Source organism: Colossoma macropomum, unplaced genomic scaffold (genome assembly GCF_904425465.1).
Source record: "Colossoma macropomum unplaced genomic scaffold, Colossoma_macropomum, whole genome shotgun sequence".
Lineage (NCBI taxonomy): Eukaryota > Metazoa > Chordata > Actinopteri > Characiformes > Serrasalmidae > Colossoma > Colossoma macropomum.
This window is the reverse complement of record NW_023494803.1, coordinates 22,409,497-22,663,569: the sequence shown is the minus strand read 5'-3', so window position 1 is coordinate 22,663,569 and position 254,073 is coordinate 22,409,497. Positions and strand designations below refer to the sequence as shown.

The 254,073-nt window shown below is 38.9% G+C and overlaps 9 protein-coding genes across 24 annotated transcripts; 7 read left to right on the top strand and 2 right to left on the bottom strand.

Moving 5' to 3' along the window:
- The first annotated feature begins 4,515 nt into the window (after window positions 1–4,515).
- dtnbb (dystrobrevin, beta b) lies at window positions 4,516–45,661 on the top strand. The gene is made up of 18 exons (XM_036592562.1): window positions 4,516–4,582; window positions 4,872–4,952; window positions 5,142–5,355; window positions 6,503–6,588; window positions 7,230–7,384; window positions 7,479–7,584; window positions 10,609–10,775; window positions 11,572–11,696; window positions 27,210–27,284; window positions 37,545–37,638; window positions 37,972–38,057; window positions 38,360–38,473; window positions 39,703–39,799; window positions 40,064–40,081; window positions 43,408–43,567; window positions 43,729–43,818; window positions 44,199–44,252; window positions 44,744–45,661. The coding sequence occupies exons 1-18, from the start codon at window positions 4,516–4,518 to the stop codon at window positions 44,791–44,793; spliced, it is 1,839 nt and encodes a 612-aa protein (XP_036448455.1). The 3' UTR covers window positions 44,794–45,661.
- Window positions 45,662–52,780: 7,119 nt separating this feature from the next.
- dnmt3ab (DNA (cytosine-5-)-methyltransferase 3 alpha b) lies at window positions 52,781–109,644 on the top strand. Of its 8 annotated transcripts, none has more exons than XM_036592610.1 (23): window positions 52,781–52,912; window positions 54,335–54,496; window positions 58,537–58,644; window positions 70,669–71,026; window positions 80,064–80,110; window positions 80,666–80,812; window positions 89,502–89,843; window positions 92,353–92,511; window positions 92,642–92,749; window positions 93,263–93,419; window positions 93,830–93,979; window positions 94,187–94,231; window positions 95,371–95,450; window positions 95,790–95,902; window positions 98,433–98,616; window positions 99,305–99,389; window positions 99,862–100,007; window positions 101,921–102,002; window positions 102,294–102,442; window positions 103,313–103,398; window positions 103,579–103,648; window positions 103,764–103,882; window positions 106,442–109,644. In XM_036592610.1, the coding sequence occupies exons 2-23, from the start codon at window positions 54,419–54,421 to the stop codon at window positions 106,581–106,583; spliced, it is 2,955 nt and encodes a 984-aa protein (XP_036448503.1). In that variant the 5' UTR covers window positions 52,781–52,912; window positions 54,335–54,418; the 3' UTR covers window positions 106,584–109,644. The 8 variants fall into 8 exon arrangements, with proteins under 8 accessions (XP_036448503.1, XP_036448502.1, XP_036448504.1 ...); XM_036592609.1 differs by having other exon boundaries at window positions 101,921–102,011; XM_036592611.1 differs by lacking the exon at window positions 58,537–58,644 and having other exon boundaries at window positions 101,921–102,011.
- A 755-nt stretch (window positions 109,645–110,399) lies between these two features.
- dpysl5a (dihydropyrimidinase like 5a) lies at window positions 110,400–131,711 on the top strand. Its single transcript, XM_036593638.1, has 13 exons — window positions 110,400–111,143; window positions 113,010–113,278; window positions 116,171–116,329; window positions 118,037–118,216; window positions 119,977–120,045; window positions 120,208–120,252; window positions 122,547–122,622; window positions 123,017–123,173; window positions 123,274–123,415; window positions 125,116–125,258; window positions 125,439–125,646; window positions 127,887–128,055; window positions 129,713–131,711. The coding sequence occupies exons 2-13, from the start codon at window positions 113,018–113,020 to the stop codon at window positions 129,796–129,798; spliced, it is 1,695 nt and encodes a 564-aa protein (XP_036449531.1). The 5' UTR covers window positions 110,400–111,143; window positions 113,010–113,017; the 3' UTR covers window positions 129,799–131,711.
- Window positions 131,712–132,365: 654 nt separating this feature from the next.
- Window positions 132,366–139,958, top strand: mapre3a (microtubule-associated protein, RP/EB family, member 3a). Of its 3 annotated transcripts, none has more exons than XR_005008556.1 (7): window positions 132,366–132,503; window positions 134,134–134,257; window positions 134,510–134,655; window positions 135,128–135,323; window positions 136,249–136,395; window positions 136,671–136,823; window positions 138,494–139,958. XR_005008556.1 is itself a non-coding variant. In XM_036593614.1 (7 exons), exons 2-7 carry the CDS (start codon window positions 134,137–134,139, stop codon window positions 138,560–138,562), a joined length of 780 nt encoding a protein of 259 aa, XP_036449507.1. In that variant the 5' UTR covers window positions 132,366–132,503; window positions 134,134–134,136; the 3' UTR covers window positions 138,563–139,958. The 3 variants fall into 3 exon arrangements, 2 of the variants coding, with proteins under 2 accessions (XP_036449507.1, XP_036449506.1); XM_036593614.1 differs by having other exon boundaries at window positions 135,128–135,284; window positions 136,249–136,382; XM_036593613.1 differs by having other exon boundaries at window positions 136,249–136,382.
- A 1,045-nt stretch (window positions 139,959–141,003) lies between these two features.
- On the top strand, window positions 141,004–146,159 carry LOC118823579 (sentrin-specific protease 6-like). The gene is made up of 11 exons (XM_036593276.1): window positions 141,004–141,088; window positions 141,667–141,826; window positions 141,910–141,974; window positions 142,377–142,480; window positions 142,626–142,790; window positions 143,493–143,526; window positions 143,805–143,957; window positions 145,054–145,238; window positions 145,371–145,427; window positions 145,649–145,746; window positions 145,824–146,159. Exons 2-11 carry the CDS (start codon window positions 141,687–141,689, stop codon window positions 145,942–145,944), a joined length of 1,122 nt encoding a protein of 373 aa, XP_036449169.1. The 5' UTR covers window positions 141,004–141,088; window positions 141,667–141,686; the 3' UTR covers window positions 145,945–146,159.
- A 2,675-nt stretch (window positions 146,160–148,834) lies between these two features.
- On the top strand, window positions 148,835–151,245 carry senp6b (SUMO specific peptidase 6b). The gene is made up of 6 exons (XM_036593277.1): window positions 148,835–149,170; window positions 150,135–150,193; window positions 150,284–150,330; window positions 150,472–150,540; window positions 150,644–150,794; window positions 150,991–151,245. Exons 1-6 carry the CDS (start codon window positions 149,047–149,049, stop codon window positions 151,132–151,134), a joined length of 594 nt encoding a protein of 197 aa, XP_036449170.1. The 5' UTR covers window positions 148,835–149,046; the 3' UTR covers window positions 151,135–151,245.
- A 760-nt stretch (window positions 151,246–152,005) lies between these two features.
- Window positions 152,006–208,958, top strand: myo6b (myosin VIb). 7 transcript variants are annotated; one of them, XM_036593269.1, is made up of 35 exons: window positions 152,006–152,335; window positions 152,905–153,027; window positions 158,739–158,880; window positions 160,616–160,685; window positions 160,802–160,875; window positions 162,697–162,826; window positions 162,951–163,056; window positions 163,314–163,369; window positions 163,468–163,565; window positions 164,193–164,357; window positions 165,172–165,252; window positions 166,843–166,851; window positions 168,151–168,331; window positions 170,423–170,567; window positions 176,331–176,488; window positions 176,895–176,986; window positions 177,181–177,253; window positions 179,640–179,767; window positions 181,190–181,285; window positions 183,937–184,107; window positions 185,906–185,944; window positions 186,285–186,378; window positions 187,054–187,184; window positions 187,272–187,349; window positions 187,566–187,695; window positions 187,929–188,019; window positions 189,395–189,545; window positions 191,907–192,115; window positions 192,708–192,786; window positions 197,712–197,872; window positions 199,439–199,474; window positions 201,824–201,927; window positions 202,267–202,398; window positions 204,391–204,609; window positions 207,474–208,958. In XM_036593269.1, the coding sequence occupies exons 3-35, from the start codon at window positions 158,764–158,766 to the stop codon at window positions 207,671–207,673; spliced, it is 3,804 nt and encodes a 1,267-aa protein (XP_036449162.1). In that variant the 5' UTR covers window positions 152,006–152,335; window positions 152,905–153,027; window positions 158,739–158,763; the 3' UTR covers window positions 207,674–208,958. The 7 variants fall into 7 exon arrangements, 6 of the variants coding, with proteins under 6 accessions (XP_036449162.1, XP_036449166.1, XP_036449167.1 ...); XM_036593273.1 differs by lacking the exon at window positions 166,843–166,851; XM_036593274.1 differs by lacking the exon at window positions 199,439–199,474 and having other exon boundaries at window positions 207,474–207,673.
- Window positions 208,959–209,578: 620 nt separating this feature from the next.
- Window positions 209,579–231,961, bottom strand: impg1b (interphotoreceptor matrix proteoglycan 1b). Its single transcript, XM_036592623.1, has 18 exons — window positions 231,882–231,961; window positions 228,300–228,521; window positions 227,507–227,673; window positions 227,389–227,417; window positions 226,596–226,627; window positions 226,462–226,505; window positions 226,225–226,371; window positions 225,545–225,603; window positions 224,963–225,147; window positions 224,572–224,877; window positions 222,565–223,367; window positions 221,965–222,054; window positions 216,349–216,568; window positions 215,667–215,877; window positions 215,302–215,487; window positions 214,962–215,145; window positions 213,736–213,819; window positions 209,579–209,665 (listed from the first exon to the last, which is right to left on the bottom strand). The coding sequence occupies exons 1-18, from the start codon at window positions 231,946–231,948 to the stop codon at window positions 209,579–209,581; spliced, it is 3,123 nt and encodes a 1,040-aa protein (XP_036448516.1). The 5' UTR covers window positions 231,949–231,961.
- A 17,722-nt stretch (window positions 231,962–249,683) lies between these two features.
- On the bottom strand, window positions 249,684–251,429 carry htr1b (5-hydroxytryptamine (serotonin) receptor 1B). The gene has a single exon (XM_036593392.1). The coding sequence runs from the start codon at window positions 251,061–251,063 to the stop codon at window positions 249,939–249,941; it is 1,125 nt and encodes a 374-aa protein (XP_036449285.1). The 5' UTR covers window positions 251,064–251,429; the 3' UTR covers window positions 249,684–249,938.
- Between the last annotated feature and the right edge of the window lie 2,644 nt (window positions 251,430–254,073).

Sequence of the window (254,073 nt, the reverse complement as noted above, 5' to 3'; positions counted from 1 at the left end):
ATGAAATGGTTCACTGTGGAGCAACTTACAAAATCAGATGTCATCCAGTTGACATCTGGTTCCTATCACCATCACTGTGAACAACTCTGATGCAGTACGTTTCTCTAGAACAAAACACTACACATCAAACCACTCTGGGTGAGTTTGTTTTTGTCTTAATTATTGATTTATGCAGAAATCAATGATGAAAAATCAGAGCAATTTCCCTTTAAGGCACCACTGTTCAGCTAAAGCTTTTTGGCTCTTGCTGTTTGTTCACAAACCCCAGGAAAGAATAAATGTTGTGATACATCGTGTACCATGAAAATTTCAAGTATCATGATGTTCTATCTTTGCTCACACTTAACCCCTCAACATTCCAGGCTTATTACATACTAAGGCTTATTATTTAGCAACTACAGGGACTTCATTGCAAACTAACTGAGCTATTTGTAGGTTATAGAAGTGTGTAATAAAACTAGGCTTGGTAAGGGGTTAAAGAGGAATTTCACCAATTTTTCAAAAATTCTAGGTAATTCAGTTGTTGAAATATAAACAGTCATTCAGAGTGGATTGATCTCAAGTGGTTCATTGTAGAGAAACTTACAAACTCTGATTTCTTTACAGTGGTGGTGATAGGAACCAGGGGTCGTGATGTCTACAACAGACTATAGCCGTTTTATTTACTGTCCAAAACCACCAATGAACCAACATGCACCTTATGAGTTTTTATATGTAATGTTAATGGCAAATAGTCATAAACCTGACTAGAAGTTTTCTTTGTGGACTATTTTGTCTTACATCGCCCTGCATGTACCTGCCATTAATGGATTAAAATAAAAGGATTAAAATCATTTTTAAAACAAAACTATCCTAAAACAATGTTTCAGACAATAGGCAGCATATTGATAACCACTACATGTAATAACTTTCTGTGAGGGAGCTTTTGTATAGGCATTAAAATCTTCAGACATCTGGTTCCTATCACCACCCACTACGAAGTGTTCTGACCTCATTTTTCTCCAGGACGGCACATTTCACAACAAACCACTCTGGATGACTCTGTTTACATTTTAACCATTCAATTATATTGACTTTTTGAAAGATTGGTGGAGTTCCCCTTTAATGATTATTTCACATCATAGGAGTAGAATTATGTGCGGAGCCCTTTAAAAGGTGCCATAAATTGGGCTTATTAATATTACTATCTAAAATATATCTTGCTTATATTTAACGCAATATTAGTATCTTATTAAAAAAAAAAACAAAGCATCGTTAGCTTTCATGTGGCCGTGGCTGTGCATGCGCGCGCCTGCCGGTGTTCTCTGCTGTCCTCTGCTGTTCACTGAGGCTCACAGGAGCGCTGCACTTGCTCAGTGGGCGACTTCTGGCTACTGCGGTTCCTAAGACAGAATCAAACGGAACGGTAACCACGAAAGGAACGCGGTAATGGAGGAGGGCAAGGCCGTCGAAATGCTGCCGAAACGGCGGAGGATTATCGACCAGCATTAAACAAACAAACAAACACACAAACAAAAAGACAGAAGAGGCGGAGAGGAGGTTGTGACATGCCAGGAGTATTTCCTTCTCCAGGACCCAGGAGCATTTATCCCTCTCATCATCAGCCGCTGATGATGGCAGCGCAGCCTGCGTGATTTCCTGCTGGTAAGACCGTTTGACCGTTTGACTATGTTTATTTTTACGCTGACTCGTAACGACGGGCCAGAAAACAAGCGGCTGTTCTGAGGAGCTCGGATCCACATTACGGGAACATTCGCTTATGTACGCGCGCATCTTTCATCGCTGCTGTGTGTTTTGAGTCGATGTGGGGGGTGGGGGGTTAATGTGCATCATGGCCGCAAATGACGTATACGCTCGGTCGGTTTCTGCGGTGGCTCGTGCGGGGATGCGTTATTTGCGGGGCATGTGGAGGGTCCTGTCCGCTGCTGTTCGACGCTAGTGCTGCTGCTGTTACGGAGCGGAGAGGTGCGGCTCTCTCTCTCTCCCTCTCTCTCTCTCTCTCACGAATCTCCCCGTTCCACCTTAAATGGTGCAGCAGTTACATTCACACATCCAGAGGCGCCAGATTGTAACTGCTGCACCATTTAAGGTGGAACGGGGAGATTCGAACAAGAAGCTGGCGAATAGGAAGCCGACTTCAGCCTCGTCTCTCTCTCCAGGCCTGCTGACCGCAGGCAGCCCTGCGCTGCCTTCAGCTCCGGGAAAAAATAAAAGCAGATTAGCGCTCGGCGCTCAGGGCGCAGGGAGTGATTAGGGGCTCCAGCAGCGGTCATGGTGTAATGATCTCGGGTTGTGATTCACGCTCAGCCGAAGATCAGCGTATGACATAATGCTGGGAGACAGTTTTCCATTCGCTGGGAAGAGGAGAGTGGAGTGGCTCTGCGCGCTCACGACCACAGCCGTAGTAAAACGCACTGAACAGAGGCGAGCTAATGAGGATTCTAGCCAAGACACTAACAGTGTAATAATAACAGCAGTGATGGTGATATCAACACTGTAGACGAGGCAGATAATCATAATGTTGCAGATGTTATTATTATAATTATCAATAATCAATAATATTTAAAGGGAATTCCACTGGTGTTTCAAATTTTCTGCATAATTAAATGGAGATGTAAATAAGCTCATTCAGAGTGGTTTGATGTAAAATTCCCCATTCTGGAGAAACATAGGCAAGTCAGAATTGCTCACAGTGGTGGCTGCAGGAACTGGACGTCTGCCTCTGCAAGCTGCCTCACAGAAGGTTATTACACAAAATGGTTTTTAATATGCTGCCTGATGTCCAAGACATTGTTTTACGACAAGTTGAAGACTTGCTTTTGGCCTAAAATGTGTGTGTTTTAAGTCCATTCATGGTGCAGTAGTATGTACAGCAAGTTTTAAGGCAAAAAATCTTATTTTTTTCAGGTTTATCACTTCTTTACCACTATCAACATTACATATCAAAACTCAGAAGACACATATAGGTTTACTGGTGGTCTTGGATAGGAAATTAACTGGCTATATATGCATTTGAGACACTGCTGCCCCTGGTTCCTCTTGCCACCACTATGAAATCTGAGTCAGTAAGTTTCTCTACAGTGAACCATTTCATGTCGCACTGCCATCTAAATTATTAAATCATGCAGAAATTTTGAAAATTTGGTGGAATTCCCCTTAAACAACAACAATAATAATAATAATAATAATAATAATCATAATAGTAACAGTGTAATAACAATGTCATTATTACTAAAAAAAAACCAAAAAGCAGGAAGGCTTTGAGAAAGCCGTTTCTGATGCCTGTCAATGACTCCTGGCTTTTCCCACTCACTGAAGGTCTACAGTGTGCTTCCTGCCTATCATCATAAAGAGCCCTTTTAGCAGCCTTTGTATCATTAGCCCACAGGATGCTGCTTTTGCACAAACTAATGGCAGATGGAATCATCATTTACACACTCGATGAGAACCCGAGTGCTCTTTTGTTGTGACCAGAAAATCAGCAAAGCTGACCTTAATGAAGGCCTTGCTACCGCTGCATTACTAATAAGAGGCAGACATGCATGCTTTTCTTCTACCTTTCTGGGTCTAATTTTTTTTTCCTTTCGCAGGAACGTCCCAATTTTGCTTCCCTTTAGCTGAGAACCAGCCCAACTGACAGGTGAGTATTTTTTATTTAAATCATCCTTTTGAACTGAAGACAAAGTGCCAAAAGTTTGCTTAAGGCCTCATATGCTGGATGAAGCTTTTTACTAACGCATGCAGGTAGAATACAGCAGTAGTGTTATGTGCATCTCACTAAACAGGTTGTGCCTTTACATTAAGAGAGCAGTCATTTTTTTTACTGTGTTATGGGTTTTTATGGAACTTGCTGTGTACATCCTTTGTTGTATACTGTTCTTCCTTCACAGAAACATAAGTTTGATAATTATCAGAAAGTAGTGCAGTACATTTGTACTCCACTGTCACTGTTCTCTTAATGAGGATTTACTCGGAAAGTGTGCTATTTAACCTCCTTCAACATGCTAACAACTACTGTGCCATTAAATAGTATATTATGTATTATATCTATTGTGCCCTGAGGCAGGCTTACTGCAAAGATCACTCAGTGCTCAGTTGATGGAGGATCTTTTTTACACAGCTCTGAAACTCTGAAATAGATGTGTCTGAAATAGATTCCAGAGAATTTAAGGAATGTAAACTTGATGGGTCCAGATGAAAAAATATATATTTAGGCTAGCATGTAGGCTAGAGTACTGTGGCTCATTTTTGTCTGTGGTCTGTAATTATGCTGTTTTTTATTTTACATTTAGACACTAGTTTTTATCTTTCCAGTGTTTTACTTATATTTCTGTGTAAATCACTTTGTTGTTTAGTTATTTCATAACTAAAATGAAAAGTGCTATATGAATAAATGTATTATTATTATTATTATTATTAATAACAATAATAATAATAATAATAATAATAATAATGGTAACCTTCGTGTGCACTGATGATGCGGTAGTGAACATTTGTGTTTTTGTGCTGTTCAGAATGATTGAGGAGGGCAGCAAGAGCAGCAAGGCCACAGTGGAGAAGAGGCAGCTCTTTATGGAGATGAGTGAGTTAACACACTGTACAGCGCTTTGTTTGCACATGACCACACGCACAGTGAGGCTGAAGCTAGGCTAGCTCCTCTTCACCTTACTGCCACAGCCCAAATGACATCATAAATCTCCTTAAATGTCCTTTAGGCAAAAAAGAGGAATATACTGACCAAGTGCCAAGAGTGGGACTACCGTTATTAAATGGCTGAAATGCCAATTGAAATGTTTGATTTTGAAGTGGTGTATGTTTATTTGGAACCACCTACATGAATAACTGCTAAATAATGCATTAATGATCACCAGGAGCACAAAACTTTGATGTAATCCGGCTGTCAACGTATAGGACGGCGTGCAAGCTACGATTTGTTCAGAAAAGATGCAATCGTAAGTCATACCTCTATACACTCTTTCCTTTTTGTTCCTCTCAAGATTTTGCCTGTGTGAGTTTTATAAATGACCCTAAGTTTAATTACCTTAAATTTAGTTTAAAATGTGATACAGACTAAAATGTGAGATCTTTACTCTTACCTCTGAACACTCTCTCCACTCTGTCTCCGTCCTTCCCTCTCTCAGTTCACCTGGTGGACGTGTGGAACATGATTGAGGCGTTCCGTGACAACGGGCTCAGTACGCTGGACCACAATGCTGAGATCAACGTGTCACGACTTGAGACCATCCTCTCCTCCATCTTCTACCAGCTGAACAAGCGCCTGCCCACCACTCACCAGATTAACGTGGAGCAGTCTATTGGCCTGCTGCTCAACTTTATGGTGGCCACCTATGACAGGTGAGAAGTGGCTCTTTAAAAATGCTGGGACATCAATTGCTATCCATTAAAACAGACACTGCAGATTATTATTATTATTATTATTATTATTACTACTACTACTAATAATAATAATAATACATTTTATTTATATAGCACCTTTCCAAAGCTCAAGGATACTTCATAGAGGTCAAGAACAGGAAAAAATGAAGCCAGTAATGAAACACAAGAATATCACAAGGGAAACAAAACAAGGGGGATAACAGAAGACAAAGCTAAACACAAAAGATTTTAATTATGTCTTATTCTTATAATTAGTTATCCTCAAATGTGTCATTCTATAGTAAATCTAAGGAAATGTCTTGTGAGTAAATTTTACATGAATGAAGGTTTCACAATACGTGCAGAACAATCTGTAACAATTTCTCAGAGCTGCTGTGATAAGTATAATATCATGAACAAGCCTATAATACAAATAAAAGGAATGAGAAGAAAAGAAAGAAGACGAAGAATGTAATATATTACTAGTACTTTCCTTAGCCTTTCATAAATCTTTATAATTCAGTGTATAGCTGTTGGCCCATGCCCTGTCTAAGTCAGAGGTGCTGGAGGGTCCTAAAGGACTGGTGCCCAGCACAGTTTATGTACATGTTCCTGCTCAAAACACACCTACTAATCCTGGTAATTAACTGAATATTCACCTCATTCATTAATTAACAGGATTAGTAAATGTATTACAGCAAGAAAGTCACAGAAGTGTTGGATTGCGGCCCTTCAGTGCTACGGTTGTGCCCTCTAATCTAAATACTAAGGATACTTGTTTAAAGGAGCAGTTTGACTATTGTAGAATCTTTGGAGGCACTTCTTTTACACTAATCAGTATTCAGTGCAGCTCTCTCAGACTGCACTCACACTGTCTCCACTTCAGGCAGTCTATTATTCTACTAACACTGGAGAACGTGCCAAATCAGCTTGCCTATTTTCACACCTTTCACAAAGTCTGTGGATCGATCTTACAGAAGCAGATCAAGCCTAGTTCTAGACTAGATTACTTTGTTAACTGAGATTCTCCACTCACGGTGATTCAAGACTAGGCTTAAGTGACCCCAAATGTAACAAGCTCCATGACGACTGTCAGTAGTCTCTAATGCATGTGTTTGTGTTGCAGTGAGGGTCATGGGAAACTCACAGTTTTTTCTGTGAAGTCAATGCTGGCGACCATGTGTGGTGGGAAGATAGTTGACAAATTACGATGTAAGTAATGTGTTTTTATATGTACATCAATGTTTATGTGTTTTAACCTGGACAGGCCATTTTACACCTTCAAGCAGATGCTACTTTTAGCACCACTTTCTGCTTTATGGCAGTAGTATGTATTTACCTGCCCTTCAGCATATGTAATAAATTTTCATTTTTCAAAGTAACATCATTTAAAATTCATTATGGAACTGGAACTGTTCAATACAAGTGTATGAAATCCATCATTTGGGATTCTCTGTGGGATGTAAAGCCTGTAAGTGGCACTTTGCTGCCCTCTTGTGTTTTTTCAAGAATCTAACCATTCTTAGCAAGGCAAAATATTACACTCCACCTAATTGAATTACATACCCTACCCAAAACCAAAAAGTAAGCGCAATAAAATTATTTTTCTGAACAAACAAACAAAAAAATACATAAAAGAAAAAAGAAACATTATTTTATTTTTCATTTATACATGTCTCAGCATTGCATTTACAGTGGCGCCTCGTGTAGTTACATAAATTGAACACATGACGGTGCTGTTTCACATTAATGCTGTCAACCCACGTTTGCTAAATTCCCCGAATCTAAACGTTACATGAGTGTTTTGTATGAGTTTGCACATTCTTTCACGTATAGTTCTCCCCTCCTCTCAGACATTTTCTCTCAGATATCGGACTCCAGTGGGACGATGGTGTTCGCTAAGTTTGACCAGTTTCTGAGGGAGGTGCTGAAGCTCCCCACGGCTGTGTTTGAGGGCCCTTCGTTCGGCTACACGGAGCACTCAGTGAGGACGTGTTTCCCTCAGCAGGTGAGTGTACGTTCCATGCATAACAAGTTGGCTTATAGTCAGCAGTTCAGCCCACTTCATTTTGGCTGAGCGTCTCTTACCTGTCCTTTGCCAGAAGAAGATATTGCTGAACACCTTCCTGGATGTGATGATGGCAGACCCACCCCCACAGTGCCTCGTTTGGCTACCTCTCATGCACCGACTGGCCAACGTAGAGAACGGTACGTGCTGAGAGCACCGCACCACGCCGGTCTGTTTACCAACCGCCTGCTGCTTCTGAACATACGGCCCAGCATAGAGAGGTTCTTACCGAGGTCTTAAACCTGCCGAAAACGCGCAAAAATGTTGGTGTTGTGAGTTTATGGCATCTAGCGGTGTCAGGGATAAGCCCATGACTCTCAGCCAAATTCCGTGACAAACTGTGCGATGTCCTGTAACTTCAGCTTAGAGCTGGGCGATGTGGCAAAATGTAATATTGTGATACTTCAGGTTGTTTTTACGGTACACGATGTGTTAGTATATTTATTTTTTCAGACATCTGATAATTTAGAACAGACAAAGTAGGGGAGAGAGGGGCACAACCTACCCCTTTTTGTAAAATAATTTAAAAAGTATTTCAGTTGAAATAATCAGATTTTTATACAAGCAACACATAACATCTCTGCAACAAACCAACACTCGAACTTTATTTCTAACACCTACCGTTCATGTAGAATTCCACTGAAAATGACAGGAAGTTACCCCATGGGTGGGTTAATTGTAGCAGACAGAGGGTTAGTTTAACACTGATGAATTACTTCACACAAAGTTAATTCAGTATATTTCAATGTTGTGAGGAACAAATATATTTTACAACCATGTTGCATTATATATTCTAAATCTATGAGACAGACAGGCAGGTCAATTAATAGATACACACACAAGAAATTATATATGAAAACTGACATGAGACTGTGTGTCAATCAACCTCAAATTTATTTTTGCATTCCAGTGCAAGACAGCAAATAAAAAACATCACACATCAGTAAAACATTGAACATTGTTTCTGAATAGCTACAGCTTTACCAACTCTTAATAGCAGTTTCATTAATTTACTTATTTAAAACCAAAATACTAATATCTGAAAGATACTAATACAATAGAAGAAAATCCCTGTTTTCAGATGTTTTCTCACTTTCATTTTAAAATCTGTGTAAACATATGGAATAAAAAACAAAATTTACTTTATTTGTCTTTGTTTACTAAACATAGATTAGATGTAACACCATATAACAACTAACCCCGCAGTACGGAGGCTGTACTTAAGCCTCGCTAGCACTTGCTGTGAGCTTCAATGTTTCTGATTACGTCATAGGCTTCAAAACATTGCTACGTTGTAGGCAACAAGATGGTGATAAAAGTAATATAAGGTTGGATTTTGTGAATTATACAGGCAGCTTAGTACCCAAAAAATTACTTACATGCCCTGAAAACACGCTTTTTCACAGATCTCCTTAAAACACTGATGGACCTTTTAGAATTTTCCTAGTAGATTGTGGCTAGGAAATGTGGTAATGTGGCTAGAAGCACATGCTGCTTGACCTTGTATAACAACATAAAAAACAACATAAATTGTGCCCTGTGTTAGGTTGTTCCCTGTGCTCCCCTAGTGCCACATTTTAAAAATGCTATCAAAATCTGTGAACCCAGTTGTGTTCAACATTTCAGTGTGTTTAGAAAATTGAGACATAGTGTGATGTAATTTATCATGATAATGGTAAATATTGACTTATTGCCCAGCTCTGCTTCAGCTTCCAGGAAGTGGGGGTGCTGATTTCAGGATTGTTTAACTGCAACTGTTACAAAATAGTAAGAAAAAAATCTGAACTTTTACTTAATTTGAACATAGTAATGATCTATATGTGCTCGTTTTAGAGTGGAGTATTTCTGTGTTTTCATCATATGTGTGCAGAACCTACAGCAGCCATGCTAATGGCGTATTTTCATCAAAGCAAGCTGAATCGCTTCCCTCGGCAACTGTTGGCAACTTTGACATCACTAAAATACAGGTTGTGTTTGGAACCTGCTTGGAAAGTGTGTGCAGACCTGTAGGCCAAGGTGGTGACCAAAAGCAGTCTAGTATATATATTCTTTTTAACTGAAAAACGCAATTATGCCCCGTTTGTTTATCAACCGTTGTATTCATTATATCCATTATATTCAACATTTTGGCCTAATCTGTAGCCCATGGCCTCAGTAAATATATCGACAGAAATGACTAGCATGTAGATCTGCATGATTATGAGATCTGACCAAACCAGAGAAATCATGGAGAGGAAGTTTCATTCAGCTCCGTCCAAAACAGCATACCACCATTAAGCTTTTCCAGAACAGTGCATGGCAATAGCGATGGGTGATACCATCGATTTTCCTTTCAATCTGATACTGGGTTTTCATATTCAGACTGATACAGAGTTTTCATATAATGAAAACCGATTCTTTCAAAAGGGGAATGCTTTGTGATTTCTACAGTGAAAACCAGTAAATGGAAATTAAAATGGTGTTTGGAAGCCTTTCCATTAGCCACATAAACTGTCTGTTGAGGGAAATAACTCCAAGTGATCTGCCTTTACAGAGCATTCTCTGTGTCTTTTTAAAAATAATATAAACTAACATAACCTAAGAATACAGGGATTTTTGTTCGGGGTTCACTGCACTGCACTGCACTAAATCCATTTAAACAAGACCAATTATGCTGTCTTTGTAACGAAACATGCGTTTGGTCAATGCTGATGAAATCCTCAATAAAGAGAGAAGTAAATATATTCAGAAAAGTATATTGTGATGTGCAATGTGATTTATTATCATGATAAACAATAATAAACAATAAATGCACAAATGATATTTCGTAATACTACAGTGTTACCATCACAAAATATAAAATGACAGTTTGTAATTTTTGTCACCTGATTCCTATTTTTAACAAAAATATATAATTTATATGAATCACTCTTCCAGACCAGTGGGGGCTACTTGCCTTATATGGTTTTCTGAGCATCGGTTTTGCAAATCTCACGAGGTGACATAAAAGTAATCTGAATCTGATTGGCTCCTTCCTAGCTGGTTCATCAGATTGTACTCCATTGTTATGATTGCAGTGTTCGCATCATGTGGGTCGCTTTTCACATCAGCACAAAAAACACTCCAGGCGAAAGGGCTACGTGTGAACACAACCTAATGAAATGTCTCTCTACACTTTGCTCCAGTCTTCCATCCGGTGGAGTGCTCGTACTGCCGGAGTGAGAGCATGATGGGTTTTCGCTACCGGTGCCAGCAGTGCCACGGCTACCAGCTTTGCCAGAATTGCTTCTGGCGTGGCCATGCCAGCGGTCCCCATAGCAACCAGCATCAGATGAAGGAGCACTCCTCATGGGTACAGAGCACACACACATGCATACCTAGAGAAGGTCCCACTTCAACGTGCCATTAATGAGACGAACTGTAGAGAATGTATTTTATTGGCTCCTGCTGTGGCCCATTTGCCTGCCTGGCACAGAGTAGTAATTGAGCTCCAGAGTTGCACTTCTCTGCAGAATGTCATTCTCCTCTGATGCGGGATTTCATGGGGTTTTTACGTTGCTCGGCAAGTGGGTTATATTGATTACATTTTCAAATCTCCCCCATTGGCCCCAAGCTCAGTCGCTGTGCTGGAAATTGAAGCCCAGGAAAGAATTTGCAGCACTTCCTAAATCCAATTCTGAGAGATTTTCTCTCTCTCTTTATCTCTCTCACTCTCTCTCTCTCTCTCTCCCTCTCCCACTCTCTCTCACCCAAGTGCCACCACAAAGATGATTGTTTTCAACCCCAGAGCACTGAACAAGGTCATGCCAGTTCAGTGTTTTGCTGAATCGAACAACCTTTTTTATCATCACCAAAGTGTCTCAAAAAACTCTAAAACTTTGTAAGTGCATGGCCTGGTCTCTTAGACACAGATTAACCCTAACTGTAGACCAAAAGGGCTTTCCAATAACAAATTAATTTAGTCTGAGAACAGGCTAAATCTGTATCTAGATTAATCAAACTTGACTGTATAACTGATTCAAACATGAATGCTTCTTTGTCTTTATTAAGTGCTATAGCTTTTTTTTACCGGGGGCTTAAGGAGCGTGATTGGTATTCCGTCCACTTCAGTACGTCTAGCGTTGTCTTTGTTTCTGTGCCTTTCACAGAAGTCCCCAGCCAAGAAACTGAGCCATGCCATCAGCAAGTCTCTGGGTTGCGTGCCCATAGGAGAGCCTCCCCACCCTGTGTTCCCCGAGGCAGCTGAGAGACCGCAGGACCTGGCACACCCTGCGTAAGTACCATGGAGCTCCTCATGCCTGACTTTTACAGTCTGGTTGAGGTCAGACCACAATATACAATACCCCACCACCAGACAAAAACATACAAGCATTAATTTCATCATCGGATGGTGGGTTGTTTTCATAGTAATTTTTTTTCACTAATAGAAGCCAAAATGAGCAAAGCCCAAACATAGGACAAACACTAAATGAGAAACAGGGAAGCTAACTATCCTAGCAGGTATACAATGAAAGAAAAATACAGCATAACATTGGTTGAAGATGTGCTTAAGTGGACTGAATCATGGGCTGTAGCTTTTTACTGTGCATGTTAATAAATTAATATGTGTATGTCGGTTTTTTGACAAATTTCTGATGAAATGGGAGCATATTGGTATTTTTATTGGGAGTCTGCAAAGATATTAGCTCAGTCTGGTTGGAATACCTAGAGGCTGGAAACTGCCTCTGCTTTGAACACTAAGCTAAAACCAAAAGGATAAACAGTTGAAATCATACCAAAATTGAAGCACTTGAATGGGCAAAACACAGCTTTTTGTAAACGTTAACATCCTCTCGGTAACTTGCACTTGTTTGTAGCTTTTTTTATTTATTAATTATGCATAACTCTGTCTGAAATATGACTGCCAACTGGGTTGTTTCTGTGGACTCAGAAATTTGGTGATGATTTGGAAGTTATAATCATGTTTAGAAATGAATTTGGCTTTACTGTTTCATTAAACCGTAGTATAGAGGCATCAGAATGCACTGCATTTGCTGTTTTTTGTTTGCTTTTTAAAGCTTTGATTTTCCAGCAAAAGTCAGACCTTGAATCGGTGCAAGATACTGAATTACAGAAGTCTGATTGCCTGCAGGTCAACGTCTACTGTATTTGTAACACAGCGCCATCACATTGTTAGAACAACTGTACTTAAGCTTTGTGACACTCTGTAATTTGCGCAGTGCTCATGCTCACAATGTTCTTCTTGAGGTGTATGATGTAAAATTTTATGGGAAATTATCTCCTCCTACTGGGCTGCTCATGTGAGTCGTTTTTGAGTTTTCATGTGGACGTAGAGATTTTTGAAACGCTGCTGGTGTAGATGGAGATTTGTTTTTAAATAGAGTGAAAAAACTATTTTTTAAAAACAGTATCTGAATACATATGGACAAGGCTTTAGTCAACAGGTGACTGGCCTGTTGATGAAACTGCAATGGGAATCTGTCTCAGTTAAAAACAGTACCATCCTCACTGTCCAGTAACAGGACATTTACCTTACATGGAAATGTGCCAGCCATGTTTGTCATGACACGGCAATGTTTAATGCAGAAACTCACTTTGCAAGTAGCTTTTGTTTGCCACCACTAACAGCTAGTGCCCTAAAGGGATTTTCACCAAGCTAAATTTACATTTTACAGAAGCTCTCCAGACATTTGAAGCTTGCAACAGAAATTGAAGTAATACATTCTTTATTGTGGATGTTGACTCCATCATAATGACCGAAAACACAGGGGCAGGCGATCGTTACCACATTTTAAGCTTATAACAGGCATGTAGGCAACATTTTTACTTTGCCTCAGTTTTTAAGTAACTCTTTCTTCAACGTTTTGAAGCGTGTCCTTTATTACTGTACATTAGCCTGTTAGCCAGTTACCTTTCTGCTGCCTGCTCGAGAGAGGGCAGAACATATGCATTTATAAAGAGAATATAAAGTTGTAAATAACTAGTTAAAGCAAGTCAGCTGTGCCCGGTGATGTTCAACTGGCAGTTCGCCATCTGCTTACAATTTATGGGCACAGATTTCAACACTAACAACTGGGCTATTTCAAGGAGTCATTATAAAGCCACCTTTACTGTCTGCTGAAGATCTGTGCTTTTTATGCATGCAGCATTGCTGTTCTTGCTGTAATTTCATCATCGTTTGACTCTAGTGACAACTGTGTACGTTGTCCCAGAAATGCTTCAAAGATGGGACAAAAAGATAACTTAAAAAGTAAGTGCACTTTCTTTGAGTTCACTCAAAATGGTAATGAATGGCAATTCTGTTCCCTAGCCGGATATTTCAGCTGTTGGACTTGTTCGAGATGAACTGCACCTGGCCTTGGTGGTCAGCAAGAGTAGCCAACTGCAGTTGGCTGAGAAGTTGAGGAGAGAGCTGTCAAACTCGATGGTTTTACTGATAGCACCCCACCTGAGCCAGCAGCACATTCATATATCAGATGTAACATTTATTTGAAAAATATGAATTTGAATATCACATGAAAATAATGACCACAAACACTATATATTTTAATAGGCTACATACTGTATTCAGGACAGTTTGTGTCCACATCATCTAGCCAATGAGGGTTAAGCTCCGTCGTCATCAAGCTGTCTCTCAGCTCGCTCAGTAAGATGGTGAGCAGCTATGACGCCTGGCTTTGCAAACTGCAACTGCCTCGTTCCTGTGAGATAAGAATGCATGTCCGGTGGTGCTGACACAAATCAGACAAAATAGTAACCAGCACACACTGTAACGAGCCAGGTGGCAATCAGTCTGCGCAGCTCCATGTTGAGTTGAACAAGTTTATAATCTTGAAACAAAGTGGTCCTGTGATTAAATTAAGGTGGATAGGCATGAACAGACAGGTAGTCACACAGCAGCAAAACCAATCAAAATCCCCATTTCAACTGGGGGGTGAGACATTTGCCAATCAACTAAACCTTTTGTGCTGCAGCAAACTAGTGCCTGTAAAAATGTTTCCACTGCAATTCATGGAATAATGCTGCTGATTGTATTTTGAGTTACCACACAATGTCAGTTTCAGTATTTCTTCCTGCTGAATTGCTAACCAAAAATTTGATGTTTTTCAGAGATGGATCTATATAGAACCATATACGACACATCCTCCATCAATCTGAAGAGCCATTCACCATGCAAAGAACCGTTAAACATGGATATGGTCCTATATAGAACCATTTCCTTTACTAAAGAACCTTTGAAAAAAGTGCATTGGGTCAAAATAAACATTAACACTGTTTATGAGTAGATTTATCGAGACATGCCGTTACATTATAGCCATGACATATGGTATATGTAGTTTTAGTTTGTTTTTTGAGGTGTGGCTCCACTCCTGGAGTGCTTCAGTACAGACTTAAACTCCAAGCCTCAGTCTAATTGTCCCAGAGAACATAAACACTGCAAAAAAAAAAAATTCTGTTATTATCACTGAAATGTAGCGTTTGCGATATGTGATATTACATTCTTGTTTCACATTGGACTGTTCATCAGAGACATCCGTAGGTGAAATGACAGCTTTGCCAGTGGAAGTACGAAGGCTGGGTGAGTGGGATATTTGAGTGGGATGTGACACTTGCCTAATGTGACTATCCTAACATCATGTAGGATCATGTTTTTTGTAAAACTGAGATATGCCACAACAACAGAGACTTCACATTTCAGTTTGTAAGATGACAGATGCAATAACAAGTAACTTACATGTGAACTGGCAAGAAAAATATAGTTTTGTTTACCGTGTCTGTATTAAAGCATCACAATCAAAACGTTGCCCTTTTAGAAAAGCTTTCAGCATGCAAAAATTAAGGCTGAGTTGCTGCTTAACTAATTTTGACGCATACAGAAACAGGAGATCTGTCCACTGTTGTTTATTTTAGAAAGGCTTTCTACTAGAAAGGAGTTTTATTGGAAAGGGACACTTTTCCATTGCAAGAGCACAGTTCATGATTTCCATGTTATGATGGTAACCAGTGTAATTGCATGAACAGAACTGAAATGTGTCAACATTAGTCATTTGTGAAATGTCACTGATGACCTCAATAACTAAAGCTGTCTGTTTCATAGTTTAATGTGTAAACAACATTTCTCTGCAGTATCTCTCTCTGTTTTTCTGATTCACAATTCAGGAAAACACAGACAAATATGTTGGTCGTAATTAAAACAAGCTTGACAGTGACTGGTAGAGTACTGAAGAAACTGAACAACATGTTTCAACAGACCATGTTTATAAATGAACATTTACTCATAAAAAGGCTGTAATGGCAGCAGTTCTTATATATATACTGTAACTCCTTATAGCCTTTGTATTGTAAGAATGTTGTAAGAGTATTGTATGCAGATCTACCACTTGTTATGCTACATCCTGTATCATTTTGGCACCTACAGTACCAGTCAAATGTTTGGACACATCTGCTCAGAGGGATTATGTTTACTAACTTATGTTCACGATTTTCCTCAATTTAGTTTAACAGTGAAGACAGGAAAAACACATGGAATTATGCAGGGACCAATGAAAGTGTTAAACACATTCAATCTATCTTCTTCAATTCTTTTAGAAATCAACCTCCCTTTTGCATTGATATAGCTTCACCCACTCTCGATCTTCATGAGGAACCACCTGAGATGCTTTCTCTACAGAACTGGAGAAGATACATATATTATCGCTGTCCAAAAAAACACAAATAGTGCAAGTTATTCAGTTTTCAGCAGATATTTCTGAGGAGTTAGTTAGATAGATAGATAGATAGATAGATAGATAGATAGATAAGATAATCCACTTGAGTTTCAACAGCAGGAGTTTCTAAAACTGGAATAGCTCAAAATGAAAAGCTACAGAGAAAATGTGCCTTCCAACAACTGTGCAAGACCTAGTAGACCACCAAAACTGTCACCACCAGATAAACAGTACTTAAAGCTTTCATCTTGAGAGAGAAGAGAAAATCGAACTCTTCAGATCTGACAAAAATCCACAGGTGTTTCTGTCCATCCTTCCACTGTGAGAAAACAACTCAACACTAAGAATCTGAAAGGATGTGTAGCTGTGAAAAAGCCATTACTGAGAAAAGGAAATAGACAAAAAGATGAAAACGTGTAGATGAAACAAAGAAGCTGCTGGTGTTCTCAGAACAGTGGACTGACAGCTCCAGAGTCCAGACCTCAAAATCACTGAATGTGTTTTGTATTACTTGGATCATGAGACACAGAAGACAACTTCTAAATGGAGACTGAACTTTGGAACCTTAGAAAAATATCCCTGCAGATAAAAAGTGTAACGGAAAGGATGGAGGCCATAATAAAGTAAAGGGTTGACACAAAAATATACTAAAAATGTGATATTATATTTGTTATATTTATTTTTTTTTAAATATATTTTTATCTGCTGTTTTCCTAACATTAAACAATTAAATAGCTTGTGCTTGATGGCCGTTTTTACTTGAAATGAAATAAATGAAGTGTGGTTTCTGACTTGCACAGTACTGTAAACATACATTATTTATTTGAAATACTTTTGTACATAGGCATCACCTTCAAAATTTGTGTTTGCCTTGGAGTCTTGGAGTCTTTATATTAAGAATGTTTTAAGTTTGTAAACAATGCATGTTCAGTCAAGTGTGTCCAAACTTTTGACTGGTAGTGATGTAACTATAGACATATTAGGCGCCTCCAAACTGAAAGCTCTGCCTCTAAGAGTGCAGTATGGATTTTTATCAGAAGAGTTTTAGTGTTGAGGAATGCACCGTTAAATCAAATATTCATTCACTTTTTTTACAGCTGTAACTACATTCATCTTTTCATCAATACCATTCCACGTTATTTCTCTATTTTTTCCCATTTCCAAGAGAGCGAACATTTGATCTGCAAATCCATCATGGGAGAAAAATGTAATTAGGATATGCCGAGAAGAAAGATATTTGTGCGTAAAATATATACGACTGTGGTTTTCTGTTTTACTGCATTGTAAATATGAGGAGTTGAATCAATCTTGAGTTGTTATGGGGGCTACTGCTCACAGGAACCGACCCTAGTTTTATTTAGTGGCGGGCACACGAATGCAGGAATTTATGAAGACTATAAAACAGCACAACATATTACATGCATTGCGCTGCTGCAAGAAAGAGCTTTGAAGTTTTAATTCATTTTTCAAATTGAGTGCAGTACATTGGTTTATTATGTACTGTATAAAGGGCACTACTGCATTAGTGTGATACGAATGCATGGATTCATATTCAAATGATGGCATTTTATATTGCACCAGGTGAATAGGGCACATCCTGCTGAGTGCAAAAACGTGAAGGTTACACTGAAGTGGATTGAATTGCAATGAATTATTATGCGTATGTGGTTCTTTTGTGTGATTTCTGATGAAATGGAAGCGTATCGGTATTTTCATTGGCTGTCTGCCAGGATGTTCAGCTTCAGAATACTGAAACTTTTATCTTTTCTTTCAACTCATCTTGTCCGTAAGTGAACATCGAGCGCACACTGGAGGGAGAGAAACAGCTTTATTCCTTTAAGGATTATCCCTTGAAAGCAGTGTTGAAATATGACCTCAAGCCAACTGAAACCTGTCACCACTGATCATGCAGGTCAAAGCAGTGTGCTGCATTGTTTGATGCTTTAAAACACAACAGAAAAAAGCATACACCAGCACAGTGAGACTATACACGGGTCGGAAGCCTCCTGTGGGGAGTACGTCATGGCTAGAGTGCATTCTCATGCTCAGATGGCATTTCAGGGCTGGCAGTGGTGAGGCACACAAAAGCTGGGGAGCTCTAAAGTTAATGGATGCTACTCATGGCGGCACATCCTCACCAGGGTGCTGTTCTGTGTCCCCATAGAGCGACACGGGCACTTAAACCTGGATGTTTCTCTGTTTTCTGCTCTTTCTAACTCTACTCTGGCATGGTAGACAACTGTCGAAAGATATTTGGTTCACTGTAACTATTCCTTTCACTGTTTCAAAATCCAAGGGATATACTGATTGTGAATTTTTATGGCTGGGTCTTTATGACTGTGTTGGATGATGGTGAATTTTTTTTTTGTTTTATTAGCCTCAGTTTCTTTTCGAAAGCTGCAGGCAATCAAGACGATGGCTTTATATATTTGCGCTTTATCCAAAATTTACACTTTGCAAGCTAAATGAACACAGTGATATGAAAGCTATGCATGGACATTAGGGGTGTAACAATACACAAAATTCAAAACTTGATTCAGTACGATACAGTGGTGTCTTGATCGATGCATTTTTCAATACAACAGAAACAAGAAATGCTGGAATATGTGCTATGTGTTCATATGTTAATGTGATATTGTTTTGCACCATGTGCACAGCCAACATGCATGTGCTGTAGGGATGTAACAATGCACAATGTAAATTCTGAGGTCAAGATTCAGTTCGATTTTTGACACGTTATCTCTAATTCTGTCCTACACAGATTTGATTTGATTCAGACAAATACAAGTTATCCAGTAGAACTTTTTCAACACCTGCCACACTGCTTTCTAACAAAATTGGCCCATGAAAAATCATAACCTCTAGAATCTTTAAGGTATCCAGGAAAGATGCCCTGTTATTTAATTATTGACAATCGTTTCCAAATAAGATGCTAAATGAGAGACCCTCAGAAGAACCTGAGAGACATATCAGTGACACAGGATCAATAAAAGGCCAGTGAGGCTGCTGGTTTTCATTCCAAACAAGCTGGAGCTCACGTTACTCTCCTTGTTATCTCTGTTCTTCTTATTCCCGCTTTCTTAGAATGCAGCCACACTTGCCCTTTACAGATAAGATTGGACACCATTTAGTTAAAGGCCTTAGGCACTGAGCGCATTTTATTTGTGCAATTTATTCTGACCTAAATTCATTTAAACAAGCGTGTAACTGATTACTTGTACACCAAACATGATTTTTCGGACGGTGAAAATGGGACATTATTTTATTTTCTGAGAACTAACTCGACCAGTCACTGTTGGCATGGCAACAACCAAGATGGTGAAATGTCTGTGTCCAAGCAAATAGAACTTTGTGACAAACATCAAAAATATTATTTTTTTTTCTGCCTCATCATGTGTGGTGCTGCGTCCCCAAAAGCAGCTCAAACTATGTTAACACAGGCATCCAAGCTGTGTGCAAAAGCGTCATTAATGTTTTATCTGCTGAAAATTATTGGAGGAGCCTGTTAGCCTGCTAGTTACCAACCTATTAATCAACCTATTAATACGTCTGACAGATTCAAGCACATTTCTAGTACTTTTTAATTAGCCAAAGTAGCAGTGGGCTGACATTTTTGGCAATATGTAGTAATAGCATGCAAATGCAAGCATGTTGGCTTTCTTACATTATTTACATCATAATATCACATCACAAATTGTCAAAAATTAAAATACATCAACTGACTGCAGATCACGTTTGAAGTGAAAGTCTGCTGATTCTGATCCTGGGCGATTCTGATCCTATGCCCCTTACTCTGTTACTATTTGGGACTGACACATCCCAAAAACTTCAGCTTACATGTGCGTGGACCTTCCTAAACATGTATTTGGACTGTTGAATCTGCTGAAAAATAGAACTTTGCTGCTGTTAAGGATCACAGAGCTGCTCCTGTGCTAAATATAGCACATGCATGGAGATCAATGATAATTTACTGAATCTCATCAGAGAATCAGTAAACTTCACAATCCTTTTAAAGCCCTAGAGTACTTTCTGGTCTAATGATAATATCGACTTGAAATCCATTCTGACCAAAGGGCACATTTGCATGCTCTGCTGTGTAAGTCTATTTTTGGGTATTCATGTTGTGAGAAAATAAATGCAGGTGCCAAAATATGCATGTGCAGCATCCTCAAAGAAATGGACAATGTCCTACTGGGAGAGTTTCTTTAGTTCTTTTTGTCAAGGCAAATTCTGGCTTTTAACATTAGAATTACCCAAAAAGACACTGAGAAAGTCGATTTGTGAAAGAAACCCTAATTATGAAAGAATAACCAAGTGGTGATTATGCTTGGAAAAACAAAGGATCCTTTAATATGAATGTAGAACATTACTTTTATGAAATACCTGGAGAATAGTTCCCTTAAGTCAGAAAAACTCCAAGGCAACCAGTTTTCCTAAAACATAACAGAAAAACATAAATATAACATGAACGTTATTTTGGTTCTATAAGTGGAACAAAATATAGCTTCTTGCTTTTGCAGTAATGGGAGAGTGAGATTACTGTAGATTCGCACTCATGAGATCGTAACATTCCCCTGCAGTCAAATACTGTATTGAATCATGGTTTGAGCTGCCCACAGAGCAGCCAGTGTCTGCCCTCTACCAACCAAATCTCAATCCTTGTCGTTTGCCATTTGCTGTAACACTGAGACATTGTAGACATGCTTTTATAGATTCTGAAAAACATTGCGGCTTGCCAAAGGGCCTGTTTTCTGTGACAAGTGCTGACATGTCTATGTGCTGGATATTCATCAGAATAGTAGTGTGACAATTAGTGTACATGCTGTATTACAGATGTTTGTCTTAAACCACATTCACAGCAAAGAGGTTTTATAACAGATTAAAAAACTTTGTTGTTACTACAGTCATATGCAAAGGTTTGGGTGCCTCTGGTCAAGTTATGTTTTTCTTGATTTTATAAGTGAAAATAATTACAGTCCTCTACAGAGAACACACTAATGCACAATTACTTTTTATGTGCTGCATTTGCTGAATTTAACATATTGGGGGAAAAAAAACATGTAAAATGTGGCCTGTGCAAATGATATGGTACATTTCATGTATTTGTTTCATTTTTTCACACTATGTTAAATTCAGAAAATAAATAGAACTGTACTTCACTTCTTCTTGAGCTTTTACTTCTTATGATCCTGAGATATATAATGATCTACCTCATAAATGCTTATAAATAGTATCTTATCCCTTATGATGTTATTGATGTATTACTGTCAGTTGTTGCACTTTGCTTTTTATGGTTCTTAGGATCACATTGTTTGATTTGTTCAGTCAAACATCTTTGTTTAGTCTTTTCCTCTTAATTTATGCTGTAACTCACATCTCCACAGTATTTGTGGTCGTGCACTTAAGGCAGTATAGCCTTTCAGACTGAGATGATGCGAATCCAGCCTCTTGCTCGCTCCATAATGACCATCTGTAGCTCCTCGGGGAGCTGATGCGTCAGTGTAAACATGTCGGACTTCCTATTGCTGCTTCACATAGTGTTCCTGTTGCTACTGACCTCAGGACAGCAACCGTCAGCATGATCCACCCAATCGCACTGTCACGCGCCGTGGGCGCCTCCTGACTGAGCCATGAAGGCAGAATCAGGGTAGCAAATCACGTCCGATCAAACTCATGAATCAAACAGACAAGGGGGGAGCCTCTCTCAACAGCCCAACGTTGGTGCTGCTTGTTTGGAGTGGCACAAGTGTCTCTGATGGACTTCAGGTTTGTTTAGCCGCGGTTTGACAGCTGATTGCGTGTGGAGGCAACGATTTGTCTTTCAGATTCCCTCAAGTTTGACAGATGGATCTTGTTTGGGACTTACTGAACCGTAGTTAAGGACACACTGTCTCTATCTCTATTTACAGCTCAAGATGGAAAGATACCAAAATTTAGCAGAATGTGCACAGCTTGCTTTATGTGATAATGTTATTGCTGAAATGATGTTGAAAGCATTAAATATTACTTTCTTTTTCTTACCCTGTAGGCAAGATATTTGGTTGGTGCTCAGATGCTGTTTTCATGGGTGTATGTACCAAAACAGTCCATTTTGCACATGACTATTTATTAGCCTATTTCTCTCTCTTAGAATTAAACAGGCAGTTTTTCCTACTGTGCCTTGAATGGGAGGAGCTAAACTCTGCTGTAGGCTGAATGTGGATTTATGTAAAATTGTGGATTTTCGAACATCACGAAAACAGTGAATTCGAAACTTTTTTTTGCAGCTTCATTTCTATCTCTCATGAATGCATATTAACTGCAGAGATGGAAAAGAACAATGCATTTTGGCTGAAATTAATGTGGAGCTGTGCCTTACCTTTTTAAGTGTGTTTTTCAAAATTTTCAGAAGGAAAGGGATGTAGTTATTTGACGAGTGAGTAACGGAGGCTGTCTCAGATGAGCTAATGAGCTAAAACAGTAGCTAACTGGTACAACACTGGATGCTGATGGAGACTCATCGTCTTCTACATGTGTGGATGATGTGCCAACACCGTTATTTTTTCAGAGAAATATATTTCAGCTGTTTCTGGACTTAACATCAGCCTAGTCCATTTAGTGATAAAGGTCCTCTGTCTCTGCCTTCGTTGTCACATTATTGGCAATGCACTCAAATCAACACACTTGTGTCTCAGAGTAGTATAAAGTAACATAAACAACAGAAAGTTTTAGAATTTTAAAAATTTTCAAACAGAGAAAAGTTATGATGAGGGCTTCATACAAAAGATCAGAATTTCTTTTAATTTTTTCCTTCATTTGAAGCTCATGTTCAGATGACTCTCAGGTTTAGATCCTAAATTCTGAAATTCATGTAAACATTTTAAAGATTCTACTTTTCATTCAGATTGTTATGCTGATAATGTAATTTGCAATGAAAAACTTGGTATTAAATCGGAGAATAATGTAAAGTTGGATCATTTTTACTTGTGGTTTCAGACGTTTGGACACTGCTGTACTTATATAACCAAAACTTTTACCTGGTTCTGTTAAAACATCCCAGTTTCATGGAATTTTTGGTCTGTATATTTTCTCACTCTTCTTGTGATGAAACGTAAGGGATGTCTGACTTGAAATTTCAGTATTTAAGTACTGGCACTTTTGCACATCCCTAATTAATTGTGCGTTTTGACACTCTTTTATTGGTCCAAAAACACAGGTAATGCACCAAAATGTACAAAGTGTGTGCAGTATCCTGGCTGTATTTTTTGTTTGATTCCTTCAATACAGCTGCGCCCAGTATAGCTGAAAAGCAGACAGAAGCAGTGATGAAGGCCTGAGTTTATGTGCCAGTCGTGTATTACTGCTCGGAGATGGATGCATAAGCAGGTTGGCAGCAGGGTCGCCCGTTGATCATTTTTATTTGCACGAGGACGTTACCACTCCATATTTCCTCAGCTCTATCAGGCAGGACTCACTTCATTGTAATTATCTGGGAAAGAATAGGAGCAGCGCTTGATATAGTCGATGTGACCTCATAAAAAATGTGAGCATAATTTTGTCTTGCCCTCTGCTAAGGGCAGATCTCTAGAATGAGCGAATTTACATTCACGGCACGTCTGGCGCGGTAAGAACTCGCCACTCTCGGCTTTGAATCTTTGAAGATTTTACCAATCAAAATATATATGTGAGGGACTCATTCCAGTTTGACCCGCTTGACACATTTGAATGGTTTGAAATAGCCTTCGGAGAGGGTCCTCCACGTCGTACTGATAGCTGATTCATCCAGCTATGGAGATGGAGAGCGATGGCATGATATCTGTATGCAGTGGGCAGAAGTTTGCACTTTTGCTGTGTGAAGCGGCATCATTGATCACGTCAGTCCAGTGTATAGCCCTGCTGGCTGCTGGTGGTAAACACTGACTATAATGAGGGATGGCACTCTGGGAGACCTGTCCATACAGCATGGTGCGGTGCAATTAAATTTGCAAGAAAAGCCTCAAAATGTAGCCAAGTTGCTCTTATAAACCTAAGTAGAGGCTTTTCAATGGTACTTCACTTCTTGCAGTGACTGTGTGTTTGCTTCTGTAGACAACTTTACATCTTTGCATAGACTGCTTTTTTATATGAGCAGATTCTGTAACTTTAAGTAGGGCTCTTCCAGACATGTCTATGTGTAAGGCAGCATGATATAGACATAATGCGAGTGTAATTATATTGCGGTTGCTATATGCTGATTATATTGCAGTATGCAGTTTATTAAAACACATTGGTGAATTAGTAGTGTACAGTGTACTATGTACAGAAACCCAGAGACCACCTTTCATTTATTTAATTTTCATTCAAAATGGCCATCAAATAGTTATTTTATAGTTATGTTATTCATTTTTCTGGAGATATTTCTGGGGGGATTTGATGTAAGACAATCCACTGGCATAAGGAAGGGAAAAGTCAAAGGAGTAAATAAGTGTAAAATACAGGAGTTTCCAAAATGAATTTGAGAAAATTATTAAAGATACAGAGACAATGGTACTCCGAACAGCAGTACAAGACCAGTAGACCACCAACACTTCTCCATCAGATAAACAGGACTTAAAACTTTGATCATTGAGAGAGAGGAGAAAATCAAGCTCCGCTCTTTCTTCAGATCTGAAAAAAGCACAGCTGTTTCTGTCCATCCTTTCACTGTGAGAAGACAACTCAACAGTATGAGTCTGAAAGAATTTTTAGCTGTCAAGAAGCTGCAGAGTCCAGACCTCAACATCACTGAATGTGTTTGGGATTACTTGAATCAAGAGAAGCCGAAAAAACACCCAACTTCTGAGACTGATCTACTTGTGGTGTGGAAAAATGTCCCTGCAGATTTCTTTGAAAAACTGAAAGCAAGCCTCCTAAAACAGAATGGAAGCTCTAATGAAGGCAAAGGGTGGACACACTAAATGCTGAAAAATTGATACATTTAGTTATTATACCTTCTTTGTAATTCTCTGTTAAATAGAAGTCTTTTGCTGATGCTGAAAAACAAATAACTTGTGCTTAATCGCTGTTTTGACTGTAAATTAAATAATTGATGGGTGGTCTCTAACTTTTGCACATTACTGTACATGGTTAAGCATTGCATTATTTTTTACCAAAATAATGGACATTGATTGAATTACATGATTATATCGATTCATCAGAACACCAAAAGACACACTTGTTGGAACTGTAATTGGTCAAGACACTTGCTTTGATAGAGGTTAGAGGCCTCATTTGCATATTGCAACCTTCTGAGAGAACAGTATTGCAAAAACAATATTAACAAACAATACATTCTTCAGCTGTGTGTATGTGTACGTTTCTGTATGAGTTATACAGAAATAGGAGCAGAGAAAAAAATTAAAGGCAGTAAGATGGGCAGAGAGAGAGAGAGAGAGAGAGAGAAGTGTCTAAGAGAGGCTGAGGAAGAAGGAGAGAGAGAGAGAAAGCACGCATCTGGATCGTCACGGGGTCATGTGACTGCCAGGTTTCCTTGGAGACAGCAGCAGTGTTGTGCATTCAGATGCTAGTTCAGTTGAGTGGAGGGCAGCACGGAGCAGGCAGCAGCTGGCCTCTGGATGAGTGTCTGCGAGCTCAACAGACAGGTGCTCCTTACACTACGCAAGGTGAGTGAGTCATTCTATGCAAATGCTATCAATTCTCCTGCCAGTCCAGCTCCTTGGGAAGTGCTGTGTTGACCAGTGATAGATGGACATAGCAATATTAAGCGTTCATAGGGTTGCTGCTTGAGGTACCTGCGCTGTGTGCTGTGCTGTGTTCTCATGCTGCCAAGATGTTGCCAACCACTTCAATCAAGGCATGACAAACAGTGCTTTTTCTCTCTCTGTCTCTTGGTCTGTGAAATATGCTTCCATTTAGCTGTTTTGGAGTGCAATAAGACAGCGTTCCACGAGCCTTCTTGCGTGTTGTTGGCAGCCGCTGGGGAAATTAAAGTAGGCATGTCTCAGTAATGCAAATTGCACTGACCCCTCCGAGTGACTTCTAGCTGCACGTGTCAGAGACGAGTAACTAATGGCATCCTCTTAAGGATATACAGCCCATTATGATAAACAGATGTTTTTTATTGTCTTTTTACAGAAATATGCAGACTGTTTATGCTGGCTCAGAGAACAGCAGCATACTCTGGGCATTGCCAACACATTACACGACAGTTTGGGTGTGGTAAATTGAATTGTTTTGAGATTTCTGATCTCCTTTTATACTGCTGTGCATATGCAGTTAGAGGAATAGCAAGAGCGAAACAAATTGGAATTGGAAGGAAGAACAAGCCAGAAGCAAGAGCATTGCTGGGAAGGTGACTGAGTTGGGACACAATCAGTCAAGGCGACTCTTTGTTACCAGTGGAATTAGGCTTTAGGATAATTTAACAAAATTACATAAACAAGTAAAATGTGTAGAAATGTGTTGAATAATCTTAATAGTACAATAGTCTCATAGTGAGAAGAGTAGATTTGGGGTGATCTCATTTCTTAAGATGTCGTGTTTTGCACTGTAGTCTCTTGTGTAGATGCAGTGTTCACCTGATGCAAGTAAGAGAGAGAGAGAATGAGCGAAAGAGACATGGTCAGAGGGGCCGAAGTGCTTGCTAGAGTGTGTGAGGACCGACGGGCATCAGGTCCAGATGGAGACCGTGGCACTGTTTACCCACACAAATTACCTTCTGCAATGTCACCTCAGTCCTCTCTCTCTTTCTCTCTTTTCTCTCTCTCTCTCTCTCTCACTCTCTCTCACTCTCCTCCCAGACTTCCAGCTTTAATTAGAATTCCTCCGAACCCCTTTGTCTTCTTGGTAACTTAATTAGTTTTGGGCAAATAGCATTAAATTAAAATGTCACTGTCTGGAAGCCAATTTACAGCGAGTAGATTTTAGGTGTACTTAAACATCGTGGCTCTTTTTCATCACTTCATAGAGCAGTTTGATGTCTCATAAGTTGAAAGCTCATTGTTGATGTTTTCTCCTCATACGCCACACATACACACACACATAGACAAAGGCAAGCAGGCGACAAGTTGGCAGCTACACCTCTGTGGCCATGCCTGACTCGTAACTTTGTAATTTTGCAGTCAGCTGAAGCCAGTGTCCAACAACATGAACGATACCATTCTCATGTCCTCCGGGGCACCCACATCCACCAAAAGGTAAGCGCCCCACGCAGGCTTTCTGTTTGCATGCACTTGTTTTTAAGCCCCTCCGTGTAAGCCTGTTATGTAAAACAGAAAGAAAAAAAGAAAGGCTCGCTTTGAATTCTGTGCTGTGCGTGAGTGATGAGTGGGGGATTTTTTTGAGCCCGTCTTCGTGGTGAATGCACCGCCGCAGGAGTCAGGCTATACGTTTGCCTTTCAAAGGCAGATGAGCCGGAGCACTGACGAGAGAAATTGGCCTGCCTCTTCTGTGGAAAGTCTCAGTGTGTTTTGCAGACTGGGCTTGCTCAAGGTGATAGGGGAGATAAAAGCACTCAGGATTGGAACCTTATCTTGTAAATAGGGTTAGTAGTCAAGTTTGGCTGCTTTACTGCTTTTCTGTCCCTGTTCCTGTGGCATACGCTTTAACGGTTGCTCTGTTAACACTGGTATGAATGGTAGTGGGCAATGTGGCAATTCATAATATTGTGATACTTGATGTCATTTTTACAATATGCAATATGTGTCACAATATTACTGTTCTGAGTTACTGTATAATTGTAGTGAGGTTTGATCAGTTGGAACAGATAAATGCACCAGACCATTCCACATTTAAAAATGCTATTTAAAAACATCATTTGATGATTTTTTTATTCAGTGTTCCACATACTGTGCTGCACTATTAATAGCCAGTTAAGCAAGGCTCTCATGGACTCTTGCATCTTCAGGACGGTAATATATAGTGTCCTGACAACAGGGCAAAGTTTTGGACAGCTAAACCTCTCTCCTTAACATCTTTTTAATGAAACATGCAGTTGGTCAGTGTTGTGGACATACTGATCATATCCACATTATGCTCAGAAGAGCTTACTGTTGCATTAGAGAGGTTTGTTGTCACATAATACATAATGTTAATGATATCATATCATCATATCAGAAAAGGTTATTGGCATGTAATTTATGATAATATTATACAGTCATATCAGGGAAGTTTATCATCACTCAATTCATGATGATGAAATAATATTTTATCATTATATCGGAAAATCTCACTGTCATGTAATTTGTGATAATACTGTGTTGTCATATCAGAAAAGCTTCACACAATTTTTGAGAAGATTATTTTGTCTTATCAGAAAGGCTTATTATTGTGTAATTCATGATAACGGTATTATACTATAGTGTCAGAAAAGCTTGTCTTCACGGTAAAGCTTATCATTACATAATTCATGATAGCAAAGTTTTAACATTATATAAAAGCTTATTGTCAAATAATTTGTGCTGATATTATATTGGCACATCATAAAAGCTTATCATCATGTAATTCATGATAACGATATTAGTTGTATTAGTCATATTAGAAAAGCATATCTTTACATAATTTATGATGACATTATATAGTCATATCAGAAAAGCTTATTGTCATATAATTCATGATAGCGATATTATATCATCATATCTGGGATGCATATTGTTATGTAATTTGTAATAGCGATCTTATATATTTATACCGGAAAAACATGTCACATAATTCATGATAATTATATAGTCATATCAGCTTATTGCAAGGTAACTCATGATATATTGTTATATCAGAGAAGCTTATCATTGTGTAATTTATTGTAACAGTATATCATCGTATCAGAAAAGATGATCATCACTTAAAACATGACAACAATATTATATACATATCAGAAAAGCTTACTGCCACGTATTCATGATACTGATATTATGCAGACATATCAATCACCCCTGTGATTGCATGAAATGAAATAATATTAAGCGGATTTGGTAAGGAAGAAAAAAGGACTAGAATAGTTTATTGCATTACACACTCTGTTGTGCTCCAGGGTGAAATTTCTTATCAGATGGAAATTCAGAAGAGTCATCACTGGAATTATGGAACATCCCTTTGCTTTCTTTTTATGATTCTCCCCAGCACAGCTTCTTCCACTTTTGTTTCCAGTTTGAACCACTTACGTTTGATCACATACTGCGTAACATGCCATTAAGTCATTAACAGCACCGTTAATATAGTGCTAGTATTATTAATAGTGAAACACACATACCGCTTTAGAACATGAAGTGTCATGACTGCAAATCACTTGAATGGACCAGATGTGACGCTCAGTGTCTGCAGGAGGAGGAGCAGGCTGTTCATATGCATGCAGCGCTAAAAATAGCTTGGCACGGTCTGCCTGAGGCGGCAAGAGAGTGTTGGGGAGGGAGGGGACCGCGCATGGGTAAACACTTCATCCGACATGAGATCCTTCACTGTAAAGATCAGAGTCAGGCTAAAAAGAGCTGACTTGACTCGTTAACCTCAGGCAGCGAGAGATGCTGTGCATTTAGATGAGCTAGCTAGCATGAGGAGGGGTTATAAGCACATGTGCCACAGCCCTCTCGCAGCTCTAATGTGGCACTCTGACAGCCTTAAAGCCAGCACCGCAGCCTCTTTGGCCAGAGGGCTAACGGCAGAGGAACATGCCATTATTTTTCGCCAAATTCTGCTCACATTGTTATTCATTGGAGCGTGCAAAAAATAAAAGCTGCCCTATCAGCCGAAGTGAAGGTTGCAGGGACATGAAGATTTCCTTGCCCTCCTGATCTGATTACTTGTAAGAAAGACCTGCTTTAATTGATTATGTCTGCATTATGGTAAGGCTGGAGCCAACTGAAAAGTTACTGTGCAGACTGTAATCCCTAACAGTAATTAGGACAGTGCTGCGAATGTAATTTACTTCCCTTTGAGAAATAACATTTTTGCCTTGCGTTTCATGGATAAGGAACAAACACTATAAACTAATAAACAAAACTATGAATATTACTGTGCAAAACCATCCTTAGAGCCTTAGATCAATAGTTTGGCAAAAGGTCAAATTTTACCCTCTTATCCCAAACGTAGCTACTCAACCAAGACATGTTTGCGTGCTTAGTTTTGCTCTAAAGCCACAAGGCTAATTTTACTAACATACAAGGTTTAAAATGAGATTTTGGAGGAGGGGGAGCCCTGTTTTTTTCCCATAGGTGTCACGTGGAAACAATATTGTTTAGTCACGTAGTATTACATGGCATTTTCAGCACTTATATCGTGAAGGTGTTATTAAAACTAGTAGTCTGTCTGTTTCTGTATTAGTGACTTAACCCACTATTGCACACATTATGAGATCAGTTTTTATAAAATGTTTGAATCTGTTTTCTTGCATAAAATTGAACTGATTATTAAAATCAAAGACAAGATTTTTAAAATAATGTGTGCAGAGGTCCTTTTGGGGTATGTTGCCTTGGGGTAACGTTGTACAAACCTATCTATAAAATCAATTTGATTCTATTTTTATTTACACAAATAACTATTTGACCCATTCTAAAAAATAAAAAGAGTCAATTCATTTTCAAGCACTTCTCTCCCACAAAAAAAAACAAAAAAAACAAAATTGATAGAACATAAAACACAATGAACGCTGAGTGCTACATTACAGAATTACCTGGAATGGTCTCCTAGCCAAAATACACAATAACAAAAAATATTCTAAAATTAAAAAAAAAATCTAGATGAATAACTAAACAATAACTGCAGTGTTCCCTCAAGTGGCTGCATAAGAGATTCCTCACTTTCTACTAACTAATTTATGACCCTGTTAATGTTGCTTGTAGGGAACAAGCATGTTTAAACTCATTTCTCACAACATTTATGTGATACTGAATGTAATACAATGAACTTCACACTCCAACAGATGTGAATCATAACTTCAATTTCAATCGATAAAAATTTGCATTTCTGCGGGAAATGGTCCAGTGCAGAAACATGTCATCCACAGAAAAAAGGTATAAAAAGGCTTAGCAATTAATATACTGAGCAATTTATTTTTATTTTTTTGGTTTATTCTATCTCCTCCCTACATTATTACTCTATTTATTGCTGATAAATATGTATCATGTCGTTGTAAAGTGATGAAAATAGGTTTGTTGCCCTCAGGCAACATCATGCAATAGAGGGTTAATTAGACCAATTTACTTTGCTGTTTTATGTATGTCCTGTTTTCTTGTGAAGCTGATTAGCAATATTAATTTACAAACATTAGCAAGCTAGATGCAAATGTGAGTAGCATTTAGCAGCAATCAGTTTGCAAGTCAGTAAGCTAAACATCGTAGTTGTGCAAGGATGTCAAATTTAGTAAAAACCTAGTTCCATGCAGGCCTAATATAGACTACTTAAAGGCATAATGAACAGATTTCTTTAGTCAGTTAAAACTTGAAACAAGCAGGAAGGATTCAATACATACTTACAGTACTGTGTAAAAGCCAGACACCACCATTCATTTATTTCATTTCTAGTCAAAATGGCCATTAAGTACAATTTATTCATTTTTCCAGGAGATATTTCTGGGGAGATTGCATAATTCACTTGCATAATTAATGAAACTGGAGTTTCCAAAAGTGGAGTTCTAAAGATTTTTAAAAGATACAGAGAAAATGAGACTCCTAATAACCAGACAAGGCCTGGTAGACCACCAAAACTGTCACCATCACATAAACAATACTTAAAGCCTTCATCTTTGAGGGGAAGGAGAAAAGACTTCAGACTTGCTTCACATCTAAAAATTCCACAGATGTTTCTGTCCATCCTTCCACTGTGAGAAGACAACTTGACTCTATGAGTCTCAAAAGATGTGTAGCTATCAAGAAGCCATTACTGAGAAAAGGAAACAGACGAAAAAGAAGAACATTTGCATATCAAATGGACTGACCATTCCAGAGTCCTCAACATCACTGAATGTGTTTTTGATTACTTGGATCATGAGAAGCTGAAAATGCAACCAGCTTCTAAGACTGAACTTTAGAGGTGTGGAAAAATATCCCTGCAATGTTCCTGAAACACTGAAAGCAATACTCCTGAAAATAATGGAAGCTCCAATCAAGGCAAAGTGTAGACACACTAAGTGCTGCAGACATTTGATATTATACGTAGTTGTTGAGGCTTCTGTGTAATTTTCAGTTAAATATGCTTTTTGTTTTTTTTTGTGATCCTGACTTGTACTTAACAACTGTTTTGACTGGAAATTAAATAAATGAAAGATGAAAAAATGAAAATAATAAAAAAAATGACCTTGAGGGACGAGGTGCAAGAGTGTGTAATTGTGTACAGGTTTTCTGCCAGTGCAGTTTATCACATAGAGTAGTTAAATAGCTCCCGTTCACACAAACCAAATTAACAAATCAATATCACCCCTGCTAACAAGTAAAGGAAGTCCATCTCTCATTTGCCTCAGACTATGCCGTTGCTGTTACCTAAAAATGTGTAAAGCTAAAAACAAGAGTAGATTGAGTTTGAGATTTCTTGACAGGATGGCACAGTTTAAAAAAGTGTACTAATTTAAGCATGCAGTTTGTGATGCTAATTAGTGGAGTATGAGCTTCCATTACATGTAAGCTACATTAGCCTCATAGCTCCATTAAGGAAGCAAACCTCAGACACCAGACATGTCTTGACTGAACGGCTATGTTTTGGTATGAGGTGAAAACTGTAAATTAGATATTTTGCTGAACTGTCACCTCAATGTTTGGAAAAACTTTTGGGCTGGAGAGTGGAATGTGCTTCTCTCTCTGTCTCTGTGTCTGTAATAATGGTGTGGCCTTGGTGGGGGGTGAGAACACCACAAGCAGTGATGGGAAAGTGAGCCTGTCTGCTGACGCTGCACCCCCATTCCCATTCTCTCCCTCTTACATTCCCCCGAAACACTCACATACCTGCTCTGGCTCTCAAGGGCAAGCGGCACTGCAGGGAATTTATCGCCGGCTGGGTCATGCCTGACCTTGCTGCCAGAGAATAAATAACCTTCTCCGTTTGTGCAGGGATGAGTTTTTAATTTGATGTTAACTGAGTATTGACCAACTGCCATCCAATATGAAATCATAGACTGCGTTGTTCTCGCGTCGCAGCGTGTTAGTGTCGTATTCAGTCCCAAAACATGAACTCATGTACTTTCTTGCAGATACATTGTCCCTCGTACATCCATCATGGCATATATATCTTGAAATGCCTCTTTGTAAACTGGCACCTCATTGAAAAAACCAGAGACATTCTGTCAGAAGTGCGGATTCTAAACTTTCAATCAACCCTACATTTGTGTTTATAAGTAGAAGAGGAGATAATTTATTGTAGTTTGAATCTGAAGAAAAATTATTTTTACATACAGTCTTTATACAGTCTTCAAAATATTTTTGGCATTGTCTGTGATTTCATATCAGATATTATTGCAACAAACAGAAAATAGTTGGAAGTACAGAATGTAAATGTAATTATGTAACTAATTTATGTAGTTATGTGATTACATGTGATTAATCATGTTAAAGAAGTTGAACATAGCAAAACAACAATAATAATTGCAGACTTCCAAAGGTTATCCATCTTTTGCACTTACATGACTCACTGAGAACAATACTTTTACCACTCCATGCTTCTAAACAATCTAGGGGGACGAAGAAGCAGCTGTAAGGGGTCACTTTTGTTGTAACTGTACTTTGATGGATGGGCAGTTTGTCCTTGGAGGACGTGACATAAGCTCTAATAAGGGCGAAACAGTCCCTGCAGGGGAGCTATGACAATAGGAGTATTCCAGCAGATCCTTCTGCGAATGCCACTGATAATTATAAATGGCTTGAGCCTCTGAGAGCCTGGCAGGGGAGTGTTTTCATAATCCTTAGAAGCTGCAGTTATTGCCAACGATAACAAAAGCATGGCATAATTTAATTTCTCTGCTGTAGTCATAGAGTCAGGAGCAGAATGGACATATGTTACCGTCATGATGCAGTCTTGTTTTGCAGAAAGAAAAAACATTCTTCACATTCTTTACAGCCATGTTCTTAGCTTTTTTTGATATGCTGTGTCAACACTGAAGAATGTAATGCACTGAATTATCTTAATTAAATAAATGTGCACATCAATAAAATATATTTGATCACAATTTTGCCTTTCAGTTTACTCACATTTGGCAGTAACTGTGTTGTCTGTAGGGCCTGACTGGTATGAAACTTTGGTGATAACAATCCTAGAGGCTAAAAACTTCAGTTACCAATAATACCAGGCAATAAAATTTAATATTTATATTTTAGTGTCAAATGTAATTTGTCAGTTCTCAGTGGTCACATTTGTTAAATTCAAATAAACGTTAGCATAAGAAAGCAAATAGAAACTCAGTCTAAAGGGGCCCATGTCATGGAAACCTGGATTTTCCTCAATTTCATGAGATAAGAGAATTGGACGTGTGGAGGAAACACTGTTTAAAGTTTCAAAATGTACCATTCAGTCCTCGGTTTATGCAATCCATATACACCGTGAAATATTTGGGGATTTTAAATTTAGTGTCTGGACTGCCTTAAACTAGTTTAATTACATTTTGAGTTATTTCAACTTCAGATAATAAATTGATAGGGCATAAAACACAGATTCTTGTTATGTTAACTCACAATTCAAAATTAAATTCGAATTGACGTCAAAGTAACGGTTTGATTTGAATTATAGGAGCGTTTCAGCTTGGGCTGCTTTTTTGAATGAAGCACAACACAGGTCAACCAATCAGAACTATGGTAGTTTTCATATATCAGCTTTAAAGGAACAGTAACAAAAATAGCCTGTTTAGTTCTAATGAAAAAAGAAAGGCAAGAATATGATAATTTGGAAATAAATCATGACTATTTAAGGTGTTTAAAATCACACAAATATAAGCGAACCTCATGAAGAAAAAAATAAAATACAAGTCAAATGTATGATGTGGGTCCTTTAAATATTAAATTACTGGTTTTAATTTAAATGTTAAGTATTGGTTTCTATTTTACCTCTTATTTTCCCATTTTTCATCAGTTGTCTTCATACAAGTAACATGTTATTCATGTTATTCAGTTATACAGTTCAAATCTGTGATAACCCCCCACCACCAGAAAAAAAAGCACACAAAAGAACAACCAAATAAACAAACACTAATTATTGGCATGTTGTGGACAATATTTTTGCAAAAACTGAGAGGCAAATCTGCAGGTCATCAGCATTGGCCAATATAACCACCCAGTGAATATCGGTTAGGTTCTAGTAATATAACGTTTCTATTGTCGGGACAAAACCTTGCATCGTCATTTTTGTAATTGTTTCGTTTTTTACAGAATTTTAGAATACCAGCTGCCCTTTACACTGTGTTAAAATTTCATGATTATTGGAACAATAGAAATGGTTCAAAATTACTTTAAGTACTTGTTTCATTAACTTCCATTCAAAGTTTATAATGTTTTTCCTTCCTCCTGAAAGTAACCATTTTGGGGATGCAAGGTTTTGTCCTGACAGTGATGATAGTTCAGTCATGTGGAAATAATGTACACATTTGAATCATGAGTGTTCAATGCATTCAAGTATATGCAAATAAGGGCGCAGCAGTCACCATAACAGTAGGAGGATTCCAGTGCATCCTTCTCCGAATGGCACTGATAATTATAAATGGCTTGAGCCTCTGAGGGTGTCTTGGCACAGGGGAGAGTTTTTAATGAGTCAAACCCCAGGGAGTGTGAGAGTGTGGAGCTCCGACAGGTCACGCTGATGGGGTTGTGGTGATTGACACAGTGGTCCAGCTTTTTATAAGCCTCTGTTTAACTGCACTCAATTCATTAGAAGTTGAGTAGCTTTTCCACTATGCGATTGTCTTGTTTGTGGGGGTCAGATAAGGTGTTTTTCTTGGCAGAACGGTCAGAGCAAGGTGGTCTGCGGCGTGGCAGCCGCTAGAAAACACATTCTCACTTATGCACACACACACATTCGACTCCTTATTGCAGGCGGCGTAATGAGGAGGGGTAGCATATGCTTCGTCATCTGTTCCCACCGTATGCCCAGTCCTATAGCATGAGACTGCACCACACTCACTCACTCATGCACTACACTCAAACAATGGTACTGGAGGCTGAATAATCTGCGCAGAGATAAAAATAATGGTGATCTAATCACTATTTGGCTGCTCAGGGGTACCTTTGAACTCTGCAGTTTTGCAGCGTGACAAAGTCGCAGTCCGGCTTCTTCTTGAAAAGATTTCTGTCCTAATGGAAGGTTTCCTGGTGGAAGAATGGATAAGTCAGTCCCCCGTCCTATGTGCTATGCAAGATGGTCATGAGTGTGTTGCTGTTTTACATGGCTCCCTGTTTAACTGTCCTGCTTCCATGTGTCCATGCTTAGCTTATGTGCTTTTATGTCACCAATACCTGTTACTCAGAATTTAGTGGATCAGCCAAGATGTGTTCGGTGTCTGAAACTTGCTTCTTTAGTTTGCACTCAAGCTATACAGCCTTAATAAGCTATAGGCAGTACTGCTCAAAAGACACCCATGGTTTTTTATAACTATTTATTACTACAGTATTTTTGTGTTTGCCATAGTTATTATTAACGTGGGCAGACGAATACAGTTGGACTGATTTATTTTAATGAAGTATTGATTAGCTGAGGCAGGTATTAGATGGTAACTGTACATACTACACTTCCTTGAGGTGATCTTTAGAAATGGGTAAGATAACATGAAATCACAGCCTATTGTTTATTTATTCATTTGAATGTATTTTAGCATTTTTTTCTCAGACAAATAATTGTTCACTGGCTAGATAAATAGCTTTACAGTATCTGAGAGAGTCGGGGGGGCGGGGTATTTAATGTCTACAGATATCTAAACTCATCTCAGTATTCTGCACTCACAGGCCACTGGCTAAAAAAATGTATAACAAAAAATGGCTGACAATTGACATGTTTGTGTATCTGTGGTAAAAACAAAAACTCAGACTTTCTGGTTTACTTGTTATCCTGCGCTGCTTTTGCACAGTAGCAGCTGTGCACGCTCAAGGGGCAGATTTTGCCACTTTGCTCTAGAAGTATGCTGCTAGAATCGCGTTCAAAATATGTGATGTTTGTCAGCAATGTAAGAGCAAAAGCATCACAGAAACATTTCCATTTCCAGTGAAGACTTCATTATTGCTTTTCACTCATGGGCCCACCTGGTAATTTTGCCTTTGTGCAGCAGTGGGAATAACTGAAACATAAGGGGCTTAACAACCTGTAACCATTTCGCACTGTGTTTTGTAATGAAGTGGAAAACTCAAGAGGTAAGCTTCAGACACCAAATATGTTTTGGCTGACGGACTACATTTAATATTATATACAATGAAATATACATCAAAAATGATGCAATTTTTTTATTGGTCTCTTGCTTTAAAGCTTACCAAGTGACCTGCATATCTCTCTCTTTCTCTGGACAGCAGTACTCTGGAGAGTCCCAGTCGGCTGGATGAAGAGCATCGTCTCATTGCTCGCTACGCTGCCCGTCTGGCAGCCGAAGCAAGTAATTCTACAGTAAGTATGCTTTAACACACATATATATACATACACACACAAACCTCGATGTAATATTTGTTTCCATGAGCCACCTCTGCCCTGGCAACACATCAGTTTTACTGCACCCCCAACTGTGCAGAAAGAAATAACTTGTTGGACATTTGAAAGGACACGTTTATTCCACTAGTGTTTGAACTCTGATGTCCGCTCTGCCTTGTCTGTGCCTACATGATGGTACTGCACTACACTATTATGCACAGCCGTTAGGCAGCCTGTCACTCAGTGTGTTGATTTAATAGCTTGCCTTTGTGCACCGCTTCCTTTTTAACTCCCTTCATCATTGTCTCGCAGCAATGCCCTCCCACTGACCTGAGCTTCAACTTTGATGCCAACAAGCAGCAGAGGCAGCTCATCGCCGAACTGGAGAACAAAAATAGGTGCAATTCCATTTTTGTCACAGCTGCGTGTCTGCATTCATTAGCACGCTTCTAAAGTCTGACCGAGCTCATTATATTTCTGTAATTCTGTCATCGATACTGCATAATGACTAGGGTAATAACTCTTTAAAATTACTCATAGAGCAGTCTATCATGTTATTAGTTATGTAGTGTAGGTCCAGGCTGAGGGTAATGCTGTATTTTAGGGAGATTGATAAAGAGATGCAGCAGTCTAGGTGTTGTTTTATTTGTAATGAGGTGACCACAGTGCATGTTGGTAAATGTTCTGTGTTGGTCGATAGGGAGATCCTTCAGGAGATCCAGCGGCTGCGTTTGGAGCATGAGCAGGCCTCACAGCCAACACCAGAGAAAGCTCAACAGAACCCCACACTCCTCGCAGAGCTACGCTTGCTCCGGTACAAACACCTTTAAACACACTCATGCCCCCCACACACAGAAAACCTCTGTACTTAGCAGAGCTGCAGGTCGATCCCCCAGAGACTGGATTCTCCAACTCCAGGCATTTGAGAATTCAGAGTCAAGTCCGAAACTTTGGTCTCAATTCCACACAGTGGCGTTCAAGTCAGTGGCAAACTGTGAGTGTTACAGCCAGGCCTTTAGTTTGGGCCATAACTGTGAAAACCACCTCTACGATAATGATATGATACAATCGGCTAGCAACCCTATGAAATTATAGTAGTATGTTAGCGCTAAGATAAAGGTGAACATTTTAAAGCTTGTAAAAGACATTCCATGTTTTATTTGAAGCTTGTAACAGACATATTAACATGGATTGTACCTTATATGTTGCAGTATTACAATGACTCTATAAAAAGTGACTTAGCCTTGGCATAGAACTGCTGCTGTTTACCATTTTTAACATCTGTCTGAAACGTATTGGTCAGGCTACCACTCATATTCACAGTCATTGATGTATCTAGGACTTCCAAAAGGCCTACAGTGATATTTTTGCTCACAAAATTGGTTCCACCCATTGAAAATTAAAATGTGATTGGTGGATTCTGTTGACACTTCCTAATAGGCTTAGAGGCTAATCTGACATGTAAGCCTTCAGTTCATCTCCTGCTTGGTAGTATCTACCTAGATATCAGAGAAATAGATGCTCAAGTAGTATTCCACTAGACTCATGTTCAAAATATGTGATATTTGTCACTCACGCAACCTGAAAACAACCTGAAAAAGCAGTGTAAGAACAAAAGCATCACAGAAACATTTCAATTTCACTTTCCAGTTACAACTTCATTTATTTTTATGGCTTTTCACTCATGGGTCCGCTTGGTAATTTTGCCTCTGCGCAACAGTGCTGAACATAACTAAAACAGAAGGGGCCCAACAACCTGTTGCCGTGTTTTACCCACAGTGTAGTACCACTTTTGTGCACCAGAGGGAGTGTAGGAGTCAAATGAGTTCAGCCTTCACTTGTGTTTACAGTGACTGTGGGCTTATAATTGAGGCTGCGTTTTTGTGAGGGATATTTAACCCATTTGTCTGGTTCATCTCTATAGACCTTTCATTGTGACCCTACAGAAAAAGAGAACGATCATTTATATGTTGGTCATCTACCGTTTTAGTCATATGGGCTTAAACTGTATTACTTTGTGAACTGTTGTGTGTTTTTGTTCAGGCACAGAAAGGATGAGCTGGAGAAGCGCATGTCGGCGCTGCAGGAGAGCAGGCGGGAGCTGATGGTGCAGTTGGAGGGTCTCATGAGGCTGTTGAAGGTATAACTAGCTTCAATAGTGTCAGCATGGTTCTTTTTGGCATTGCTTTAGCATGCTCACCATGGTCTGCTGGCTCACAGTCAAACCACTGTTCAGCCATAGACTTCTCTTTTATCATGAGTCTTCTCTTCCTTCACTCATTCTGCTCTCTCTCTCTCTCTCTCTCTCTCTCTCTCTCTCCCCCTTTCTCTCTCCCACTCTCTCTTTTTCTCTCCTTCTCTTTGTTTTCCTTTCACTGCGCTCTACCCCTCTGCTGGATGACAGGATGAAGAGCAGAAGGCCGTAAGTGTTCTTGTGTCCTGGCTTCAGTCTTTTACATGAGGACCATGACAAAGAGCTAAATACATCAGCATGTTTTAATTTAAAGGGGAATGGGAAAGTATTTTTCTAAATTTCTGCATTATTCAATCATTGAGATTGAGGTGTAGTCAAAGTATTTCAAGGTGATTTGACATGAAACTAACTCAGGGAAACATACTGACTTCTTCATAATGGTGGTGATTTCTTTATAATGGTGGTGATAGGAACCAGGAGGCGGAATGTCGGCAACACAAATGCAGCCATTGTATCTTCTGAGTATTTATATGTACTTCTGATGATGATAGAATAGTAGTACATCTGAAAAAATACATTTTCTTTGAGTACTATTTTGGTTTACAGCTCCCTTGCATGTATCTCTCTGCCATGAATGTATTTTAAAAATATGTTATAGGCTGAAATCGTATCTCAGAACTATTGTAAAACGACGTCTCCGACATTAGAAAATGTATTTATATGTTGTAGCTTTTAAACACTTATACATGTAGTGTTAAACGCTTCAGACATCTGATTCTCATCACCATCACTGTGAATGAGTTTCTCTAGAATGGCACCATTCATATCAAACCACTCTGAATAACTTTGTTTTGTGTTGTACCTTAAAGACTTAATTATACAGAAATTTTGAAAAATCACTAGAATTTCCCTTTTATCCCTATGTACTGTATCATGTTATGTCCAGTCAATTACCACAAACAATAATTTGGATGCATTTTCAATAATTTTGGAAAATGCATTTTGGATGCATTTTCCAACAGAAAATATGTTGACTTGAAATACAGTTACAGTAGAAGCCAGACGGTGGGTTCTTCAGCTGCATCGACCGAATGCTACAGATGCAAGATGGAGATTTTGTTGAAAACGCTGGAGAACTATCATTTAGCATGCATAAAATGTAAAAAGCAGTCATTTTGCAGACATTCAACAGAATCAACAGATAGAGGGATAAAAGAAACAGAACAAAGTAGCTACCTATAACAGTGGCCTAGTTTTCTACCTACACTGGCGTAGTGTACAGAGGTAGTAATCTGATGGGAATCTCGTACTACTGTAACAGTCTTGTAGGTCCTAATAACTCATCATCAAGCCAAGTTTACCTCACAGTGCTGAAGTGCTAATTACGAACATTTATCTGAAAGACTTTATGGTGGTCTCTGTGCAAATTTCCTATAATGCAGAAAGGCTAATATATGATATAGACAAAATACTTTATGATTACAATGCTACAAATTGTGTGATACACCCTTTTAGTATAATAAAATACATCTGTGATCCTTTTCATGTTTTGTGATGAAAGATCTGTATATACCTAAAAACAAAACATACTTTTGATTTGATTAGTTTGATTGGTTTAAGTCTTATTTGCATATTGTGAAGACTAATATTGCAATAACAATTGTTATATAACAACATGACAAGCAAACAATATATTGTGCAGTCCTATTATACACTTAGAACAGTTGGACACAGTGCTGTGCATTAAATGCTTATTACTCAGGAAAACACTAATATTAGAAAAAATACAAATAATGCAAATACAGTAACTAGTGACTTTATATATATATATATATATATATATATATATATATATATATATATATGTATCAATGTGTTTCTTTAACCATTTCAAAGCCTGTCCTTTGTAACAGTATTATTTGTAGTTATCATCAAATACCTGGTTTAGTTAATCAGTTCTTCATTAGGTTAAATCAAGTAAGCTGGTGATGGAGTTTGACAACTACATATGGCTCGGACACCATAAAGAAATCTGGAACCTTTTCTAACCAGCTTATAAAAAATCAACTACCTTTTTAAAAACAAGATGTTTTTGTTACTTTTTACTGCATTAATGTTTTGAGTTTATTATAATGCCATATAGTGTTTTTTACAAGCAAAAACACACTTACTGCCTGTTTAAATGGTTGTAAACAATTTGCTTAGGTGCCTAAGACTTTCGCACAGTACTATATGTCCCTTCACTCACTGCAAGGGTGAGAAAAAAATCACTGACCTTCAGGTCCCTGGCAGTGAATGAGCAGCGCATGCTCTCTATGTCTGGCAGAGCAGTATCAGAAAGCGCTGGTATGTAGTTTTCAATAATACCAAGTTTGGCAAGAAGGAAACTGCTGGCAAAATGGGCGTTTTCAGAAACGTAATTTACTTGTGAAGGAAAGCCGTTTACATTGTGTGTAGTCATAAGCACAGCTCCAAGCCTCAGTATGTTTTATGTCTCTTTAACTTGAAACATACCAGGACTCCCTTTCTCTCTTTCTCAACTCTACTGCAGTGCCACATAGGAAGCAGAAGGGTATTGAAGTATACCACAATGACCCGCTAATGTTCAAGGAAATAGGCTTTTAAAGGCCATTATGAATAAAGTGAAGCGCTCTCCCTCTGGCGTATGCCCCTCTAGCCGGGTCCACCTCTTCAGCTTCTCTAGCTAGCTCTCCTAGCTTTGTTCCCGTGCTGGGAGGATGGGCACGTCTCCCTGCCAAATATCAGAGACCTGCTCGCCTTTCATGTGAGCTAACCACCTCGCTTCTAATGTGACTGCAGTCTGGCCGGCCATCTGCTGCCTGGCACTGCGCCACGGCCCCTGGGCCTTGCACCAATCCACGGGACACAGTGCCCCTTTTCTTTAGCTCCCCTCTTCCCCCTCCTCGCTTGCTCCTCTAATGGCACACACATGGCTCTCTGTGAGCACGGGGCCAAATAAGGTGCGCCGAGAACGTATACCGCCGGGACAGGCCCGAGATTTAATGTAGATCGTATGTCTGTAGGTGTGTTAGCGCTGATAGCTTTGTCTCTGTGGTGGCTGGATTTAAGGGAAAGGATGTGGGTGAAGATTCGTGTTGCTGCTCAGCCAGAATCAGGGCAGATTCCTTTTCCTCTGCCAGCAGCTTAAAGCAATTGTTTGGCTAAAAATTTAATTTACACAGTTTTGTAATCATCAGAAATATAATTGATTACCCAAGACATGATTGTGTTAGAAGTTTGCTTCTTCAATTTTGCACTGGAGCTACGAGGCTAATGTAGCTAACAAGTAATGAATGACTTTCTTTACATCTTAATAATTTAATTATGCACATATTTTGAAAATATTCAATTATTAATCCTGAGACTTATTCACTACTAAGAACTAATAATTCAGTAAATACTAGTAACATTAGTTACAGTACTCTGTAACTATAATGAAACTAATATGTAATTCATGTAGTTATCAGGATGAGGAATTGAACATATGTGTCCTTAAAGTTTAAGGGGTTAACTGAGTTCTCCCTGTCCTGCAGGCTCAGACAGGGGGCTCGCCCCACTCCTCGCCCAGCCACAGCGCCAGCTGCACCATGCCCATGCCCATCCGCTCCACCTCCGCCGGCTCCACTCCCACACACACACCGCAGGACTGCCTGGCTGGGGTCGGGGACGACGTGCTGGATGCCTTCTCTCAGGGTGAGAGGGCCTCAATATATACACACACACACCTACACACTCAGCTTGACCAGCATGTAGACAGCAGTAAGGGCCATGATAACTATTGCTTTGACAATAACACGAGAGGACCACGGAGAACAGTTTATTACCCAAAATCCTCACACTTCTCTGTTTCTCAGGTGTACCTAGAAATCTCCGTAATGATCTTTTGGTGGCTGCAGACTCAATCACGAATACCATGTCGTCACTGGTAAAAGAGCTCCACTCAGGTACTGAAATGGTTTATGAAGCATACACTAGAAAATGGTGCTTTGAGTTTACATGATTTAAATGTGTGAATCTGTTGCACATGAATAAAATATGTTACATAAACACAAGTCTTTGCAAAATAAGTAAAATAAAAGAGAGGAGTCATGTTGGTATAGCAGTACAGTAATATCATATTCAGTGCTGTGCAGTTTAGAGACTACCCTTCATTTAATTTCCTGTCCAATTATTAATAAATAATAATATTCTATGATTTTATTTTTTTCCAACATGTTAAACTCAAGAAAACATTTGAGCAGGGGCGTTCAAACGTTTGCATTTGACTGTATGCTCCTTAGACTGCACTTAGCAATAAAACTGAACATAATCTCAATTTTTTTAGTGGATGACGGTCTGGAGGATGAGGAAGTGAACATGCGGAACGGAAGGGACAAAGGTGAGTCATCCTCCTCCTCCTCTTTGGCACATTTTATTCTTGTGTCTTCAGTTGAACACCAACTTCCTCTGTGATTCATTCAGTTTCGCCCAGATTCAGTTGTAAATGAGGAACTAGGAAAGCGAACAAGACATGCCAAAGGAAGGAAGGTGCTCTTTGTCCTAATCTGTAGAATAGAAATCTTATTCCGTTTTCCAAAAACGAGCACTATTATTTGATCGGAAGACAGAATTCAGCTTCCACTTCATTCAGTTCCAAAACAGAGTTCATCAGGCCTGAGCTGTGTTTTAGCTCTCCTTTCTATCTGTTTTCTAGCTGATTCTGAGTAAAAGAGTATGGAATATTACATGTAAGTATAACTAATAATAAAAACTCAATAGCTCTATTCCCTACACATCACACAAAAGTTCAACTCAGCAGTGCCTAAGTCTGGAATGTTTCTGTAGTTAGGAGTGGTCATGACCCCTAACCTTAGCCTGTGTTTTGTCCAGTGTCAGCGCAGAGGCATTATGGGAACAGGCACTCCACCCCCTCATTCTAGACGTCTGGATGTGACTGGCGAGAACCAGCAGCGACCCTATTCCTGGCATTAGCACGTAGAGTAATGCATGCTCTTCCCAACCGGGTTTCACTATGTGAAACGAACACTTCATCACATTTTGCAGAGAGCAAGCTGTATCTACTAAGGAGAATATAAATATATATAAATATATATAGCGCTATATATGTCTTATCTGTATAAACCTGTTGTAATTATGTAACAATCTCATTCATGACTGCAAAGGAATGGCTTGTTTGTGCTTCGTCACGCCAAACTTTATTGATTACCAGTCTCAAAAACGAATCACACTGTGCGTAGTCAGTGTTAGCACTGGAAACGTCCGAGCAATCTCAGCTGCAGCTCCTGTAGGTGTCCTCCTCTTGCTCCTCCAGATGAAGATTTTGTATAATTAGTGATAATTCTTGTGTTATTTGAGTTTTTTTTTGCATGAATTTAAAAACAGAGGAGCCTTGTCTTTAACCTTGCATGAGGCATTTATTTTGACTGAGGTGAGGAAGTCTTCATCCGGTCATGTTCTTCAGAACTGCTGCTACTACACTCAACCCATGATAATGCGCCAGATCAGGGCTTTCCTATAGAGCCTATAGGTGTTTGTCAGGGATCTCTATGATGATGCTAAGTTTAGCCAGTTGTTGCTACGTGTATGTGGTCTAATTCCACTGTTATTTTGTACACCTGTTAACAGCCTTCCAGTTAGGCCATGTTGCATTCCAGCCACATGGCGTTCCAAACAATGGTTCATTAAACAAATACACAGACTATTTAAAGGATAATTCTGCTGATTTCCAAAAGTTCTGCGTAATTCAGTTGTTGAGATGTAAACAAGGGCACACTGATCAAAAATTATTTTAATCTGAAATTGTTCACTGTAATGAAATTTTTATATATATATATATATATATATATATATATATATATATATATATATATATATATAGGGAATATATATGTACATATATACATATATATGCTGCTGTTGGGACAAATCCTTTTATCTCCATTTTGATATTTTTCAGTTTTTGACATTATTTGAAAATGCCTTTTGCCCTTTACATTGTGTGTTGAATGGACCAAAATAAATGGCCAAAAGTGACATGGGAAAAAAGTCTGGTTCCATTGACTTACATTAAAAGCAAAGAAGGTTTTTCCTTCTCCTGTTATCATATGGAGATAAGGTTTTGTTCCGACAACAGCAATATATATATATATATATATATAATATATATATATATATATATATATATATATATATATATATAGTGTGTACATAATAACCTGCCATAAACTGAATAAAATAAAATATATACGTGGGCCAAAAACCTGGTTGTAAAACGACATCTTAGGCATCAGGCAACATATTCACAACCATTGTCTAATATCTCAAGCTTTTAGAGGTATAAAACTCTTCTGGGTGCCAGGTTCCTATCATCACCACCGTGAACAATTCTGACTTCGAGTTTCTCTAGAACAGTGCATTTCACATCAATCTCTGAATCATTTTGTTTACTTCTTAACAATTTATTTATGCAGAAATTTAGAAAGAATGATGGAATTTCTTATCTTTAAGTGAGCATGAAAGATTGTTTAAGGGAATTTTGTCCCATGTTCATGTCTGCGAGAGGACACATTACCTTTGAATGGAGGTGTCTTTCTGTAAAGGTTACTTTAGAAGCTTTTTTTAGTTAACAGTAGTGGTCTAAATAAGTGAAACCGGTGCTCAGGGACTATGGAGAGAGATGGAATGCAGTAGCAAAGCTTGTGAACAAATGGGTGGAATTGACTTCAGCCCAACTAGGGTCACAGGTCAAAGATTAGCACAGACCATAAAAACTTTATGGAGGAGCCTGATTGGCTGGTGGTGGTAGTCAACTGAGCTGTTGCAGGAGGCTGCTGTTGGTCTGCATGGAGAAAAGACAGAAAGTGCAATGTGGAGATGGAGAAAATGTTCTGCAGGAAGGTTTCATGCATAAATATTCGGTTGCTCTGTCAGATGCTAATGTTTTACACTCTTTACAGTCATGTAAAGAGTAATCTAAAGAGTCAGAGCTTCACAGTCATGATCAAGAAAGCGATACTGTACTTGAATCAGATGGTATTCAGGTTCTTCAGAATATTCAGATGTATATAATTGTGTGTTTCTGTTTATTATGGGTTTGGTTGCAAATCAAGAGTAATATTATTTAGCATTATATAAAATGGACAGAAATACAAATAAACGTTTATGGCTGATAATGAATGTTAAAGATTAGATAAATCCTTTGAAGGATATGTCTTGGAAGTTCGGTGATTTTAGGTGTAGGAATATTTACATTATTTAAGAGACCACTTATGTTGGAGACTGTAGATGGGCAATAGGCAATGATCCATTTATACTGTATTTCTACACAAAAGCTAGTAGTTTTGCTTTAAGTCTATGGAACGACTATCATGAACAATAAATTCTTATTATTATACACTGTGTAAAATCAAATGTCTCCTTGGTAACAGTGGGTGTGTTTAGTTATGTTATGTTTTCTTTGATCATTTTTGACATTTGATGAACTTTGGTCATAACTATTAGTGTAAGGTTTACAGAAAAGAATTTGGCAGTTTGGCAGGAACTCGACTCCGCTGTAATTTTTTGATGAATAAAGTGAATACGCATAGGTGGTAGAGTCATGAAACAACCAGGTGTGGTATACAGGCTTCAAAATCAAAACAATAATTAATTTGCTTTAATTATTGCTGTACTATTATGAAGTATGATTCTGACTGAATCATGCTTGAAAGGTGGATATGAATGACCATGTTCTAACATTTGCTACAAATATGAATGCAATCTTATGATGTAGGTGTGCCTAGGTGTACTGTATAAAGTGCTCTATAAATAAACGAAAAAAATATTCTGCACATGTGCAAGTCAGCGCTTAGATAGGAGTTTTAGTATGTGACTTTGTAGGAATGCAATTATTTATCTGTGTTCATTGGAAATCTTCTTGTTCTGCCTTTAAATTTGTGCCAAACTGTTTGCCAACCTTTAGTGTGTCCTTGCGTCTCTCTTCTGTGTGTTTGTGTTTAACCACAGTCTATTGATTATGGATTTACCGAAGTAGTCCACTGAGAGGGTTACCCATAACTGAGTGCTTTAAAAGGTCGACACTACACATGAACAAGTTCGCAAAATTAACCCTGAGGTCAATGATTTACCACGGCTGTACTGCATCTTGTCACAGCTTCGAAAAAGTGGACCTGTGGTGTTGTCTGAGCTGGATGAACCAATACTTTAAACCATGCTGTTGTGTTTCTTTATATGTCCCATTGTAATTCTATGATTTGTTTGCAAGACTTGAAGTTACGAGCGCTTGTTAATTCATTTTACATTCTAGGGCTTTGCTGCTGTATTAATTGTTGATTGCAATGTTTGACATGTTTTCAAAACCATGATTTGTGTCTCTCCAATGTATGTCTTTTTTGTAAATTATTAAAGGTGAAATATATTAAAAGAACCATGTGTAAGCCTGTCTGTTTGCTGGAATGACATCATTAGACCTTTTTGATGTAGTCTAAACGGGTCATTCCGGCCTAAAACGACCATTTAATATGTTATTTGTCATGTTATGTAATATTCTGTAGTGCAGTTTTGCCTCCTTCAGCCTCATTCATTTGACAGAATTCATGTTCACTCACTACAATACCCAGCATGCAATACAGAAATGTCATACAAACAGCCTGCCTGCAGATACGCTTGTCCAAAGGGCTTGTAGGTTTTTCAAAAATTCTTCCCACCTTCAAAACACATCATCAGTGGGGGTTTCTCTAGTCTTTCACCTGGAAAATCTTACTCTACAGACGATTGAGGCACCGCTGTAGGAGGCAAGTAAGCATGTTTTCAATAGATGGTTATTTTTTTCTTATTGGTTGGAGCATCCCGTTAATCCTGTTGGTTTCAATATTGTTCACATTTTTAAAATGTCACACCAGTTTTTTGTCGTTACCTGATTCATTCGGAGTTTCCTTTTTCATTGGCTGCATTCTTGCGTCATGAGACCAGACTGTAGTCAAGCAGGGCAGGTGGGAGAGAGAGACAGAGAGAGAGAGATGAGGGGAGGGCATCAAGTAAGAGAAAGTCAGAGCGAGTGCTGGTGAGTGGATTCTTCTTTACGTGCCTGAGCCTGTCTCAGTCAGTCTGTTGTGTCACGCTGCTGGCTGTGCAGCCACTTCCAGTCCACTGAACCACATCAGCCTACCAGCTTCACCTGCTGCAGATCTCTCTCTCTCTATCTCTCTCTCTCTCTCTCTCTCTCTCTCTCTTTCAATTTCTCTCTCTATCACAATATACATAGAAACATAAATAAGACAAGGAAAGGAAAAAATGTACTTACACTACTGTGCAAAAGTCAGAGATCATTCATTCATTTCATTTCCAGTTAAAATGGCTATTAGGTACAAGTAATTCAACTTTCAGGAGAGATTTCTGAAGAGATCAGATGTAACATAATCCTCTTGCAAAAGGAAGGGTAAAGTCGAGGGAACCAAGTTTCCAAAACTAGAGTTCAAAAAAAGATTAAAAGATATAGAGAAAATGAGACTCCTAACAATTGTGCCAGAGCTGGTAGATCACTGAAACTGTAATCATCAGATTAACAGTACTTAAAGCTTTCATCTTTGAGAGAGAGGAGAAAATCAACCTCCACTCTTGATTCAGATCTGAAAAAATCCACAGGTGTTTTTGTCCATCCTTCCACTGTAAGAAGACAACTCAACACTATGAGTCTGAAAAGATGTGTAGCTGTCAAGAAGCCGTTACTGAGAAAAGACAATAGACAAAAAAGAAGAAAATATGTAAATAAAACAAAAAAGCTGGACTGACTGCTCCAGAGTCCAGACCTCAACAGCACTGAATGTGTTTAGGATTACTGGGATCATGAGGAGCAGAAACTTCTAAGACTGAACTTCGGAGGCGTGTAAAAATATCCTTGCGAATTTCTTTGTAAAAACTGAAAGCAACTCTTTTAAAAAGAATAAAAGCTGTAATAAAGGCAACAAGTGGACAAAGTCAATACGGAACATTTTGTAATCATATTTACTTGTTGAGGCTTCTGCATAATTTTCTATTAAATTTGTTTTCTGCTTTTTTTCTGACACTGAAAAATGAATAGCTTGTACTTAATGGCCATTTTCTTTGGAAATTAAATAAATAAAAAGCTGGTCTCTAACTTGCAACACTAGAAAATAAATTATTGACAGGATTATCGAGAGAACAGTTTCTAAGCAATAATGTGATGATTTGCCTCACAGGTTGTCTCTTAGATTAGTGAAAAACTGCCACAACATCTTGCTTCTCTGTGACTGCAGTGTAGAAGCTCAGGGGAGATGCTGCACACCTTCATATAGAATATATTTTGAGTCATACTGAGTCGTGTAAGAAAGTGCAGCTCTCTCTCCACCACTGCAAGGCTGCAGTGAGAGCACAGTCTGAGTAAAAAGCTCTGGCTGTGCTCACTGAATCAGTACACTGTTAAAATGTCTGCAGATTTTGTCTTTAATGGTTGCGTAATCTTGATTTAGGGCCGAATGACACTGTAGTTTGTATCATTTTTTTGTAGTTTCTGTCCAATATGTGCTGTGTTTTTGGTTTTGTTGGTGCCAATTTGATGGGATAAGATGTTTGGGTGAATTTGTGGTGAGGCTGTTTAGTGTGTGTAATGTCAAAGTGTTTTCGGTCACTGAGCTTCAGGACCAGCTGGTTCGGGGGGGGTGGCAGCTCCTGTCAGTATTCAGCTCCAGACTGGCCATTGTTTTATAATGGAGTGAGTAGGGATCACTAGATTTAATGATTCCAGAAATATAGCACTCTTTTCTGAACACATAACTGTAGTGGATTCAGTTCTAAATCAACCTTGTAGACATTTGGTGTTTTTCTCTGCACACTGAGGGTATTTTGACAGAATTAGGTGGGCTTCAATTTGCTGTTTGTCCCAATTAGGAAATCATTTTGTGTCAGGGGTCCCCACACTTCACTGCTGTATAGTGTGATCCATTCAATCACAGATTTGGTCATTTAAGCCAAACTGTAAGTGGTAAGTCAAATTTGATTGCTTTCTTAATGGCAAAGGTTGCTCTCCTTGTTTTTTTGTTTGACTCATCTTAAATTTTGTCACAGCTAAGTGAAAACTTCCTTCATTTTACTCACTTAGACAGCCGAATGTATTTCTTGCTGCTTGTTTGTCTCTAGGCCTGAAGTCTGCCCAAAAAAGCAGATGTGGTGTACGCTCTTTGATACTGCACTTTGTGACATTTTCTGGTATTTGCAACATAAAAGCCCCGCACTTAAAAGTGTCTCGATTCGATGCCTTCAAAGACAAGTGTGTAGGTGTTGCTATTATATGCTGGTCTGAATGCAGTGCAATTTGTTTTCTAATGCTTAAAATTATCGTTTAGATACAGGAGGTTCTACATCAGCACACAGACAGTCAGTCTAGTCGTTACACTGAGCATGTTGGTGGCAGTGGAGCGCATTATTTAGCCATTTCACCTCAAAATGCTTAAAACAACTCTAATGTTCATTTTGCTTGAATGATTGAATGGAGTGCCAAACAACACATCTGTTACTTCCTTCCGGTTTGAAAGCAGACAGCACACCCATAACCCCTCACGAAACACTATAGCTATGAGGGGTGTAACAATCCATCTGATTCACTGTTACATTATTAGATCAGGTTCAGTATGATTTTCAGATTCTAAAATCAAGATTTGATCTTATATGTTAAAATGCGCTGATTCTACAGAGCTCTAATTATACTATACTATATTATACTCTACACAGGCTGTTTTGACACAGAAGAATTTATATTTTATTTCACAGCAAAAAAAAGCAGAAAAAAAATTGTGATCTTATAAATCAGTGCATCTGAGCCTGTCACAATTATTACTTAATCGCCAAATCACAATTATTTGAGATGATCGCAGTGATCATTTTTCACATAAGATAGGCCCCAACACACAAAGTGTGAATTGAGTGTGGTGGGTCGAGGCTAGTGAATGGAATTAAAGGACAGTAGTAAATGCATTCATTGAGACATGTAATGGGTCCTAGCTCGGTGCTCCATTTTTTTTTTCTCAAGAAAAAAATATAAGCTTTGCCTGGATACACATGTTGCTGTGTAACTGAGACATGTGAGAGAGTACATAGTAAACATAGCTATAAGCAAGATGGCTAATAAGTCAATTTTGCCACTTTTGACTTGTACTTCAATAGATGTTTGAAATAAACAAGAAAAGACAATTAAACCATTAATTACATTTATTTATGCGATATTTAATCAGCGGAAATTTCATGATCATGACAGCCCTATTATAAACAATACAAAAATCTGCTTTGTTTAAAACTTTATGCAGCGTGTCTCCATTAAATAAATAAATAATTAATAAATAAAATGGCATGTAATATAAATATCATATAAATAATAATACAAATATTGTAAGAATGTATTGTGAATTAGTTTAGTCATTTTTTAAATTTGTACAAATAAATAGTTTTCATTTTTAAAAAGAAATGCATTTGTATTTATTTATTTATTTATGTATGTATGTATGTATGTATGTATGTATTTATTTAAACATTTCATTTACTTATTCATGTATTTAGCTACATAGTTACTTTCTTCGTTATTTGATAGCTGGTGCTGTGATCTTTTTTATTATTTTCACAAATAAATTGAATATCTATCTATCTATCTATCTATCTATCTATCTATCTATTTATTTATTTATTTATTTATTTATTTATTTGGACATTTCCCTTAGTTATTCATGCATTTAGTCAGTTGAGCGGTTACCGGGTGGGTTAGTTATTTTCCCGGCTGGTCAGAGAGACGGTGTCCTGGCCGCTGTGCTGTACTATGAGTGGCTGTGCTGGCCCTGCTGTAGGCGGGCTTTAGGACCGGCTCTGGCTCTGGAGCAGCAGCAGCGCTTCGTCTCTGCAGTGGGAGCGGAGGAGCATCTGGAGGAGCGCTGGCCGGCTGGGGAGGTGGAGGACGGGGAGAGACGAAGAAGGAGGATCCGGGAGTCGGCGAGAAAAGAAAAAAACGGGGTCAGGCCTGGGACTTAGGCAAAACGGGTAATTAACACTGCGATCCACTTCTCTAACCCCCCTCTATTGCCCCCCTCCTTCCTCCTCGGGCAGAAACCGAGCTCCAGACGGGTTCTCTGCTCGGGAACAATCGCTAGCCCCTCTGCTCGAGCCTGGACACACAGACAGACAGCAAGGGCGGCTTTTTTCCCTCCCTGCTTTTCTGCAGATGTGTGCTTTAGACATCGCGATGTGCACTTGAACTTGATGACCGAGCTTAGGACTCGCCATTGTGGCCGCTGAATCCACACGGGGGGTAAAATCGGCGCTCTGCGCGGAGTGGCACTGTGGCCTGCTGTAGCTCCGGGTTTTCAGATAGAAGCTCGAGTGGCGATTTTGTCGATAGAAAACTCGCTTTAGGTGCTTTTCTGCAACGGCAGGACGCGGGCGACCGAGCTGCTGCAGACATGGTGCCATTACTTGTAACAAAACACCCACAGCACATCGAGAGGTTCAGCTACTTTCTCTTTTCGCCTGGATTTGTGACCCGTGTTTTTAATAAGAAGCCTTTCAGAGGGCTGAGGAAAGCAAATGATCATGTATTGTTCTCCTTTAGCTCGAATATTCAGCCGTTTCTGTCTTGATTTATTGACCTCTAAATCTGATCCGTGGGTGTCGTGAGGTTTTTCAGGTCTTGTTCTGGTCGTAAAGGGGGGAAAAAAAGATATTTAAAGGCGCACATACTGAAAGTACATACTGTACACCCCCCACCCCCAGCAGCCCCAACTTCTCTAAGAGAAATGAACGTGTAGGAAATAGAACCTGTCTGGAATTCACGTCATTCCTGAGGAGGGTATTAGGGATCCCCTGCAATTCCAGCTTCAGAACAACCATGCAGACTGAGTGTACCCTACATACAGACATACAGCTGTGTGTAGGGTCCCCTGATGATAAGGTCTAATTTAAATGCATGGCTTCTGGAGAGGGGACATCCTGTTGGCTTCATATGGAAGCCTGCAGAATATGGAGAACGTGGAATGCGAGGTCTGGGCGCTGAGTGTGGGAACGGGTGACTTGTTGCCTCCTTGATTTATTGCATCTTGTCACCAGTGAATGAGCTGTTATTCAAGCCTGACGCATTAGAGTGGGCAGAGAATATGTCAGGAAAATTTGGTATAGATGTATTTGTGACACGTTCTGGAAATTAACAGGTTTATATGGTTGGATTCAAAGTGTAGAGCAAAAGCAAGATTAGACAAATGAGATTAGGTCAGTAGGACAGGCTATATTTGGAAGTGCTCTGATACTCTATAGTTTTGCTGGTATTGCTCATCCTGCAGCTATGCCACCCAGGTGGGTTAGGCTTTTGAAACATCTTTCATATTGGATCTTTTCTTGTAGATGTAGCGTTTCTGTTAATTTGTCACTTCTGCTGTATTTCAAAGAAGTGCTGTTCTTATTTTTTCACAGGGGATCCAAACGAGGGAGGATCATTCAGTCATTTTTTTGTTTTGTTTGACTTTTCTGTTGCATTGGACCGCCACTCTTTTGGCGATGCCATCCAACACGGTCACCACCGCCGCTGCTTTCAAGAGCCCCAGCTTCAACTGTGACAGTGGTGGAAACCTGATGGTAAGAGATCCAGGTTGACTGCTGTGTAAAGGTGGGGGTGGGCGATATGGCATAAAATGATACTTCAGGACGTTTTTACGATAGATGGTTCGTATCATGATATTTCGCTTTTCTGAGATTTGATGAGTTGTGAACAGACAAAACAGGTAGCAGTGCCACGTGAAACACTGAATGAAAATCATATAGTTTTTGACAATTTTTTTAAAAAATACTGTCAAAAACTATGAATGTAATGATTTCATTCAAGATTTCACATACTGCTCTGCACTAAATTCAGTCAAACAGGACTAATTATACTCTCTTTTCAGAGAAGCATGCAGTTGATCAGTGTTCTTTAAGTACTGTCTATCAATTATATACTCAGAAATGCGTATTGTGTCTTAATTAATCATCATAATAATAAATATTGTCATATTGCCCGCCCTTATGCGAAAATGCTTAAGTATAACTTGGAATCATTCTCTGCAAGTTGATTTCTCTATATTACTGCAGTGGTGAGGGGTTTTGAATCAGCTTGAATACTATCCATAAACCTCATATTTTAATACATGCGCACTATATGTGAAATAGAGCTGTCTGTCTGTGAAATAAAACACATTTACAGCTTGAGGTGCCAACAGCTTTCACAACAGAACTGTTTGGTTTGCAGCTCTGAGCACCTACAAATGTGAAAAGACACCATAGACCTACTATTGACAGCCACTGCATAACCCCCCCTAGAGCCCTTTTTAAGGGATTAGAAGTGATTAAAAAAACAACCAAATGTTGTGATTATTTTTTCTAAATTAAAATGTAATTAGGAGGAATCTGATAGCAATTTACTCTTTAATCTGATAGTAATTTGCTCTTAACATATTTAATTTTTCTCCCTTCGTCTGGACGTTCGCAAAACACCAAGCATAAGCAGTCCTTTCAGATGAATCCAGACATCGTCGTCTCAGCCCTTTTTTTTGTCGTATGCAAAACCCCCCTCATTATTGAATTGTGAGCTGAAATGATGAATGGCTCAGGCGTGCACTGCCACCGGGGTTACGTGGTGTAAACGTACAACAGAATACGTGTGTAAATGTATCCTGTGTAAACACCCAGGCCTTGTTATCCTCGGTGGCCTTGGAGATACAAGCTGCTCTGTGTCGCACGGGTGTGTGGTGACGTGGGTGTTGGCTTGTGTATGGGAGGCTGCCGTATGGCTGATTTATAGGGGAATTCATTCTCCTCCTCTCCACCCGCCGAGCCGCGCAATGCTCGTAGCCCTGTTGCCTGGCAACAGGGTTTGCCTTAAATAACTGGCCGCCGACAGAAATAGAGCAAAGCTATAGACGGTGTTATTGGGTTCACACAAGGCAACGCCAAATTTCCGAACCCCCCTTTTTGTATTCATTTCTTAAAATAATTTGCTTGCAGGTATAGTGGTCGTGTGTTGGAGGAATAAAAGAGACCTCCAACCTAGAGGCTCAAAATGTGTTCCCTCAACAGACGGAGTAACTAAAGGCTTTTGTATTGATTATTCATAATATCTGTTTTCATTGCAGTGTGGACTAAAAGTGTAACACAAACATCTGAAACAGTACATAGCAAATTAAAACTGTATAGCCAATACACCCCTCCTGTCTTCTGAGGGTCTTTCTTTTGTTGTCTATTGCTGAAACCTCAGCGATCCACAATAGGCATCAGGGTGCATTCTATCTTTTTTTTTTTTTTTTCAATTTTATGTTATAGCTTAGTTGCACTGTTTTAGACAAGCTACTTTGCAGTCTTCTGTTCGAACTATGTTTTTTTTTCTGAAAAATAGGTGAAGTTTAATTAGAGCTCCACAGAATAAAGACATTTTTACACATAAAGTCAAACATCAAATTAAATGTTGTCCTCAGAATCAAAAACCACCCTTACAGAAAAGTCACATGCATTTCACATGTGATCAAATGTGAAGTGTCTAAAAACGCAAATTCACAAGAAGACGTGACATAATGTGAGCATAATGTGACATAATGGGAAATTATGTAGGGTTATGTAACATAATATGGATTATATGTGATCACATGTGACAGTATAAATAAGTGATCACATGTGACATGATGTGAATGTGATCATAATGTGAGAAGATGAATAGTATTTGATCATGTGACACAATATGAATAACATATAATCATGTGACAGTGTGAAGATGTGATTACGTGTGACATTGGGCATAATTTGTGATATAGTAACTTTGAATATGTGAATTATGTGGGATCACATGACATAATGTCAATTACATGGGGTCACATATGGTATAATGTGAATAATATGTGATCACACGTAACAATGTGATATAATGTAATCATGTAATCAAATAACAATGAATAATATGGGATCAAATGTGACAAATAAAAAGGGATCTCATGAAGTGAATGTGTTCATGTGACACTATTATATGAAATTATATGTGATCACATCACATAATATGAACATGTGATAACATGCTATAATGAATAATGTGATCACATGTGATAATGTAAATGATATTTGATCACATATGACAGCATGAAATCACATGTGTGAAAAGTGTAAGTGAAGGAATCATGTAATGAAAAATTCAAATGTGCATCACAAGTAAAAAGTCTACAAGTGGAAAAATGGTTTGAAACATAACATGTGAAGTGTGTAAAAACACGTGGTGATTCACATGTGAAAGGAGTGATTTTTCTATAAGGCTAAAATGTGTTTATTGTCATATTCCTAATATGGACTGATAAGACTACTGCTGCAGATATTAAGTATCAGCATTGCAATGTCCACTGCTAAAAAACTGAAAGTCTGGCTCCATATAGGCTTCATCACACATAAGCATAGCATCGACTAAAGTTACAGTTTGAAACAAGTCATTGATTAAAATTGACCTTCTTAATTAATTTGCAGTGATTACTTGGTAATATAATGATGATAATGCATATTTTAAATTCAATTCCTTTTAAAGGCTTTAATGATAGATTTTATTATTGTACCTTTTTATTAAAACTCTGCTTAATTAATTAATCATTAAAGTGATCAGTAGATATTACTGACTGATAGTGGATGCTCTATTATACATAATTAGGTAATACAGTATTGCTCTGTATCTCATTGTTCATTCAGATAGAGCCTAAACCTCCAGTCATGCTGGACGGCTTCCGTGTCCGTATTCCGATTAGCATTCTGATTTAGAACGGGGAGGTGCTTTTCAAGTCAAGCTCAGGGCTGCGGCAACATTAGGATCATCTTTTCTCCTCCGTCCACCCTAGGGTGCATGGCTGGCGGGAGAGCGGGAGTTGGCAGGGTGGGGGTGTGAGGGGTATAGTTGTGCTAGACAAAGGGGAAAAGGAAGGAGGGGAGAGAAAGAGCTGCCGAATGTCTTTGTAACTGTGTCAAGTGGAAGCCGAGAGTGGTAGGTCAGCTCTGCGGCTATAGAATCCTCACTTCATAGTGGCTAAAAGGGAGGTGTCATTCAAGCGCCAAGGCTATTCTCATTATCTAAATATCTTCGTCTGTAAAGAGAGAGTGAAAGAGAAACCCATTCAACTCCTGCTAATGTTGTGGGGTGTGCTTTTTGCTTCTTCTTCCTCTGGTGTGCACAGTGTACAGGAAGTGTCATAAATAGTAATGGAGATGATCTTATTTGTTCTTGTCCTCTCAAGTTGCCCTGAAACTGTCTTTACTGCCCTTGTCTGGGCACTGCCATGCATTTATATTAATCACATTATGATTTAACTCACACAGCAGTGTGAAATCAACAGCAGGTTACACTGTACAAAACCACTGTAACCTGCTTTTGAGAGATCAGGGCAGGAGTGTTGTTCCTGGAGGACCACAGCACTAGAGAATTTATCATTCCACCTCATTTAACTCACCTGTTTTAACTCATCAGCTAATTGGCAAAACCTTCATAAGTTGTTTTCGAAGTTTTAGAAGTGTGAAAACACTAATCTCTGTGGCCCCCCAGGATGTGACTTTGACACTCCTGGGCTAGGGAGCGCAGATGTGGTGTGTTTTTGTGACATGGACGCTATGTGCCATTTGAGCAGACTGAGAGTTCAAGGCTGGAGAAGGATCTTCCTGCAGCGGAGAGGCCAGCGCTCAGCACTCCGGTCCGCAGAGTGGGGCGACCCGGCCGCAAACGCAAGCACCTCCCCGTGAGTACTGCGGAAATGCTGCAGTGGACATTCACTTCAGCTACACTGCTGTTCAAAAGATTGGAATCACAATTTTCAGTGATATAAATCCAATTTGCCTGCAGATCAATGTATAAAATGAATCCAATGTGCTAGTTCTGTGGAGCTTATATGTTTCAAATACAATCATATACAATAAAGTTAACACATCCTCTACCATCCTCTATAGGGAACACACCTAAATATGGCATTTTTCTGCAAATTTTAGTGCACAATTTCTGTTTATTTGCTGAGTTTAACACTTTGAAAAAAAGCGTAAAATATAAAATGGATTAAATTAAATTCACCAAATAAACAGTTTTTGTGCATGAAAATGTGCAGAAGTGTGTTCTCTGCAGAGGAGGTGTAAACTTACTTTCATTGTAATCAGTAGGAGGTGTTAAGAAATTTTAAGAAATTAAGAAATTTTAGATGAGGTGGGATTGTAATTTGTAATTTGGCTGTGAAACTGTATCTAGAAGAATGCCTCATATTTTGAAACTTGTGATCTCAACAAAAAAAAGGGAAAGTAAATAGATATTGTTCACAACATCCTATTGTCCAATAACATAGTTTTAACTTTTCAAGGAAATACATTATAATATATGTAAACGTAGTGTGTACTAAGCTAACAATGTTGTGGGTGCCAAAACAACAAGTTGCCAAAATGTTGTCACAGCAATGGCTGGGATTTCCCAAGAACAATGTATCAAATGTCAGTGCTCTTTTAAAATAATATTAACGCTCAATTTATAAAACATCACCTTTTTTTTAAAACGCTTTCAAATTTAGAGTCAGAAGGATGCACATAATTAACTTAATAGATTATTGCTTTGCTCCATAAAAGTATATTGTCATATGCAAAAGTTTGGACACCCCGGGCAAATTTCATGTTTTGTTGATTTTTTAAGTGAAAGTAAGTTAACACATCCTCTACAAAGGACACACTTTTAATGCACAATTACTGTTGATTTGCTGAATTTAACATATTGGGGGAAAAAATTAAACATTAAATGTGGCATCTACAAAGATTATGCCATGTTTAATATGTTATGTTTTATTTTTTTCCAATATGATAAACTTAGCAAATAAATAGAAAATGTGCACTAAAATTTGTCAGACATTTGTCATATATGCTTCTTTATTGTGGAGGATGTGTTCAATTATGTTCACTTAGAAAATCAACAAAACATGTAACGACTTTACTTCGTTATTATACCTGTGGGTTTTTGTCCTGAGTAGTGTTTGTATTTGTGTATGTTTACCTGGCCTGTCAGTAGTCAGTGAGGCTGAAGACTGGCTGCGTGGCTGCAGCTCATGTTTCTCTGTACGTGTGTTTAGACTGTCTTGTGTTCTGACCTCTGGCAGAGGCCGTGTCTGGGTCACTGGGTCACCGAGGGTGTTGCATAACACTCATTCGCTATCACAGGCTGCTGACTGACTCATTTGTCTGCTCCTTTAATGCTCACTCTCTCTCTCAGTCTCTCTCTCCGTGGTCCACTTCTTTTTCATTTGACATGTGCCTTTGCTTTTACTTGGCTTGCTCCTTCCTGCCCCTTGCAGGTGGATGTTAACTACTCTCTTTTTTCCTTTTATTTCATATTTTTTTCATAATTCGCTCCCCTTCTTTTAGTTGCTTTTAAGTTATAAGTCTCTCTTCCTCCTAGTGGAGTCTCTTTCACGTCTTAGTGGAGCCATCCTTACAACGTCAACTGCAGCATTTTCCACATCCAGCCGCTGGTAAACATCCTCTGCTGTGGAGCCCATTTTCCTGTGTTTGAAAATAATCCCGGCTCTTGCATAATTAATCTGGAGAGGGCATGTCGGGGCACGCGGGTGCTCAGCTGCCCCACATCCGCCCTTCCCTCCCCCATGGGGCTTCTGATTCTATTATCCACGTATTCCATTCCTTCAACAGGTAATTGTGGCAATGGTAGGAGAATGCAGCCTTCCTCTGTGAAACACAAGCCATGTGGAGACAGATGGTGTAAAGCCTCACTCGTGTCTGTGAGTGAATGGAGTTCCGATGATGGTGGCTGGCCATCTTTGGCTGCCTCATCAACTATGTTGAGCCTACATCCACCCCAGTGGTTCAATATTAGTCTAAGATTGCCAGCCCAACTAAGTTATGACCATGTAGGCTCCTGAGTGGCACATCACATAAGTGATGGCCCTCAGTGTGGGAATCTCCAAGCTAGTGTAACAGAATTGGCAGTTAGCATTCTCCTCCAAGCACATTAAGCTGTCCAGTGATGTTGCGTTAGCGTCCGTTCGAAAAGATGCAGTGGCTGGCTTCACATAATTCAGAGGTAGCATGTACTACCTTTCACCCTCCTAGCACTGGTGTTGTGGTGTCTTAGGGGGAGACCTAGCTAGCAGGTGGAATTGGGTGGACATGACTAAAGCAGGTAGACATTATAACATTGGGGAGAAAATTGGGTGTTCCATAGTCATGATGTGACCAAAAGCATAGTCACAGAGTTTTAAACCTCTGGTAGCCATTTAGCATCGGCTGACGTAATTCTGTTTAGGAGGAATTATGTACATTTGTATAGGTCATATATGTGTCTTGGAGAAACACAAGCATTTGAACTGTGTCCATTTGCGTCTCCAGTGCCTCTCAGGCCCTATTCAGACTTGCTATTAACATCTGTCTTGAGTGATCTGATCATATGTGTACAGTGAGACATATGTCGTTTACACCTGGCATTTCAGTGTGTCTCAAGTGTGTCTCCAGTGACCACATGATTTGATTTTCTGACTGGAGGAAGAGTACTTTGCACATTCACTATGTTAGTCACGTCAGTCTTTTGCTGCGTTTTGTTCTCAGAAAAAAATGTCTTGCTCATGTACATGTAGTGCAAGTAGGAATTTTGGACCCCCGATTTTTTGCTCTTTTTTGTTTTTGTTTGGCGCCGTAATTCTAACTCTTATTTAGCATTTAATGTACTAAATGTTCTTGAAAGTGTTGCATTTTGAATGTCAAAGCAAAACTCTATAATGAACTGTTTTTGACAAGTAAAGGACAGATTCATTCTTCAAAGCCCACTAAAATTTCCAACACCAAACTCCTTTACCCAGCTATAGCATGGCATTCAGTCAAAGAATAACCACATGTTCTGGTTTCAATTTGTACTTTACCCAGGCCAAAAGAAGAGGTGGATAGAGAGAGTTCTTAGTCTACATGGCGGACAGGAGAGACCTTTCAACTTCACCTTCACTTTCAATCAAACCTTTACATTTCAGTGATCAAAAGAACATGACATCTTAACACAAAAACAGAGCATAGCACACTTTTTATTTAGGAGGGAAAATAAACACGAAAAATTTGCTGTAGGACATGTTTACACAGGTCTGTACCATCTTTTGACAATGGCAGTTATTATAGCATAAGCTTCCTTTCTGTTATCAGCTCCAGTGTGTATTGATAACCCACCATTTCCTCTGGAAAACTGGGTGACATACTGCACTCCCTGTTTTTGCTGTTCTTTTTTAGTTTTTTTTTTCTGCTATTTTTGAACGCCAAATTTGCATGACCAGGCTAAACCACTGAGCATTTGCATGGAGGGACAACAGAATAAAGATGCATTGCTGCTGTCACTGTATCTAAAAATAGTTAGTTAAGAATCTTTCAGTAACCCTAAAATTCACATGCAAAAATAGGTACTTCCTATTCTTCCACTCCCTTAAGGCGCCCCTGATGTACATGTAGTGGCTGAGTCCTTGCTCATATACATGTATGGGCTGTTACAAACATTTAGATTGCATGAATTGGTAATGCAACTTATAAAGAAACAAGAGATGCAAAAGCAACAGCATTAGTCTCTGCTGTGATGACGCAGGTGATTGAGGCGGTCTCTTGTCGGGGATATGTGGAGCCTTTTTACACCTTGCTTTAACATGTTTTTGTGTCAGGAATCTGGATATGCTTTGGCCGGATTCCGTTTGCACTTTTCACTAAAATGCATCCCCAGTTTGACCAGATGAGATTCGATCTCAGATAGCAAACATATATTGATTTGCTGGCTTGATAAGGTTGGCACCCAGCTGGCTGTTTGCCACTACTGGTCCACCCTTGGACCTCCTAGATTTTTGTCCTGCATACAAGGTCTAACTAGTTTTTCATATCCTTAAACAGATTTTAAATGCATGTAGCCTTTTATTTTGTAAAGTAAACTAGGACAAATCTTACAAACTACTGAGAGAAAGATAATTAATGACTAGGTCTAACAATAATATAAAATGTTTTTGTTGAAAATGTTGATTCTCACACTGTGCTAGATTAAAGTTATTTATAAAGGATAATGAAACGAAGAAATGTAGGAGAAATAAGTAAATTGGACTATGAGTGGAAAATGAGTGATGAAAAGTGCCTTTTTTCTAATTCTCTGCTTAACTGGAGCCGCCGGGAAACTCTGACCAGTGGGCTGCCAGCTTTGCCAACAGTGGCCTGCTATCCGCTTGTTATCTGGAGATTGTACTTTTTCTGTGTAAAAAAGACATCAACAACATCAACAAGCTCAGCTTGGACACTTTTATCTGCTCAGAGCGCAAGAAGGCACTTGGTTGGTGGAAAAACTCCAACCTTTTAAATCCTCCATCTTGTTTATTCTCTCACCTGTCCTTGGCAGACAGATTTCCACGCACATAATTGTAAACGAATAACAAATATACATTCTGTTTACACTTGTGTTCAGTGTGGTCGAGATCCGTCTCTGACCACCTCTGAATGTGATTTGAGTGATCTGATTGTAGTCCGCTCACAGTGCTCTCTGGGGTGTTTAAATCTGGCTTTTCATATGGTCAAGTGAAATCTGAATCACCGAAAATGCATGTAGATGCAAGGTTTATACAGGCCCAGAAGAAGGTTTCGTGTTCACACTACGAATATTATGTTGCCATATTCGCCCCGACCTCAACTGAAGGTGGTCTGAGTGATTGTATCATGATGCGTCTCCAAGATGCATTGAGCCCCATTTACAACTGTGCTTAGCGCTGTCCACTTTTGATCAGATCACCCATGACATATGCTAATATCAGGTATAACTGAGGTCTTAAATTACCTCCTGAAGTGGTCTAAAGGATTGGATAGCAATCCTTGTCCAGCACGTCTTGGTTGCATTTACACTTGGCTGTTTCATGATGGGACAGTAATCTGATCAGTCCAAAACCAAGTGACTAAGTGTAGACAGGCTTTAAGAATTTAGTTGGGTTATTGTGTTACTGTGTATGCATAAAAGCTTAAATTTAAACATCTCTGATCTGTAACCATGTCTGTTGTAGACGTGGCTCTCGGCAGCAGCGTTGCGAACCGTGAGAAGGGTGTTCTCCCTCTCACAAGGCACGCTCCATTTTCCATCCTGACCCAGTAATGGTATTGTTCCCCTACAGTGTATTTTTCGACTGCTATTTTTACACCACAGCGCAGGGACTGGTAAGACAGCCCCTTTCCTGCCCCTTCCTCTTTCCCAAGACTTCAGCAGTATCAGTAGTACTTCAAACACCAGACTACACAAGAGAAGGTTTTGTTTCTAGGTCACGTAGAAAAGGTGCTTTTTGTTTAATGTTTACTGTGTTTTTTTATAGCTTGAACATCTGTCATGATGCTCCCAGCTGTTGGTTTCCCGTGCAACTCTGCGTTTGATTAGACTGTATGATGGAGTTGTTGTGTGCTTAATTCCATGTTTATTAGTTACAATTTGCCATCTGGTTCACTGTGTGTTACAGCTAAGTAATGCTTCCTTCTTTCTGCTTTATGAGGCCGAGATGGTAAGGGCCGAGGAAAGTAGCTCATGCAGAGCCCAACAACTCCTTTCTGACAAACAGCCAACATTCCTCCCATACCTCCACCCCCTTTGTAATGCTGAGTGAAAAATGAAACAAATGGAAAGAATGCACCATACAGCATTTACAGTTTGCAGAAACTTGGAACTGTGGTAAAAGTACAGTAGCTCTGCCTTAGCAAGTTTTACACTTGCAATTCGGGAGACAAAGTTATTGAAACCTTTGGAAGTATCTGGATCTCGCCATGAATGGCTCCTACAGTGTGGTCTGATCTTCATTTAGCAGGTATTTTGGCCTAGTTTTCTATAGAAAAAAAGTCTTAGTTCATGATTATTTTTGGGATTTTGCCCAATGGGTGTAGTTCAGGTCACATCACAGGATTTAAACTCTCATGACTGAAGTCAGGACTCTCACCATTCTAAAATATAAAATTTCATCTCTCTGAACCACTTCTTTGTTGGTTTATGCATGTGTTTTGAATCATTGTCACGTTACATGAACCAACCTCCTTTGAGTTTTAGATCACAGACTCCCCAAAATTTCCTGACACAGCTTAGGATTTCATCGTTTCTGTCAGTGACTGCAAACTGTCCTGGCTCTGATGCAGCAAACCAGCCCAAAATCATCACAGTGCTTTGCTGCAGAATGAGGTTTTCATGTTGGTATGGAGTGTTTTGTTTTCTCCTTGTTTCACCTGTTTACATGCTTACAGTTTTTCTCATGAGCACAGATGTTCGCACTTTAAGGTTCTTTGTTGCTTGTTTGAGGATTTTGCAGCAGATTCCTGCTCTGATCTTTGATGTTTACTGTAATTGACTGTTTCTTTCTGAATAAATTACTAAAAAGGAATATTGGTTTTTCTCTTGTACAGAAGAGGCATATCGACATTGATGGGTGTCTATATCAGACCGATATGAGCAGAAAATGCTGAATTGTTTACAATGTTGGGGTAGATTGAAAAAAAAAGTAATCCATTACTAATTACTTCTCTCAAAATGTAATGAGATTGTGTTACTTATTCCTTCCTGGGAAACATCATCATTGTAAAAGACATGTCAGCATCCCTGCTTTTGAACAAGATGCAGTCAGTTATGCTGATTCAAAACATAAATGTCTGATGCTGTTTGAAAAGGAACTATCCAGTAGGAACAGGATAAAATCTTTATGAATAGAATGTAAATCTTTTTGAGAGTTCCTCTCTTCTTCAGTGCAGGGTTTTTATCCAACAGTTTCATATTAGAGTGATCAATCACAGTCATGCTGTCAGCTGACGACTCACATGGGCAAATTATGTACAATGACACACATAGACTATACATATAGTAGTTTATGATGTACAACTTTTTATTTTTGCTTCTCTTAAAGATGTTTGAGTAACAAAAGTAATGTGATTCTTATTAGGTCAGTAATTGTAATGTAATTACAACTGACATGCATTACATTTCTTTGTTACAGGAAAAAGTAATCACATTACTGTATCTCATTACCCCCATCGAAAAAAAGAAAAACCCTGATTCAGTCGTGTTACAGGTCTAGATATACAACACGTTTGCATATGTGTGATATGATGTTGGCAGTGCATTTCCTCCTGTGGGGTGGTAGAGTGTTTGAGAAGTTTAAACATGATCAACTACTTTGAGATGCTCATCTTAAGTGAAGAGCTTTAATGAAGTATAACTAATTTCAAAGCTTAGTAGAAAACCTATTAGATCAGTATTGGCTGATATTCAAGGTTTTAATATCAGTATTGATATTGGAAAAGAAAAGGTGTTATCATGTCATCTCTATTAGACACCAACACCTGCTGAATGTTTAAACTTTCACTCTTAGCAAAAAGGGTTCTTTATAGTACCAAAACAGCTGTGTGACTTGTAACGAGAGTGTAACTCTTTTTGGTGGTTCATATTTTTAAAAAGCCTCTTCAAAGATCCATATACAACAAGTTTTCCATCATAAAGAAGAACCATTTAGTCATGCAAAGAAGCATTTGTGCATTCAAAATGTTCATGATTCTGTGTACAACTGCTGCTTTTTCTACAGCATCATCAAAGAACCATTTTATAGGGTGGATGGAATCCCAAGTTTTTAGAAATCCTTTTGCAACCCTTTCCAGTCATATGAGTATCAACAACATTTCTTTTGAGGTCTTCTGAAATCTCTTTTGATCGGGCCATATTGCATCAGAACAGAACTCTCTTGTAAACAGTGGATAACCAAATTGTTTATGCAGGGCAGATCAAACCCACAGCTGAACTGACTGAAACACCTCACCTCACTTGACCTTTTTTTTCAAGGGGTCACTATCCTAGAGATTCACACACATTTTCCTCCAGTGACCTTGACTGCTTAAACTAGTTGTTCAATAAAGATATGGCGATGAAAAATATATGTTATTAAATATGAAGGTCTTTATTTATTATTTGGACATCGATGAGGATCAGATCACTATATAGGAACCTCTCAGACAGAAATCCAGATACTTCACAAAGATTCTCATCTTCTCACAACTGTAAGTCCTACTTCTTCTAACATCATTAGAACAAGCTTGTCCAATAGATTTGCAATACTATATACAGTATTGCTTGTCACATGAAATGCTGAGACATGATTGAGTTCTCACACTTTAGAGAACAGCAAGAGAACCAAACGATCCAGCAGCTGCTGTAGGAGTTTCTTCATTTTCTTTGCCCTTAGTGTGAGTCGTGAAAAACGTTTGTGTTCTGTCAGTGCCCTCTTTGATTTCCTCTTCACGAGAATGGCTTTGACATCCAAAGCCGGTGAGGCGAAGCAGCAGCTGCTAGTCTGAAGAGAGACGCCACTGTCACTCCGGCAGCACCGTTCTCCTGAGGCTCTCAATCTGTCCTCCTCGATTTCAACAGTTTCTCATATCAATCTTGTGCCTCTCACAAATGCTAAGCAGGTGGCTGGATCAGTGGGCTGATGTATGTTTGTGTAAAGAGATTAATGGCATGCTATGCAGGATATGTAGACATAAAGCATGGAGGCTGGTGTCTTAAGTGACTTGACACTTTCCATAAACCCGTAGAAGAGAACTGTGTCTGCAAAGTGATACGTGCATAATAGGAACCATCATTGTATAGAATGATGTGGTGCATTTGGTCTGCACCTTGTCTGGTGAAAACTCACTGTTGAAAGGAGTCCCAAAACACAAAATGGGGTAATGTCCCGTGTAAACAGCACTACATAATAGAATGGAATAAATATAATGGGTAGCAGTTGAGCTCGATGTCAAGTTGCTTTTTTTTGTAAGAGTTTACAGAGTCTGTGAAGGGTTTTGGAGGCATCACGATTAGCTAAGCCCGGTTTTACCTTACAGCCACAACCACTATCCACTTTTCCTTCTCCCAGGCAAAGCACTTGTGGGAAAAAACAACCTTTTTAATCTTTTTTGTTTATGTGTAGCTCCCATCTCTCCCATATTGTAGGTTAATGATCTCCTGCATGAAGGGCAACCCTGTGGACTTAATTGTGTGCCAAAAGTTTCAAATTAAGGTAATAAAATCCACAAGCAGAATGTTAAGTGTCAAAATGTCCAAAATATGTTATATCTTGCAAGTACAACTCTTATTTTCACTCATTCACTTTGATATAAATGTATCACTCATTTTACTCACCCAGATTATCCAGTTTTGCCAACTTTTTCTGTTTAATGATCTTGCTGATATGTTTTTGTTTCATAAATCTTTCTTTTACTTCTGACTTTCGGCACATTTTTACAGAGGGTGGGTCTTAGAAGAGGGTGTTCACCAGCACTCTCTGTGATTCGGAGTGACAGGTCTTCGGGACATGTAGCCACTCAGCGTGAACTGCCCCACCATGGTGGAATACGCACTGCATGGTGCCAATAGAGCAACATTGTACTGTAATATCTGACGTTGTGAGCAATGTGTGTCATATTTCTTTAGGCTAGGCTAGTTAGCGCTACCAGCTGCAAACCCAACGATGGTACAGCTTCATTCTACAGCTAAATAATATACTTAAGTATACTGATATACTTCGATTTCCAGAATATATTGTAGTGTCAACACAGAAAAAGACGCTGAAAACATTGTACGTACAGGCAAATTCTCTTTTATTCCACAGGCACTTAAATAAACAGCCTTAACAAGAACTAGGAAATACTCAGCCGAGTGCTACCCCAACATGAAACAGAGGGCATGTGTTACATTAATAAATATGACAAACATTGCTCATAACTTTAGACATGCCAGTACATCCCTCTCTGGTAATTCCCGAAGTGTTCTTCCATGTTGGGAGTCAGATCGCAGCTCTCAAAGTGGGCGTGGTTATGTGTTCAGAAGACCTGTCACTCCAAATCAGTTGACCAATAGAGAGTGCAGGTGAACAACCTCTTAGAAAGGCAGAAGCAAAAGAGTGATTCCAGAAGCCAAATCAGCAAATAGAAAACAATAAAAGCAAAGACTGGCAAAATGAGTGAAAATGAATAGTAATTTTTAAGAATGAATTAAAATTAAGTTTAATTTAACTGTCATTAATTGTATTTGCAGCATATTTTAGACACTTTGATATTTAACATGTTGATTGTGGATTTTATTACTTTATTTGAAACTTATGGCAGAAAATTATCTCCATAGTCCTCAGGGATGCCATATGAGGGGGGAAAGTTAGGACGATTTTAAGGGCCTGTGACTGACAGGGACCCTAAAATATTATTAGAACATTTGGTCAATTTTTTCAGTATTAAATTGAAAAATGTAATTAAAAAATCAAATTAAATAATGTTTTGTTGTCTTGTTTCTGGCTAAAGTAAACACGTCCACCCCCCACCCCCGCCATGAAATAGTTCGTTCCTGCTCCGAAATCAGGCGCGAACTGTACTTGCTAGCAGTGGAAAGTGCTGGTGGAGCATCATGTTTCAGCTTCCTAAAGAAAAGTCTGGCTTCCAAACACGAAAAGAAACAAAACAAAGACAAGAGGGAGAAAAGAAGGGCCACGCTCTGATAAACAGCACGAAGCGCTGACACAATATTCGTAACTTCTACTTTATCGCGCTTTGGTTTCGTTTGACCTGTTTACCTCAGTAACGGTAACTTAACTAGGTTAGCTGCCTCGCTAACTAACGTTAACATTTTACACGGTCGAGAAAAGTGAAGAAGGGTAAAGATGGAGGAGGCTAAAGACCGAATATCAGGAGAAGAAAGGCTCTGGAAGAAGAGCCCTCGAAACGTTCAAAAATCACTGACCAGTAAAGGACGTCCATGTCATTTTAAAAAGTGAGCTGTGCTAGTTAGCTGTCTAGGTTTAGTTAAGTTAACCTAGCTAACCTAGTTGACTCATGAATGCTAGTCTGGCTCGCCTCTCACGAGTCTGTCAAACAGATTAAATAGCTGATAACCGAAATGAATATCGTGAAAGAGCAGTGTGTCAACATACTAATACAAATATGAAGATACATGGAAAGTATGAGGAGCACGTGGTATGCTGCTTTAGTAAGGTTTAGGAGTGGACTAGGTTTTAGCAAAAACTGGAGGCTTTTTACATATTATTTCATTATAAGTAGAAAGAAAGGCCTTAGTTTGTTTTTTATAGCATAAAATTAAGCTAAAAATGTAAAAAGATTCAAAGCTATGTTGATAATAAGCTAGCATTAATGTGTCTCAGGTTATTTCATGGTGTCTTTATTTAGTATATTTGTGCTTCTGTTGAATAAATTGTATGTTTTAAATGATTTCTGTAAATCAAAAAAGGGGAAGCCATTGACTGACACATAAATATGCATCTAGCTAGCTAAAGGTTTAAAGGTGTTTAAACCCCTAGACACATTCATGAGAGTTGCAGCTTCAATTATTTACACCAGTGTTAGACTGTAGGGTTCTGTTTGATTCCAGGTGCTTCCAGTTTTAGCACATTCTGCTCTCCAGGTATTAGAGCTGTAACTTTGCATCATTTATTGAGGTTTTGAGCCTTTTTGTTTTAAGAGCACACATGCAGATCAAACAATCAAATGATTACCATTATAAATGCAAAGTTTATATATACATTTGTATTTTGCTGATATATAAGAATCCTGCTATAATCCCTCTCAGAGAACGCAGAAAGTGATCCTCTTCCTGCAGATTAAAAATTTTAAGCGCCGCATCCTCTTATTGTCAGTGGAGGATATTAAAACTTCTCTGACATTAACAGTGTGGAGCAGAATACATATGGCTAGAGTGTTTATGGTGATGTTTCCTGTTGCAGGTGGAAAACTGTGGATCACTGAAAGATCTGGTGGGCGTGGCTAAGAATCACAGAGGGGTGGAGCTCCAGTCCTGTTCGCAGGTTCAGGTTCAGAATGGAGATGTGGGAAAGAGGCATGAGGACAGATCCTCCGAGTGCTCTTATCCCACGCAGGACAAGAATGCTCCGGAAAACGGTCTCCCTCGTCCTGCAGGCTGCAGGGCTCAGTGCCCCGCTGACCCGAGCATGAGCCCCTCCGTGGAGAACGGATTTGCTCTTGCCCGGGACGAGCGCGACTCCGAGAAGGACAAAGAGGAGACGCTGCCAACTCTGCCTCGCAAGAAACGAGGGAGACGGAAACTGGAGCGGCCGACTAAATGTGAGTTATGCTCAGCCTCTTTGGGCGTCGTATTTCACAGCTGCCTTCGAGGCAGCGAGGGTTTGTGGGATGAGGGCCTTGGATGTGTCACTGTCATGATAGAAATTTCAGCCTGTAGTTATGAACAGAGAGGTGTTGTGAAAATATTACTCAACTACAGTATTTTGGCTGTGGTAGTGCTGGAAGTTTGGCAGCTGGAGTTGTCCAGAACAGTTCATTCACCTTTTGTGTTGGCGGGATTAACTCTTTAAAATGCAGGTTTATTATTTAGTTATTCATTTTAGGTTGTATTACTCAGCAAAGAATGAAGTAAATACTCTGAAACTAATATGCAGGTAATGTACTGAAGAGGCTAAGAAATAGAAGGGGGCTAATTTAGGAGCTTAAGGGTTAATGTAGAAATATAAATCAAAAATAGTGAACGCAATGTAACTTAAAGAATGATGAAGGTAAGAGAACGTGTCCTATAGAGACAACTCTCACTGTCAGATGTGCTGATGGGTAGAACTATCAAACTGTCTTTGTCTTTCTCTATCTCTGCCTCCCCTGTGCTGCCTGGCCGGGGCAGGCTGTGACCTTGATGAGAGCAGTAAATAAAGCCGGGTAGACTGAACTGTCTCCTGGCAACCTGCCCCGGTTGGGTGCAGCGCATGGAGAGACAGCAGGACTGTGTTGTAGCCGTTCTCTCAGCAGGGACTGTGCCAGGTGGATGGCACCATGCCCAGGCCACTTACACGCTGATCCTATATCAGGCACCCAAAAACTCAGTTTGTACTCATTCACCCGTTGCACACATATACCACACACATGTATACACACTATGCTCTCCCTTTTTATGATATATGTTTATGCACTGATCCTGCGTCAGCTTCTTTAAACCCAATCAGTGCTGACTAACATTATTTCAGCAACCGGACACACTAAGAAAATTTTTCCACTGCACATAATACTGGACATTTTGTCACCAGAAAACTGCTTTTTTCACTGACCATTGGTCCATTACTGAGGGTCATAATTTTGTAATTTTTGGTACCAGCAGGACCCAGTGTTACCCGACGGTCTTCTCTCTGTTTGATAATACCTGCAGCCAGTGACAATTTCTAAAATTCATTCCCACTTCAGGTGAAGATAAAGTCATTAAGAACTATTAAATGATCAAGACCGGCAACAAAATATAAATAGTAAGTTGATATTGAGTGACATTTTTAGAATGATTGCTCCATATAGGAAGCTACCAGTAATGCTATTAACATTTGTATATCTTCCACAGAAGGAGGATTTTCGCTCATATTTTCTGATTTGACAGAGTAAAACTAAAACTTTGCTTGACTCATATTAGCCAATAAGTTAAACTGAATAGCAAGCAAGGTAGCCATTTAGCCAAAATAAATGCTTTAGAGTGGCATAAAATTGTCAAAAAGACAAATAATTTGTTAATTATAGTGGAAATGTTTCCTAGTATAGTGCACAGTGCTGTTTTATCCTTTGAACTCCAGGCCTTTTTTCACTTATTAATCTTAAGACTCAGTAATTACTATGATTTGTTCAGTAACCACTGTGAGACTAATATGAAGGTTAGGTGGTTATTAGAGGTGTAAGGATATGCTCAGCCCATAATGATAACTAGTGCAGTCTTCTACTTACTAATGAGACTAGAGTGAGTTGTTGATTGGTGCTGGTCATTTTTGGTGTTTAAACAATATAGTCGCATTAGATGGCATAATTAATAGAATGCCAATTCTTCATGATGCACATGCATTGCGGTATAACAGTACAACAGTCTATTTTTACACCCATGGCAGTTATGAAAATGTGCTGTGAAGACTCACATATAGGTTTAGACTAGATACACAGTCTATAAGTTATTGCATGACTAGAAGTTTTTCCCTATACTTACTGTCAATTGTTGAATCAGTTTCCATGCTTGTTGCACTGTGCTAACACAATAAAAAGAGGAATCCAAGTAGTTCAGCTCAGGCATATGGAAGGCAGCTCAGGGGTCCTGTTCAGCCTGTAGGAGCAGATCACAATGTCCCTCTATCTGCCATTACTTGTTCCCTGTAACAGAGATCCACAGCATGGCTGCCGTGCCGCCAAGCATTTTCCTTGGCTCACTATCACTCCGCTAGCCGACTTTCCAATCTCAGAGATAACCATAAATGCAGTCCGCTTTAACAACTAATCGCAGACCGTTGTAACTTTGCCTTCAGATTCAGCTGTGCAAATACACATTTTAATAAACATGAATCAAACACAGGGGAGCACTCTGATAGACAGTTGTGGGGTTGATCAGTGGTGCCCAATGCGGTTTTCGTGCTGTCCATCTGGAGGGCACAGGAAGGATCTCAGCTCAGTGGAGAGGAACTGGGCACTAAGAACATGCAGATTGGCACTTGCACAAGCCTGGCACACTGGAGTCTCTATGGGCACAGCGTGCCAACCATGCTCATGAACCCGCTGACCTTGGCAGCCAGAGTGGAACAAGCCCCTCCTCGGCCTTACCGAATGATTGTGTAGTCACTTATTCCCATTGAGAGAGAGAACAAGAGAGAGAAAGTAGGGATGGTACACATGGTACAGATTTAAAGAGTGCTTGGTGGGTGTGGGCTTTTTGTTTGGCTGGGTGTGTATGGTACTTCAGCAGCAGACCTACTACCTCTTGTGAAAAAAACAACCTCTCAGATTTTGCCCCTGGCCTCTTAATACTGAAGTGCTCTAATGTGACCAGATGATGAAACTCTAATAGGCTCAGACAAGCTTCAAACAACTCTCCCCTAGGCACTCTTTATATGATAGGGAGAATGAGACAGACAGGGGTCAGTGTAAACTACTTCTGTGTCCATGTGGCTTTGAGTTTGGGTGGTTCAGCTCCACAATAGTTGATCCTGTCATTTGTACATGAAGGACAGCACTACTAGGTGTGCAAATGGAATATTAAATGAAGATCTGATTAACAAAAATGGTAATATATTTGGGTTTAACCCAGTGATTCATCTCATCAGATAATTGTCAGGTTATCAGATAATTATGGAGATGGGTGTATGACTTGGGAAAACAAAAATTCCAGTCCATCGGACTGGAGCTGTGAGGTCAACCTGTGATTATACTGCATTATTGAAGGCCAGACATGAAAACAGTTGTCTCATACGTTTGTTGTATTATATTGTAATTATTGCCTTGTGGATTATACCTAATTCATTTTATTGAACTGATATGCACAGAATAAGTTGTCCTTACTATTTATTTCCGTAATTACAGGCTCCTTTGTGAATGAGAGTTTCACCTGTGTTTACACGTCTTTGAAAATAGTTCAAGCATAGCCTATAGATCAGATCCTATTGACGTTCCAACATCCACTTCAAATTTCTTCTTTAACAGCCTGCCTACTGTTTACTAGAAGAAATACACAGAACATTAGACAGCGAAAGGACAGAGCGCAGAATTAATTTGGGATCCTTTGAGTCACATCATTGGTAATGTTTATTAAGTAATTTTGACAGGTGTACTCTCTCTCTCTCTCTCTCTCTCTCTCTCTCTCTCTCTCTCTCTCTTTCTCTCTCTCTCTCTCTCTCTCTCTCTCGTCCTCTCTCTTTCATTGTTACTAGAAGTACACATAAAAAGTTAAATGAAGACTTCATAAGCAGAAATGGTGATATATAGTATTGTGTAAAAAGGTGAGACCACTCTTCAGTTGTTTAATTTCCAGTCAGAACAGCCATTAAGTACAAGTTATTATTTTTCAGGAGATATTTTTGAGAATATTAGATATAAGATAAATCCACATGCATAAGAAAGGGAAAAGACAAAGTAAAATAAGTGAACAACAAGGGGTTCCAAAATTGGAGTTCAGAAAATTAAAAAGACATAGAAAAAGTGGGACGCCTAACTCAATGCTAAGGGTCTAAAGATGCCATTACTCAGAAAAGAAAATAAGATGCGGTGGCTGGCTTCACAGGTCTTGGAGGAAGCCTCTGCTAGCTTTCACCCTCCTAGCGCTTGGATTGTGAGAAGCAGAAAATACAGCCAGTTACGTTACCTCCTTTTTTCCCTGATGCTGAAAGATGAATAACTTGTAGTTAATGGCAGTTCTGACTGGAAATTAAAAAACATGAAGTGTGGTCTCTGACTTTTGTACAGTACTGTATTTTGGGTTAACCCCTTGGATGTATTTCATTTTTCAAGCCTAATAATGCTGTGAGTAACTGTCAATGTCAGTAAAGTATAGCACCGGCAACTCACTGTCTGTGACAGTGTGTCTTACCTTAGACCACTGAGTATGGACATAATACAAATAAACACCAGAAACAGACATTTTACAATGTCTTGGGAATACTCTATTGCCGTCGGTTGCATAGAGCAACAATCAAAATGTAAAGCTCTCCATTTCACTGTCCAGTCTAGAAACAGGTGATAAAGTGTTTTCCATAAACTCAATCCATCTCCCAGCACTAACCAGCCCCACCAATAGACCAAAAAGCTGAAGCGCCTCTAACAGTTAATTTTTGTAATCCAGGTCTGTCCTTGTAAAACTTCCATCTCTGATGTAAACTAAACAAAAAAAGCTTTTTCTTTTGTAAAAATTCTTTTCATCACCAAGCACAGTATGTTTTTTTGTCATTTTTAGTTTAAGTTTCATTTAAAACTCATGTTGTATCGCTGTAGAGAAGACGAACCAGTAAGTGCCTGAGGCACAGTTGTTTACAAACGTAAGAATTTAGATAGTCTAACATGCTGTTAGTGATCAGAAATCTCTGTAATTGTTTTACATTATTTACATAACCAGCAGAGTTTGTTGAAAAAAATCTTTCTTTCCCCTTTTAGAGTTCCACAGCAAGTGTCAGGAGCCCAGTCAGTTTGTCGCTTTGATGTTGTAGAGAGAACTATGAATCATTTAAGATGCTTCATGTATTCAGGATAACACACTAATAAATAGCTTAAGGCCATTAAAAATAAGCTCTGGACAAAAATAATTTTTGGAAGTTTTTAAATATGCATCTTCACAAATTTACAGTATAATGAGTAATTAAATTGTATTAAGTTATGAGTGTCTCGCCAACAATGCATAACCCAAATAGCCGTGAAGTCAGTACAGCAATGCAACTTTCCCATAGAATTAAGGGAAAATTAACATGTTGGTGTGAAGATGTAGCCTAAGTTAAATGAGCTCCATTGAGTGGTTGTCCATCCTTCTCATGCTTCTTATGCCCTGCTTAGCACTGTCCTATTGCTCATGAATCATGAATCATTGTAATAGACCTGCTAGCTTTTCAGGTCACTAGAAATAGTATCCTCTGACTAACCCCTGCCTGCCCTTCTGAAACCAGCCAAAACAGAGCTGTTTAGAATTGAACTACATCCTTTTATGTGAGGACTTAAGGAATGTAAATTAACTCATGGCTCAAGTGCGTAAGCACAGAACTGTGAAGCATTAGACATGAGACAGCACAGTTTAACTGGTCAGACTTACTAACTTACATGCATCATAAAACATATTTAATCCTTAGAAGGAGTCATTTAGATGTTGAGGCTTTACCTATATCACTTTTTCAAGATTGCTTGTGTTCTTGAATATTCTAAAATCACCTTGAAGGTTTTTTATTGATAACAAATTGATTACTTGTGTGGTTGTTGTGATTACAGTTCCTTTCTTGTGCATTTTCTAGGGAACTTATGCAAACCTTTTTTCAGTACTGTATAAATTTCTATACAGCTAAATCACACAGTTAGTCACTCTAGATTAACAAATCTGATATGAAGACCAGCTTAGCTAGTGCAGCACTTATCTAAACAACATAGTGCAAACAACCTCAAGGGCTTAAACTTTTCCCAAACAGTGCGTCGCAAACAACTTTGGTTGAATTCTAAAAGTTGGTTCGTTAAGATTAATGAGTGGCCTAGCTGCGGATGTCTTCGGCACAAGCGGTCCAGTATGCTCGTTGTTAAGGTTAGCGTGCAGCGGGTGGTGGGGGTGGGGAGGGGATGGGCTAATAGCAGGCAGCTGTGGAGGCTCAGCAGGACGAGCTGTAGGGTCAGGGGTGTGAGCGCAGCCAAAGTAAACCTGGCCTCCCTCCATACTCATCACCACTCTGGCTGACACTCCTCAACCTCCCCGCTCCCTTTAGCCTCCAACCGCAACCTTCTCTTCACAAGGATGATTCCCTGTCAAGGGCTACGTTTTCATTACAAGCCTTATTGCTCATTTCCGTTTTTTTTTTTGTTCAGATTTGATCTGATCTTTCTGCCTCGGCGGTTCACATTTGTGTTTAAGTGACCCATATCTGTCATTAGTGTGAACACGTGTCTCCGCCCTCGAAGAAGCCACATACACATATTTTATCAACAAGTTGACATGCTACCAACACTGGTTGGTGATTACAGTGATGTCTGCATGTGCTGTGCAGTGTAAAGTAGAAAAACTAACACTTTAAGATTAAAAAGAACTTTCTTGTCACAAGTGTACAATGTAATGAAACAACATTTCTCCACGGCCTCAGTACAACGTGCAAGACCGGGCCTGTGTTTACGGAACCACACAGTACAAGAGAACGAGGCTCTACAGTATACCCATAGTACAACATGAATTCCGATCTGCCTTTAATTTCTAAGTAAATGGGAATGTGTTAATATTAGAGGTGTAACAGCTCAACCCTTCTATGTGTTGGTTTGGCATTCAGTTTAATTTTTTTTTATTGCACTCAGTTTAATGTAAGATGTGCAAAACTGAATCCAGCAGTCTTTTCAAAAAGAGAAAAAATTAAATTACTTTTAAAACTTCCTATTTTACAACACTGTTGTAGAACAAACTGCAAAAATAAAAACAAGTGAAATAAATGTAGACACCGGCAAGTAGATTAAAATCATCAACAGGAATAATTCATGTAAACATCAAGAGGTAGAGCAGCTGTACCAGTCAGCAAGTATAAAACATGTTAACAGCGAGCAAATTAAATGTAAACATCAACAAGTAAAATAAATCTTACTAATCTAACTGAGTTTTCAAGGTGTGTTTTATCAGGAACCATGTGTGTACTGAAATGTGGTGTGCTTGGAATTTCATACCATGGCTCAAGCATCTTTAACAGCGTTAAACAGAGTCCTGTATTCTTTACAGTTTGAATGGCTGCACACTACTGCATTAGAATTTATGGATTTTGGTTTTGTTTCAGAAACGTTACATCACTAATTAATATGTATGCAATGTAAGACCAGTGAAAGTTGCTGATCGGATAAGATCTGCTTTTTTTATTGTTGTCTCCGATTTTGTCCTAATTGTTGTTTGTTCTGACACCCCCTTGACTGTGAATGGTGGGTGTGTTTTATTATCCGCCCGGCACATGTGCCGGTTGTGCCATGTGGCTGTGGTTTCCACTCCATTTATAAGTGACAGGTGATCTGGTATATGCTGCTTTTGCTGCACAAAAGCTCTGACTCAGTTGTGAAGTTGTGTCATATCATAACAAGTGGCACGAGTAAGTCATTGACAAACCCTGGTGAGGAATGGTAAAATTTTATGTACTTTCTGAAGCCACAAGTAAAAAATTGTCCTCAATAAGGACAACTACAATTGTCTCTATTGACATTCTTATTTTATTTATAGAAAGGCTATGCAATAATTTACATGAGAGCTGGTACATGCCACCCACACTCTATTTATATTGGTTTCTCCACCCTTGATGTGATGTAAAAAAGGGGCGAGCTGGCACAGGTAAATGGGGCGTAAACACTGTGTCATTTGTTCTGAGACTCCACCTGACTGTGATTGATCCTAATCACCACTTTGTTTGTTCTGAGACTCCCCACTGTGATTGGTCCTAATCACCGCATTGTTTGTTCTAACATATTCCCTGACTGTGATTGGTCTTAATGACTGTGTCATTTGTGAGACCTCCCCTTGATTGCGATAGGTCCATTGCACCGAGTGAGCTTCTAGCGGTGGTGCACAAACATACACAAAGAACGAGGTATACTTAACACAGCGAGTTTGGCTGTAGTTTGATTTTTAGTTCCTTAAGGTATACTGCTGCCTTTAAATTTAAGTTGTATTTAGGCCAGAAGTTGATTTTGTGCCCTCCCTCGCCCCGTAATATGCTTCCTTAATGAGACCTTTTTCCATTTCATCCAGTTAGTCTGATGCTTCAGAATGTGCTGTGAGTGTTAAGTGTTGCTGCTCTTCTGAACCTGAAGCCCCCATCTGGTCACATTCTGTCCTTTAGGTTTGCATAGAGTGACCTGAATGATATATCTGGAGTGAACACTTACATGTGGCTATAACAATCTATTGCAATTAGATTAGTGCCACGTTTTATTCACTAAGGGCATATTATTGAAATTGCATTTTGAAGCTACTGCACTGTCAGTGTCATCATATGCAAGTAATGATGGTGCAGTAGCTTTAGAAGGCTCAGAAGGCTGAATTAGCTCCAGAATGACTTTTCCATATATTCTCAATGGAGCATTAAAATGCCAGAGCACCTCAAAGGCTGCTGGGCAAGGATTTTGCTTATAGTCAGCAGAATATGAAATAGAGTAGCTGCTGCGTGTAATATAGTCTACACACGCAACACTGGGCCTCCCTGCGTAATGTAAATAATCAGGCAATCCCTTTATGATTCTATTTGAAATATTTTTAAGTTATTGTTCTGTATTTCAAAATGACTGTTATCTTTAACCAAGTATGACAATTAATAAACTGTGCTGTTCTGTGTTTGTGTTTGGTAATTAGTAATTACAGATATAACTTTTGAGCAGCTCAGTTATGAGCCTGGTGCGCTCTGCTTCTATTCTCCACTGGTCTTTTAACACTGATCTTTTCTTTTCGTCCTCTAGTATCTCAGTGTGCATGTATAGATTGAGACATTTATGTCCATGCGAAGCTGTTTTTAATAGTTCTTCTTGGTACACTTTCCAATATATGTAATAAAAGCTGCTAGGAGACATTACACATCCTAATAGATATTGATTGAATTTAATAAGGTCCGGGTTATAAAGAGCTTTTTGAGGTAATTATTTCTTCCTGTGTGGTTGTGTATCTCTGTAGACGTCGAGCACAAGGAGGACGAAAGTGGAGACTTCTTGAAGAATGAGGTATGCAACTTTCTCTGTGTTGTCTGTTTGTCCTCTGCATGTGAGTATGTCTGTATATATGTTCCAGTACATTCCTTCTTTGTCAAAAGCTCAATTGTCTGCAATTAAGACAGTCTCCAGTTACAGTTGCATTTACAAAGCCTCTTTCCTGATACCGCATAGTTGTGAAAGAAATGGTACCCAAATGGCGACTAGATTTGAAATATCAAATACACTTGGTCCTCTGGATGGTCCCATTCTTCCACAAGCAGTGGCTGGCTGAAGGGACAGAGAGAGCCAGGGACACTCTTTGATTAGAGTGTACCTCACTATCTGAGTGTGCACTCACACACTCTCCGTTCTGCCCAGCTCTTGGGTGTGTGAGTCAGCCTCCCTTTTCCTCAGTAGCCTCCCCGCCCCCATCCCTCCAACAAACAAACTCTGCCCATATCGCTCTCTAAGAAACTGCCTGCTTCCTTCCCTCTTTTAACGATAGCACAAAGAGATAAGCTGAGTGAATTAAACAAGCGGTTAATTTTTTTTTTCCTTTTTCTTTTTATTTGTCCCTTTAAACAGGGAGCTCGAGGCAGGCTCCGTGGGGGAGTGGGCTGGGAAATCAGCCTGCGGCAGAGACCCATGCCCAGAGTAACCTTCCAGGCGGGTGACCCTTATTACATTAGCAAGAGGACCAGGGAGGAGTTGCTGGCCAAGTGGAAGATGGAGGTGAGTACCGCTGCTCGCCACTGTCCCACAGCAGAAATGATAGGGAGTTTAGAGACTCAGGTCAAGCTATGGTCAGAGAGGGGTCCATTTGTAGAGAAACCTCTCAATGCAAGAGTGCTGATCCAAGATCAGATACACTCTGTCCATATGCTAGGTCGTTAAGATTTGTGAGAAGTGAAAATTGATCTTAGATCAGCATTTTTAGCCTGATATGTTGGCTGTGTACAACCCAAAAGCGAGCAGGGGATTGAGGGAAAAAAACCTTGCAAAAGCCAAGTGTATTTGATGAGTCATCTGATATCTCATGAAGGTACCATTTATTTCATGAGCAGATTTGCTTTACTGCTTGCCTTTTAGATTTCAAGCACATTGCTTTGCTCAGCTCTGTCTTTGATTCACATTAGATTTGTGGAGTGATTGTTATCCATTGCACACTGTATGTCCAAACGTATCCAGACACTTTTAATTAACTAATTCACCTATTTTAAGGTGCACCAATTGCAAACAAGGGCACACAGAACTTGTATAAACTCCATAGAAAAGCAATGCCAACAGAATAGGACACTCTAGAGCAGCCGCTCATGAGCCTAGGGCCCAGACACACCAAGCTGACAAGGAAGAACTAGCAGCAACTAGCAGGCCTTCCGACACCTTCCGTTAGCTCACTGTCACCTCTTGTCGGCAGTAAAAAAAAAATTGCACTTGAACATACTGTGAAGCAGCTGATGATAGGCACATGCGTACTTAATGCACCTGCATGAAATAAAAGAACTTTGTGTAGCAGGAGCTAACAGTAGTCTGTGAAAATGCAACATGTAACAAGAGCAATTAGTTGTCTTCAAATGTCTGTATTTAAACTAAACCTAGTATGCGAAAGTAAACCACCATTTACTTGGCTCTGGGTGAGTAAAAGGGGTATAATTTAAAGGAATGTGTTTTAAACAGCAAAATAAAATAATATTCAAAATTATATGACAAAAAAGTCAATAAAATGACTGATTATCCTGTGCTTTATTTTATTCTATTGTTTTATCGGAGCCCCATCAGCGCCTTTGTGTTTATTCATAACAATATTAAATATTTTCTCGTTGGCAATATGATATTTGTATTATACATCCTGTTTGTTTAAAGATTGGCATGTTCAAATAGCAAAAATAGTTAAAATGGCCATCGTAGAGCATTAATCAGGCCTGAAATTTTGGTCTGAATCTGAATACAGCCTGGTAATTCGTTGTCTGAGCCCACCCGACATGCAGCATCACATTTTAAGTCCGAGCCTGACCCAAGCCCGACAAAATTATATCCCAACCCTACCCATCCGAACCATTTTGTCATGTTTTGAGTCCAAAACTGACTTGAGTACAACAAAATTCAGTCCAAAAATGTGTGGCCTGTCATCACCAAAAGTGCCGCATAAATTGGACAGTGTGTTACCATGCAGTGACAATGATAGCCGTCATTAGATCATGGATAAATAAAATATAAAACAATATAAAATAATATACTATAATAAAACATTCAGCTCTCAGAAATGAAGCTTGAATTCTGCTTTAACAAGTTGATTTGCAAAAATAATGCTTTTGAACAGCTTCTCAGTCTTTTTTTTAGTCTGAATAAACTTTCCATAATTGCACTGTTGCTATTACTAATGCTGTGTAATGACATAGCAAGATTTTATCCTTTACCTGTTTAGATTGTGGGCCTCATGGGGCTTGTTGCTCAGTGGGTAACTTCAGCATCCCAGATTAAACAATAACGTAGGTAGCTAAAGTAGTGAGGAATAAAGAAAGGAGACAAACTAAAGCAGGCAGAAATGCAGGGTAAAACGTGAAATGTGAACCTGACCTAAAGCTGACGTGTTTGAGAAATTATGAACCTGACATGAGCAGTCAGGTCCTGTTGGGTTCACACAAATATTTCTAACCCTTTGGTAGTGCAAAAATTGGTATTTGCACTGGCATTGAAAAATTCTCTCTTTAAGAGTGTCGTTTGCTCGCTTTGCTTGCTTTCGTTTCTCACTGCATGCACCTATGTGCTCTCTCAGATGGCCGAGCACCGATGAAGATTTGTCAGTTGTTCTTAACAACCAACAGCCAATGGTCAGCTTTGTGCGTTAGGTTAGGGCTGTAAGATCAGCTAGATGCCCCCCAGCATTAATCTGTGGAGACAGTGGAACTGTGTTCTCTGGAGTGATGAAGCACTATCCAATACTTTTGGGATGAATTAGAATAGCACTTGTGACACAGAGCTAATTGTCCAATACCAGTATTTGCCCTCACTTAATGCTCTTGTGGCTAAGTGCAATCAAATTCTCGCGGCAGTGTTCCAACATCTAGTTTAGCCTTACCTGGAAGAGGCTGTAGAGGCTGTGACTGCAGCAAAGAGGGGAACAAACTCTATAGTAATGTCCTTGATATCAGAAGAAACATTGTCTACAAACTTTTGGACATATAGTTTATCTCACATTGAAAAAAGTAATTACTTGATTCAGATTCACACATCGTTTCCAGAAGAGTAAAATATGTTACATTAGCATAGTTTTGTCTTACAGTGTACATATTTTTGGCAGTGGTTGCATTGATGTAATAGTCGTGGTATTAATGCGGAAAAGATCTGCACATTTGAATCAAGTAAGCTCAATACATAATGTTTATTCAGTGTTCTATAATTGATTTTGTAATTGATCAAAGTATTACTCTGTATACTGTGAACTGCAACTGGAAGTCTTGTCTATACAGCAGTGATGGAGTTAGTATAGTGCAAGTAAACATCTAAATTGTATCATTTTCCCATCTGTCTTGATGTCAATTAGTTATGCATTCTAAACACTACAGTAGGACTAAGCTGCCCTCCTTGCCGATGATGACAGACAAGTGGAATAATTGGAGATCGATAAATGGACGACACAGTGGGGAAAAACAGATGCTTAATCATCATTAAGCTTTCATTTTGAGATGATCACCGGACAAGCTAGACTTTTTATTTCCGTAGTCTTTTTCCCTTTTTTTCTTCACCTTGGAGAGCCAATCAAGTGTGCGCAAACCAGAAGCAGGAAAACTTGTACATCTGGTCCGCATGTGGAAAGGAGATGGACGAGAACACTGACCTAACGTGATATTTGTCATATTTGAGAGCAACCGTTTTCGTTTCACGCCAGGGAGCGTGTTCCGTGTGCTGCAGCCAGTCACTTGTGAAACAGAGTGTCTTTGCAGTCTCCTTGCTGGCGGCAGACATTTCTCCCCCTGGTAATGTGGTGTACAGCGAGAGCCTCTGTGTTACATAATGTTCTGTTTCCATGGCAACCAAATGGGGCCTACCATTCGATTGCTGCCCCCCCCACACTCACTCACACACACACACACACACACACACTTGCCCTCCTTTACCCCTCTTCAGTCCTTTCTCCTGCTCCCTGCCCAAGCAGGATTGGTGAGAAGCCATGAAAGTGTCAGAGGGGCTGGAAATATTGCCAAATTAGCAGGATACGCAGTTGTCTCGTGAGTGAACATCGTAAAATTCCAGCAGAACAGCCGTCCACATGTAGCTGGAATTCTCTGTTCTGAGTCAAAGAAGTCAGAGAATGTCCCCTCCTTCTCTCTGAATAAGCATTTTGTGGAAGAACCCATATTTTAACACATTGTTTACTCTGTTGTCCTAAGATAGCTCCAGATTTTCATTCTCTGCACACCACCAAGCTCTAAACAATTCAGTAAGAAACAATGCTGGACTGGGAATCTTAAGGTACTTCCTTTTCACAGAAGGTGAAGAGTTGCGTGTATTGGACTTTAAACTTTAAGCTTTGTTCAACTGGTAGAGGTGATTTAAAATGGGTAGCATGTAATGGATTAAAACACTGCCTTGCTTTCGCTTTGCGAGAGAAGAGGATCTTTTTTTTTTTTTTATAAGTGCCCAGCATTACTGTCGATTCCTCTCTCCCGACCCCCCTCCTCCTCTTTTCCCTCTCCACTCCTCCTCCTCCCTCCTCTCAGCTATGGAAATTAACTCAGTGCTATGGATATGAGGGTGAAGATGAGGTTTGCAGCAAGTTTCCAGCGTTGCTTGCAAGGCAGCCCTCCTGGCTGCCTGCCAACATTTTGCAAGTCCTCTCTAGCCAACCAGAATTCCTGTCGACAACCACCTGACCCTGAATTCCCAGACAAAGAAATGTTCATGCTTTCTATTTTTTTCCCTTTCTCTTTTTTTTCTTTTTCTTTTTTTTTTTTTGGAGCGGACTCCTCTAACCCGAGAGTGGGGGCAAGGAAAAAAACGGAGAGTCACACGTTGGATTTAAAGTGCCGAGCGCAGGCGTGTGTGGGTAAGGTCGGCTGTGTTGTTTGTTGTTGATAGCGCAGGGGGACGGTGTGCACGTCTGAGTAGGCTTTGCTGGACGAAGGAATTATGCTGACTTCAGGTATTTCCAAGAGACTTGTTACGGACCATCTGCTTCGGGCGGCTTAAAGGAAACCCGTCTCTTTCAAACCCCGGAGAGGAGGGAGCACAGGCGTTCGCCGGAGCCCACAGGAAAAAAAGTAGTTTTGCTTGACTGTATGTTATTTCAGGGGATTGCTGCATGCTCAAAGTATTTCCTGTTTTAGTGTCTCTGCTGCAGTTTCTTTACTCCTTTTTTCCTACAAACTATTTTGAAGTTGCTGTTTTATGTTTTTTAGCACTGTTGCTTGACAGTGCATGTTCTGGTGTTTGTGTGAAGCAAAAGCTGCAAGAACTGATGTGTTTATCCTTAAGCTAAGTAATACAGACAGTAGTTTTTTGCAAGAAAATAGTGCTTTTATTGTTGTTGTTGTGGATTTAAGCAATGCTGATAGGCTTATCTCTAGCTCTGGGTTCCGGGACGAAACGTTATAAGCATGTAAATATTGGCTTTCGTCCTGGCTTGCGTCGAAACGGAAATGTGGTGCCTGTCTTTTTAAGAATATGCAAATGGCGAGAATGAACCGAGTGAACCCGAATGGCGTATGCGCGCTGCACGCTGCTGGAGCTCGAGCTGTGGGTCAAGGCTACAGCCACAAACGTGGCCAGGCTTTTAGCGCTCCTCCAGTATTTTTAAGCCTAATCTTTTGCCAATTAATCCACAGTTATCAGGGAAATGACAAGCCTTTGAAGAGGAAGCTGATTTCTTTGAACGATAGGAGCAGGGAAAATGAGAGAGCGTGTTTGAAAGGGCCTCTTTATTAGGGCTGCATTTGGACTCATTTTTGCATTGGCTGACCTCTGTAAAGCTTCTAATTGCTGTAGCACTTTAAAGGACCTTACACAATAGAGGCCAGATGCATCCTCCATCCTGTGCTCTCCAGAGGCTAAGAAGTGAGAGGGCTTTGTTCAGCCTCTCAAAAAGGTCACGACAAAATAAATGCGATTGTCACACGGCGATGATGGCCATTCATACACCCGAACTGCAGGAATGTCACATTTCAATTTTACGCTGCTAGAATCTGTCAAGGGGGCCTTCCTCGTATTGTATTGTTCTTTTAACACGGATAAACTCTTTGGCGTGCGTGGTCATGCTTGGCCTGTTATGCACTAATCTTGTCATCTTAAAAACCTGTGTCTAGTTTTAATTCATGATAATCACTCATGGAGGGCGCATATCTTATATGTCCTTGCACTGTCCCAACAAAGGCTCGGATGACCATTATTGTTTAGTGGGTGATTGCACAATAGGTCCAATTTTATGTAATTAAGAGTGGTTAGGGGCAGACATTTATAGAAAAGATCACTAGCTGATAATGGACTTACACCTACACCACAGGAGAGAAAGGTTTCTAGGTATTTTATCTCAGATATGCTTTATCAAAGCAGACTTTGCTTTTAAAAAGAAGCAGCATTTGCAGAAGAAGGCTTGCTGTGCTGCTCATTTTGTTTAGACCACGAGCATGTCAGACATTAATCAGCGGACAATCAGTATCCAAGACGTGCTGTAATCTCGTTGTATTATAATGTTCTAGTACAAGTCGCATGTGGCATGAACAGTGGAGTTCACAATGCATTTGGAAAAAGATTAATCTCACTGCATGTGCTTTTTTCCTTCTTCTGTTACTACTAGAATCCTTGGACCTGTTAGTGCTGGCCACTGTGAAATTACAGTGATGGGCCTCTGTCAGAACCAACCTTCAGTGCCTGTATGTGTGTGGAGTATTGCCTGAGGGATGTTCTCTTCATCCAGAGAGCAGACTTTGCGCCATTATCAGAACCGGTTGCTCCTCTTACTTTCTTGGGCCTTTCATCTCTGCTACTGGCCGATGGGCACATAGAGACAGGAGACCTCTTTAACCTCTCTAGTTATGGTTTCGGCGAGTCTCCTTCTTCTGTTCGAGCGCAGTGCAGAAAAGTATTGTTATTTCTCAGTTGTTTTCATAGCTCTCCCACCAACCGTCCTGTAACGCTTTCTTCTTCTGTTAACCCTTACAAGTCGAGAGTTACTGTTGTTGTTTTTCTCTTTAATTTAAACACAGTTACATGAATACATAGCTCATGACATTGGTATGCAAGGAATTAGCTTTACATTTAATTTACCATTTTCATGAAAAAGTTTGATTCAACACTTAAGACTTCTTCTTTCTTACTATTTTAAGCAACAACAAAAAAATTTTCATCAAATTAAAAAATCCTGTTCTACATACAGACATAAATGTGCAATCGATTGAAAGTGTAGAATCCTTAGTGACTAATAACAGAAAAGCACAACATCCTTTTGTTATTGCTGTCTTCAAACTGTTTAGTAAGTTTGAAATTACATAGGTTGAGCCTCCCTAGCACATGCCAATTCTGTGATAGAGTGGGTTCTGCAGTGTTTTTAGCTTGCTCTCTGTCTTGTGTACGACCTGTGGCACATATGTGTTGATCTTGTCGAGGCTGTCAGTGGTGTGTGTGCGTGTGTAACTGATAAAGACTGTACTGTACTGTACTTCCAGAAGCCTCCCCGCTCCACCCCTCCTCCCCCTCCTCTCCCGTGATTTGGAGTGTCAGGCTCTCTCTGCAGTGAGGCCCCCGAAAAGGGGCATTTACAACTGGGAAAAAGTCCAGAAACAAACCTCGACTTCTTATAGTCGTCCCGCTCTCCTCCCCTCCACCCCTCTCCCGGCGTTTTTGGGAGAGTCAGTTTTCTATTGATTTTCTAGATAAATAACCCCTTCCTGTCCCCCTCTGGAGAAAGTAGGCAAGATGAGATTCCTCCTTCCACTTCATTTCAAAATACAGTACATGCTTCCTTACCAGTATCCTAACCATTATGGTTACAGTTACATTTTTTGATTCCTAAAAAGGCAGAATCATATTAATTACATTGAATTTTGACAGGCTTTAATCTTGGCCCTTCTGAAGTGAAACTGTATTTTCCAGATGTTTGACTTCCTTTTTTCTGTTTCTAGGCCAAGGGCAGCTCTCTTTACCTTCTTTATTCCCTCCTGATTCTGCCTGTTTCATTGTTCTGACTGTAAATTGTGTACATTGGGAACAATCAAGATGCATGCCTAGGAGGCTCAGTCAGCAAAGGGAGCCCCGGCAAATATTTGGCTGAGATAAAGGCTTAGACTGCAAATTATTTTCTGATGCATTCATGTATGTCTGTTCTGCTCCAAAAGTGCAGTAAAGTAACTTCAGGCTAAGGTGGTATGAGGCATGCAGTGCAAACACACTTACAGATGCACAGACAAAGACACTCTCATAAACTCAATAACTCACTGCCTCTGTTGAGTGGCTGCCAGAGTCAAACAGTATAGAACATATGGCTTAGTGCTTTGAACCAGCCATTGAAGCTATAGATATTTATAAACTACAGTGGAGCTCAATGATTGGAGGCCACATGTTTCTATTCCACATCATCACCCCTTCCCTCTCTCACACACATACACTCAGTGCTCCTGGGCTCCGCTCCCTCTTGTGGGCCTGTGCGAGTGTGGATATGTAGTGAGTGAGCAAGTGAGAGAGAGGGAGAGAGAGAGAAAGAGAGAGATACAAAAAACAGAAAAGTTTTTAAGGGGACGGTCACAGTCTTTTTTCCCTTCTCCCTACGTACTGGTCTCGGCCAGGTTCACGTGTGTTGAGTGAAATCTGAGACGGAGTTGGACGCCAGCAGTAGAGGGAGTACAGCTGTGAAAGAGATTCACGTGTGAGTGAGTGAGTGAGCTAGAGAGAGAGAGAGAGAGAGAGAGAGACAGAGAGAGTGAGAGTGAGAGAGAGAGTGAGAGTGAGAGAGGTTGCAGAATGTGTGCAGCTGTTGGGGATTTTCTGTGAGCAGCTTAAGTCACGGCTTGGCCCGTGTCCTCTGTTGTTGACCTAATGGCTTAGAGTCAGGTTCGGCAAACTCAATGAACTCTGCAGCGTGCTGTTCTCCGTGCACCTCAGCCACAGCGGAAAAACTCGCAGCTTCAAAGTTGCCGCGAACGCCTTTCACTTTACAGGAGCATGGAGCGCTATTTCCACAATTTTTTAATGCTTCTTTGACCCTCCTCACTCCTTGAATGGGAGTTGCTGACTCTTTATCAAGAGGGACTGGAAATATTTACTTTGGAACATGGGATTACCGTACTGTAAACAAAGTGAATAATTATCTTTGCTGAAGTCCTGGAGCTGCGCCGTTTTCAGGAAGTTGTGAGTCCGCTCCCTCTAACTGTGCTTCACCACTACTCTCTTTCTCTCTCTCTCTTCTCTCTCTACTTTTCCTGTCCCATAGGCGGAGAAAAAGGCCAAGCAGGTTTCCGGGATGAACTCGATGGAGGAGCACGGAGAGGTGGAGGCCGAGCCTCAGAAAGCCAGCGGCACCATCAGCAGTCCACTGACCCCTGCACCACCACAACAACAGCAACAACTAGCCCAGCCTCAGGCTCTTCCCAAAGCCCAACCTCAACCACAACCACAACCCCCTCCTCAGCAGCAACCTCCACCTCAGCAGCAACAACAACAGCAGCCTACGGATCCTGCTTCCCCAACAGTGGCCACTACCCCAGAGCCAGTGCCTATAGGGGATGGAGACAAGACTTCTCCCAAGTGCTCTGACACAGAGGCCGAGTATGAGGTACTGATAGAAAAGGGCATCACATATCTAATTGTGGTGATACTTATAATATTGACAGAACTCATCATGTATTGCTAGCAAACGTTACAGCCAAAACAAGGTTTTATTATAATATTTATTTATTGCTTTAAAAAGAGACCTCGCAAGGACAGCAGCATACACAATGTGGTTGCACACAGACCACAAAGATAATGATAAAGATAGTGATAAAAACTATATAATGATGTAAACAATAGCAGCAGTGCTAACCTGACATCACTTTAGCTTGAGATTCCTAAATTGAAACTAATAGACCACCTCTATCCAGCTGAGTCATGGTGTGCTTTTTAAGATAAATTAGCCTGCCTGACAAATATCTGCCTTGGTTCTGCTTGACAATGCAACTGAGAAAGTATAGCTAGTAGAGCTTCTGTTTTGTCATATATGGAAGGCTTTTGGGAGTTTTCGTGCTCTGTGTCATATTTATGGAGGTAGACAAATTCAGTAGCTGTGTAGAAGGGATGGTATTTTGTGCAAAGCAACACAATAATCTAAATTACTTCAAACAACAGGACTCATCTTGATCAAACTTCTCAGAGTAAGAATGCTGATCTGAGATCAGTTTATACCCTTTACATAATGCTGAATAGGACAACATTGACTAATCTTGATCCTGATCAGCATTCTTACTCTATGGTGCTTCATAAATATGGGTCAATATCTAAAACAAATGAAGGAGCATGTGCCCCCTTAGCTGGAATGACACCTCTATTTACCGACATGCAAAAATAACAGTCTTGTTGGTATTGTGGTAATGTAGAAATAATTAGAAAGTGAAGCATGACTGTGAACTGCAGTGTCTAATTTTGGAATAGAATGTAACGGCTGTGATCGGTCTGTCAGTGCTTAATGTGATGGATTAGAGTGGTGACTTGTGTTGTCGCCACAATCTCTTGACATATGGCTTTCTGTTATGTGTTTTTTTTATTTAATAGAAATCAGAAACAGCCCTGTTAGATGTTATAAGGTGTTGGAGCTCTTGTGAGGAAAACAGTGGAGCACTTAGCATTACATTAAAGTAGGGGTGGGAATCTCTAGGCACCTCTCGATTCGATTACGATTCAGAGGGCTGCGATGCGAATATAAAACGATTATCAGTGTATCTTGATGCATCTTTTTTTTCTATACAAGATTTCTATTTTCTCACTGTGTGAGGACTTTGTACTTTTAAAGCAAAGTATTTGTAATAATCCATAATGAATTTACTTCCTATATCTTTTATTAATAAAACAAATGGAAGTGATGTGGTAAGTGAACTAGAAGGCTCTCATTCACTGCTCTTGTTTGGCGCACATGAGACTCAGGCTGCCACTCATCTGTGATAAAATGCGCTGTTACGGTGAAATAAGATCCAGTGGTAATGGGTGTCCACGCAGCACATGTTACATCCGTCCTACCCGTTTTCTTTAGTGATTTTTTAACTTCGGTTTTGGTCTCGTTGTAGAGAGCGGGGGTTGCTGTATCAGTAAAATATCTTCGAGATGGGACGTGTGCAACATAGCCTGAAAGCCCTGGTTCTCAATGACTGAGAACTGGCGTGCAGACTGCAGGTCACATAGCAACGCAGTCTCGCCAAGCTAGTAGCTAACGAAAAGGCAAAGAGAGAGATTTAAGATGAACATTTGGAAATGAATGGACTTTATAAGCACTGCAGTTGGTTTCCTGATGCGTTAAATCTGCAACGAGAGACTGTCAAACACTAAAAAGTTGCGAAGCTGAAGTCAGCTTCTCTTTCGAATTGTCCCGTTCCACCTTAAATGGTGCCGCATTTACATTCGGTGCCTCAGTCAGAATTTAACAGGAAATTTGGAACAAGATGCTGGCGAATGAGAAGCGACTTCAGCCTCGTAAAACAGTCGAACGTTGAGAGACTTTTTACAAGAAACTATTGAACTTTTGAAAAAAAGTTTTCTGGCGGAGATGAGAGGAAAGCGGCTATAGCTAAAGCTTAAAGCAGAGCGAAGTAAATCTGCGTTTTCGTTTATATTTTTAGCCTATACTAGGACATTATCACATACTGAGACATATTGAACATAAACTGTTGTGGCTCCCAAGGTGGTTTGATTTTTGTTGAAAGGACAAAATGGCTCTTCTTAACATCTGGGTTGTTGAATCTTGAGCTCACCTAGCTTTTAATGCAGAGGCTGCCGGTCAGATTTCTCGCTCATCCATTTGTGTTTTTGTTATGTGCCATCACAGAGTTTCCGGGCGCTGCACTTCCACACTTCCAAGTTCCGCCTTTTGCGTTCCATCAACATTATGTTGATATATAAATTAAAATTTAGAAAATCGATTTTTGACATTTGTGAATCGATTCAGAATCATTCACGTCCACGTCGCGATGCATCTAAGAATCGATTTTTCACCCCACCCCTACATTAAACACAATGCTAAAGCACAGCCCAGCTGTGTAGAACACTGTGAGATTGTGTGTATGGACTATATCTTAAGATCTGTTCACTTGCTGCAGGATGGTCGAGGCTTTGGAATTGGCGAGCTGGTTTGGGGGAAACTGCGTGGCTTCTCTTGGTGGCCTGGACGCATTGTCTCCTGGTGGATGACAGGACGAAGCCGAGCTGCTGAGGGAACAAGATGGGTCAAGTGGTTTGGCGACAGCAAGTTCTCCGTGGTAGGTTTTTCCAAAAACATTGCAAGATTTGTATTCAAATTGTGTTGGTTACTGATATTTTATGAATATGTAAAAGGTAAATGTATTTCTCTGATTTAATTTAGTGCTGTAACTGTCACTTCCCCTCCAGGTCTGTGTTGAGAAACTATTGCCTTTGAGTTCCTTCCACAATGCCTTTCACCAGCCAACTTACAACAAACAGCCAATGTACAAGAAAGCCATCTACGAGGTGCTACAGGTATGGCTGTAAACTCCAAGTAAATACAGAATCATAAGTGAGACCTTATTTAGCGGTTTTTATTGTTGATTGCTGCCAGCTGTCCACTGAAAATTTGTTATTTACATTTACACATTTTGCAGACTTACAGTTTGATCATGTTATAGATGTAGGTGAATGTAGTGTTAGGAGTCTTGTCCAAGGACACTTATTGGTGTAGCATGGTGTGCTTGCCCAGATGGAGAATTAAATGCCAGTCTGCTGTGTAGAGGGCAGCGGTATTACGCTCTATACTACACCAACTGCTTCAAATTTTATCCCTGAAGGGCCACTGTGGCTGCAGGTTCTCATTCCGCTCTGAAGACTCAGACCAACTGATTTATTGAGTGGAATCACATGTGCTCCTGCTTGTTTGAAATTAAAACCTGCAGCCACCACACTTTGCAGATTAGACACCCCTCTGCTAGATCACATGGGACACTTTTTTTTCAAACTGTACCAGACTCACCAATGTTGCTAATTGTGGCTTCACAGGTAGCCAGCAGTAGAGCAGGAAAAGTGTTCCTCACGTGCCCTGAGAGTGACGACACTGACACCTCTAAGTCGGTGGACATGCAGAACAAGCAGATGATTGAGTGGGCCATGACAGGATTCCAACCCACTGGCCCCAAGGGCCTAGAGCCACCTGAAGGTAAAGACAACAACCACCTTCTCTTTTTTAAATGGATTATGGGAACCATGTGGTGAAAACACATGTCTGTACAAGTGAAAAACATACCTGTGGAAATGAAGTCACCTTGCCTGACAAAGGGAATTTAATAACCCTAAGCATGGTTGGTTTTGTCATGGTTTCTGTAACACAGTTGAATTAATTTAGGGATCTTCATAGTTGGTGGCTTTTCTTTTGTCTGCTTTTTTTGATGTACACGCTAATGAAAAGGTTTACACTGAAAGCCTGTGTACACACCGGCTTTCCTAGAAATAAGCGCCCCTGGTTTAAAGCCATTACTCAGTGACAGACTGATTCATAGACTAATCTGTAGTTCAGCATATGATCCTTTAGCCTATTTTGTCTGATTTTGCTGACTGGGCCTTTCTCAGAGGAGCGCAACCCATATAAGGAAGTGTACCCTGAGATGTGGGTGGAGCCCGAAGCTGCAGCCTACATGCCCCCGCCCGCAAAAAAGCCCCGCAAAAGCACGAGCGCAGAGAAACCCAAGGTCAAAGACATCGTTGACGAGAGAACTCGAGGTGAGACACCACTCTCACTGAGCCACACAGGGTCAAGGAGTTCACTGAGTTCACACCTACATAAACACTAACACTCTTTTCTAATCAGGATTATCAGCTTCATCTGCTAAGCTCTCCAGGGTAAACACTACATGCTAAACGTCATATGGGGAATTACAGGAAGAGTCAGCTAGCCCTAATCACCTTCTTGTCTAATTTTTTTTTCAGAGAGGCTTGTCTACGAAGTGCGACAGAAGTGCAGGAACATCGAAGGTATTTACAATAGTCTCCACTTGTAATGAGTAGGGATGCATTGATACCGATACCGATACGGTCACTGGACCGAGGGTCTGCTCACACAGAGGCACTGACTACATCTTGATTGGACACAAAGTCGTTGATCACTTTAAACATTCTGCCTTGGTATTTTCCCACTGGGAATATACTGTGCGATTTTAGCTTGTTACTGAACACTCACAAACACAGCCACAAACATAGCCACAACCACTTCTCTAATACGGGCAGAGACACATAGTCCCGCTAAGCAGATGCGGGACAAAGTTGACATTTGCTAACAAAGTTTGTGTATGCGACTTTACTCTGTTTGACTGAATATAATCGCAAGGCATAAACGTTAATATGGTGATTTTTTAAAACTGTCTTTGTGAAATAGGCTGTAGAGAATATTGTCCTACCTTGTATATTTCAGTGCACAGTGTGGTTAGCCGAGCAACATGTTTGTTACAGTTGTATTAAAGTGTGTTATTTTGAATGAAACTATAGCTTTATTTGAAATTGTCCGTAGGCAGAGCTGTTTGTAGAGGCTGCATCTCACATAGCATGGACTGAGCGTTTTTGCAGTGTGAGTCATCCAAACAGCATTTCTAAAATCATACACTGTATGTCTGGCTTAGGAGGACATTCAACTACAGCTTAACCAGCTAAAAAGACTTAACAACTGGAAACATGAGCTTCTCGGATGCATTTGCCTCAGATGTCATTCCTGCTGTCACTGTGCTACGTAGACTGTTGTTGAAAGAGACAGATGAGGGTTATAACCATAAAACGTAACCTACTTAATTTAAAGCTGTACACAAGTGCTTTTCTGATGTGGAACAAAATCATCTTTTCTCCACTGCGTCAATCGATTGCTACACGATCCAAGGTAAATAATGTGGCATAGCTATCTAATACATGTCATTTAAAATCAGCGGGATTTTAATGATGCAACTGTTACATTGCACCCATTTACACGGTATCAGACTTGATGCGAGTACTGAAAAATATGTACTTGTATTCATACTTGGCCTGAAAAAAATGGTATTGATGCATCCCTAGTAATGAGTCTTGTTATTAGTGTCCCATGAACATGTGAGTCTCACTGACCCTGATTTCTGCCTGTTTTCCTGTAGACATCTGCATCTCTTGTGGAACACTGAATGTTTCCCTTGAGCACCCACTTTTCATTGGAGGAATGTGCCAAAGCTGTAAGGTACTTGTGAGCCCAGTATAGATTGATTGACTCTATGAATTAATTTTTTAAAATTCAGTGTGGCTATCATCAAACTATTTCACATTGGGTTGCTTATGTTTCATCAAATTTTAGCTAGTGCATCTAGAATGTTTTGTACGGTAGCATGCAGACGAAATCACTGTCCACGAAACAAACAGTTGATATGGAACTGTTTATGACATGATTATATCACATAAACACTTTTGCTTTTATGGTCATGTAATAAACCAGGCAACTGGCCATAAGTTTGTGAATCATCTGAGCGTTCTCCTACCAGCATGAGCTTTTTCACTAGAACAGAATGGCGCTGTGTTACAGAACTGCTTCCTTGAATGTGCGTACCAGTATGATGACGACGGTTACCAGTCCTACTGCACTATCTGCTGTGGAGGGAGGGAGGTCCTCATGTGTGGAAACAACAACTGCTGCAGGTACAACATCATCCACTGCTAAATTCATGTTAAAATTCATGTTGTAGTCTGGTGAAAATTCAGATTGGCACAGTTTATCCCACATTTTGACCCCAAATGGGTCTAAAATGTGCAAGCTAACAAGTAACAAAAACGTGGGTCCTTGAATTAGCAGCCTGCAGACTGCCTGCCTTCATGATCATGCCAAGCTAAGTAATCTCAAATTGCCTTAGGCAAGCAAATTGTTTAAACCCATGTATCTCTGCAGTAACTGTTTTTGCCAGTGAAAAACTGTGTAACATTAGAATAAATACAAAAATATATAAATACAGTAAAAAGTAACCAGATTTCCAGAAAGTAAGTTTGGCTCCAGATTTATCCTCAGAACTCCCAGCCATAGCATGTTTTTATTAAATTCCATCACCAGCACACTTGATTAAATGTAATGAATCTGTTAGTGAAAACAGTTATTAGGTGGTAACTGCAAACAGTACCAGGCTGCCATGAAAATAAGGTTGGAAATAGTTAAATGAACGCATTGACAATAATGTGAATTATTGTAATGTAAATGTTGTTCTGAGCAAGTAAAAGCTTACTGACCAAAAAAAAACTTTTTAAATATAATTTTAACAGGTTCCTAAAACTTTGGATAGTGCTGTATGTGCACAGGCTCAGGAAAGCTTGGGCAAGCTCAGCATGTGCCAACAATACATATGAAATTAACTTCAGATTTTCTAAGGCTGTAGCTTATCACACAAACTAGGGTGCAGGGTTTAAAAGGCACAGTGAAATAATGGGGCCGTCAGCAAGATTGAGACAAAACAGAAATGTAATTTAAGTTATGGAAGAGACGGCAATGTTAATATATATTAAAAAAAAAGTTTTTTTCCCGCACCAAAACATTCTATGGGGGTGCTATTTCACTCCAGCTGAAAAAATAGAGTTTGTGAAACAGTAACACAGACCACACTGGTATATTTTGCACTGCATCTTCTCTGGTCCTGAACACTTCAAACAGTGTTTTTCTTGTGTTAAACAGTCTTTAAGCATATATGTGAGGGTTGTGCCTCGCTGTAGCTGCGTTGTCTGCTGCCATTGTTAACAACGTCTCTTAACAAGCAAATAATTTATGCCTGATTTTAAAAGGTAAAAATGGAGGAAAATCGATGCAAAAAAGCTACTGCAGCGAACTGCTTAAAAATTAGTAAATCAAGTGGAATATGTAAATATGCCACACATATAATGTCTCCACCCATTTTTGTGCGATCCCCCCACATTTTTACGCAATCCTCCCTCAAATAGATATGCATAAGGAAGAAAAGTGCCTTTTGCATTTTTCCACACTTCTGCTTTTATGGTCATGTAATAAAACACGCATGAGGAAGAAAAGTACATTTTGCATTTTTCCACATTTTTCCACACAGCCCATATGTTTAGATTCATGCAGATGTCAGAATGTGTCAGATTTGTGTCGTAAAAAATGTGCAAAAGGGTTAGTACATCAGGCTAGTGTTAGGCAGCTTAAATTCTTATTTATGTATGAGTTATAACCATTATACTGGTATGCCACTATTACCGGATCTTTTAAAAGTAAAATGAAAGCAGATCCTCACCTCTCACTGTTTAGTCAGTTGCATTTGAAGCAGTCCACTTTGTTTTTCAAGGCAGCATACATATAGGAATGGACAGTTTTTTGGAGTTACCCTTGGCCTAACATGAACACCAGACCAATTGCCATGCTTTCTCTCATACTGCATGAGAAGGTGCCTGACTTGGTCAGCTGTGTGCAAGAAGCCACTGACAGATGCATACTGAAGCGTGAATGACTGTAAGAGTTTCTAAATTCCAGCAATGTCTGGCAGTCAGAGGCACAGGTATATGGGAACGCTTGGGAGAAATTCAACAAAGCTGAAATGGATCTTATTCAAAATTACAGTTCCAACTTTAATGGTGCAACAGTGACATTCATGTGCCCCCTTTTAAGGTGAAACATAAATTTTGAACAGACCTATACAAATTATGATGAAAAATTTGTTGATTATGATAAATATTATGATAAATGTGAGACATTTAGCACCATTTTGCTGGCCTCACAAGGCTAATATTATAAAGTTTTTATGAATTTGATATTAATTTTTATCAGGCCCTCGGTATGACATACTATTATCTATATAAATGGACCAAAATATTTTGCATAGTTAAGCTCTTCTTTTGCCTAAACATGTCTTAGCTGATTGACATTTTGAGGAAAATTATGCAAATTAGGTGTTTCACAAATCGATTACATTAAATGACCAGTTTAAAGGCATTTTGTACTGGTTTGAGTATGATCCAGTGGATTAAATATATAATTCTGTTTCCTTTTTTTTAAATCATGTGTTGTAGAATATCTTGCTTTTTATAAAGTAGTTAATACAAAACATTTGATATTAACATTAAGCTACTAACGCAGTGCTGCTGTTATAATGGATACTGCAAGTCCACTACAATGTGTCCTAGACTAAATAGCTTTGTCAGTATGTATTAGCTTAGATGACTGTGCTGTGTGCAGGTGTTTCTGTGTGGAGTGTGTGGATCTGCTGGTGGGGCCAGGGGCAGCGCAGGCAGCTATAAAAGAGGACCCGTGGAACTGCTACATGTGTGGCCAGAAGCCCCAGTACGGACTGCTGGAGCGCCGGGCCGATTGGCCCAGCCGCCTGCAGCACTTCTTTGCCAACAACCATGACCAAGACTTTGTAAGTGGCGCATGGCCAACAACACAAGCTTTCACATTAAAAATGTATCATGGTAATTGCTAAGGACCATTACAGCACAGCTTTCTGCGTTGTCTTTGGTAGAAAATGTGGCATTTAATAAATTACACACAAATCCATGACAAGGGGGTCCCTGAGAACTGTATTATGTAATATGGTAGCTTCTCAATATTTGGACAGTGTGAAAAAGTAGGAGTGTGTTGGGATGACAGCCAGTGAGTGAGAAGAAATGCCGAATAGTTGTCAGTTCATGGCACGCAGCGCATTAGAAGGCAAGCCTAAACAACATACTGTCTTGGCAAACAAGAACCTCTGCTAACAGGATTAACATGTGGTGGCTGGAGTACCACCCATGAGGTTAAGGGAACACTTCTTTATGGACCTTTAGGGAATGTTTTAAGGTCTGCCTGCACTGCAGTGGTGTAGGCTGGACTATTCAATGGTGTATTTTACATTATCACAAATTTATGGTTAAAAAAAGCTGACCACTTCGCCTTTACCAGTGTAGACACTTAACAATGGAGCCTTGTCATTGAAGTGGCTTACTTTGCAGGGCTCTTTTATTACGTTCAGTAAATATGTACAAACAGGTGCTCTTTCATTACTGACTTCTGTCTCTCTCTCTGTCTGTCTCTCCCCTGTCTTTTGCTCTCACTCTGTTTTCTCTCAGGAACCTCCAAAGCTATATCCTCCAGTTTTGGCAGAGAAGAGAAAACCCATTCGTGTCCTATCGCTCTTTGACGGCATCGCCACAGGTTAGAAGAATCCCCACCCTCTTGTTTTCATGCTCTCAGCAAAAATGTCTTCGCAGAACTGATCACATTACAGCCATTCAAGCTTTTAGAGCTCAGTGTAAATGGAATATGGAGGTTGCCCATTGACAGGACTGTTAAGGTTCACATTTTATTGCATTTTTCCAAAGGATCATGTTCAGCATTAGGAAACAATATACGTAAGGAATGGGTTTCTCACAGTATGGTTCTTATAGTCTGATGACATGTGTTACTTGTCCTTAAAGTCATTATGACATCTACACACAGAAGTGCTTCATTTAATACGATTGGGCTCTGCTTTACATGTAAAACTACCCTGACAAACATGTGACAAGATATACTATAAAACACCCTAGGTATTACTGTAATGCTACCAGTCACCTCAATGGTTTTGGGAAGCTGTGCTCTCAAAGTATACATATATGTTTACATGCACATGGGTGTGTCTGTGTAGGGCTGCTGGTGCTGAAGGAATTGGGCATTCAGGTGGAGCGCTATGTGGCATCTGAGGTGTGTGAGGATTCCATCACTGTGGGTATTGTGAGACATCACGGGCGCATCATGTATGTTGGCGACGTGAGGAATGTCACGCACAAACATGTAAGTTAACTTGCTGGATATTCACTTCTGAATCAACTGAGTGGCTCTACTGTATATGGTTGTCGTCATTTCAAAATCTCACAACTCTGTTTTTTTTTGTCCTTTTGTTTGATTGTTTTTTTTTACACTGTTTGAAAATACTGGTCGCCCTTTTTGATTCTTCAAATGTTTAGGGATGGTTTGAACAATAGAAATGGTCCAAAATTACTTGCAATATAATCTCACAATATAATATACAATATATCGTTACATTAACATACATTACATAAAAGTTATTTTAATATATGTTACTATAAGGTTTTTCTGTCTTACCATTTTGGAAATGTAGGGTTTTGATACAGCAACAATATGCAAGTACATTTTTTGTAGTGCTGCAAGTATCAAATCATTTATTTTTTTATATTCTGTCAAATATTATCTTTTGTATTCTCTAAGAAAATTGATTCCCCTCAATAATTGAATGAAAGCCAAACTTAATCAAACTTTTGCATGATATGGTATGTGGATGGCATGGAATGTGGACCTTTTGCAGATGCGTTACATATGTCTTACAAGGCCTGTAACAAGAGTCCTGTTATTTGGATAATTATTTGAAAAATAACCTTGGTAGATGGTTAAACATTTTTATTTGGGTTGGGGGGGTTGGTTATAGTATGTTGTCATTTTTAATTTGGCCACAAAACTGTAATTAATCTAGTAAGAATGAGCAAAATTGCAAATGACTCATTAAGCCTAATGATTGAAAACTGAAATGTTTCACTTTTTCCCTAGACCAAAGTCATTTTTTGGTCTGAAATCTGACGCTATGGTGTGAGGATGTCCTAAAACCTTTTTGTACAGACATGATATAATGATATCCGCACACAGCGAGTTCAACCAGTTATTGTTTACATGTGGGAATATTAGTTCAGCACACAGCGAGTTCAGCCAGTTACGTTTACATATAGGAATACTGCTGTCTTGCTATGGTTTGCATGAAATAAATCAATTATTATTTTAACTGACAGTAAATGAGCTTTTACTGTCACAGGGGGATGTTAATATGCTAACTTGATTGTATGTCACTGGGCACAGGCCTGTGTCTTACATATGCCTTGTACTTAGTGTAGTGATCAATGCCCTAGTTCTATTTGGGGGTAACGGGTTCAGTTCCCTGCTCTGGTAGAGATGCAAGCATTTTAGCCTGCTCCTAAAAGAAAGACCCCTAACACTGCATTAATTTTTATCTGAAACATAATTAGACGGCCTTTCTGACTGTCTCTGTAAGCATGTGCCATATACTGAAAAAATTTAAATTCATTCACGTTCATTCACTTTTAACCACCAATCTTTTTACCATCTTCCTGAAAAATGCAATTTCAGATTGTACATGATCATGGTTTTAAACTGCTCAAACACTGCTTTCTACTAGAGTACTCACCAAACTCCAGCCATGGTGGTCTTAATGCCCAGTGCAGTTTTCGTACTACTCAGGGGAGCTTGCTTGCCAGCACACTTTTTCATTTGTTCTCAGTGATAAATACAGCTATAACTAAGAGCATGCTAGCTAGCCTGTGTGTGTAAACTGTGGGTAATTAAATGTCAGCAGCACCAAAGGAAATGACTAGATATTGTGACTAACCTGCTCCAAAAAGGCTTGTTATTGTCATAATGTACAGACCTGGCAACTGCATGTGTGTGCTACTGGTGACTAGCTAGCATTTACCTAGATAAACAAACTTTGTTTCCCCACTTAACAAAGAAAGAGTGTGATTAGAGTATTGGTTATTGAAATGTCTATACCATTTTTTAATATTTGATTTATTGATTTACTGCCCCCCCCTCTCTCTCTGTCTCTTTGTCTCTCTCTCTCTCTCTCTCTCTCTCTCTGTCTCTGTCTCTCTGTCTCTGTCTCTCGCTTTCTTTTTCCACAGATACAAGAGTGGGGGCCTTTTGATCTTGTCATAGGTGGAAGCCCTTGTAATGATCTGTCCATAGTTAATCCAGCACGGAAAGGTCTCTATGGTAAAATGTGATTGCATGCAAAATTGCCTGCAGTGTTTATTTTATTTTCGTTTTTTTCCTGTTTATTTATTATTATTATTATTATTATTAGTAGTAGTAGTAGTAGTATTAGCTCGTTACTAGTTTGGCATGTTGCTAGTTTGTACTTTGATGTGGGTCATGACTTTGCACTGCACTGTAAGATGCCATTGTTTGTATTAAGGGATATGACTGTGTGCACTCTTTTTTTATCTCTCCCTCACTTTCTCTTTTGCACACACACACATTCTCAATCACACTCAGAGGGCACTGGTCGGCTGTTCTTTGAGTTTTACCGGCTTTTACATGAAGCTCGTCCTAAAGAAGGAGATGAGAGGCCGTTCTTTTGGCTTTTTGAGAATGTAGTGGCCATGGGCGTCAGTGACAAGAGGGACATCTCTCGCTTTTTAGAGGTGTGTTTTCATTTTCCTTATATTTACAGAAGCACAGATTGGTGACTGTGGATTAACCTCACATTTGCTCACACAAGTGTAATAGTTACTGGTGTTTTGGGAAATGTATTCTGTGATAGAGGAATTGTATGAAGTGTATGCTAACAACCTATGGTCTAATGATGTTTTGCTGCCATCAAGTGGTAGACTTATAGACCTACTACCTAGTGTTAACTCAGGACTAACAAGACAAAAAGAATCAAACATAGGCCTGTATTCATAAAGCTTTTCAGAGTATATTTGGTGATCTGGGATCTGTTTCTGTCAGCAAGATCATGCTAAATAAGAAAGCAGGCTGATTCTAGGTCAGCGCTTCTACCCTGAAGAGCTTTTTAAATACAGGCCCTAGTCCTGTCTTTCAGCTTACAAGACCAGATAAAATTGTGTTTTTAAGTTCTGAATCCGGTGTTTTTGCCTTATTTTGTGCCCTTAAATGTGCACCAGTACTGCTTGATCATATCACTGAATCAGAAAAAATACATTACTAGTTAAGAAGTTAAGAACACCAGTATATCTAGTGTCAAATGATTTATACAAAGAGAAGAAGTGCTTGGCATTGGCATTAGCCATGAAAGGGTGATATTAATTTATGGCTAACTGTTAGCTTCTTGGGTGGTTTTTCCTGTGATACTCTGCCCTAGGCCTTTAAATCAAAAATTTGATTTACATTAACAGACTTACCAGCAAGGCCATTGCTAGATGATACATAATTGAAAACTTTGAACATTTTCTGTTAACTTTAAGATGATACTGAGTGTACAGTGCCTTGTCAAACTTGTCAAAGCTTATTAACGTAATGTCTATTGACATGCTGTTCATTTCTCCAAACAGTGCAACCCTGTGATGATAGATGCCAAGGAAGTGTCTGCTGCACATCGTGCCCGCTACTTCTGGGGTAACCTTCCTGGCATGAACAGGTTGGTTTGAGAATGATGAGGGAGGCAACTCAAACCTATCCCTCCTTTCGTCCTGCATGGTACCTTAACATAATTCATAAATTTTATTCACTAGAAAATAGAGTGCATCTCTCTCACTGTGTCTCTCTTTTTCTCTGTTTCTCTTTCTTTATGTCACGTTTATGTTTTTTCTCATTGTAGGCCGCTGACTGCCATGAACTCTGACAAACTGGATCTTCAAGACTGTCTGGAACACGGCAGGACTGCTAAGGTAAAACTGCCACTCAAATATACTAAGACTGATTTTGCAATATAGTGATGAAGTGACAAACTGATATATGCCACCAAAACTAAACTGCAATAAATAATTTGCCTGTGTTTTCCAGTTTGATAAATTGAGGACCATCACCACTCGGTCGAATTCCATAAAGCAGGGCAAAGACCAGCACTTCCCTGTTTACATGAATGATAAAGAGGACATCCTGTGGTGCACTGAGATGGAGAGGTATGAGACTATGTTCAAACAAAGCCTCAGCATGCTAGATAAAATGTTAGAACAGGACCTCATTTGAACAGAAATCTGAAAAATTGTCATATCGTGCACATAATGATAGATTTTTGAGCAGTTTTCTGAACGAGGCAAAGGCTTATTTTCCAGGACAGTGAATTCAATATTTCTATTTTCATGTGTTAATGGTTAGTCCTGTTTAAGGACTAGGGGCTTTAACATGTGCAGTTATTTTATGCTATTATTTTTTCTAATAAAAATCATTGCCAGTTGAGAGGCTAGAATCTGAGTAACTTAAAATTCTTTAAGGCTCACGGGCAGTTGTACCTGTGTGAAAATGTGCAGAACAGAATTTTATATGCAATATAAAAAAATGTGATATTATATATTTTTGTTTTCATGTTTTCATATTCTATCACTACAAAACCTAGCATGTATTATTCAAATACATTATACAACAACTGGGAATCTTAATGGCGTCAACTAGTCCTGACTGCTAGCTTAGCCTGCCTCAAACAAGATTGTAAAGAATGATTTTATCTTTACTTAACACAAAATGGATGTCAAGGACAGATTTTTTACCTTTTCAGGCAGAAAGGTAAGTCAAATTAAGGTATGATAACTGTAGCAGGATGTCTTCCTCAACTGATAAATCCCATGTAATTTCTGTTCCATTCTCTCAATTTCAATTTAATAAGCTTTATTAGCATGATCATATCCAGTTACAGTATTTCCAAAGCATCATCAAGAAGAAACAAGAAAAAATTGAACAAGATTTAGATTTAGAACATTACAGAGTAACACTCTCCGTTGTTATGATGATCAGAAGTTTGTTACCATAGGCTTGCTAGCAGTAATGTTAGCTATGTGCTTCTCTGCATTTTCCAGCTAATAAAATTTGTTAAAAACCTACCCCGAAATGTCTACTCTAGAGCAGTTATAGTTTTTTAAAATTATCTCCCACCTTCAAAATACATCATCAGAAGGGGGGTTTCCTTTTCTTTAAACTGGGAAATCTTACTCTCAAGGCAACTGCAGCACCACTATAGGATGGGAGGAAGCATGTTTACAAGAGATGTAGATGTAGTTAAATTTTTCATTTAGGTCAAAGAGTCTTTTTAAGTTCATTCCTGCTAAACAGTCTACAGGTGTGTAATTCTGCACTACCGCTAATAAATATCTAGTTTTATGAGAGAAAAATGAATATAACCCCGGCTGCCAAACTGTAATAAATCGAATGAAATATGTAATCAGCCACACTTCCAATATCCCCACCCATTTTTGCATAATCCTGTTTCAAATGAGTGAGGAAAACACATTTTCCAGCTACATGGAGCTAACATGTTTGCCAGTTTCATACATAACGTGTGCTTTTTTGGGCATACTGACCCTTATTCATCAAAGTTCTGAACGGTCAAATCTGATCGTAAAATGAATGCTCGCAAATTACACAGACAGTTTGTTATCAATTTCGTTTTTGACGTATCTATGCAATCAAACTCACATTGCGTAAATTTGAGTGCGATAGTTTAACAGCCTGAAAAAATGCATGATTTGTGGTTAACTATCTTATGACTCCTATCAGTATAATCTATAATAGAATAGAAAACAGCAATCATACAAATCATTTGTTCACATAGCAGTCCAATACAAAAGTGGATGTACTTATTTTACATGCACATTGATGTAAACAAATGCTACAACTATTCTATGTTCCATTTAAAGACGTTACACGTTTATTGTTCTATATTACTGACACTGCCCAAAAAAAAAATCCAAAACACAGCCATTTTATTTTTTATATTTTAGGAAAATAATCACATTACACAATCACGTCGTTCTGCAGTCTTAAAAAAATGAAGACATTTTGTTTATTTCACATTTTATTCTTTCCAGCCATCATAATTTTAACACTATAGTGTTATGAGCACAGCCACTGACTGACAAACCACTAAATTCCGGCGTTTTATTGGATCTCTCTAATCTGCGTGAATTAAGGTATGCTTCATGTACATGAGGTCCTAGTAGGCTTGTGCTTGATTTCACGCACTGAAGCTGATGACTTATTTGCGCTCAAATCTCCACTCGTTTCCACACCATAAAAATTTGTATGTTATTAAAGGCAGTCAAATCTGTGCTCTTTTTTAATGCAACCTTGATGAGTAAAGGCCAGTGTGTCTTATTTACACTTGAAACCTGGCACAAAGGCATAGCACATCTAGTTCTCACTTCACCCTAAGCAGTATGACTTTCTAACGAAATATTACTTAAGTACACATAATGAAAGTAGCATTGGCTATGAGCAAGATGCTGTGGAATTAATGACTGAGAGAAACTTTTGTAAGTTAAAAGAGACATCGCTGAGTTTGAAGAACATATTCTCGTTTACTTCCATCTAGTTTTGGCAGAAATATGAATCTTAGAAAAGTATTACTGTAAAACATGCAATTTGAGAGTTGCTGAAGCATCACTGGTGAGCACAGCAGGACTGTTTAACATAAAAAATATAGAGACGTCATTGTTGTTGTCCTTCTCTCTCTGATTTGTGGACTCCAGGGTGTTTGGCTTCCCTGTCCACTACACAGACGTGTCCAACATGAGCCGGCTGGCCAGACAGAGGCTGCTGGGCCGTTCTTGGAGCGTCCCGGTCATCCGCCACTTGTTTGCACCACTCAAAGAGTACTTCGCCTGTGTGTGAACCCCAACGCAGCGAGGAGAAGAGAAACCCAAATTGATGTATGAAATAACAAGAGCCTTGTATATTATTTACAGCATAAACATCAAAGTAGGTATTTCTTTTGTTTTCAAAAAAATATTTGACTCTTTTTTATTCTATTTAATTGTTTTTTTTTTTATTCAATTCATTTTACTTTTTAGCAGTGTTATCCAGAATTTGAACTGATTTATGTGTGCAAGCTATACTTGAGATGGGGCCTCCTATCAAGGCACTGAGAGACAAAAGTGAGAAAGTAAATGATGGAAAAGTAGTAGATCGTTCATTTCACTGGCATAAGTTACAGATAGAGTTTGGCGTTGAGTAACTGGGCTGGGTTTTTGGGCCGCTACATCGCTCACTTTTTTTCTCTTCTCCAACGACTGAGCCTTGGCGAGAGCAAAAAAAAAAAACACAACAAAAGGTGTCTTTCTCTTCAGTGTCAGGGGAGCTCTGTCTTAACCAATCCAAAACACTACATCACAAATACCTCTTTGTTTACAGTTTCTATACACTAACTGAAGGTAATAAAAGGTACTACTGTAATAGGTGACAATATGGTGCTTCAAGGTGGTGAAAAACATTGCAACTCATGTGGTGCTACTACTTCAAAACCGGATGGGGTCGCCTTTAGACCGTTAGCCAGGTTAAAAAAAAAAGTGATGCTAAACTTCAAACGAGGACTCGTCAAAGCCAGGTCTGCCACATCTCATTTTGTATTTTTTACAGTGTTTTATACAATACCTTACTGGTGCTCTATTCCAACTCCTCAGCCTTGCAGTCACTGAGGTCCGTTCCTGCGTCCATAAACACACACACACACACACACACACTCACTCGCACACAGAGTGTGCTGGCCTGCCACATGGGCCGTGATGTTTTTTTGTCATCCATACCTTGAGATCAACGGCTGTGCTGAGCTACATTTTTTCTAGCGTCACACAGGCCAGAATCATTACTGTACAACTCTCAGCATGCGCGGCGGTCGCAGGGTGGGCAGCGTCGGGTTTGCTCTTGGCCTGCTGGACCCCCCTCTATAGCCCCTCGCAGGCTATCCTCAGTCAGGTGCAAAACTTAAAAAAAGGTGCGGCTTCACAATGTTCTTCTACCTTTTTATAGCAAATTTTTTGTGCTGTGTTACCAACAATATCAAGCACTTTTGTATATGTATACTTCTTTTTATTTCCGTTGATATTTTTGAATATTTCTTCTTGACTCTTGTGAATTTTTTTAGCTTTGTTTTGTTTTGTTTTTTTTTTCTTTAGTTATGTTCTATGATGTGAAACTCTCTTTACCATTATATGAGGTAATCCTTTTTTCTGTACAGTAGGGCTGTGCCAATAGATGTGAAAAGAATGGGTTCATAGGTTAGGGGGAAGTTCACCTGTCGTTCTGTTGGTGAATTGGGCTAAATCAAAATGCCACCCTGATCTGCTACAGTGGTGCTTCGTCATAATCCACATTAAGTACTGTCTGCTCCCAGTGTCGTGCGTATATGAGCCTAAAAGTACCTTTCGCTAGATATGCCATTTGACGGATGCTTCTCTCGTGTTGTCATTAGCGATGTCTAGTCTCTCCCTATTAGTTCTGCGGTTGTTTGGATCACGTCAAAGCATGTGGCCATTTAAGGAGCATATACCTTTTAAAGGAATCTAAATTGTGTTTGCAAGGCTAAAAAACTGACTAATGTACTCTACTTAACAAGGTAGGCCTGTATTATTGGCGGCTTATGGAAATTTGTGAAGTGGTTTAGAATTATAGTAAAAGTCTATGTGCATTTAAATTATTGTACTTAGTACAGATTTGCTCATTGGCAAACTATCATACGATGTTTTACAGAAACAAATTAGATTTCTTTCTTTTATATAAGGCATTGCACTGCATACATACCTTAATCTTGCTTACTGTTCTGCAGTAACTCCTTTCTTGCATTCAGATGATATCAATGCCCATATTTTTTGTACATTTTGTACATAGAATATGTCTGTTGCTGTTTTTGACTGTTTTAAAATGACCTATGAGATGTACAAATATAATTCTTTGCTAATATATATCATGGAATCAAAAAAAAAGTCTCCAATTGCAAAGAGAGGGGTAATTGACAAAATTGCGACATGAAAAATTGACATAAGCTATAGAGCAGTGGGGTGGGAAGACTGCTGGTCTTTTGTGTTTCATATTTATATGTCGTGTGTTGAACAAGGAAAGCAAAAAGAATGAATTTGCCAAGTGATCTTAACAGTAGATGGAAAATTCCATCTTTACTGCACAGCCCTACATACAAAAAGTCTGTTTTTATTTGCGTTTAATTCTTTTATAAGTAATAAAAGGGGGATTGTAGGTGTTTCCTAAGGTGCTAAACATTTTATCTAATTGAGAAAAAACTATATTATTTGGAAGAGAAATAAACTTGTCTTGACAATGACTGTTTTTATGTTCCTTGTAGTATTGGAAAAGCACTATTATTTTACTCTCTCATATAAATATATTAACAAAGGCATTTTAACTTTGTACTTGAAAAAAATGATAATGAAAAGATTCTTATATTGTTTTAGAATAGACATTGCTGTAGTTGGTGCTTATCTGTGGGAAAATCATGTACTCATATTAGGAAGTAAGAAAAAAAATTGTAATAACTTTTGCTGTTAACATGTACTTGCTTAATATCCAGGCAGCATTGCTTTTAAGTCCTACATTCCATGCCATATATCCAGCCCTCCATCTTTTGTTCCTTTTGTTTTGTTTTTTTTTTAGATCATTTTTATTTTATATATTTTTTGGCTACTGTGGCCTATTTGTTTGCTCTCGTAACAGGTTCTCTATATATATCTCAGTGACACTGTTGATTTTGTGTGACCTCTTCTGTGTCATAACTGTTTTCAAGCCTTCTCCTTTCGAGATCAGCTCATACAGCAGATGTAGCAGTCATTTTCCACCTCTCCTCCCTCTCTCTTTTGTTATGTGCCCAGAACGAAGAAAAAAGGCTCCTTATGTACTTGTGCTGGAGAACACTTGAATAAATGTATTGTTTTTTGTGCAAAAACGAGACAGCTGTTATTTTTCACCTGTTTTCTTGCTTCTGGTGAGTACATTTCAAACTTAAAATGAATCTTTTAAAAACTATCCAAGTTTATTTATGAGGATTCTGTTGTTTAAATTTATGAAGGTTCTTTTTTTTAGATTTCAGTGTCAAAACACACAAACTCATATCAGGTTCCATAATTCTCTATACAAATGAATTATCTAATAATCTAATTAATTATTTATCAATCAAGCACAGCAGTGTTCTCACTATAAGTGGTATAAACTGTTGCACAGGGGCCCAGAGTACATTATTATTATTATTATCTTTATTTTTTGTCAGGGAGTCCAGAGATTTGTTAAAATTAATTATTGTTCTATTTTTACATACAAAAGAATATGATTACTAAGGGTGCCTACAGTTATAAAACAGGGCCCATATCCTGAAAAACTGAAAAAAAGAATCCTTGCTTTTTAAAATAAAAGACTTTGATGTAGCATGTGAATATTGTTAGTTTCAAACTGTGCCTTTCATTCCCCGCTCCATATAGTCCATATGTGAAAACTAAACTGTCAAAACAGCCCGTTTAGAACTCATTTAGATATGTCCACCTATTCAGCCAACGGAGGTTTAGCCCCACCCATTCACACAGGCTTTATAAGGAGCGTTTCAGCCCAGAATCATTTTTGAATAAAGCGCAGTACAGGTCCACCAGTCAGATTTACTTGTGAATTTTAAAACATTTAATTCTAAGGGATTAGGAGAGATTGTAAAATGATTGTTTAAAAGATGAAGTATGGAAGGCTGTTTTTTGTACACAAAAGCACACAAATGTCGTAAGTGGACCAGTTAAAATACAAGATTAATGTAGTATATGGGCCCTTTAAATGCCTGCAGTTCCAAAATCCCTGAACCATCCAAGAGAACGTCACCCAAGAGGCGCTTGAAAATGGATTTGCTTACATGCGGGTATGAGGTCGTGAACGTAGAGAGGTGTATTGGAGTTTAAGACTGAGGACACTACAGGTGTCCTTCCAGTCTGCCTTTTCTACTTTTTGGAAAAGCTCAGGTGTTTTAGTTTCTTTTCATCTTGCCAGTGACTTATTTGACTTTCACTTGATTGTCTGCTTGACTGACTGACACACAGGCATTTTCTGCAACAGATTATCCTGAACAATGATGTTACTCGCATTTGTACATTTAGTTGAGCTAGCTAGCCGCTACGTTAAAGTACGGGTTCTACAACTCCCCACTGCCCCCCTATGAAATCGTATAATGGTACGTGCCGAGGGCGTCTGGTCTGAATACGCCCATTCTGCGCTCTCATTGGTCAATGCTGAAGCAATCACCGCATGTCTGCTCTGTGATTGGTGCGCCGCCGGCTCGGGCCGTGTGGATGCTGTGACCGTAAGGTTTCCCGAGCGAAGCATCTGCCTGTGTCTGCCTGCGGGTGTCAGCAAGCGTTACCGTCAGACGGCAGTGAAAGTGGGCGAAACACGGCTGTTTAGGATACAACAAAGGAGGTAAGCGGAATAGCCTTATTGTATTTCACACATTTTTGCAGTTAGAATGATTTGTTTTGCGGATATAGCGGGCAGACAGCGGGCGGTGCTGAATGACAGAGTCCAGAACTGGAGCCTGTATTTTTCTGCCGTTTTGATTTTTTCCCGTAACGTAACGTCGCATATTCCTCGTCGCTTCCCATCCGAACCTGATTCGTCCTGCAGGCTCGTTCTTTGGTCCTAATCCAGCGCGGTGTAATTTTACTTGCACCAGTCGGTCCCATGTCGAGCCCATCAGCCATAAACGTGATTGATGAAGGCTATGTCGAAATGTGACCGTCGTAATCTGATCTCACAGACGGAAAAATGCTAAAATAGGCATGCAATCTTGCTTGCTTCGCGTTACACAGTCCAAAAACGTCGGTTTATCGAGGTTTGCTCAGAGCATCCTGCGTCTATTAATGGAAGGGCTTGGTCACCCCTTTGTGTGTGTGATAGGCTCCATAACATCCAAGTGGGATGTACCGTCCATCTCCACTCTCATTTAGCTCCATGGCACGCTGGATATGTAATATCCGCTTCCATCCATCTCTGTGCTTTCTGGCGTGGAGAGTGCTTTTGCCACGTCAAAGCACCATTCCGAATGTAAAAGCAATGTAAATGTTTTGAACATTCGCGCTGAGGCGGTTAGCCGGTCATGAAACATGGCACATGGAGCCCACATAGTGTCAGACTGAGATTATGATCGTTTTTCTCACATTATTTTGCTGCAATAACAATGATGTCTCCCTGAAGTGTTCTTGGCCACTCTGTGTTGTTGACAAGAGAGCTCTCTGTATTGCATGAAACATGCTAAATTCAGGAAATGGGTCATGGTAGAATCAGCCTACATAAGCTATGATGGGGAACAAATGCGTGACTAATTTGTCTTTAGGCCCTTTGGAGAGAGCAGGGATGTAGCATATGTAGTGTAATGCTGTTGCTTTCCTAATATAGTTCAGTCTGAGGATGGCTGAGGACACACCCATCTTTGCCCGCTCCCTTGGCAACCACCCCCTTCCCTTCCCCTCCCAATCAGGGGCTTAGAACAGGAGGGGGGGGGTCGTCATGCTGTGAATTTGCCGCACCCACTTGCCATGGCAGTGGCATGCTTGCACTACAGGGCCTTGAACATGGAACACCAAGAGGGAAGTCAACAGTGGCTGCCGTCCCATTTCTCTGCTCGAGCACACCTGTGCCCCTCTGCACACTACGCCCCGCGCAATCTGGGTCAGAACCACCCTGACTCGCAGCATCATGATTTCTTTATAAGCGCTGACGCTGCTGTTCGCCTCTGCCAGATGATATAACTCACTTGATGTTGTGCCTGTGGGTTGCACAGTTTGCAGCATGGAGCGTTAAGCATAGCAGCTCTACAGATGTGCTCACCGATTACATTTGAACACACATATGGTATTGATTTTCTGCAGGGCTTCGTCAGAGCGACTGGCCTGAGCAGTAATTAGAGACGAATTATTAGTGCCGAGCATGGAGGCACAGTGCTGAAGTCCATTCAGCCTCAGCTCCGATATTCCACACTGTGATTATGTGCTGTGGTTTTAAGCCTCGCTTCTGTCAAAAGTAGCTTGTGAAATGCCAGAAATCTTATTTTTCTGAATCAAGTCTGAGTCCAGTTGAATCCTCAAATTTGGGAATCGCCTTCCAACCCTGTGATTAGAACGCTGGGCAGACCACATGTGGAAGAAGTGGAAAACTTTCTTTGCATTTTAACGGTCTCTTATGAGACCACAGTGCATTTTGCCAGGTTGAAAGGCTTTCATTTGGATATTTCTGAGAGGGATGTTAGCAGCAAGTTGTGTTCTCCCACTCTCTCTGTCTTTCTTGTAGGTAGAATCATGTCTTCTGGCTCTGCGATGGTGCGTATCCTTATAAAGGGAGGCAAAGTGGTGAACGATGACTTCACCCAGGAGGCTGACGTGTACATCGAGAATGGCATCATCCAGCAGGTGGGCAAGGAGCTGATGATCCCGGGCGGTGCCAAAGTGATTGACGCCACCGGCAAGCTGGTGCTGCCTGGAGGCATCGACACCAGTGTTCACCTGCAGGAGACCTTCATGAACGCCACCACCGCTGACGACTTCTACAGCGGCACCAAGGTACAGTGCTTTTGGAGTTTAGTGATGCACTTAAGCTGTCAGACTCCTATCTGATAGTCCACTGTCATGTGTTTAAATAGTTGGCAAACTATCTGGTGAAACTCAGTTGATTATCAGCAGCATTAGAGTTAGAATAAGCACTAGAACCAGAGTTTAGTCTTTCAGGTTGCGTTTAAGCTTGATAGGGTTAAATTATTTATGCTACATTTTTTAATAGGTTTGTCATCAAGCTTGTTTGCTTGCATGCCTTACCACAGTGATATGGGAGAAGAATGGCTACATTTAAAGTGCAAAAGTAACCTCACGCCCTACACAGCAGCTAGTATTGCCCAAATTGGTCCCATTGAATGAAGTGGCAGCCCAGTGTTAACCTCTTAAAATACCAGGCTTTATTATAAATTAAGGCTAGTAATTACAGAGACTTCACTGCAAACTGATTGAGCTATTCTTAGCTTATAGAAGTGTGTAATAAAACTTTGGGCAGCTGACAGGCCCTGGCCATTTAAGGGGTTAAATGAAAAAAAAGAAAGTATCCAAAGTTACAGTACTGAACTCTTTATGATATTGTAATATTGAAAAAAGCACTGAATTTTCAGTATACCAAGCAGCTTCAAAGCAGACCATGTGCCACTCGCTTCTTTGTGAAATCTGATCCAGAAATCTGTGGAATTCTATCTTTGGAATCGAGGTCGGGTCCAAAGTAATAGTAATAGATTGATTTTTGTTTTTGGCCTGCACAGTTGTGGAGCCCTACCATCTGCTAGGTTCTTCTCATCTATCAGCTCAGTGAGTGGTTAGTTAAAACAGTAAGACTGCAGCCTCTATTCTTCACCCACTGTGATTATAAAATAGAGGCTTATACTCAGGAATGCATAAAATCTACACAGATTGATCCTCAAATATGTTTCACACGGGTGTCTGCTTTCACTACTTTCACTGCCTGATGTGAAGGATTAAAAATAACTTTTTGTACAGGAGAGGTGCTGTTAATAACTGCATCTTTGTTCTATTTTAAACCCAAAGCCACAGTTGCACATCTTCTCTGGGCACTGCATACGCTTTGAAATAGTTGAGGAATCGAGACGTGGATGCAGTAGCAGGCTGCCCTGTCTAAACTAATCCCATGGCTCACTTAGCAAACACTGAAAGGCGAGAGCGAGGAGTGTACACTGAGGCCATCTCAGTGAACCTCAGGGTATGATTCACCGGCAGGCACCACGCACACACAGAAAAACACACACGACGTAGACTTACACAGACGTACACACTCTCAGTCTGGGAGCACTGTAGTGTTGAGATGACAAATGAATCAGTTGTTATCTGAACTGCGCTCGTTAGCCACTGGCGACACAAGTGGTATTCACTGCCCCCCCACACCACCACCCCCCCCAGCATTACTGCCGTGAGTCTGGCCAAGCACACAGACAAATGCAGATCAGATTCTGTTGCCATAGATACGGAGGGGGAGCTGCTGCAAAGACTGCTGCAAAAGCTTTTCACTTGCGCCATTGTCCTGCAAGACAATAGTGCACAAATCCACGACTCTTTCTGTGGACACTGTTCCATTCCACTGTGCCAGCTGACACAGTGAAGAAGACACTCACATACCATCTAATTATACAAAAGTTGATTTATGTCATTTTTCATGCAGGTTCAATTGACTGTACTTTACACTGCACAGATCTAGTAAAGCTACTGTACACCGTTGTGCACTGGACAGTGTACTGTACTATTTTATTTCACGTATCAAAGGAGAATTCCACAGTTTTTTAACATTTCTGCATAATTTAATAGTTGAGATGGACACAGAGTTATTCAGAGTGGTTTGAAGCTTGGTCTTGGTAGGAACGCAAATATAGCCACTTTTATTACCATCCAGTGGCCAGTGAACCTACACCTACATATTACTTCTGAGTTTTTATATGTAATGTTGTTAATGATGAAATAGTGGGAAATCTGAAAAAAAAGTTTTTCTTTGGGGACTATTTTGCATTACAATGCCCTGCATGAACCTTTCTGCCATGAATGTGAGGTAGCTTAGAGGCATTAAAGGCTTCAGACATCTGATTCACCACCACTATGAACAAATGATTTGGTAAGTTTCTCTAGAACCGAGCATTTCACATCCAGACATTCTGAATGATTTTGTTTACATCTTAACCATTCAATTATGCAGAAATCCATGGAAAAAAAAATCCATGGAAATACACTTTAACATGTTGGTTAGAATCCAGTATACTGACATATACACTCTTATGTTTAATCTCAGTACCATTTTAGAAATTTTCACAGCCATATATTTTTATGTATATGTCATCACAAAAGTAAGTGTTTGTACTTTAATTCTTAATGTACGAATGTTTTGCCAACTGTTTGTATGTACCACTGGTCATTTGCCTCCCAGCACTCATACCTACCATAGGGTGTACCATAGATGTGTGCATTTAACCTCTTTCTGCAGCCCTCCTACTGGTCATTCCTTCAGCGGAATGGAAATGACATGTAGGATATTTTTATTAATGTAATCTAATAAAATAGTTTAATTCAAAATATAATAAAAATGTACTAAGATTAAAAAATGTATATATTTATTTAAAAGAAATCTTAAAATTAGGGACCTTTATTTTATGGCTACTGTAGGGTTTAAAAAGTCACAGTGTTTTTACTTGACGAGTCCGCCATTTGCAATTATAATTCTCACTATTTTAAAGTATAGTTTTAAAATCAACCTCAGCTAGTAATTTTTGCTGGTTAAAATGCTTAATTATATGAAATCTTTGGTAAGTTAACGGTTGTTGATAGTGCCCTTTGAAAGTAAAATTCCTGCTTATACATTAGGTAAAAAGAGAATTATCTGTGATAATGTGTTAATGTCTTTGTTTTAATTGTCAGGCGGCTCTGGCTGGAGGCACTACAATGGTGATAGGCCATGTGCTACCTGAGAAGAACGAGTCTTTGCTAGATGCCTATGAGAAATGCCGTTCCCACGCTGATGCCAAGACCTGCTGTGACTATGCTCTTCATGTTGCTGTCACCTGGTGGGGTCCCAAGGTACACAGTCCCTATTACTTAAGCCTTTAATCCTGAGCCCAAATGCGGCTATTTCTGCCATTTAATCTTCTTTCTTCTGTTGTTATTAATGTTAATTCCATTGTTGTTTTGATTTTGATATGTCAGGAACATGATCTAACAAAGCTAAAAATTCATTGTGCTTTATTTTGTATGTATTGCAAACTAACATTTTGTACAAATACACACATTTCTAGGAATGTACTACATTTCAGGTGCTTTTTATTCTTACTCTGGTGAAATAATTTAATAATAAGGCTTTTGCTATCTGAATTTTGTTCTGAATTATTTAACGTATGTAAGTACACTCACTCAGAAACTATTACAGTGCATCCAACAATAAAGGCAACGATGTGCTTCTTTTATACAGTGATAGAAAACATGGCAGCAGACGCAAATCTCCAGTTCCACATTCTGATACATTTCACTATGCCTTGTGTGGACATGCACAGTCTAAGGGATTTTAAAGAGTTGAGGAGGAACGTGCCAAAGCCTCTGAATGTATTGCTGAAGACATGTACACAGTTCTCCTGTTACCCCATATATGGCTGATCAGCCAAGACATGTCGTTGAAAGTTTGCTTCTAGTTTTGCACTGAGGGCTAATGTAGCTAACAAATAAGTTAAACATATATCCCACCAGTTAGCCCTGTGTAAACTGTGTGTCTAAATTATCACATGCTTGCCTCAAACTATGTTGAATGTATTGAAGTACTTTTGTTGAAGTACCTCAGACAGACTTACTTATGTGGTGTCTGTCACTGTATGATCTGTTGTTATCCAAGAGTGGGCAATGTGATGATATTTATCCTTATTCTGATAAATAACACCACATTATAGGGCAATATGCTTTTCTGAGTATATTGTGGATATCATCAGTACTTAAACAACACTGACCAACTGCATGTTTCACTACTAAGAGAGCATAATTAGGCCTGCTTAATTGGATGTTATGCAGCACAGTATGTGAAGTATTGAAAAAAAACTGCTTTTTTAAAGGGATTTTACTGGTACGTTTTCTCTGTTCCAACTTATCAAACCTCAGAAAACTTAATATTGCACTGAATATTGTGTATCATGAAAATGTCTTGAAGTACTGTGATATTATTTTTTTTGCCATATCGTTCATCTTACAGTTATCTACAAAAATGGACAGAAGTTGTTGCATAGCTAATAACAGTAGTAGCATCTATATTTTCATTTTTTATAGGTATCATTGTCATACTGTGTCAGAAACCACACACACAAGTCTATTTGAGATTACTCAGCAACTCAAGGTTTGAGGCAAGTGTGTGATTAGTTACGCTTGTTACTAATTGGTGGGTTATAAATTGTGTAAATTAGATTTTTTGCCTAAAAAATGTAACTATTACTTTAAAAACAGGTGACTTCAACGCAGTAACTAAACATATTTACCTCTCTCAAGATGTCTGTGCCATACTATAGTACACCACTTCTTGTATGCCTGATAAGTACATTACTTTTTAAAGCTTTTGGAGCTTACAGTACAAGCACCGCTGGCAGTATTTACGGTCATATACCAGGTGTAGACTAAACAGTTGTCTGAGCAGTCTCCTATTATAGGGAAGATGATGTGGAAAGTGTGGCAGTGTGTTTCTTTATTTAACCAACATGATGGCATGCCCTACATCAGTGATGTGCTTTGTAACCATCTGTGTCCCAATGGCAGGTGAGGGCTCAGATGGAGACGCTGGTGAGAGAGAAAGGAGTGAACTCCTTCCAGATGTTCATGGCTTATAAGGACGTGTACATGCTGAGGGACAGTGAGCTCTTCCAGGCCCTGCAGAACTGTAAGGACATCGGAGCCATAGCTCGTGTGCATGCTGAGAACGGAGAGCTGGTCGCAGAGGTTGGGACTGATCAGTAATATTTAGTATTGAGTATTGAGTATACTGTAGGGCTGCATGTTGCGATTATATAGCTAGATAATGTAATTAGGCTACCACGGTTACTTAGTAAAGAGCACAAACAATAATTTATTAATATTGTGCTTTTCTCAGATAATTGTTAATTATTATTTCCAATTTGTATGATGGTAATGCTATTCTAAATTCTCTTACTGCTTTGTCTTACAGTGAGACACAGAGTCTGAGGACACACCCATTTATATGCAAATTTAAATCACATAGTGTTTTAAAGGCTTCTTAGTTTATCTTTTGCCAGTAAGGCATTTTCAGATTGTTGAAAGGGTATGAATAGATTGTTATTGCATAGTTATGTCCATTTTTATTGTTCGTTTAAAAAAAAACAAAAAACTTTTAATTTTAATTTTCAAAATAATTAGTAGATAGTGAAAGCCATAATTGTAATTTTAATATGTGTAGCAGTATATTAAAAATTCCTTTTGCAATCTTTTATGTGACAAAATAAATGATTGCCTGCATTATTTTGACCAAAACTATTTACCTCTGTGGGGTCATGTGAACTAGAGCTCTACCGATAAATCAGCATGCCGATATTACTGGCAGATATGAGGTAGTTGCAGATAAATCGGTATCAACGTTTATAACAACTGATAAATGACAATCAAAAAAGAAATGGAAGACAGATCCTTCAACCATGTTATGAGTATTGTCGTTCCCACTGCAACTTCTCTATTTGCAACACACGTGTTTGTAATGCCACAAATCACAACAACCAGTTGAGTCGAGCAGAGTAATGTTACCCCACAAATGAGGGTAAACAAGAGTAAAACAATAATGAAAATATCCCCATCACTTCTCCTCTTAGCCTAAATAAGCCTGGCGACATTTATGTCAGCCATACCTGTTTTTGCTGCAGTAACGTGAAAGCCGGTACTGTCAGTCAAACAGCACTATTAGTGTACGTCTAAAGGTAGTTGAGTGCTGTAGGCTAAGCTGTTGACGGACTCGATTGTAGATTTATTTATGAAACATTGTGGCAGTTTTAGTAAGTAAACCAATGGTCCAATCTTTTCTCCCTAGCTTATCACTACTAAAAATTCTCTGGCAGCATCAGTTACAGCAATTAATAATGATAAATTAGTTTACCCACAGATCTAGCTAATGCAGTGTTTATCAGTGGAGAATAACTAAATTTAATGACTCTCATGTCTGTAGTTACAGTCATTGCATTGAAAATTATTAAACTAGAAGGGTCACATAAATAAACGTGAGCTGAACAAGTATCTAACTTGGCTTACAAAGTTAGCTTCTCATTCAAACGTATAGTGTGTGTGTTGTAATGGCATTCTTTTGTTAGAACACAGGACATTGATATTCACGTCTCAAAAAGGAGTTCTGGTATAGTTATGAGTAACATGCCAGGTTCAGATGCTCTCGCATGTAATCTGGTTACTCATTAAATTCTTAAAACAATAATACGACGGATGTTTATTTGTGTTCATAACACTGCAGTGTGAAATCCCAAAGTTGCAAGTTTAAACTGCATTATGTCATGTTATCTTAGTGAGAACTGTTAAATAACTACACATTACAAATGTTTGGGGAAATGTTTGTTTATGTTATGTATTTCTGAAGAAAAAAAAAGAATATTGTCCTATATGTCGGATATATTGGATTTTTAAATCCTCAAATATCGAAATTGAAATAATGTTGAGAAATACTCCTCCCTCTTCCTCTTTCCAAGGGTGCCAAAGAGGCGTTGGATCTGGGCATCAGTGGTCCAGAGGGCATCGAGATCAGCAGGCCTGAGGAGGTACAGTGTTGCCAGCTGAATCTTAATTTGATCTAATGAAGTCTTTCACCTCCGATATAGTATTGCCATTGATTATTGATGCCTTTAAGCGTCTGCTGATCATTAGGTTACAGTAGTGGCTTTCGTACATTTCTTACTGACCGGGTAATTTTCCGTTTACAGCTGGAGGCAGAAGCAGTCCACCGAGCAATCACCATTGCCAATAGAGTAAGTAATGTCTAATGTACTGTCTACTATAGTTTGACAAGCCTTGGTTTCCTCTGTTGTCTAGAATTTGACAGTACATTTGTGGACAATATTTATGTACTGATATAAAACAATTATAAAGGCCTGTTATTGTAAAGGTACAACTGTCACTACCAAAGCATGGTAATCCAGACTTTTGTCATTCAGTGACTGCTTTGAATTGGCTGTAACTGACTTTAGACTACTGCAATTTAAATGAGTCAAGGTTATTTCAGTGGCTCCACCTTACTTAATGTTTTTTGAACTAAGTAGTACACAATTACACTGATAAATTTATAGCAGCTCAAAAGGCAGAATGTAACTCCCATGTACATTTAAAGAGAGATATTTCCTAACTGAATTGTACCTATAGTGGAACAGGACAAATAGACAGACCTACTCTTACATAAAATTTAGGGTTAACAGTGAGACTGATGGTTTACTCAAGACTGAAGAAGACACATCTGCTGACTTTTAAACCTTAGGACATTGTGTATATTTTAAATAGAATAGTACCTTTCTGGTTTAGAAACTGCTATCTGTAACTGAATGCCAAGTTATAATAATTGCTTAAAATCAAACCAGTGTTTGATGACATATGACTCCAGAGGAGCAGAATGTTTAGGCGATGCTGGACTATGGCACAAAAATACTTGTAATTTATTCATTTGACTTTATTTGTAACCCAACAGAAATAAATGTTAGTTTTGTCCATTATGCTAATCCGGGTAGATATAGTTGCAGTTTCTACTTTTTATAAATTAAATGGCACGTTATGAATTGCCATCAAGAGGCAGATATGTACAGGAAAAACTCTGAAGTCTGCATCGGCCCCCAATTCCCATATTGGTACATCCCTATCTGTGTTACATGACAAGTAATGTTAGTATTACAGCTGTTTTTCTAATGTTAAAACAAAGTCTTAAGGAATTATGTTACAGCCCTCTGCAGGATTGTTTTTGACTTCATGTCCCTTCGGAATCTGATTTGCATTTGTCTCAGAAGTAGTGGTGTAATAATACTGTATGTTCTCTTTAAAATAAACCAATTTATGTGCTTACTTTACTACCCTTGGTTGGTAATGCAGATTTTAGATCCTTCCTTAGTAGGAAGCAGGTGTGATGGCACAGTGGCCAGTTATTTGTGCCATTTGCTTAATCACAAATAATTAGTAAAACATAATTAGACTGGGATTAGGAAATTTGAGCACATACAGTACAAGGCAGTGGTTCCAAACCCAGACCTCAGCCCCCCTACCCCAGACCGTCTTTACTCATTTCTGTGTGTTGTGAGTTGGGTTGGAGCAAGAATGTGTACCAGCTTGGAGTGGTTCTTAGAACTGGGTTGGGAATCACTTATCTAAGGTGTTTGGTCTAGACATTGCAGACTTCTGCTTTTCTTGTGATTTTCACTTGCTTTGGTCAAGCTGATTGTAACTGCTGATTGTAACTGGTTTTCTAACTGGTTTTGATGTGGTGTGTCGTGGAGCATGTTGTGTTGTGCATAATGAAGTGCATTTTCTTTGTTTTTAATACTTTCAAATGTTGGTCCTCAGGAATCTGCACTAGAGTCTGCGCTGTTTACATAATATATTAATGAGGCTGTTAGTCTGTGAAAATATTACAAAATACATTTATAAGCAGACAATACAGAATTCATCCATAGGCGCCTTAGTGGCATTAGAGATGGAAAATGTGTGTAGTAAAGAGATCCTTGGTTATTCTTAAGTTTTTACTTAAAGATGTGAAGAGAGATCATAATGTTCTCCAGACTCCATTACTATTATAGTAATGTTTTTGTGTATAATGTTTTTGGAATAAGAACAAATATGTAAAAATGGACCAGTTATATACCACACAGACAAAAACTAATTTTATTTAAAAACAGGATGCCTTCTTTGGTGACTGACAGAGGTTCATGCTAAAGATGACAAATGAGAGACCCTCAGAAAGCACCAAGGGGTTTTCGCTTTTTCTTTTATACTGAATTGACATTGTTACACCCTTAAATACTGGTGTGCTTTTGAAATAGCCCTTATATTTTTTATATGACTGAAATTTGTAGGAAATATCTTGATTTTACTTGTATTTATTTTGAGGGCAGGTGGACTGGCCTGTTTGTATTGGTGGTTCTGTGTGGTGTCAGCTGCTTAGTATCACAGTACTGTAGACATAGTAAATTGAAAAGACCTCATTTTGGTTAGAGTGGATAATATGCCTTTACTTTATTTCTTTGAAGATAATAACAGGTGTGTTATTACTTGTTGTTCGCTTTAGGCTCACTGCCCTATATACCTAGTGAACGTGTCCAGCATGTCAGCAGGAGATGTTTTGGCCTCAGCGAAGATGCAGGGTAAGACCATCTGACATCTTTAATCCTTAGAGGTCTAGACTTATTATTGTCATTTTGCTTTGCTATTTAAAGGTACTTATATAGTTAAATGATTAATGACATAGTTATGAATTAATAATGCAATGAATCGAATAAATAATTAATAGAAAATAATGCTACACTATGTAACATGTTTAGTTAAAACTGAGTGAAGTAGCATTACTGAGTCAGTGGAACAGAACATGCACTTTGCTTTTGTTATTATTGGCAGTTAACTGTGATTCCGAAGGGTTAAGATACCTGGCACGTGTTGGTTTCTTTTCCTTGCTGATACAAAGTATGACAGAATACCACCAACAGACAATTTACACTTTTAGTTATAATAAATAACAATGCATTGCTGGTATTTATATAGGTAAAGTGGTGCATGGGGAGACAACCACTGCCCATGCAGTTATAAATGGTCTGCAGTACTACCACCAGGACTGGGTTCATGCTGCCGCTTACGTCACTGTGCCCCCACTGAGACTGGACCCTAACACACCCAACTTCCTGCTCAGCCTGCTCGGAAAGTAGGTTCCATTTTAGCCTATATATAGCACATAACCTCAGAATGTAACTAAGTATTCTTAGCATTACTAATCGTTCTCGCACCTCTCTCTGCTACTGCAGTGACACTCTGAACGTGGTGACATCTGACCACCGGCCCTTCAACACCAAACAGAAGGCCATGGGTAAAGATGACTTCACTAAGATCCCTCATGGAGTTCCCGGGGTCCAGGACCGCATGAGTGTCATCTGGGAGAAAGGAGTGGTATGTTTCATGTCTCATAGCATTTGCAGTGTACTGACTTTTTTAACTCTCACAAGACATTTATAATGCCCAAACCCTTTTATTATTACACTAGAAAGAGTAGAAATTAAATAAGATATGATGACACCAGTAAATAATTCATTTACGTTCTCAGAAAACATTTACATTCTCAGAAAACGCCTCCTTTACCTTGACTGAGTTCTGCTCTTTTAACACGCTTGCAATCATCAGATTCATCCGCTCGCCGAAAGTGTTCTTCCACACATCACATGCAATTACACATTTACTCCAAAACTACTCCAAGTCTCAAAATAAAGTGTAGCTTTAGATATACAATTTTCTGCTAATTTTAGTGCACAATTTCTATTTATTAGCTGAATTCAACATAGTGAGGGAAAAATGCCACATTTTATTTATTTTTTATTGTTTATTGTTGCCCTGCGATGGACAGGTGACCTGTCCAGCATGTTTCCTTCCTTAGAAAATATGTGTGTGTGTGTGTGTGTGTGTCTGTGTGTTTTATTGTTCTTAATTTGGAAAAAAGCAGAAAGTTTCTTAAACAGTATGCAAAGAAATTAAGAAATAAAGTACACAATTTGTTAGGATGTCAGAGAGATACCACAGGGCTGAAATGCAGAAGGGGTTAGTTAGCCAGTTCACTCAGTCTACTTGTACACTAAGGCTACAGAAGGCTAGCTTAATGTTAATGTACTGTCACACACTGGCTAATTAACTAGCTAGCTAACCAGCAGGCACTGCCATTCTCAGCTAAGCTACAGCATCTTTGATATGATCACACTTACGTATTTTAAGGAGATAAACCGTGTTTATCATGTTTGAAAATATGCGTCCACTAACTTTAACTGTCATAGTCCCTATAGCAGGCTTAGTCCTGGGGGTGGGGTGTGTTTGCGGGGTGTCAGTGTGTTTGTAGTGGACTGGTCTAGACTAGTGCTGAATTTAGTTCCAAGTCCATCCCTGCTTTATAGTTTATGTCAAGTAGATTTATAGAACTTTGCTTAGGCCTTAACTCACTGTTAAAACCCAAAATTCTTCCCAGACCTACATAAGTAAACTGGGTTATGGTAATGTCCATGGGAAAAAATAAAACAAACAAACAAAACAAAAAAAATTACTAATGGGGTACTACAAAACGTACATAAAACATAAAACACTTTATGTCCTTGGAATAAGTTGGCCACATGGTGGCATTACATCGTTATCTTTGAAAGAAAGAACAGTTCTCCTCTGGGCAAAAACTAACCATTTCCTTTGTATTAACTGTCATAATTGATTTGAGCTCCCCGAGTCTGACTGGTGGACAGCTTACTCACTGAATGTATGTACACAAATGAGCAGCAAACCTACTGATCAGAGTCACTGGTCTCAACACAAAATAACATTGTTGTTCCGGACTGTTGAAATTGCAATGACATCATCAAACATTTATTGTTACATATTTAAAAAAATAATGTGCTTAGCACAAGCACTGTCATGTTATCCCAATTAATGTCAGTTAAATATCATACATATAGACATTAACTTAGAATTTAGTAAGATGGAGACACCTTCATGTCTCTTTCAGAATTTGCATGCCAGGGCCTTCAACCTTCATCGCTCATAACATCAAACATAAAGCTAAAGACCAAATAGCCATCATAACACAAGCCCATCGTGTTCCTCATTTTTTTTCTCATCAGGTTGGAGGGAAGATGGATGAAAACCGGTTTGTTGCTGTTACAAGCTCCAACGCTGCAAAGATCTACAACCTGTACCCCAGGAAAGGCAGGATCATCCCTGGAGCTGATGCTGATGTGGTGGTCTGGGACCCAGATGCAACCAGGTATACAAAACAACAGGCGGAACACTGTTTAGTTGATGATCCAGTATGGATCAGTGTGGATTGAATTAAATAGAACTGGAAGTTATTTACAGGTAAAGATACATGAAATGTAAAACAGCTATGAAATGAGAGCATCTTCTGTATGTAACTCCTGTTCCATAAAATCTGCTCTTTGTGTAGGACCGTCTCTGTGACCACACAGTGGCAGGGAGGAGATGTGAACCTGTATGAGGGCTTGCGCTGTCATGGTGTGCCGCTGGTCACCGTCAGTCGTGGCCGTGTGGTGTATGAAAATGGCATCTTTACCTGTGCTGAGGGCTCGGGAAAGTTCTACCCCCTCCGGACCTTCCCAGACTATCTCTACAAGAAGATGGTGCAGAGGGAGAAGGTACTGTCAAAATTCTGTTAAAGTGTTTAATGTGAAATGGTTCATTGTTTTTTTTTTTACAGGTGATAGGAACCAGGGGTTGCAATGTCTACAGCACAAATTTTGCTAGTTTATTTATTATTCAAAACAAGTTTCCTGAGTTTTTGTGTGTAATGTTGATAATGGTACAACACCCTGTGTGTATCATTCCACCTTGAGAGGATTTTTAAAAATACATTTTAGGCCATAACCTTAACTCAAAACTCTCTCAGAAATCAGGCAGCATATTTATAATGATTTCATGTAATGCTTCCTGTGAGGTATAGCGTTTAGAGGCATTAAACTCCTCAGGTGTCTGGTTCCTATCACCACCACTGTGAACGATTCTGACTCTGACTTTCTCTGTAATGGTGTATTTTACATCAAACCACTCCTTATGCCTTTGTGATTAAATTATGCAGATGTTTTGTTAAAAAAATTGTGAAATTCCCCTTTAACCCTTTAACCTGTGGCAACTATGGAAGGACTATAACTCTGCAGATACGGATAATGGTCGTCATCTACTGTAAACAGAATAACTAAAAAAAAAATGTGTTTGTTACCCCTTGAACTGTACTCTTCCATTCTTCATTCTAATAATTCCATACATCGCCAATTCCCAAAAAGTTGGGACGATGTGATTTTATGTAAATAAAAACAGAATGCAATGATGTACAAATCATTTGAACCCTATATTTAATTGACAATAGTATAGAGACAGCATATCAGACTGAGAAATTGTGTTGTTTTGTGTAAAATATATGCCCATTTTGAATTTGATGCCAGCAATACATTTTAACAAAATCGGGACAGGGGCAACAAAAGACTGGTAAAGTTGTGTAATTCTGTATGCAAGGGACAGATGGAAAACCAATATTGGATGGCCGTGATCGTCGGGTCCTCAGGCAGCACTGCATTATAAACAGACATGATCCAGTAGTGGAAATCACCGCATAGGCTCAGGGACACTTTATGAAAACCACTGTCTGTGAACACAGTTCATCCACAAATGCAACTTAAAACTCTACCATGCCAAGAAGAAAACATATATAAACAGGATCCAAAAATGCTGATGGCTTCTCTCGGCCCGAGCTCATTTAAAATGGACTGAGGCGAAGTGGAAAAGTGTCCTGTGGACCAACTAATCAAAATTTGAAATTCTTTTTGGAAATCATGGAGAAATCATGGATCAAAGGCCAGCATTTGAGATGGTATGGAGGTGCATTAGTACACATGGCATGGGTGACTTGCTCAATGCTGAACACAATATACACATTTTGGAGCAACATATGCTGCGATCCAGACAACGTCTTTTTCAGGGAAGGCCTTGCTCATTTCAGCAAGACAATGCTAAACATGTTCTGCATGTATTACAACAGCATGGCTCCATAGTAAAAGATTCCGGGCACTAAACTGACCTGCCTGCAGTCCAGACCTGTCACCTATTAGAAGATGTTGTTTAGTTGTGCTTTATGGAACGAACAATACGACAAAGGAGACCCTGAACTGTTGAGCAGCTAAAATCCTATATCAAGCAAGAATGGGAAAACATTTCACTTTCAAAACTACAGCAATTGGTCTCCTCAGTTCCAAACGCTTACAGGTTGTTGTTAAAAGAAGAGGTGATAAAACACAGTGGTAAACATGCCCCTGTCCTGACTTTTTTGAAATGTGTTGCTGGCAATATAAATTCAAAACATATAAAAAATAAATAAAATTTCTCAGTTTCAACGTTTGATTTGTTGTCTTTGTACTATTTACAATTAAATATATGGTTTAAATGATTTGTACATTACTGCATTCTGTTTTTATTTACATTTTGCACAGCTTCCCAACTTTTTTGGAAACGGGGTTGTACCTTACATACTAGTTTCATAGTGATTACTTAATAATTCATATTAGTTACTAAATATTAAAGGGGTAAATTTAAGCCTAGAGTTTACAAGTGTCTCAACTACAGTTTTATTAAGCAGGAGCGCTACTGATCAAAAAAGGTTAAAAATGTGTAATTACTATGTAATTATTGTGTTACTGCTATTTTAGAGCATCAGTACTACAGAGTTTATGATTTCCCTGCTTTAGCGCACCTAATTTGACCCCTCAGGTAGCTGAATAAGTAGCTGAACCAAGTGTGTTGGCTCAGTCCTCTGGTTTTCCAGACCTGGAAGTGAGTAACTGAACTCTATATAGAGGATTAACGTGGTGTGTTCTTTTCCCATTAGTGCCAGGCTCTGAAGGGAGTGGACCGTGCTCCCTACACAGGGGATGTGGCTGCAGTGCAAAACTCCGGAAAGAAGGAGACGGCCCCTACGGTTGGAGACTTGACCCCTCGACCCTGCACCCGCCACGGAGGAATGAGAGACCTGCATGAGTCCAGCTTCAGCTTATCTGGTACTCCAACCTGGTTTAACTCTGGAAACTGCTAGCGATTGTTTTTGGCCCCAGATTCTGATTTGAATATTAAATATTAAGTATCTGTCATGTACTGATCCAATACTTGCATTTTTGTAGAAAAGTTGCACACTTCGAGAACACTAAAGCTACTCAAACCAATGCTAGGTGCTAGGAAATGCTAGGCTGCCGAATACTACAAAATGCTACAGTTAAATCACTTCAAAATATTTTTGGAACGTGCATAGTGTGACACAAACTGGTGTGTGTTTTCAGTACTAACAACTATTATTACCATTTTATACTGTTGAATATGTTACTTTAATATTTGAAGTCTAATATGCAAAATAGGCTGCTTAATTTTTCCAGCTTTGAACGCACTGTTACTCATACCACTAAGTATGCAGCTGCACACTTGTTAAGTGTTTTGATGAAAGGCAGCTACTACAGGCCAGCTGAAGGGAGTGAAATTGAATCTCAGTGATTCCAATATAAATTTGCGTTTTTGAGATCATCCATCGTGGCCAACGGCTTCTAAGTTTTTTTAAACCACTTGTTAAAAGTCCAATATTGTGGAATTTCCTAAATTTATTTTCTTTTTGTGTAATAGAGTTTGATATAGTGTATAAACATTGCTAAAGTTTTAAATGTGCCTTTCACTACCCAGTTCATATGGTCCATACATGTAAACGAAACTGCAAAATCAGTCCATTTAGAATTGACTGTTTTTGTAATGTCACGTATAACAACACATTTACATTTATCTGCCTATTCAGTCTACAGCAGTTTAGCCTTGCCTATCAGAGCCATAAACGTAACACATTTACATTTATCTGCCTATTAATTCTGCAGTTAATCGGAGGTTTGAGATCTTTTGCATATATCAGTCTTAGAGGCACAGTCACCAAAACAGCCTGTTTAATTGTAAGGGATAAAGAGAAGAAGGAAAATGATCCTGTAAAAATGAATCATGACTGCTTTAGGTACGCAAACCTACACAAATGTTATATGTGAACATGAGTGAAAAAAAAAATACAAAGAAGAGTAGGACATGGACCATTTGACTTATGAACATGTGTCTTACTGCTGCAAGTTGTGGATACTGCCTGTCTGTGTGAACTCCACAATCAGCAGTCTAGTCTAGATTTTGGAACATGCATGTCTCCTGGCTCACCGATACAAACACTATTGAAATTCGGTCAGTAATATAAGGGTATTGAATTTTGATACCCAGCCCTAATACCAGTGTGTTACAACATACCTTGATCATCTCTGATACCATCAACTCTGATCTTTCAGATTGGAATATGACACCACCAGCTATTACGGCATATAAGCTATTACTGCACAATGTGTATGTTGTCACTGTTGGGACAAAACCTTCTCCACTTTATAGTTTTGAAAATTTGAAAATGCCAGGTGCCCTTTACATTTTGTTAACATTTCATGATGAGTGTACCAATACAAATCTTCCATCACTTGGAAAACCATATTCTCCCATTAAGTTCCATTTCTAACTTCCATTTAAAGTTAAGAGGTTTTTTCTTTCTCCTGTACAAATTTTGAAGATAGAAGGTTTTGTCCCGTCAGTGACGTCATGAACTGTAGGTACCCATTAACAGATACCATGCAATTTACAAGACTTTCTTTCTGACAGGTGTCCAGATTGATGATAACATCCCAAAGAGATCTTCCCAAAGGATTTTGGCTCCTCCTGGTGGTAGATCTAGTGGCATATGGTAACATCAGTTGCTGCTATTTTTGCATCCACTGAACAACTAAACCTGAAACTAAACACCTAAATATTATTTGACGACTTCACATCCGACCAAAATTATTTAACCCTAGTCACTTGCTACAAGCGTAACTAAAAAAACAAGTGTTGTTAATGGTATGAGGAGATAAGGCACTATATATGCTGAAGGAAAATGGGAAAACAAGGTATCTGTGTGTTTCTAGCGCATGTGCGGAATGTTTGTGAGAGATGTGATTATTGAAGCATTACATAGGCATTTTCTTTTTTAGTTGGTTAATCTGGTCTGGCTGTTGTTTGATTAAATAAAGTATGGTAGTGGTGCAAGTAACTTAAGCTATCTCCTGATCTTGTCTACTTTATCATTATACTGATAACTGCACTGTGATATGCAACAGTTAAAAGATTTCTAAAAAAAAACAACAATTTGGACATTTGGCAGAAAGTGGAAAGAATTTTATATTACCATGGCTAGAGGATCTGTAACAATGTATAATTATTTAACCAAATTTTTTTAATTGTCTGGGCACATGATTCTGTGTTTACCTCAGTGTTTTATCTCTGGAATTGCACTTATGTACAGTACAACCCTGCCTCTCCATTTGTTTAACTGTACACATGTTGTGGTCAAGTAAAACGTTTTCAGAAATGATGACGCTCCTCAGCTAAATATTAAGTTGCAACCTCAGCATCGCTTTTGTATTTGACGTTTTAGTGTACTTGTTTTTTGTTTCTATTTTTTTTTTATTTACCTGACTGTTGACTTGTGGGAGATTCAAAGGCAATTTAAGTGATCAAATCTAGTTCTTGCCACAGCATCAGTTGAAGAATTGGTGTATCAAATGAAGAATTGGTGTATATTTATTTTATTCTTTTGTTGATGGCTTGGCATGTTTTTTTCACACTACATGGTGAGTGGTGACAACGATGTGTCCCTGTGCGGTAGGCTTGTATTGTGTCACTATTTGAAAGTGTTATCGATAGCTAATCATTCTTACATTTGCTAAGGGTGTTTACAGTCATTTAGCACAGCCCTGTACCTCCCACAAATGTGAATGAACATGATTGCCATGTTTACAGTGTCACATATCAAGATTGATTTTCCCTTGTGTATTTGATTGCATCTTGACAGTGCAGTCACTGTCAAGATTAGGACTGCCTAATGCCTAAATGAGCTCACGGTTCCACTGATGATGCCAATAATGTTCTCAAGCTTTTCACAAACGCCTGTGCATTCTCTTAAGCTGTTGTCTTATGAGCACTTCAAGTAGTTAGTTATTTCAGGACTTGTTTGAAAGTAGTAGAAGGAACAGTTTTTAAAGATGCTTCATCAAGTGTTCACATTCCAACTCTTTCCTGAGAAGAATAATATTCTTATTTCACGTTAATAAATTAACACTGTGTGCAGTTGAGAGCAGCTCTGGTTTGCAAGTCATGAAAATAGACTTCACATTTGTAATATCCCTTTGTAAAACACAGTAAAAACATGTAATCTTTCCCTGTAATGAATGACTGAATAACCACTGAAAATGGCCAAATAGTTCACAAACTTAACCGAGGTGGTAGATTAAAAAGACATTCACTGCAATATGTGTCTTTTACTGGTTCTTGTTCCACATGCCTCAGTAGTTTAGCTCAAAGCATTGGGAGACCCCACTGTAGAGAATATGTGACTCACAGTAATGACTAAGCAGTAAAACTGTCACAGTAAATCACTCCAGCAAAAATAGTAAGACATAGAATTTTTATTGGTGCTGAGTATTCATGTATGTGTGGATGTTTTTGTTTCTTTTTGGATTCAGTACATTGTTCAACCTTTTTTTTAATCTAATGTATGTATGCACTATAATTGTATGTATGTTATGTTCCTCTCATGAGTACAAATAAACCCTGTTCAACCTGGCATCTGATACTTCTGATTGTGAGACATAGTTACAGCATTTATCAGGATGCAAGCTTACAGTGGAGTTTAGTAGTGCACTTCTTGCATCAAACAAAACTGTTATATATTCATGGTCATTTATATAACACATAATGAAAATATATTTCCACTATGTATAGTAATTTTACTTGTGGATGAATGCCTTTAAGCTACAAATGTTCGGATTATAATACTCAGAATACATTTAACCTTTTGTCATGTAAATCCCCTGAGCTTTAAAACCTTATTTGCAATAGACTCTAGGCAAAAGGGGCGGATATTTTCAGCCCTGCACAAAGGGCCCACACCTTCAGTTCTTCACAAGGTAATGTAAGATAGCAGGTTGCTCGGTGTCTAGGCAATATAACAAAGCATACACAAATGACTGCGCATTGAGTAAAACTGTGGCTAAATCTCAAATGGCTCCCTACACCCTATATAGTGTGCTATATAGGTTACGAAATAATGACTAACTAGTGTACTATATGTCCAGTGCGTAGCAGTTTGGGACTTGGCCTATGTTGCCGTAGTTACCACATAACTAGGTTGTAACAAAGTGGTTGTTATTAACGGCGCCTCCAGCAGGCCTCCAGCAGCAGCACGCTGGTCTGTGGATCAGGGGCGGGGCGAGGCACGCTGTGGGCGTGGCGATACCCAGCACTGCACCGCAGCAGCATCAGCTAACCAGCGGAGCCTAGCCGTGCGATTTTGACAGGAACGTGGTTACATAGGCTACATCTGGAACATTGGCTAAAGCAGCCCTCTAAAAACACAGTAAGTACTGGGAAATATCCGTACCTTGACTCTGTCGTTCGTTTCACAGTCGTAATGGGTGGCTTTCAGCGCTCGGGCCTTTGTCAGTGTTTACTGTATAAGCCGTATCTGAGGTCCTGTCAGTGATACAGCTAGCAGCGGTGACAGGGCTATCGGCGAGGCCTGCCACTACGGTGGTCCTTTTTTAAGTGAGCCAGTATGACACTTCGACCTTTCATAGCGTCTAGAGTTGCGGGTTTGGATTAAAATAAGGGTGTTACAGTGCGTCCCAGACAACAATGAGAGAAAGCATAGCGGTCTGAAGGCCCGGAGCGGCTGTGAAGGCTCGCCGCTTCAAGCGGTACTAGAATAAGCCCGTGCTGGTGCGACCCAAGGGGCTGTCTTCCCCTCCGTCAGTGTAGTAATTACTGGCTGGGTTGCTCATAAATAAACGATGACACTTTCTTCTGCAGCCTGTTATGGTTAGTTTGATGTCGACGTTCAAAGCGAACGGGTTTTTCTCAGTATATCGGATAATGCGCGCAAGATTTAAACGAGGCTTTGCTGCTAAAGCAGAAAGCCTAGGCCACCCGGCATGTAGGAGGATTTAGCAGTTTATCGATGCTGTAACGGGCCAACATATTAAAACACCGCTTATCTTAAAGTAATATTTTCTGTTTTGCGGATAATCAGTGCCAGAATAAATGGGAATACAAGGAGTCTATGAAGAGTCTTTAAGAGTAAGTAATGTGAGAAGGCAACTGTAATCTGTGCTCTACCTGTGTGATGGCAGGGTGGCTGACAGGAGAGAGGGTCCAAATACAGCCAGCGTTACAGTAAAATTAACAGTGTTAAACCATGTAAAACTATCACATAATTAGACATAAAGATACGGTCATATAGTTACATGTGATCCACATTTACTACGCGAGGTAATTCAAAGCAATAAGCCTCACTGAGGGGGGTTGCTTCTAAATCCCTATGCTCCCATGCTAAATAGTACGTTATAATGGTACACATTGGTGCTATATAGAACAACTTAAGAATGTAAAAAATAAAAAAAATGTGTTAAAAGTTCTGCCAGAAAAAATACTATATTTTGAAAACAAGTTATGTATGAAAAAACATTTAAAACATACAAAAAAATCAAGAGTTATCACTTCTTTGTGAAGCGGCATTTTTTTTATTGAATGCAAGAACTGTTCAGATGACAAAGAGCTAAATGGTGTAGCTCACAGGCTGGATGAGACAGATGTGAGTGCTTGATGGCTTCTTTGAGGCACATAATAAACTCAGTCTAATCTGGAAGGATTAACTTCTGAGGACTGAAAGTTAAAGGAATGTTGATTGCTTTTACTGCTCTTCCTCCATGATGACGCCCTGGCCACTGCTTTAGATGACAAAGGAGAAAGTTGCCTGTATAACTGGGTTTTCAGACTGTGAGAAGTGCTGCAGCACTGCACCATTCTGTGTTTTATACCCACTACCTCAAATTGTGCTTGACAGTTAGTGATCAGCTGAATCGTGTCAGAGAAACTCTAAACTGTGCTGAGGTACTCCCTTCTTAACATCGGTTACAAACACTAGTTCGTTTGCTCAGACGTCAGGTGTCCTGCTTTATTTTTGTCTTTACATGCTTTGTCTTCTGTAGGGAATGGCAGTGAATGTATACTCCACGTCTGTAACCAACGAGAACCTGAGCCGACATGATATGCTGGCGTGGGTTAATGATTCTCTACAGCTCAGCTACACCAAAATAGAACAGTTATGTTCAGGTGAGTCTAGTGATTCACTTTATCCAAATTCACTCATCTTCATTAAAGGAGTCCAGGAGTCCTGAGTTCTGGATCTGAGTGATTCTGATTGACAGCACTTACCATGAATGCCAGAAAAAGGGTTGTTCAAGAGACAGAAATGGCAGTAATTTCTTAAGGACAAATAACCTGGATTCATATCCTGATCAAGACAATGTTTATCTTGGTGTTGCATTTGTATTAACCTGCATTCTTACCTTTGTTTGCATATAGGTGCAGCATATTGTCAATTCATGGACATGTTATTCCCAGGATGTATTTTTCTAAAGAAGGTGAAATTCCAGGCAAAGCTGGAACATGAGTATATACACAACTTCAAAGTTCTTCAGGCAGCTTTCAAGAGGATGAGTGTTGATAAAGTTAGTCTGTTTCCTTTATTTTGTATAAATCATTTTGGGCCACGTCTGTGAACTGTTTAGATGCTGTTTATTCAGTATTATATTAAAAAATTAACATATATAAATTAAACTTGACAAGTAGGTTCAGTTCTCCACATCGACCTTGCAATACAAATTACCTGTAAATGTATGTATGAGGAAAATCGTCAGCAATGATCATTCAAAATTTGATTACAAGACATATAAGAGTTTTACTTCTAAACATACATAGTTTTACTCATAAAGTGTTTGTACATTGTTTTATGCTTGATTGTTACTGAAGTATTGAGAATTTCATATTGGTGATAGTTTAAGGCTTTTAAGGTCTTTTGCATGAATTTCTTTGTGTAATTGTATTAAACTAAACTAAAATACCTATTTGTAATTATCAGACAAATGCTCCTGATCCTCTCAGTGGGATTAATTTCTCTCCATTTCTCCTTTTGCCAATCAGATAATCCCAGTGGAAAAGCTTGTAAAGGGGAAGTTCCAGGACAACTTTGAATTCGTCCAGTGGTTTAAGAAATTCTTTGATGCCAACTACGATGGCAAAGAGTATGATCCTGTACAAGCTAGACAGGGCCAAGACATGACTCCTCCCCCGAATCCAGGTGAACACTTTTCCCACAAACCCAAGAGAACTGGTCCAGGTAACCCCACCATTCTATTGCACTTCTGCTGCATCCATTGCTGAGCTTCTACTGGTCGATTGCTCTGCAAGCAGCTGGTTTGTGCACGGTCTTCGGAATGATTGCTCCATGCTCAAGCTTCCATAATAGTGAACAATGAATTTCACATGAAATTGCATCTTGCAGTGAAATATTCAGCTCAGTGCCATTGAGAAAATCCTTGACAAAGATCTGACTGTTGCCCAATGCCCATACTAACAAAAGAGCACAATTGTGACTCAAGCTAATACCTTATGTTTGGACAAATTTGAATAAACATTCCATAAGGGCTGAACTCAATGTACTGTCATGCACTGCAAAGATTTTTGTTGGCTTACTCTCAAATGAGTGATTTCTGGTCATCCCTCACTCCAAATAACAAGACCTCACATTTCTCAATTGTTTTGATGTCAGAAAGCTAATGGAAGTCATAGAACTTACAATTATAAATAATATTACTGCTTATATAAACAGTAACGTGCAGATTAAAAATTGCTGATGATTGATTCTTAGCATGATGTCATTGGGCTGGATTGGGAATGTATCCACAATTCAGTCTATAATAACATAGTTTCATAACAACGTGACTTTGGTTAAAACTGCCTGTATATATTAACATTATATTTTTAATGAGCTTCTCTTTTTGAGCTGTCTTGGGCATAACCAAAGTTACGGCAATGGCAGAGTGCCCATGCAACAGCTTTAGACTAAAAGGCTGATCTAAATCAAGCTTTAAGCATCGATTTTAGGCTAGATCATTACATGTTGCTGTTTTTTACATATTTGAAGTATGTATATGTGTTTTCCAACAGTGCTACATCAGCTTACTGCATGAAATATTTTTTCCTCATGATACTGGATGCTCAAAATGTGCTATGGCTAAACACTGAAGTCATTCCTATTTCAGGGCCTCAGAGAACATCGCCAACAGTACCCAAAAACATGCCCACACCACAGAGGGTGACGACCACCATCAGGAAGAACCCCAGTCTGGCTCGGAATGGAGGAGGGGACGCCGAGATCATGGAGCTTAATCAACAGGTAGAGTCCCTGGGTGGGTAAGGAAGTCTTACTCTACCTTGCAGTGTTTCACATTCTCTTAATATTCAGTTTCACAATGTAACACTGAAGTTCTGCCATTGTTATGCTCTGCTTGAACAGACAAATTAACCTCCAAATAATCCTTTCGATGTCCTCATTATAGTTCTAGAACAGGAAAAAAAGGCAATTAGAATGCATTGACCTATTTTTATTGACCTATATTCCTACATTCTGCACTTGTGGTAACTCCTGGTCGTTCTCCTGTTTTGCCTTTTCTCTTCTGTGAAGTTAATGGAGCTGAAGTTGACTGTAGATGGACTGGAGAAGGAAAGAGATTTCTACTTCAGCAAACTCCGAGACATTGAGTTGATCTGCCAGGAACACGAGAGCGAGAACAACCCCATCCTCACTAGGATAGTCGACATCCTTTATGCAACAGAGGTATGCCTGGGTATCCCTAATCTCTGTGCATTTTAAAATCAGGGACAGGCAATTTAGGCAAATTTGATATAAAAATTTGTAAGGCATTATTATATTAGAATAATATCAATTATGAATGAATAAATAAGTACATAAGTAAATAAGTAAGTAATTAAGTAAGTAAATAAATAAATAAGAACTCTTAAGGCTTCAGGCTGCTGTGCACCAGACTTGTCAGGTGGACGCCACCAGAAACAGTATTGCCACTCACCATCTTACCACTGTACTACAGTAAACCCAGACCTTTACCAGAAATCCATATGAGTTAATATGTCACATGAAATAGACCTTAAGAAAGGTGTTTAGTGTTTAGCTGAGTCACTTTGTATTTCACCTCAAATCTTTTAGCTAGAAAACGGTTTGAAAAGAATTAATGATAAAGGTTAAATTTCATTAAACGTTTCTTTACATTAAATCTATAGGAGTAGGGTGCAAGTTTAACTTGAGTTTCTTGTTTATCTGTGCTTTTCCTCTGTGATTCTTTTTATGAGCTGTAGCTGCACTCTGTGCTGCTGCCCAGCACCAGACTGAACCAGACTAAACAGATAAGAAACTGACCAAAACACAAGCCGTTCTACACTGCCCCCTAGTGGAGTGTAGAGTCAAGACATCTAATGGTTCTTCAGCATGAGAATGTAAAAAGTTAGAGAGAAGCTAATTTGCATAGCAAAAATCCTAATTTAGCAGGCTTAATATGACCAGGGACATGAACTAACAAAGTAATGCTTACACATATGTATTCTAATGTAAGCCTGGGCAAAATCTAAAAATAATTGGCTTAATATTTTCTAGTTAAAAAACACCCCCGCTTCCCAACCAAGACCATTGCAGCTCAGACCTACTTTCTGTCCTATTTGTAGTTTACGTTTTTTTTTAAACATTAGCTGTTTCAATGAACTTCTTTAATAAAATGAACTTATTAAATACTTAAACACTGAGTAACCCAACATCTTTTGAAAACTACTTAATTACTCCTTTTAATGTCACTGCAAACACATGCATTCATGACCTCATTTTGGTGTGGGTTTATAGTGATGTGCTAAAAACACCCCTTGCTGGAGAAACTTCAGACTGTTACACTAAATTAACATTCCAAAGGCATGCCCATGTGCTTTACATATAAAAAAATGAGGTATTTTCCATTGTTACAGCTTAGTTACTTAGTCACTTAGAGATTTTTCAGACAGTATGCCACACAAAGCTGAATTTGTTTTACTGTAGCCTACTGGCTTTTTAAGGCCCCATATTAACCCAGTGCTTTGACAGTAAAACTGAAAAAAACATTATGTGGACATATTATTTAATATTATTTAGCAAGCTGTTTAACACTAAATTAGTTAACGGTAAATTATAAGCAAAAACACACTTACTACATTGCTAAAGAATTTTAACCCCATTTCGCAATAATTTTTTTGCCTGTTCTGGAGGTCCCTCAGTTAAGCCGTAAGTTTTAATATTTTTCAACTCAGTTTTAATCATATTGTGGAATGGCAACTTGGAGGCCTGCAGAAAGGGGTTAAACAAATTCCTTGGCTGGCCTATGATTTTTTCCCAGCGCTGTACAATAATTAAAGAATCATGAGAATTTAAAATCACTGTAAAGAATTGTCTTCCTCATTACTGTCATGCAGGAAGGATTCGCACCGCCAGAGGATGACGACATAGACGAGCAGGCCCACTTGGACCAGGATGAATACTGAGCGCTCCCTCCCATCCTCCCTTTCTCCTGCGCCTGCTGTTCTCCTGTCCCCTCCCCCCCTCTCCTTTTCTCCACTTTCAACTACTCCTCACATTGCACGCTGTTGATATCTCCTCCATTACCTCTGTATCTATGGATGCCCCATATGTACTATGTATCTGTTTGTCTTCTCCTACTACAGTTCATACACTACATCTCAAAGGCTCATTACCACCTCCCTGCCCCCCTCTGAGAATAGCAACAACAGTACTATAATCTATCCGCCTCAGCATGTTTCACATTACGACATGGAGAATGAACACAAACAAGGCATCGGAGACTGAGGGTAGCACAATGGACTTAAAACGGTACATATTATGGTGAGACAGCAGTTTTGAAGGGAAAAAAATTTGTTGCATGGAATGCAGCTATTTGCCTTAGGTCTCCTGCATATTTTGTTGTGGCACAGCACTGGCTCCATTCAGCTTTTAGAATAGTACTTTGGTTTCTCATTCATCCATGTAATGTCCTTTCATTAGCCTGAGAATGTCTCGCTTAGTCAGTTCAAGTGCAGTGACTGAGGCATAGTCAATGACCACAAACAGGGAATTGCTACACTAACAAAATATCAGTTCTTCCAGATATGATTTAGTGGTCCTCAAACTTTTAAACTATAACAAGGTAATTCTGCAAAATGTTACTGACATGTCAACACAACTACTGTGTATTTTAGCAAGAAAGATATTCTACATTTGGATTTGCTGAGACACTGAGAGATGCAAAACTAAAGAAAGAAGAAAGGGGCATTTGAAATTGAGAAAGAAGAAAAAAATGAAGACAACTAATCTGAAAGAATGGTACAAATCGTTCTTTTACCATGTGGTTAGTTACTGCATATCTATTGGGAGCATGTGAATGTTATACATTGATAGTGAATGAGTGCTGTATTTGTATTTTATTTTATGGAGGTTTGTTTCAGTTGATTGAGTGGCTCATGATCCAGTACCGCTTACATAGTTTCAAATAATGAAATCTACTGGTGGGATTAAAAAGTGGTATTTGATACTAATCAAACTAGTCACACTACTGATCGAATGCTATTTAACTGAGGTTTTGCTGCTAATTTTACTGCATTTCTGTGTTTCATTTTGACATTTAATTTATTCTGCTATTGAATAGCATGGGCTATGTTTTGTTGTTGTAATTAAACATGAAGTGAGAGATTTTAAAAAGGCCCAGATGTGATGGAAAGGAACAGAGGCTCTCTGAAGTATTGTGCTGCCTTTACAGTCTTTTACACCCATCTGCATAGAGACTCACTCTCATACTTGTTTTGTCTCAATTTAAAAAACATGGCCATAATAGTGTTTGCATAAATTGTTTTGCGTTTTATTGAGTAAATAAACAGTTGTAAAAAAAGTGTCTATGTCTTTGATTTTATTACATTTAAGGTTAGAGTTGTACCTGTTTTCCTAGTTTAGGGGGCCATATCCTACATTTGTTTCGCATTTATTTTTTCTTGAAGTTATAATTTTTACATGACCATTTTACAACCTCTCTGTCTCCATTAGAATTAAACAGACTGTTTAGTGTGCCTTTATTTGTGATTGGCTGTGTTCTTCATTCAAAAAAGCAGTCTACGCTGAAATACTCCTTATAACAACGTAAATTGGCGGGGCTAAACTGCTATATATGTAAATATGTTTTTTTGTCATCATAAAAACAATGAATTCAAATTGGGGAAATGGCGGAATAGTCCCCAAACAAAACGTATTTTTGTTTCTAATTTATCACTATTTACTATTATTAGCGTTACATATGAAAAGCCATAGACACACGTAGGTTCACTGGGCGGTTTTGGTAGTAAATAAAATTCCCCTATTTGCTTTGTAAACAGTGCCCGACTTCTGGTTTCTATCACCACCACTGTAAGGAGGTCGAAATAAGTCTCTCTACAGTACATAATTTCAGCTACTTCGTTTACGTTTCAGGGATTAAACTATGCCGAAATTTTGAAAAAATCCCCTTTAAAACTCAGCTAGCTAATACTGAAGCTCTGAAGCTGCATGTACACAGGTCTGCTACTGGGTGGTGCTCTAAGCTCACATATTTTCCGCAGAAAACCCCAGAAAGGCGAGAGAGCTGCAGTGCGTAGGTTTACCGCTTAAAGGGGCCATTGGCTTAAGTTACGCTATTGATGTATCAATCTGAAGGTTTTGACATTGGCTTTGTCGGTTGGGGCGCAGTTTGAATTTAACCCCAGATGTCACTCGTGAAAATAGTCTAAATTAAAATGGATTTCGCCTTTCAGCTGTCCTCTGCTTGGGCTGCTTCTAAAAGGGAAGATAAAAGAAACAGTACAGAAGAAAAATGTGTAAAAGAGTACTGATAAAGACTTCGCTTTAACAGTAGCTTAATTTAGTGCATATAGCGCATGCGCAGAACTTAAGTCACTAAATGGCACTGATTGATACTGACTTCTTCGCTGCTGGAAGCTTGTTTACATGGACGATTGTTAGGCTAACATAACATAAGGTTACATCATATGGTATGTAATAAGGTTGATTATGTATACTATACCAACATTAATCTGGCCAGTAGGTAACGTTACCGTTTAATTTACAACGGCCAGTCTTTGCAGCACCTTGCTAATAAAATAACGTTACCTGTTAGCTAACGCTAGCTAGCTGGGCAACGGTAACAGCAGGACTGCCTTAACCGACATTACTGAAACTTGGTTGTGGACCAGTTTTCCATTAATTTCAGTCTTAATCTTTCTTTTGGTGCTGATTTACAACCTTTTAGTTGTTTAAGAGAAATGTTGGTTAGATTTTGTGTCGCTTACTAGCCTCGTTGCTTCAGTTATTTGCTTAATTTGCAACGAAATTCGGGCCAACCGAAGAATGTTTTAGCTAGCTAGCTAGGTTACCGTGGTATTCTCATCAATTTACTTTTTAGCTAGGTTAACTTAAATGTGCACTTGTAAATATCTATTAGCGCGGTCTGGAAAAGAAATCTTTTGGAAATTCGAGTCGATATGCCAATGAAAAAAGAACAAAGTTGGAGAAGTGAAACTTTGAAACGTTTTAGATGACATTTTAAAAATATGATTCTTTGTTGCTTTAGTGACCCAGCTTTCTCGGACTATGACACAGAATTGCCAAGAAAGTAGCGTTAACTTGGCGCTGGATTTTGACCATTTCACCTCACCATCACAAGGTGTTGTCCTTCAGAGGCGTCAATTCCACCATGCTCTAGGGTCTGGTATGAGGAAGAATGGCATAAGGTGTGAGGTGAATGCCTGTAGATTTTGTCTATGAAATGAGTGAGGAGATTACGATTTCTCACTGGCTTACCTACGTCTTGTAGGAGAGGCGAAGCTGAAGAGGCACAAAATACTGAGTCAGATGAGGTACTGCTTATTAATATAGATGGTAAGTTTTTTTCAGTTTCAAATGAATCAGCCCTAGCTGATTTTGAAATGTTGCTTCTGTGTTGGTGTGAAGATTGCTGCTACTTATAGAAAGTATAAGACTATTGTGTCTTTTTAGCCAGCTGGAGATAACAGTAGACAGTCAATTTGAAGTCTTACTTTCTATTGATTTTCACAGATGTGACCAAATATTTGCGTTTTCATTGCTGCTAGTGTGCAGTTTGCACAGTGTGAATGCAGTTCAAGGGTGTCTCATGTAGCCTAAGACCATTTTTTATAAGGAAAAAATATAGGCCTATTTAGCAAGCGTTTGGGTAGAGGTAACAATACCTGAAGGGTTTTTTTTTTTTGCCTCAACCAAAATATTCCAATACAACATGGTCTTTGATAAATATTTTAACAGGTTCAGTTGTTAGCCACGACAGTGCTAACTCAGAAGAACTGACATGCTGCACGGATATGCAGTATGTTGTCAAACTTCCCCGAAAGCATCGCATGAGAGACCAGGTACTAATAAACATAAAAATGAACTCAAAATGGTTTCAGAAAGCCCTGGCCAGATGTTGCCTTGAGTGTTAAGACAACAAGCCAGATATGACTTGCATTGCCTCATCTATCAGAAATTGTGTTGAATATGTGTGTTCTTTTCCAGTTTGGAGACATTGTCCCAAATAAACGCAAAACAAGGTTGCCAACGTCCATGGCAAGATTACCTTCCTTTAAGTGGAATGTCATGGAAGGGTTTAGCAGAGTTACCCTCAACATCAGAAGTCTTAAATTTGGAACACTGAACCTGAATTTCAGAGGACCCATCACTGTGAGTTTTTATTGCTTTTTTTTTCTGCCGAACATATTGATCAGGTTTTAAAGGGTGAATCCGCTAAAAAAGGTTCATTATAGAGAAACTTGCTGACTTGAATTTCTTTACAGTGGTGGTGATAGAAACCAGGTGTTGAGATATCTTCAGTGCAGACATTTTAATAGCTACTGAAATGACCAGTGGACCCACACATGTCTACTGAGTTTTTTTAAAGTCAAGTCAAAGTTAATTTATATAGCACTTTTTGCAATAGGCATTGTCCCAAAGCAGCTTTGCAGGAAAAAATATAGATAACAGAAATTAGCGGTAAATGTGGAATAATACAGCATCCTGCATGTACCTCTTCTGCGAAGGATTTCTTTTAAAAATATCTCAGAACTATTGGAAAATAATGCCTGAGCTATCAAATAGCATATTTGTAACCATTTGATGTAATAACTTTCTGTGAAGTAGTTTTTAGAGACATTAAACTCTTTGGATTGGTCAGGTTCTTATCACCACCATTTGAAAACAGGCACTTGGCAAGTTTCTCTAGAGTGGAGCATTGCACACCAAACCGCTGTATGACTTTACATTTTGACAGTTAGAAAAATCAGAAATTCCTTTTTAAGATTTTCCTGAAGACTGTTAAGACTGACAGTTTGAATCGTATGAATAAATAACCAAAAATAAGTTTAAATGTGTGTGTTTCCATTACAGATTTCAGTGGATTACATCGAAGTTCCAGACAAAGGTAAGAGGCAGAGTATGAAAGGTGTAATGTGGATATCCACATACCTACTTTTAAGGAAAGGACCTTAGAGTGGCATTTAAATTTGTTGGGCATTTGGTCACCAATACATTTTCCCCTTAAGCTATCTTGTCAGTTTAATGGCTTTAGATGGAAATCGTGTTGACTTTCTTTGTAAATTCAGTTTCATATTCTTGATCATACTCTGTGTTCTCATTCTTTAACATCACTTCAGTGCTTTGTGTGAAGTGTCTGATCTTTGTCATTCCTTGTCAAAAAAGTTCGAATTGCAGCATCCGAGCTCATCAGGTGTGAGTGGTGTACGGCACATAGACTACCGGCTTTGTTTCTGCAGACTACTGCTGCAGAATGCCATCGTCTGAAAGACAGCCTTAGTATGTCCACAGATGCAAGAAGTTGGAGCAACTGCCAGAGTAAGACTGTAGTGATACTGCTGTATCAGAATTTTAGGGTGCTATTGAGTTCATACATAGGGCCTCAGTCACCAACTGTTCTTAAGAAGAAATTTCTTCTTAAAACCCACTTCTGCAGTTTTAATGAAGGTTCTGACATGCACCAATGTTTTCCTATTTTGGTTTAGTTCTTAGGCAAGAACAGAATCTATGCCCATTCAACTGCACGAAAGTGCAGACAATTCTGTGGTTTAGGAGTATGTCATGAATCTGCTGTTTGTCATGACATTTTCTTTGGACCTTTCTCGAGAACAAATTAAATAAAAAAACCTAGGAAGATATTGGTGAATGAGGCCCATAAAGTGTAAGCCTTGTAATGCCTATGCTTCATGGCCAAAAGTATATGGACACACATGGAGTAGTGTAAAGCACACTGCTGTTAGACGCTTGTTCTCTAGAGTGATGAATCACCACCTGGCAGTCTGATAGATGAAAATGCTTACCTGCCTGCATGCATAGTGCCAATTGAAAAGTTTAGTAGAGGAGGGATAATGGTATGGGGCTGTTTTTCAGGGTTTGAGCTAGTCCTTTTAGTTCTAGTAAAGGGCAATCTTAATGTTACAGCATATAATAACGTTGCAGAGAATTGTGTGCTTTAAACTTATGGCAACAGTCTGGGAAAGCTTCTTTCTTGTTTCAGCTTGATTGTGCCCCTGAGCACAAAGTGAGGCTCATGAAGAAATTGTGAGCCGGACTGGCCTGCACAGAAGCCTGACTCCAAACCCGTTGAGCACCTTTGGGATGGGGTTAAATGACAACTGTGAACCAGGCGTTACTGCTCCACTGTATCAGAAGTGGATCCCTGCACCCTTTTCCAAAATCTACTGGAATGCTATTATAGCAGCAGCTCCATATTAATGCTTGTGCATTCAAAAAGCACACAAATGGTTGTGATGTTCAGGTGTACATGTACTTTTGGTCATGTGGCATATGATAAAATTTGTAGACATGAATATTAATGTAGCAGTTCCTCCTTAGTCATGGAAATGTGGGTATCATTTATGAATCCATGATTCATGAATGATGAATCATAATTATGTCTGTTTTTCTATCTCAGGTCAAAAAGAAAAATACATTATCATCGTCTTTGAGAGTGAGCCAACAATGTTGGAAAAGACCACATTAGAAGAGATATTTGCTGAGATAGGCCGACTTAATTACATGAGCAACTTTCCAGCCATGCTGACATTTGAGGAAGCAAATGACAGACTAACAGCTTATGAACAGTCACACAAAAATGAGGTAGGTTACAATGATAATATAAGCCTTGCAGAATGTAGCTGTTGTTTTGTGATCAAATAGGTGTAATTATTTTGCTTCTGGTGTGTTACTGTGTTAATTGTACTTTAATTTTTTTAAATTCTCTGTGTGCAGGCTGTACTGCTGGAGGATGAGGTGGATGAGCTTCCTCCAAGTCCTTTTACTCCCAAGGTTATCCTCACAATTATAGATGTTCATAATGATAATAATAGTAATAACAATAATAGTTTTAAAAAAAAGTCAGTTGATGTTTGTGCAATTGATTTAGACCAGTAAATTAACTATAGTCTTTTTTGTTTGTTTTTTCATTAGCACAAATCTTTTTAAATCCTTGTTTGTTCTGTGTCTGGAATTCAGCAGATCAGCAGATTCTTTTTTTCATTAATTCTCAGAGTGAAATGGCAACGCTTGATGTGTTGGACAGTGAAGATGATAATGCTGACAATGATGTGATGGTGTGCCCCTCATTGTGGACTCAACCTGTCAAAAAGTCTGTGGGTTTCAGCTAATATTGTGACTTTGTTTTGTTGCTGGTTATTACTGTATAGAGTAACTGTTGTTTTCCAGACTGGTTGTATATCCACCACCTCCAGCCAAAGGAGGATTTTCCATTACTGACGAAGATCTATGTTGCCTCGATGAGGGAGAATTCCTGAATGATGTGATTGTGGACTTCTATTTGAAGTAAGTGGCAACTCTTTTGCACATTTATAATGCTGGATTTCAGTGCTCATCAGAGGATCTATATTCATGATGGTTAACTGGTAAATACATTTTTTTTTGTTGTTGTTTTAGCATTTTTCAATTGTGCAAAGTGTGAAAGGTTGCATTATGTCACGTCTTGTAAACTTGTGCATCATGTAAAATCCAGAGTTTACCAGTTTGTCGGCTGTTCGAGCACAATTTAAAATTGTGAAATTGACATTTTCCAGTTTCTGACACCACTAATATTGCGTTTTGTTTGTATTTTTAGGTATTTAGTCTGTGAGAAGTTACAGAAAGAGGACACCAATAGGTGTCATGTGTTCAGCTCTTTTTTCTATAAGTCTCTCACACAGAAAGATCATCTAGACATCACAGGTGTATTGTAAGTATGGAGCGTGAACTTGACTAGAATTTCTTTGAGCTGTCTACTTATTCTCCAAATCTTTGTTAGCCAACCTCCCAACAGCATTCAAGAGAGGAGGCATAACCGGGTGAAGACATGGACCAGGCATCTGGATCTTTTTGAGAAGGATTTCATTTTTGTCCCAATAAATGAGTCGTGAGTTTAATTTTACGTTTAAATTTCCCCCCACCATTCATTATTTGCTTAATTTTAAATGTCCTTTTAGTTCAGTGGGTCACCGGTGGTCTATTTTACGTAGCAGGATTTTTGCTTAGCATGCCTAACTTGCTCCAGGGCAGGTAAGGTTTGGATCATAAACAGCTCTTGGACCAGTCAGGGCTGAGCTGAAAGTAGACCCCTGCGGTCATTTCTGGGTCACCTTTTTTTTCTTTCTAATGCTTTTGGCCTCAATCAAGGAAAAAAATTCAGTTGTCAGCAGAGAAACCAAATGGTACTGCATAGTCATGTAAAGAAGCAACTACATTTCATGAAATGTTTCTCTTTTGAAATATGTGGACATTTAATCTTCAGTTAAGTAGTATGTATAGATAAACATCATGCAATAGAACAAAAAACAATGGAAATTTGACTTTGCAATCATTTATTTAAAAAAAAAAACTGTCATTTTTGTCTGTTAAAGTAACTGGTACTGCTCCTTTTGGCTGAAACAACTTTATGTAGGTGTTTTCTGTAACTGTCTACCAGTTTCTGACGTCAGCTGGAAGAATTTTTTGCTCATTCCTCCATGCAGAGCAATGTTAACTGTTTGAGGGGTTTCTTGCATGTACAGCCTGTTTCAAATCACCCCACAGCACTTCAATGGGATTCAGATCTGGGCCTTTCCATAACTCTCCATTTCTTTTTTTTTGAGCCATTCCTCTGTGAATTTACTTGTGTGTTTGGGACCTTATCCTGTTGGAAGGTCCACTTCAGCTTCAGCTTTTTTACAGATGGTCTCACATTCTCCTCAAGCACTCTGTGGTGTGAAAAAGAATTTGTAGTTGATTCTGTGACTGCAAGTTGGCCAGGCCCTGAGCCAGTAAAGCAGCCCCAAACCATTACATTTCTACCGTTGTGCTCTAAGGTTGGCATGAAGTTCTGATGAAGTGCTGTCTTTGGCTTTTGCCAAACATGGCTTCTGGTACTGTAGCCAAACCACTGTATCTTTGACTTGTCTTTCCATAGCACAGTGTTCCAGAGGTCCTGGTTCTTGCTTAGATATTCATTAGCAAACTTCAGCCCTGATATTCTTTTTAGGCCACAAAGGCTTCTTCTTGGCACACCTCCCATGTAGGTCAAATTCGTTTAGTCTTTTTCTGATGGTATCTACATGGCATGTACTTTCACATTAACAGTGGCAAGGGCTTCCTGCAGGTCCTGTGATGAAATTTTGGGGATCTTGAAGACTTCTTTAAGCTTCTTCCAGTCTGCTCTCAGGTTAAGTTTGGCCTGACCTGAAGAAGTTGGCAGTAGTTGTAAATCTTCACTTGGAGATGATTTTCCAAACAGTGGGAGAGTGATTTCCAGTATTTCTGAACCTGTCAAAGAGAATTGTTTCCTTTTGGAAAAACTTCTTAAACCCCTTCCGTCATAGACATCTACAACCTTGTTTCTGAAGGCCTCAGCGAGTTCTTTTGAACCTCCAATAACAGAGAGCAAACCAGACCAGATATGACTTTAAATAAGACTGCTTCCTCCAAGATATTCTCTAAAGGTGTTCTAATCATTGGCACCTGATCAGCTGCACCTGATTTCGGTTAGACATGTTTGAAATGGTGATATTATAAAACACTGTGTAATTGAAGACTTGATATCTCTATCTACAAATATGTTGAAAAAGTCTAAGCTTTTCAAAGGGTATACTTACTACTTTACATGATTGTAGATATAAAGAATATAAAGTAACTCCAATCAGTGCAGTGGAAGTGATGACTGTTGCTTTTTACCACTATAAAGGTGTTACTTTTCAACATATCCATGTAGAATGAATTTATTTTAAATTTAATTTTTTCCATATTTCACAAATAAGCTACCCAACTCATGTTTCACACAACTGACTGTCATAAATGTCATGTTTTCATGTACATGAAGTTGTGGATTAATCATAGCTTTTATACCTAAACAGAGAAAATTATTAACTGCCATTGTACAGTGAGTTGACTATGGTTAAGTTTGCTAGGTTTTGTGAAGCTGAAACTTAATCAAGATATATACTTTGTCAGGAGATGTACTTTTCTGGTCAAACAAAACCTCATCCAGTTTATCAGTGTTCTGTAAAAAAAAACAAAAAAAAACAAAAAACAAAAAGATTGTTCTGATCAGGCATGGATGTTTGGGTCAGAACTAAACTTTGCATGAAGGTGGTCTCTAGGACAGTGATCCTTTGCTCCAGTCCTGGGGTCCCACTGACCTGCACACTTTCAGATATTCTCTACCTAGATGATAATCATGCCTTTTAAGTTGGATGAGGTGTGTTGGTGCAAGGAATGCATCCAACTGTGAAGGACAGAGGGTCCCTAGGACTGGAGGTGAGAATCACTTTTCTAGTAGACAGGTTGATGACCACTGGGCTAATTTCTACTATGTCAGCGTAAAGGGTAAAAGTTTTTCTTTTCCCCCCTCAGGGCTCACTGGTACTTGGCTGTCATCTGTTTCCCGGGCCAAGTTTTACAGTGCTCTGGCATGGATCCTTTGGAGAACGTGGAGAGCACAAATTATACTCCCAGCCCCTCTCTCCAAAACCCCATGTCGCTCTTTTACAGACAGACAGCGTTTGAGCAGCGCTACAGAAGATGTACGTCCATAGGTAATTAAAAAAAAAAAGGGTTGTAATTTTATATGGATTGCAAAAAAGCAAAGATTTAACATTGTCTCATAATCTGACCTTCAAGAATTTTAGTGTGTATTTTATTGGTGTAGTGTGTATGCAGGAGGAGAGTATATGCAGGGTTGAACCGAACAGGAGAAAGTGGGAGAGTATGGTGCTCACTGTGTTAAAACAGAGACTTGCTTATTGTGACTCTAACTTCCTCTAAGGATAACTTTTGCCCTCGCCAGCTTCGACTTGCCACTCGCAAGTGCGCCACACCTAACTTTACCTAAGTGGCCACTCCCTGCAGGAGTGGAGGAGGGGACAGTGAGAAGTGGATTTTCAAATTTAACTTGCTCGCCCTCAGCTATATTAGCCTCAGTGTGCTAATCAGCTGTAGTAATGCAAAAGTTTTGAATTTGTGAATAATTGCTTTGCCTGGCTATAAGCTTTGATTTAGGAGTGTGGTGTAATGCCTTTATTATTACTGTTGGTAGCTGTGTAGCCTTTAGCTTGCTAACTAGCACGCTAACTAACAGCGAGGAAGTTGTATCAGCAGTCATGTTAAACAGCTGCATCCCTTGTACTTTGCAATGTAAAGCCTGGCAAATTGAATGTTATATGGGTTTGAGATATTGGGTCTTTCGAAGTATTTTATGGCTCTTTGCATATGAAACATTTTTTGTTTGGTATTGAAAAGGGAAATATGTTGCATTGCAGTAATTTCTGGGGCAAACTCTGCTGCTGAAGGCAGCCTCTCTGAGGGTTCATTCAGTAAACTTGAGCTAATAAAGTAATGGAACAGTCCTCAAGATGGCCTCAGAGATTTTCGAGGGCTTGTTTAGACTGGTACTGAAACGGTCGGAAAGTATTGTTGCTAAGAGACATCAGTCTGAGCTAAGGTTGAGTTCAACTACTGCACCTTGCTGTCCAGTCTTTCTGTAAGATGTTTGTTTTATAGGTGAGCTGGACATGGGGTTCTGCTTGATTTCAGATGATGATATGGAGGATGAAATTCAGGTAATATCTTTTTGTTTTGATTTGTGAGCTGATAAGAGTTTAGCAAATTGTAAAATAACACAAGTACCTTTTATCATGTACCTTTCTTAGGATGATTGTACCACTAGTGGAAATGTCTTCAATACTGCTTCTAAACAGTAAGCATGTTTGGCAAGTCTGTAATGAACATTTAAATTTTGAGTCCTATCGACTAAAGGCATATGCTGCTTCTTGATTTGTTATGTACAAGCACAGTAGAATTTCACCTCCCTTGTTCATTGTTCTTCACTGTTTTGTAGGCCTTGCATCCTCATTATGGACTCACTTAGTTGCCGTTCCAGGCCAACAGTGGTGAAAATACTGCAAGAGTAAGTCTTGACCTGCCAATATAGCTGGTAACTTGCACGTTTCATTGAAGTCATTTAGCATCTTTTGTATTAATTTTGTCTATCTACATATTATGAATAAAAGATACCTGGAGATGGAGTGGTGGATGAAAAAGGGCTCCTGGCAGAGTTTTACGAAAGGAGCCATGAATGGATGGAGTGTACAGGTCCCACAGCAGGATAATCACACTGACTGTGGGGTTTACCTTCTGCAGTGTGTAGAGAGCTTTCTCATGGTAAGTCTGAAATGCATGTCTTAAGGCTTTGCTCATGTGGGGAAAACTGGTGAGAGCAACTCAGTTGCTATCTGTCGTCTGCAGACTGTCATTAAAATTGGTCTTGAATGAATAATGCTATAGTTTTGACTGTGCTTTAGTTTGAATGCATCAAGTCTGCTTGAATTTTATGGAGTTTTTGTACTGTTATTTCCAGAGCCCACCACAGATTTTACACAGTGTCGTGGATCTGAGTGACTGGTTTCCTCAGAAGCTGGTGAAGAAAAAGCGGGAGAAAATCAAAAAGCTGATTTTTAGACTCCACCTTCAACAGCAGCAGCAGCTCGATTTGGGAGATTGATTGCCCCTACAGGTTATTTACTGTTATTGCAACCTTCTGTGTATTTCGGGGGCTTAGTCCTGCTCATTAAAAATTGATCAATTGACAAATATTAACAGATTCTTGCTTTTTGTATTTCTTTTTGACAACAATTTTGAGGGTTTTTTTTAAATATGTATTAAATTTTTGAATATATTAAATTGTTAAGGCTCCCATTCCCATTGTGCATAATCCATTGTTTTCTTTCTTATATTTCACAAGAATGCCTAGGAGATAATAAAACAAAGTGCAGCATGCACTTACTGAGTAGGTCTTTAATCAATTATTAGTCCAGGGCTCTGTAGAATTGCCCATCTGCTCTTTAAGTAGACCAACATATGGAATGTGCTGTAACTTAAGCTTAGTGCCTCAATCAGGAATCGCTGTAACTAGGAGGCCAAATTTGGTACTCCAATAATGGAAATTTTTTGGATCAACTGTTGCAAAAACACGTACAAAAATGTACTTGTTCTTTTAGTATCCTTTGTGGTCAGATACGAAATTACTGGAGGCATTAATAATAGTCCTCAACCTCTGGGACATGTCTCAAGCCAAGCATTTGACATCTGCTGTGATGTGATGAATTATGAATGTCATTAAGGCTTATGTGCAACAATTAATAATACTTTAGTTTCTTCACACACGAAACCTGGCAATTTAGGAATAGCACTTGTTATCTGAAAGTAATTTTCTCCGTCTTTGATTTTATAGGTGCAATTCTTGGGGAAAATCTGCTTTGTATGATGAAGACTAGAAATTTTCATTTAGCCTCAAGAAAAAGTATCCTTCTTTACCCATGTCTTACTCTTATGTTGGTGTTGTATGGACTATGGTGCACTTATTTGAACCATGTTGGCTTAGGAAAGCTTAAGGGGAAAGGTATCAGCTTTCTGTAGAGTTAAATATTGTTTAAGATTATTTAGAATCTGAGGTGTTAAATCAGCTATCATGTAATGTAAAAACAGTGCTTGACAATGAACTTGTATGCTGATAATTTTCATTTACAAGATGGGTTATGCAATATGTAATAAACTAATGAAATGGTAAACCTCATGTTCTCAACACAGATTTTTACCATTCTGTTTTAAAGTGGAAATTTCATAATGGTAACCTGACACAAATGCATTTGTGTTGGCACAGACTACAGATGGAGGGGGGAACATTCTATCATGGAAAAAACAAGGTACAATGTAAACATTTTAGTGACAATTTTAGTCATACTACCTTTTACTGAGTAACCTGATACAACTGAAAATAGAGGCATGTGTCAGGTGTCCTAATTAGATTTACAAACAGAGTTGGCTTTCAATGGGGTGTAGGGTTTCTACTTCAGGAATACTTCTAAAAGTTTTAAATTGCAAGCCTCTTAAAAAATTGATAAATCTCAAATTTGCATTTGTCCAGTAACCATGGTTATTCCGAATCCAGCTTTAGTCAGGTCCCTGAAACTAGGGCTTTTGGAGTCAGTGGGTCAGGACATAATAGTTAATTAACTCTAACGGTGTACTGTTACCAACACAACTACTTATTTAATGAACTCAGTGAGCCTGTACGCAGTAGTTGGAAAAATGCTGATAAGTATGCTTTACTTTGTAAGCTTTTAGGCTACTGAGTGATCCCTAGTGATCTCACCCACAGCTATTGTGAATAGATGTATTTTCATATCCTTTGCTGTGGAGTTGTCAGTTCAGGCGACAGCTGCAGGAGCCGCTCGGTTACCGCTGACGTCACCGTCACTTCTCTGCACTTCAGTCCAAAGCCGGAGCACCAAGAGGAGAGCTCGGGCAGAGCCGGAGACCTCTCAGCGGGAACTTCAGCCTTTTTATCGCATAGAAGCGCACATCCGCACGCTGTCTGCTGGGGGACGCACTAGGAGTAAGTTACATTTAAATGTGCTTATCCGTCTGTTCCTTGTAGCCTAACTTAAGAGTTCGCTGGCTAGCTAACGCTCCTGTGGCTTAAGCTGCTGGCTGTGCGAGCATTGAATGATACTGTAACGGGAGCTAGCATTGTGATTACTGCATATACTCGTAGGGTGTACAGTTAGGTTTGTCTACACAGCATACTTACTTTGTCGACTTGTGAATGCCTTTATAAAATAAGGTTTGTGTTATGCTAAGTAACTGAGTGGCCAGCTGGGATAAATGCTGAAGCAGGCGTGTCTGTCAGAACAGTTTCATTACTGGAAGCTGCTTGCTGCATTATTTACAGCGCTTACCTAAAAAGATGATGGCTCCGAGAGTTTACGTGGGCTGGAATAGGATGTTACTCATTGAGTAGTTAGCGGAACCAGACTGCTTCCATACGCGCTATAATAAGCTCTGGGACAGTTAGTACTCAGAAGTCAGACGTGGTTCTGGCGCCTGACTAACGGATAATCACAGGTCTTTTAGGAATATCTGCTCTAATGTTGGCTTCAGTAAGAAAGCAGAGGTGTTGTGCTTGTAAATGGCCTGCTGCAGTGCGAGAAGTCTTAAAAGAACTACGTTTACAGTGTTGCGTTGTTAAATTATCTTTGTTTTTAATGTAAGTTTTAATTTGAGTTGTACTGACGTGTCTCTGCGTAGTCTAAAAGCAAAGTCGTGTAGCTGCATTGACAGATCATGCTTATGCTAAGATTAGGGTATTTTTCTGGATCAGCTCTGACAGCTGCCAACATTTGAGTCCAGCTGCTGAAATGTAATGTATTATAATTTACATCGCCACAAATCTTTCATTCTGCGTTTGCTAAGTTGGAAAGCTTTAAAAATGGTGCTAACTAAGCAAGTAGCGTTGAAAGTGGGCTCTGCATCCTGTTAGACTACTCTACATATCACAATGTATTTTCCAACTCCCCTAGCTGTGGAGGGAGCAGGAAATAAAAGGGGGAAGGGGGGTGGAGGGCAGGAGGCTTCATATGTGTTACAGGAAACTCCCTCCTGCCCTTTGACCCCAGGCTGTCTCCATTGGTAACCGCTTTACTGTTGCCATCACTGACCGCTCAGGTTGTTTTCCAGTTCCTAAAGATCATGAAGCTCTTTTCATGAAACCTAGCTGAACCCTGGTGGATATCTCACCTCAGTTTGGATTAGGAGATGCTTACAGGATTTGTTTGGTTAAGCATAAGTAACCCATATGTGACTCCATGGACTACAACACAAAGCCACCATGAGCCGTCGGACGTGTCTTAGGCTGTTTAAATTAGTGACTGACCCTTTAGGTGTTAATGTGATAGTTGTGCTGGGTGGTGCTGATAAAATTCAGGATCATGATGGTAATTATTGTAAGTATTGTAAACGCTACTCAGACAGAAAGCACATTTGCAGAAAGGCTGTTTACTATTTATTTAGTTTTTATGTATCTTGTATGTACCTTTCAAAACCGCATGAAACACTCTGCAAAAGATTTGCAGCCGTATACAAAAGTTTGAGTTCCCACGTCATATTACGTTATGTTAACTTATTTTCACTTACAGACAAAACATTAGTGCAGGCTATGTTTATAGTAAAATAGGAGAATAGTTTAACCCTTTAAACTTCTGACTTATTCGATGGTTTTTAAGGCTTCATACTAAGTAACTACTATAAATTATGTGGTAAATACTTTGATACTAATATACAAGTTATGTAGAGTAAGTAATGAAAATTGTCCGGAATTGTCCATGGTTCCTTTGAGTTAAAGGGGTTTTGAATGAGTATGGCTTTGGTGTGGAACTCTTTAGAACATTGCTATCTACTGCTTCATTATGAAGCATACCTTATTAGTGTAGTCTGTAAGCAAAACAAAATCTGTCCTTAATCAAAGATTCTCTAGACAACCAAGATGTGAATTTTGATTTGGCCTACATATGTTTTTCAATAGATTCAGACAGAAATCCATTATGAAATAGTAAGTCTGTGTTCAAGCATAAAAGTAGACAGTACAAACCTTGAGGGCAACCATCTGTGCCCAGTCCTTACTCACCTGACAGACAGTCATCATTCTATAGCATTAGATGGAGCACAGTAGTAGTGGTCGCCCACTACATCAATTAGTTATTTTTGCTTTTGATGTAATTACTGTGCTTGTTTGAGACAATGTTCTGATTTATATTTTGAAAATGATTAGACATTATAATCAGACATAAATGATAACATTACTTTTTTCCAGTTGTAGTTCATTTTCATTTGCACTGCCTTTTAAAATTAAGGGGTTCTGGGTGGCTCTTGTTGGATGTTCCCTTTGTCAGAAAGTTATGTAGATATCACTTGCTTTGATCTTTGTTGAATACACTGTGCAGGAGTTCAAAAAGCTATTGTCTAACTGTCCAACGGTTGTCTCCGAGCATAGAGCTATATAACCATAAAACATGCCAGTGATAAGCTTTTCTCTCACTAACTTAAAGCTAAGATTCAGTTTAGCGTGTTTCACAGATGTGATTAAGCAAAATTCTAAAACATGAATGGATTAAGTGTAGGCTAGGATTAAATTACCAGTGATAAATTCTTTTTGGTCTATGCTTAGTCATAATCTGAGAAACTGAAGAAACTGACACCATATGCAAATCTGTGGCCATGTCCATCTCTTAATCATACCTATTACAGTTCCTGGTATTGGTCTAATTGTACATGCTGTAATTTTACAACAGTATCATTTGAATGGTCTTTTATTACTGATATGTATCAACAGTACAGATGAACTTTCAACACTCTTTGTGGAAAGTGGTGAATGGGAGGAAAAAACCCAGTGCTTGTGGTCAGTCTAGATTAGTTTTCTCTTAGAAATGCTAAAGCTAGCAAACCTACTGTTTTTATGATTTAGCGTGGTCCATTCTTAGCTTGGGTCCAAGACAGAACATTACATCGAGGTTCACAACAATGACTTAGCCTAGGAACTGTGACATAGTACACCTGCTGGTGGAAGGGTAATCCTCTTTTGCTGGATGCTAGATGAACTTTAAACCTGTCTCGTCTAAGAGTAATGTCAAACACCCGCTTACATATAGGCCTAATCCCAGAACCCTCATGTAATTGGCCATCTTGTTTACTGGTCACATCTGATAGACTACGTTTAGTATGCTTGACCTCAGCTTGGCGTAATTTTGGTGCATATTCCAACTAGTGCACTTACTATTTGAAAATTGCAATAGTGCAATTGCCTCTAACAGTTATAGAACAGTAGGGATTTTAAGCATACAGGGACAATGAGGCAACCAAAATAAATGTAGTTTTTTGTGCATGCACGTACTTGACTTGCTGGTTCTTTGCCCTCTTTGGCTGTAGCCTGGCATGTTGGTCTTCTACGGCAAGCAAAACCACCAATACAGGGTTTAGCTGACTTCATTTTGTGTTTTTACAAAAAAATGTCTTTTTGGGTGCCAAGTAACAAAACATTCACATTTACATAGATGTTTTTTAGAATGAAAATACAGAACTACGTAATTGTAAATGTGCAGGCTTTCTGTTTTTGTTGTGGTTAGTTTGTCACATGCACAGTGATTTTAAGGGGTCAGAATCACAACTTCACAGAGTGTACATTTAGGCAGGAAACCAGTATTGAGATCAGAGAACAGATGCTGGCAGACTTTGGAACGTTGTTCTGTAATACTGCCTTAAATGTTCTTTTACATGCACACTAACATCTAGATTAGCTTTTTTGTTGTTGTTGTTTTTCTTTTGTCATTTATTATGTCAGATAACAAAACATCTGACTTCGTTGTTTTTTATCTTATTGTCTTGCATCATTTACTCTTTTTTATTGTCATTAAAAGGAAATGCATTTCTTTTGGTTTTTTTATCCTGAATATTTGCTGTCATTTAGTTTTTCAAAAGTATGTATAACTATACAAGCCTGATCTATGCATTTAATTGAAAAAACTGTGCCTTGAGCTGTTCTGCTAGATTGTTTTACTGAGGCTGCTGCAGTAAAAACCTTTCTGGTGTTCAACTTTAAGTCTTTTGTTCTTCTGAATTCTGCAAAAGACCCAAGTGAGGCTCAGGCACTGGGCACAGATACAGTTCATGCTGAGCAGACAATGAGGTTATTTAGCACACTGGGTGAAGCGGTGCCTGAAAAATTGATAATTGCACCACGGGAATCTCTGAGGACTTAGCCAGAGCCTGCAGCACCAAGAATGGACGTGGACCAAGAGAACAGTCGCCCTGGTTTGAATTGGGAGCATTGATCAACCTGGCCTTGAGTGCACACCAGACATCTGGGACAGGGAGCATCTCACTCCCCTGTGCCTAATGGATTGTTACTGTGGAGTATTGTTTAGAAGCGCTTTTAATTTGGTTCCTAGCAGCTGGCACAAATGGCCCAAAATTGTGTAGCCTATAGTGCAACACAGTACTTGTTTGTGCAAACTTTTAGCACCCTGTTCCAATATAAGCAAAAATGGTCCTATATAGTGCTGGGAAAGAAGGCACTATGACTTGGTACATGAACAAAGCCCCTTTTGGTGCTGTATAGAACCTGTATGTATAATCTCTGTGATTGACAACCTTGTCAATCACAGAGATTATACATACAGTTCTATATAACCCCCCCAGAACACCCCCAGCCAACTGTTTTGTTTGTTTTAAGTGGATGTAAGACGTCCTCAACAGGAAACAAGCTAAACGTTTGTATATATATATATATATATATATATATATATATATATATATATATATATATATATATATATATATATATATATGTATGTATGTATGTATGTGTATATGTGTATATATGTATACACACACACACTCAATATATAAAAGCAATTTATGTTAAATAAACTTAATAAAATTATTAGACTACAGTGTATGTTAACAAAATCCACTGTCCTTGACAGTAGAGAATGGCTTGGTCTTCCATTAAATTCCATTATTTTTAAAAATTATACTTTAAACATATGCGCTGTTGTTTGTGAATTTTTAGCCATTTCAAAAAGTGCGGCTGTAGATGCTGTCAATATGTTAGCATGGACTTCTGTTGTTTCTGCATATAGAGCTAGAAGTCAGTTTTTCAAGTGTTATCAAACCAGTAATGGAGAAGTTGTTGAGCATTGTATTTCCTCTTGATACTTAGAGTGAACAGAGATTACTTATCGCTCATAGAAATGTGAAGCTACCCTTTTCACTATTTAGCTGCTGCGGCCTAAACTAAACACATCTACATGGACTAGTGCAGGAAAGAGAAGGGAACCAACAGTGCTTTCATTGTTAATATATTTTTTTTTTATTCTGGTCAAAATCTTTGGCCTTTTTTTTGGCTGAAAACCAGCCATCCCTTGACCCTTTCTGTGGCTGAAATTTCAGTGCATCCTTAATTGTGTTTACTAGAAAACTAGAAAATCCACGTTTTTTGTTTTTAAGAGTGAAGTAGAAATCTCTGCAGTTGCTGTTTGTTGTTGAAACAATGTTAATTTATTGCTATGACTGGCATTTTGGTAAACTCAGTCCTGATGTTTTGGCTTCATTACACTCATGCACCTGACTGAATTGGGATTTCTTTGTATCACTTAAATTGTATATACCCTGCTTCTTTCATTAGTTGTCTGTGTTAGCAGTGTGCACTATGCGAACATTTTACGCAACATGAAAACATTCCTATTTACTGTCTTCTCACTCTGTGGTTTGTAGAGCTGCTTTGTAGCTGTCGTGCGCAATGGATGATGGGAAGCCTGTGTGGGCACCCCACCCAACAGATGGGTTCCAGCTGGGCATGATAGTGGACATAGGTGCTGACACACTCACTATTGAACCACTTAATCACAGGGGCAAGGTAAGTCATCATGCAAGACCCTACAGAATAGTTTTTCCCAATACCACCTCTTCAAATGTGCAAAGTCCTAGATTCACTGAAAATACCAGTTCTTTTGAGATCTCTTTTTTTTGGCCTGGAGTAAACATCTTGGTATGGTGCTTGTTTAGTATACTTGTGCGCTTGACAATATAGGTGACCATGCCGAACTGTATTTAAGGGGCTTTAAGGATTTATAATGACCATACCTTTCATGTACACTCTTTACACGTAGGGCTTCATTGCATTTCATTTAAGGAAGTCTCCAGTTATCTAAAAGCATAATAAGTCAAATGTGCGAACTCATGTATGTAAAGCAGGCTTGTGCTGTATAAGGGTGTCGCTTGCAGAGGCAGTTAATAAGTAATGACTCCTACCTGCCGCAGGTGTGCTGATCATGTTACGCTCAGCTCGAGTTCATTAGAAGAATAAGCCACCTGGGCTTCACACACTCCCTCAGAGAAACAACAGGCTGTGTAGGCGTGTTTCTGATGAAAAGTCAGCATAATATTAACAGTTTAAAAAAATCAGGCATATAGCGTTTAGTTTATTTTGTTGATTACTTTCTTTTGGCATTAGGGCTGGGTATTGAACATCACAAATTATTCTTTTATTGTGCTGACCAAATTACTTCAAGTATTGAACAATTTGTCATTCATTACAAAATTTCAGTACTTAAGTAGTCAGTCTTAACTGCATCAGAGAGCCAATAAGCATACTTGTTCTAAATGATTCAGAGTGATTTGATGTGAAATGATTAATTGTAGAGAAACTTACTGACATATTACTTTACAATGATGGTTATAGGAACCAGAGATCACAGTGTCTACAGCAAAAATATAGCCATTTTATTTATTATCCAGTTGACCTACACATTATCTTCTGAGCTTCTATATGTGATGATGATGATGGCAAGATCTGTAAATCTGAAAAAATATTTTGCCTCACAACTTGCTGTATGTACCTCTTTTAACAAATGAGTTTTAGGACAAAATATTATTGCAGAACCATTGTAAAACAGTTTCTCAGGCATCCGGCAGCATGTGAGAGAGCTCTTAGCACTATTTGACATTGGAAGACACTGTTAGCTTTGGTAGCACTGAGCTGTCCTATGACCTTCAGGTCTGTTTAATTAATAATTTTTAATTTTTGGGACTGAGATGATGACATGAGGAATTGTAAACTGAATACTGTGATGGGAAAAGCTCATCTTTTGTTTTTGGAAAAAGAGCAGTCAGCCGCCTCCATGTTACTCCTGACCTCTATAAATAATGTACTATTGTGCTGAATAGTAACAGGTTGCTTTTGGAATGCCTCTCAGTTGCTTGTATTCCACATGTGAATTAGCTTCTGACACATTAACTGTTATTAAACATGTTTTATTAAGTGGAAATGACACCACAGAATTGCCAAACAAAACACGTTTTTATGTTTTCATTCCAATTAAAGATTTGGTTTTTAAGCACATTTATTGGGCTTCATTTAAACTCTGGTATTATAAAGCATTTATTGTGTTGTGGCATAAACTACTTGAAAACAAATAATAGATTGCTCTACATTTGTAAGTGCTTTGAGAATCACATGAAAGAAGCCACCTTGTTCTTGCTTGTTCTGTTTCTTAGTCAATGGTTAAAATGAAGATGCTACTTATACTCTTGATGATTCATGAGAATGTTTACAGAAGTGGAGGATATGAACATTTTCTTTGGATTTCTAGACTTTTCTGGCTCCTATCAACCAAGTCTTCCCAGCTGAGGATGATGTAAACAAACATGTGGAGGACAACTGTAAGTTTGTTATGGATACATCTGAGAAAGAGAAATAAAATTTGGATATGTATAATAAATCAAATACGTAACAATGACATTCACTTGTTTAATCATATATTTTTCTTTATTTTTAGGTTCTCTTATGTATTTAAATGAAGCCACGCTTCTGAACAACGTCCGTGTCCGCTACAGTAAAGACCTGATCTATGTCAGTAAGATGTGATGCTTACAGTCGCATTATTTGATTACCTATTGTCTAGGTCAGAGTTCTTTAAATCCAGGCCTTGAATCCAGTTTCTGGATTCATGGATTTTATAATCACTGGTAGTTAAATGAACTGTTGATGTAACTGATGACCACCTATTGTCATACCTACCAATGATTACAAAATCCAGGACTGGAAACTGGATTCAGGTTCCAGATTTGAAAACCTCTGCTCTAAGCTATCTAAATTTCCTTAATTTTTTAAAACTGTCTGCTATTAAAGCATTTGCAGGGTGCAGTACATGCTTTTCACATTCAGTCTTGATCCAGAAGAATTAGCAAGTACACATTACTGAAGGGCAGTATTTGTAAGACTACATGACACCTACATAAGCCTTTCATGACAGCTGACATAAACCTGCTTAAACTTTTGTAAAGGCTTATATCAATAAGTGTCAGTTGTCATAAAGGCTGCTTTTGCGCAATTTGTTGTCATTTTACCCCAACAAGTGTTGTAACTTCGTTGGCTTTTATAAATTTTTATGTAGGTTTATGTTAGATGTCCTGAAATACGAAGTGCTACCGCTTATTCTTGACCAAGCCTGAATGTGAAAAGCGTGTGCTTCACCCTGCAAAGGCTTTCATAACAGGTAACAGTTTTCAAAAATTACTGGAAGTTTAGATCACCTACATTGTTAAAAATAGTTATTTAATGTCTTAGAAATAGTTTCAGTAGTTCACTAGTTGTTCATTAGTAGTAATACTGACAAACAGTATGTTACCATAATAACATTAAAACCATTAAAATAAATGCTAATGTCTGTGAAATAAAGGTGACAATTTGTTGTTGTGTATTTACATCATATTTCTTAAAAAGCGGATACCGACCATTTTACAGTACTTTCATAGCAAAAATACTTGTCAAAGACTACTTTTGTCCATTTTGATGTTATTTCACCTTATTACATCTACCGCTTGTTAGAATAAGCCTTTATTAATGTTTGTATATTTTGTCAGATGTAGGTGTTTGTATATTTTGTCAGATGTAGGTGTATGAACACTGCCTTTCAGTAAAGTGTAACTGCATAAGCTTTGTCTTCTGTCAACTCCTTGCAAAGACAGCAGCATTTCACTGCAATAGTACATAAGTATGAATAGAATATGAATGCATCTCTTCATAAATTGACTGTGCCTCTGTTGGCTAGTTTAATGTGTCCTACATAAACATTAGTCTTGTTAAAATGGCAGCATGGCTTTCTTGGCTGAAGAAGCCTGAGAGTTCTCATGTAAAGAGTGGCCTCGAGTGAGGAGCTGATGGGCATGTTTTTGCAGATGGGGCTGGGGTCATTAGAGTAGCTTCCCAGGGCCGACAGGCCTGCTGTCAGTGCGTAGCCATCAGCGCACACTCGGGCCTGTCGGCGGAGTGTGTCATGTTGAGTGCTGAGGCCCTGCCCTTCTGTGGCTGCCCCATCTCGGATGACCTGGCTAATCCTGCCCAGACGCTATCGGGTTGCCCAGTGCACTTAATTAGGTCCTGCGAGGTAGCACTAAGCAGCGTAGTGTGGCTAACCCCGCAGCCTTGGGCTCTGAACAGAGGCAGGTGGAGAAGGGGCTGTTTGTGAAGGCTCCACTACCACCACAGGTGGCTCTAATGGGCTGCTAAGGGAAGCTTTTCCAGCGACCACCCGAGGCTTCTCTACATTCCACATTCGCATCATTAAGACTTTAACAGTGCAGAAAATGGAAGCTAGTCATTAGATTTTCTTCCTGGTGGATACACTGTCTGCTCACTTGCTACTTTTCTCCCATTTCTTTTTTCCTCCAGACGTTTGTAGCTAACATCCTGATTGCTGTGAACCCCTATTATGACATCCCCAAACTCTATGCCCCAGAGACCATTAAGAGCTACCAGGGCCGCTCTTTAGGAACCCTCCCTCCACATGTTTATGCTATTGGTGAGCGCATGAGCTCAAAAAGGCCACATTTGAAATTGTGAATTCTCTTAACATTCTGTTTTTTAAGCTAGTTCTAGTTCTCACTCGATTGTACTCTTGCCCTCCCGCTCTCTCCATCTCTCAGCTGATAAGGCATATCGGGACATGAAGGTGCTGAAGATGAGCCAGTCCATCATTGTGTCTGGTGAATCTGGTGCTGGAAAAACAGAAAACACCAAGTTCGTCCTCAGGTCAGAAAACTGAATTTGTCCTTGTGTTTTAAGTAGTGCAACGATAAGAATGCCCTAGTAGACAAAATATAGATGTAATAAGGTTGTTAGAAGGTTGTTAAGATAAATTTATCTGACTGAGGTCTTTGTTCACAAATTCCATTGAGTCCATTGAGTACATCAAGGAGAATAACAGCACTTAAAGGTCACAGTGGCGCTAAAAGTAATTATGGGTGGTGTGTGATAACTGTGTGGTGATGTTTTTCTCTGTATCCCAGATATTTAACCACGTCATATGGGACAGGTCAGGATATTGATGAGAGAATTGTTGAGGGTATGTTTAACTGTTAAAACTATTTAGACGACTCCTACTTCAGCCTCCTCTGCCTCAGGCTACACTGTTTTTCTAATACAAATGTTGTATATCTCCAGCCAACCCTCTACTCGAAGCATTTGGGAATGCAAAGACAGTCAGGAACAACAACAGTAGCCGTTTTGGAAAATTTGTGGAAATTCATTTCAATGAAAAGGTATACTTCTGGTGAATTTTTTTGTATAGTTGTATGCAAAAGATTCCCTGATCAAATTACATGGTTTGTTGATTTTCTAAGTGGAAAATAAGTTTTCACATCTTCTACCTATCATGTGCACAACATTTTAGTCTTAAAGTCTGACTGTTTGACCTATTATATTATTAATGTTTGACATCTTTATTACTGGCTAATTGAACTGCAGTACTGTACAAAACGTCAGAGACCACCTTTCATTTACTTAAATTCCGGTCAATTTCCCATTAAAACAGCCAAAATGTTATTCATTTCTCAGGAGATATTTGTGGCGAAATTATTCAAACGAATCCACTTCCATTAAGAAGGAGAAAGTCAAAGGAAAATAAGTGGGGAAAAATTGAAGATACCAAAACTGGAGTTAAAAAAAATACTAAAAGATATAGTGAAAATAGAACTCCTGACAACTGTTAAATGTGTTTTCTGCTTTTTTCTGGCATTGAAGAATGAATAATGTACTAATTGGCCTTTTTGACTGGAAATTAAATAAATGAAGAATGGTCTCTAATTTTTGCACAATGCTATATGGCTTTGAAAACTGTTATGTGAATATCTCTGTTTTTAACAAAGTCTGTTTTGTGTATGATACAGAATGCAGTGGTGGGAGGATTTGTCTCTCACTATCTGTTAGAGAAGTCTCGCATCTGCATGCAAGGTACAGATGAACGCAATTATCATATCTTTTATCGGCTCTGTGCCGGCGCCTCTGAAGACATCAGGAACATGCTGCACCTGAACTCCCCTGACAGCTTCCGGGTCAGTTTAATGCTCCATGCTCTCTCTTTTGCTTTCTCTCATATACATACACATACAGACTTATTTGTTATAATGCAATGGCTTGCAACAAAACTTAAAAAGGTGCATCAGCCCCGATTCAGGATGATTAAGTTTTACATACAAAATATTTGGACATGCATGCTTGAATGCTTCATTCAGCTGGGATAATTGGACTCTTTTGAGTTATGGGGACCCACTGTTTCTCTCTATGCAATGATTAAGCTGTCTGAATGCCTCGACAAATTCTTTACCCAGTAAACAAAAGACACTAGAGACAGCTCTGTGAGAATTTCTTCTGTGTTGTTCATATTGCACTGTAACGAGAACAATGGACCTTATGTTTTCAAACATTTATTATTTGATGAGGTTTCACTACTTCTAACACTCATATCATCAAGTGCTTGTAGTACCACTAGGTGGCATATTTGGATTGTGTCTGTTTTTCATTTCTCAGTCTGCAGTACCTAAATATGCTCTCCTAAAACTGCAGACTTTGATGAGACTAAATGTCTATGATCTGAAAATAGTGCCTATGTTACATGACAGTTGTTATTTTTTGCTGTGTGCAGCTATCATTGTGATGAACAAAATACATATAAAACCTTCATTGTTGATTTTTAATCTGTTTCCTTTGTCGGCTGTGTTAATCAGAATTAGAGCTACACATATACAGTTAAATAAATTAAAAATAAAATAAACAAAAACAACAATGCATCAACCAATATGAAACTCTTGTGACTTCACTTTGTGAAATATGTTTGAGTTTATAATTGAAATCTTTGCTTTATTTTAGTATTTGAATCGTGGCTGCACCAGATACTTTGCCAGCAAGGAATCAGATAAGCAGATCATGCAGAACCGGAAGAGTCCTGAGGTATGGAGGGTTTGTAAAACTTTGTCACTGGTCTCTGCATTATACTGATAGTAAAGTAGTAATGTGGCCAAGTTTTATTTGTGTGGCCCATAATGGCTGCACAGATAACTAACAAACTATGAAGTGAAATTATTGCTAGGGCGTAGGCTAAAATCATGTTTAGAGTTAGGGTGAGTTGTTGCTCTATACAGCTAGAATCTCACTCTTTACTCAGTTTCTCCATGCCAATGGTGAATACAGAAACTTAAAAATACTTAAAAAGAGAGAAACTGGAACAGCAGATGTGTTTTCTTACATTAAGTGTTTATAATGCTAGAATTCTACTCTACTTAAATAAAGATAAAAATAAATAAATGAATTATTTGTCAAAATACCAATATCTCAGAGGGAGGAACACCACACACTCGTGCACACACACAAAAAAAACATAAAAGCTATATAATACAATACTCTATGTATTTTTTTAGATGGTGCCTATGTTATTGCATGAAGACACAGTGTTGAGAAACTGACCTGATGCATGCAGGAATGCTACTATAGTTTTATCCAAATTTTCAAAATAGTTTCAAATAGAATTAATAACATTCATTATTAGCTTAGGGATTTGATCAATTGCATCATTAATGCATTCAAATGGTTGAGTGTTCACTGTTCTATATGTAACTATTGCCTTTGCTAAAGAACCCTTGAAGAACCATTTTTAAGGGTGTAGGATTTACATTAACCATTCAGCTGCTTTTTGTAGCTTTTGGGTTATTCATTTTTATGTTACTCACTAGATCTGGCCAACGTGTTTAGAAGATGTTCAGCTGCCAACTTAAAATATTAATTGTTTCATTTATCCATATATTATAATTAACTTCTGCATTACTCATTAAAGCCAAATATTTTCTGAACATATTCAGTCCTCAAAGCAAGACTTTCCAGTAAGATTTAATTCAGTACTGCAGTAGCATAGACTTTATCAGTAGAATGTGTAATTACACTGTGTTGTTACTTTCCAAAAATCCTGACAAAATTGTTGTTTTTTACACTTCATGCATATGGGGCTCTTGAGTGGCACAGCCGGCCAGTGTCCCATTTCCACAATGGCAAAACCGTCCGTGGCCGGAACTGCAAGAGAGCACAGACAGCCCTTCTACTTTCTGGGTCGGGCGGATGGATTTGTTGTTTTGTCCTTTCGATTAGGGCGATGTTAGCCAGTTGGGGGTCTTTTCCAAGTGTGATCAGCTGCCTTATAAAGCAGCCTGATGAAATGTGCTCTCTCCTTCACACTGCCAGATTGGCTGGTGCTGTGTGATGGAGCAAATTTAGACAATGGGAGTTGCCCACACCTTAACACTGGGGAGATAATTGGGGAGGGAGTCCGTGCACGCAGACTAAATGGAAAAATATGATCATGCAAACTCTGTCCATATGATTACTTGAAAGTTTTGCTTGTGTTATGAACCAGAATAGCCATAAGAGAAACCCACAGATGCTTTCATTTTTCATGTGAATTGCAGCAGCACAGTAATATTTGCTGTATTTATTCTCATACTATGTTTGTAAATAAACATTGTATGTTTCTTTGTTCTCCCTGAAATCCAGGACAAAAAGGTGATGTTTTTGTGGTTTGTTACCTTTTTTCTGTCACTAGTCCTAATTACAGCTGTTGTTCTGTTTCTTTCCATGCATGGGTTTGTTGTGATGAGGATGCATGTGTCTTGATTCACATATAGTACTATGCAAACATCAGAGTCCACCCTTAATTTATTTAACTTCCAGTCAATTTCTGGTCATTATGCACAAGTTGTTCATTTTTTAGCAGATACTTCTGAGGAGATTACATATAATGTAATCCACTTGCATAAGGCAGGGTAAAATCTAAGGAAAATAAGTGCTAACAGGAGTTTCCAAAATTGCAGTGCAAAAAATATTAAAAGATACAGAGAAAATGGGTCTCCTAACAATTGTGCAGTGTCTAGTAGACCACCAAAAATTGTCACCATCAGATAAACAGTACTTGAGAGAGAGGAGAAAATCAAGCTCCACTCTTGTTTCAGATCTGAAAATATCCACAGGTGTTTTTGTCCATCCTTCCACTGTGAGAAGACAACTCTATGCTGTGGGTCTGAAATAATTTATAGCTGTCAGGAAGCCATTACTGAGAAAAAGAAGTAGGCAAAAAATTGCAAACAAAACAAAGAAGCTGGTGGTGTTCTTAGAAAAATGGACTGAAAGTGAAGTATATCTATGGCATATTTACATAGCATATAAGACATATGAAGCATTGCACTAAAAAACTTTCTAAATGGGTGATTTGACTGGAAATTAAATGAAGTGATCTCTGATTTTTGCTTAGTGAGATCTGGTCTGGTTCTTTGAAATATGGAATGTTTTACATGTGTCAAACATCTTTGACACATGTCAAGTTTTAGTTTTAGTTCTTGAAGGAAACTGAATCAGCTCTTCTAGCAATTATCAAGGCTTGAATATTGTATGAGCAGGGGGAAAAGTGTTGTGGCCCTCCAGGGAAGCAGTTTGGCACTTTCAGGATTTTGGATGGTTGTTTTCATTATGCCCAGCTTTGACTGGGTAAAATGGAATGGTCTACTGTTTCACTGAACTGTAGATTTGATGAGCAATGAGTCACATTTTTTCGCAAGCCACATGTAACGTAATGGCGCATCTTTACATCTTTCTAGGATGAAGTGTGTTCATGGGGTAGTGCTTTCTTTCCAGCTCCCTTTCAAATTGTGTCTAGAGATCTGTTGTTAACTTTGGGTTACTGCCAAGGTACTGACATTCTACACTGTGTTAGCAGCACAGTTACTAGGAGCTTCATGTAAAATAGACTGGAATGTTGGTGAAAATGCAGCTGTGCTTGTTTTGACTGGTTTATACATGTTTCTATAGCATGTGAAAGCAGGAGCTTTGAAAGATCCCCTGCTGGATGACCTTGGGGACTTTAACAGAATGTGCGTGGCCATGAAGAAGATTGGTCTGGACGACACAGAAAAGCTCAATCTCTTCAGAGTGGTGGCTGGAGTCCTGCACCTAGGCAACATAGACTTTGAAGAGACTGGGAGCACCTCTGGTAGATACTGCCGTTATATTTTGCTTTTATCTTTCTTTTGTGCTATGAGCTTGTTGACAGAAGACTAGTTGAGTAGTTGTTTATTCCTGTGCATTTCTGAAACTGCATGAACAGGACAAAATGGCTCTTCTAAATACATTTTAGAATTATGAAAAGTCCCTGTGCTTTTTGGCATGGGTTCTCTTTAAATACTGAATTAATTGTGTTGCATTGAGATCCTTACTGGTTGTGCTATCCCATGAAACACTGGCATTACAGATTTTGCAATGAGCATTTAAATACTGCTTGTCTCAAGCATGATTTAGTTCCACACCGCTGACTTGCTTGCTTCAGTTAAGCTCCATTGACTGTTGCGCATGCAAGTGTCACTCAGTAGTGTACATGCACGCCATAAATTGCCTCATGGTGTTGATATTCTCTATTTCCAATAAAGTTTACTATATTTGAAGTGCCAGTATCTACAATGCTATTGGCTGATTTGGTAGTCATATGCAAAAGTTTGAACACCCCTTGTCAAGCTACATTACATACATTTTGTTTGAAAAATAAGTTAACACGTTCTCTAAAGGTAACATCTTTAAATATTTAATTTTTTTGCATAATTTCTATTGGTTTGCTGAGCTTAACATAATAGAAAAAAAAATTAAATATGTGCTGTAACTTTTGCACATGCCACATTTTGTTTTATTTTTTCCCAAAATGTTAAATTCAGCAAATAAACAGTACCTTAAAAGTGCCTTAAAATGTACAGAAGTTTGTTCTGTGTAGAGTATGTATGCTTACTTTCACTTTCGCATACGACTGTACATGGAAAAATATAGAATATCAATGCGTCCGTATTTGTAAATATCATCGCTGTTGGAACCAAAGCCATCTTCGAAATTGTATTGGAGATGAAACTTTTCTTTAAAGTAAAAAACATTCTTAACTTGCAATGGTAATTAATGTAGCAAATATTTGTGGACCACTTTTAGTGGTCCGTTCACCATGAATTTGGATACAAAACAAAGGATCACTTAAGTTTTCAAATTATATAAAAACATACTCTTAATGTTGTCTAATTGCTTACAAGTTGGAGTTTATGACCGGAATATAGAGGACACATTTTTATTCTAGTTAAGTAGCATACAGTGCCACTTAAAGACTGTTCCTCAAGCAGTCAAGTGTGTCCCTTTAAAAGGTGCACCATTTCCCTCATTCAGCTAATCATCTGTTTTTTTCACCACCCCCTGCTTCCACACACATGCACATGCACCTTCCTCACCCACTCAGCTCACACCTCACCTCAACAGGCCTCATTAGTGAGCTGTTTAAGATTTCTTTCTGTTGTTGCCAGGTGTGCACCAGGTATTATTTTTTTTTTCCTCTTCTACTGGAGTTAGAACACCATTTACGTAGCAGACTTGCTGCATTTCCTTGCTTACGACAGAGCTTCTCTCCTGAGGCTGTATCCTGTTTTTCACATGCTTCGAAGAAAAGAGATGAAAACTCTGTTATGTAACATAAATACATTTGCGTTAAAGGCATCATTGGAGGATATGCTTTTAGAGAAACAGTATCATTTGAAAAAAATAAAGTATCCCTCATCCTAATGCACTGAATTTAGCTCTAAGCACAAATGGATGTAATTTTCTGGTGAGAGTGTATTTTAAGTTGTTTACTGAAGATTCATTTAGTCATAAATATGTATATCATTTTCCATTTTGAGCACAGCTTGTATATATCTGGCTGCACATACTGTATGAACCAAACATTTAAAGGGGCATTCTGGCCAAAAATGAGGATATAATACGTCATTTGTCATGTTGTATAGGATTCTGTACCACAACATTGCATGCCGGTTTGACACAATTACCAATTTTGGATCATTTTGTGTTTTTGTCCTCCCACTTTCAACGTCATTACAGGGGGGTATGTCTAGTTTTTAAATCAGAACATCTCGTTCTAGAGACTATAGTTGCAGTGCTGTATGATGTGAATAGGCATGTTTACAACAGGTGAAGCAATGGTTTTTCATTTCAGTCAGAGTGCCCCAGTGTACCTGTCTGCATTAAAGGCAATACTGATGTTCTCTTCTGTGCTGACTGGCAGGTGGTTGTGTTTTGAAGAACCAGTCAAGTCAGACTCTGCAGTACTGTGCGGAGCTCCTGGGCCTGGACCAGGAGGACCTGAGAGTCAGCCTCACCACCAGGGTCATGCTCACTACTGCAGGGGGCGCCAAAGGCACTGTCATCAAGTAAGACTCTCCGCTTACAAGGCCTCACATAATTACATCAGTCTGACCTTGTCCACTCCACAAATAAATGTGACAACAAAATGGAGTAGAGATGTATCATATGTGTATCCTTTTAAACAGTACTTAATGGTGAAATTAATTAATAATTCATATTACCCATCTTTCTTTTTCCCTTTAGAATTGAACAGGCTGTTTTTTTTACAGTGCCTTTAAGGCTGATATAAGATAACTGAGCCCTGTTCTAATTGGCTGCCCTGTACTGTACCTCATTCAACAAGCTCTGAGGCCTGAAACACTCCTTAGAACTTCAGTATAAATGGGTGGGGCTAACCTGCTGTAGGATGAACAGGTGGATATATAAACGAGTTTGTTCTCATGACATCGCAGAAACAGTCCATTCAAGTTGGTCTGTTTTTGCAGCATAATTTTCATATACGGAGTGTGTGGACTGGCGAGTGAATGGTACTTTTTGAAACTTTAACAATACAGTATTTTAAATGTATTTTAAACTCCTTTATTTCAAAAAGCAAGGGAAATTCAGTCTGATACTGTAAATTTAGATAATTATTGCTTGCACATTCATGGCGATAAACAATATCATTGTAATCCAAATTCAGTCACAAAGTAACATATGTGAGTGTTAAAGAGCCTTGTATTTTTCTGATGGTATTATAATTACCATATAATTTCCAACAGGACTAGCTTCTAATATTACTTAATAATTTATAACACACCAGTTTGACATAATTTTGGGCTTTGACCAAACAAATATGGAAAGCTTCTAGATGTTAACGGTGCCTTCTGTGCAGAAAACTACAGAAACGATTATTGGCAAAGGTGGTAATATTACAAATTTACAAGCATGTCTCAGAATACATCTTCCAGCTCAGTATGCTTAATCGAGTCTGGTCCGTAGCAGAGGAGAGGATCTGTCAAATTAGACAAATTTACATTATAATCTCTTTTCTTTGTATACATGTTAAAATGCTTGTATAAAGGGAATGCTTATATGAACGCCAAAATTATGTTGCATGTCAAACAGAATAATAATTTTCACAATATTTGCGCTGATTTAAAGTATTGCAATATTCAGTGTAAGCTCAATTAGTGGCTGAGGTTTAAGTTTAGATTTCTCCACAGTGCCCCCAGCAATAGCATAGATTTGTTAAATTCCATCAGCAGCACACTTGATTTAACTTAATGAAGAACTGATAAACTAAACCAGGTATTGGATGATAACTACAAGAAATACTGGGCTTGCTCGAGGAGAGGTTTGGAAATGGTTAAACAAACACATTGATACTCATAAAATCACTACTGTTTGTATTAATGTTATTTCTATTTATTTTAATATTAGTGTTTTTTTTGAGCAAATTAACTTTTACTCCCCAGGTAAATAGGGTTTTACATTTCGTTTTCTCAGGTGCCTACAACTTTTGCACAGTACCAGATATTTGTATTTACATTTATATTTTGATATTTTTATATCTTCTGCGACTGAACATACGTATATACTTTGCTGGTGCAGTGTATTATACACACTGTTACTCTGGAACAGTTGAATTGAAAATCAGTAAAACACATCTTACCTTGCTTTCTCTGATTTAGTGGTTCCCAGTATTGGTACTAGAGTACTTCTGCTCTGTGTATTTTGGTGATTTCTCTGCTCTAGTTAACCTAATCCATCTAATCTGCTTGTTGGGAACCACAGTTCTAATAGGTAGTGATGATAGACTGGTGCTACTGCTCTGATAGGCAGTGGTGGTAATGATTATGTAATTGTGTGAATGCCAACAATAAGGTTTGTGATAATTATACTGGTAAATTAGACCAATCAAATAGAAATGACTAAATTCAGCAGAAATTATTTTATATGTAAGGAAGCACTTTAAATGGACCAATGCCCATGTCACGGAATATAAAATTTTCTGTTTTGAATTGTATTATAATTGAATATGTAATTCATAATTTTATTATGTAAGCATTGTTAAAAGTTTCACAACTGTTCACTCCTCTGTCCTGTATAGAAAAATGCATCAGTTGTTTTGAATCAATTGTTTTTGTGATGTCATGAAAAACTGAACCATTTACATGTATCCACCTATTTAGCTTAAAGCAGTTTAGCCCTGCCCATTCACACTGAAGTTATGAAATGTGTTTCAGCCCATACTGAATGAGGCACAATACAGGGCCAATGATCAGACAGGAACAGAGCTCATTTACCAATCTTAAAGGCACAGTAACAAAAAACAGCTTGTTTAATTGAAGGACAAGGAAAGATCATGTGAAAATGCAAGAAAATGAAGGGTATTTGCGTAGGATATATACTTTCTGGGGAGCATGCTCATTTAAGTGCATTTGTGCCTACTTCTTGTTTCATGAACTGTGATGGTCATTGTAAAGTTGATCAAGACAGCCACTTGTCTTTAAACCTCAGTCACTCAGCAGCTGATCCTGGAACAGGCTCCTTTGCTTTTCTTAGGTGTCTGTTCGCATTAAGGCACTTCTAATGATGAGCAGTGGTGTGCTGTATCCTGCGATGGGAGCTCCACTCTGTCTTCACAGGCTCCTGCGTAGTGTCTGCAGCATTCATCACAGCCCACTCCCTCTGTGATGTGAATGTCCTCTAGCATTACCTTTCATCAATTTGGCTCATCCCGATCCTCATCTCCTTATTGAATCCTCATGCTGGATTTGTACTGACAGTCAGTGCTGAAAATAGCTAATCTCAGCCTCTTTGCAGCAGAGATATGGTCACTTTAATGAAACCTGGCACAGGCTAAATTGGCTAAGGGACTGTAATAGTCTAGTTGGCATTGAAAGCCTTCTGTTAAACTTAAGCAGGCATATTTTTATTGATTGCATAAGAGAGAATGCTGTAAGTGAACCTATATCTGTCCCTCTGCAGATTGAGTAGTAGGATCAGGAACCTATTCTAGCCTGGTCTACTTCAGCTCTCCAAAACCGATGCTTAGAGACCCAAGCCTTGCCTCCTTGGAGAACAATAGTGAGGCTATCCTTTTTCGCTAACTTACAGCACACTGCACATTAACCCACAGTCCAATTACAACAGGGATGGTTGTTTAAGTTGCTGAAGGGCAGTATTGGAAAAACTCGCTTGGTCTTGTAACAGGGTGCTCTATTGTCTTCTTCAGATAGGTGTTCGATTCACTGTTTGAATGATGGCGCAAAGCTCGGTGGATTAATATTTAAACAAGCACAGATGCTGGACTGGGTGTATTTGTGGCAAATGTATAATGCATGTGTATCTGTGGGGAGTCACCTGGGGTCTTTTAGGTGTTGCAAGAAGGCTTGTGTCAGGGCTGGAGAGGCACAGGACCATGCCACACTCCCTCATTTGATTGCAGCCAAACGCAGGCAGTGTGTTGTGTTTCATATCATATTCTGTGGAGACTAGCAGGGGCAATTTTCTAGCAGCACTGAAGCGACGGTGCCAATTCACACCGTGAAATACCATAAATGCCACCACTTTACAGCCTGCTGAAGCTATTATTTTTTTTCCCCTTTTCTCAAATACTAAGCCTGGATCATTTAAACATAGTGCTACGTATAATGAGATGGGTCACTGCTCCTCTTAACACCAACAAAGATGAAAACAGAGAACACAACATGCAGACTCTAAGGTTTCAATCCATACAACGTTTGTGTTTTTAAGTAGATAAGAAGATATTTTATTATGGTTGTTTCGTTTGTATTTTACTTTTTTGCCATGTGTTCGTCATTTTTTTGATGTCAAAACAAATAGGAAAAAAAGCTGAAAAAACAGAATGTAAACAGTATGTAAATGTAAAAAGTATAGCAAGCAGTGTTGCCAGATTGGACAGTTGCCCACCAAACTGGGCAGATTTTGGTTGGATTGGGCAGGGAGAAGTGCTTTGGCAGGTGGACAAACTTTGGGCTGGTTTGCTATGATTTTGGTAAGTTTTCAAATAGTTTATAAATGTAATAAACTGCATTGCCTAATAATACAGCTGTAAATTAAATGGACTTAACTTTTCCCAGAACTTTGATTAAAATACATTTTTTTACCTCCTATTGAGAGGAGGCTGTTGCCACGCTGACTGACATTGTTTCCAATTTCAAAGATATGACATGGTGTGGATTGTTCAGTTGCCTTGGCATTATTGAGTCTGTACATAGTTTTGCATTGCAGTAGTTGGACATCAGAATGTCATATGATCTGTTCCGCACAGGTGGTGAAGGTAAACATGATTTAAAAATATTCATGACAAATAGTTATGCTTCTTTTGTTTCTTGTAGTTTTATTATTGCATAGAATCAGGGGTCCTATCATATCAAAACATTAATGAGTGTCATAAAAGAAAATATGCACATAATGTGCACATACAAATCAAATAATTTTGATGTCCTTTAGAATTGTATTGGAATTATTTGTACTTCCTGTGTCCAGGTGTTTCTCAGATGATTGACACAGGGTTAAAACAGTATGGCAGTAGCTCTTGGTTCTTCATACATTGTCATGACAATGTAACATATGACAAGAAATGACAATAAACATGAAAAACCAACAGTGCCATATTGTCACAACTTAAATACTTCTCTGCAAAGATTCTAAGCCAAGACATTGGCGGTCAATGTACCTAGCAGTTTATTATTGATGTTATGTTTAAATGTTTTATTTAATATTATGGTTGAAATGCTGACCTGTGAAGCAATCTGGAAACCCTGATAGCAGAAAGACTGTTGTAACTACTGATGTCTAAGGGTTAAAGAATGTTGATCACAGATGCAAGGCTTCAGGAATTTTGTTTGGAGCTCCCCACCCTTATCCAATTTTGATTAATGGAACGCAGGCAATCAGAATCGCACAGCAGGGCTTCACACAGCAGGATGCAGTGGCTAAGAGAGTGAGATCAGCCATCAGCACTTGTGGAGAATTCATGAGCCACTCGCGGCTCTCTAGTGAGACACTGCTGGTCACAATGGTTATGACCATGAGTTAAAGATCAGACACTTAAGTGCAGTTTCTCAGTGCAGGGCCACTGTCTGTAACATTATGTCCTTGCTTTGCCATACGGTGTCATTGCTATGCAGTAGTTCTAACTTTAGTTGGCTCACTTGGGAGGCAGGTACTGTTTTTATCGTCGCTGTCCTAAGAACGTCATAGCTCCATTTTCTATGTCTGAAAAGTGCCACTCCCCTGCAAGTCGTCTGAGAGTTTCACTCTCTCTGAACTTTTGAGAAAAGGGGAAAAGTTGATAGTTTTGGAGACAGAATTTTCTTAGGGCAGTGACAATCTATGCAGCGCTTCAGTGAGGGATTCTCTAGGGAGGTTCCAGGTGGTTCGTGGGAGATGAAAGTATAGAAGGCTGTAGAACAGAAGTTGTCGTAACAGCTGGAAAACTGTGAAAGTCCAGTTCTTTTGGCTCCAATATACCTTCGACTCTCTGAATAATTCAACCAAATCAGTTCTGGGAGGCGAAACTGGAGAATCAGGATGAGTGCAGAGTTTCAGCACACTGTCTCAAGGTCCTCGATCCAAAACGGAAGTCAGAGGAAGTCACTTTAAAGTGTTGTTCTGAGGACCATGTTTTTGTATTCTTTGCCCTTCACTTTTTGAACTGGGTTTTGACCAGTAGTGGTGCTGGAATCCCTTTGGAAGGCTGACAGCTTTTGTAATGGGATGGAATAAAGCTGAATGGACGTTTATTGATGAGGTTGCATTAGGAGAAGCTTTGGCCCAGTTTTTGACTCCTTCTGGCCCACTTTGCTGCTCTCCAGGGTGCCTCTGAAGGTGGAGCAGGCCAACAATGCACGTGATGCCCTGGCCAAGGCCGTCTACAGCCGCCTCTTCGATCATGTGGTCACTCGAGTCAACCAGTGTTTTCCCTTCGAGACCTCTTCCAACTTCATCGGAGTGCTTGACATTGCTGGTTTTGGTGAGTGTGAGTGCAGGAATAATGGTGAATTTTATCCCTTTATTTCTGGTGTTAAGTGCTGTGTGTTTTCTAATGATCTGTTGTAATATTCAGTGCTGGAGAAAAAAAATGTTCAAACTAGTGTGAAACTTTACCTCTTTCTGATTTACTTTAATTTTAAAGCATCATGACTTCAGAATCATGAGCCGACTCGGGCTATATCTGTTTTTTTTTGTTTTCTGTTCCCTCAGAGGAAAAAAAATATTGAGAATGTGCTGTGTAGTGAAAAGTGCCTTAGAGCCAATTTTTTTAGTTCATTTATTTATTATTATTATATAGTTTTATGTGATGGCTACAGGTAACATTTATGCCTTGTGCAAAATAAAACATTTTGAATTATTAAATACTTCATTTGTTTTGTTCGTAGAATATTTTGAGCACAACAGCTATGAGCAGTTCTGCATCAACTACTGTAATGAGAAGCTGCAGCAGTTTTTCAATGAACGCATACTAAAAGAGGTGAGTTATCATTTTCTCCCCATCTTCACTGTTCTCAATATGAAATCTGTTGTGACACTGCGTATATATACACACGTGTGTGTTTGTGTGTGTGTGTGTGTGTGTGTGTGTGTGTGTATGTATGTATGTAAATATATATATATATATATAGTACTATGGTGTGATTTGTTAACACTATTTTTATGTTTTTAAAGGAGCAAGAGCTGTATCAGAAAGAAGGTCTGGGAGTGAATGAAGTTCATTATGTTGACAACCAGGATTGCATAGGTCAGTATATACTCCTCACCCTTTTTCCTTTTTATGTCATTCCACTTCACATAATGCATGCTTCGTGTGTAATATGTAATGTATTACACATAAAGGGTTTTCAACGCATATAGCTGCACAGTTAAATGGTCCATATCTGAGTTGAATTTTCTTGTCATTTTTCAATTAGTTGGACAAGCCTTGGCATATTGTATGGAAACGATCTCGAAAAAAATGGGATAACGTGGACTTTATAATGAGGGTGTGGTTGCGGGCGGTGGACAGCACAGATGAATATCCTATATTTTGCCTTTGTGCATAGTTAAGCCATATAATCTGTTAAAAAAAAAAACATTTTGAGATAACAATAAAAAATATTATGTTTATATATGTTTATAATAATATGTTTATTTATGAATATTTAACAGTTATAGTATGGTGTTATGTGTGTGAGTGCAGTATTTTATTGGTGTCCAGCCTGTTACACAGCCTTGTTTTGGTGTGTGTGAAAGATGAAAATCCAGCCTTACACAAGTATATGGATGAAAAAGGCAACAACTTATTCTTTTTACCCTAGCTAGACCTCTATTTCACACATTATGAGAGTAATGTTTGAAAATACATTACTTAAAACAATTAATGTGTGTGGGGATCCTTTCGAGGTACGTTGCCCTGAGGCAGCACTGTGCGACGATCAAAAGAAACAATATAAAATGTATTTGGAGTGAAAATGAGTGACTACACAATGTGTTTTATTTCTAAATATGAAAACACTAAAAAGCAATTTAATTCTGTTTTATGTTTTGTTTTTTTTTTGTTTAGTTTTTAATGGTACGGCATTGTGAAGTAATGTTTTACATTCTGGCACATTTATCAATCAGTTAAAACCACAATCAGCAGTTACATCCATGCTAAAACATGAAAAAGAGTCAAATACTCTTTGGCTTTCATTGTTGAAAAATGAAGGTTATACTCTAACAGATGTGAATTATATTATTGTATGGATGAAAAATGAGGAAAATTTTTTTTCTGGGGGAAACTGGAGCAGAAATGCGATTCTCAAACTGCACCCTAATCAAAAGAGGTTTTAAAATGCCCACCAGAGGACAGTTTGACAAAGCACAAGTACTGTATTTGTTTTTTCAAACTTTTCATTACTAACCATGCAGTGTCATTAAATATGTATCACATGATTGTGAAGTGAAGGTAAAACGTATTTGTTACTCTGAGGCAACATTATGCAGTACAGAAACCAATAGTGTTACACATATGCACAGGGCCATAAAGAGATGTGACCTATAACGGCCATAAACACACAAACTAATTCTTAAATAAAAACAGTATAATAATAACAATATCAGTAATAAAACAGTTGAGTTCAGCAGTTAGGCCAATAATTTCTTCCTCCTCACTGCTGCCTTGTTGCAGCCCAAGACCAAACGACCCGTGGGCCGGTGACCGGTTTCTGGCCCAGTGTTTGGGAACCTCTGATCTAAAGAGATAAAATGAAGGCTGGACTGTTGCTTTTTATTGCTGTCTCCACTAGAGTTCGCATTTTCTCCTAGCCTTTCACAGGTAACTTTATTCTCTATGCATGCGTTCAGTACTGAGATAATCACTGGGGATAATTGGATTTTTAGCCTGGGCTACTGTACCTACATGTTGGCAGAACCTGGATGCCAAGACAGAGCAAGAAGCTGCACTGCTTATTCTCCAGTGTGCAGGTGTCTACATATGTCTCTAAAGTCCATATGTTGGCTACTGTTTTGGTCTCCGTGACGGGTGCAGAAGCCAGCTGATAAATCTCAACCACAGCCTTCATAAATGCTTTTGACAGAGCTTGCAAATTGTGCAAGTGGCATAATAATATGTCCAGTCACCCATCTGTCAGCTTTGCAGCTGTGTACTTATAATACAGCTGCGTCCTAGCTACCTGCTCCCAGTCTAACAAGACTGAACACAGCGGTTATGGACACTTTCCATTCAGCGGCTCAGGCCATGCTAATGCTGCCATTAATAATGGAGCACAGTGCACCTCCTAGTGAATTGCAAATGGACACACAGGGCCTCTCCTACATTTCCCCTCATCAATCACCTCTCATTTAAGCACAGGTGTGTGCTCATGCAAATACATGACTGGGCCTACGTCTGATCCTCAGTCACCCACACACATCTCCGATGAATAATGCACCCAGCGGATGCCCTCGCACTGATTACCAAACATAGCCAGGTGCTCCCCAGCTTTGCCTTCGCTCCATTAGACTTGTTTGGGGCCGACGCGTGCTGGATAATAGCGGATGGGCAGGGTCACAGTATGCTAATGCAGCATGCTCGTCTGCTGACTGCTGCTATTGGGGGCCCTCTTCGCCGGCCGCTGGATTTCCTAATGCTGTGTTTTGCTCTACAGACCTAATCGAGGCGAAGCTGGTGGGGATTCTGGACATCCTAGATGAGGAGAACCGCCTGCCGCAGCCCAGCGATCAACACTTTGCAGAAGCCGTTCACAGCAAGCACAAAGATCACTTCCGCTTGACGGTTAGCTTCGATCCCCAGCTTTTGTTTTGTTTCTTTATCTAAAGAAAACTCTAAATCTGATATGAGTAAATGGACGTGTAGACTGTATGTACACCATAGTATTTTATGTATTGTAGAGCATCGACAGCCTACAATAGCTGCCTAAGAGCATGTACAGTGAGAAGAAAGAAGAATTTAATTTTTATTGTTTTTTATTTAATATAGTGCATAAACACAGAATGTCTTTTGACTTTGTGTAAATGTGAATCAAAAAGTTGGTATTTAAAAGCATAAAGATATCCTAAATCATATTTCACAGGGGGAAAAAGTATTCAAACAACACAAATTAATAACATTGGTACTTTGTTGCAAAACCGTTGTTGGCAGTTATAGTTTTGAGATGTGTACAGTAAGAAGTATTTACCTTTTAGCACGTTTTTGGTTAAGTTTTGGCCCATTCATTTTGGCAAATCGTTTTCAATTCTTCAAAGTTATAAGTGTCCCTCTGGGGGCAATTTCTAAATCCTTCTTAAACTTTCAATGGGATACATGTCAAGAGATTAGCTAGGCCATATAAGCATCTTCACCTTTTTTAGAAAGCAGTCTTTGTTGTTTTGGCTGTATGCTTGAGGTTATTGTCCTGTTAAAACATATATCATCCTTTGTGAGATGAAACTCTCCTCTAATATGTTGCAATACATTGGTCCACATTACTCATCTTGAGATCATATGCTTCTTTCTCCAAACATGACGAGCCGAATCATTATCGAAGAATTTTATTTTTGTGTAGCCTGATCAGAGTACCTGTTCAAAAGAGTTCTAATTGATCTAAATGTTTGTGTACAAAATTTAGATGCGCATCTCTGTGCTTCTTTTTTTAGTAAAGGAATTTTGTGTGGGGTGTAGGAACGTAGATAATTGCGATGCAGTTAATTGCTTATTGTTCTCTGTGTAACCGTTGTTTCTGCTGCTTCCGGATCGTACTGCTCTGTGTCTCACTTTATGAGTGACTGCTGGCTTCTCTCTTAACTGCTGTATCTTTGTCACTTTCACCTTGCATATTGTCAGACCAATTGTGCTAATAGGAATACATTTTGCTAGGATTCTGTAGCTTTTTCAATTTGAGTGTTATGAAAAATATTGTCCATGAGAACTTTAGGAAGCACTTTGACCTTCCCCATGATTGCTTCTTTCTTCCCTACCAGTGGCACTATCTTTTATAAAGACACTAGGTGAAATTTGAACAAGAACATTTTTACATCAAGTAGAACATGATTTTATTTTAATGTAGTGCCTGAATATTTTTTTATATGTATAAATTTGAAGTACATACATGCACTTGAAGTATACTAAATAACAAAAACGGAAGAGTACCTGTATCCCCTCACTGTAGCAGTCAAAAGGCTTACACTGAAGGTTTAATTGTTTAATTCTTTCCTTTAGATTCCCAGGAAGTCCAAGCTAGCAGTCCACAGGAATATAAGAGATGATGAGGGATTCATCATCAGGCACTTTGCAGGAGCTGTGTGCTATGAGACTGTATGTATCCACTGTCACATGATCTTTACATTGTGTGAATATTTCTTTATGAATAGAAATAGCAAGGAGACGACAATCTCTAGAAAACATGGAATGACAAAGTTTGGAGGGAGAGACTGAGACAACAGCTCTTAACATCACAAAATATTAATATGTCATTTTCTTGGGCAATACTTTCCCATGCACTTACAATAAGACATGTTAGCACATTTGCCATTGTGTATTTGCTAGAGAAAACATAAGAATTAATATTTTCATTAATCAGAATTAATATTCGGAAAAGAACTGTACTCCTGGACTATCCAGAGTGATAAAATGAAGGCTTGACTGTTGACTTTTGTGCTGACCATGGAACTGCAGTCTGTACTATAACTTGCATTTTCTCCCAGCCTAAATGTGACAAGGTACCAACTTATAAATATTTTTTTACTTCTCCTGTAAAGTTAAGTATTTAGAGGTACAAAGTTTTCTTGTGACATTGGACATAAATACAGTACTTTGCAAAAGATTTGTGCACCTAAGCAAACTATTTACATCTGTTTATCTGGGCGGTAAGTGTGTTCCTGCATACAAACACCATGTATCATTAGACAAACAGTCTCGCATTAAAAGTAAAAACATTTTTTTTGTTTTCAAAATATTAGTTGAAAATGTGTGAGCCAGTGAGAGATTTGTTTCCAGATTTCTCCTTGATGCCTATATATAACATGTGTGTGTATATATGTGTATATATTGTCAGTCCTTAGAATGTCCCCTGTTATACTTTCATCAGGTTTAAGTTGGAAAATCAGCTGTTCTTCTAACAGAGACCAATCTTACTGACCAGTTTACAGAACTTTTAGGATGTTTTGACTCTTTGAATTCCTCTTAAATCCTTCACAGTTTTAAAAACTAATCAAACATTCAGTTTTTCTCAACTGGGATGACTGTTTTGCTCATTACACAATGTTATGAGTGACTGTTTCCAAATGGGAGCCTTATCAAAAACACCAGCTTTGCAAAGCTAATTATGCATGCTTTTGGTCAGGGAACTACAAATTGAATTCTGTGCTCATTCTGTACCAGTGTTCTGTGTTTGTGTCTGTTCACCCCTCTCCTTGCTTGAAATATGCCATCATTATATTGGATGCCATCTCTCTAAAATCTGTTTTTCTTTCACGGTTTGTTAGTTGCCTCATTTGTAATTTGCTTTATATAACTTATATCACTTATAATTGTATTAGAACAGGGGTTCTTAACCTGGTGGTTTAGGGGGGTTGCAAGAGGTGCTATGAAGACATATATCGTATAAAACACAGAGAACATAATTTAGACGAGTGGCTGGTGAAAAGACATAACTTGAATGGGAAAGAACATAAGAATGCAAAAAATTATTAGTTTTTGAGAGCATTAAATTTCGTTTTGTGCCAAGCTGAACTTTAGCCCTATGAATCTGTGAACCTTGGAACCATCAGCCTAAAGAAACAAGAGCTTCTGTCAGTATATTATCAGTCTTATCACTCACAGTTGCAAAAAACAAACTGTAGTTAACCAGCAAATGTTAACCATATTTTTGGAAATAAATAAATAAATAAATACACGCTATTTTGATAGTCATGTGCAAAATTTTGTGCACTGCTGGCCACATTACATTATGTTGATTTTCTAGGTGACAGTATGTACATAGAGAACAGACTTCTGCATGTTAACCACATCAAATGAATAGAAATTGGCAACTTTCCCTGTAGAAAATGTGCTAACTTATTTTCTTTCAAAAAATGAAATGTGTTGTTGACTGTGTTTAAACTTTTGTTTAAAGCTGTATATTCCAAAACAGTCAGAAATCTTAATTAATCTTTAATATAACGTGACACATTGTTGGCCACACCACCCACTACTGCTTATATGCTGACCATTTTAACTTGAGACACTGAAATGTTTGCAGCAAAACTAATACAAAAACCTTGCCAACATCTGTCATGGTATGGGGGTGCATGACGGCCCACGGCTTGGGGGACTTTCACATGTGTGAAGGTACCATTGACACGGTGGTGTACATTAGGATTTTATAGAGATTTATTCTGCCATCAAGAAGACATTTTTTCCTGGGAAGTCCATGGTTATTTCAGCAAGACAATGCCAGGCCTCATTCTGCACGTACTTCTACACACTTTGTAGGCACAGAGTGTGAATTTGACTAGCCTACGTGCAGTTCAGATCTGTCTCCTGTTGAAAATGTTTGGCGCATCTAGAAGAGGAGAATGAGACAAAAACGACTACGGACTGTTGAGCAGCTGAAGTCTTGTATCAAGCAAGAATGGGCAAAAATTACATTTGCAAAACTGCAACAGTATCTTCAGTTCTCAAACGATTAAAAAGTGTAACAAAAAGGAAAGGTTATGTTTACGGTGGTGAACATGCCTCTGTCCCAATTTGTTTATATTTGCAAATTACAATTAAATTGGTTGGTGAAAACATCGGAAATCTCTTACTCGTACTTTTGTCAGTTAAGTAAAAATTCAAGAGAATTAACAAAATACAGAATATTGTCTTCATTGCATTTTACAAAATGTCCCAACTTTTCCAAAAGTGGGGTTTGTGATTGTGTGCTATGTGTGAGATTGAGACATGATTTTTTGTACTCTCTGGTGACTGTGTATGTGTGAGAGCAGACCCAGTTTGTGGAGAAGAATAATGATGCCCTCCACATGTCCTTGGAGAGCCTTGTGTGTGAGTCGAAGGACAAATTTGTCCGGGATCTCTTTGAGAACAGCTCCAACTCCAAGGACTCCAAGCAGAAGGCTGGCAAACTCAGTTTCATCAGCGTGGGAAACAAGTTCAAGGTGAATGCATGCTTGCTGCTCCGAAGTGATGAGAAAATTAAATTTCTGATAAAAATAAAGAATTTTGAAGGGATGACAGGATTTCAGGGTTGTAGAATATTGAATTTTGGCTTTTCCTTCATGAACTCTTGAATTTCATTTTTTTGGTTTCTTTTTAACATTTGTGAGGACGAACTTTCTCTTCTGAGAGCTTCTCTTTCTATTTTAGTGATGCAGGCTTTCTAAGCTGCTGTGGGAGGCTCTGAACTTGACCTCTTCTGACCTGGTGTTCTACCCTCTTGCTATTCTCCTCTCTTTCTGCCCTCCTCTTTTAGACCTTCTCCTGTCTTCTGACCCCATCCCTGAGGAAAGCTCTTTTGTCTTAAATATATGTAGAGTGGCGGAAGGAAAAAGTGGGCTAAATGGGTAAGACTGGTCTGACAAATTCAGAACCAGTGAAAACTTACCATGTCTCTCCCCAACACTGCATAAATATATAATCCATGTGTAGCCACATAAACCCTACCCCCACCATGTTTTTTTCTGCTCTTGATCTACTTAATCCTTTGTCTATGGCTGTGTGTGAGGGTCTACCATGCATGGATTGTTTTCAGTTGTGGTTGTTGTTGCTCATTGTCAGCATTTATAATTACCGAGGAAGACAAAGCAAGTCACAGATCTGCAGTGCTGAATTCGTGTCAAAGGAGATTCACAAAAAACACAGTCATATGCAATAAGTCCACAACGAGATTGTTAATAACTATGTTCTACACATCAGAATTTGTTTCATCAGAGATCCCTTATAAAGAATACTCACATCCTAGCTGTCGCTGATGATATTTACAATACTTTGCAAAAATCGGAGACCCTTTCATTGATTACATTTCCAATTAATCTCTTTAATTGCAGTTAATAATATTAATTCAGAATTATTCGTCTTTCAGTGTCAGTAGAGAAAACAGAAAACATATATTTAAGAGCTGCACTGAAGCTTCAACAACTAAATATAATTTCTTATTTTGTTTATCCACTCTTTGCCTTGATGTTTTTCCACACATCCAAAGTTCAGTCTTAGAAGTAGGTTTCATTTTCTCACAATCCAAGTACTACCAAGCACAGTGATGATGTGGTCTGAACTCTGGGGTGGCCAGTCCATTATTCTGAGAACACAAGCAGCATCTTTAACAAATTTTCTTTTCTCAGTAACAGCTTCTTGACAGGTACACATCCATTAGACTCATAGCTCTGAGTTGTCTTCTTACAGTGGAAGGAGGGACAGAAACATCTGTGGATTTTTTCAGATCTGAAGCAAGAGTGGAGCTTGATTTTCTCCTCTCTCTCAAAGATAAAAGCTGTTTATCTGACAGTTTTGATCGTGAACCTTGCAGAGTTGTTAGGAGTCCCGTTTTCTCTGTATCTTTTCATCATTGTTTAAACTTCACTTTTGGAAACCCCTGTTTTTTTTTACTTATTTTCCTTAGACTTTCCCCTTCCTTAGGCAAGTGGATTATATCTCCTCAGAAATAACTCATGAAAAATTAATAACTTGTTCTTGACTGGAAATTAAATAAATGAATGGTAGTCTCTGACTTTTGCACATTACTATTCAGACTGTGTTTGATCTGCTGGTGTTCACTTGCATCCTCACTTGCACAGTGCATGTCTTGGTTGACATGTTTGCCCTGTTGTGCTATTCCTATTCGCATGAGATAAAACTCAGTTTTGTAGTAGATTATAGTTTATAAATGACCTTTAACAAATGTAGATAAATGTTTTAAGAATAAATATTCTCTCTTGATTTTTTTTGTCACTTTTATAGACTCAGTTGAATCTTCTACTGGAAAAGCTTCGCAGCACAGTGAGTATCTGTCCACTCTGTTTTTACTACATTATCTCTATTGGTATCCGCCAATGCTGAATGAAACCTGGCATGACAGAGTTAGCCTCCTGGTCCAAATATGGCCAAAGGTCTAAGTCTGTTGTTACCATTTATTAGTCCTAATTAAAGTTTGGTCACTCATTTTCTAACCAGAGGCAGCCAAACCTGACTGTCCAGCAATTCTAGACACAGCAGGTCAGCTGTGGTGAACCTAGCTAAAATAGCCAGGACAGACCCGCTGCATAACTGCTCATGTAAAGCCGAATTTGTCTTTGCTCTGAACTTGAGCACATTCTTGTGCCTGTGTATGTTTGTGCAGGGATCCAGCTTCATCCGCTGTGTGAAGCCCAATCTGAAGATGGTGAGCCACCAGTTTGAGGGGGCACAGATTCTGTCCCAGCTGCAGTGTTCTGGTACAAATGCTCTTATAATGTACAGACATGTATGGTGTGTGTGTGTGTGTGTGTGTGTGTATGTATGTATGTGTATATATATATATATATATATATATATATATATATATATATATATAATACACACACACGCAGCTCTAAGTGTCCCTGGTGTTTGTTCTGATTTGTTCCTGCTTGATTTTTGCTTATGCTTCATACTTGCCCCATACTGCCTGCAGAGCTTCAAATATTTTAATTTAAAAGCGCAAATACACAGCGCTTATCAATCTCAAGGTCTCTTAAATGTGCGAATTGCACACTGAGCAGACGCATTAAATGTGAGCTCCACTGATTTTTTTCATTATCTTCCAGAGGTGGTCATAGCCTGGAAGGGCTTTGCTAATGGGATCTTTTCACGTCATACCCTGCGTTTGCAAAGTTTCAAGCACTTAGTCTTCTTCTGCAGGCAATAATGGCTTGTGAGCTCCACAGAGTAAAGGCAGTCTATATATATAATGTCCAGTTACCTTATCCAATTTGAAATTAAAAACATGCTAGTCTACTGAACAACATGTAGGAGCCCTCCAGATTTTGCTAACATCTTGCTTAATTTTCCACAGAATCAATTATTTGTATCAATTTATTATGTTTTTTATTATTGCTGTGATCCTTCACATTCTTCTGTATCTCTGTCAGGAATGGTTTCAGTGCTGGATCTGATGCAGGGTGGCTTCCCTTCTCGAGCCCCTTTCCATGAGCTCTATAACATGTACAAGCAGTACATGCCTGATAAGCTCACCAGGTTGGATCCTCGTCTGTTCTGTAAGGTAAGTCCTGCTCTTAATGCTGCTTTTTCTTTCGCTCCAGTGGAGCCTTTATCTGACCATTTTCCTCGTCTTTGGTGTTCGCTACAGGCTCTCTTTAAAGCACTGGGACTCAATGACATGGATTACAAGTTTGGACTGACCAGGGTGTTCTTCCGGCCTGGAAAGGTGAGCATTCTCTATAGAAGATAGAAAAAGTTTAGAGGCATTGAAAATTAGGGTCACCCTCAATATATTTCCTACTGAAAATAAAGGTTGATTGATTGAACTCCAGGACTGGAGTACTAAACACATTGACAGTTAACAGTAGAATCAAAAAAGAAAATAGCTAAAATGGCTGAGACTTCAGTATCTGCACAAAGGTGATCACCATGTGTACCTTAGTTTGCAGAGTTTGACCAGATCATGAGGTCTGACCCAGAGCACCTGGCACTGCTAGTCAAGCGGGTCAACAAGTGGCTGGTGTGTAGCCGCTGGAAGAAGGTCCAGTGGTGTGGGCTGTCTGTCATTAAACGTGAGTGTTCTCTGCTTTTCACTGGGAGGCCATGTAATACAGCTGCGAAATGGTCTCTGATCCTGCAATGTCATCTCTATCATTCGTGTCTTTTATTGCTCATCTCTTGCTTGCAGGAGCTCGGGGAACACTCAACAGGGCGTTAGCGGAGTGAAAAGCTCAGCCTCTCCCCCCTAATTGTGCTTCTAAATGAGAAAATGTCTTCTCTCTGTCCTTTCCCCCTTCTCCCGCAGTGAAGAACAAAATGAAGTACAGGGCCAGCGCCTGCATTAAGATTCAGAAGACGGTTCGCATGTGGTTATGCAAGAGAAGACACAAGCCCCGGTGGGTAGCTCTGCTCATCAGAAACAACAGTCTTCATTCTATCAGACCAGTTGCTTTCCATTAACCGAACATTTTAGGAAATAATTTATTCCTGAATTGATATTTTACATGTCTTATAATGCTATTTTTCATTGGATATCAGAATATCCATTCAGTGTATGTATTTCTTACATACACTGCCCATCAGAACTTTGGGGACACTGTGCACTCTTTTGAAATGAATGAAGTGAGTGAGGGGAAAAAAATACATGCAAAGTATTTGTTAGCTTACTAAGCTATTTACTAATACTTTGCAACCCTTAGCTTTATGTTCATCAAAGTGTTTTCAGTGGTACGAAGAGTGGGTTTCGCTTAAATAATGGTTTAACAGTTATACCTTCCAAACACTTGTTAAAAACACACATTACAAATCTTTTTGCCCAAAAGCTAGTTGAAACACCCAAAAGGTTAGAGTGCAAAATGAGCATGCAGTAAAATAAAAGAAAAATGACAAAGATTTAAACTGATTTATTTTGAAACATATAATTAATGTTACATAAGTAAGTTACATAATATTACAGAGTAAGTCATTGCAAAATTACCAAGTAGATGAGCTCATTTATTAAAAGAGACCTTAATAAATGTTTACCTAATACGGTTAGGTGTAAACAAAGTCATTCAGAGTGGTTTGATGTGAAATCCTCCATTCTAAAGAAACTTACTGAAAGTGGTGGTGATAGTAACCAGACGTCCCAAGCATTTGGTAGTATTTAGAGGGATGACACCAGGCGGCAATAGAGGGCTGGCATCAAGCACAGTTTGGTGATCTTCCTGCTCTTAACACTACTAAACCTGCCAATTAACTGCTCAGTTGAATTTGGTGTGCTTGAGTAGGAAAACCACCAAACTGTGCAGGACTCTGGCCCTTTAGGACTGGAGTTCACTACCCCGGATTACATGTGTCGGATGTGTGGGTCCTACATAAAATTGACATAAAATGGTTATGAACGTGTTGCTTGATGCCTGAGACATTTATGATAGTTTTGAGATAAATCTGTTAATGGCAGAGTGGTACTTGCAGGGCGTTGTGAGGCAAAAGTTCTCAAAATATTTTGGGAATTGACCATTTTACTGTTATCAACATTACATATAAATCTAAGAATACGTGTCCTGGTCATTTTGGGTAGCAAACAAAATGCCTAAATTTGCACTATAGACATTACAATCCCTGGTTCCTATCACCACTGCTGTAAATCTGAGTGTTTTCTAATTTTTTTTTTATAAAACAAAAAAAGTTTGTTTATATTGAAACAACTTTTTGAAAAATGTGAGCATTCCCAAACTTTCAGAGGCAGTGTACGTGTTAAGAAGCACTGTAACTCTTTTTGTAATGTAGCATTGATGGCCTGGTGAAGGTGCGGAACCTGAAGAAGAGAATGGAGAAGTTTAATGAGGCTGTACATGGCCTGAAAGAGGGCAAACAGGAGATGAGCAGGCAAATCCAGGAGCTGGCTGCCTCCATCGATGCCCTTATGGCCAAGATTAAGGTGAGGACCCTGCTAATTAAGTGTTATGTTTTTGAATTAATACATGCTTTGGAAAATACTACAGCAGGCACTCATTACATTGAGGAGCTCTTTTAATCTGCATGGGACAAGGTACATTGTTTTCTGTTGTATTTTACTTACTTGGAAGCCCTGTATCAGGTTGCCATTTGTAATGCAAGTGACACAAGTCGTCCCACGGTCTAGTGAAGAAAAACTAAAGCTGCTGTGCTTAAACTTAGCCCCCAGTTGGAATTTTCCTCTCTTCGGCTGTGCCCCAGAATTAAAGGCATTGTATCTCAACACAAAACAAGATTGACTGCTGGTATTGCAGCCCAGGTCCTCCTGTCTTCCTGTAATGGTTGTGTGATGAATCAACCTAAAAATAAAAAATCTGATAAGTAGGCCTTTAGACAGCAGAATAATATGTGTGTGTGTGTGTGTGTGTGTGTGTGTGTGTGTGTGTATATATATATATATATATATATATATATATATATATATATATATATATATATATATATATATATATATATAGTTTTAAATTTTATAGTATGAATTGCAACTTTTATTTGCTTAATTAACTGATCTAACTAGGTACTCCTTGATTCCTCTTTGTTTCTTCTCCCTTTCCTTCGGCATCATTTAAAGTTCCATCTGTGCAAGAAGCAGTTTCTTCCTTTACAGAAGAACAATTGAAGCCATTTTTCTCCAAATGTTTTCTGTGGTGTATTGCAGTTTGCTAATGTATCATATAAACACTCCCCCCAATTTAGTCAAGAGCACAATGTCTGCAACACCAACATAGCCTTTTTATTTAATATCTAAAACCACCAGTGAATCTACACGTGTCTTCTGAGTTTTATATATAATGTTGATTATGAACATTGACATTTAAAATAGTGGTAAGTCTGAAAAAAAGTTTTCTTTGGGTATTTTGCCTTAAAGCACCCTGCATGTATCTCTGTGCCATGAATGGATTTTAAAAATCAAGTTTTAAGCCCAAATCTCTCTGAACAGTTATGAAACAATAGTTTAAGATAAGTTTAACTATTGTTAATCAGTAGTTTAGAACTGGCATCAGGCAGCATATTCATAACCATTTTGTGCAATAACTCTCTATGTGGGAGCTTTTAGAGGCATTACACTCTTCTAGTTCCTCTCACAGTGAGGCGTGTAAACAATTCTGACTCTGTACGTTTATCTACAATAACATATTTCGCATCAGATTGTGCTGAATAACTTTTTATACGAATTTTTATATCTTTTACAAGATATTTATGTTTATTTAGTCATGGAGAAATTTTGATAAATTGGTGGAATTCTTCTTTAAGATCTCCTAGCGAGTCAGTAATAAAAATCCATGTGAACATTTTTTCATCTTTGACAGTGCTGATTAATCATTGAAGCTCTACTCATGTCGGCTCCACACAACATACCACAAATATGATCCTCATAATTTTGCTGCAGCATCACTCTATTACAAACTTTCGCCCACTCCGCGCCTTTTGAGCCCTTCATCAGAGTGAGCTCAGAGCTGTCTACACCTTGTCTCTCTCTCTCGGTGGGGACACTGCCTTCATGTGTCAGGCCAAATGTGCACAGTTGACAGTGAGCTCCGGAGACCGCGCCCTCCTCGCAGCCGTGCTGATAAATGAGTGGCACCAGAGCTGAACCCTTTCCACTTGATCGCCTCCTTCCTCCGTCTAAATGAGCAGCGTCTCCCCCCCCGTAATCCGGTGATCTGCTCGACGGCCTCTGAGCTCCCCTGCACTCCTCTGGCATTCTGCCAGATGGTACTGAGGTGATGCTCTGGTTTAATGAGGACCTGCAGGATATGAAAACAAGCGAGGTGTGTCTGTCCCGGCATCACCGCTCGTTTACACTTGATGAGGGCTGCTGGCTAACCGCAGTGTAACTGCCATTTGATTTCCCTCCGAAAAGTTACTCAAAGTGATGCCTCACTGTTCGTCTTCAAATGAGTTTTAGCGATGTTGTGTGTGTTACACAGAAACCCCCAGTGAACTTACTGAAGTAGTTTCTTTCTTTCTTTCTTTCTTCCTGTTTTTCTTGTTTGCTTTTTTTTCTTTCTTTCTTTCTTTCTTTCTTGCTTGCTTGGTTTCTCAAACTAACTCAATGTTACCTTTTCCATTGTGTTCCTCTTTTGTTCTCTGTCTCTAACTCTTGTAATGACTTGCCATCTTTCTTTCTTACTTTTTCTTTTTTTTCTTCTATTTATTCATTCATTCTTTCTTTCTTTCTTTCTTTCTTTCTTGTCTCTTTTTTTTTGTTCTGTCTCAAACTTCTAATGACTTATTTTCTTTTTCTTCCTTCCTGCCTTCCTTTCCTCTTTTGTTCTCTCAGGCCACTGTGATGAGTCGTAAGGAGATCGAGCAGGAGTACGAGGACTTGGTGAAGAAATCAGAGCTGCTGCTCTCCTCCATGCAGAAGAAGAAGCAAGAGGAGGAGGAGATGGAGCGGCTGAAGCGCATCCAAGAGGAGATGGAGAAGGAGAGGAAGAGGCGTGAGGAAGAAGAGCAGCTACGCAAACAGGAGGAAGAGGACCGCCGCATGTACGTTACACCTTAATGGGTTAATGGAGGGAGTTGGGGAAGACTTGCTATCTATGCCATCAGTTTTTTGTAAAAAAACGAAAAAAAAAAGGTTTTTTTGTCCTGTCTCACTTGTACATTCTCCCATCACTCCTTCTGCATTCTCTCATCACTGAAACCATTTGTCATTGTTTCATAAATCTGAGTGTGAGCAAAAATGTTTTTCTTGCTGAAGAATTACATGCTGTCTCAGTGGGTACACTGGCATCATTCATCTTCCTGCCTTCTTTGTTGGCCTCTTCCAGCCCACACTTAAAATATAAATATTTTCACACATTATATATTTAGACAAATCATTAAGTGAACTAGAGAGTTTATATTATAGTTCGGATGGTCAGTGGAAAAGTTGGAGATTCAGCCAACAATTTCTGCACAGCTGGAAAAATACAGTACTGTGTTAACACTTTCTTGGTTTCATTTTATTTGAATTATATGATCCATCAAAAGACGTCATGATTTCTGTAGTTTTCGGCCAGTGTTGATCTCCATGCTGTGTGCTTTTTCCATCTGCATAAGCTTATGGACGGTCCACTTCTTCCTTCTCTCACCCCAGGAAAGCAGAGATGGAGCAGAAGAGGAAGCAAGAAGAAGAACAGAGGAAGAAGAGGGAAGAGGAAGAGCGAATTCTGCAGGTGTGTTTGTGTGCATGTGTGTGCATGCATGTATTGAACTATCGATTTCTTTCCTCTGTGGCCCCCTTTGCCAGGTCACACTGCCAATTACCTTCACACTGGTATGTTCAGAGGAGGGTACAGCTGCTGTGCACTTCAGTAATAATCGTATACCATATTGAACTGGCACAGCAGCGTAGGCGCAGATTCATCAGTCCCTGCTCTTCTCATGGATGTGAAAGTCCTTCTCTCTTCTGGCTCCTGTGGCTTCTGGCTCAGGGGTTTGATAGATTGCCCTGCCAAGCTACTTTGTGTCTGAGTTGTTGTGTGGCTTATACTTCCCCTTTCTTTCAAAGCCCTTCTTTAACACTACATTTCAAACCAGCATTGTGTCTAGTAGCATTGTGCCATTGGATAGTGCTGTAAAAGAGCAGAATTGTGCCTCTGTTGTAACAAAACCTTGTATCTCCATCATGGTGAAAAAATAATAAAAATACTTGAATGTACGAATGTGGCGTCAAATGTAATAATAAAATGAAAAACAAAAATGAAGCTACAAGGCTGAGATGTTCTGCGCCATTGTTTCCCAAAGGGGTCCTCAGGGTCCCAACACATGGGTTGAAGGAAAAATGTGGTCCGTCTAGGTGGGACCCTGAAGACTGGGTTTGAAACTGTTCAATACTTAAGGGCTTGACCAAGAGTATGTTAATAAGAATATATTTATATATGTTGATCAACTCATTCAGCCTTGACATGACATGAAAATTGCTCCCTTGAACTAACTACTAAGTAACTAATATGTACGTTATGAAATAATGAGAAGAGAACTGAAGAGTTTAGGTGGTTGAAGCTGCTAAAGCTACACCACCGTGTCTTGCTGAGCAAATTCACAAAAGCAGGCAGTGGTTTGAAAGTGTGGGCAGTGACTCCGCTGTGTGCCGTGGTATTACTGATAGTGGGGCTGCTGGCTGTCTTTTCTGCAAAAATGTTTTACAATATAGACTTTTAACCAAATACTAGTACTAAATACTACAAATATTATTGTGTTAATTATTTGCAGAACTAAAACATTATATTTATATCAAGCTCGATTGATGTGACAACGCTAGATAGTTATGTTTATATTTTCATTGCAAGTCAATGTTAAATGTTTCACTTTCCAATTGAATGGAATTCAACTATCATGGATAAATTGATAAAATTAGGGTCTTTCTAGTAAAGCCGTATCTCATTCTGAGAAAACCAACCATAAACCCGAAACCGAAAGTACAGCAATGAGTACTTAGCGCTAGGCTTCATGTGCATGAAAACACACACAAACTACTTGGTTTAGTCACTTCGAAACTATTACATTATTACATTATTACATTATACAAACATTGCGAATATGTATATAAACGTGTCAAATCCAGCAGGTGGTTATTGCAGAACAACAGCTACTCATTAGTAAGAAAAATTAATCAGATATAATCAGTTATATCTTGTGGTCCATTGAAGCTTTTGTGTTCATTTGTGTGGGTCATGAGTTGCAAATGGGTGAGAACCCCTGGTCTAAAGTTTTAATTTTTAAGATGCACTGTAAATTTTAAATCTATTTGCAATTTGCCCAGAGTCTGGTAGTCAGTGACATAAAAACAAGCCCACTGCTTCTCTTTCGCTGCCCACAGCAGATTGATTAATAGTACCTTAATTTTTATAAATAGATACTATATCCTTCTCTTCAGGAAGGGTGACTGCAGCTTCCTTCCCTGCATGTTAGTGATAATTTTTTTTTAGCTCCTTTAGATTCGCTTTCCTTCACTGCCTTTTTGCTTCTCGTTTGAGCTTGCTCCCATATTAGCATGTGCTAATACATTCTGAAACCTTTGACACCAGACTTTGGCTCGTTTCTGGTCCGTCTAGACGTGGAATCACAGGCTAGGTGTATTAGCTTTGCTATAACCTCGATAATATGTCTAATCGGACCTTAGCACACAGCAGGCGCATAATGGCTTAAAGTCCTGGCAGCGGGGAGCAGCACTGGTTCTGCTGCAGATGGGCTCGAGAGAGTCTGGAGCAGGGCCTCCCTAATCTCCCTCTCCTCAGGCGCTCCAGGCTTTATGAAGAGATTGAGGGAAAGCCTAAGGCAGCTTTAAGGAGGAGTAGTGCTCAACTGCACAGTGAGCAGCATTGTGTCACTGTCATAACAAAATTGCATCTCTTGCATCTCTGAAACGGTAACTTTATAGGATAAGGGAAAAAAACGTTCTTAGCTTCAGTGTGTGTAAGGATGTTATTAGAAGTCATTTTGGACCATTTTAGTGGTCATAAAATGTTCACACAGTGTAGAAGGTTTCTGAGATTTTCAAATGGTGTGAAAAATGGGAAAAAAAGTACATTTTGGCAGTGATATTTGGCTGTTTTGGCAGCACATACACAAACTGTGATTGAGCGACTGACCAGTTTAGCCATTTTGCTAGCAAGAAGTGCTTTTAACTAGGCCTCTCACAATTTTTACATAATTGCCTAATCATAGTTATTTAAGTCAATTGTGATTGGTTTCCACAGTTGTTAGCTTTCAAATTCATATGTGTACTGTGTAACCAACAGAAGGTGAATTGGGTGCGTTTTCATCTGGTGAGTTGGAGCAAATACATGTAAACAAAAAGAAAGCAGAAAATGCACTTATTAAGACCTCTCATGGGTCTTATGGAAACAGCAAAAGTTCCTTACATCTGGCTTTTAACATCTTGAAAGAGCACAGCAACAGTGTTTGATTATTTGAGCTCAGGCTTTGTCTGTCATCAGTTGGGAGCTGCTTAGTCTTACAAGCCAGACTTCTGCCCATCATCAGAGTCTGATGCTCTCTGTCACTTAGCATGGACAAGAACTACCTACCTTGACATGAAAGAGCCTGTCTGACTGAAATACAGCAAGACCAGTCCACAGGCTGTTGTTCAGTGTAGAGGCAGGAGATTTTCAAAACAGTCTACGGGAAGTTACTCAATACTTTAAAGAAAACTGTTATATCCCTTTTAAAGATGAAATGCTATGAACTTTATATGCATATTTTTTCAGTCTAACTACTGTGTTTTGTTCTGAGCAACTTATCATAGCCTGCAGAGCAGAACTGTGGACATATTGAAACTGGAGCATGGCAGTTTGTACACATGGATTTGTGGAAAGCTAATCAGAATACATCTGAGAAAATCCTGAAAGTTGTGGCCAGCTTAGCTTTTTATACATATCAGACACTCTGCACCCCTGTTGGTGGAGCATCAGAAGCTGAGATTAGGAGCTATTGGATCAGAAGCAAAATAGCTAATCAGCCAGTTTGGCTAGTTTAGGTATATACTTTAAAGTGTCCATGTCATGGAAAACAAAAATTCCTTGCCTTTTAAATGTAGTACGTACAAACTCTTAAAGTTTCAAAAGCTACTGTTCATTCCTAAGTCCATACAGTCTATACTGAACAAAATTATAAACACAACACTTTTTTTACTGAAAAGATTTTACTGAAACCCACAAAACCATGGTGGATCATGAAACAGAATTCCCACATTAGTTTCACCATTTGCTTGTATTAGCACAACACATTTCTAGGAAAAAAATCCTGTTGTTTTGCTGCAAAATAGGAGCAAAACCAAAAGTGTTGAATTTATATTTTTATTCAGTATGGAAACTGAAATGTGAAAACTGTTTGTTTTGAATTCATTGTTTTGTGATCAAAACACAAACCAACCAACTTAGCCTGCCAGTTTACCCCTGCAAAGTTCAATCTGTTATAAGGAATGTTTGGTGACACTTTATTTTGCTAGTCCTTTTTAGATGAAATAAACAAACTCTCAGTAACATATTAACTTTTCAGTGATGTAGCAGCAGTGAATGCATTCAGTAAGTTATCAAGAGACTTTCTAATTAACCTCATAAGTAACATTTGTTTGGTTATAATCTGCTGAATTCAGTTGTTTTTTTTACTTTATTTGGAGAGTCCAAATTCATATCTGTGGATGTTAACCTGAGAGGTCACTGAACATGTAACAGGTCTAATACTGACCTTCCTCAACAAGCTGTTATAGACATGCTGCTTACACTATTCTGTAACTGGAATTTAACTGCATTAGGTTTAGGTTAAAGTTAGGGTTAGGGTGAGGCTTTGGGCTGAGGTTACAGTTAAGATTAGGGCTAGTTGAGGTTTAGAGATTAGGTTTTGAATTGAGGTTAAGGTTAGAGTTAGGATTAGGGCCAGGGTTAGAGTTAGGGTTAGGTTTTGGGTTGAGGTCGAGGTTAGGGTTAGGATTAGGATTAGGGCCAGAATTAGGATTAGATTTTGGGTAAGGTCAGGTTATGCTTAATGGAAGTAGCATATTAAGTGTACTTCATGTAAAATATCAACACTACATGTCCTTAATGCAAGTAATGTATCAACAGTACATCTTCAAGGTATTTACCTCAATGTACTCATATGTTTCACTGCTGCTACTTTACTGATGAATTGATGTGTTACTGATACTCTGTTAAGAGTTTATTAATTAAAATGTGAATGAAATGTTATAGAATGTTTTAGCCTGGACTTCTTTTTGGATGAGGCACAATACAGGGCTACCAGTCAAAACAGAGGTCATTTACATATATCAGTCTTAAAGACACAGTAAAAAACAGCCTGTTTTATTCTAAGGGAGAAGGAGGAGTTGTAAAATGGTCATGTAAAAATGAATTATGACTGTTTTTGGTACAAAAACATTCAAAGTTTATAGGTGGAGGAGCATGGGGAAAAATAATACTAGAAAATTGTAGCTGCATGCAATAAACAAAAAGTAATCACATTGTTAATTGCAGTTATTATGGCAATTAATCATCAGCTTAAATTTCATGATTGTGACAGGCCTGTTTGTGAGGCTTTGGAATGTAGTCATTAAGAGATGTCATTGAAATTGTAACCTTCAACTGTTGGTGTTGTGGTGCAGGCGGAGCTGGATATTCAGCTGGCTCTGGAGCGGGAGGAGGAGGTTCAGAGGCAGGCTATGTTGGAGCAGGAGAGAAGAGACAGAGAACTGGCTCTGAGGATCGCTCAGAGCGAGGCCGAACTCATCCAGGACGAGGCCCAGATGGACCCCAGCCTGCGCAGGTACACGCACGCACGCACACACACACACACAAACAGTGACATGTTCCTCTGGCTGCTGCAGGTAGCATCAGACAATAAAAAACACGCTCCCACTCCAATCTGCTCAGGTGCACCCTTCAACAAAAAGTATACCTATCACAGATGCTCTGTGATTTCCATATGAAAAGAGCCTGCAGCCCTGCTGCTATTGTGAAGCAACAAAAACAGCTAAACTGCAGCCAAGCAAACAGCTTTGTGTTATGAAACTGGCTCTGAGATTAAAACAAACATTTTACCCACCCTGGGAGAGCCTAACGCTGGCTCAGTGGCCACATGGACCTGCTGTAGATTCATTTACTGTAAAGAGTTGCAAGAAACTGAACAAAAGCTACGCTGAGGACTCCCTCTTCATTCTTCTGTTAAGAGAATGATAAAACCCTTGTTCAATTCTGACTCACTCAGGCCACAAGCAAGTAGAGACAAGACTACGGTGTCATCAAACCTTTTTTTTCTGCTCTCCCCTGTTTCAGCTATGGTACTACTGGTGTGGCACTTTCCACAGAGTCAGAGAAGTAAGACATAGAACAGAACCCTGTCCCTGACCCCCCCCACTCACTTTAACAAAGCCTACTCACAAGTCCTCTACTCTTAATCTTTCACCAACTTAGATAGAGGTTTACACTACTAATGCAAAGCCATCATAAGCAATGAGCTGATTCTTAGTTTGATTTTAACCTCAGTACTTCCTTTATTCATGGATCAGTCTTTTGTATTCAGCTGAGCTTTTGAAGTGTCTTAGGGAACAGATAGCATGCTTGTTTAGTTGTCTAGCCAAAGGTTTTCTAGCCAAAGCAATCATAGCTTTTTGGGTTTAGATGCAGTTTTTGTTTTGACTAACTGATCAGTTAAATCAATTAACTTTGTTTGCAACCTCAATAATTTATACAGATTTAGAGGTTACCTGGGAGCTGAACTACAAAACTGGACTCTTGAGTTAATGAGCTATGCTTGGCTACTTTAAACTGAAGCATGAAGTTCACTAACCCTTGAATCCAGCTTTGCAGTGCACCACTGCTTCGATACGCTGAACTACATTTCTCCAGCCTGTTCTGATAAATGTGAGCTGAAATCTGATGAGTCTTCAGCCTTTTATGATATGTGAGCTGCCTTTACAGAAGTTTAACTTTACAAAAGCTGCTCATCATGAATCCACCCAATTAGATGTGTTTGTGTTTGTGTGTGTTCCTTGCTGACACCTGTCCGAGTGGGTTAATCAGCAGGGCTGCATGGTTTGATGACTCCTTGTGTGGGGATGGCGTTAAGCAGCTTTGCTCCTCACAGCTGTCAAGAGTCACCAGAGTGCCACCTCACAAGTCACTGTCACTGTGTTCAGCCATGCTTGAGTTCCTCTGACACACACACACACACAGAGTGATACTGTGACTAACACTTAGGACAAGATTTTACCACTTATGTTGTTTTTGAATGATGAGGTAGAAAGTCTGTGTTAAAAAAATAGGCAATATGTCTGTCATTTATAGTTTTATATATTGCTTTCATGTTTTGGGATTATTATGTCTTCCATAGGGAGATCATGGAGATATTTGATCCTGTTTATAGTAGGTTGGTTAAATATCCTCAGTCTGTTCTTGGAGTCACTTAGAAATCATTTCAATCAAAGCACTTCTTTCCTATGAAGAATTTCAATATTTATGTGATTATTACCCAATTATTGTTAATGATTCAATCAAAATTGTAGCGAGTGTCTTACACGTGAACTGTAATCACAGGTGATCTGCAATCAATCTATTAATCTGACAAAAATAATTCATAACACATCTCATAAGTAAGTTTTTCTCACATGTTGATCCTAATTACACATATTGCTTACAGTGTTTCCCACAGGTCTGAAACAAACCTGGCTAACCAGTATACAGGTTCAAATTGCTCAAGAATGATTTTGTTATCATTTTTATACCAGTATGACACAAACAAGTGCAGATAATGCGATGTACAATCAGTACACATAGGTTAGCCTGTTTGGCCAAACTCCTAAGCCAAGGATGTTTGAGTCACATTTCAAATAAAAATCAGACCCTTTGTCACCTCCTGCTATCTAGTCTTGCATCTGAAGTAGTGCACTTTGTTATCGAGGCAGCGGGCATAATGTTTTTTTTTTTGGGGTTCGCCTTAGCCTAACATAGACACCAGAGCACTTCTGTACTGATGAAGGACTAGAGGATGGCTAACACAAACTGCAGCCACAGATGAGCTACCGTCTCTGACTTTACATCTACAAGGTGGACCAACTAAGTAGGTGTGTCTAATAGAGTGAACAGTGAGTGGACACAGTGTTTGAAAACTCCAGCAGCACTGCTGTATGTGATCCACTCATACCAGCATAACACAGAAACACGCCACCAGAGGGCTGACAAAGTATTCAGAGAAACAAGTGTACTAGTGTATCTATATGTTAAGCTGACCTGATAAAATGGGCAAAGAGTGTAGATACAAAGTACTTAATGAAGTGGTTGGTCAAGGTTAATACCATAATATATACTGAAACCTTCAGAAATTTTACTCATGCCATCACAGAAATGTTTACTGCCCACTTACTGTTATGATCAAAGCAGATAAACAAAAGATTCTTGTTAAAGTGAAGGCTTAGGTTGTAGAAATAACAGATATCTATCATAATATAATACATAATATCATGTTAGAAATAACATGATTTAACGTGAAACGGGAAATGCGAAAAGGAAGCCAACTTTAGCCTCGTCAACTTCAGGGAATATTAGGTGGAATATTTGGAAGGTCACTTTCACCTGAACGTTTCCTACTGCACTCTGCTATCTTGCATGCACAGTGCTGTGTGGGTGGTTACTGTCTTTGTCTCTTGGGGCAAAACAAAACGTATGGAGGGCCAGCATATTCACAGGGCGGGATTAACGTGCATGTGCGACCGGAGCAGCTATTAAACAATAAACAGAGAGGCTTGGATTACAACACACACATAGACATTATGACTTCATTCTCTGCTCAGAACACCATTACTCTATATTTACATAAAAAAATAGTTGTTTGCTGAATGAATGTTTAAATTGTCGTATGTCGTAACCTTTACAAGCACAGCTTTAGCAACCTGCAAATATTCTTTATCAGAAACATCACAACAAGATCAGCACTTACTGCCTTGTGACTAAACCACAAGCATTCACCACCTGACCAGTTGTCCCCTTTGACTTTTCTTGATCCCTGTGGCTGGACTCAATTACCTTCTTTGCTGTGTAGTTGCATGCAACCGTACCGTTGACACGGCATACAGGCTTTCTAATGGCCAGGTTTAGTGAATCCAATAGGATTATGGCCAGAGAGCTTGGGCTGGGTTGGGGGTTGAGTGTACACTGGTCAGTGTAACTGTGAATCCAATAGAATCTAGATAAAGTGAGAGTGCCTCAAGTTAAGAAGAGGGAAATCCTGAGTTTGATTGACTTAGTTGTTAGAGCTGCTAAAACCTAGGAGTACTAGGAGTGCCACAATCCTTAGCCTACAGCACAATCACAGTCACGTTCAGATGCATCCGTTACCTTCACCCTCCCTGCTGCCCGTTCCACTCACCTCCTGCTAGCAATCTCGCTTCTGGAGCTAGCTTCTCGCTGCCTTACCCTTCCCAAGGCATGCCCTGATTTTCTCAGCACCATGCTGATTTGGACTGCTGTCAAGTAAGACAGTATGCCGTGGCTTTATCATTAGTATCAAAGTGATTGCTGTTCACCCTGAGCGTAATGAGTTGCACCAATTACCTTTGCTGATTCTGTTTTCCAGATAGAAGCAGCTCCTGCATGTCGCTTTCATACTGATTACTTAGATCAAAGTGAGACAATACCTTTAAAACAAGGCAAAGGAAACCTGTTCTAATGGCGCAGTGTGCCTGTTTTCACTGCGTAAATAGGCTTGCTTGTGCACTGACAGGGGTCCACAGGTGCAAGCCAGCAAGGTGGCCGCTGGGATGAAGAAGTACGACCTGAGCAAGTGGAAATACGCTGAGCTGCGAGACGCCATCAACACCTCCTGTGGTAAGAGCAGGGCCTCCTTCTGACCACTCCTCCCACAGCTTGCTGCCTGTAGAGAGTTCCTTTGAATAATATATGTCACGTTCTGAAGAAGTCTGTGCTTTTCTGACAACCATCAAAACTGGAGTTCTTTTGGAAGTGTATGACTTTGGGATTCTGCATGCAACATTTATTAATTTGGAAGAGAGCAAAAAATTTACTTGTACATAATGGCAAGATAATAATGCGTTTGGATCTTTTTGTCTTTGGAAACCAAATTCCATTTTTTAGCTGAACCATTTCTACTGTGTAATTTTGTTCATAGTGTGTCATTTTGTTTAAGTTATATAATATCTTCTGTAGATATCGAGCTGCTGGCAGCGTGCAGAGAGGAGTTTCACCGTCGTCTGAAGGTCTACCATGCCTGGAAGTCAAAGAACAAGAAACGCAACACTGAGGCTGAGCAAAGAGCTCCCAAATCAGTCACTGACTATGGTAAGATAGCACCCCACACATGAGACTGGGCATAGATCATAAAAAGTCTTTGTCTCTTGGGGCAAAACAAAACATAGGGAGGACCAGCGTTTTCACAGGGCGGGATTAACATGCATATGCACAGGACCAGCTATGAAAACAAAAAACAAAGAAGCTCGGATTACAGCACACACTGAGGCAGTATGACTTTATTCTCTGCTCAGGACGCCATTACTTCACTATATCTTTACATAGAAAATAGTTTTAGTCTGGAGGTCTACCATGCCTGGAAGTCAAAGAACAAGAAACGCAACACTGAGGCTGAGCAGAGAGCTCCCAAATGAGTCACTGACTATGGTGAGATAGCACCCCACACGAGACTGTGCATAGATCCTACACAACAGATGTAACATATTCATCATTCATCTCAGTGCTCCACTTATACCCTAGGAAACACGGCTTTATAAAAAAAAAAGAAGACCTGATACTAATCAGTACTCTCTCTCATTATGAGAATTCTTGATATTGATGATTTGATAAGAATTCCGCTTTACCAGTGTTGGAGTGCAAAGTGTTGCATTACAGTAATGTGATTACTTTTCCCTGTAACACAGAGGTGTATCACCTTACAGTTTAAATTCTTGTCATCACATTACAGTTCCTCACTTAAGAATAATTTTGTTACGTGCGTTACCCATATGTCTCAAAGAGAACAACATTAATTACACACGATTCATTTAAATCATAAATTTTCTCTATATATATTTTCCACATATGTTCTTGTATGTAGCAAACAATCTGTCAAAACATTTAATCACATTTACAAGAAACTGTTGGATTAAGATCCCTGTGCTGAAGAAAAATTAGCTTCAACCAAAGGCCTTACTTGATTTTCAGGCCAGACTCTGCTTTATTTTATTCTTAAAGATCTTCCTTTGAGGCAAGTGTTTTTGAACCATTTCTAATGGCTTTTTTCTGGGGTTTCAAACAGCTTCAGTCATTTATAATTTTAATCAGCATAACTGGTTGTGTCTTTTTCAAAGGCTGGAACAGTGACAGGCCATTTAAACCGTTTAAAACTAGAAGGACAATTGAATTTTCCTTTATAAGACAGTGATTCAGGTTAAATTAGGTTCTCCAAAGCTGGGATATTAACCTGATGCTGCTAAAACACAGAAAACCAAGGCAAAGCAAGGGAGGACAGACCCTTAACTGGAGTAGAGGAAGTTAGAGGAACTTTTTAAGTAACTGTCCCAACACAGTCCTTTACAGTAACATTATAAATATCTTCAATGAGTATTAAAATTACCTTCAGTCAGAGTTTCTCATGGTTAGCAAAAGGTAATACTGCATTCTCATGATGGAGTGCATGCAGCTCATCAGAGCAGCTTGTTCTCTTATTTTCTGCCGTTTTGACAAGACTTCCAGCATCCAATCACAGCCAGCCCCTGATTATTGTTACCTCAGTGGTGTGTGTTTGCACACAGCTAGAGGCACTTCTCATGGCAAACACTGGTGTTTCTGGGGAAGGGCATGCCGCCCTGTTATTTATTTATTTATTTTTTTGCCTGGAAAAAATCCAAAACTTTTCTATTTAAGGTGTTCACGTGTGCAGAGCAAACAGCTGTATTAGAGCCATGTGTCTTTTGTTGCTTTTGCCCAGGGTGCACATCCTCATATTCTCCTGGACTCTGGGGAGAATTCTTCAGATGTGCCTCACTTCAAACACAGGATGTGTTTTCCATCAGATGGAATGTCTCTAATGTTATGACTCTCAGTGAAAGGATCAGGTGTTGGTTTGCCTCAGCTATAACAGAACTGAAAATCACTTTTTTCTTGAACCCTCCTGAGAATAAGCTTCCAGAAAGATTTCATTTTAATCAGTTTTTTTATTTCCACTTCTGATCAGTATGCATTGTATCCTTTTATACAAATAACATTGTTAAGATAGATATCAGGACCAATATCGTATTTCATGTATAGTATGCTAATTTGTTGGTGGTGTGACTCCAGCCCAGCAGAACCCAGCTCCCCCTGTGCCTGCCCGGCAGCAAGAGATTACTATGAATCGGCAGCAGCGCTACTTCCGCATCCCCTTCATCCGGCCTGCAGACCAATATAAAGACCCCCAGAACAAGAAGAAGGGCTGGTGGTATGCCCATTTTGATGGGCCCTGGATTGCCAGGCAGATGGAGCTGCACCCAGACAAGCAGCCTATTCTGCTGGTAGCAGGTACCTGAACATATCACTACTTAACTCTTAAGTTCATACCTGAGTTACTAGCGACTAGGGGTGCGATTCTTAGATGCATCGCAATGCGGACGAGAACGATTCTGAATCGATTCACAAATGTCAAAAATCGATTTTCTAAATATTTAATTTATAACGTGATGTTGACAGAACGCAAAAGGCGGAACTTGGAAGTGCGGAAGTGCAGAGCCTGGACAGTCTGTGGCGGCACATAAAAACAGTGGAAGTGCGAGAAATCCGACCGGCTCCCTCTGCATTAAAAGCCAGGTTAGGTCAGGAGTCACAACACAAATGATAAGAAGAGACATTTTGTCCTTTCAACAAAAATCAAACCACCTTGTGAGCCACAACATTTAATGTCCAGTATGTCTCAGTATGTGCTGATGTCCAAGTATAGGCTAAACAATATAAACGAAAACGCAGATTTACTTCGCTCTGCTTTAAGCTTCAGCAATAGCCGCTTTCCTCCCATCTCCACCAGAAAACTTTTCCTCAGAAGTAGATAATTTTCTTGTAAAATGTCTCTCAACGACTGTTTTACGAGGTTGAAGTTGCTTCTTATTCTCCTGCTTCTTGTTCGAATTTACCCGTTCCACCTTAAATTCTAACTGAGGCGCCGAATGTACATGCGGCACCATTTAAGATGGATTGGGAGAATTCGAAAGAGAAGCGACTTCAGCTTCGCCACTTTTTAGTGTGTGACAGTCTCTCGTTGCAGATTTAACTTGCCAGGAAACCAACTGCGCTGCTTATAAATGCGAATAATGCATCGCTGCTATGTGACCTGCAGTCTGCACGCCGGTTCTCAGTCGTCGCAAAACAGGGTTTTCACGCGGTATTTTACTGACACAGCGATCCCCCAACTCTCTACAACGAGACCAAAACCGAAGTTCTAAAATCACTAAAGAAAACGGGTAGAATAACTGTAACGTGCTGCGTGGACATCCATTACCACTGGATCTTATTTCACCGTAACTGCGCATTTTATTGCAGATGAGTAGCAGCAGCTTCTTGTGCTCCAACCAAGAGCACTGAATGAGAGCTTTCTAGTTCACTTGCCACATCACTTCCATTTGTTTTATTAAAAAAGATATTGGAAGTAAATTCATTATGGATCATTACAAATACTTTGCTTTAAAAGTACCAAGTCACTTTAAATAACAATAACACCGAGTTACTTAGTCACTTTAAAATGTATATTGTCTCTATATTCTGTGTATATTTTGTGTATATTTAATATATTTCAGTTGGTTTTTCTTGTATTTTTATTTTTACTTATTTACTTTCTGTAGAGTGATTAGCTGAGCCTCACCACAAGCCTTTCAATGCATAAATGTCCTGACTTGTTGTGCAAATGACAAATAAACTTGAAACTTGAGCTCAGTGAGAAAATATAAATCGATAATCATCGATAATCGTTGTATAATCGCATCGCAGCCCTCTGAATTGTGATCGAATCGTGAGGTGCCTAGAGATTCCCACCCCTACTAGCGACCCTTGACATCATCCACTCCTCTTTCCATTATCAGATAAGCATAATATATAAAATACAACATATAGAGTAACATACATTTAGAGTATGTTTCAGCATAAGCCTTTAACAAGGAGAGTCAGTGACCTTTTTAACTTTTTGTCCATGGCTGTAATGAGAGAAGTAGTTGTCACATTAGAAATGTAATGTAACAAACTATATTTTACATTATAGTATATGTGTATGTACTATATTTTACTGTTGTTATTCCCAATAAAATATTCTGACAGTTATACACTATCATGGCAGTTTGTAGTCTTGTGGGGCCAGGAGTATCCATATCTGGGGACAACGTGAATTTTTTGGTGCTGGAAATCTGCCACTAACAAGGGTATGTCCCCTCTAAAACCCGCCCACCAAATTCCTCTAATCGGTGATGTTTTAATGTCCAGTTACCAGAGTACTGTCGATAACACATTAGCTGTTGTTGGCTAATGGAACTGTTTTTGCCTTGCAAGAGGTTATTTTTACTGTATGTAATGTGATTTTGACACATTCAACACACATCTACTTGCTTAATGCAGGACCTTTTCAGCCATGCTAACTTACCTTACATCAGAGAGAATTCTTGAAGTGAGAGCTGCCGAGATGTATATAAAAATATTTCCTGGAATGTGGTCCCATTACACAAAGACTCGAGTCCCATTCACTCCGGTAGGAAATGCTGCCCATTTCACTAAATTTTAGTAATTGTTTTTCTTCCCTTCAAGATTACATCAGACTTGTGGACATTATTGTGATTGTTATGGTCTTGTGACTACTTTGAGCCTAAACACGCATTTTCCGATAAGCTGATTTTAGGAAGCAAGTTTTGTTTTTGGGTTTGTTCAGCTAGCTTCCGGCAATTTCTGTAGAGTCTGCTGCTGTTGTCCTGGGAGACGATGATGCAAGACTTACACAGACAAGAACTGTATCACTTTTTGCTGCGTCGTGGTTTACCATATATGTGATTTTTGGCTACAACTAACAACGGGCTTGTTCTTTGTCAAGCAATGCTGACGAGCGCACCATCACCCCTTACTACCCACGTTTATTCCAAAATTTCTCATGGTTGTCCCCAGATTTTTTTTAATTACGAGATCACGTCTGGCCCCTAGGTGGTTTGTAGATCAGTTTGTGTTTGATGTAAGTGCTGAGTCGCTAATGGCCCAAGGTGTGTATAAATGATTGGAGAAAAAAAAAACTTGCACTTAAGGATTATGGAATTCTGCATCCAAAAATATGTGATCTACAAAATGAAATGTGTTGATTTATTAATGCACAGTGTTGGCAAGTGTTTCAGATTGATTACAAGCATGCTATGCTATATGCTCAGGTAAGGATGATATGGAGATGTGTGAGCTGAGTCTGGAAGAGACGGGGTTGACGAGGAAGCGAGGAGCAGAGATTCTGCCGCGGCAGTTTGAGGAGATTTGGGAGCGCTGCGGTGGAATTCAGTACCTGAGGAACGCCATCGAGAGCAAACAGGCCCGGCCCACTTACGCCACTGCCATGCTCCAGAATCTTCTCAAGTGAAGAGCACCCTCAATTCTATGGCTCCCTATCAGTCCTCACTGTCTGTGGACAGGTAGATAATGCAATAGTGCACCATAGGTTAAACAAAGGAATGAGGAACCTCTCTGGCACAGTGGATATCTAGGACATGCTCATATTTCAATAAGGGATTATGATCTACTGTAGATTTTTTCATTTTCTTTTTTTTTGAGACTGAGTGATTTCTGTCACTTGTTATTTGTTTTGGTTGGTATTCATTTTGCTGTGGTAATTTGCATTTTTTCAATTTGCATTTTCACAAAAATATGAGCTTTGCTCAAGCTCTCAAATGTAATGCCTTAATACTTTCTCTGTCATTTCAAGGGTTATTCAGTAGGTCACTCGTTTTGAGGCTGTTGATTTACTTCAGGTATTTACATCATTATTCTGTCGTTCCCATTGTTCCTAAAAGACTTGGGGGCAATTTAATTTTGCTCAGTGCTCTGCCTTTGGAGTGAGGGAAAAAATGTTGTTTTGCTTGAAAATGTTTTCAACCCCGAAGATGCCCTAAAATACGCTGATGATTAATTATCTGAAAATGAGCAGTTTACTTCTTTGCAACTTCACTTTTGTGGACCCATGACTGTCCTTGGATTAGTGTGATTATTTGTCATGCCGTCTCTTGGGATTTGAGAAAACTACAGGTTATCTATCTATATAGTTATCCTTGTCTTACAGAATGCATTTATTATATCAGCATTTTTCCCCACTTCAAAAAGCATACTGTAGGGCATATTTGTAGGAGGTGATGTGGATGCCTGTACAGTCAGTCTGTAAAATCTGTTATAGGTAGACTTTAGACTTCTTGCCTCATTTGTGTATTTGTTAATGCACAAATCAATGAACACTTTAGTTTGTGCCAGTAGTCCTAATAAACCAGTTTTTCCTAACAAATGTGTTATACAGCAATAGAAAGACAGTAATTAAGTCACACCTCGAACATCTTTTTGCTTTTAAAATCACAAAGGTCCTTAATGTAATTTCATTTTAATTATCCACTTGAAAAGCAGGATAGAGGCCCGCATTGCCATCCCAACTTTTTAATAACCAAACTTGATGTCTTATTGCCCACACAGACGATCTGACTTACTTGAAATATGCATTCTAGTGTTTTTTGGGTTGAAATAAATGTATTCTGTCCCAAAAAATGTGTACTGTGCTTTCATATTTGACAGATGCTTGTTGGTGACAATGCAATGATTCGAAATCCCCCACTTACTAGGTACACACAATACAATAAATCCTTAGAGAGCTGCAACACAAACACACCTTTGCTGTGAAATCTTTGTTTTCTTTCTTTTTTATTTTGTTCTGTTCATTGTAAAAGCAAATAAAAAAATCAATCCTCATCCCCCTGTGTGTTTTGGTCTGGGTTTCAAAACACAAGTGATTGGTGAGAAACGTTTCCATGCAAAAGCTGGGTTTCCTTTTTTTATACAAGGTTATTAGTTATTCTAACATCATCAGTAGCATCTTAGATCTAAATACCGTCTGAACAGTTTAAAAGGTTTAAATAACAACCATAAAAATTTAACAGCTTATTTTACATTCAGTTTCTTTTTTGGGAGCCTGAAGAGAGGTTAGAATACTGTTTCAGTAATACAATCTATATTGCCACCAAATGTATCCATTTGTAAATAAATACCTCACTGTGAGGGAAAAAATGAACCTTTGACAAGGGTACAAAACATCCAACCCATCCCAAGTCTCAAACAATGCTTCCTCTGGTAAGAGTCCAGTTGCATGTTCATTTAACAGCCAGGTTGATTGTTGATAGGTTGTGTTACCATACATATTCCAAATATCTACAGCCAACAGAGTTGAATATGGTTTGCCTGGAAGACCACTGAAGACCTTTGGTGCCAAGTTGAGCTCATCAGATTACCATCATAAAACGGTCACTTCAAACCCTTCACTGTCTGGTCCCCTCAGAAGACAACATGAGGTCCTGTGTTCATTAGACAGCCGCCATGTCTGAAAAATACAAAGGGTTGACCAACTTCATCCCAACTTTAAGCCATTCATTTCAACTATAAAGTCATTCATGTGTAAAAAAAAATCGTCATAGCACGGCAGAAGATCATGGATACAAACCAGCTTAAAAAAAAAACAGCTTACCATCCCCTGTTATGTAACTCTGAGGTTAAAATGTCATCCACTTACAGCTGATGTGGCATTAAGTAACTAAGTAGAGCTGAGAGAGAACAACCTTCCCTGACCTTCAGAGTGGGCTTTAACCCACCATGAGATACATGACATATCTTAAGACATATCACCAGATGTCCTTGATAGAGGATAAGGCTGCTCTTGAAGCAACTTCTTTGAAAAGTTGTCACAAATAGGTGCTCTTGACACTGTTTTTACATGGCTGAACGGTGAACTACACATAAAGCAAATAATAAATGAATAAATAATGACAGTGTAAACCAAGAAATCACTCTATGTAAAGAGAAAGTATGATTGGGCAAAATACTTTGAAAAAGTAGTGATGGCTGAATACTAAATACACTGTCTTAAATGTATTCAGTAACATGTTCCTTTAATACATAAAAAGTACGAGCACATGGGGAAAACATACCTTTTTTTTTTCTTTTAACTTAATTTACTGTCATGGGTTAGCAGTTTTTTGTCCTGGTTTTTCTGTTAATGTTCTGTGGAAAAATGTATTTACCATGAAGTTCCGAAATTCTTAACATGCTCTTTCTTATTGCCTGCTTCAATCCAGTACAACACCAAGGCGGAAACGTCCTCTACTGAAGAGATTATTAGTTTGATCATCCCTCAAAAGAGCTCAGTGAGGCTTAGATAAATAACTGATTCACCACGTTGATTTATCAGTCTACTAAGGCTTTAGCAGGAACTCTTTTGAAAACTGTATGTTGTTTTATTTTTTTTATTTGGGTAAGTATTTTTAAAATATTCTAAAGATGGAAAAAGTAATTGTCTTCTGAATACTACCTTCACTAAATGTATCTTGGATTGGATACAGATATTTAATTTCTATATTCTAAATATGTATTGCCAATACTTATATTCCACTACATCCCAACCCTGACAAGCAGTGTTAAAACAGAACGTGACGTGTTTTTCTGTGACTTCTATTATATTAGCATCATAGCTTTAGTGCAGACCAAAGAAGTGAAGAGAAAGAAATGTGTTAATTACATTAAATTACTTCAAAGCCTGCTGAGAGAGTATCTTTTCTGAAAGAGAAGCTAATTGTGCTCTTTATGATCCCGTGTGACTGCTGGGCATATGCCACTGCTTGGACTTCAACCTAAATCCCAACAGGGTGTGTACTTTTTTGAAAAGTTGTTTTCCTCTCTGTGCATTACCTGGATGTTCAAAAACAAAATAATAATAAAACTTTTTTATTAATTAGTTGGTGGATTTTACGACAAGGACTATTTAGTGCAGTAATCATAGAAAAAAACTGCCTCCTCCTGTCATCCTTCATAACTACAAAAGAAGCCAAATACTCTACAGAGCTGGCTGCATTTGGAAAGAGCTGTGGATAAACACTGCAGCGTCCCGCTACGGGCTCGTTCGGCCGTTGAAGCGCAGGAGGCGTGGTTTTACGGAACGGTGAGCGCGGAGCACCATGGGTAGCGCCACGGTAGTGGTGAGAAAGACTGTATTTGTAAATAAGTTGTGTTGTTAATGCAATGAAGAGCGAGAGTTTTACGTGTGTATAGGGCTAGAAGTGACCTACCGGCTATCCTGTTCAGGTTCATAATACTAAACGGCGAGTCCTTTAATTGGAGTGTTAAATAAGAAAAGCCTTTGTTGAAGCGCAGTGTTTCCCGCGCTTTTTCGTTCTGCCCCGACGCCACAGTAGAATGAGAGGATAAAAGGTGTTATTTACATTGCTTTTTTTGTACCTTACTGTCAGGAAAGCTGTTAGCATATCAGTGGACATCAGAGATGCTGCAAGACGTAGGAGGAAGCGTTTTTTCACTAGCAGTGTAATGTTTTTACTTTCACAGAACACTTACAGTTATTATCTACATGTCAAGATTGTATGGATAATGGCTACCGAGATAGCATGACAGCGCTGATAAATTACTGATTTTTAAAAATCAGAATCATCACTGCAGTCAGAGGTGAAGAGGGTGAATCGGATCAAGATTAAATTATCGCTGAACTTTTCCTTCTCCTTAATGAGCTCATGTGAAGGAGCACAGCGAACTTTGGAGCACCTTCCACCTCTGCAGGTATTTTCTCATAGAAAATAACGTTGTATTCCTAGAGGTGGGTAATACAGGTCCAAAAAGTAAAAACCCTCCCCAGGATTTTGTTCCAACTGCTTGATTTCTCCAGTTTGCTCAAACCAGCAGCGAAGGTGTTCAGGCAGTTGGAACAAAATCCTGGGGCTGGTTTTTACTTTTTGGACCTGGATGACCCACCTCTGTGTATTCATAACATAAAAGTAGTTTGATGACTGAGTGATAGACAACATTGTCTCAAACTAAGTTTTTTACTTTTCAAGCGTTACCCAATTTACTATGCTAAATAGCTAAACTTAGATTGCTAATGAAATAATTAGCTGTTAGCTGAGCCATGTTGTAGTTAGATAGCTATAGCTAAATTAGCAAAGCAGTGCGCTTACTACTATGGTAGTGAATGTAAGTAGTGCTGTCAGTTGTATTTTTTTCCAGTCGTTGTCATGAAGTAAATTGTCTTTGTCTGTTCATGTTATGTTAAAAGTTATATAAAAGTTGTTAGTTTGAAAGAGTGCAGGCAAATACTTTTGGTAATGAAAAGATATTTCTAAAATCTCTGTTGTTACAGCTTTTTTATGCTTTATCTTTGTGCTTGAATAAATGCACATGCAGAGGTGGGTAGTAACTATTTACATTAACTTAAGTCTTTACTTAAGTAAAATGTTGATGGATTTGTACTCTACCTGGTTATTTTTAAATCATACTACTTTTATTTCTGCTCAAGTATGTTGAGTGAGTAAAGAAATGTACTTTTTACAGTTACATTTTTGCCATTCATATTTAGTTACTAATTTCTTTTTTGTGTGTTTTATTTCATTTTTGACAGCTTCTGTACCTCTTTGTGGTTGGTCACATGTCTAACATTGGAGATTTAGCAATTTTTTTGGACCAAAAGAATCCAAAAAAGAGAAGGATATAGTGTAACAACCTTTAGTTCCTATGCTGACTAATGATGGATTTACTAAGAAGTTCACTGCAGTTCTGTAAGTTGCTCAGTCACTAAGTAGCTTTTTGACCTGATACTCTTGTACTCCTACTTAAATAGTTTTTTGGAAAAGTACTTTTACTCGTGCCATTGTTTTACCCTAGTACTAATACTTTCACTTAACCATTGATTCGGGCTGTGCACGTGACACCTATTGTAATTTCTAGGTAGTCAATTACTGTATTTTTTATGTTATAGTATGAAATGCCTGTCATTCGTATGGAGAAAAGTTGAAATATCTGGATATGCCAGTAATCTGACCCAAATATCCTGAAACATCAATTGTGAAATCAAATGGTAATTCAACACCATGGTGATGGAATAGCCAATTAGACCAATAACTGCAATAACTCATGAAGCTGCTTCAGTTAGAACACCATAATAGCACTTTCTAACAGTTTATTTTTAAATTAGTAATGCAAAAAAACAAATTTATTTTGGATAAGCAGACATATCAGGCATGATTTAGTCGTTTGTTTTGTGTAGAAGCATTTTTATGTTCCATTGTAATAAGCCTTTATTCTGTTAGTGTGCCACTAATGAAATCAGCTAGGCCTTTAGTATTGTGCAATATAATGTACTTTTCTTAGTGCATTCTTTGTTCTCTTGTCCTTGCAAGCTTGTTTTTTGCAAGGTAACGGGGCCTAGTAAAATTACTTTGCTTTAATACACCCATTTTAAACTGTGAGGGCTGTTTATTAGCTAAGTTGAATGTTGTTGTATATAAAACACTATACTGTGTAATTCCCATGTGCATTGGAGGGTTGTTCAACCTCATGCCTGGAAATTGGTGTTCTAACGTGACAAGTCATTGTTTAATAAAGGTATGGGCTTACCTCATGATGTGGTATACAGTGGTGGAAATCAACCATTTCTGGCACTAACTTTTCTGACCTTCTTGCGTAGAGTTGTCTGGGCATCTGTAAATAGAATCATATGCTATTGTGAATTTAAGGAAAATGTACGAATAGATCAGCAAGGAAGCATTTGAACCTGGCAAGCTAAGAGACAAGGAAGCAGAATTTGGGCACTATATGTTAGTCCAAAGAGACATTGCTTCTGGGTAGCAACATGCTGCAAAAGAGATGCTGATTATTGTTAGTTACTACAAGGCAACTACAAATGCATAATCTAAATGAAAGCAAAGACCCATGCAGTGCAGTCATTTTGAGTATTCTCTTTTTAAGAAATGCATTTTTAGTGTACAAACAACCAGAACAACAGTGCAATGTTTGTACAATGTATATCATACCAGCTGACTTTACATGTTTACGCATTACTGAAATATGGATTTTTAATATTAGATAATAACATGAAGAAGTAAACAGACAACAGAAGTGTCTTCTTTGTATCCCTACCAGGTATTATGGTGAGGATACCAATTAGGATTGTCTTTTTTTTATTTATGAATAGATCAGCAAGGCAGCATTTGAACCTGGCAAGCTAAGAGAAAAGGAAGCAGGATTCGGGTAATGGAGCTGTGCCTCTTCAGCGCACTGAGGATAATCAAATAGTAAGTTTTTAGTTCCTCTTTTCTCTGCCTTATTTAGTCAGCTTCATACAACCATCTTGACAACTAAAATGTGGACAGAAGAGAACAGAGAACATCTGCTGTGATGGTGATGATAGACCACAACTGGGTAGCTTGAGCACTGAGGGATGGTTGTATGAGGTGTATCTTTATGATGAAACTATACTGTGCTTGAGCTTATTACTTTAATAATCTGTGGTAAACTACTTTGAAAGAACACATTCCTGTGTTGGGTATCTTTTCTTTCAGAGTAGTTCAGCAACATGACTGCATGGTATACTCTCACCACTACCTGTTATTTACATTTGTATTAAATAATGACTGTCTGGGCAAACGTATTTATAGGTAGCATGGTGACATAATTGTTGTGTGGTGTTACATCATAATCACCAAAGCTGTTACTCATAATTGCTGTAAACCTGGCAGTGAGTTGTTCAGTTTTGCATGGATTAGTGCAGCTCAGGAGACTGCTGATGAAATGAGTTAGTTACGAGATCTAGTTTAGAATAGCCTTCGAGACATGCACTTTACCTCAATACTAAGGTGTATGTTGTCAAATGACCGAAATGTGCCTTGGTCAGAAAATTGAGAAGACCCAGAGTCAGTGCTCATGGGATAGCTGATGCTTGACACATGAGTCAAGATACCCTCGTCATTCTCAAAACCTGGATTCACTCTCATAGTGCCCTCAAAGGGGAGGGAGGAGTGTGAATGCCTATAATTTAAAGGAGATGTTTTCAATACCATTTAACATGGCAGAAGGTTCACCATTGCAGATTACTATATGTGAAGAAAGAGCAAAAGTCTAAAACAAACAAATAACAATAAAACCATCCAAAACAAAAAGAAGGAAAATCAAAAACCAGCTTACACTAGTGTCACCGTCTTCCTCGTCCGTATACATTTCTTGTTAATGAAAATCAAGATGCCTATCACAGCACAAACCATGGTGAGACTTCCCACCAGGCAGGCTACGAAAAGGAGTGGGTCAACTGGCAAAGACACCAGTTCATTGCAGCGCTCTCCATGATAGTGCCAGAATTTACCTACAGGACATCTAAAAACGGTTAAGAGAAGAAATGTTAGAGGAGTCAAGCACGTGTGCCTGTTTTGAAATATCACCGAGCAACACATACTGTAAAGTTACACAGTGAGAATGAGGGAAGAAATACACCTTAAGATTAAGAAAATCTTCTCAGCTACATTGGAGAAATCTTGGTCAGAGTTTTCAGGTACCTGCAGGTTGCTCCATGTCCTGGTATGATCTCACATTGGCCCCCATTCAGACAGTAGTCAGGCTGAATGTCACAGATGCTTTGACAGGGCAGCCCATCCACGGTGCTGTAGCCGGGATCACACAGACACTCAGCTTCAGCGGTCAGCGTGTTCACCACACAGCGAGAGAATTTGTTGCAGTCCATGTACTTGCATGGATCACCATCATCAGCTTTGGAGGACAAGGAAAATAGATTGATGACAGAGATGCTTCTCTTCATTAAGTTCTGATTCATTAATATCATTACAGATTCCACAAACTACACTACCATTCAAAAGTTTGGAATCAACATTTTCAAAAATATAAAACCAGTCTGGTCTCTGAAGAAGATGTGAAATGCTATTTTGGTGGAGTTTCATAGCTCATTAATTAGTAAAACATTTTAGATGTTTAGCTGTAGATGATTAGCTGTAGATGATTCTGCTGATTAGGCTGCTAATGCTCCATAACATTGAGAATGAAGTTGTAATAAATGTAGCATCCTAAATGCCTGTTATGGTATGTTATTGGACGCAGATAACTACAATGTATAGTTTACAGTACATGACTCAAAACTCTTGAAATATTGAATAAAACATCTAAAAATGTTAATTTATAACACTTTTTATATTGTGTAAGTTCTCTTACCTGCCATCTCCTTACCTGCTGCAACATCCACTGACTGGGTGTCGATTTCAATGTCCAGTCTTTTGGATGCGGCGTTACAAAAGTCTTCAAGAACGCAGTGCACAGCTTCTGTGACGTTATATGGCACCGGTTTGGCTAACTTCATCTTGCTGTTTACCACCACGCTACCATTTCTGAAGTTGAGAATCTGCAGCTCCTTAAAGCCAGTCAGATTGGACTGCAGGTATGGAAGAAGCTGAAGAAACGAAAGGAAATATGAGTCAATACAGTGTAGAACAACTTTGATCTAATGTGTAGATGTTGAGCTGATTAGTTTTGCCTGAATATGCTGCAATCTTTCTGCTTCCAGTGTTAACAGAACTTGAAGGTGTTGAGGTAGGAAATAATAGAGAGATAAATATCCTCTCTGTTAGCTTTTTTCTGTTAGTTAGTGGTTCTGTTAGTTCTGTTGGTTAAGTGCATGGATTTCCCACGATTTAGTGATTTTCCTGCTCAGAGAACCCACCTTTCCAGTTAGAACCTTTTATTTTTATAGCCCACTGGATATGCTTTGTAGAATTATTCCATGTCATTAACTTACATTCAACCTAATATCTATTAACATCACTTTCAATTTTTCCTAAATGGAACAGTAACTGTAACGCTAAACTTAACCTCATCTCAAAATCTAAACCTAATCCCAAACCCAACCTTAGTTCTAATCTTAACCTTAACCCTAATGCTGTTAAAAATTAACTGACTTTCAGCAGGTAGTTTGTTAACTGAAGCATCTGTAGACATTTTTTGTATGAGTATCTTAATGTTTACTTTAGCGTGGTGGTACATAAAACACCTCTTGGATCATTCTGTCTACAGCTCACTTGGCAGTATATGTGAAGGAGAGATGTTGGAGAGAGCCTTAGCAGAGATTCTCACTATGCTCCAAGTTGTTCAGGAGAATTTAGAGCATGAAAAGCTGAGGCTCCACTCTTGTACAAAGAGCGCAAAGAGTTCAAGAGCCTAATTTTAGCTATTGTACCTTTGAGGTCAGCTGAGCCTCAGACAGAATTTTTGGGCTGATGAAGGTGCAAATGTGCACATTTCAGATTTATATCTTTGAATCTGTACATTCTTCCAAATGTGTAAAAAAAAAGTAGGAAATTGTTCTTAATCTTTTATTCCAAATAATTTTGGACCATTTCTTCTGGTCTTCATAAAGAGCAGCATAAAAACTTTGAGCTACAAGGTTTTGAAATGACAGCGATAAAATCTATTTTTTAGCAGGCAATGTCAGAACATTTGATGAGCAGATAAGCAGAGGAATGACTTGTTTTGAGGATATGGAAGAAAAGAACAGGAATAAAGAAAGATGGAATCTTTCAGGTTAAACTCACTCTCTCAATATTACTCTCAAGTCTCTTAAAGAACATAGAAATCTAGACTTTATATATTCTACTGTCGATATGCCAAGGATTACAATATCAGTCATCAATCACCATTAACAACGAATTAAAAACGTTTCACATGCCGTAAGGAAGGAGGTGGGATTATGTTGCTTTAGCTCAGCAAGACCCATGTACCAGGAAACAATCTGCATTAGGAGGTTCAACTGATCAGCCAGTCTAGATCAATCTCTCACCTCTAAGGCACAGTGCCAGTGCAGCACAGATGGAACTCTCCTGTACAAAGCACCCCATGCTCCAACATCTATTAGACAGCAGAGTACTTAAAACACCCATAGTGCAAGCCATGAACTGTCTCAGAATCTCAGAAAACATTGTTCTACAGGTTTTCCCCCTATTTTATGTACTGACCTATGGAACAATTTGCTATCTAACACAAATGAGCACACTGTTGTGTAAGTTACACTTGTATCTACTGGTTGATTTTAGAATGCCTTGCAAAGCAGTCCTATTCTGGGCTTTTTCGGTGTAATATTAACATTTACCTTAGTCCTTGACTTTCACAAATGTGTGAAAATGTTTGTTCTCCATGTCCAGTCACAATGGTTGCTACTCAGACCAGTAGAGACAGGAGTAAAAAAGGGTCTATAGGGGGCTACAGGTCTGAATACGCAGAAATGCTGGGTTATGCTATTGTTAAGATATCAGATGTCTAATATTCTAACAAAAACTACAGTGTTATAGTGTTGAATTATAAATGGGCTGTGGTGGTGTTTCTCTTGCCATTGACAGCCTGAGTTTTTAGAAAGTTGAATTCAAATTTCATGAAGGATAACACGTATTTTATTAATTATAAAATTACTTAAAGCCCATTTATGATTTAAAATTGCTTCAGTGGTCTTTTGCTACTTACCAGTGTAGATCAACTTCTGATCACTTTTAAATTTTGCAGTTAATTTCCACACATTGGTATCTAAAACATAATACTGCGTAGCTAGTTTGGGCAACCACTTATAATTGGAAATGGAGTTTCTGTCTTTCTCCTACCGCAGATTACATTGAATTTGTTGGAGGAAGACATGCTGTTAATTCATATTAGAATAACACACAGTGGATTAACACACATACTGGCTTTCTTATATTAGAATGCTCACCTAGTTCAATAATATTTAATATTCCTTGTCATTTTGGCTGAATCTGTAAAATTTAAACTACACTAAAAGAACAGCATATGTAGAAACAACTCATACAGGACTTACGAAAATTGTATAATTATAAGGAACTTGCAATGATGAGTATATGTTCATTGAACTGTGTAATAAAATTGTCTCTTTGTATATAATACATATTTCTTTCTGAAGTCCACCATTTGTTCAAAATTTCTACACAAATCAGTTATTGAGACGTAAACAATGCAATTTGCAATGGTTTGATGTGAAATGGATCTTTGAAGAGAAACTTACTGACTCAGATTTCTTTACAAAATTGGTAGGAACTTGGGGTCGCAATGTCTACAACACATATATAGCCTTTTTATTTAAAAACACTTCCAAAATGATTAGTAAGCACATTTCTTTTTACAAATCCCAGTTCCAAAAATGTTAGGACATATTATGAAATACAAATAAAAACAGAAAGCGCTAAATCCACTTTGACCTGTATTTAAATGAAAATGGGGCAAAGACAAGATATTTAACATTTTCTCTTTTGACTTTCTTTTTTATAAATATACGCTCATTCTAAAATTGATGCCTGCAACATGTTGCGAAACAGTTAAGATAGTGGCAGATTAAGTCTAAGAACTTCATAAGATGTTCAAAAAACATCTATAACAGGAGCAATGAGTGATTGTGTCTTGTGATTTAAAAAAGTGATTTATGTCTTTAATAGGTGCATAATATCATCAAATGATTCAGGATGTCCGGAGAAATCTGTGTTTGTAAAGGACAAGGCCAAAAACTACGCCTGAATTCTCACTGTCAACCCCTCAGATAGCACTACATTTAAAACCAGCATACTTCTGTGATGGATAACACCATATGGGCTCAAGCATACATTGACAAACTATCAGTGAACACAGTTCATTATTGCATCCAAGGTTAAGACTGTTCTGTGCACAATAGCCATATGTCAACAATGTCCAGAAATGCCACCGGCTTCTCTGGGCTCAGTCTCATCTGAAATGGACTGATGCACAGTGAAAATGTGTACTGTGGTCTGACGAGTCAACCTTTCAGGTTGTTTATGGAAACAATGGACGTTGTTTTCTCTGGGACACAGAATAAAAGGACCATTCATATTGTTACCAGCGTGAAGGTCTAAAGCCAGGGTCTGTCATGTTATGGAGGTGTATTAGTGCCAATGGCATGGGGTGACTTGCACATCTGTGAAGATGTGCAAGTCACCCCATTAATTAATGCTGAAAAATATTTACGTGTTTTGAAGCAACATATGCTGCCTGAGACAACATCATTCTCATGGATGTCCATGCTTATTTCAACATGACAACGTCAAGCCAAATTCTACGTGTTACTAAAGCATGGCATAATATCTTTCTGTGAGATAGCTTTTTGAGACATTATACTGCTTCAGTTTTCTCAATCCTGTTACCATCACTGTGAGCAATTCTGGCTCAGGAAGTTTCTTTAGAGTGCACATTTCACATCAATCCACTCTGAATGACTTTATTTATATCTTAATAATTTAATTCTACAGAAAATGAAAAAAAAAATGTTGGAATTCCCCTTTATAAATGGAAACCTGTTTAGTTCATGTGGTTTTTATGGCATGCATACTGTTTGCATGGAGTAGCATTATGCAAAGCCTCTTATGCAGTCATTCAGCAATGAGGCATAGTGTTTAGTCACCTGATACACACCATCTCAGTCCTGTCATGCCAAGAGTGCCTCAGTAAATAGCAAATGTGCTTCAAGAAAGCCTTTTCATGATAGTCCACAAAATACGGACTTTACTGCCTGACCAGTATTGAGCGTAATCCTCTTAGTCACTTCATCAAATCACTGATGTAGTTCATCCATTCAGTGAAGCAGAACTTAGAGAACCAGTAGAGCCCATTCACCAGACAGTACCCCCAAACATGCTTTATCGAGTCAGTACACATAAGCTGTTTAGTCATTCACATTCTTTTAGATTTTAGTTTTTTTTCCAACAAATAACCTATTCATAATAATATACACACATACACAGCATATAATAGGTAGTTTTTTATGTCTTTCTTTTGTTCTTTTGCTTTTTTTATTTCTATAAGAGGAAACAGTTGCCAGGCTTTCATTAGCCCATCTTAAACGTAGTAGACAAGATTCCCTGTAGTCAGGTTTTGGCTTGCTCTTTGGGTTCTGTACTACACTATTTCATTCTACTGTATAATTTATATACAACAAAATAACACATATGCCATTCCATTTATAAATCAGACAGTTTTGATTCCTTTGAAGAAGCAATACAGCTGCATTCTTGAGCATCATTTGACCCATATGAATATGAATATAATATGAAACACCCCATCTTAGAGCAAAGTACACTTAAAAACATAACTTAAAAAAAGTTAGTGTTAGGGCTGCCTTAAAATTTTCAGTTAACTGAATTTTGAATAGTAAGTTAATGGAAAGAGATTGGGCATTTTCAGGGTGGTATGGTCGAAAGTTTCCAGCACCCCCCACAACCCAGGAGGATTAGCAGCTTAGAAGATAAATGAATGAATGAATGAAGTTAATGGAATATCTGTTTTATGTCCTATAAACTTATCATTTGAAGTTTAGATAACTCATAATAATAAATTTTAAGGCAGCCCGGACACTATTTTTTAAAGTGAAACCCCATGTTTTTTTACAGTGTACTGGCATTATTGTACATTATTGTTTGTTCACTGAGATCCAAACATACCACATCCTGAGCAATATGCATAAAAGGCAGTATGTGTACATAAAAGCAACAGTGGTGATAAAGAAAAAAAAATTGTGATAATGAGGTTAGTTAGACACTATTTAGAAACATGAATGTTATGTTAGTTTGAAAGAAAAACAGTTTGTTTTTAGAAGCAGAGTTTGCTGTCTGAAATTTAAGAACTTGCTTCTTAGCTTTGATTAATTCAGAGTGAAAATATTTAGTTATATAGGCCTCAGCTTGAACTGAGGTTGAGAGGAAGTTATTCACAGTTGCGTTAGTGATGAAGCAATCTGAGATTAATTGCTATGAAAGGTTAAAAAAGACAATTCTTGTATGGAGGTACCGGTATTGAGGCTAATGTCCGTTGTTCCCTCTCAGTCTGTTTACTGGAAGCTTCTGGGTTTGGCAAGTTATTGGGTTCAGGAAATTGTCTCTAGTTGAAAAAAATCAACCAGCAGAGTGATAAAATACAATATAAATTTCATTTTCATTTAGTGCTTCTGAACCTAAATGGATAACTCTTAGGTCCAGGTGTTTGTTCTATTCTGTCACCCATGAAACCTGAGCCAAGGAAATCCTGTTGCACCAAGATTACCAGCTTGAATGTAGTAAGAGATGGGATAAGGCAAAAATTTACATTGTTTGAAGGTTTCTGAGGACTTGGTTGGGGACATCAATATTACTCTTTTCCACACATATCAGCAACTGCTCTGTAGACTATCAGAAGCAATGAAGGAAGGCAAGGTAGGAAAATTACAGAAAAATAAACAAATACAAAGTTTTGTAGAAAAATAAAGTAACTAATTTCTGATATTCATACCATTTGCAACTTCTCATCCACTGTACTTTTAATGTTATCCAACAAAATCCTTTGCTAACAGTAAAGAACAGACAAAAAGGCATGTAGAAAAAAGTAGTCAAAGACAAAAGTGAGTTTACCTACCAGTTCGAGAAAAGTGTTTTCCAGGGATTTGTATTCCGGAGAGCTTTTGTTGAAAAGATCCTCTGAAAAGACCATGTTAGTCACCCGCAAACTAAAAAACACAACTAGGTCTTTGGCCTGGCTGGCAGCCATGTCCAGGGAGGGTGCTGAAGACTGCGGGTGCTCGTCTGGCTCGAATCCGCCGCCATAGTCTTGATTGTCACCTGTTTCTGTTTCTTCTTCGGTCTGCTCTACATCCTCTTGCATGTTTATGTCATTATCTGGTGTGCTCTCTGGTTGATGAGGGGAATGTGTCTGGAGAGGTTGTCCCTCCTCATCTAGGATGTTCTCATCTGGTATGGCTGAGGGCACGGAGGGTGTGTCTACTGGAGAAACAGGCGTGGGTGTGGAAGGTGGAGGAGGCTTTATTGGCTTCTCTGTAGTGCTGGGTAGTGATGGGAACTCTACTGACTCAGTGGGCTTGCTCACATTAGGTACCTCAGGGTAGTCTATAGGACTGTCTGGCTCAGGAGGTACTGAGGATGGAGCTTCTGAAGGAATATCCACGGGTCCAACAGCATCACCTCTTACAACATGCTCTCTAGGGACCTCAGTGAAGGTAAAAGAAGGCGTAACTGATGATGTTTGTGAACCTTCTGATACGGTAACCAAATCCACTGAGAACTGAACAGAAGTTGATGCTGTTACTACTTCAAAAGAGCTCAAGTTCGGTGACCCAGCTGTGACAGCAATTTCATTTCTCAGATCCTCTTGGACTTCAGATGTCTTTGAAGGGTAATCCAAAGTAGTATTCCTCTTTAGTCCTTCAAAACAAAACAGTATTAAGAGAGAGTTTCTTTGGACATGCATAAAAATGTTTTTTTTTTTTATTTATTTAAATATGTTTTTCTTAAATGTATGCGGTAGCCTAAGTACACTTACTATGTGGACATCCAAACATCACTTTTATATGTGGTTGTTGAACATCTCATTCTAAAACAAAGTTGGTTGCTTCCTTGCAGCTATATCAGCCTCCACTTTTCTGGAAAGGCTTTTCACTAGCTTGGAACATGGCTGCAAGGATTCCCTTCCATCCAGCCTCAAGAACATTAGTATATTGGGCACTGATGTTGGGCTGGCTCACTGTCAGCGTTCAAAATCATCTCAAAGGTATATGAAGAGGTTGAGGCCAGGACTTTGTCACCATGTCTTCATCGATGTTGCTTTATACATAGTTCTCCAGAATATGATTGTATGCTGTTCCTGGAAGTAAGGGTCCAAGCCCAAACCATGAAAAACAGCCCCTGACCATTATTCTTTCTCTACCAAACTACATAACTGCCACTATGCATTCAGGCAGGTAGCGTTGTCCTGGCATCTGCCAAATACAGATTTGTCCAGCAGACTGCGAAGTGGTGAAGCGTGAATCATCACTCCAGAGAATAAGGTGATGAGCTTCCACTTCTCCAGAGTCCAAAAACAGCATGCTTTGCACCACTCCAGCCAACTCTTGGCATTAAGCATGGTGATTTTAAGCTTGTGTGTGGCTGCTTGGCCATGGTAAACCAATACATGAAGCTCCTGACAAATGGTTCTTGTGCTGACATTGCTTCTGAAAGCACTTGGTAGAACTTGGCAGTGAGTGTTACAACTAAGGACAGATGATTTTTGTGCACTACACACTTAAGCACTTATGATACTGTTGGCACGACTAGATGTTTCCACTTCACAAAATCAGCAAAGTTGACCAGGATGGTCAGAAATTTGATGAAATGACATGTTGGAGAGATGGTGTGCAATGACAGCGTGACACTGAATCTCACTGAGCTACTGCCAATTTTCGTCTGTGGAGGTTGCATGCCCATATACTTGATTTAATGAACCTCTTAGCAGTATTTCTGGCTGAAATAGCTGGACCTTCTAATTAAAAGGGCTGTCAATGTACCTTTTGCTACATATGTCAAATGTGTTTTTTGCACTGTGGAAATTAGCATTCCACAGTATTGTGGAACATAAACAAGAAATTACCTTCAGTTATTTGAATTCTCTCTGTGATCAGATTTTTCTCCTCAGGTTCCTCCAGCTGTGAGCCTTTAGTTGATTCAGGTGGAAGTTGCTCTGTAATGGTCACTAACGTAGTCGTAGGAGGCATCTGTTTGAATATTTCCTTTGTAGTGTTATCCACTGCCTCCTCATCTCTCCTCCCTTGTGTTCTGTTAGAAGCTGCATCTCCTGTGGAGATGCTAGTGGACTTAAAACTCTCCTCCGTGATGGCCACTGTAGGTTTTGTAATAATGCCCCCAGGTAAATATCTTGTATGGTCTGTTGGTAGCTCTGCAATACACATATAATATATTATGGTAGGCAACAGTATTCCATACAAAGGCTGCTTCCTCTATCTTGCACTATTTTTGAATACCTGGTTCAAAGCTGAGGGAATGAATGTCCAAAGGCAGGGACGTGTCCTCACTCAGGGCCTTTGCCACCATGTCCTTCAGGGATGTTTCTGTGCCAGATTCACCAGTTGTCTCTGAGGACTCTTTCCCTGTAGAGTCCACTTCTGTCTCAAACACCACAGCATAGCGCAGTGCATCACCTCCAGACCTGCTCATTTATTTTGTATAGGCAAAGATCGATTATATGTAAATACAACATCTATATATTTAAACTGTTGTAATATTTATTCTATGTAAATAATCATTTTAGGGTATAGATATTCATTTCAGGTCATGCCATCAACCTGTCATTACTGTATAAGGATCCTTGAGAGATCTTGACTATAATGCCTAAGTCAGCAAGCAATACATTTTATGGGTATTGAATTAGTCCCTATACATATTGCCTAATTGGAGCAGTGGGCCTGTGGACACTATTGGCTGTGTATTTCCTAAACTATTTACACCCTAACTTGCCCATGTGAAAGAGCACTACTCATCCAAAAAGGCAATTTTCAAGTTCAGTAGAGTGTAATATCTGGATGAATCCTACAGTTCCAACTCACCGGAATCCCAGCAGTCGAACCTCCTTAAACCCAGGAAGTTTGCTGAAAATGTGCAGCATCTGCAGAGAGGTAAATGAGCATCTTTCAGCAAGACCCATATGAGTCCTATATAGAAATGTGACTGGCTTACGCAATACAACAACAACTATTATTATTATTATTATTATTATTATTATTGAAGGAGTATCAGCCTAAATCATTATGGATTGTTTCTGGTAGGCGGGCTGCCTAGCTAAGAATCATACACTAGGGCTATAGCTTTATTTCTACAAATCCCATGCAAGCTTTTGAAGTTTCCCAATTCTTAACTGGCTTTACCATTTTTTGACCCCATTTAACTGTAAGCTCCTTTAAAACTCCAAGCTCATTTCTGGTTTAGCAGTGCCATGCCCATACAGTCGGAGCAATGAATAATCAGTGTTAGCTATTGACAGTCTGTTCTGCATAAACTCTGCAGTATGTGCTCAGCGTAAATGTAAAGTATGCTAAACATTCTGCCAAGTCTAAAGAATCTTGTGATCACTGCTAAACAATAGGCATTACTGGAGAATGATAAAGCCTGACTGCTGGGCACCTCGCCCACAACCCCACTCATCAACTTCTATCTGAAAGACAAATTTTGTATGCTGTATGTTCAGCATACATATTTGCAGACTATGAAAATGAAGATTTCACCTCACCTGCTCGTGAAGGCTCTGGGTGACATCTTGATAGGGTAAGGTGTCAGAGTCAGTCAGTAGCTCGCTGTAACCAGGATCCTCCACAGTCACACTGAACTCGATTATGTGCTCTACCAGCTCTGCAGGGACAGTGCCTACAGCTCCAGTCTTCAGACAACAGTAAATCAGGCAACATTCTGATTCAGAATTCTTTAGTCAAGTGTGCGTTATTTGGAAAAATAAAGAGATAGTCTGTACCTTCTCTTTTTCCGTAACAAGTAGCTCTTCAGTAGTCTTTGAACCTGAAATATTGGGGCTTATGAGTTACCTAATACACTACTTATAGTATTTTGCAATAATTAGCAATCCCTTGATAAGTGGCAAAGGCTTACATTTCTCGCCTGGCGTAGATGTGGCTAGGGCACTGAGGAAAACAAAAACAACAAACAAACATAAGCATATTTGAGGATATTTTCATAGTAATATTTAAAAATCATGTTTTATTGTTACACTCTTTCATAGTGGTTATGTGGTTGACTGGATATTCTTACACAACTTTATATTGAATCTGCCCGCCAATATTTAATAGTCTGGGCTTTTCTTTTTCCCTATTGATAGCCTTGTATGCTCGGTGTCATGCCATCTTCTATCTGAAGACTAAAGGATGAACTGTACTATGCAAAAGGCACCTGAGAAAATTATATTTAAAAGGTCATTTATCTGGGCAGTGTGTTTTTTTTGTTTTTCAGAAAAAAAATTAATGTTAGAGTTAATACAAATAACATTAATACCACACATATTGATTTTATGTATGTCAATGTGTTTATTTAACCATTTCCGAACCTCTCCTTAAGGAAGCCCAATATTGTATCATCGAGTACGTGGTCTGCCTAATCAGTACTTCATTAGGTTAAATCAGGTGTGCTGGTGGTGGATTTTAACCAAACCCATGTGATGCTGGGGGTCATCAAAGAGAAGTTGGGAACCAAACCTCTATTCCTCTATTTATCTCAAAAGATACTAATATTGCAAAACAAGCCATTATTGTTACTTTTAGTGCATTAATGTTTGTTAGCTTTCATTACAATTATAAATTGTGTTTTTAGCAGTTTTCCAGATAAATGGCTTTAAACAATTTGCTTAGTTGTCTAAGACTTTTGCACAGTATTGTATATTTGTACTCACCCCTCCAGTTCCTCTTGAGCACTCACTTGCTGAGGATGAAGAAATAACACAGTAAGGAGAACATATTTGTTCAGCTGCAAGGTTAATGCATGATTATTATCTGCAAGAATATTCTCACCCTAGCCACCATGTCAAGGTGTTCCTGGGTGCTGCTGAAGTTTCGGGCCAAGTCATCCACACACAATGAGTCTCTCTGGCAGGCATATACCCACTGCTGGTACTCCACAGTGTCAGGTACTCTGTCCAGAAAAATCTGGAATGCCTCCCATACTGCTTCCTGGCAGACTGTTTTGTGTTAAAGAAATAATTTTAATAAACTGCAATCTGTAGTTTGCTGAAAGATGGTCAGAACAGTTTTTGACCTTTAACTCTTAAGCTAAACAAAGTAGACAAATACAGTAGACAGTAATATGTAGTGTTATCAGTCTTATTAACTTTGTGTTTGTTTTACTGTGTCATGATCATCAGTATGTAAAAACATGTTGGTAGATCTCAGTTCTTTGGGAGTCACAAGCATTCATTTGAATGTTTACCTAATAAACAGGCAGTCATTATTCTAATATTTTGGGGCATATAATGAACTCAAATTAGACCTTGCTTTGTTATTCTTCAATTCTGCCTCATTAACTTTGATCTAAGGAAACATAAAAGTGAAAAAAACATTTTCTGAAAGGCAAACAAAGAGACAACGATTGTCTTGTTGACTAACTACTTTTATCTCTCTTGGTTCTCAGCCACTGTTTTTTTTGTTGTTGTTCTTTTTTTTTGCTCCTGATGTTGCCTCTTCTCCCAGAGGACTTGTGATGACTGGGAAGTTAATTATGATTTATGGGGTGATGTGCTGTGCAGCCAAATTTGGCCCTAACTTTCAGTTCTCAGTCCCTCATGAGGTGAGGTGTGGGATGTCCTACCTCTCAGTTTGTAGTAGGCTTTATGACTTGAGATGACCTCTGCCATGCTCTCCTGAGGACACACTTTGACCCCTGTGCTGAAGAGTGTAGATCTTTTTGCGCGATGCTTGTTCTGGTCGAGTGCAATTCGTGCAGCCGGCAGCTGTCTGACTGGTCGTGCTGCCTCTAAGAAATGTCTGTATTTGACGTTTCTGATCCCTGACAGATCATCACTCCTGAGGTCTGTCAACAAGATAAAATAATGTTTTGTTTTTTAATGGTTTCTCTCCATAGTGAGGTTTGGTGTAGTGAGAGGAGTTTCTAGGAGCAGTATAATTGCACCAAATGTAATTACATTCAGCCAAAGAGCTGTTAAGTCTATGATTGGTGTGTTGAACGTTCATTTAATAGGATCAGGTTCTTTAAGAAGCACAGACAGGCTGTTGTAAGACAGATGTTAAGTACATTTAGTAGTTTGATAAAGTTCTCGAGTCTTTGGTTTCAGATGGCAGTATACTGGAAGTTATTGTGCAGAAACACTGACAGTGTAAGAAATATATCCGAACAATATATCATTGCCATCCAGAACAAACAACAAAAAAAGTCTCAATTTTTGTCAATTTTTGTTTTTTTGACCATGACAACTGTCCTTTACATTGGGTAAAAATTTAATGATAAACAGACCAATAGAAATGCTCTAGAATCAATTGGAATAAAACTTAATACGTCTTTACATTAACTTAAAGTAACAGTTAAGTCCATGTGTTACCCTTTTTTTGGAAAGCAACAATATATAAAGCAGATATATGTGAGAAAATAAGGATATGCTATATGAATGTGTATATATAGTATATGCATGTGTACAGATATTTACAGTATAAATTGTTCTGTAATTTTGTCTTTCATGATATCATCTGCTTTCTAAGCTGATTTCAGTTCTGACTGTTCTTACCTTGACTTAAATCCATAAGACAAAGTGCTTCCAAGAGTAATTACAATTCCAGATTGCACAGTATGCCAAATCTATTATCTAATTCCTGCTGGCAAGACCTGGATAAAGCGCATTCTGGCCCTGCTGTAATTCTCTGAATGTTTGTAGAGAGTTGGTAGATGCTGCCATTACAAGGTGTATATACAACATAGCAATACCATTTCATATACTATCGGATTAGCATGACTGCAAATGTAATAAAACTAAACAGACTGTGTTATATGTTTTGCTACTGCACAGTGCTTCTCTTGATACATGTCAGCTTAGTAGTAATAATAGCAGTGCCTTTGTGAGAATCACATATATGTACAATAGCATAAAATGATCACATGTACTTGGATTTGGGTGATGATCACATGTACTTGGATTGTATTGATAGCAATGCTGCATGTTCTCACAGTAACACTTTTATCACCAACATGTATTTTCCACCATCTTAGCATTACAACAATATAAAATAAAAATTTAAAAAGTTAGTGGTTACTATTTTTTGTTCTCTTTTAACTGCTATTATGACTAATGTCTCTAGTTCCTGTTTCACTGAATGGTGGATTACCCTTTCTAAATGAGGTCACAGCTTATTTCCCATGAATTCATCCTGTTTGAGGAATAAAAAAAAGTTCTTGGCCCTTTTGTAGCTTTCTTGTTCACGTAACGGCAAGGTAGTGCCATGTTATTATGCAAGGCTAGAGAGCACAGTCCATCCATTCAGCAGAACTGTGTTTTTAATGTGGTGCATTGTGTGACCAGGTGGTAAACTTCACAGACCTTCTTAAGACATTAAGCCTTGCTTAAAGGGAAGCTCACTGGCATTAATGTGAGATCAGTCACACACATATTGGTATTAAAATATGAATGCTGATGAGCACGAACATGTATCTGTTCTGTAGATGGATCCAGCATGACTAAGGCCTGCTGTCTGTAAAAGACCTGAGCAATGTGACCTTCTGTTTCTTAAACCGATCAGGCTTACTAAGCCTAAACGATGAGAAAGCTTATTTTACCAAATCACTTCAAAGATAAAATCAATTGGTCATTAAATTTTTTGTCCAGTGGCCAGATAGTATGAATGTGTGCATGGTGTTGGCTTTGTACATTATTGAGCAGTGAATAAAAAAATGATCTGTTATCACAAGGGCTGTCACTATTGATTATATCTGCAGTCAGGTAATCTACCGATTCTTTTCATGATTAATGAAGTAATTAGAGTTTATATAATAATGTGAAGCTATAAACATTGACTTAACTGAACAAAAACAAAAGGGAAACTAGGAAGCCTTTAAGAAGATTAAAAACATTAAAAACCTGTTAGTCAAAAAATGTATATAAATGGGCATATCTATCAGGCTCTACTTCTTACTTTAAGAAAGACCAGTAAGAGAATTTAAAATATGCATCATCGTTACGTAAACTGACAACTAATCTTTCCGGATTCGTTGAGACGATATATTTTCACTGATGTTTTTTTAAAATCAAATAGTCAAGTTTAATCAAGTAGTCATGACAGCCTTTGTTATCACATGTTCAACTGAGTCAATGAGGTTCTCTCTCTGATCAAAAACAGCGTACGCCCTCTCTGCTTGACCACCATATCCTGAGGGAAACAGCAATGACGGCTGATGGATCAAAATAATGCCACCCATTTGCTTTTCCCTGTGAAGTGACTATTACCAGGAAGAGCCTCAGTCGTTCTTAGAGTCCCTGTGTGAGTCAGCTCTCTTTCTGGCTTGCATCCGCACTGATGTGGTAAGAAAGTCAGTCAGGTTTGAGTTTGTACCATAATTGTTTACATTCAGTGAAGGATATCAAAGCCATGGCATGGTCTCATTTACGAACACTGACCAATTGGGGAGCTGAATAACCATTCTCCTGGTCTGTCTCGGTCTCTGTGATGTAGGGGTGCGCATGTGTGGACATGAGAAGCACTGATGCTAAATGGGCTGTGATCCCGTGGAGCGCTGTGAGGGCCTCACACTGCAGCTACAAGCCAGAAAAGATTAGTGTCCCACACGGCCACAAACAGAATGCCTTTTGTCTCGCTCCGCTAATGAAAGGCGCACACAAACACAACAGCTGAATCATACAGGCACAAGGAACCGGCTTGAAATGTACTACAAAACCTTCTGAGCATATTGTACTATCCTGTTGTACTGAATGGCAAAGTACAGATTTGAAAAGCATAGCAAATGGGAACCAAATGTTTATTGTGAGAGCTTTTTAGCTAGCTGTGCTGTGGAAAAGCTGAAAAGCCAAGGTGGTTTCAGTTAAGAAGCTCCTTTATGTCCTGAATATTTGGCCAGTCAATTCATCCATAAACTTACCCTTTCCCTACCTTTATGTGAAAGAAACACAATCTTTGTAACTAGCCAGTGCTCAGATTTTATGACACAACAACTGTTGTTGTTGTAGAAGGCTAATATCTGTACTATAATCACATGTGGAGGAAAGTAGGGCTTTAAAATAAAGGATTTCAGAAATCAATATCTTTCATGAACTGAGAGCAGAGTTTCTGGGCTTCAATTAAACTTCACAACAGGGTGCAAGAAACAACCCAAGCAAACATCATTCTGCAAACAGCATTACACCTCTCCCCTGAGTGCTGGCTGGCTTACCTTTGATTCTGGTGGCTTGGAGGGTAAACAAGAACAGGAAGAGAAATAGTCCTGTTTTCAATGGCATGATGCAGTGCTTTATTTCCTTTTGGATGTAAAGACGTTCATTTGGGGGGTAAAGTGGGTGCGGTCCTCAGTGACTTATCTGGCGTCCACTGGGTGGGGAAGTACGCTTCCACGGACGCCGTGTCCAGGTTTCCATGGAAAGGCCAGTTGGTCGACAAGTGCGGGAAGATGGTGCAGATTCCTGGGTGAGGATTTGATCACTGAGGGCAGCAGCAGTGAGTCCTGGCACAGGCTGTAAACTGTGGCTGAGAGAGGGTGTGTGAATGTGGGCTTGGATGCGTGCGTGGAGGATGGGTGTCACAGAAGTGAGAAGGTTAAAGATGCAGCCTCTCGTTCAGGACTAATCTGTTTACGACCCATCCACGCCTAATCTCTCAGGGTCCACGTGGCCGACTCTCTTCATCCTGTTAGTGGCCTTCTGGACCAGCATCTGTCAGCCAAGCTCTTCCTTCCACACCCAAGCTACTGCAGACCAGCCTCTGTCTTTCTGTCTTTCTTCCTCTCTCCAGTGCTCTGAGTGCCCCCTTTCAGACCGGCCTGTTCAGCACAGATTCCTCTGCTCTCTGCCAAGCTTTTGCTGGCTTCCAAGGGAGGTCCGCTGAGTTCTGTGCCTCATGGGAGGGACAGTGCGCTGTCTTTTTTTCTCTTAGGAGAGTACATGTGACTACTAACCACCTCTTGTGGTGTATGGTGGCATTCAGGCCTGCTGCTGGTTAGAGGATTACCAAGCCGCTGCTCTTATTAACATTTCGCCCCCTTAAATAAGCCTTTGCGGCACAAATCCATTCAAGCACTTCCACAGAACTAGATTTCACACACTGAACCTTTTATTTCCAAAATAGAATAACAGTGGCCATTTACGGTCTGTTTGTTGGACTGCTGAAGAAAAGCAAAAAGCAGTAACTAGGCCAACAGTGAGACTGACATTCTGCTGTTATCCAAGTCAAATATGTTGTAGGTATGTAAGTGATAGAACACGCATATATATTAGTCAATATTAGTAGCACATATATACTTACAACATATTTGACTGGACATTAGTAGAACTTTGGAGCTGTTTTTCTCAGTTTTACTGTTGGCTTGACTATTGTTATTTGCCTCTGTAGAGCAGTATCAGAATCAGTTTTATTGGAAGTATTTCATTGGAAGCAGTGTAGATGAGCTGATTTTAAGATTTGTATTCTGCTCTGACTTATCATTTTGATGCAGCATCATAACTGTTTCATGAAATTACTCTAAACAGATCCATTTTTCCGATTAGATGAAACAGTTTTGCTATTTCTATCACGTTATGGTTACCCAACTGAAGTGTACATTGCATCATTTCGGAACTGAGTCTGTGAAGTGCAGTGTTGACAGTGATTTTACTGAGAATTCCTCTAATCTAAGCATTTGTGACATTGGTCCCTTGATGTTATGTTAATCTTTTCATGTCGAAAGTTAAGATGAGAAGGGTTGTAACTCTTTCCTGTTTGTGAAGAGGAACCTGTTTGGCTCTTCATATTACCCTGGTTCATGATTTCACACAGCAAATCATAGTTAGCAGTTAGAAGCATAATGGTGTTGCTCTGGTTCCTGTTGCTCATTAGGGAGCATTCATGGCTGGAGTTAAAGGGCTTAGAGAAACCCAGGGGAGCAGCTCTCGTTGAGCGTCCATCGTGCAGAATCAATGAAAAGCCATGATCACATCAAGTGCACCAGCTCACCGGCAAATCCCTCCAGCCAGCAAAGGATTGCCTGAATTCATCTGCCCAGTGGGAGGTGGAGTTCCGATTTTCATGACTACCTGCTGACTTAATTTGCCCAGCAAAACGAGCAAGCCCTTTTGAACACTGCTCAAAAAGGTATTGTCCATCGTGTCCACTTCGGTGATGTATTTTTCTTTTGGCTTTGTTATGCGATGATGAAACAGTCCGTAACAACTCAGGCACAGCTTATGCAGTAGGACATGTGTCATTTGCATTCAAAAGTCATGAAAAGGCAGTCCACTGACCTTTCAGTGTTTAGCTGTCATTGAGATGTTTCTTGCTTTTTGAGTGGTAAAAACAAAATCCTGTCTCATGCAAAGAGGTTTGACCTCTTCGCCTGTACTGATGACTTTAATCACTGGCCAATCAAAAGGGTCGGCTTCAATTATGGCAGGGCGAACAGCTCTGGTGTTGCATCTGTCTAGAGTTATCACGTCTCCCCAGAGAGAGCTCTCCTCAGTGTATGAATGAAAGAAGTGGGCTGTGGAGAGGGAATGAGTTTTCACCTCTCTTTTTCCCCTAAGTGGACTTTACTGTCTGTTAATTTCCTTTTTAGCTGGCCTACAGCAGTTCATGCACCTGCATGTTTTAAAAATCTAATTAGCTTCTTATTTTAAATATTAACTGATATTAACATAATTGTTTTTGATATATCAGAAAACCAGACATGCCTTAAAAAATCAATTATTGGATGACTAAACACAAAAATTATTCATCAGTCAATCAGGACTCAAAAACCAGGAATGAGACTTGCCAATTCTGCAATGTTCAGCATTTAAATGTTACCACTAAAATGTAGATAGGTGTCTTATTCCAGTTGAATTTGTTTTATTGCATAATTGTGTCCAGGTATTTATTGTGTTAATGTTTAACTCAGCATTTGTAATGTGAGTTATGATATGATTTATACACAACCTGTGCCTTTGTAGGGTGCATGTTTGTGTCTTAGACTGTAAACATATCTTTCTTTTATGCCACTCCACCTTAAAATAGTGTCTCTGATATATTTAACAGTAAAATGGAGAGACGGAGAAGGCTTCTGGTGTAAATTTCCTTTTCTGGCAAATCCTTTCAGCAGTAGTGATTAGAGTCACCCACTGACAGGATGATGGACAGCTCCAGTGACAGGGATATGGTTGTATCTGATGTTCCTGTAGGAGGCTTGACATGCCCTCAGCTCCACGGTACCCCTGTAGGTGATATTTGGTACTGCAGTGCTTTGAGATGGGGAACAAAACTACTGGAAAGCCTTCCTTGTTTTCTTTTAATTCCAGTTACAGGGATATAGCCTTGTGATGTCACACAGAAATTCAGGGTTGTGTAAAGGCATCGAGGCATCAATATGCATCAGTCTGAACGTGGAGATTTTTCTAATGTTATGTCTGGAATGTACTATAATCTGTTATAATTATGCTTAATAAAGTATGTTGTCATTTATTGGCCGAAGTTCTTGTTTTCAAATCTAAAAATCCAAGAAAAGAATGGTGTATCGTTTTAATTGTTTGAATAGTTCTTCCAGTCACATTCGTGTACTCTGTGTATTTTTAAAATAATTCTAAATCACAACAAAATAATCAGAACAAATCATGGTCAAATCTGAGTTTTTGTGATGCATGATTTGCTGTTATTGCATCAAATCGTTATGTCAGAAATTTACATCGTAACTGACATCCTTACTAGAATTTTGAGAAATCACTTTGATTGCCACAGTAAACCAGCCGTCCACAAACATGGAAAGTAAAATTTTGAGCACTGCAAATTGCTATGAAATCAGACATCTGCTCTGAGAATTTGAAGCATAATGTAAGCTGTCAGCTCTCACAAGGTCTGACACAATGCCACAGAAACGATGCATTGAGTGGACTGAAAACCCCCTCTTCTGCCTGTGGCAGCAAGAGACAGCCCTGCAGACTGCTTAATGAGTGCAGTGTGAACATGGCTGCTCTGCCCAGTGAGGGCACTCCAAGTGTGTGCCAGCACTGAAGAGTCCAGACAAGTTCAGACTGCCCTAAGGAATCTGCCAGGGCCCTGTGGACTGGTGGCTAAGAGGTCATGCTCTCCGTGCTGGAAAATAACACTCTTAAATGCTAACACAGACTGTGAAAGGTCTCCTTGAAGAGTTCAGTGATTTTCTATTTTTATTTAATTTATACATGCTTCCTCTTGGCTAAACACTACAAGACTATGGGATATCTTACCACAGCTATGCAGATGATAGTCAGATTTACTCTCGCCAAACAACTATGGTCCCTTTGACTCACTTTGCAAGTGTCTTGAGCACGTCAGTAACTGGACTGGACAAAACTTTCTGCAGTTGAATAAAGATAAAAGAGAGATTATTTTAGTCAGAAATAGTAATGAGTGGCACAGACTAGCTGTCTATCTGGACTCAAGAGCACTAAAATCTAAAGAACTAGCACATAATCTTGGTGCTAATGAACTCTGATCTCATGTCATAGCAGTCACTAAATAAGCTATCACCTTGAGAATATCAACAAGATCAGAGATTCCCTGACTAAACCGGACCTGGAGACACTCATCCACACCTTTATTTCTAGCAGGACTGATTACTGACTCCCAAAAAACTGATTACTGACTCCCAAAAAAGACAAACAGCTTCAGTTGATTCAAAATGCAGCTTTTAGATTTCACACTAGGACTAACAGAAGGGAACACATCACTTCTTAAATCCTTACACTGGCTACCAGTAAGTTACAGAATAGAGTTTGACGTACTATTACTGGTCTATAAATCGCTTATTGATGTAGGACCACTGTATTTATCTGATATTCTGCAGCGATTCGAGACAAGCTGAACTCTTAGATCATTAGGAACCAGTCAGTTGGTCCTGTCGGAAGTAAAGACTAAACATGGAGAAGCAGCATTTAGCTACTATGCTGCTCTTAAATGGAACCAGTTAACAGAGAGCAGTGTAAAAGCCCAGACACTAGACACTTTTAAATCCAGGCTAAAAAGGTTCCTATTTGAGCAGCTTTGAGCTCAGTTTAAAACACTGTTAACTCTACTGCACTTCTGTCCTGTAACAGCACTTTATTAGTCTAATTTAATTTTTAATTTGATTTTTAATAGTGTATGAAAGGTGCTGTATAAAAAAATGTGCCTTGCCTTGCCTATTTTTACCAAAAACAGTGCCACACCTTTTCAGAATAAACTAATGTGATATTTATTGGAAGTGCTGCAATTGGTACACTGACATAAGGTTTATTATCTAGAGGAAAGCTAAAGGAAACTGTTTTAAAAGCAATGCAATTGAGTACATACTATTAGCTGTATATTATAATAATGGTCATGACATAATGGTCAGTAGAATATTCAGTAATGTTTGGGATAAAACTTACCCCAAAGAAGTACATGAAAGAAAAACTGAAACAAAAATCAACCAGAAATTTTTAAATGTAAAACTGTAATTTTCCATTATATGTAGCTTGCCGAACTCCTACAATATGACTTATACTGTAATTATTAACCAACAGCCTAGTATTGATTCTAACTGGCATGGACATCTGGTAATTGGAATCCTTGACACAGATGAAGTAACTAAGGATACACAGGCCAAAATTGATGGGTCCCTTACTTGCAAGTCAGCAGTGCTGCTACAGTGTCTGACTTTAATTGTTGTGCTGTATTTCCCCAGACACTGCATGCTTAGTGGAGCATGCTTGAAAAAGGCTTACCGCATGCTATAAATCTGTGAAATATTGCAGAAGCATTTGTAAAAATACAATTTATTAAAGTTGCCAACCCATACAATAGATTACAAATCCAAGGAACTTATTCCATGAGCATTCACAGCCTTAAGCGATTCTTTCTAAGAAGACACATTTCACTGTAATATAATACAACCAGTGCAGATGACACAATAAAATGTAACACAACCATTGAACAAGATGCAGTCAATACCTTCAGAAAATGATTGACCTTGTTGAATCAGTGATGAGATTGTTTTCTGAGATGTTACACTTTTTGTCAGGTAGAAACTTCTCAGGCCTTGTTATATCTAGATAAACTTTTTAACTTCTTTTTCTTAGATTGTTTTGAAACCTACTGAAGAGAATTTTTGTGAGGTACTTTAATCATGACTATCTACAGTTTTGCTTATCTCAAACTGATGCCTTGTTATGTTGTCTCATGAGTCAGTTGATTTTGGCGCAGGCTTTGAAAGCAGCAATAAATACATCAAAATGTTGCCAGAATACTGACAGCTGACTACTAGCTGATGGAGTACCAATAACTGTTAGGACCCCCTACCCCAGATAAAAAGCATTGTAGCGCAGACAGGGCAGTCACACTGGGGCTCATAGCAGGAGAAGTTCCATAGCAACTGGACCTCCTAACATCTTTATTGGACCACTTACATTGGTACAATTTTACACTTATGGACCGCTACAGTAACTTCATAATAAACAGTGCAGTACAAAAGTCAGAGACTACCCATTTGTTTATTTAATTTTCAAAATGGACATTGAGTACAAGTTATTCATTTTTTACATCAAGAAAAAAAGGAAGAAACATCTATTTAATAGAAAATTACACATCTATCAATCTAAAATTATTATTTAATAGAAAATTACACATCTTAAATCTATCAGCATTTTATCTGTACTCTTTACATGGGTGGACTTTACTGCTATGTTCACTTCTTTATCCTTCCTGTCTTAAAACCACGAATTACAGCTGTGTCCTCCCAGCAAAACTGTTCCTAAAGGTGTCACTGACATAATATTCCCCTTCAAAGAGACATGAACATTCACACAGGCAACTACATTAGCTTAGCTGCCTCACAAATTTCTTTCCCATGTGTCTAAAATGGCTAAATGAGATATTTTTGAGGAGATTGAATTTAAGATAATCCACTTGCATAATGAAAATAAAGGGGAAGCAACTGATTAAAAGATACAGAGAAAATGGGACTCATAACAACCAGGCACGACCAGATAGACCAAAACTATTACCATCAGATAAACAGTGTTTAAAGCTTTCATCTTTGAGAAAGAGGAGGAAATCAAGCTCCACTCTTGCTTCTGAATTGAAAAAATCCTCAGGTGTTTCTGTCCATCCTTCCACTGTGAGAAGTCTTAAAGGATGTGTAGCTGTCAAAAAAGGTTGTTACTGAGAAAAGGAAAAAGACAAAAATGGGAATACCAAAACGTGACATCTGAGATGTGGAGTCAGGTTTTATGGACTGGTGAGTCTAAAGCTGTAACAGGGATTGCTTGGATTGTGAGGAGCAAAATGCAGCCAGCTAAGACTGAACTTTGGGAGAGTAGAAAATATCCCTGCAGATTTCTTTCAAAAACTGAAAGCAGCTTTCCTGCAAAGAATGGGAGCTGTATTGAAGGCAAAGAGTGGACACACTGAATGCTAAAAAAATATTATATTCAGTTGTTGGAGCCTCTGTGTACTTTTGTGTCAAACCCACTGTTAACATGATGTCAGATGTTTAAAATTTTATTTTAATGGTAAAAGTATGCTGCAGAAAAAGTGTGTACCAGTATAACATTCAAGAAATAAATACAAATACAATTTAAAAGTTGATAAATGCTCCAAAAATTCCAAGCTGCTGCATGCCCTGAACTGTGTTTGAGTGTCAGATCACAAAATGATTGACAGTGTTGTCTCCCAGGCAACATAAACAACTGAGTTTCAGTGGCAGTGGTGGGTGGCACCAACACAGTGGTCCAGCCCTACACATTTGTGCCTCCCCTGCAGGAAAATGGACCACTTCACTCTTCTCGACTGCTCTCTGGATGGTGAGCTGTACAATGTTTTTTTGTTTTTTTTTTAGAGATAATTACATTCTAATTGCATTCATGGTTAATGTTTGAGATCTCAGATTTTAATGTCATGATGGGTAGATCATGGACATATCGTGTCCAATAATTGTATGCTCAGCACAACATTATAACATTACACGCATCGATAACTTATAACTAGCTACCCAACTGTAGGTCTGTGCTTCTGAAACACACACACAAGGTCACACAAGCTCCCATTTGGAGTCAGCACATTTGCAGACACTGTGCATAAATTCCTCACAGTTTTGGGGGGCAGAATGGGGGGGTTAACGTAACACAAAGTTAATGTATCATTTTGCAGTCACATATAGTAGGATTATGCAACAGGTGGCTAATGCGAGTAGGAAGCAGCATCTGACTACACAACAAGTGTAATAAACTTGACATAACGAGCCCTGAAAAGCTTAAATGACCTACTTGCTCTGATTTTGGCTGGGACTTGTGGCAGCAGGAGAGCAGTAACTTTAAGTGAGAGAGGAATGCCAGTAGTGGACATAACATATTGCTAACTCTGATTGGTACTTTGGCAGATCTGCTGTCCCCTACACCAAATCAAACAGATGAAAACAACAGTAAAAGTCTATTCTCAGAAATAAAATCTAAAATTAAATCAATCACATTTTTTCCAGAGCTGGATTATGGGTAATGTTAGCCAATAAACTATAAATCTTCACTGCCTTCAGAAATTGGACAGATGGAGGTGTCTCAGCAGGCAGCGTTTTATGCAAACAATTTGGACATGACGAAATGTCTTCCAGCCTCTGAATACTGCCTGAGTTACGTTTAGGACACAGTCACTGTGCTATTAAAACCACTGAGTGAAAAATGCACGTTCTACCTCTAATGAGCAAACACGTAAAGCTTTTTGGGTGTCTTTCTGATTCATGTGCTGTGGGTAATATCTGAGTGAGTGTAAGTGGAAGACTTGGCTATTGTGGACCTGCTTGTCCCTGAGAGGTGGCCTTGGGTGTGACAGCTCATCATGCAGCACTGAGCCTGGAACAGCTGTACTGGCTGGGAGACGGAGCAGCGGGACTGGGAGGAGAATGAAACAAGGTAGCAGTCTGGTGCCCTGATAACAGGTGATTAGCACCAGGGGTACCGCCAAAGAGATCCTCAGAGCAGTGGAAGGTGCTGGACAAGCGGAGCAAATCTGCGGAGTTAACAGTGCCCCACCTACAGTGCTGAGAGGGTTTTGCATGACATTAAAGATGAAAATACTACCTGCTAGTTTCTCCTCTCTTCTCAGGAAGCCCAGAGGAGAAGAATGTGATTTTCTGTTTCATGTGGTGTTATTCACTCTTGTCACCTTGAAGCAGAGGTGAGTAGAGCAACCTAAAACCATACTTAAGTTCATTACTTTAAGGAAATAATGCCTCAAGTAGATGTAACAGGCAAAAAAACATTTTAAGTTAAGCTAAGTTTGCCATAGAACTTATTGCAGTGGTGCTTCTTTGTAAATCCAGCATCTATCAGCATAGGAAGTGAAGCTTTTTATAAAAATTTTACCATCGGTCTATTTAAATTCCATGGTCTTCTCTTTTTGTGGGGTAATTCATATCATGCTGCAATATTGGTCTAAACTGAAATGCACAAGCTCGAAAATGAGAGGCCAGGTGCTGAACCAACAGAACATAATATAATCAAACACAAAAAAGAATTACTTCAATGTGAGTGGCTAAAGTGGAACTGAGTAAAAGTCCCCTGAAGTGTACTTACATATTTTTACATATACATAAAAAGTACAAATTCCATCAAAATTGTTAAAAGTACATGTTATTGAGTAAATGTAAGCACTTACAATACCTGTAAGGATAAGGCTGATAATTGAGTTGAGCACAGTACATTAAGTTGAATGAAATATCAATATCAATATCAATGATGATCTTCCAAATATAATGATGATCATCATTTAGTGCATCTTAATCTGGCTGTTAATAAGGCTTAAGGAAGTTTTGTTTTGTGGAAACATGAAATCATGTGTTGCTAAACAGAGATTTGCTGTCAAAAAGGTCATACACTGCAATTGTGTGATAAATTCCTCAGTATAGATCTAGTAAATTACAACCCCAATTCCAAAAAAGTTGGGACACTGTATAATGTAAATAAATGTAAATAAAAACAGGATGTAATGATTTGCAAATCTCATAGACCCATATTTGATTCACAACAGAACATAGAACACTCATTTTAATTCATTTAGAACTTGATGGCAGCAGTGCATCTCAAAACAGTTGGGACAGGGGCAACCAAAGGCTGGAAAAGTAAGTGGCACTAATAAAAAAACAGCTGGAGGAGCAATTTGCAACTAACTTGCATGACTGGCTATAAAAAGAGCATTTTAGAGAGGCACAGTCTCTCAGAAGCAAAGATGGGCAGAGGTTCACCAATCTGCAAAAACTATGTCTAAAAATTGTGGAACAATTTCAGAAAAATATTCCTCAACATAAAATTGCGAAGACTTTGAATATCCCACCATCTACAGTGCATAATGTCATCAAAAGATTTAGAGAATCTGGAGAAATCCCTGTACACAAGGGACAAGGCCGATGGTCAGTATTGGATGCTCGTGATCTTCAGGCCCCAGATGACACTGCATTAAAAACAGGCATGATTTTGTACTGGAAATCAGTGCATGGGCTCAGGAACACTTTCAGAAATCATTGTCTGTGAACACAGTTCGCCATGCAATCCACAAATGCAAGTTAAAGCTGTATCATGCAAAGAAGAAGCCATATGTCAACACGATCCAGAAATGCTTCCGTCTTCTCTGGGCCAAAGCCCAGAATGGACAAAATGGACTGAGGCAAAATGGAAAACTGTTCTGTGGTCAGATGAATCAAAATTTCAAATTCTTTTTGGCAACCATGGACGCTGTGTCCTGCAGACTCAAGAGGAGAGGGACTATCCCACTGTTATCAGTGCACAGTTCAAAAGCCTGCATCTCTGATGGTATGGGGTTGCATTAGTGCCTAAGATGTGGGCAGCTTACACATCTGGAAAGGCACTATCAGTGCTGAACAGTATATAAATGTTATGAACATATGATCCCATCCAGACAGCATCTCTTCAGGGAAGGCCTTGTATATTTCAGCAAGACAATGCTAAACCACATACTGCATCCATCACAACATGGCTTTGCAGAAGAAGAGTCCGGCTGCTGAACTGGCCTGCAGTCCAGACCATTCACCAACAGAAAACATTTGGCGCATCATGAAACGAAAAATCCAGCAAAGAAGACCCAGGACTGTTGAGCAGCTAGAATCCTACATCAGACAAGAATGGGGCAACATTCCTCTCCCAAAGCTCCAGCAATTGGTCTCCTTACATCCCAGATGTTTACAGACTATTGTTAAAAGAAGAGGGGATGCTACACGGTGGTAGACATGGCCCTGTCCCAACTTTTTTTAGATGAGTTGCTGCCATCACATTCTAAATGAGTGAATGTTTTTCATGAAATGGTAATGTCTCACTTTCAACATCTGATATGTGTTCTTTGTTCTATTGTGAATAATATATGGGTCTATGAGATTTGCAAATCATTACTTCTGTTTTTATTTACATTTATTTACATTTTACACTGTGGAATTTGGGTTGTAAATGCTATGTACTTAAATGTTTGCAATGATGCAGAAAGACTCTGAGTTGGCATCATTTTGGTTAAACAGACACTGTCAGAATAAAGGCTAGTGTACAAATTTTATTTATTTACTAAATTTACCTTAAATGAACCTTAAATGTACAGTTTAAAATCTTTGTGTGTGAACAAACAAACAAAAAAAACAGCACTAGCTAACCATAACCCTAAACCTGTTCTTACTCGGACATCCTACACACTTGGTTCTGCAAGTGCTCTGACCATGAGTTCTATATAGAACCATTTCATTCTTATGTGGTTCTTTGTATGGTGAAATAGTTCTTCAGATTGGTGGAGAATGTGTAGTACATGGTTCTATATAAAATAGTTCTATATAGCACCAAAAAGGGCTCTTCTGTTGTTACAAACATGACATCATCACAGTAGCAGAACCTTTTTTTGGTACTAAATAGAACCATTTTCAAAAAGGTTCTATATAGAACCATATTCAACACATTCACCATCAATGTAAAGAACCATTTCACCATGCAAAAAACATTTAAACACAAAATGGTCTTACACAGGACTAATGGTTCTAAATAGTCTTTATTAAAGAACTTTTGAAGAACCACCTTTTTTAAGTGTGCAGGAGTAAAGATAAGTTTGAAGTTTTTCCCTACAAGTGTTGCTTTTTTTATTCTACAGTGCAGCATGTTCTGCAAATTTGAAATGCTTTCATTCACTGTCACTGTGTACAGTCTTTCCATGGAAATGTAAACCCATGCCATCCAAAATGCTGATGATCATCAAAGCAGGGATATCCTACTGTGAGTGCTGAAAACGGAAACAGTCATTGAAAGTACTTGCAAACCACTGGGAGTCATGCATGACCTCTGCTGAAGAGACAGCAATTGCATGTAGTGTTTCTCACTTGTAAAATGTGTGGATGGCTTGTGTGAAGATGACGCCCTCCCTCAAGGAGACTCATCCTTCAGATGTGAATGAAGATTTAGAATCAGGTTTAGTGGGTAGAGATATTTAGAGTTTCCTGATATGTACAGTATTGGCTTATAAGTTGAAAATGTGTATATGTGTGTGTATGTATATATATATATATATATATATATATATATATATATATATATATATATATATATATATATGCGTGTATATATATATATATATATATATATATATATATATATATATATATATATATGTATATATATATATGTGTGTGTGTGTGTTTGTGTGTTTGTGTGTGTGTATATATATATATATATATATATATATACACACAAACACACAAACACACACACACACATACATATACATATATGTATATGTATATGTATGTGTGCGTGTGTGTGTATTTACAGTATAATTCCATTTTGTATGGGTGCTGATGAAAAAGAGATGCAAGAATTACAATGTTCACACTTAGAAGTGACAAATGTTGCAATCTACATAACAATGATTATATAAGTAATGATTAGAAATGCACTGAGACATGGTTTTATTTGGTCTCATCATAAAATTATGTTTTGACAGCAATAAATAAGGCTCCCTTTATGGATGAGCAAAACAGCAAAACAGTAGACTTTTATTTTTGTGCCTGTGTGAAATGCCACAGGAAAATGCTTGTCTCTGATGCAAATTCCATTTATTAATCAACAAACAATGTCTTTGAAAGTAAATAGTGATTCAGTTCATTTGGAGAAATAACTTGAACTTGATAGGCTTTGAGTACAGAGCATGAGCATGTCCTGTGAATCTTACACTGGTTATTCCCTGCTGTACAGCACAGCAGTAGACACTTCTATTCACAGAGCAGTAGACAGGGCACTGAACATGCACACAGGACATGAGGGGAACAGAACAGAGGAGCAATGGAGCCCGCTGTGCTTGAGTGAACCAAGCCTGAAAATATTGAACGTGGGAGGGAAGCCACTGGGGGGAAAAAGGCTCTGCTTCACATCTCTTCAGTGTCACATTTACTGGTATATCAGTCCACTTGGCTTGGAGACATTATGGTCTGAGGCTTTTGGTCAATCTCCAGTGAAGTTGTCTGTAATACCATGAAACAGAAATAACCAGGAGATAAAAGATTCTGTTAAAATGAGCAGTTCATCTTAAGAGTGATGCATTTTTACATCATAACATTTACAATAATCATATTCATGACTGTTTTGGTCATCTAAACATGAGTTGTGAAGACTATGGGCCATGCAGAGATCTTTCTTTTGAGGGTCAGGAAGTGACAAAAGCTTTTATCATGCATGCATGATAAATAAAGCAACAGTAGTCCTATCATGAACCTTATTAAAGATTTTATTCACGTATTTTGCAGCATATCATAAAGTTTATGACAAATGTACAGACCAAGATAAATAAATAAAATAGCATTGTCAATAATGTAATTCATAATTCAATATGAATACACAATTCAGTTGTTGTTATTCAGAGTGGATGTGACATAGTTCATTGTGGAAATATTTCTTTACGGTGGTGGTGATAGGAACCTGGGGCTGCAACATCTACAACACAAATATAGCATTTTATCTGGTATCCAAAATGAACCGTGAACCCACCATAGGTCCTAATGAATGTTTTTTTTACTGTAATGTTGATGGTTTTCTTTGGGGACTATATTGTCTTTTAACATCCTGCATGGACCTCTTTGCCAACAATGTATTTTTTGTTTAATGTTTTAGGCTGAAGTCTTATCTCAGAACTATCATAAAACAATGTCTGAGGCATCATAACATATTCATAGCCATTTCATGTAATAGGTTACTGAGATATAGCATTTAGAGGTATGCTTCCGATGTCTGGTTCCTGTCACCAACACTGTGAGCAATTCTGACTAGTAGGTTTCTCTAGAATGGATCATTTCACATCAAACTACCCTGAATGACTTTCATCTCAAGGGCCAGCATGAATGTCTTAAATTTACACAAGCAAGTTTATAACCCACATGATAAGCTAACTATCTAAGAGAGTAAAATTAACATGTTAATGTTGTTGGTAGGGGATTTATTATGGATTGTGTCTCTGGCAATTAAAATTTTTATGAGAGAAATTGAGACTGTTTTATGCTACAATTATTTTGCATATACAGAAAAAACACCCATATTTGACATATTTGAAAGTGATGTAATTTTGTTCATATTTCACACCAGTTAGGGCCACTGTGCCCTTTGTTAATTAAAAAAAAATCTTCTTCTTCTTCTTCTTCTTCTTATTATTATTATTATTATTACTTTTTAAAAATTATTTTAACAGGCACAGATGTGCCACCGCACATGCCATGAGTAGACCAAGGGCACATTGCAGAGTTGAAGTTGAAGCTCAGTTAGTCTGCAATAGAATACCCTTTCAGATCAGGCTGTTGTGGAATAAGCAGATGTATTGTGTACTAGGATGCAGGAGGGAGTAAACAAGATCATCAAATGCATGAGATGATGCACAGTCTGTTCCTTATAATCTGGATAATCTGAAGCTGATGGAAAGGCAATTTGAATTGTGAAGGTGCAGCTGGGGTTCAGAGGAGTAGACATGAAAAACTAGCTGAATGTGTGTGTTGCCTTAGAAAATGCACTTTCCTGGCATGCAATACAGTCAAAGCTTTGGTCTTAAGGTAAATATTTTAATGTGCTTTTCCATATATTTTCCATGTGTTAGTAATGTTAAATATTGCATATGGTTTTTGGATTGTTACAAGGTTGAGTGCATATGACAGTCTCATCACAAGTAATTGCTTAACTGCGTGCTTCAGTGTTATGAATGTAAATTATGCAAAGGACAAAGAGGATAAAACAATAAACTATAATAAAGTGTTATGTGATATAGTATGGAAACATACCTTTAGCCAGCACAGTGGAATTAAACCTGGCCATATTATGGGGGACAAAATCATACTTTAATGACAAGTATGACTAAAATCACCCCTGTTCCCTGCACAGTTACCATAAATTCCATGATCTCCAAAGGTTGGATCTAATGAAGCATTAGATGTCATTGTACCTTACATAATTTGTAACTTGGACTTATTAAGAACTGATTTTAATTTATTGTGACTGCGCCAAAACTAGCTGTTGATAAATGTATCCTGGGAGCACCTATTTAGTGTTGATGTGGCAAAGAGATTTGCCAAAATCATGCATAATAGTGACCAGTTAACCCCTGTGGTTCGTTTATTAGCCTCAATTTTGAATAATTTAACAGTAAAACAGATGAAAAAGTGTAAAACTGCTAAGCACACAGAAAATATGAACAAAAAAATTAAAAGCATTGACCCTGGATAATTGGCTGGAGCACCAAGATTGTGTTATAATGTCAAGGACTTGACCAAATTGTGCAGTGACTTCTAAATGCATTTAGTGTAAATGTGGCTGATGCCAAACTGTGACATTAGTATAATTTGTAGATTTTGTAGATAGGCCATTCTTGTGTACATGAACAAAGGAAAATAAATAATTTAATACATAGTCACCCAATTTAGGGGACCACAAAGAATGGGGCAGGTAACCTGGTTGTTCTTCTCGGTAGTTTCTTGCCAAGCTGTGTGTTGTTTTTCATGTACGAAAGATCAAGAGTTTGTGTAATTAAAGATCAAGAGTTGATTGTAGATTTGTCTCTGGAGTCTGTTGCTACTGTTTCTAAACATGAGGACCAAAGTATAGTGCCAGTAAAGCAGGTCAATGTGAGGCTGAAAATTGAGAATAAATCAATCAGAGACATAGCCAAAGCATTAGGTGTAGACCACATTAGTGGGTGACAGTAGTAAAGAAAAAAACATTGAACAGACCAAATACTACAAAGAGAAGAAAACAACAGCCTGACCTCAGAGGGTTTACCACAAACCACTGATAAGCCTCAAGAACTGAAATGCCAAGATGAAAGTGTGGTGAAAAAGGCATGCCCCGTGATCTGTTAGCTCAGAGTCCATCTAAATAACTACTAAGCTCTAAGCAACTGCCCCAAAACTCAATTCATTGACCCCAAATATGCTACTAAAGAATTTATGGTTTCTGAGGACCAAAAAGTGGTCAAAATGACTCAACTTTAAGTCCACTCACAGGTCCAGTCACAGGTTGAAAATGGCTGCATTACAGGCCATCAGCCAGGAAACACCCAGTGGGATCACAGATTGCCAGCAGTCATCAAATGTGAAGAATTTGCTAACACATACTAACCAGTGTAACAAAACGTTTATAAAGTGTGTTTATTTGTCCAAAGATTTAGGTAAAGTACTGTAATTGCTATATGGTTCACCCAAAACGCACGAAATGAGCTGACATATTTTGTACTTTATCCTCATAGCTTCAAGCTTTCTTGCTTAAAAACATATCAAGGGGTTGCTGTTGAATGTGCCATGTCATTATCCTTGACGCTGTTTTGAGAAGGCAACAAGGCGAAAGACCTGAAGCCTTAATGAAGAACCTAAAGTCTGTAACAACACGAACTTACCAGTCCATGCATCTTCACTGTCAGACACAACCGCACACGGAAGGCGGTGCTTAAACAGAGCACAGCGTGTCCTGGCCAGTCGCCATTCCAGAGCTGGCCATCAGGACAAATCATCAGTCTCTTTCTTTAGACACTCTCTTTAACTCCTTTTTTCCCAATATCCACTCAACCCTCATCATTTTGTCAAAACAACACATTTATCCAAGAAAACACGAGGGAGCAGCATCTTCACGCAGCAGTTCTCCTGCAGGACGGCGGCTGTTGTCCATGGTGCTGAACTGCGTCTACAGGACGCTGTTAATCTTTCATTTCTGACAGATTGAACGCTATTATTCTGAATCAGGAGCTTGGTTGCCTACACATAATACATCCCAGACTCATGACTCATGGAATTGGATAAATAAGAACTTTCTTAAAGATTTTCAACTCATTCATGTTTGGAGAGGCGTAACTGCTGTTTTACAAAATCAATACTTAACAAACGCAGTAGAACTGCTAGCCAGGTAAATGACGTGGCGATTTGATGCAGTGAATAAACAGAGTAAGCGTAAAACCTCATAATGTTCTAGTCCTGCTGTTCATGTCATTTCGTATCATGGCCAACTGATTATTTTTAGCACATAAAATATACGATTATACAATTATGGATTACCTACCCTATGTGCGTATGTATATATATATATATATATATATATATATATATATATATATATATATATATATATGCATCCCCTTTTCTAATAATGCATTAGATCATTGGTTAATTTATGATAGAACAGAACATTATTCTATACATTAAAACTCCATACAGGTTTTGACAGGTATTGTAAACACAGTTTATTATGTCATTTATTCTTCTTCTTTCTCCCTAACGGGCATAAAGATAAACCTGCTTGTTTGTACAGTAAGGCTGACCTACAGATAACTCTTCATGAAAGCTACTGAGCAAACAGCACCTGGCGAACAGTGCGTTTGACCTTGATGTGAATTGTGAAATTTTCACGGCTGCTTTTGTATGTAACACTGGCATATTTTATTCGGGTGTTCGGAATGGTTTAAAGGCAGATGCAAGGCCGAAAGAAAGAAAGAAATAGGCCGTGTTACTCATCTGTAGGACCAGTAATTCAGCACTCAGTGATTTATTTCTTGTCGGTATTCTCCAGTTTGCTCAGCAGTAACATAACAGCAATTTGACATTTTATTGAATGCAAAAGAACGACAATGCAACACTGACACAACATTGCAACCATGTTTTGTAGGCTACCGTTACACAGGAGGACACTCAACATCACCCAAGTTGCAGATCACGCAGCACTTTTTTTCTTGCACCATTTAGACGCTGCTTTAATCCTAGTTCTCAAAACGTTTCCTCTTGCTTTCAGGACGTGCAACATTTAAAGCTCACGAGTTTTTGGAAAGCCTTTTTGAAGTCGTCGTTTGCCATCGTGTATATGATGGGGTTGATGAGTGAGTTGAGGTAGCCAAGCCATGTGAAAAAGTCAAAGAGCTCTGGGTGCAAGGGGCAGGACGGGCACAGGGGCCCCAAGAGCGTGTAAATGAAAAAGGGCAGCCAGCAGACGATGTAGGCCCCTAAAATGATGCCCAGAGTTTTGGTCGCTTTTCTCTCACGCGCGGCGGAGATCCGCTTCTTCTCCAGCAGCGAGTCGGTCACGGTGATCTGCACGTGGCAGTCAGGGTCCGAGGCGCACTGCAGAGGAGCCGTGGAGGACGCGGAGCCCGGCGAGCTGGGCGCGAGGCGCGCCGCCGTCAGCCTTTTACCCGTCTTCTTGGGCGACTGCTTGAGGATGCGCCTCCGCGCCTCCACGTAGATCCTGCCGTAGAGCGCGACGAGCAGCAGCGTGGGCAGGTAGAAGGCGCCGAACGTGGAGTAGATGGTGTAGAAGACGTGGTCCGAGTTCACGGCGCAGCTGGTCACCTCGCCCGCCTTCACCTGGCGCCAAAAGAACGGGGGCACCGAGATTGACACGGCGATGACCCAGGCCGTGGCCACCATACCGGCCGCGCGCGTGACCGTGCGCCGCTTGGCGTAGCCCACCGCGTCCGTGATGGCCCAGTAGCGGTCCAGCGCGATGACGCACAGGTGCAGGATGGACGCGGTGCAACAGGTGATGTCCGACGACAGCCAAACGTCGCACGCCACCTGGCCCAGCGACCACGTGTGGCTCACCGTGTAGAGCGCGCTGATGGGCATCACCAGCACGGACACGAGCAGGTCGGTGACCGCGAGCGAGGCGATCAAGAAGTTGGCCGGCGTGTGGAGCTTCCTCGAGCGCGAGATGGTGGCGATGACAAACGCGTTGGACAATGCCGTGGCGAGCGTGATGAGGGCGAGCACGGAGGCTAGAGTGACCTGGAACGCGAGGCTCAGCTCTTTTTCGTCCACTTTGCTCGAGTGCGTGACGTTGGTGCCGTTGGTCGAGGCGTTCATCGCTGCCTGGACATGACTTGCTTGAGTTGGTTTGAAGTGACCGATGCGCTCCATGGCACGCGACAAGGGGTCACCGCGGTTTTTTTGTCCTCATTTCAGCACGCTGGGATTTCCTCTGCGGTGCCAAACTGTTTTCTTCGCTTCATGATTCGCCCTAGCTCCCAAAAAAGTCAGAAACGTCCCAGGCGGTTCTCCACCAAAATAGCTCTGCGTGTTTCAGAGGCACTGACATTGTTCACTTTCATCCTGCTCTCGCCTGACGCGCCGGTGAAGGAGAAAAGAGGAGGGGGGATTTAGAGAAGGTCTTCAAGTTCGTAAAGGCTGAGTTCTGTAAAGTAGGGTGATGGAAGAAGCGAAAAGTTGTGTGAACACAGTAGTCCAGCATCCATTCTCAGCGTTCTCTGTGATCCACTTTCAGAAGTGTCGTTTGTACTCCAGCCACTGGAGCAACAGCAAGTTTTATTGGTTTCACTGCTGCTCTACCTGCCTTTTTATAGCGGGCTCGGCTGGAAAACCGCCGGCTTTGATTATCATATCGGTGAGAGAGAAGGCAGAATGCTGGGTCTTAGTGTCCCTCCACCCCTGCGACTCGTCTAGAGTCTACTGCCTTCTTACAACAGATTTCAGACAGTCGTGGAATAGATACGATTTTTGGGGTTTGCTGAAAATTGACTTATGATTACAGTTTTCTGTAAATACACTCTCAGAAAAAAAAGGTACAAAACTGTCACTGCAGTACCCCTCTTGTCACTGGGGTGGTAGCCTCAAGGGTACATCTTACATAAATACCTTTAGTCAGAGAACATTATTGTACCATAATCCATGTATATATATATATATATATATATATATATATATATATATGTATATATGTATATAAAATTGAAATTATATATACTTAAGTTGTATTGACTCCACACACCCTGTCGCATAGTTTCTGAAAAGGTACAAATACATACTTTTCACCTGGGAAAAACTTATTTAAGGTGCACAATTGGACCTTAAAAACCACTGTACCCTTGAACATTTACATTGTTTGTAACTTGATAAGCAAAAAATGTACCTGCACAGAACCTTTATTTCTAACAGTGTAGGATTTCATAATAGTAAAGCCACTTTAAAAGCGACAGTGAGGTTCATAACAATAGCAACCCTAACACTGGAAGAAGAGTTGAGGAAAAAAGGTTTAATCAGTTTTTTTTTGTATTGTTCAAAAACAAGACAGTCCAAACTCAGTTTCACTCCAATTAAAATAGTTCTTTTTGGTATTTTTTAAGGTCTTTTTTGACAAATTGCACAGTGAATCTTCAGTCATTGCAAATACACCTTAAATCTGATGTAACCACAACTACTTGTTTGATAGTACTGATACAATTCTGACTATGATGCAGGAAGTGGTAGGCCTGCTTCTTAATGCTGATTCTGTAATTTTGTCTTTGTCCTGTGTTGAAAGCCATATACCCCCTCCCCACAAATTGAGTGGTCTGCCTGAATTTGTGTACCTTTCCCCAGAAACATATTTTCTTCACAGTTTTCAGTCCATTTTAGACAACAGATTTCTACCTTACTGTAGCTTTTTCCACTTTCCTTTTCATCTGTATCTTTTTTCCATTTTCCCTTTCATTTCTGTTCTTTCAAATGCCTTGATGAACAATGTGGCATTTGAGTATGCTGTCAGAGGCTTTTGTTGAAAATTGTTTAGTGTCTAGCTGTGGAACAAAACTGTAATTCAACTAATTTGCCTTGGGATAGCAACCACATCAGCAGATGTTGAGGCGAGTGATACCAATTTACTACTATTTGTTCTACCATTTGAAAGTTCATTGGCTTGCATGCCAGATGCTCATTTTGAAAGAGCAAACCCATTCTGTCAGAGTTAAAGCCATAAGATAGAAACCCAAAGATCCTATAAAACTATTGACTGTAAAAGACAGTGTCCAACTGGTTATGCGATGTTATGCAATATAGAATCTGTGAAGGAGGCTATATATGTGACCCACAGTTTAGGCTTGCCTGTATGATAGTCTAGACTAAACTATAGCAGACAGAATAGTTGCAGAGAAATGGTGTTATAGCAGAGAATTTCCTCTGATAATACACTTGAGCCCGAAACTTTAGCATAGAGTTCACAATGTTTTTTGATAAAATGTACACGCATGCAATCAAGTTCACATGGAGCGTTCCTCATCCATTTGACAAGCTTGTTAAAGCTTTATAGATAGCTTTATGAAATGGAGCTCTTTGCTATTGGTTGTAAAGTCAGGTGAAGAAAAAAGAAGCCTATAACTGTTTTTAACAGTCAACAGAAAAATACCATTTTTTACTCCTTTAAATGGAACAGACATCTACTTCACACTTCTATACCTTAAAGCACACAGAGCTTACATTTTTCTTTTGTTTATTTTTTTTCACTGATGACTGATGTTTATAACATATGTGTGAGATTATGTACCAAAAACAGTCATAATTCATTTTTTTATTACTATATTCCAACCTCTCTTTATCCCTTAGAATTAAACAGGCTGTTTTTGTCACAGTGTCATTAAGATTTACATAATTAAATGAGCTCTGTTCTGGTTGGATGCCCTGTATTATGCCTCATTAAAAAAGTCCAGGCTGAAACACTCCTTATAGCTTCAGCATGAATGGGCGATGCTAAACTTCTGTAGGCTGAATAGGCAGATATTTGTAAAGTTTTCGTGACATCATAAAAACACTAAATTTAAAGCATGCTGTTGTTGCAGCATAGTTTCCATATATGGGATGAGGAGTGAACAAAGTTCATATGTTTCAAAAAAGTGATGAAAATTTGTTTTTATATGATATAGAGAGTGACAGAGACAGTTTGCATTGCTTTCCATGTAGTTATTCTTCTTCAATAAGTTTTAGGACATAAAAAGCCTGGGATTTTTATGGGGTTAAAATATGGACCCAAAAGAATATTTCATTATCTAAAGGCTTCCATTTGACATCTAAGTGAAAGGAATCAGCTCTCTCTGTGTGCTGCCTCCTCACAGTACTCTCATTACTCTCAGTACCGTCCACTTTGAATTCCATATGCGCA

Excerpts from the sequence above, each read along its gene's own strand:
- dtnbb (XM_036592562.1), top strand. The coding sequence starts at position 4,516 with ATGATTGAGGAGGGCAGCAAGAGCAGCAAGGCCACAGTGGAGAAGAGG. Across the intron at positions 4,583-4,871 it reads GCAGCTCTTTATGGAGATGA|GAGCACAAAACTTTGATGTA; the intron begins GTGAGTTAACAC and ends AATGATCACCAG. Across the intron at positions 7,585-10,608 it reads ACTGGCCAACGTAGAGAACG|TCTTCCATCCGGTGGAGTGC; the intron begins GTACGTGCTGAG and ends ACTTTGCTCCAG.
- dnmt3ab (XM_036592609.1), top strand. The coding sequence starts at position 54,419 with ATGCCATCCAACACGGTCACCACCGCCGCTGCTTTCAAGAGCCCCAGC. Across the intron at positions 93,420-93,829 it reads GGGCCTAGAGCCACCTGAAG|AGGAGCGCAACCCATATAAG; the intron begins GTAAAGACAACA and ends GGCCTTTCTCAG. Across the intron at positions 95,451-95,789 it reads GAATGTGCCAAAGCTGTAAG|AACTGCTTCCTTGAATGTGC; the intron begins GTACTTGTGAGC and ends GCTGTGTTACAG.
- dpysl5a (XM_036593638.1), top strand. The coding sequence starts at position 113,018 with ATGTCTTCTGGCTCTGCGATGGTGCGTATCCTTATAAAGGGAGGCAAA. Across the intron at positions 116,330-118,036 it reads TCACCTGGTGGGGTCCCAAG|GTGAGGGCTCAGATGGAGAC; the intron begins GTACACAGTCCC and ends TCCCAATGGCAG. Across the intron at positions 128,056-129,712 it reads GTCCAGCTTCAGCTTATCTG|GTGTCCAGATTGATGATAAC; the intron begins GTACTCCAACCT and ends TCTTTCTGACAG.
- mapre3a (XM_036593613.1), top strand. The coding sequence starts at position 134,137 with ATGGCAGTGAATGTATACTCCACGTCTGTAACCAACGAGAACCTGAGC. Across the intron at positions 134,258-134,509 it reads AATAGAACAGTTATGTTCAG|GTGCAGCATATTGTCAATTC; the intron begins GTGAGTCTAGTG and ends GTTTGCATATAG. Across the intron at positions 136,824-138,493 it reads ACATCCTTTATGCAACAGAG|GAAGGATTCGCACCGCCAGA; the intron begins GTATGCCTGGGT and ends ACTGTCATGCAG.
- LOC118823579 (XM_036593276.1), top strand. The coding sequence starts at position 141,687 with ATGACACAGAATTGCCAAGAAAGTAGCGTTAACTTGGCGCTGGATTTT. Across the intron at positions 141,975-142,376 it reads ACTGCTTATTAATATAGATG|GTTCAGTTGTTAGCCACGAC; the intron begins GTAAGTTTTTTT and ends ATATTTTAACAG. Across the intron at positions 143,527-143,804 it reads CATCGAAGTTCCAGACAAAG|TTCGAATTGCAGCATCCGAG; the intron begins GTAAGAGGCAGA and ends TTGTCAAAAAAG.
- senp6b (XM_036593277.1), top strand. The coding sequence starts at position 149,047 with ATGGATCCTTTGGAGAACGTGGAGAGCACAAATTATACTCCCAGCCCC. Across the intron at positions 149,171-150,134 it reads CAGAAGATGTACGTCCATAG|GTGAGCTGGACATGGGGTTC; the intron begins GTAATTAAAAAA and ends TTTGTTTTATAG. Across the intron at positions 150,541-150,643 it reads GTGGTGAAAATACTGCAAGA|ATACCTGGAGATGGAGTGGT; the intron begins GTAAGTCTTGAC and ends TATGAATAAAAG.
- myo6b (XM_036593269.1), top strand. The coding sequence starts at position 158,764 with ATGGATGATGGGAAGCCTGTGTGGGCACCCCACCCAACAGATGGGTTC. Across the intron at positions 176,489-176,894 it reads GCTTGACATTGCTGGTTTTG|AATATTTTGAGCACAACAGC; the intron begins GTGAGTGTGAGT and ends TTTTGTTCGTAG. Across the intron at positions 184,108-185,905 it reads GCGTGGGAAACAAGTTCAAG|ACTCAGTTGAATCTTCTACT; the intron begins GTGAATGCATGC and ends TCACTTTTATAG.
- impg1b (XM_036592623.1), bottom strand. The coding sequence starts at position 231,948 with ATGCCATTGAAAACAGGACTATTTCTCTTCCTGTTCTTGTTTACCCTC. Across the intron at positions 226,628-227,388 it reads GCTCAAGAGGAACTGGAGGG|TGCCCTAGCCACATCTACGC; the intron begins GTGAGTACAAAT and ends TGTTTTCCTCAG. Across the intron at positions 224,878-224,962 it reads TTCCCTCAGCTTTGAACCAG|AGCTACCAACAGACCATACA; the intron begins GTATTCAAAAAT and ends TGTGTATTGCAG.
- htr1b (XM_036593392.1), bottom strand. The coding sequence starts at position 251,063 with ATGGAGCGCATCGGTCACTTCAAACCAACTCAAGCAAGTCATGTCCAG.